Raw genomic sequence first — 288,358 nt, 5'->3', positions numbered from 1 at the left:
TTTATCCTTAATATTGTTTTAAGGAGTTTTCATTTGCCGTTGATAAATATTAAATATTGTGGTTAAATGTAATACCTTTCTCTTCCATCTATTTTCAACTAAAACTCATGTGTATTCATTGCAAACATGTTTTTAAATAGAGATGGTTAATAACCAATCCCATACTATTTTTGTTTCTCCAGAGAATGGTGAGCAAGTGGCCCATCACTTACTTAATCATTGGCTGTGTGGAGAGTCTCTATGGTGGCACAATTTATGGAGGATTGACGTACAGGGTGAGGCTTTAGAAAGAAGAAGAAGAAAGAAATTATTTTAATGTTCACAAGGCTAAAGATAGTATATAAGACAAAATGCTTCTTCATCTACTTGATGTATTTGGCCCTTTTTCTCTGAAATTTCAAAATAAATACTCAGGCTTTAGAAAGAAGAAGAAGAAAGAAATTATTTTAACGTTCACGAGGCTAAAGATAGCATATAAGGCAAAATGTTTCTTCATCTACTTGATATATTTGGCCCTTTTTCTTGTCAAGTTTCAAAATAAATGCTCCAAGCTTCTCGACAAATCTCTCTCTAAATAGATTATCCCAAGAGCTAGTTGCCAGCATATCTGCATAACTTTCCCTATTGTCTTTGAAGGTCTCACATTCTAAAATGAAATGTTTTTATGTTTCTACTTTTCCTGAAGAACAAAAAATGCATACTCTTTCCTCCCACAATGGGACACCATAATTTTTAGGATTGACGTGGACTAACATATAATTCATGTTGCAATCCTTCCAGACACACACTTAGTGGAATAGATTTGATACATGTGATTTTACATATGGGTGTTTATTTATATGTAATTCAATGTGTATCTTGAAACATGGTTACATAAAAACTAATGAAGTATTACCCTTTTTCATTTTTGATAAGCACACGGAGTGATACTTTATATATAAAAATTATTATTATTATTATTATTATTGAACAAAATTAAATATAGATTAAAAAAACACACAGAGAGATACAATGAAACAAAACTTTATTTAATAAAATAGTAAATGTTGAAAAATGCTTACATGTAGAATCAAAACGAACTAGCTCAAGTGATGGTAGTTTATCTTTAAGAAAAGATGTGATAGTTACATACCTTTTGAAGTGTGTTATAATGAGCCTTAGAGGTATTTTTATCATGAAGAAATAGTGAGAAACCCTAAAAATCCAAAAACTTAACCCTAGGTATGGGCCCTTATGGGTTAGTTGGAACATCAACTTCCCAGGGTTGTAACTTTGGCATACGATCTTTGTTTGGTGTGCCCTATAGCCTGTTAAAAAGGTCTGTTTGAGGACAAAAAAATTTGATTGCAAATGAGAGTTAAATTTTCCCGCTTCCCCAAAAAACATTGTTTAGGGCCTCAAAACGGCTCTGGAAGTTCAAGACCTGAAAAAACTACCAAAAATAAAAATTGTCAAAATAGGAAAATGTGCTAGAAAATAGGAAACTAAAAGGAAACAGTGTTGGGGATCCAAGTGGAATAGATGGGTGGCCACCAATATCCACTTGGATTAGTCTTCCCCCCTTAGGAAGCAATGATCCCCATTATGTTGAGTGCCTCCATGAGGTGGGGAAAAATATAGTAAGCTTGGTCCCCAGTGAACCACTTGCCTTGGTGTAGGAGCTGGCCAACTTTGACAACTTTATACAACTAGATCCTCTATTGGTGAGTGTTCTTAATTTGTGTATCCATGATCTGATTAGTTTTGGCGTATTCAATACAAGCTGGGTTGAGTTATGTTGGTGTCAACTACTCAACAATGTTTGATGTGTCCAACAATGGTAAAAAGTATGACATGAGTATGACCAAAGGTGATCCACATTGAATATTGGGTGCAAACCAAGGAATAGGGGGATACTTAGCTCGAAAGCATTTTCACATACAACCATGTTGATGATGTAAGACCCGTATCAGAGTGGTCAAAGCCATTGATCAGCTCTAGCAAGGCATTCCTTCTACAAATGCAACCAAACCGTGTCGCCCACTTGAAACTTATGTGGCACATGATGTTAATCATTACGTTGTTTGTACTTTTCATTGGTTTTATTCGGGATATCATGAACTTGTTGGCAGATGTACTGAATGAATTCAATAAACCTGGTGGCTTTATCAGCTTCGCACTAAACATGTGCATATTATGCTTTAATTAGTTGCAAGAGGTATTGCAACATCATTGGGACACAATGGCTGAAATCTCAAGCCCACTTGAAATGGGTTGTGGGTAGTAAAGCTATGGAAATATATATTATAGTTGCATTGCACATAAGGAAGACTCTCATCCCATGTTCGTGCATGCTTAGATTTATACATGTGTAGTATGTGCACTATCATCATGTTGACGACCTTTGTCTCACCATCAGTCTAGGGGTGGAATGTTGTTGACTTGGTGAGCTTGGTGTCCAACCTTGATCAGAATATGCTTAGGAACATGTTATCAGAATCAAATATAATGTTCTACGGGATCAAAGAAGAGTTTGGCAGTGGCTTCGACTGTGATACTCTTCTTACAGGTAGCTAATATGGCCATCTTATAAAATATATCAGTGACCACAAATACACAATCATTATCATGCTTGGTAGAAGGAAGGTTAGACATGTAGCCCATGGAGATGGATTCCCAAGGCCGGCTAGGAATAGGAAAAGGAGTTTACAAGCTTTGCTTCTTAACATTTGGCTTGATGATGGCACAGAAGTGTATGATCTAATATATTTTCCAACATCTTGTCATAGTTTTGGCTAATAAAAATACTTGTGTAGTATTATCACTCTCTTCCCCACACAAAAGTGTCTTGCAACTCGACTATAGTGCACCTCCCAAATCAACTTGGCATGCTTGCTTGAAGGAACGCAAAGGTGTCCTAGGTAGGATAACATTGAATCTTGGAGGTGGAAATTTGGAACTTGTTTTCCATCCATCAACATCTTGTATGTGGTGGAAAATTTTGGATTGATTTTGTATAGTTGCAACCATCCAGAAGTCTTGTGCCCACAAGAGTTTATAACAATGGTCAGCGCCACAACCAGGGGCCGACTGAGGAAATCTACAATATTTTTAGTGCTTCCTTGCTTGTATTTAAATGGAATTGTTGTAGATATGTGGACCATTTCTTATTCTTGTGTCTGCATAAACTAAAGATGTCAGTGATCTGTGTGGATGATCGTCTCCTTCCCCGGAATGTAACGTTTCCACTATAGCCAAGCCTACACGATGGAGTGTAGCTCCTTATCATAAGTGGGGTATTTCCAAACAGTGTCAAAGAGTGTCTCACTATGATAGGCCACCGGATGCCCTTATTGGGTGAGAACTGCACCAATAGTATAGTCGAAGGCATCAGTCTCAATCTCAAATAGTTGTTGCAGGTCTAGAAATCAGAGGGTTGGGTCAGAGAAAAGGTGGTGTTTCAGCTCAACAAATGCCTTTTATTGTGACTCGGACCCAAAAAAATTTGCTTTCGCTCTGCCCTTTGTAACTTGACTCAAAGGCTAGGTCATATGAGAGAACACCAACATGAATCTTTGATAGAAATTGGCAAGGCCCAAGAAGCTATGAAGCTCTACTAAAGTTTTCAAGGCTAGCCAATCTCAAATGAATTTGATCATAGTTGGATCCACATGCATGCCTTGCTCATCAATCTAGCCCAGATATTGGACTTAGTCCATGCCAAAGGAGCATTTCTCCAAGTTGGCACATAGTTTGTGTTGTTGCATGGTTTTAAGGACTTATAGAATATGTTGCAAGTTCTCTACCCAACTCCTGCTAAATATGACAATGTCATCCAAATATACAACCATGAATGAGTTAGTGAATGGCCGCAAAATGTCATCCATCAACCTCATAAAAGTTTCAAGGGCATTTGTCAACCCGAAGGGCATGACCAACCACTCAAAGAGACCCTCCTTAAACTTGAAGGTGGTATTCCATACATTTGTGGGTACTATTGGAACTTGGCGATATTCGTACTTCAAATCAATCTTGATGAAGTACTTAGTGCCCCTTAGCTAGTCAATAAGGTCATCAATATGTGGTATCGGGTATTTGTTCCTGACAATGATTTTCTTCAGTGCCTAATAATCGATGCAGAGTCTCTAGCATGGTAAATTTTAGGGGCGAATTTTAGCCCAAGGGCGAAATTTAAGGAGTTTTTCATTTTAGAGGGGCGAAATTTTTATAAAACACTCATTTCATATATTAAACCCAACTTGTATTTAAAAATAATTGTTTTTTTCATTTTAGCCCAAAAAAAAGGAGTGGATAAACTAGGAAAAGACTCATTTGACCCGATCGCCTAGTTTGGGAGGTTATATTCCATTATAATCACCCGGTTTTTTGCTTTGCAATGTTAAATTAGTTTGGGAGGTTATATTCCATTACAACCACCCGATTTTCTTTGCAATGTTAAATTCGTTTGCAATCGCCCATTTTTTAAATTAGTTTGGGAGGTTATATTCCATTACAATCACCCGATTTTCTGCTTTGCAATGTTAAATTAGTTTGCAATCGCCCATTTTGTGGTTTGGGAGAGTGAATTTGGTCCCAATAAATAAAAATATAAATAAAGTGGATGTATGATAAATAAATAAGACCTCTTTTTATACTTACTCCAAAAATAAGGTAAACAAATAAAAATATAAATAAACTAGAGTTATGGTAAATAAATAAAACCTATTTTGATACTTACTCCAAAGGTATGGTAAATAAATAAAAATATAAATAAACTAGAGACATGGTAAATAAACAAAACATTTTTTTTATATTTACTCCATAAGTCACCTTATATTTAAGAACACACAATGGTGTAAATAAATAAAAATATAAATAAAGTGGAGGCATGTTAAATAAATAAAACCTTTTTTTATATTTACTCCAAAGGTATGGTAAATAAATAAAGACATAAATAAACTAGAGGTATGGTAAATAAATAAAACCTCTTTTTATATTTAGTCCATAACCCTCTTTCTATTTAAAAATGCTCAAAAAAGAGGTTTTATTTAAGTGAATCCTATGGGCCAAATACCATATTTATAAAAGAGGTATGGTAAATTAATAAAAATATAAATAAACGAGAGGTATGGTAAATAAATAAAACATTTTTTTTATATTTACTCCATAAGTCACTTTATATTTAAGGACACTAAAAAATGCGTTATGTTTAAGTGAAGCCTATGGGCCAAATACTATGGGTCAAATACCATGGGCCAAATTATTATTAATACCATGGAAAAAAACATTATTAACCATAATATTAGTATTAATAAAAGTAAATATGGCACATGGTATTCACGTGGAATGTAGCCTATTTAAAGGGGGAACTAAACTAGCATAGATCCATCTTTACTCTGGATCTACTAAGCCCCGAGAGGGATCAAAAATCGTGATATGCAAAATAGCATAGAGTGAAAAAAAATTTGATCCCTATCGGGGCTTGGTATATCAAGAGCAAAAATGGATCTTGTAATTTAGTCACTTAAACATTTTAACTATACCATGGTATTCATGTGAGCATAGACTATTTAAAGGGGAAATTCTATCAACTTAGATCCATCTTAATTCTGGGTCTACCAAGTGTTGAGAGGGATAAATAGATTTCATCCCTCTAAGAGTGGTAGATGTGGAGTTAAGATGGATATAGGTTGGTTTTTATGATAATGAAGATATTAAATAGACTTAGGAAATTATATTGTAAAAAACATCTTAAGGTGAATGGTTAAAGCTACATTTAGTCACTTCACAAAATTTAGTAAAAAATACCAATATCTCCATTAATATTGGTTTTTTTGATTTAACAAAAAAAAAAATCAAAACAGTGAAATCTTATCACTCTTTCCGCATCACCCTCGCAAAAGAGAGATAGTTGTTGCCCAGATTTCCCACCATTTTTCAAACGTTCTCAATATGATATCTTCATGAAAAAGTTAAGGTACTGATGTTGGATTAGTTGTTTGAAAAATATGCTGGTTTGTACAACCTTTCATCTTCTCCGTTATTCTTAGTTTGTCGTAATGCTATGTAGGGGTTGGGTCACTACACCATATTGTCCTAAAAGGCGAAGATTGTGCACCAAAAAGGAAATTAATCCACATGTTAAAACGTTGTTAAAAAATGCAAGACATATGAAGGTAGTGAATTATGCTGACGTAATTAAATTTTATTATTTAATTGAAGATTTCCAATTAAAATAATAATAAATCTACATTTATATATTGATGGAATAATTTTATTATTTAATTGAATATTTCCAATTAAAATAATAATAAATATACATTTATATATTTATATATCGATTGGAAGGCTTCTGACAACAGTCACTTCTTTCCATTAGATCTCCTTCGGGCCTCAAGATACCTACTACTTTCTTATATTATATAGTTGGGGCTTGCTACTTGTTGGCGTGTTGGGGTAAACTAACTTGATGTGTTTTTTTTATCTCGCAGTTGAAGTCTATGGAATAAGAAAGAAATTTGATAGCTTGACAAAAGTGGTAGAGAAATTATTAATCTCTCCTACCTTGACAGCACTGGTGGTCAAGATTAACACCTACAAGAACTTTGTTGTTGAATATTATCAAAACTAATAGAAGGATATAAAAGAGTGTACAGTAAGAACCTTGACAAACACAGCCACTAAAACTTGCAACATTGTTTGTAGGAAGAGAAAATTATGTTTCTTTTTTCCAAACATGTATGTTAGTATATTACAGTTTAATGAATATGTTTTCCTATTATCATATATGGTTTCATACTTTAACAAAACATTCACCAAGGCTTCACAATGTTTTATTATTCAGTGAAAGATTTGCCAAGATCTTACAAGATTTTATAATTCAGTGAATGATTCATCGTGACTTTACAAGATAATATAATCTAGTGAGAGATTTGCCAAAAAAGTTATATATACATATTATATTATTGGTAAAATTGCCTCCCATTTTTCCTATGTATCATGGGGATTCGCCCATTATAGGGTGGTTCTTAAAAAAATTTCTGGGACTCTCCATGTCTCATCTTTCTTGCGTACGAGTACAATTAACCTTCTATAAGGTGCAAAACTTGGCCAGATGTGCCCTTTTGTAGCAACTCCTGGATTTTCCGCTTGATTTCCTCGTTTTCTAGCAAAGAGTGACAATGGATCGACCCATCAGGTAGAGGTGCTCTAAGAGTCAAATTTATTGAATTCTTAACTTGACAATGCAAAGGAACCCCTATGGGTGAGGAGAAGATGTCCCTGTACTCTTCCATGACCTTATCAACTTGTTTCTGTTGCGTGGAGGACCCCTTTCTAGGGCCCATGTATGTGACTACTATCATCCCTTTACTTTGAGAGTGAATCAGGAAGAAAACAAATTTCTCAGTCTAGGAGATGATCTTATTGCATTGATCTAGGTGGATATTGGTGGCTACCCGCTTATTCCACTTGGGCCCCTAACACTATTTCATTTCAGTTTCCTATTTCCCAACGTAATTTCCTATTTCGATAATTTTCTATTTTTGGCAATTTTTCGGGTCTTGAATGTCCAAAGTCGTTTGAGGCCCTAAATGGCGTTTTTTGGGGAAATGGGCAAACATATATGTGTTTGACTCACGTTTGAAAACTATATATATGTGTGTGTGTGTGTGTGTGTATATATATATATATATATATATATATAGATATGTATATATATATATATATATATATATATATATATATATATATATATGTATGTATATATCTATATATATATATATATATATATATATAGATATGTAGATATATGTATGTATATATCTATATATATATATATATATATATATATGTATGTATATATATATATATATATATATATATATATATATATAGATATATACATACATATATCTACATATCTATATATATATATATATATATATATATAGATATATACATACATATATATACATATCTATATATATATATATATATATATATATATAGATATATACATACATATATATACATATCTATATATATATATACATATATATATATATATGTATGTATATATCTATATATATATATATATATATATATAGATATATACATACATATATATATATATCTATATATATATATATATATATATATATATATATAGATATGTATAGATATATACATACATATATATACATATATATATATATATATATATATATAATCTAGGTGGATATTGGTGGCTATCCGCTTATTCCACTTGGAACCCTAGCACAATTTCATTTCAGTTTCCTATTTCCCAACACAATTTCCTATTTCGACAATTTTCTACTTTTTGCAGTTTTTCGAGTCTTGAACTTCCAAAGATGTTTTGAGGCCCTAAATGGCGTTTTTGGGGGAAATGCGCAAACATATATGTGTTTGACTCACATTTGCAAACTATATATATATATATATATATATATAGAGTGTGTGTGTGTGTATGTGTGTGTTATATAGATGTAAATGGTTTATGATTTGACCCCCTCTTTGCATATATATTAGAATGTTCATATATTATATATGATTACATGACTAAAGTTTGTGGTTGACTTATTTTATTGTTCTAAAGAGTCATACAATATCGTTATTTATAAATACATAACTTATATTGGTTATGTATACCACACTCTTGTTGAAATATATAATGGTATTTATATACACACATATATATTCACACATGTTTAATTGTATAATTGTTGATGCATGATCACATCCATACTATATGTATATGCTTATCCATGGATGTTAGATGTGTGTGTGTGTGTGAACACTTAATAAAATTCAAGATATTGTGGTTAAATTAATGATTCATAAAGTGATCAAAACTTAGAAAGAGAAACCATTGAAAAACCATAGGGAAATATGACGTTAGCATAGTCAACATTAGTAGATTTCTTGTTTTATGTTACACTTTTTACCAAATCTCATATCAACAAAATGTTTACTATGATGAGAAACTTTTGTGATTATTTTCGATGTTGGTGTATTTGTACTTTATATAATGATGATCGTGGAGAACATTGACTTAAAAACCTTGGTTATATCTCCCACGATCCACCAAAATAAGAGTAGTATGCCAAGTAGTGTTATGTCCCTTACATTGTAGTGACTCTATAATTGAGAGATATAGCTAGATATGAGATGGCATGAACTTTGTTTCAAATTTTTTACATTTTGTACTCTTTTATTATTTCCCGCTTATGTAATATGCATTGGATGCTTTCTTAACTCTTTAGTACTCCCCTAGTTTAAAAATACATATCAAAGTAAGTTACATTGTTTGATAATAGAGCACATATATTTGAGTTCAAAAATTCTCATAGTTGAATCTGTAACCACCCGTCCCACATTAACCCAGTTTCACCAACATGTCAGGGTAAACATGAGACAGAGAGCTACTATGACATGACCCAACCTCCTAGATCTAATTAAGGAAGTGGGACCGACTATTGCAACTTACCAACCACAAACTGACATCATACAACATTTACATGACACTCAGGGGCTAAAGAACCACCCTAAGTGACTAAAATTTGAGCTGGGGCTCTTTTTCACTAACCTAGGCCCACATTCGCACGCATGACAAGACCTCCATGTGGTTATAGTCCGCTAGCCTCATGCATGACAAGGCCTCCATGCATCTATAGTCCTCTAGCCTCACACATGACAAGGCCTACATGCAGCTATAGTCCTCCAATTGCATGCATAAGCTTGTAAGAGTGTGGTTATGGCTGAGAACTGCCAATTCTTAGCATGCGGTCCCAAAATGAGACTTTCCATAATGATAAATAATCTCAAGACAAATCCATTAATATAAAACTTGATCAAGGACTTTACCCAACCAAGCATAACCATGACAGTCATTCCGTCAAACATATGGTGAACATGTAATCTACAGGTCATGAATGCATATTTGAACATAGGGGTATGATACTTATCTGAGAATCATCAAGAAGGTATAATGCTCACTCATAACAATTGCACTAACATTTATTAGCTCATGTATTCTTTAACCATTCATCAACAAAACAAACATATCAAGAGCCATAGCTAGAACCTGTTATGGAACCATACTTATAACCAAAATAATAACCATGATAGAACAACCATCGAAGCCACATAATAACAAGTACAAGTACTCATAAAATATAATAGGAAAAGAGCTCTTATTAACATATGCAAAAGCCAACCAAGTCAGGGACTTCTACGTACCGCCCAGCCATAGATTGGGTTGAACCAAATATCTCTTTCATCCAATCACCCTCACGCCATATTCCAAGCATGAATGTGGGATCTCATGGAATAAACCAAACCAAAGCTTACAGACGCAAAACCACCTTAACCCTCAACTAGTGATTCCACCTCACAGTCAGACATCACTAACACCAACCAGATCAATCTCTACCCAATTGTCCAGTGCTCCAGGAACTAGTAACTCAACCCACATCCATAAGGAACCTGAGCACCAATCAGAAAACAACAAGTGGAAAAACCCACAACACCATGGCTATCCAGGAAATGGCAAGACAAGGCTAAAACCATTGTCAACCCAAGAAATCCTCTATGCCAATGATAGAACATAACCAGATAACCACATGCATATAACATGGATGCCAAACCGAGCAAGGGAAACATACATTCAACCTGTTACCTACAAAGCAATCTAGTTGTAGTTGTTGATCCAATTGTTCCCTTGCGCTTTATTGCTTTCATTTTCCTTCTTTCTCCAATCCAGGTGAAAACTAGAGAGCTCCAAGCATGCTCCAAGAATATTATAATATCATTGACTGCATATCAAGGACAACAACAATGATATTTGTATCAATTGTGCAACCCTTCATTGTAGTAGAGAGAATTGTGTTCTATAGAAAAGGTTGCAGGAATGTACTCTACCTTGCCTTATGCTTTGGCTCAAGTTAGTCATATTTCATTGTTACATTTTATTTTCTATCATTATTGTCCATATCCATACTCTCCATGTTCTAAATATTTCCCATAAAGAACAAAATAAACCTATGCTAATGCAAATTCAAGAGCAAACTCTCGGAATAAAGTGCTAGTCCCTTTCAATGTGATTTTTACATTGGCTCTTGCATACCTAAAGCGTGAGATGTTTCTCTAGAACAATACATGTCATTCTCTTTCTGTTCATTTTTTTAACCAAACTCTTTCATATAAGAAATAATGTGAGATTTATTTGTGCATGGCTCTTGGGAAACCTAAAGCTATCATTTCTGAGGAAGAACTTGAAAAATGTAAAGCCCAAGAGAATGGTACCAAGCAAGGACATAATAAAAAGTCATCAAGATCAAAGAGAGGGTCTTTTGCAAATGACAATAATGCATGTAATCTAACTATTACCCTAGTCTTCTTCAGAGTTTCATGAATAGATTAAGGGGAATAGATGGAGCCTGAACTCCATGATTTTGAGTTCTATAATAAATTTTTCATTGCTTGGTTATGCAGATCAAAGGAATGAGCAACCAATCAACTATCTAGAAGGTAATAATCAGCTGGGTTTGGAGGCTACAATGGGAGTTCCTCCAAAGCGTGGAATGCTTCTTCCATTCAAAGCACTAGACATGTCTTTTGAAGATGTCAATTACTTTGTTGGCATGCCACATGTATGAATTTGAGCCCTTAGACTAGTATATTATGTGATTTAGATACTGCCAATTTTTGTGGCTTCTTTTACCTAAAAAGCTTGGTTGAAAAGTTCCAAATTTTTTCTGCTAGAAATGAAGGATCAATGAGTGACTATGAACATACTTTAATTTCTCTGAGATGTTGCAGGGGAATTTAGACCTAGTGTTCTGACAACATTATGGGTGTTAGTGGTGCCAGGAAGACAACTCTCATGGATGTCTTAGCTAGAACATTTTTCACAGATCAAATTCTTCAAATTTTATCTTTTGTTTTACATTATGCCTTTCTTGGTTCCTCTATACACATGCAGCACTTGACATAATTAGATATTTTTATTCTCTACATTGGCTAAGATGTAAACTTACCATTAAATTCTTTGACCTTGTTTGCATTACATGACTAGGTGGTATCATACTTGAAGTCTTATTGTCCATTTTGTCATGATGCAATCTTTATGGACATTATTAACTCTTTATATTGTGATCCAAGTGTGAGTTTTTGATGGGCAAAGATAAGTATTTCTTTGAACTACCAAAGTTTTGTGAATGTGCTACTTCTGATAACTCCATCATTGTTTAGTGATAAGGGTGTCTAACGTCAACTCTTTTTTCCTTCAACATTTTTCTGTTTGTACTCCTTACTTAGAATTCCCATTCATGACTAGAAAAATACTTAAGTCCACCCATATCTACTATCATTTTTATAGTATCTTCCTTGTTTATATATATGCCCAAGTCTTTATTGTGGAGATCTTTTTATATAATTCATATTTTTCCCAATTCTTAGTAATGATTTGCTAGTTTTCCAAGTATCTGCCTTGAAAGTAGTATTTTTTTGTTGTTCCTTTCGTGATATTGAGCTCTACATTTGTGCCTATTGTGTAGAGCTTTTCAAAATTCATATTTTGTCCAATTCTTGATAGTGGTGTCCTAGTTTTTCCATGTATCTGTTTAAAAGTACTATATTTTGTTGTTTATTATGACTCCGGTGCTTAACTCTCAGGCAAATCATCGCAACGATTTTTGTGTCTTGGTCTACAGTTCTATTTGCCACTCTCTGGCTATGTCTAAGTTTGTTACTTTGTTCAATAACTTTTTTTGAAACTAAGTTTATTTGGACTCTTGGTTTCACTCTGGGACCTTCTAGTTTCCCCATGATGGGTAATTGGTCCTAGGCGGGTTCTTACTAGCATCACTTCAACTCTATAAATTTTGTACATCATTTTTGCTAATATGAATTTCTTGACTTGCTTACAAAAAAAAGGTACTTATAAGCTTTCCTTGTATATAAATTATAAAAACATAAAATAAAATTAAGTAAAATTAATGGCAGAGTTACTTGTATCTGCCTATTTTAAAACAAGCCTATATCCATCTTAACTTTGGATCCACCAAGCACCGTGAGAGATCAAATCTATTTTCACTGTAAAGAGGTTTGCACCTTAAGAGAGACATTTGATCCCTCTCGATGATTAGTAGATCGAGAGTCAAGATGGATCTAGGTTGGTTTTAAAATAGGCATATATAAGCAACTTTGCCACTAATTTTACTTATTTTTATTTTATGTTTTTTAATTTATATACAAGGAAAGCATATAAGTACTTTTTTTTGTAAGCAAGTCAAGAACTTCATATTAGCAAAAATGATGTACAAAATTTATAGTGTTGAAGTGATGCCAGTGAGAACCCGCTTGGGACCAATTGCCCATCATGAGGAAACCAGAAAGTCCCAGAGTGAAACCAAGAGTCGAAATAAACTTAATTTCAAACAAAGTTGTTGAACAAAGTAGTGAACTTAAACATAGCCAAAGAGAGTGGCAAATAGAACTGTAGACCAAGACACAAAAATCCCTGTGATGATTTTCCTAAGAGCTAAGCATGGGAGTCATAATGAAAGACATATTAAATATTTTACTCACCACTGGAGATCGTGGATCCGCCCGACACATTGTTGGGTTTCTCTTGTTTTGCAACGTCACCTGGTTGTTCCTTAACAATAAGACACTCGTAGGGACTGTAAATTCATTGAGTCGGTGCCTTCTCAGCGTCCACGTTTGCGAGACCCTTCTATTGGACTCATCTATCTAGACAGAAGAGGAGGGAGAGGTGGGACAGGTGGGTGAGATGGAGAGGGAGTCATTTTCTCCTTGAGAGCTAGAGGAGGAGACAAAGAGCAGGACTGGAGAGGAGATGTTAAAGTAGCGGGATAGTTGATGCAGAAACTAGCGAAGGCAGCGAATCTAGTTGTTCGCTTTGGCTACCTTTTATGAGGCAACCTCTTTGGCATGTTGTTGTTTCCATAAGTACTTGGCAAGTAAATTTATTAGCGTCTATTTCCCATCGCCAAGGTGCCTCTATTCATCAACTTCCAAAGAAGCTACACTACATTGAATGATCTTTATAATGTTTGGGTCAAGGAGAGCAGATTCTGAAGCATAAAAATTGATAGTTTGTTGGCTTGAATGTAAAAATACTCAAGAGGTATTTTGTAATAATAATTTATTATATATAAAAATGTATAAGTGATGATAGAATGTTACAATGAGGCCCTGCATTTATACCTAGGCAGGTGTCCTTTCAAGACTAGACATGTCTTTTCATTTAACCTAATGACTATTTAACATGATCAATATTTGATTATTTAATATTTACATTTATTTACATTTATTTTATTTATTTTATTTGTTATGAATTATATTCATAACATAGCTCCTTCCTTCAGAAGCTTTGTCCTCAAAGCTTATTGTCGGCAGTTTCCTTCAGTTTGCATTTGTCATCTCAGCATATGTAACTCGACGCCCTTGGCACCTCTGCCTGTATAATTCGCTTGGTAACACTATCTTGAATCTAGGGTTATCAATTTTATTTTATTTTACTCTAATTTTTTTTTAAATAACTCTTTTTCTTTTTTTTTTCTTTTTTAAATCACTCCAATTTTTTATTTTATTTTTTAAAATAATATTTTTTTAGTTAAACTTTGGTTATTATACTATATAGTTTTTAATGATCATATGAAATCGATTTGATTTTTTTTAATTAACTTACTCTAATCAATTTATCATATATATATATATATATATATATATATATATATATATATATATTGTTATGAAACCAGCTCAAGAAAAAGATAGAAAAGATAGATCAACGCCTTAGAATTCAGCCTCTTCGAGGGGGCAACCTCCTTTACATTACATAAATGAACAATTCTTGGATGATTCAAATGACAAAACCTCCTTTCTATATATAGGAGTCTAAGGAGTCACAATATAACCTAGCCGACCTAACAATAATAATATAAAGCCACAAAATTAACAATAGAGGGATTCTATGGGGCACAATAATAACAATATGGGGATAATAGGGGCACAACAATATTAATAAGGGGTACAACTACAATAGTGATGGGGTAATCACTAGTATTATAGGGACCCAACATGCCCCTCTCCTTCAAAAAAGTGTTGTCCTCAACGCTTGAGAAGTTCTGGATGCTTCTGTATAAAATTCTCATCCTCCCATGTGGAATCTTCAGCGGATAAGTTCTTCCACTTGATAAGATACTCCGAAATTAATCGATTTCGTAGCTGTCGAGTTCTTGTTTCTGTGACTGCTTCCGGTTCCAATATAATTTTTCCTTCCTCGTCAAGTTCTGGCAATATTGTTTGAACTGGGAGCTTGTCGCCTATAACCTTCTTTAAACATGAAACATGGAAAACTGGGTGCAATCGAGAAGCTGCAGGAAGCTCCAATTTGTATGCCATAGTACCAATCTTTTGCAACACCTTGTATGGACCATAATACTTTGGTGATAATTTATTATCCTTCTTAGCTTGCTTGAGGGACATTTGCTTATATGGTTGTAGCCGTAGGAATACCCAATCACCTACATCAAAACTTCTTTCACTACGATGTTGATCTGCCTGTTGTTTCATTCTATTTTGTGCCAACACAAGGTTATCCTTTAAGAGTTGGAGGACTTGTTGTTGATGTTCAATGTGATGTTCCACTACTTGAACCTTAGAATTTTCTCTTAAATATGATGTGATGGATGGTGGCTGATACCCATAAAGTGCCATAAATGGGGTCATTTTTGTTGCTGTATGGAAGGAAGTGTTATACCACCATTCAGCCAGAGGCAACCATTTGACCCATTGTGTCTGTTTATCAGATACAAAGCAACGAAGATATCCTTCCAAACATTTGTTTACTATCTCAGTTTGCCCATCAGATTGAGGATGATAAGATGAGCTATGAGCTAACTGAGTACCAAGACAAGAAAATAATTCTGTCCAAAAATTTCCAGTGAAAATGGGATCTCTGTCACTTACAATAATCTTTGGGTTTCCATGTAGCTTTTGAATTGTTTCCATAAATGCAGTAGAAACTGTACTGGCTTTAAATGGATGTGATAATGCACAAAAGTGTGCATACTTGGTAAGTCTGTCAACTACCACCATGATGACACTCTTTCCCTCAGACTTGGGTAAACCTGTGATAAAATCCATTGAAACCTCCTCCCAACGTTGGCTTGGAATGGATAAAGGTTGTAATAGACCCGGTGTCTTAATTGTTTCAACTTTATTTTGTTGGCAAACCAAACATTCCGCCACAAACTTTTGAATATCTGATTTAAGGCCATCCCAAAAAAATTCCTTCTTAACCCTGTGGTAAGTTTTTAAAAATCCTGAGTGCCCTCCTAAGGGAGAAGTGTGCAATTCCATAAGAATCTTTTGTTTTAGCTGGGAATTCTTACAGAGGTATAAGCGATCTTTGTACCATAATGAATCATTTTGCCAGCTAAATGTATCAGACATACTGGAATCTTGTTGTAACTTTCGAATAAGTGCCCACACTTCTTCGTCATTCTTCCATTCCTCCCTTGCTTCGTTTATCCAATCTGGTTGGATAATAGAAATGGCGCACAACAATGCTTCCACATCCTCATCCTTTCTTGAGAGTGCATCTGCCACCACATTTTGCTTCCCTTTTTTGTAGATGATTTCAAAGTCATAACCCAACATCTTTGTGACCCACTTTTGTTGCTCTTCAGAGGATAATCTTTGTTCTAAAAAGTATTTAAGGCTATCATGATCCGTTTTTACCTTGAAGTGTCTTCCCATTAGGTAGGGTCGCCATTTCTTAAGTGCATGGAGTATTGCCAACATTTCCTTCTCATAAATAGCTTTGTGTAAAAACTTTCCCTTGATTGGACGACTTTCAAAAGCAATGGGTCTTTCATCTTGCATTAAAACAGCACCAATTCCATTTCCTGAAGCATCACATTCCACAATAAAGGTTTTTGTGAAGTCCGGTGTAGCTAAGACCGGTGCTTGGCACATTGCCTCTTTAAGATGTTCGAAGGCCTTTGTTGCTTCCGGAGTCCATGAAAATGCATCTTTCTTCAATAATGTTGTTAGAGGTGCTGCTATTCTCCCATAATTCTTAACAAACTTGCGATAATACCCTGTCAACCCGAGAAATCCTCGCAGATGCTTTATGGATGTGGGAATTTTCCATTCCTTAATGGCTTTAATTTTGCTAGGGTCTACCTTAACTCCTTCATGAGATACAATATGACCCAGATATTCCACCTCTTGTACTCCAAAGAAACATTTGGATCTTTTTGCATATAATTGTTTCTCCTCCAATAGTTGTAGCACCCTGTCAACATGTTCAACATGATCCTTCCAAGACTTGTTGTAGATTAGTATATCATCAAAAAATACTAACACAAATTTTCTAAAGAATGGTTTGAAAATTGAATTCATCAAACCTTGAAATGTTGAAGGTGCATTGGTAAGGCCAAAAGGCATGACCAAAAATTCATAATGACCCTCATGAGTTCTAAATGTTGTTTTCGGAATGTCTTCAATCTTCATTCTGATTTGATGATATCCTGAACGAAGATCCAACTTGGTGAAGTAAATTGATCCATGCAATTCATCCAGTAATTCATCAATGACAGGAATGGGAAACTTATCTTTAATAGTGAGCTTGTTGAGCTCCCTATAATCCGGACACATGCGCCATGATCCATCCTTCTTGTGCACCAATACTACTGGAGCAGAGAAAGAACTTTGACTTGGTTGAATTATACCAGCCTCTAGCATTTCTGCAACCATACGTTCAATTTCACTCTTTTGGGCATAGGGATATCTGTACGGCCTGATGTTTGGAGGAACACTTCCTGGAATCAGATGAATAGCATGATCATGATCACGAATAGGTGGGAGACCTTTGGGAGTCTCAAATACCTTGGAATGATTGTCCAAGACTTTTTGGAGATCTGGAGAAATAGATGATTCCACTGTGGAAACATCTAGCGAACATAATTGTGCAATTACACCTCTTTGTTCCTTTTTTAGAAGCTTTGTCATACTGTTAGAGCTGATTATCTTTCCCGGTTTCCCTGCAATACCCCTTAATTCAACTTCCTTTCCTTCCACAGAAAATTTCATGAAAAGTTCTTGAAAATTAAAAGCTATTGTACCCAAGGATTGTAGCCATTGGACTCCTAGTACAACATCAGCACCTCCCATTGGAATGGAAAGCATTGGGCTAGTCAATACATATTCTCCCATGGATAGCTTGATATTATGGCACTTTCCAGAGCAATTTATTGTTCCTCCATTTGCAACCATCACTTGACACTCTGGTGCTGGATATAAGAAGCAATTCAATTCTTTTGCTACCTTACAATGAATAAAATTGTGGGTACTTCCTGAATCAATCAACACTATTACCTTTTTCTTCTTGATTTGTCCTTCTATCTTGATGGTTTGAGGAGTGGTAATTCCCGCCAATGCATTACAAGATATGGTCGGATTCATTTCTTCTTTATCTAGGCTTTGTTCCTGGAGTATATCCTCTTCTTTTGACCTTTCTTGCTCCTTTTCTTCTTCCTCTTCACAATCTATGTAGAATAATTTCTTCTCAGCACACTTATGACCTTTAGTGTATTTGCTATCACAACTGTAACAAAGCCCTTTTGCTCTTTTTTCTTCCAATTGTTGTGGTGTCAACCTTATAGGTTGTGGAAGACTAGCGGCAACAACACTTCCGTCTTTATAGTTGTGAGTGGTATGCTTCCTGGTTGCCATAATTTTGCTTTCCATTTTTCTTGCTAACCTGAATGCCTTCTCTAATGAATCAGGTTCCCAAAGGCGAACATCATGTTGGATATTATCCTTTAAAGACCCTATGAACACATCAATCCTATGCTCCTCTGGAATATCTTTTACCCTTATGTTCAATTTTTGGAACTCCTCAATGTGCTCCATTATTGAACCCTTTTGTTTGAGACTTATCAATTGGCTAAAAAAAGTGTTGCTTTTTGTATCCTCATAATGTGCTATCAATTCTTCCGTAAAAATTTCCCAAGTGATAAATTGTTTACGAGAGCAAAGCCATTGAAGCCATCGAAAAATTGCTCCATCTGTAATATCCATGTTTTGGGATCCTTGCCATCAAACTTCCTCATATCGATTTTTGTAATATGGTGGGTCTTTGATCCAACATTAGAGTCTATGGAATCATGATTAACATTTCTTTTGTTCTCATCATGAGTTTCCTTTACTACCCTTTCACCATTAGTGACCCTTTCTTGTAGCAACTTATTCATATTTATCTTCAATTTTTCCATTTGTCTTCAAATCATCCATCTTAGCTTCCACGTCATTCATCTTAGCTTCTACACCTTTCTTTAAACAATCTATCTTAGCTTCTACGCCTTTCTTTAAACCATCCATCTTAGATTCTGTTCCTTTTTGTGCAAGGGACAGTTGTTGCACTTGGTCTTGTAATTTTGATATATCATGTTGCATTTCTTCCTCTTCTTCATGAGTCATGCTAGAGCTTTCAGGTTCCTTACTAGGTGTTTGCATTTTCTTTCCTCGGGGCATCAGTTACCGATAATAATGCTCTACTATGCCCTTTGAATTCCTTCAAAATAAATTTTCAAACCAAGCTTAAGAAAAAATTTAAGAAAATCTACACACCTTTTTTCACTTTGTAGGAGCTCGATATTGCCTCTGATGTATCTCTGTACTTTCCAATCATCTAGATCTGAATTTGTGACCTGCAGTAGCCCTCTGTGTCCTCTTTCCAATGCCACAAGTCTAACCCAAATTGGATTCTCCAAGGAAGAGTTATGTGAAATCTCCCACAGTGACTTGATTATAGACTAGTTTAGTAGAGCGAACTTGTACGACATGCCACGAGTCACTGTTTCGACCTTTGGATCTGAAAAATGCATACAAGAAACTACAATCCATCCTCTTTCTGTAACTTCTTACGAAATTTCAATCCAATCCCCAGAGAGAAAGTTATGACGCTTTTCCCCAGGTCCCTGTTTGGAATGTAATTCAGGAGTCTGCAAAAAGACCAACTTCCTCAGATCATATCTCCGCAAATAAAGTGCGAACAGCTCTGAAATTCGGACCCGAGGTTCAGCGCGATTTCTTCTCAAATGGGTTTTTTTTGCAACTTCTGAAACGTCGCAGGAAAAAAAAAAAAAAAAACCAACCAACCTAACAATAATAATATAAAGCCACAAAAATAACAATAGAGGGATTCTATGGGGCACAGTAATAACAATATGGGGATAATAGGGGCACAACAATATTAATAAGGGGTACAACTACAATAGTAATGGGGTAATCACTAGTATTATAGGGACCCAACATATATATATATGTTACCACGGAAATACCTCTCGTCCACACGCTATATCAAATTGTGGAACTCTGACTGTGGATAATAAAAAATACACGTGAATATATATACATCGAGACCACCACGCACCGCTCCAGCATGAATAGATGTCGAACCCGTTGACCCTTGACGCTTGAACGATGGTCACGATGCTTGATTGCGTGGATAGTTTCCTGTAAATTGTTTGTCAACTTCGAATAGTGAAACACAAGTAGTATAATGGGGTTTAGAATGAATGGACGTGGGTTTTATCGAGCAATGGGGCACAATCTGCGATGGAGAGAAAACAACGATAGAGACTGCATTGACAACCCAGTAGACAGAGGGCTGCGGGAAACGTAAGAACTGGGCCACGCAACGGATGGCGCCTCCGTTACTGAGCAACCATGGCTTTTCTAAAATCGTTGTCTTCAATTCCAAGGCATCGCGATTTCGCCCAAAAATAGAATTGATCGTTGGCACCAGATCCTCTTCCTTCGAGATGAGATCGTAGGGCGGGTCGAGGTGGTAGCGCAAGAGCCATTCCTCCATTATGAGTATAATTCTCAAATCTGGCTGCAAATCTTGTGACCCATAAAGATGTTTTACTAAATTTCAAGCATAGGTGAGGTCGGTCGTAGGGATTATTACTGGTTTCGACATGAAGTTATTTGAAATTGGGAAGAACAATTCTTTGTGGTTTTTCTCACCGTTGTCACTGTCAGCAATAAGTGGGCTTTGGCTATGGCTTCAGCTTAGCTTTCGCTTTCGAATATTGGTGGACATTTTTATGAATTGTGTGTGCCTTGATTTTACTCCCTGTCGAGCCAAAATGTAGCAGAGTTGCTTCTTCTGAAGAGGATCTACACAAGCAGTGAATATGGCCTTCACATATTGCATGTTGTGCATACATAAGGCCACTCTAAGTGCGTTTGTGTATTCTCCAAATTTTGTATAAATTGAATAAGCTATGTCGAGGATATACATGTCATCAGGTCCTGGAACATAACTTGCAAAGCTTGTCAAGTAAAAACATGTATGCTTATAATTTGTGGCATCAATATGATCAGTTAACATATCTAACTCTTCCACCTCCATTAAAAGGTCAACTGCTTCTGGTTCCGCATTGTGCTTCACATGAAAAGAGGCGATTTGTTGAACTAAATCCATTAAATCATCAACATGCGCCTCTTCCATCTGTCGCTTCTGGTACTCTTGTGCAATTTCTCCAGCAAGATTCTGAACATATTCATGACCCCAAGAACCAATATCTCCCTTGGAGCCAAGCAACCTAAACTTTAAACTTTCCCTTTCGATGATCTCATCTATAGATGCTGAAACTCCTAATATCCTTAAGGAGGGAGTGTCCACAACATTAACCATACTTCCTAATGACTTCTTTGGCAATAATATTTTTTTACATCTTGTGGGATTTTTAAATGAACCACAAGGATGGGCAGCAGAATCAGGATCTGGCAATGAAGAATGCAGAATTGTTTCTATAGCTAGCTCAGAATTACCCCTCCATCAACAACTTTAATTGTCTTCTTTAGGGTTTCCACTAAAAGATCTGTTGAGGTAGATAATGAAATCTGACTCAAAAATAACTCCTCCACCTACATGTGAGAACCAATAAGTTTAGATTCCTCTACAACCACCTCTCCTTTATCAAGATTAGCCATTTTCACTTCCCTTTTATTATCTGAAGCATCAATAACATCTTCAAAAACCTGTTTTTTCTCGAGAGCCACCGATGGCAGATTTTCATTAACATCTTCTTTCAACAAGGATAAATCTAATATCCTTTCGTTGTCAATATCTACAACAACCTGCTCTTGCTCCGGGGTCACGAATGACAGTTTTTCATTGACAACACTTCTTTGGGCATGGTTGAATCTTTTGGATTTTCTTTCTCAATATCTACAATAGCTTGCTCTTTCTCCATAATCATATATAGTAGTGTTTTATTGACGGTATCCTCTTCATTATTATGATATTGTACATCTCCTTATGTCTCACGATAGTCCTCATCCACATCATCTCCATATAGATCATCATCTTGATCTACATAATCTTCATCGACATCATTTTCATCTGGATCATCATCCTGATCTATATCATTATCACCCACATCAAGATCAACTTCATCTGGGCTTTTGACATTATAATCTTCTTGATATATATCATCTTCATCGAAATCATTATCTTGATCTAGATCACCCTCATTCACATCAAGATCATCTTTATCTAAATCCTCATCTTGATCTGTATAAGCTTCATTGGAATCATCATATATATCATTTTCCTTGCTATCGATTTCCTTTCGACATGCTTTAACTTTTGTAGATGATTTTTCTAAACGCTGAAATGTTTCTTGAATTTTATTAAGCTACTCAATGCAATTAAGACGTGAACGTAATGGCACATTGTGCGGCGAACAACGTTCAAAGACCCGTATGATTATATTGTGTGTCATGGCTCTGATACCACTGAAGCATGGCTTGAATGTAAAAATACACAAGAGGTATTTTGTAATAATAATTTATTATATATAAAAATGTATAAGTGGTGATATAATGTTACAATGAGGCCCTGTATTTATACCTAGGCAGGTGTCCTTTCAAGACTACACATGTCTTTTCCTTTCGACATGCTTTAACTTCTGTAGATGATTTTTCTAATCGCTGAAATGTTTCTTGAATTTTATTAAACTACTCAATGCAATTAAGACGTGAACGTAATGGCACATTGTGCGGCGAACAACGTTCAAAGACCCACATGATTATATTGTGTGTCATGGCTCTGATACCACTGAAGCATGGCTTGAATGTAAAAATACACCAGAGGTATTTTGTAATAAATTATAATTTATTATATATAAAAATGTATAAGTGATGATAGAATGTTACAATGAGGCCTTGTATTTATACCTAGGTAGGTGTCCTTTCAAGACTAGACATGTCTTTTCATTTAACCTAATGACTATTTAACCTAATCAATATTTGATTATTTAATATTTACATTTATTTTATTTATTTATTTGTTATGAATTATATTCATAACAATTCCTCATCATAACCTGTAGCATGAGGAGGCCACCCACGACCATCACCTCCTCACCCAACACGCCCGCACTCACAAACCATTATAGTAGGCTGGAGAGGTTAGTAGGGGAGAGCATAGTTACAGAGGGAGTGGTTGTGATTCTCTGGGTGCGCAAAGAGAGTATGGATGGGGGAGAGACAAAGGTGCATTATGAAAAAGTCGAGCAAAAGGGAGTTAGATAGCTAGAAGGTTCACCATCTTTGGGGGAGGGGATGTCAGAATAAATGAGGTGTGAATCCAAAATACTTGGAGATTATGCAGAGGACATGGAATGGTGAAGCGAATTTCATCAGGATTGATGGATGTGCGCTTCAGGAAGGAGAATTAAAGGCTCCATATCACCACTTGTGGTGAGGTTGTATGGGAGTTATAAATGAATTTAGGATAGTTGTTGATAGATACCACCCACATTCAAGGGAAAGCCTATAAGTACTTACCTGCAACGCTCGAATGATGATTTTCTCGTTGGAATCTGACGATTTTTTTCATAAAAACTGAGACTAGGAGTGTTTGAATTGTTTTTTTAATGTTGGAAATGGATTTGACCCTCAAGGACGTCTAAAGCACCTAAAATTATGAAACTTGACATTTGTAACTTAGATTTCCAAAAAATATCGCCAAATCTCATCAAAATCTTGCCAAAAAAACCATTATTTACGAGACGAAATCATCACCTATTTAAACTATGTTAAACTTATCATATATTGATTATCCATTATTCAAATACAAAAACATAGTCTTTACTTTGTTTTCAAATTTCATTTGTTTTGTCCTCAATTATATATTTATATAATGAAGAAAATCTAAAATACATTTTTTTTTAATAATTTTAATTTTTTATTATTTATAATTTTTAAAGTTAATATTTATTTTTTTAGTATTAATATTTTTTAAGTGATAATTGATAGAATATATTAGCAAAATTTGTGATAGTGGAGGATTACATATAAGGATTTGAGATACAATTTTTCCCAAAACTACTTAAGGGAGATGCTACATGAGATTGTTTTTCTACATGAGATTGTTTTTATAATCTAGGATTAGATTGCAAAACAATAGGGAGCTTTGAAAGCAAAATTTTGACGGCATGATACACCTTACCTTGTATGGAATTAATGAAAACATCTAAAGTATTTAAGTTTTATATAAAGGCTGCCAAAATTAAATTAGGTAGGGGGTCAGGGGGAGAATAAATTGTGTTCATTGAAGAGACTTGGATAAGATTCCATTTGTTGTAATGCATCCAAATGACTTATTAAGTTACCAATTCTATCATTTTGTCTTTTAATCAGGTGTTGGTGTTCAATCATTCTCTCCATTGTTGTCGTTAATTGAGTAATCAATTGATCCATGTCTGATTGAAGAATGTAAGTTGCTCTTAAAGTCGACCAAGGAAACATCAAAGACAATGGTAGTTAAATATTTATGATTTTGATGAAGAACCATCACACAAACCATGGGAGAGCCAAACCTCCTAAACCTATCAACTTGCAAACTCAAAGCATTTTATTGGTGATGGAGTATCTGACAATATTCCATCTCCCACATACCAAAACTAATACAAATAAAGGCCATAAAAATGGAATCCCTAGTGTGAGGGATGTCTAGTCTCCTGTCACCCATTATTTACCAAAAAAGCCATTCAATCTGCACATTTTCTCATAGCACTCACATAGATGTAATGGATCCTCTCAATTACACTCATGATAAAGAATTGAAGGCCCAACTACATGCAACAAGCTCAATCCCCAATATCCCAGGTGAAATAAATATAATTGAGTTGTACCACAAACCTTGATGCACATGCATGAGAGGAATCTAGATGTTGTTCCTATAATAACTCCCACTTTGTGCCAATCACACCAACATACTTCCCCATAGCATTCACACCAGTGAAAGAGATTTCCTTTACAGCATTCATAATGTAGTTTTTTTTTAACCATAAGATATTTATCATTGCATCATAAGAGAAAAAAATTGACTTGTCAAACTTTGTATTTAATGTTGTTTCAATCTCAGACACACATTTGACAAAATTATTCCCATATACAATACAAACTTGGTAAAACCCATATAAGTATAGATTTCCATAAATATCCTAAATACATACAGAATGTGCATTTCGTAGATGACCAAGGTTATCTTTTTATGCATTTGTTCTTATTTCCTTGCTCATCTAGCTTGTCCATAGCTTGTCTAATGGGTTCATTATGGTTTGGGAGTCCTATATTGCCCATTTTCATTGGGATAACAAAATGAGAAGGATCTGGATTGTCTTTAGCCATCTGCATTTGAATGTATTCCATTTTGATTTGGATAAACTTTAGTTCATCTTCCATCTTTTTCATCTAAGATTTGTGTTCTATGATTTACTCCATTCCTATGGTTAAGGATGAAACCAGATGATTATATCATAGCTTCAACATCATGATATCCACTATATCATCTTTCCCTCCTTCCTACATCTTGACTTGTCATTGTGCCACTCAAATTGGTGCCCAATCAACAACCTTGTATACACACCCTTCAACATATTTGCAATTTCAAGCCTCTTACCTTGCAAACTAACTCTATAACTATATTTTTAAGCTTGCTTCAATGTGCTCCTGTGAGGGATTAGGATCCTCAGGGTTCCCATTGAGGATTATGCTCAAAATTCTTCTTTTTAAATAAGCAAAGGAGCATCACTATTGTAATGTCCCAAAGGGAACAATTTTGGGTTTTCTTGAAATTCTAACTCATAAATACTTCAAATAAAAATTATGTTCATAAACAGAAGAATGTCGTGTAAAATTTAACAACATAGGACACGCAAATAACAATAATGAGCAAAAGTAAATATTAACTTCATTTATAATCTATAAACTAGGGTTTTACATGTCAAAACAACTAATATAGCTTAGATAGAACTAGCCTCAAGAATCTGCTCCAATGCTGCCTGGACCTCCACCAAAACTGAACTAAACTACCACATTAAGCTCTCCTATGAATTTTGAATGAATTCACCAAGTAGAAATTTGTGCTCGCCCAATCTCTCTAAATCACCCAAGGGTTTCCGTCCTGGGGCTACTGCTGAAGTAGAGAACTAGGTTCTCAAACCTCTTCACAAGAAGAAAATGTAAATCCAAGATGTCTCCAAATTACCTTCTCCTCCTCTTTTATAGATCTGATGGATAATCTCCAAGCCTCTAGAAGCATCTTATTTTATTATTTTATTATTATTATACAAGCTACCCCATTGACTTTATCTTAAGTGAAATTTTAATTTTATTTTATTTCACTTAAGTCATTTTGGCCCATTTTCTCCAATTAATTATTTGTCCTTAGTTAAATGACTAATTAAAGTCATTTTTAATCAAGGAAAATGGTAAATCACCCACCATCCTCTCTCTGGCCACTAGAAATCACTTCTCAGTGTCCCATCCTATAGATCTTCTCATTTCGGTTCCAACGAACTATTACACTAAGGTTTTATGTCAAATATTATTCTCGGAATGCCACCTTGAGCGTAATTAATTAAGTTATGCCAAATAATAACCCCGTTTTACGAGAATTATCAGAAAGTCACGTAACCAAAAACAAGATGTGTGGAACTTCTCATGATGATGAATATGCCAAGCGAATGCCATTGGATCCCATAAAAACTCCTCAAAACTCCATCGAGACCCCTCATGACATAAACCTGCTCCACTGACCTGCGCATCCTCTGCCCTGGAAATCCACCCTGGTTGTACTATGGAGAAAAATAAAAATTGGGACATTAAAAATCCTCCGCCCCAAGATTGGTTGCCCTCAAGCGATCCTCATCTGTCCACTGCAGAGGCATCTGAAAACCGATACCAAGATCCCATATGAACCATTAGTCCACATTTGCCTCCAAGCAATCCAAACATGACTGGATCCCCCAATACCTGGATCCCATGCCCATCTCTTACTCAACCTGCTACTAGTAGATCCACTTAGATCCCAATGCCACCATGGCCAATCATTGCCTACGTTCGTTGGCTCAGATTATGCTCTGACTATGGCTATAGTTGTTGCTCCATCAAGCAAATACTAACTCATCACCTCTCTCCATCAGGCATAGTCCGAGGTCAACCCCACTTTGATGTGAGGCTAGTGCCACTGAAATACTAATGAACTATTGGTCCACATCCCACTGCCCACTGAAACATATAGTAACCCCCTCATCTAAGTGCCCTTATTGTATTGTTCTCCGAACTAAGGTTGATACTCCATCAAAAGGATACCAACTCATGATCTCCCACCAATCTAAGGCATGGACTCCAATGTAAGGAACAAGTCTACTATGTTGATTCTGGTCCACGCTCAACTCCTGATGCTCTACCTATTCAATCGACAACATCCGCTAAGAGAACCCTACCTCTCTCTCTACAATGGGTACAAGTCGCCAAACTGTATTGCACACCTTGTCTATGTACTCTTGGAGAGGGTTGTTGCCTGGAAATGCTGCAGATTTTCCGGCTGCCACTACATCTGTTTGTAGCTCATCAATGGGTAGTCCCAAAGATGGGTGCACTGTCACCTCCCTCATTTGATAGGAAACTCTACGCTCCTCCATTCCACCAATCTCCTGCAAAATTGTCTTGTCATACTCTAGTGTCTCTTGAAGACATGTGTCTGCAAACACTGCCACCCTACTCGCTATTTGTACGTCTGCCTGCTCCTCATCAATGGTTGACCCCAAGGGTGGCTTCTCATCCTCCACCTCACTGGCTCATAGTAGAGAACCTAGAAAATGTAGTCTAGTTATACAATTCGGCTTCTTTTTCACCATGCTGCTATAAGTACTAATTCTGGAGTACAAACGTACAGCTGTCTTTCAAACTCGGAATTTTGTGCTATTTTACCAATGCTTGGAACAACATATTGCTTGGCTCTCCAAAGTTTAATACCCGGACTACCCATAGTTTGTTCTTTTTTTTTTTTTTTTTTATTCTTCCAACTATTTCCGGCAAAGATGACACTTCACCTTCACATATTTGAGATATTTTTAGGAATGGTTACAGGTGCAGTAACTCGTCTAGGATGGATTATTCCAAACTAGTGGCCTTGGCAGTCCCTGCATCTCCTGCACAATGGAAAAGGTGTCCCATACATTCAGCAAGGGACTGACATTCCTTTTTGTGGTGATTCCAATCTGACGCCGAGCTATTTGATCCACCGACATAGTAATGTAATTGTTGCTTCGCTCAATTTTGTTGTTCTGAAGATGGAGATGTAGCCTGTATGATATTAACCTCTTCAATTGAAAATCAAGCTCGACTCCATTCTTCTACCTTAATTTCGTCTTAATCACCCATTGCATTAATACATATGGCTTTGTGCCAGTCGTGAAGCTAGAAAAAATTGGCCCCTTGGCCCCATCCTACTGAGTTTAGATTCCATGGTAGTCAAAAATGCCTTTCCCCATGATCCCGATGTCGGAATTATGAGCCGCCTCACAATTTTGACAAGTGGCCCTTACAATGCGTCCAATAATCTCCAAGCAACGCTTAAACCACCTGCCATTGTTATGACATCCCCAAAACTTGGCGTTTGATTGCCAATAGACAACAAATTCGCAATCGTCAGCAAATCGATCGACTCGTTGATAATGGATTTAGAACAACGATAATTCGGCACCATGCTCAGAACGATGAAGACATCTGAACCGTTATGTCACCAGAATAAATTGCTGCGTGAAATCCATATTTCCTTTCAAAAAGGAAAACAACCTCTTTGCAATAGGGACTCAGCTCTTTCAGTGGCCTCAATCCCCTAGCCCATACGCTGATGAATGATAACCCGTAGCCTCTTGATATGCCCAGGAGCTCGATTTCAGCGAGGGAATGCCACCATTTTGCCGATAATACGTTCAAATGGATAAATGACCTTCTGCAATTGTCCACAGACTCACCGAATCTACTTCATACTCCAGTGAAGAATTGCGGCCCGCACTCCACGATGGTTAAGCTTCATCAACCCAGTGATTCAACACCCTCAGAGAAATTTCAATTTCCAACACCTGAAGAACAATAGATTTCGAATGGCCCTCTTAATATTTTTAACATGGCCACTCCAATAATTAACCTCATCACTTATATTCACAGACTCACTTTCCTTCATTCAAAAGAGACTTGACCCCTATGTTTGCAATGGAACTCGACGTTTCAACGATAATCCTTCATTCAAAAGAGATTTGACCCCTATGTTTGCAATGGAACTTGACGTTTCAACGATAATGAACTTGTTGAGAGATTTTTCGGTGCTTGTAAATTAGTGAAAAAGAGTAAATTTAACGGTAATGCTTGTTACCAAAAAAATGTTATAGCTAGAAATAAATTGTAAATAGATGCAATAGAAAGAACAAAGAATAGAGTATTATATTGTTGATAAAATATACTACACCTAATGCTAAAGAATTAAATGAACCACTTGAATAAACTAATTGCTATATAAAAAATACAACATAGCTAATAGAAACATGTTCAACTCGGGAGTGATGTCGATCATATTATGTGCTAAGGTCATCTTTGAATTCATTCTTGATGTTGTCGTCAATTTAAAGCCCGGGTCTCTACCTCAAGGGTAGGCCATGAAGTGTCAATGCAAAATCCAACATCATTCCGGATGACGGTTAATGGGTGATAAATATCTACTTTGAGGCGGAAAGGGTGAAACTTTGTCTCGGGTTGCTTTTGATCTATAAGGGTAATTGGTGGTGCAAATATCCAGAACCCCCTTGTTTATGGGCTCTCTATGAAAAGAGCCATTGAGAACTAGGTTGTCCACTAAGATTAGGATTCGTTTTGTGTACATTGCTGACAGGGGTGCTTTTGGTCAAAGGGCCGAGACCATCCTCTCTTTTACTGCATGGTCGAAACCTTTTTATTTTGGATGCACTGATGTTGATTGGATTCCGAAGGTCATGGCATATATGGACTATTTTTTGACAAGTTCATGTGGATCCAGTGTCACAAACATATATATACATTCCCCCATTATGGATCTATTTGTGGAGAAGGCATTGTTAGTAAAAGAAGGCGAAATGGCTCATATAGGATCAAAATATTCAAGGGAAAGTTTATCAAGATCATATTTGTGCCCCTGGTTCTTAGATCTTCTCTTTTGCACCAGATCTTGAGGTAAACCAGATAGAAAGGGTTTTTCAAAAACCAGATCTGAATCAGTTAAGTATAGGTCGGCCTGAAAAATCCTTGGATCTGGCAGATATGGGGACGAGACAACAGAGAAAGGACAATTTTCAAATTTTTATAAGAACTATATATAGAAAATCCATTGTCTTGTGGATTCAGGAACATGATCTTGTGTGAGATCTAAAGTATATCATCCAATCTCATATGGGTATACCAATAACTTTTCAAGTGCTTGAATACGGGGGCAAGGTACTTCAAGATCAACATCCAATAGAAGCTTATGGAGTGGGAAAGGATTCTTCTATCTATTTGAGGTTGAGGATGAGGGTAAGCTCATCCAATATAAGCCCAAAGAAACCTACGCGCTCCACATCATTCAAAGATGTCCTTAAAATGAAAGATTGATTCTCCAACCAAAACATATCAAATTCTCAATGTTCTTGGGCCCTACATTATGGAACAAATTAATTAGGTTCCAAAAATCGTAGTAAATATTTCAAAGGTAAGTAATATTTGTTTAATATTCTAAGCCTCTGTAATTATCTGCAAATTTAATGGTTTCTGGCCAAAACCAACGCATCTATTTTGATGGGTTTTTACTACCTGCACAGTGAATTGTGATATTCATTTATGCGTCAAGGGTTTTTTCATTGTTAAATTTGAATCATTAGAGGTCAGGGATTTGGTTCTCAAAGAAGGACCATAGTTTTGGGGATATGCACACCATTTTATAACCCAATGGTTCTCATATTTTGATGCTTATATAATGGTGGTCTCCAAAATGTCGGTGTGGGTCAAATTGCATAATCTCCCTCTTCATTTTTGGCAACATAAAATACTAGAAGGAATTGGAAACAAACTTGGGAAGTATATAAAGATACATACATAGAGAAGTGAAGAAGTAAGCATTATGTTTGTTAGAATATGTGTGGAGGTAAACCTTAGTAAAGGCTTACCCGATCACATTCATATGTTACATGACAAAAAATGTCGGTCCCAATTCTTAGATTTTGAGAACACAACTTCTAGATGTCAAATATGTCTTCAAACCGGGCACCTACAAAATTCATGCCCTCAAGAAAAGAAAGATTCAAGAAGGAAAAAGAAGCAAGAAAAAAAACCCATGGGATGGTAGTTTCTAAAGCAATGTAACAACCCTAGTTAAAAATCCATGTAAAAATATATAAGACCAAGGTCATGGAACACGTATTCCAAGTTGAATGGTCGGTAAAAACATCCTAGTGGGTGTTCACTTCGGTTTATTATGGCTAAGGAAATTGGCAAAGGCAAAGGAAAAGGCTTTGGAAAGGCATGAGGCAACTATTGGCATTTTATTTATGAAAATAAAGGAAATTCGGAGAAAAGGGAGGTTAAAGGTCACATCTTGCATGTGAGGAGGAAATTGAAGAAAATAGAAGCCTCATTGATAAAAAGGCTTATGAGGATCAGTTGGCAAGCTTTTGACAGCTTTTTGGTGGAGCTCGCTTATGTTATCTCTCTCTCATACTCTTGGACACTTAGAGTTTTCTTGGAGGAGTGTGGCATACTTGGAATTTGGAGTAAGAAGGCAAAGAGGAAGCAGAGATCAAGAAGGGAAGAGTAGGATCAAGCAGCTACAACAAGATTATTTGCAGGTATTGATTTGCATGTGTAATTTCCTTGCTAGATTTGGCATGCATAGTATTGCATGTGTTTTTTTTCTATCATAGCATGGGTTTTGCCAGGTGTGGAAACGTTTTCATCCTAGCCTTGCCATTTCCAAATAGCCATGGCATGATGGGGTTCTCATGTTTTGGTTAAGCTATATTTCTGGATGGATTCGAAGCTGAATGAGGTGGATCTCCGAAAGAAAGAACACATGGCTTGATGATCCCTGAAATGGAATGTGGATTGTGGTAAAGCCAGTGGCCTAGTGACTCCTGAACCGAACTATGGGTTGCGTTAAAGCCAGGTATTGTGTGCCTCGAGGGGCCTAGGAATCCTCGACCAGTTAATGGAAAGATATACGGTAAACCTTAGAGGTGGGTGCTCTCATCAGGCCTAATAATCCCAGGATGGGATATAAGGTAAATCCTAGAGAGTGGAGTCTCGGTTAGGGAATAGTGATCCCATTTGGATTGTGGTAAATCCCATAGACTGGTGTCTCGATTATGGCCTAGTGATTCGGTGTGGATTGTGGTAAAGCCTGAGAGACTAGGAGATAGGAAAATTCCTCACAGAGTAGGCAGAGAAATCTGGTGGCATCCATGCTTGTTTTGGACTAGTGATCTGGTGGAGATCATGGTAAAGCCTGTTCTTACATGTATATTGTGTTGGCCTAGTGATCCGGTATGGATTGCGGTAAAGCTTGGTTTCTATTGATGAGGGTGACGTGGTTTAGCCTTTGGAAGCCCTGGATGGTTTTGATGTGTTTTATGAGATCCCACGTTCATGATTGTAATATAGCATGGGGGTGACTGGCTGAAGAGAGATTTGTCTCAACCATGTCTACGACCGGGTGGTACGTGGTAGTCCCATACCGGTTGGCCTTTGCATCATTAATATGAGGTTATTTCTCCTTGTTATTTATGAGTATTGTATTGGTTTATATGTGGTTTATATGGTTGATGTTTCCTTGATATTTATGTTGTTATTATGCTTGTTATAAGAATGTATTATGATAATGATGATGTATATCTCTCCTCGTGTTTTGATTTGTAAATGAATGAACCATGTATCTGTGACTTAATAGATGATAATGCAACTAATGATATAAGGGATCAATGCTTCTTAATGATTATCAGATAAGTATGAGACCCTTATTCTCATATCTGGTGTTTACTCCTGTAGATTATATATTTGTGATATGTTTGACAAAATGCATGTCATGGCTATTAGGGGTCTAGTAAAGTCCTTGTTCAAGTAATTTCATTTGTATCATTATTCGGTTGTTATCTTTCAGTTCTAAAAGTGTCATTAAGTTTTGGGTTGTGACCTAGGTTCTAGGCTTATAAAGTGGCGCAAATCTCGGAGACGCAGGCTCAGGTCTGAGGAAAACAATCCTTGGACACATGCATACCCATGTTGTGGGAGTGTCCAAAGCCTCCTGGATGCATGCATGCCCATATCAAGGCAGCGTCCAGGATTTTAATGGTCTAAAACTTCAGTTAGTCTCAGGGGCAGGTTACCGGAGTGGTTGGGATGGCTCGTGGGAGTTCTGTGGCTAATGTGGAAGGTTTGCATGGTGTGTTTCCATCGATTACACTTCCTTAAGGTCACCTACGAGGTTGAATCCCATCATAGTAGCCACTCGTCACATGTTTACCCTGGTTGGCCAGTTACTTGGGTAGATGTAGGAGGAGGGTGTTACAAAGTGGTATCAGAGCACGTTGCGCTCTCTTTGGGTCATATATGATACCACAGAGTGGTATCAGAGCATGGTTAACCCCTCGAACTGGATGGGCGGTGTGTCGGTCATGCATTCATGTCGGTTGCATATGTGTTCCTTATACTTGTAGTCCATGTGCTTGTTGCATTTGCATGGTGTTGATCATGGTTGTAGTGATGTCACCATGTGAAGGTTGATGGTGTTGTTGTGGGATGTGTCGCCATGAGTGTATGGGTGTATATGAATTGTTATGCATGTCGACGTCTATATGCATGCACTGTCAAGGTTATGGTTATGGATGTATGCTAGGTTAGACATGCATTTTGAGGTCATTGTATGCAATTAGCTCATAATGATGTTATTGGTATGTTATGATGTTAATGAGTTGGGTGATATAAAGCAGAAGATGCAGATCATTAAAGTGAGGTTGTAGCACTAGACTTTGGGGTAAGAGAAGATCATCATACAAGTATTGTATGTTGGCATCCATGTATGTTAGTTAATGGATTTTTATATGCATTAGGGTTATGTACATGTTTGTCATTTATTGCTGTTATGGTTACATGCATGGTAGATGCTAGTGAATCAATGTGGTCATACGCACATGTGTCGAATAGTCATGAATGATAGTAACTTGTTGTTATATGCATTCTTGTTGTTGTGTTATGATAGTTAGTTTGATGCTTATGTTATATGTTGTTGATGAGTATGTTATATGTTAACTTCTTGTTGTTATATGGTAGTTAGCTTGATGATTAGGTTATATGTTGTTATCGTTATATGCTAGTAACTTGATGATTAGGGTTATTGCATTTAAGATCTTAATGTTGTGTGTATTGTGTTAACCTGGATTGGCCTATGCAGATGGTTAAGGTTATGATATCTAGGTAGAGATGACATATTTGTGATATGGTGTTGTACTAATCTAGATTGACTATGCATATGTGATTGTTAGGCATGAATGACGATTGTTTATGAGTTTATGATGTGAACATGTTAGCTAGTTATTGTTATGGACATCGTGACCTTATTTATGTTTGAGTTGATATGTCTTGAAGTTATATCATGCTAATCTGGATTGATTGTGCAGACAAAATAGCCTCCAATGAGATACATTAAGGCATGAGTTTTCTTATGTCGTCTATTTGTTGTTTGAATGTTTGACTATGTTGTTTATTTGGTGTTTGAGTGTTTGGTGTCTATTATGTTGTCTATTGTCTAGATATTTGATTACTTCAATGATATGAGTATGTGTCTATAATATTTCTTGTTGAAATGATCTTGTTTTAAGATGGTTGTACTAATACATATGTATTGAGACAATTTATATGTATTGGAGTGTAAGTAGGTGATAGTTGTAGCATTATGTATTATGATTGATGAAAGTGAGTTGATTATTGAGTATGACATGGTTGTTAGACTTGGTAAAGGTTGATTTCAAATTAACATACATGATGTCTTGATCTTTGGAATGTAAGACTGACACATGTGAGCAATTACAGGGCAACATACCTGCTATTAGCTTGACAGGGTAATAGTTGATGTGTTTATATAACTAACAGTTGGGTGATGTGATAGTGCATAGTAAGACTCTATTGCATCAAGGAAAATGTAACATAAAGGAATTGGGAAAAAAATCCTTGGTTATGTTTGGAAACTGCAATTTCAAATGAATGAGTGATTTGCATACAGGAAGTCTTTTTAACCTTGAATTTGTTTGACATTATGAGGATATGTGTTATATTCATAAATATGTATTTGACAGGTATAACAGTTGATTCTAGTTATAGCTAGGTTCATCAAAGGATTGGAGTCCCTTCAGAGATGGAATGGATGTGTTCAGTTGCAAGCAATGTGCTTGGCACAACAAGGTAAGGTAACTAGTGTATTGTTATGTTTATTTATGCACTGACAATTATGTGTTTATGGAAATATGATGTAGGGGATTGCATGGCAAAGAGACTACCATGAAATTCTGAAGAAGGCTCAGGTTGAGCTTTCCTTTGGAAGCACTAGGAACCATGGGGATTGATTCATGGTGTATGTTGAGAGTCTTGTGATTTCGATTCTTTGTGCTTTGTTTGCACTTGATTTGCAGCTTTGTTTATGTCTAGTGTATGGCCATACCACTTGGTTCATGGTGTCGTATTGTTATTGGGTTTCATCTTATTTGCGATTTTTTCTTGCCTTTTATGTCTTAAGGGTCTTGGAAATTGATTGGGAAAGAGGAAAGTTAATGGAGTTCAGGGAGATTTGAATGAAACATAGAAGGTAATTTAAGACCCAAATGAAGCTCGGTGCATGAGTAAGGGAAGTTTAAGGTAAGAATATGACAATCGGTTAGATTAGTTCGATCCATTGATATAAATGGACAGTGCTAGTACAGTCGTGAGAAAGGTAATAGGAAAGGTGAAGTAAATGGATTTGAGGTGTCAAATGCCTTGGCTATGTTGGGAACGATTGTTCTCAATGTTGTGCACGGTGTGCACAAATAAAGGGAGTTCTCTTAACCTTAACGTTATGTTATCTGGTAATTATGTCGTGATCATGATTATGTTGATGTCTATATATGTATACATGTATGTATGTATGTAGTTATGTTGTGTTTGATAGGGTCATCATGGATCTTGATTGTTTTATGCTAATATATATATATATGTGTGTGTGTGTGTGTGTGTGTGTGTGTGTGTGTGTAACTATCTGATAGGGTTGTTAGGGATCATTCTTGTGGAGGAATGATTGCTTATGCAGGTGAGTGGCATAAGGGGTTCCTGGCTATGAGGAATCAAGTGGGGGGAGTAGTCATGACAAATATATGAGGTCAGTATCACGTTAATATGAATTGATATTGTATTCTTGTATTATGCCTATGTTTATGTTATGACAGGTAACTCTGAGGGAGACATAAGCTAAATGAAAACAGTGAGATCTAAGGTATGCTAAGATAAGCATGGATGGCGAAGAGACACTAGAAGCTAGGTTGTCTGATAGAGACAGTGTGATTTTGGATATGCAGTGCTACTATTGTGAATATGTTGTATACGTTGTACATGTTGCATCTGTGATGTTGTGGGCATGCGGCATTGTGTATATATAGTGTGTGTACATGTTGTTTATGAAATGTTATGTACATGGTGGTATAAATTGTGTTGTGTGAATATGCATATGCAGTGATGGATATAGATGGTGTTATTTATGTGTCGGATATGAGGTGTTGTGTACATATTGTACTAAGCGCACGATGGATATCGGTGTTGTGTGCATGATTGTACAAGTGGTGTTGTGAGCATGTGGTTTCGTGTACATGTTGTACATGTAGTGTTGTGTGCAAGTGGTGTTATGTACATGTTGTGCATACTGTGTTGTGTACATGTGCATGTGGTGTTGTGTACATCTGGCGTTGTGTACATGTTGTATAGTGTAGATTTTCCTATAGATTCAAAACTCGTATAATGTACTAAACGCAAGACAAGAATCTACGCTACCCTTTAGACAACGGAAATCAATGATTGATGAAAACAATAATCGACAAGAGGAAGATAATCAAAGACACATAACACAATTGTTTCTTTAGGGAAAGTCACTACTCAAAACCCCGACTATCTATTGCTTTAATAAAAAATATGAGTGATAATACAAAGCTTATTCTCACAAGAACAATTCCACACAAGTATGATCAACTCTTTGCCTCACAAGCCTGCACTGACCAACACTTAGCCAATTTCTTCTGATTGCATGCATGATCTGTACAACTCAAATCATTCTACAACTGATAGTACACTATCCCTGCACTCTACTCTCAACCAGGTCTTTCTCTGAACTGACATGCATGAGTTTGGGAATCTTCAGTTAGCTAGAGTAGCACTGAGGATGCACCAGTGCACCAACTCACTACTATTCCTCTACTAGTTGCACAAACAATTAGAACTAGTTTAATCATCTATAACTCAGTCAAACTGAGTTATCTAACTACAACTTAAATAAACTCATCCTGACCCCCTAAAATTTAGGGAGAACATATACAAGACTACAAAAATATTTCCAACTCAAAATTCCTAAGCTAATTAAGTCAATTAAACTTAAATAACTATTTACAAGTTACTATGAGAATAGAATTTGATTTTAATTCACAATTTAATTCAAGGGAAAATTAAACTGGAATTCCATTTCTCAACACTCCCTCTCAACAATAAAGGGATTATCAGCTACCCTAATCCTGTCTCTGTGAAACTCGAATTTACATCTTGATAATGCCTTTGTCAAAATGTCAACATCGTTCTCCTCCATGGAAATGTACTCCAACAACATAATCCACCTCAATACACAATCTCTGAGATGATGATATCGAATATCAATATGCTTGGACCGATCATGAAAAACTGGATTTTCAAAGAGTTTGATCTCTGATTATCGCAGTAAATCAAATTTGGATCCATCTGTTAACCAAACAAACCAACTAGAATATTCCTCACCCATATGGCCTCACATGTTGCCTGACTTGCAGCCATGTACTCTGTCGAACTAAGTGCAACCAATCTTTGTTTCCCACTGTACCAAGAAACTATCACTGGCCCAATACTGAAAATCCCTCCTGATGTGCTCTTCCTATCAAATGGGCTCCTTGCCCAATCTACATTGGTGAAGCCTTGAAGCTTCACTCCATGTATCCGTCTGTACTACAATCCATACTAAGTAGTGCTCCCGAGGTATCTCAACACATGCTTTGTCGCCTTCCAATGCAACTTGGTAGGCCTAACCATCGCTTGACTAAGCTGGATAACTGCATAGCCCATATTCGGTTGTGTGTTCACCAAATACATGAATGAACCTACAAGATGTCTGTAAACAATAACTTCCACTGCTTCCCCTAAATTAGCATCCTCCTTCCTCCAGTTACCTGCTAGAGGAGTCTCCATCAGTTTGTTTCTCTACATGCGAAACCTCCCGAGTATCTCATTGGCATACTTTCCCTAATACACAAATAGTTCCCCATCACCCTGTTATACATCCATGCCCAGAAAGTAATGCATGAGCCCATGTCCTTCATCTTAAACTCGCTTGCAAGGTCCTCCTTGAAAGACTTGATCAATTGATCATCACCCAAAATCAAATCGTCGACATATAATACAATGATCACAATTTACCTTCAACCACTATGTGGTACTGGTTCTCATTCGCTTCACTCTTGGTGAAGCCCAACCCGGTGAAGTAGTTATCGATCCTAGTGTACCAAGCATAGGTTGATTTCTTCAACCCATGCAATTCCCTCTTGAGCCGATACACATGCAACTCATGGTTTGAAGGTCTCAAAACCTTTAGGTTGCTCCATGTACACCTCTTCCTCAGTCGTGCCATTAAGGAAGGTTGTCTTTACTTCCATATGATGTATCGTCCAACCCATTTGTGTTGATAGTTCCACTATAGATCTGATTGATGAGTACCTTGCAACAGGAGCAAAGGCCTCATCATAGTCAATCCCCTCTACCTATGAAAAGCCACAGCCACAAACTTAGCCTTATGCTTCTCCACACTGTTATCCCCTACAATTTCCTAGGATGAGGAGGAAATCAAAAAAGGTAACCTCGAACCACTTTCAGTTCAGTCGCTAGCCCTACTGAACGAGAGAGGGATCTCTCTAAGGATTTTTCATTGAATAACTAAAAAGAAATAGGTTTTAGGTTAGATATACAAGTCTTGTTTGAGTATTTGAGAATTTAGGTTTTTTAAGTTGTTGGACTAGGGATTAGAGAAGGTAATTAGGTCAAGGCTTAAAGTATGTAGTGAAAAGTATTAATGTGCTATGGTGAACTTAAAGTGTTGTCAATGTAGTATAGGTCTCGGAGTTTAAGAAAACATAATGAGCATGTAAAAGCATGAAGTCATTAGCTTTAGAAAAAAAGAAACACAAGCATGATTTCCAGATAAAGAGAGCTTAGATCTAAGATTTCTGTCTATATAATCGCAAGGAAATTCATAGGAACAAGAATTCCTGAAATATAGTTGCAATTGCTCCTATATTAGTTGTAAAGAACATAAGGTACAAGCTTCTCCACAAAAGTCCCACCCATCTCTCTGAATGAGAAATGATACATATCGACTCAATTCAACCATTTCCCCACCTTCAGGAATCAAATTCCTAGGTGGTGGAACTGTTTCCAAGATTCTCTCAACCAACAAGTGAGAGTGAGAAGGTCAAACACAAACACTTCTTTTAGACTTTGTTTTGGAGTTTGCTTCCTTAATGAGGCCTAATAAACCATTAAAAAAAAAAAACCTATCATGTCTATTTATTCATGATTACATCATCTAACCTCGAACTAACTTCAATTACATCATGAGTTACATCATGACTTTTGACTTTGACTAAGTCAAATTGAAAACTAGGAAATTACACAGTGAAATTTAAATGAAAAACACAGAAATTTGCAGAAGCGCATTGCCAACTTTGAACCCACTTTAAGGTGCCTTCCTAAGGTCCAAATTAAGATATGAAAGCGCGCTCTACTAGATTTTCCTGTCTAGTTTTCAGAAAAACTTGAATTTTTGAAAATGACCAACGGGAAGGCCTTAAAAAACTCATTCTCCCAAGGTATCTCCAAAAGCGCAATGCTGTTAAAAAGAGGGGCATAATGTTGATTTTTGACCCATTTTTCTCCTTTTTCTCAAAATTTGGGCCCTCTCTGAGAAATCTGATGAAATGAGTTTTGAGAGGAGGCCATGAGATTTCCAAAACTGCAAACTATTTTTCATTTGGAGCCCTGAGGAAAAAGCGCAGCGCCTTGGCACTGCGCTTCTATGACTAGCCAATTTTTTGAATTTGGCACCAAAATAGCCAAAAAACCAAAAATGCTCAGAAATTCTTCAAAATTGGTCATGATCTGTAAAATGATGTATGTCAAGCCCTCATGGATGCTTCATCAAGAATCTCCAAGTTATCCCTCTCGTTTTTGTCCTTTAGGGTTTCCTTTAACTTGTTTTCCAATTCCTTGAGCTTGATGTTACATATCATGTTTCTGGTTTGATAGTGATGTGCCATGTGCCTTAGTAGTTGGTTATCTCTGTTGGATTTGTTAAGAAGCTTTTCTAAGTGGTCATTGACGTTATCTATCCAATACTCTCTATCCTCATTAATCTCCAAGGCAATTATGTCCTCTATATCTAGGTCTTCATCTAGAAAACTATGTCCTTTCTCCTCCTTCAATGCCTTTTTGAGTCCCTTGGTCCTTGGCCTCTTTTTCCTCCCTTATCTTTTAGTTTCCTCAGGTTCACTAGGCTCCAACACTGCTTTGCCTTTGCCTGCTTGTTGCAACAATTTAGTTTGCTCTTTCTCCATGATAAGTTGTCTAGCTTTAAGTTGATTGTTTTCTTGTTCTGGGAAGGAGATAACAAATCTTGCTCTTGCTATGTTGTCCATGAGTTCTTTGATCCAAGAATCCTTCTCTTTGATGATATTTTGCATGTTTGAAGGCTCATTTGTTGTTTCTAAGTCCACCATTTCAAATTCATGCTCAATTAAGACTTCATCCTGCATGTGATCCCTGTTTTGCTAATGTAGAAGACTTGGCCCTTTTCTCAACATGAGAAGTAAACACAAGCATTTTTCCTCTTTGATACATTCTAGTCACCTCAGATCTAGGTGCCTTAGAAACCTCCACTGATTGGCTTGATGATCCTACCTTCATCTGTTGTGTTGGTATGCTTTGATGTTGAACTGAAACATTAGTCTCATGCCATTGCAAAGTTGTTTCTATGAAATAATCCCATGTCATGTTCTTCTCTGCAAGTTGATGGAGAACTACAGTCTTTATCAGGCTATGATGAAAAAGACTAGGGTAGTGTTCTTTGTCTTTCACCTATACCTTCTCAAACATTTTAACAAGGCTTCTACATAGATAATTGCACATGTTGAAAGGCTTTTTAGCTGTGAAGTGCATTAGAAGTTGAATGTGATATGCATACAATCTAGAAAACCTTCCCTCACAAGTGAAAAACTTCATAAAAACCTTCATTAAAGGAGCATACTTCTCCAACAAGTACCTAAATGGGATGATGTGTGTTTGGGTCTCCCTGTAGGGTGTTTTCAAGAGAGACCTGTAATGTTCAAGGTCCAAATTCATACCTTTAAACCAATATTCTCCATGATTAGGTATCATTGTAGCAAGTGAAATGGCATCCACTAAAAATGTAAACTCAACCCCTGCTATGATGGCCCTTTCCCCTTTCAAATGAGTGGAAATCCAATCTGTCAACTATTCATGAAAACCTACTTCACATACCCTTTTACAAAACTCTAGACAATTTACATCTTCAAAACATTGCTTGATGAAGGGCGATGAGTTGATTTCATTACAGTTGTGTTGATGCCTCGAAAACCGCTGCATCAACATCGGGGATAACCACCGGTCCGGACCTTAAAGGCAACTCCTTTTCCGTTTGGTATGGTGGCTCCGACTGGATATAATGGGACCAGTTTCCCAATGATTGGTAAATGGGATGAATGAATGATTGATTTTCTAATATCTAACGATAATGGATGAATGATCTAATTTTAAAAAGTAAAATATAAACAACTATTCTATCCCGGGAAATTGCTGCTTTTAGTGTAACTCTGGATGGTCTTCATTCACAAATAGGCATATAGATGACCTTTGTTGGTAAGTAAAGATGTTTATTCATATGATAGTACTAAGCCCAAATAGTTGAACAAAGCAATCAAGCAAACATTATTACACTATTTCTCATTTATATCATAGACATAGACATGAGTGAAAGGATAACAGTCCTCGGACATCCAATAGTGCAAAGTACAAGGCTTGTTGTTAAAGCACATATATATATTCAATGATAGCAAAATTTAAACGAATGCAAATTCATATAAAAATGACAGAAGAGCATAGATAATAGTACCATATGTTTATTCGAGTCACTCCCAATATCAATCGCATTCACATTCCTTTTTCCAACTTAGAAAACACTTCCACAAGAGGTAATAGTGCACGGATTATCAAAGCTTTCTTTGTCAAAAATCAAAATACTGGCCCAGTCTTTATAAAAAATAGATCAGAAGCACAATAGTGTGACTTCCTGATTTGAGTTTATACAAAAACTGAGGACCCTTTCCAATGCATTGAAAGGGCCTATAAATACTAATTAAACTAACTAATTACAAAATAAAACTGCTAATAAATTGGTACAACTATGCTATGAAGATCTCCTCAAAATCGGCTTGTCTTTAGTCGGTAGCATGATTCATTGCTTCGAATGATCTCCCTTCGGCTTGAGCTGGCAGATTTCTAACATCGGTTGCAACTCTGGGGGGCAGCTTAGGCGAGAATTCAGTTGAGCTGAGTATGTGGCATCTTGTATCTCGGGGATCATGCAACTGATAGCATCAGTTAAACACTTGAGCGCGGCCCTCTGACTGTATGGCTTGATTAGAAAAAACCAAAAGGTATCCCAAGTTAGACTTTGGATGCCAGCGATTAATCTTCCTTTCTTTTCCAGCTCCTGGTTGCATGTCTGTTCCAAGGCTTTGGCCGATGTTAATTTTCCTGGATTACACTAAGAAATCATATTAGACAAATAAAGAGTGTCGTTGACAAATTCAATTAAATTGCTAGTAGATAACCGACATCTCGAGGTTTCTCTTTCTGCCTTCATTAATTGAGTCTGCCACTCTAGGAACAGGATGTCTTTGTGTGCTTCAATAATTTTGGGCAGATCTGAAGCCTGTCCTTCAAGGGAGTCTTGCCAGGCGAGGAAATTGGTTAAGGTTTCATCGGCCTGTTCCAATTCCTGTCTGGCTTCAACTGATTTATCAACTATAGCTGTAGTAATTTCACAAAGAGGTTCAGCCAAAGAAATTTTATGACATAGCAGTCTCAGTTGTGTAATCAATGCTTTATTGATTTGTAGAGCTTCTGTTCTGAATTCTGCTATTTGAGGAAGGCTCCTGAACTTTTCCACTTCTTGTGATAGTTGAGCGATTTGCTCATCCTTAGTCTTGCTCATTTGTTCGTTCATTGCCTTTAATTTGGCCACTGCTTCAGACAGTTCCTTCTGTTTCTGTACTACACTTGAATCTATTCTCCGTTTCTCTTTGTGTAATTGCTCAGTTAATTGGCTGTTGGTTTGCCGTTGTGCTGCTAGCTGTTGTTCCAATTGATCTATTTTCCGTTGTGCTTCGGACACCTGCAACTGCAATGAATCAATCATTTGATCTTTTTCCTTGAGGAGACTGCTCACTTCCGAAGCCTTATCCATTGTGGCTGCCGAATATGCTCCGGCATACTGGGAGAGTTTTGTAAGGTCATCGGAAGGGTTCAGTTCCTCCTTCCACACCACGTTAGCCATCTCTGTTTGATCTGGCAAAAGGGAAGATTGATCAAGTCTTTTCCTTTTCCTCTGTCTTTTCACCACAACCCTGTGTTTAGGGCTGTAAAAGACGTCTAGTGGTGGTATGTCTTCTACCTGTAAAACAATTTGATCAGATGGATCTCTGGGGATTATTTATGCATCCTTACTACTGGGTAGGCCACTGGTTCCTTCCATTGGAACCGTAGTTGTGGTTGTTTCTTGGCTGACTGTCACTTGAGGCTTGTCGAATCCTGGTGGAGTCTCAGGATTATTAATAATAGAGTCAAATTGTTGCCACTCTTGGAGGAGTTTTGGATCAATTTGAGTCTCCAAATCAATAACTTCACTGTCATGCTTCTTCCCTTTTTCCTGCTCTTTTCCTTGCTCCTTTCCTTTCTCCTGCTCAGTTTCTTTTTCGAGAATTTCTTTTGTAGCGGGAGGCTCGTCAGTACTCTTCTGCCCAGGCTCGCTTGACTTAGTTGTTGGTGTAGTGGCCAACAAGTCCAGAGGCAGAGTTTGCAACCTCTGCTCTCTGAGCCTATTGAATTCCACCAGTGCTTCATCATTATATCTCATTCTAGCCAATGTTTTAACCCGAGACAAAGATTCTGCTGAAGAAAATAAATCATCAAATTGATCTTTTTCATGGTCAAACTTGGTGAGTTTGGCCTATTCAAGCACATTGTAGGCAACCTTCCGAGGATCGAATTGCCTACTAGGGATGGTCGCAAGGTTGAGCACATTAATTTTGCCTGCCTCCTTCTCAGCATGTTTCCAATCAAGTATGGTGTAAACACCACTTCTTAAAGGAAATACAGGCCATAGCTGCTTTTTGGAAGTCCTTAAAGTTTTGGACGTTCCAGCGGTTGTGATTTGGTAGGCTAATTCACGTGCCAACAGTTTATCGGGCACATATAATGGGAGAACATGGGGTTTTGTGGCGCTGCCAAACACCCATATATACGTGAATTTTTCTTCCCCGAACCAATTCCCCACTGCAGTCAAATCAATTTTGGCCTCCTCGGAATTCTTGGGGCAAGCCTATCAAAGATAGCATAATAGATGTGCAACATAAAACCATTACAGATTTGATATAAGTGGTCTTTGTAATGTGCCTTCCATAACATTTGATGGTAGATGTGAATTGGTTTGGGGTCCATTGGCGTCCACCTCCACCCGAGTATCAGGTATTCAGAATTAAAACAAAGCATATCCATGACATAAGCACTGTAATAGAAGGGAGGGATAGTCCAGGTAGTTTTGCATGAATTGAATCTAAAATCAAGAATTGCAGAGGCTAATTTATCAGACAATATATTGGCCCAATCCATGATATAACTACTAGTTGCCGCTTCCATTAAAGGAACCATTTCGATATCAAATCTTGCAGAATCATGCATCCCCCATATCCTACACATCATCACCCCAGCGTAACAGTAAGGAGATGCTAAGGAATCCACGGAGTACTTACCCGATGACTCGTGTTTGTGCTTTGCTGGATTCTGTCTCCACTGTCTAATTGGGGCTGATTCCGTCTCATTTTCATCTGCGAATTTCTTTAGAAAAGCTTTGTTGTATTTCTTCTCCGGCTCGGGCAAATGGTACATTTTCCTCAAGTCATCAAGCTAGAATGAACTGAAAACTCTTCCATCAATCGTGCAAAAGGTCCTATTAGAAACAGGAATTTGTTCAACCACCCATCTGACCACATCAGTGTAAGGGAGAATTTTCTCCCGAGCTGCTATCCTGTGTAGAAACGAGTCGGCCAAATCCTTTAGCGAAGCTTCTGATTTGTTGGTTGAGTCTGCAGTTGCTTCTTCTTTTGTTTCCTCTGGTTCTTCAGCCTCAATCAGATTATAAATGCTTTTCCAACTGGTATTTCCCAGGCGAGACATGTAGTGTCTAAAATCAATCCCTTCTTGCTTGGTCCTGCGTCATTGGTGGGCTGGATAGTAACTGCAGGGGCTACTGCCGCAGCGAACCTCTTAGATTTCTTCCCCATTTGCTTAAAACTTAACACTTCGGCGGAATTCTGCACAAGGAAGGAAGACCATCGTGATACAAAGAAACAGATAGCAAGAGCCGATATGAAAGAGTATGAATAAAAATCACGATAAAAATTGCCGCAGATAGAATCTAAGTGGAAAATCTCGGCATAACTCCTTCATTAATTGGCCGCTTCATCTGTCAGTGATGATAAGGGAGCTTTTAAATAATCCATCATAACATATATTGATTCAAGCGTGGCTTATATTTTGGCGGTTAATCGCATTTGATGATTGGCGTCGTGAAAAGGAGGATTTACATAATAATCCAAAATATCGTTCAATCACCGAAGGTGATACAATGCATGCCAATCTTTATTATGTTTAGAAATACGTGCCCAGATTTAATGTATCGCAATCGGGGCAGGGCTTGGGTTCCTTTATTTGTGCCATTGTGAATCGTCGATCGCCGATGGCGATATGCCTCATCGCATCGGGGGATTTGAGGGTGGCTCAATTAACGCAACACTTACCAATGCCGATTGCCGATAGCGATGCCTTTATCGCATCGGAGGAATGGGGAATGCTTTATAGGTGATGTGCTTTGTCTTTCCCCGATATCCGATAGCGATTTCCCTTTTCGGATCGGAATTATTCAATGTGCCTTTACTTATGTTCCTTTTGTTATTGCGATATGCGATCTTGCGATCGCTTTATCGCAATAATAAAAGCTTTATAATTTGTTTTTTTTTAAAGGGCGCTTTTCTCATTGTTTTCAAAAGGGAAATCATATTTCAATTGGACTTTTTATGAGGGTTTTTTCCTAATAATAAGTAAATACCAATTTATTCACATATCTATGTTTAAAAGGGACCCATTTCCTATTATGATTTCAAAGAAAAAATTTATGAAATGGGGGGGTTCTTGTACATCACAACATGTTGGTAGGCTCATATCTGAGGATGTTGCCTCCTTTATGATGTTTTTTCCTCTCTGGTGAAGAATCTCCCTCCATGATGGTAGAAACCCTAGAATCAGGAAATGGAAAAACAGTGAGGAATGAGTTAAAATATGAAATGAGGGGTTTAAGGAAAGGAAATGATGGTAGGGAAATTTTTAGGAGATGAATAGGGGCTGCAAGCAACTTATGAAGCTTAAATGGAGTGAAATGAGGGAAAGAGATGTTTAGTAGAAATTGAAAAACATAGCTGCTAGGAAATCTGTGAAAAATGCTAGGTATAAGCTAGGGTTTAGTTAAAGGTGAGGCAATTTGATGATTTATAGGTTATTTAGTGAATCAAAGCATGTTTTAAACATGTACAGAGGCGTGAGGTGGAAGATTTACATGTTTAGAATATCAAATCTAACCAAACCATCAGTTACACTAGCTTGTAGCATGAAAATTTCACCTAAACCCTAGATGAAGAGAACTTGCATTTGAATACATCTTGCTAAAGGGAAAAGGTAAGCAAAGTGCTATACTTACTTGTGGACAAGCTTAGGTTAGAAAAACATTAGATTGCAAGCTCCAAAATTGAATTTGGGTGAGTTATGAAGAGTTTCAGGCTGCTCTAGCACAAGTGCAAAGCAGTGTCTGGAAGCGCAGCGTTGGCCTCAGAAGCACAACGCAGTCTCTCGAAGCACAAAGCCACTAACCAAATTTGCCTAGGAACCTGTGTTTTTTTCGCCAATGGAGGGGAGAGCTCGATGAAAAAAGGAGTTTAGAAGGCAAATGAAATAAGTTTGGGACATTTTTTCCTTTTATAGGCAAATATGATTCCCTTTCGAATAGAAATGGGCCCCACATACCTTTCCAAAACCTTATTTTTTACCTTTTAAATTGGGCCACTTTGAAAAGTTGAAACCTGAGTTGCTCTTTATCTTTTTTGAACAATGAGACTTCTTCTTCTTGAATCTTAAGATTGCAACCATTAAGAACTTATAAAATTTCATCAAACTTATACAAAGAGCTACTTATCATGATTCATTTAATGTTGGATTTACACATGGAACGAGGATGGACCTTGAAACCTTAATGACATAATGAAGACATGAGACTAAGTGGAATGGTAATGATGATGACTGATATAATGAAAACAATCTTTTTATTATGCTTTCTTCATCTGAGAGAGGTAGATGACTAGCATGTGTGATTTTTCCAAAGATATGGAGATATTCCTAGACAAACTAGCCAGTGACCAAATTTTACTTTGAAAACCTAGTAGACATAATAAAATTTGACATTGAGACTCCTGACAGACTTGGTAAAATCATATTTGATCATTGGTGATAGGAAAACAAGACTGGCACTAACATTGGCTCCAGCTGGGGATGGCAGCTCCTTGGAGGTGTCAAGAACACCATAGACCAAGTAGCCTTGTTCATTAGGCATGGAGTCAGCATGCAAAGACTAAACTCAAATTGAAAACTGACTGACTAACTAACTAACTTGACTATAAAAAACATACTGATTGAAAAACTGACTTTGCAACTATTTTAACAAAATGAAAACAACAGTTGATCACACACTACCATCTACAGCTCGATTTACCTTGTAAAGCCATCAGGAGCTCACCACTGACTTGTCATCTGTTCTTGGGACCACATCCCAAACACTATTACGAACTATGGATTCATACTCCTCCACCATGGAATCAACCCAAATCGGCTATTGCACTGCTTCTTCAAAGGAAGATGACTCTCTCTCAACACATCTGCCCATAAGAGCCATGTATCTAGTGTACCTCTCAGGTGACCTCCTCTTCCTGAGTTGAGATGTGGGTGCTCCCACATTCTCTTGTGCATCATGCAATAGCCTGTCACCCTCTTTGGTGTGCTTCTCCTATCTCTGGAAGACTTTGCTTGAGTGGATGTCTCCACTCCAAGATCCTCTGCATGTGGTTGCTCCACATCAATCTAAGGCTCCTCAACCTTAGGAGCTAAAAGCTCCTCAATCGCATGTATCTCAAGCTCCCTCTCAAGGGAAACTCGCATGGCCTTCTCCTCATCGAATTTGACATCCCTGTGAACCACTGTCATCTTGTTGGTCAGCAAGTACATGCGATAGTTGTGAGGTGTATCAATGTACCCCACAAATACCCCCAACTTTGTTGTCGGCTTAAGCTTCTTCTGTGCATCTTTGGTCAAATGGAAATATACCGATGACCTAAAAATCCTGAAGTAACCAACATTTGGTCTCTTATCGAAATAAGCCTCCCCTGGTGTCTTCATCCAAAGTATCCAATGTGAGCTGCGGTTATGCAAATAAACCATTGTGTTGCATGCCTCAGCCCACAAGTGTAGTGGTAGGCCTTGATCATGCAACATTGCCCGTGTTGCCCCTACAATGTTTTTTTTCTTCCTCTTGGCCACCCCATTCTGCTGTGGGTTATGGGGTGTTGTCAACTCCCGTTTAATCCCTTCTGTTGCACAGAAGTTCTTAAACTCATTTGAGACATAATCACCACTATTATCACTCCTCAAAGCTTTATCCTTCTTTCCAAACTCTTTCTCGGTCAATGCTTTAAATTTACAAAACGTTACGAAAGTTTGATCCTTCTTCTACATGAAAAATATCTAACATTTACGAGAAAAGTCGTCAATAAATATAACGCAATACCTGTTTTTGGCCTTGGATGCTGTCGAGAATGGTCCACACACATCTGAATGGACTCACTCTAGAATCGCCTCTACTCAACTGTCTCTGTCATGAAAGGAAGCCTTGGTGTATTTTCCCAAAGTACACCCCTTACATGTATCAACTTGCTCTAGCGTACCTTTGGGAAGACAAGTAGATATCTTCTACATGATTTTCAAAGCCCCATGATGCAAGTGGTCCAATCGCCTGTGCCACAACTCACCAATGTCTCGAATCTGCACCTTCTTTGCTTTCGTGCTCAAAGTAGCAAAATCCTTTACCGATAGCTTCTAGAGATTCTTAACTCGAATCCCTATCTTCTTTACTTGACCCGTGGTTATGTGTCGAAGGAACACCTTTCCTTTTAAGAAATCACGTCATAGCCTCTATCCTCAAGCATGGCGATTGATACTAAGTACTTCTTCAACCCGAGCACATACATAACATCCCTCAAGGTGAGAGGAGCACCTTGCTCCCTCTGAAAAGTAACTGTGCCCAATCCAGTAGCACTATACCTCCCATCGTCACCCATCTCGATAAGCATCTGGAGATCCTTCTCCTCCAAATCACTGAACAACTCCTTGTCACCAGTCATGTGGAATGAAGCTCCAATTTTAGGGTACCATACACTATCCGTCATTGATGACACCATGCATGCAATGAGAGTAAAATCCAATTCTAATTGAGAGGCCAAAGCCTCACCCGCCGCTCCTCCTAAGGACTTCTTCTTAGACTTCTTGAGCGGACAATTTGTAGCAAAATGGCTTAGCTCGTGACAATGAAACCACTTAACTTTCTTCGTGTCTTTCTTCTTACCTCCACGGCAAGAATCTAATTTGGAATGGGGTGCCTTCCCTTTCCTTTTCCTTGCCTTACATGCTAAGGCACAATTTTCCTCGTCCTCAATCTTTGATAAGGAACCATATCTGGTGTTCCTTCTGATCTCCTCCTACATCAAATCCGACCACATTCACTCCCAATCTGACACCTTCTCCCTCCCATTGATAGAGTCTTGATAGATATTCCAACTCTTGGGAAGTCCTAAGAGAGCTAGGCTCACCATATCATCCTCGACAGTGGTTATTCCAACACTTTCAAGCTCATCATGACAGTGAGTTGATGCAGGAGCATCGGCATTAGCCAGCAATGTGGAGGATTGTCCACATGTTGTGGCTAATCACAGTAAAATTCATTGACTGTTTGGTTCAATTCAGGTTTATTGAGAGGAGTAGACTTCATGAATAGTTTGTTATGGAAATAAATGTGATTGTTTTATTTAGAATTAGAGATAACACTTATTAATATTGATGTAATCGAGAGTGATAAGATTAGGAGATTTTGCTGTTAAGATCTTTCAAATAAATAGGAGGTTTATGTTTGCTATTATTAGAAGAATTAATAGCGAAATTAGAGGAGCGGGAGGGAGGGATGGGTGTGTGGGTTTTCGGATGGAGCGAGAGCTCAAAAAATATGTAGACTGCGTGTTATGTGTAATGGAAGTCGATTCTTTTATGTAATCGGTTAAAAAGTATAGATTTTGTTTATGAATAAATTTCATATTGTGTGAATCAATGTATGAGAATTCGGGAAGACTATGTGTCGATTTCTCTTAGTGATGATAGAAGTGGTGGTGATCAGTGCTTTAATTTAGTTGTAAAGATTTCTGTGGAGAAAATCTGAAGTAGTGAGCCTATGAGTGTGAAATTTCATTATCGAGAAAACTATGAAATAAACCCTTTTCAGAGCATTGTTTTGCTGTGTATTCGATTTAAATAGTTGTGGACTGTGTTATTTTAATTTTAATTGCAGGATTCCGTGTTGAAGTCAAATCTGGCGTTGTTTAAATCTGTGAGTATACAAGTTGTTAACACAGAGAATTGATTTAAGTTGCGGTTGGAATCAGTAAGCGGACTTAAGTTAAACTACCTCTCCATTTTGAAATAAATCGGTTCTGAAGATATCGTAAGGATTTTGGAAATTGAGTCGGATCCAGCAGTTTCGCATCGGAGCGTAGTAAGTGTCAACCTCTTGTGGCATATCAAATTCAACGTGGCAAATTAATTCAATATTGGGTCAATCAGCTCCGGTGTCAATCCATAATGTTGTGTTTTCAAAATATGCAATTGGAATTCACTGATTAATAAAACATCGGAGCATGGAGAGGGATCCAGTATAAGCAATTGGATCGGAAACCTAAAGGTGGAAGCACATTGCAAAAACGATGGTTGATTTCCAATTGAACCACAGCGATTCCGGTCAAATCGTATCGGGACTGTGAAATAATAAAACAGGTTTGATATTAAAACAACTCGACTTCCGATTTCCGATTACAATCACATCGGAGTTCCAATTGGTTTGCATCAGAACGGTGATCTCCGATCTCCGATCTCTGAGTGAATCGGATCGGAGCAGCGGATTTTGTTTTGAATCAGAGTTGGACATAGATTGGGATCGCCGATTGATATATATATTGGTGTATGACCAGAGTTTGGAGCGTTTTTGAACAGTGAAAGGGAAATCGATCCGAATCATTGGATCGGGTGATTTGGGGCAATTAAAATTCTGTTCGATCATTATTTTCCAGAGTATAAATCGGTGGAGAAGGTGAATTAAGGCGTGGCAAATTGTCGGCATGAGCAGTGTTAATCCAGCTTGGTATGCTGAAAGGGAAAAGACGCATAAACAGATTTGGTACCTTGGTTCGATTGAAATGGAAAACCAAAGACACGTAATTGAGTGCAGACAAATGCTATTGGGAATGTTTGCATGAAAGGTTTGTTTGAAGCAATGTCAAGTTGAATTTAAATCATGGGCACATTGCTTTTATTGACTTTTGATTGAAGAAAAGTGTGTGTAAGATTGCCCATGTATGGATAAGTTGAAGAACTTCCGTATGTACTGTTGAAATTGCCTAGCATTGAGTTTTATTTGTACAGAGATTTGAGATGCATTTCTTATATGCATGGTAGTGTTTGTAGATTCTGTGTTTGCAGGTTTATCCTGCATCATGAGTGAACTTGGTCAAGTATTTTGGAATGCTCTTGCCTTTCTTCGTCTTGATTTTTCTAAGTTTGTCTTTCAGTGCCAACTTACTATGGTCACTGTTGTTCTGGAATAGGTTCGTCAACGCTTTCCATATAGCATACAAAGTTTCCTTCCCATGGAGACTCGAGACAATCTGGTCTTGAAGTCCCTCAAGGATTATCTGCCTCACCTTCACCACACACTTCTTCCATTCACCCAGATTTTCTGCATCCGATGTTGCTAGCTTAGGAATGTCTTGATCAATGAATTCCTTCAAGCTATTATCCTCCAACACAACCTCCATTATGTCCTTCTAGGCTATATAATTCGCGTTTCCTTCCAAGGCATATTCGAATCGCAACTGTAGAACGCCATCTGTCGATCCTGAAGTATGTATTGCAAATTCCAATTTCACCTGTAACCCAAAACTCAAAACTTCGAAATCTCCTCTAGTATAATGTCTTTAGCTCTGATACCATGTAGATTTTCTTGTAGATTCACAGCTCATGTAATGTACTAAAACACAAGACAGGAATCTATTATACTCTTTAAACAATGGAAACCAATGATCGATGAAAACAATAATCGACAAGAGGAAGATAATGAAATACATAAAACATAATTGTTCCTTTGGGGAAAGCCACTGCTCAAAACCCCGACTATTTATTGCATTAATAATAAATTGGAGTGATAGTACAAAGCTTGTTCTCACAAGAACAATTTTGCACAAGTGTTACACAGTAATTTGTCACCGTTTGTCACCGTCCCTGTTTCCCCTCTCCCGTACATTGGAGGACTCATTCCAGGACTTGTGAGAAGTGACATAACCTGAAACCACTTGCATTATATTCCTCTAAGTGTGAGCTTCATATGCCCTGAAGACATCTCCTGCAGAATACCCATAAAAAGACCTCTTTTTGCATTAGCGCGGGTCCACAGTGTACTGCCCGCGCCAATGAGGGAAATCCTCTAAAGAGGGTGCGCCATTGGCGCTCTGTCTCAGAGTCGCACTCGCACCAACCCAGTTGGGTAAAGTTTTTAACAAACAAACTTCCGAAGGTTCTCCTTAACCCATTCACCAACTGAATCAGTGTTGAGTCAGGATGGTTTGGCTTCGAATCTCCATAGAAGGGAAGTGGTTTGCCACCTTTCATGGAAACTTCTAAGTGATAAAGCCAATCCCATGGAAATTGTGATTGATCTTATCTCCTTCCCCTCTATCTATAAAAGCTTGTCTCTATGCTTTGGGCAAGCTAGTGCTAGTGATAGTGAGAATTCCAGGAGCTCAAGAGATTGAAGTTGCAAGAGCCTTCTTTGCATCCATAAGGCCAAATCTAAGTGAGGAGATTCTTGTCACCAAGGAGAGAGAGGCTTCTTTCCCATCCCAACAAGCTTTGCAAGACTTGTGTAGCTGACCACCCAGCCAAAGGAAGATTTGACGTCAGAACTATGGTTGTATTCTTCTTTGTTGTTTATCAATAATAGATGACTATCATTATGGTTCCACTCTCATTGTCCTTTGTAATGATTGATGTTCAGTTATATCTTTTCTGACTGATATATAATTGCATCTATTGGATTTTATGCTTGTATTTGTGTTGTTCTTTGCATGTGCAGGTGTCCAATCACGGAGATCGTGACCGGCCGAAGCAAAGGAACGAGAGCGACGTCTCTTCTACGAATATTAGAGTTGGAATCCAAGTAGGTTCTCATCATCCACCTTTAATTTGCAATTAGGAACTTGCGTGATAGCATTGTTTGATTGTTGCTAGACCCGGTCTGGGCTAGTAGGGATCGCCTCTGTCCGCAGAGGGGATTTACCTCCACAACAATTTGGCGACTCCACTGGGGAGTTAGCTTGTTGTTTGATTTGTAAACTTTAGACGAGCTTGAAGTACGGCCAGATAGCCTTCGAAATGCTATTGCTTTGCATTAGAGAAGTAGATCAACGCCACTTCAGTCAATCTCCGATTTGGTTTACGGACTAAACAACTTGGAGTTTGTCTTGTCTCTTTGGTTTCTCTTGTTTTGATTGCTTAGATAGCTTTCTGGGTTGGATGCTCTGTTGTCTCTTGCTGCCTGGTCTGTTTGGATACCGTCGACCAAGCCTTGGACTGCTTGTTTTTATTTTTAAGCTAGCAAACTTGATTAGCGCTCTTTTTTGCATGACAGTCGCGCCAATTGGCGCCACTTGCCAGTGTACAGCCCGCGCCAATCCTCAATTGGCGCTAGTTTTCCGCCTAACAGTCGCGCCAGGCCTGTGAACTTTTCCAGTTTGCTTGTTTGCAGCCTTCCAAGCTTGGGTTTTGTGTCTAGCTACACCTTTTTCAATCACTTGAGTGTGTCAGAGTCTTGTTTGACTGGTTTTGAGTTTTTTTTGGCAAATTATTAATTTGATTTCCTTTGATCATTACTTGGAGGTTTATCTCAGTCCTTTCACAATTTTGCATCTTTTTGCTTTTGTTTTTGCAAAAAAAATTCCCTTTGAGTGTTAATCGCCTTTGAGTGTTTTTATTTTATGATCTTTGGAACTCTCACCCGTTTTTCTTGATTTGCACTTGATTGATTCTTAGATTACAATCATCTTGTGTTTGAAAATTCTCTTGCATAGATCACACTTGCACAATTAGAATTCTCATTTTCAGGATATGAATGAAAAGTGTGCATAGATTACATTTGCATACTTTGGGTGTTTGCCATTTTCTATCGATTTCACGTTTTAGCCCTAGGACATCTAGTGGCTTTGCGTGTCGAATTTTTGGTCTTCTATCATTCCAGTCGACTTTTTGGTTACTCTCTTGCACTTGTTCAGTGGTTGTTAAGTATTTTATTGCGTTATTCGAGTGATTTACTTCTTTTTCACTTGGATTCTGCTCGGCTTCGTTTTGGGCCTAGATCACATGGCTCATTGAAGTCTTTGGTGTTTTTCTTCGTTTTGAAGGACTGCCTTGGTATTTTGGGGACTTGATTGTGTTCTCATTGAGTGAATTTTGTCTCTTTTACTCGTCGTTATTATCTCTCAAAATTTGTTTAGTGCACTTTGCCATTGAAAATAAAACAAACAATCTCTTTTGCTTTGAATTAGTTAATGGAAATTAGAACTTTTCGTTGTTGTTAGCGATTAGTGACTTTAAATAAAAGTTTCGTTAATTGCCATTAGCTGCATTAGGGTTGTTGTTGATTGTTTTATGGTCATTTTGTTTGATTGAAAGTTCTCAACTCTCTCGTAGTTAGTGTTCATCGAACGAAATGATACTTTTTGACATATAGCTTGCATTTAGGGAATTGTGAGAGATTACATACGGTAGGACCTGGAAATCGAAACCTAATCAAAGATAAACCGTAAAATGAATTGAATAAACTTAATAACGCATTGGAACTTAACGCTCACTATTTCGAGGTCTAGGCTAGAGACGTGCTCCGGCGTTGTTAAACCTAGTCACTTTTGTTTCACTTAAGGTTGGGTGATTCCTCCTTCTGTGACGCAACAAGTGGTCTAGCACGGACTTGAGCTCCCACGTACCGTCGAGTATATGGGGAGACCCCACTAGGTTATCATCCTTTATCCACAGGAACCCATGTCTGCCGCCTTACAAGCCGTAACGCACCGAACACAACATTCGGGAAGATTGACTGTCGTACGGGAAGTCCTTGGTTTTCATATGACTACCAAGGTGTATATGCAGTTTTACGGATTTGTTTGGTAAACCTTTTTGCCTAGCTCTCCAGAGTAGTCACTTTTGATCCTTTTCAGACTCCTTAAAAGAAAAGGCTCACTTGAGCACTTGTCACTTCGGGCTCACTAAACATTCGAAGGAGACTAGAGTCATCTTTTTGTCCTTTTCTCGACTCTTAAAACATGAAAAGGTCAAGTTGTGTCCTTGCGTCTTAAAATTTATTTGGCCACGATTAACATTACCTGGTTAGATATTGTTTGCGTTAGCTTGAATAGGCTTCTTTTCGTTCTCGATGGCAACTTTTCCAGGGTTCACCAATCCAGGGATCCCCTCTGGCGGGATCCCTGGTCATTTCGCTCCTTTTGGAAATGTTGGTGCTCCTTATATGGCAACGTTGTTCCTCCCAGGGTTAACTGTTGGGTCGCCGGTTTGGTTGTTCTCAACCTCTTTGGTCCCTGCCGTCTCACCGTCTGGTCAATCCGTCCCTCCACCTGAACAACATCATGTTTATTCTAAGGTGGATCTCTCCCCTTCTACGCCCACTTCTACGTCCTCATCTTCTACTTCACCTGGTGAAAGTCTAGATTCGAGTAACCAGGTGGCTAAGCAAAAGAAGAAGAAGAAGAAGAAGAATCCTAAGGGAGAGGTTACAAGTGCAGCTACCCCCTTAGGTACACCTGAAGTTGGGCCCGCTTCCGCTCCTCCGCGAAAGGTCAAGTTTCCTTGTCGGTTATGCAAGGAGGACCATCTTCTTCGCGATTGTCCTGGCATTTCCAGGGTACTAGAAGTATGGTCTCGCGATTTGGCCCACCCCTCATCGTCCTCTGAAGCTCACGATGATGCTACCTTATCAGTCGGGAATGGTAAGGGAAAAGGGAAGATTCGAATCCCTTGTAGACTTTGTGAAGGCAATCATCCCCTTCACCTTTGTCCACTCATGGATAAAGCCTCCGTTGTCTTGGAAAGTCTTACAGCTCCTTCACCCCAACTTCCCACTGGTTATCAACGTCTCTCTGTAGCCGCAGATCGTTCCCCTGCTGACAAAGAGATTGATTCATATTCTTCTCTTGTCCAGCCTCCTCTTCCCGAACCTGGCTGTGCCCAGCCTGTTCCAGACCAACCATTGGTCGGAAAGAGTGTCGATTCGAGTTCACCACCCGTCGATCACTCTGTTTCGGAAGAGCATCACTCCCATGTTCTTCTCGTCTCCTCAGATTCTCCTGAGTCTGGAAATGACTCTCCTATCCCAGCTGCTCCCAAGAGTCCTGCTTCAGTTCCTTTAGAGCAGGGGGTCAATCATATGATTCCCCCACCAAGTAGTTTAGTCGTTTCCTTCGACTGGAGTCGTTTGACTACCTCCCCCCTTCCATCCCATGTGCCTTTCTGGGTCACGGTACATGCCTATAATAAGGCGCTACTTGGCACTGTGTTGGATGAGGGAGCATCGGTTAGTCTTATGCCTGCCACTACTTGGCAAGCCTTGGGTTCCCCACAGCTTTTGCCAGTCGCACCGAATCTGACGGCTTTTGACGGAGGAACTAGTCAACCATTAGGGATCCTTCCACAGTTCCCTGTTACTTTGGGAGGCAAGACCGTCTATATAGACGTATCGGTTACCCAAGGTGCTTTAGACTTCAGTCTTCTCCTTGGCCGTGACTATGTTTATGCCATGGGGGCCCTGGTCTCTTCACTTTTCCGAGTGTTTTCTTTCCACACGATGGAAGAACAGTGACGATAGATCAATTATCGTTCGTCCGTCCCCGGGTGCCTCCTGCGCAGTTGTCATCCCCTCCTGGTTTTCATCCACCAGTTGCATCTGCCCCATCACAGATCAACTACGTGGCCACCTATCCCGTGCCTAGATCCAGTGATACCACCGTCGTGCATAGTGTCCTGGAGGCATTGGGCCCTGACTTCCAAGATGTTGGCCTTCCATCAGGAGTGGCACTCTTGGGAGCCTCAACTTCCTATTCATTATGGTGAAGTTCCAATGGAGCATAGTTTGTTTCCCTGTGTCAAGCTCCTTAAACAATGAAACTAGGTGTCGGAGCACAGTTCCTTGTCTTGTGTCAAGCTCGTTAAAAAATGAAACAAAGTGTCCCGAGCATAGTTCTTGATCTTGTGTCAAGCTCGTTAAAAAATGAAACAATTCCCCCTTTCCAATCACGTCTTTCAATTAAGATCTCGTAAAGCTTCATTCCATCCACTCTGTTGAATGCAATGAAACTTGGGGGGCATGTACCTCATCCTGCGCCATTGCACTGGGGGCATGCGCATTTCCAACAAGCAGAGTCCTTCTTGGTTCAAGCTTGTGTCTCGAAGATAGTTTTGATCTTGTGGAGACCTCGTTAAAAAACGAAACAATGTGTCCCGAGGATAGTTCTGATCTTGTGTCGACCTCATTAAAAAATGAAACAAGGGTTATGAGGATAGTTCTTTTACTGTGTCAACCTCATTAAAAAATGAAACAACCCCTTTTCCAATCGAGTCTTTGATTAAGATCTCGTAAAATCCAAGTCGAGTCTTTCCAAGATCTCAAAAGTGAACCTTCATTCCATCCACTGTGTTAAATGCAATGAAGCTTGGGGGGCATGTACCTCATTTTGCGTCATTATGCTGGGGGCATGCGAACTTATAACAAGCATAGTTTTTCGTTTCAAGCTTGTGTAAACATGAAACAGAATCCAAGCAAAGTTCTCCATGGTTCAAGCTTGTGTAAAAATGAACCCATACCCGATTTACATCTCGTGATTGCCATTTTTATCCGTTGAATTCTGCTAGATGAGCCTTGGTTGTTTCATTCCATTGCCACCATCTCTTTGGCCGATCATATGCTTTCACTTGGTTGTTTTTCCTTTCTTGAGGAACCGCAGCGATGAGTGGTTTTCTTAGCTAGCCTCTTGACCATTACATGTTTTGAGTAGTTCCACCATTGCCGGAACCAGTTGCTACCCTTTATACCACTCGTTCCTCTAGGATGAGTCACCTTTAAGCTCTTTTCTGACTCGTAAAATATGAAAAGATTGCCGAGAATTTTCCCTTTTTGACTCATTAAATAGAATAAAAATGGAGGTCTGCTTTCAACTCTTTTCCGATCATTTAAAGATGAAAAGATTGTCGAGTTCCCTCTTGACTCGTTAAATGGAAATAAGAGGCGGTCGTCTTTAAACTCTTTTCCGACCGTGTAAAAAACAAAAGATTGTCGGGTCTTTGTCGTTTCAGGCTCGTTAATGGTTACGAAACGACGTGATACCAATCGCTTTTTAAAATTTTCAGGTCGATGTCACTACATATGAAAAGTACTCCTCGATCGTAATGATCGGGCGGTTCTTTCGAGCATTGTTTTATACTTTTTCGGGCTCGCGAGACACAACTTTACGAAAAAGGACACCCCTGGAGTTTTCTTTTCTGCTGTCTTTTCAAACTCTCTAAACATGAAAAGACGTCGAGTTCTTCCTTTGTCAGGCTCGTTAAAACCTGATGACATCGGATCCCGTCGGAATGACGCCTCACAAGCATATGCTATCCCCGTCAAGCTTGTTAAAAATAACTGGGGTACTCGCCAGAAATGGTGGGGAAAATGGACCCATAATTATTGTCGTGTCGGCAGTATGTCGCTCTTGAACATGGCACTTGTCTGCTTTCGTGTCTAGGTGGGGACATCTCATCTCACTTTTCACTTGCCTCCGTGGGTTTTGGGTGATCCTGTTTGACCTCTCATCTACTCATTGCCTCGTCACCATGACCTTTGATCCGTTGATGTCAAATACTGCCAAGTCCACTGTCGTGCCGCCGATATGTTCAAGAGAAGTTGACCTCTGCAGAATTACAACCTCCCTCTGATACCTCACATAATTCTGATTCACCACAACATTCTTCCTCTGTCTCGTGTCAATGATGTGGGAAACACTATGGCCCACCTTTGATCAAGGTCACTTCCTGTCGACTTCAACTCATTATTCAGGAAGCTGATCTAGAGACTCCCTTCCGGTGCCTTGGAGCCTGCATGCCTCAATGGCAGGTTCTTCGTGTTCGACGAGAGGTTTTCATCATTGGCCTCCGATCGAATGATTCTACGGGTGTTCGACGCCAGCTCACTCATTCGCACGCCGTAGATTGTACCTATAGTACCTTGAGGGCCATTGTCATTATTGGTGGTACCTCTCGCGTCTGTTAACAGTTTTCACTATTGACTGGTAATCAGACGATGTTCTTGCATGTTCGACTTCAACCCTCATATTCACATGCTTGAACTTGTACTTTGTTCGGGTCGAGATGGAGTGCAAGACCCTGGATTTTGTTTGTTGGAATCCAGGCTGCGATTTGTGGCTTATTATGATCATTACATGACTCATTCACTGGATGGTTGCAACCATGCCTGAGTCTATTTATCGATCCTCACTGGATGGTTGTGCCCATACCTTGGATCTAGATTCTTGTGTGCTCTGTTATGGATGGCTGCACCCATACCACATATATCATGTACTTGAGATATCAGTTGTACTTCTTTACGCAGGTTCTCCGGCGGTAGTGTTTTCAGTTATGCATGTTCTTGTAAAATCATTTCACCCCTCTCTCTCCCTCGGGCCTCATGCTTTAGGGGGCATCTGTTACACAGTAATTTGTCACCGTTTATCACCGTCCCTGTTTCCCCTCTCCCGTACATTGGAGGACTCATTTCGGGACTTGTGAGAAGTGACATAACCTGAAACCACTTGCATTATATTCCTCTAAGTGTGAGCTTCATATGTCCTGAAGACATCTCCTGTAGAATACCCATAAAAAGACCTCTTTTTGCATTAGCGCGGGTCCACAGTGTACTGCCCGCGCCAATGAGGGAAATCCTCTAAAGAGGGCGCGCCATTGGCGCTCTGTCTCAGAGTCGCACTCACGCCAACCCAGTTGGGTAAAGTTTTTAACAAACAAACTTCCGAAGGTTCTCCTTAACCCATTCACCAACTGAATTCGTGTTGAGTCAGGATGGTTTGGCTTCGAATCTCCATAGAAGGGAAGTGGTTTGCCACCTTTCATGGAAACTTCTAAGTGATAAAGCCAATCCCATGGAAATTGTGATTGATCTTATCTCCTTCCCCTCTATCTATAAAAGCTTGTCTCTATGCTTTGGGCAAGCTAGTGCTAGTGATAGTGAGAATTCCAGGAGCTCAAGAGATTGAAGTTGCAAGAGCCTTCTTTGCATCCATAAGGCCAAATCTAAGTGAGGAGATTCTTGTCACCAAGGAGAGAGAGGCTTCTTTCCCATCCCAACAAGCTTTGCAAGACTTGTGTAGCTGATCACCCAGCCAAAGGAGGATTTGACGTCAGAACTATGGTTGTATTCTTCTTTGTTGTTTATCAATAATATATGACTATCATTATGGTTCCACTCTCATTGTCCTTTGTAATGATTGATGTTGAGTTATATCTTTTCTGACTGATATATAATTGCATCTATTGGATTTTATGCTTGTATTTATGTTGTTCTTTGCATGTGCAGGTGTCCAATCACGGAGATCGTGGGGATCATGACCGGCCAAAGCAAAGGAACGAGAGCGACGTCTCTTCTACGAATATTAGCGTTGGAATCCAAGTAGGTTCTCATCATCCACCTTTAATTTGCAATTAGGAACTTGCGTGATAGCATTGTTTGATTGTTGCTAGACCCAGTCTGGGCTAGTAGGGATCGCCTCTGTCCGCAGAGGGGATTTACCTCCACAACAATTTGGCTCATTATTCAGGAAGCTGATCTAGAGACTCCCTTCCGGTGCCTTGGAGCCTGCATGCCTCAATGGCAGGTTCTTCGTGTTCCACGAGAGGTTTTCATCATTGGCCTCCGATCGAATGATTCTACGGGTGTTCGATGCCAGCTCACTCATTCGCACGCCGTATATTGTACCTATAGTACCTTGAGGGCCATTGTCATTATTGGTGGTACCTCTCACGTCTGTTAATAGTTTTCACTATTGACGGTAATCAGACGATGTTCTTGCATGTTCGACTTCAACCCTCATATTCACATGCTTGAACTTGTACTCTGTTCGGGTCGAGATGGAGCGCAAGACCCTGGATTTTGTTTGTTGGAATCCAAGCTGCGATTTGTGGCTTATTATGATCATTACATGACTCATTCACTGGATGGCTGCGACCATGCCTGAGTCTATTTATCGATCCTCACTAGATGGCTGCGCCCATACCTTGGATCTAGATTTTTGTGTACTCTGTTATGGATGGCTGCGCCCATACCACATATATCATGTACTTGAGATATCAGTTGTACTTCTTTATGCAGGTTCTCCGGCGGCAGTGTTTTCGGTTACGCATGTTCTTGTAAAGCATTTCACCCCTCTCTCCCTCGGGCCTCATGCTTTAGGGGGCATCTGTTACACAGTAATTTGTCACCGTTTATCACCGTCCCTGTTTCCCCTCTCCCGTACATTGGAGGACTCATTCCGGGACTTGTGAAAAGTGACATGACCTGAAACCACTTGCATTATATTCCTCTATGTATGAGCTTCATATGCCTTGAAGACATCTCCTGCAGAATACCCATAAAAAGACCTCTTTTTGCATTGGCGCGGTTCCACAGTGTACTGCTCGCGCCAATGGGGGAAATCCTCTAAAGAGGGCGCGCCATTGGCGCTCTGTCTCAGAGTCGCACTCGCGCCAACCCAGTTGGGTAAAGTTTTTAACAAACAAACTTCTGAAGGTTCTCCTTAACCCATTCACCAACTGAATCCGTGTTGAGTCAGGATGGTTTGGCTTCGAATCTCCATAGAAGGCAAGTGGTTTGCCACCTTTCATGGAAACTTCTAAGTGATAAAGCAAATCCCATGGAAATTGTGATTGATCTTATCTCCTTCCCTTCTATCTATAAAAGCTTGTCTCTATGCTTTGGGCAAGCTAGTGCTAGTGATAGTGAAAATTCCAGGAGCTCAAGAGATTGAAGTTGCAAGAGCCTTCTTTGCATCCATAAGGCCAAATCTAAGTGAGGAGATTCTTGTCACCAAGGAGAGAGAGGCTTCTTTCCCATCCCAACAAGCTTTGCAAGACTTGTGTAGCTGATCACCTAGCCAAAGGAGGATTTGACGTCAGAACTATGGTTGTATTCTTCTTTGTTGTTTATCAATAATAGATGACTGTCATTATGGTTCCACTCTCATTGTCCTTTGTAATGATTGATGTTGAGTTATATCTTTTCTGACTGATATATAATTGCATCTATTGGATTTTATGCTTGTATTTGTGTTGTTCTTTGCATGTGCAGGTGTCCAATCACGGAGATCGTGGGGATCGTGACCGGCCGAAGCAAAGGAACGAGAGCGACGTCTCTTCTACGAATATTAGCGTTGGAATCCAAGTAGGTTCTCATCATCCACCTTTAATTTGCAATTAGGAACTTGCGTGATAGAATTGTTTGATTGTTGCTAGACCTGGTCTGTGCTAGTAGGGATCGCCTCTGTCCGCAGAGGGGATTTACCTCCACAACAACAAGTATGATCAACTCTCTGCCTCACGAGCCCGCACTGACCAACACTTAGCCAATTTTTGTTGCCTGTTGAGCCCCTATTTCCTTGCACAATTCTTGTGAGAATCAGCCCATATTTAATTGGGGAACCCTTCCTCCATAACTATGCAATCCAAATCTAGGTCCTCTTTTGATTACATGCATGATCTGTACAACGCAGATCATTCTACAACTGATAATACATTTTCCCTGCACTCTAGTCTCAACTAGCTCTTTCTATGAAATGACATGCATGAGTTCCTCATGAGGGAATCTTCAGTTAGCTAGAATAGCACTAAGGATGCACTAGTGCACCAACTCGTTACTAATCCTCTACTAGTTCCATAAACAGCTAGAACTAGTTTTACCTTTTATAACTCAGTCAACCTGAGTTATCTAATTACAACTCAAATAAACTCATCCTTGACCCCTAAAATTTAGGTAGAACATATACATGACTACAAAAGGACTTCCAACTCGAAATTCCTAAGCTAATTAAGATAATCAAACTTAATTAACTATTTGCGAGTTGCTATGAGAATAGAATTCGATTTTAATTCACAGTTTAATTCAAGGACAAATTAAAATGGAATTTCTTGTTTCCATTTATCAACATATAGGTGGTATGATGTACATGTGGCGTTGTGTACACATGTGATGTTGTGCAAGTGGTGCTTTATACAGGTGGTATTATGTACATGTTGTATAAATTGTACTGGTGTACATGTGGTAATGTGTGCATGTCGTACATGTTGTGTTACGAGCATGCGATACTATGTATGTTCATTGTGTAATCGTGGTATCGTGACATTTGTATTCATTGCGTTGTACTATGTGCATGTATATGTATTGTGTTCATCGTGTTGTACTATGTGTACGTATATGTATTGTGTTTTACATCGGGTGTAGGTGTATATATTGTGTGGTGGTGTACACCAGGTGTAGGTGTATATATCGTGTGGTGGTGTACACCAGTTGTAGGTGTATATATGTATTGTGTTGTACACTGGGTGTAGGTGTATGTCTGGTATGTTAGATGTATGTGCATGTATTGCATGGTGTTGTATGTCGTGTGTGGTTGTATGTGTGTGATGCACACTATGTGTATGTGCACATGTTGAGGAGAAGGCATTGTGTGTTTGTCGGGTGTGGAAACCGATCCAGTGTGCGTGCAGAATAAGGACAAAGGTAGAAGCTAAGGATTGATTAAAGGATAAGCATCAATATTTTATTTTAGTTTTATTATGCATGTGAATTATGATTTTGGTCTACGATGATTACATGTGATCTATGATTCTGGTTTATGATGGTTACATGTGATTTATGATTTTGATTTATAATGGTTGAGTTTTAGCTAACCAAATGTGATATGTTTATTCATGATGATTTGATCAAAGATGTTAGTTTGACTTGTTGTTGTAGGAAGTGAAAAGAATCGCAAGTGCACCTTATTGACAGGCCACCAATGAGGTATGATTTGAAGTTATTTCAATTTATTTTGAATCTAATGGAAGTTACGTGCTTGGTACCGGAAGCAAGGAAATGCCCGGTTAGGTCGTTGAAACTGACTATAAGAATTAGCAGAGTCAGTGAAAGGAATTAGAACATGCAATGATATGTTGGTAAAGCACTTCAAGAGCAAGGACATTGTGGGACACTAGTACCCAATAGTGTCCATTGATTGCCATGAGAATATTATGACTAGAATGATGGTTTTGAGGTAGGTATATACCTTGGTTGTTTGACCTTCCGATGGGATGAATCCTTTCCAAGGGATGGATCGTCCGAGATAGGGGATGCCGCAAAACTTGGAAGGTGTGTGACTGCATGGAAGGGGGTGACCAGATTGCCCAAGGGACTGTGTAGTAGAGAAGGGAAGGCTAGGGATATATTTGTTTTGGTCATTAGCATTGCCAAATGGAATTAGACGCACATTGGGAGTATGGCATGGAACAATGAGTCGATAACTGTTCACTAAGAGGACAAGTGGCACAGGATTATAACGTTGGACATTGAATGTAGATTTGACATTGCACTGGATTCTGGACTTCTTGGGAGGGATATGAATACTGGTATTACTTTGAGGGTGGAGGTGTGAGCCTCTAGATTCCCTTGTTGTAGATGCAGACATCATATCATTTTATTTGTTGGTTGAGCAAATGTGCATATTGATATATGTGTGTATTATTGTAAATCCTGTATCGAGCATGACTTATAAAGCTCCATAGACGATATGATTATTTTATGGGTGAAGCAAATGTGTATGTGTGTATATGTGGTTGTTATTGTAAATACGTGATGAGTTGTGTTATAAAGCTCTAGTAAATGGTATGTTTGTCATGTTTTAGCACATGGTCATTGTAAATACTACAACTAGCTATGTTATAAATCTCCATGGGCAGTATGTTTGGTTTTCAGTAGTCTTGTTGGTTACAGGTGCCATTGAACACCGAGGATGGTGTTCCCCCAAAGAGGAGGGTTCTATAACAACCTTGGTTAAAAATACATGTAAAAATATATAAGACCATGGTCATGGGAAACACATTCCAAGATGAATGGTGGGCAAAAACATCCTAGTGGATGTTCACTTTACTTATTATGGCTAAGATAATTGGCAAAGGCTTTGGAAAGGCATGTGGCATTTATTGGCATTTTATTTATAAAAATGAAGGAAATTAGGAGAAAAGAGAGGTGAAAGGTCACATGTTGCATGTGAGTAGGAAATTGAAGGAAAATAATGGAAATTGAAGAAAATAGAAACCTCATTAATAAAAAGGCTTCCAAGGATCAGTTGGCAAGTTTTTGATAGGTTTTTGGTGGAGCTCTCTTATATTCTCTCTCTCTTTCATATCTTTGACAATTAGAGTTTTCTTGGAGCACTCTTGGAGGAGTGTGGCATACTTGCAATTTGGAGCGAGAAGGCAAAGAGGAAGCAGAGATCAAGCAAGGAAGAGCAGGATCAAGAAGCTATAGCGAGATTCTTTGCAGGTATCGATTTGCATGTATGATTTCCTTGCTAGATTTGGCATGCATGGTACGCATGTGGTTCTATGTTGTCATGGCATGGGTTTTTCTAGGTGTGACAATGTTTTCAGCCTAGCTTTGCCATTTCCAAATAACCATGGTTTGATGGGGTTCTCATGTTTTGGTCAAGATGCATTGTCGAATGGATTCGAAGCTGAGTGAGGTGGATCTATGAAAGAAAGAATACATGGCCCATTGATCCCTAAACCAGACTATGGATTGCGGTAAAGCCACTAGCCTAATGACCCCTGAACTGAACTGTGGGTTGTGGTAAAGCCAGGTATTGTGTGCCTCGGTGAGCCTAGTAATCCTTGACCTATTAATGACACGATATACGGTAAAGCCTAGAGGTGGGTGCTCTCCATCAGGCCTAGTAGTCTCCGGATGGGATATACGGTAAAACCTGGAGAGTGGAGTCTTGGTTAGGGCCTAATTATCCGACGTGGATTGTAGTAAAGCCCAGAGACTGGTGTCTTAGTTATGGCCTAGTGATCCAATGTGGATTGCAGTAAAGAATGCGAGATTAAGAGACAGGAAAATTCCTCACGGTGTAGGTAGAGAAATCCGGTGGCATCCATGCCTCTTTTGGCCTAGTGATCTGGCGGAGATCATGGTAAAGCCCATTATTACGTGTTTATTGTGTTGGCTTAGTGTTCTGGTGTGGATTGCGGTAAAGCCCTATTTCTATTAATGAGGGTGAGGTTGGTTTAGCCTCTACAAGCCCTGGATGGTTTTGATTGATGTGTATTATAGGATCACACATTCATGCTTGGAATATGACACGAGTGTGACTGGCTGAAGAGAGATTTGGATCAGCCATGTCTACGGTCGGGTGGTACGTGGTAGTCTCACATCGGGTTGGCATTTGCATCATTAATATGATTTTATATCTCCTTGTTATTTTATGAGTATTGTACTGGTTTATATGTGGATTATATGGTTGTTGTTTCCTTGATATTTTTGTTGTTATTATGTTGGTTATAAGCATGTATTATGACAGTGATGATGTATGGCTCTCCTCGTGTTTTGATTTGTAAATGAATGAACAATGTATCTATGACCTAATAGATGATAATGCAACTAATGATATAAGGGTCAATTCTTCTTAGTGATTCTCATATAAGTATGAGACCCTTGTGCTCAAATATGTCGTTTACTCCTGTAGATTACATATTTGTGATATGTTTGACAAAATGTTTGTCATGGCTAGTAGGGGTTGAATCAAGTCCTTGTTCAAGTAATTGCACTTGTATCATTATTCGGTTGTTATCTTTTAGTTCTAAAAGTGTCATTGAGTTCTTAGTAGTGGCGTTGTCTCTTGGCCTTAAAAGTGGCACAAATCCCAGAGACGTGGGCACATGTATGAGGAGAAAAGTCTCTGGATGCATGCATACCCATGTTGTGGGAGCGTCCAAAGCCTCCTGGATGCATGCATGCTGATATCTAGGGAGCATCCAAGGGTTTAATGGTCTATAACTTCAGTTAGTCTCATGGGCAGGTTACCTGAGTGGTTGGGATGGCTCGTGGGGGTTCTTTTGCTTACGTGGAAGGTATGTATGATGTGTTTCCATCGATTCCACTTCCTTAAGGTCACCTAGGAGTTTGAATCCCATCTTAGTAGCCTCTTGTCACATGTTTACCTTGGTTGGGCGATTACTTGGGTAGATGTGGGAGGAGGGTGTTACGTAGTGGTATCAGAGCGGGTTGCACTCTCTTTGGGTCATATCTGATACCACAGAGTGGTATTAGAGCACGTTTCACTCCTCAGACTGGATGGGCAGTGTGTTGGTAATGCATTCATGTTGGTTGCATATGTGTTCCTTATGCTCGTAGTCCATGTGCTTGTTGCATTTGCATGGTGTTGATCATGGTTGTAGCGATGTCGCCATGTGAAGGTTAATGGTGTTGTTGTGGGATGTGTCGTCATGAGTGTATAGGTGTATATGCATTGTTATGTGTGTCAGCGTCTATATGCATGCATTGTCATGGTTATAGCTATGCTTGTATGCTAGGTTAGACATGCATTGTGAGGTCATTGTATGCAATTAGGTCATCAAGATGTTATTGGTATGTTATGATGCTAATGAGTTGGTTGAGATAAAGCAGGAGATTCAGATCATTAAAGTGAGGTTGCAACACTAGACTTTGGGGTAACAGAAGATCCTCATACAGGTATTGTATGTTGGTATGCAGGTATGTTAGTTAATGGATTGTTATATGCATCAAGGTTATGTACATGTTTGTCATTTATTGTTGTCATTGTTACATGTATGGTATATGCTAGTGAATCAGTGTGGTCATATGCACATGTGTCAAATTGTTATGAATGATAGTAACTTGTTGTTAGATGCATTCTTGTTGTTGTTATATGATAGTTAGCTAGATGATTATGTTATATGTTGTTGATGAGTATGTTATAGGTTAACTTGTTGTTGTTATATGGTATTTAGATTGATGATTAGGTTATATGTTGTTGTTGTTATATGCTAGTAACTTGATGATTAGGGTTATTGCATTTAAGATCTTAATGTTATATGTATTGTGTTAACTTGGATTGGCCTATGCATATGGTTATGGTTATGATATTCATGTAAAGCCAACATATTTGTGATATGGTGTTGTACTAATCTAGATTGACTGTGCATATGTGATTGTTAGGCATGAATGACAATTGTTTATGAGTTTATGATGTGAACATGTTAGCTAGTTATTGTTATGGATATCATGACCTTATTTATGTTTGAGTTGATATGTCGTGAAGTTATATTATGCTAATTTGGATTGGTTGTGTACAAGATATCCTCCCCCGAGATACATTAAGGTATGAGGTTTATTATGTCATCTATTTGGTGTTTGAATGTTTGACTATGTAGTTTATTTGGTGTTTGAGTGTTTGGTGTCTATTATGTTGTCTAAATGTTAGATTACTTGGAAGATATGAGTATGTGTCTATAAGATTTATTGTCGAAATGGACAAGCAGAAAGACATACCCACAGAAGAGGCCGAGGAAGAGCAAGGATAGGAGGATTCAGAAGAGGAAGGTGAAATAGGGGATTCACACACCTCGGCTAGAAGATCATTGAGAGGCCGCAAATCAGCTCGCGAGAAAAGAGAACAGGAGACTTATAAAGACAAACTACAAGGAAGCCAACCAACCCTTGAGAAACTCTTGGCAAAAACTCCAAAGATGACTAGAAACCAGTACCAGAGCTCTAAAGGAGCTCCCCACTCAAAAAGCAAGTGATGAAGATCGTCTCCTGGAACTGTAGGGGTATGGGGAGCAGAACAAAAGAAGAAGCCGTCAAAAGCCTGATAAGAACTGAATCTCCTGATATACTCCTCATCCAGGAGACAAAAATGGAGGATAAGTCCTTCCTCCATACAGTCAGAAATCTGTGGAAAAGAAGTGAAGGGCAAGCTGTTTCAGCCCGCGGTGCGTCAGGAGGACTGGGCACCCTTTGGAATGCAAATAAAGTTTCAAAGATCAAAGATGTCGCCAACACCCATTGGCTGCTCACCAAGCTGCAACACATGGATTCAAATGAGACCTTCTGCCTCTTCAATGTGTATGTTCCAACCAGTGCAGGTGAGAAAAAGAGCTGTTGGGATTCCATCAGAAATATGGCAGATTCAGAAGATTTAAAGAATGTCATCATCGCAAGGGACCTTAATCTAACCCTCTCTCTAGCTGAAAAGCGTGGAGGAAGCATTGTAAGGGATCCGACGCGAGAATGGGTTGAGGATCTGCTTCAGGACTGGGACCTGATTGACATAAAACCCTCGTCGGGCAAATACACCTGGTCCAACAAAAGACTCGGTCCGGGGCACATCGCTGCAAGGTTAGATTGTTTTCTTGTTCAAAGTTCTTTTCTTCTCCTTGGATTAGATTCTAGAATGCATATTCTTCCATGCAGTGTATCTGACCACAGACCCATCAAGCTCGATCTACTGGCACACATGAATCAAGGCCCCATTCCATTTAAATTCAGTCCCCTCTGGGTTAAAGAACAGACCTTCATGCAACTAGTAAAAGATACTTGGAAGCAACCAGTCAACGGTTCTGCCTTCTTTGTATGGGAGGAAAAGCTCAGGAGAGTGAAAGTTGCTTTGAAATCCTGGGCCAAATCCCTTCCTAACCCAGCAGTGGAAAGGAAAAAGATCCAAGAATGCCTTGAGATTCACCATATGAAGTCGGAAAATGAAGAAATCACAAAAGAAACTCTAGATAAGGAAGCCGAGCTACAAGGAAAATTTCTCAAGGCAAGTCTGGCTGAGGAAGAGTACTGGAGGATCAAATCCCGTAGGCTTTGGCTCAAGGCTGGAGACAGAAACTCCTCCTTCTTCCACAAGCAAGCCCAAGCCCGAAAAAGTTTCAACTCCATCTCAGAAATCAAGGAAGAGAATATAAGCCACAAAGACATGCAAACTATAAAAAAGGTTGCATACCTCCATTTCAAAAAGCTGTATAATGAAGAAGAGGGACAGGGGTTTGCATTAAATTCTGTGGACGAGGTACCTTCTCTGATCACTACCAGAAAGAAGCAGTATTTGGAAGCAGAAGTCACCAGCAATGAAATAAAAATCGCTCTCTTTGCAATGGAGCCAGATAAGGCTCTGGGGCCGGATGGCTTCACAGCTAGATTCTTGCAGAGCTGTTGGCAGATAGTGGAAAAAGACTTATGCAGAATGGTGAGGAAATCTCAAGCATGTCAGAAAATTGGGGGAAGCACCAACTCAGCTTTCCTGGCCCTTATTCCTAAGGAAAAAGGTGCCAACTCCTTCTCCAGATTTCGCCCTATTTCCCTCTGCAATATAGGCTATAAGTTGATAACAAAAGTAATTGCAAACAGATTAAAAACCATTCTTCCTGACATCATCCCCGAGAATCAGGGAGGCTTCATCCAGGGAAGGCAGATTGTTGACAATTTTATTCTGGTCCAAGAGGCGATTCATTCAAGTCTGAATCGGAAAGAGAAAGGAATGGTTATTAAACTAGACCTTGAAAGTGCCTTTGACAGGGTAAGACACAGTTTCTTGTTCGAGGTCCTCCACAAATTTGGCTTTGGACTCAAATTCATCAATTGGATCAAAGCTTGTATCAGTGAGCCCTGGATTGCCCCTTTGGTAAATGGGAGGGCAACTGACTTTTTTAAAGCCACTAGAGGGCTGAGACAAGGGTGCCCCCTTTCCCCCTTTCTCTTTGTCCTCCAAGCTTCTGCCCTAGGTTTCCTTCTAATAAAAAAGCAGAATGATCAAGAAATAATGGGATTGAGCATTGCAAGAGGTGTAAAAAACATAAACCATGCCCTATTTGCGGATGACTCTCTTCTGCTGGGTGTTGCCTCCTTGTCCACGGCTAATCATTTCAAAGAAGTGTTGGATGCTTACTGTGAAGGCTCAGGAAGAAGAATTAACAAAGGCAAATGTCACATTTACTGTTGGAACTCTTCTCCCAGATTCCTCCAAGCTATCTCCAACTGCTTTGGTTTCGCAGCCTCCTCTTCCTGGACCTCTTTCAAATATTTGGGGCTCCCTGTTTTCCAAAAAAGGGCCCTCAGCAAAGATTGGATGCCGTTATTGGAAAAATTTAAGCTTAAAATTCACACCTGGGGCTTCAATTGGCTCAATCTGGCTGGAAAGACAGTGCTGGTCAAAGCTGTCTTGAACAACCTTCCTACTTACCAAGCTGCAGTCATGATGGCACCTATAGGTATTATGAGAAAAATGGAGGATTATATCAGGAATTTCTTCTGGAAAGGCGGAAAAGATAATGAGAAAAAAATTCCCCTTATTAACTGGGACACAGTCTCCCTACCCAGAATGGAAGGAGGTCTCAATTTCAAGAATTTCAACAAGCAAAATATTGCCTTGGGCGCAAAGCTTCTGTGGAGGATAATAGCTCCAAAGCCGGGTTGGGCTCAGGTTGCGATGTGGAGAAAATATTTCGGTGGACAGAGAACCCGCTGCCTTGACAAACCCAAACCAAAAATTGGAACGTTGGTTCACAAATTGTGCATCAAAGCGGCCCCCTTGATCAATCTTCACGCGCACTGGATTCCTGGAAATGGTAAGCGCATCAACATTTGGGATGACCGAATCATGGACAGTGAGCCCCTCTCTGAAGACCGCTCTCTGCTTATGTTGAGAGAATGGATGGACAGAGCGGGCCTTAAAACGTTATGGGATATCTCTCAATGGGAAAACGGCAAATGGCAGAACTGGATTGATATCGAGGTACCTCATAACCTCTCCAGAGATCTCGTCTCCCTCCGATCCCTCTTAGCAGGCAAAGCGCCTTTAAATTCCAGGAAGCCCGACATCAGGGGTTGGGGTCCATCATCTGGTCGCTACACAGTGGCGCAAGGTTATAAACTCCTCTCCCTTCGACCTCATGTCCCCCCTGATCCGAAGCCTTGGCAAGGGATATGGTCGCGGACCTCAATTCCAAAAATTGACGTATTCAGTTGGCTCTTATGCCATCAAAAGATTTTGACAGACGACAGGCTGCGTAGAAGAGGATACAGCGGGCCATCCCGCTGCTCGTTATGTGAGATTGATGAGGAAAATGCCCCCCACCTTATGCTCCACTGCAAATTCTCCTCTGATCTTTGGACCGAGGCCTTAAAAACATGGAATGTCGACTTTGCATTGCCAAATCGCTGCGCAGACCTGTTTGCAAATTGGAAGTCAAGGTATCCAGGCGGCTCCCCCCAGAACGTCCACATTAAAGATGCCTGGCTCGTCCTCCCTAAACTCATCTGCTGGCATATATGGCTGGAAAGAAACCAGCGAATTTTCAGAGACAAAAAAAGTGACCTCAAGATCATATGGGAAAAAATCAAATGCCATCTAAGAGACTGTTTGGGTGATCAGCTTGACAGAGCAGATTTAAGTGGCCAAGAAGTTGTATGGGGCGCTTACCTTAATCTCAATTTCACTGATATTGTCAAACTCCCTCCTCTCCAAAAAAATTGGCAAATTCGACTTGAGGCTGTAGAATTTTCTGAGTTTTGCAGCAAGAAGGCAAGATACACTCTCTTTTTTGACGGGGCAGCAAAAGGTAATCCTGGCAGATCCGGAGCAGGTGGAGTAATAAAAAATGCAGAGAATAGAGCTGAACTAAGATTTGCCTGGGGAGTGGGCTTCAATACAAGCATCCAAGCCGAAGCTCTGGCTCTCTTTCAGGGCCTCAAACAGCTCATTTCCCTGGGTATCAAAGATGCAATTGTTTTTGGGGACTCCCAATCCATCATAAAGATCATTGTAGACAACTCCCTTCCTACTGATCTAAGGCTATCAAGATTGATGAACAGAATTAGAACTCTTATAAACTCCTTTCAGAAACTGGAATTCCTTCATGTAAAGAGAGACAACAATAAAGAAGCTGATGCTGAAGCCAACAAAGCGGCTCCCCTCCCACCTGGAGTCCTGCTAAGAAATGAAGACGAAGGCTGGGATCCCATCCCTTGACTATTAGCTTAAAATGTTTTACTGTCTTTTATTGGAGCAGTTTGTTTGCTTATGTAAATCAGGAAAGATAGAGAAGACCAATCGTATGATAGTCCAAAGTATTCGCAAACTCACTAGGGGGGAAACCATATGGTTCCTATCCGAAGAGAAAACTGAGTTTTGCCTATTTATTGTAACCTGCAATGAGGCATTTTCTGTCGAGAATTAATACATCAACTAACCGATTCTGTCAAAAAGAAAAGATTTCTTGTCGAAATGATCTTGTTTTAAGATTTCTTGTCGAAATGATCAGTTATCTTCTTGAGATAACTAATATGTACTGGAGTGTAAGTAGGTTATAATTGTAGCATTATGTATTATGACTGATGAATGTGAGTTGTTTGTTGACTATGAAATGGTTGTTAGACTTGGTAAAGGTTGATTTCAAACTAATATGCATGATGTCTTGATCTTTGGAACATCAAACTGACATGTGTGAGCAGTTAGAGGGCTACACGTCGAGTATTAGCTTAACATGGTAATAGTTGATGTGTTTATATAATTAACAGTTGGATGATGTGAAGGTGCATAGTAAGACTCATTTGTAGTAAGGAAACGGTAACATGAAGGAATTGGGAAGAAACTCCTTGGCTATGTTTGGAAACCTCAATTCTAAATGAATGAATGTTTTTCATACAGGAAGCCTTCTTAACCTTGAATTTGTTTGACATTATGACAATATGTGTTATATTCATAAATATGTATTTGACATGTATAACAACTTGCTATAGGTATGTCTAGATTCATCAAAGGATTGGAGTCCCTTGAGAGATGGCATGGATGTGTTCAGTTGCAAGCAACGTGCTTGGCACAACAAGGTAAGGTAACTGGAGTATTGTTATGTTTATTCATGCACTCACACTTATGTGTTTATGGTAATATGATGTAGGGGATTGCATGGCAAAGAGATTGCCATGGAATTTTGAAGAAGGTTCAAGTTGAGCTTTCCTTTGGAAGCACTTGGAACCATGGGGATTGAGTCAAGGTGTTTGTTGAGATTCTTGTGATTTCAATTCTTTGTGCTTTGTTTGCACTTGGTTTGCAACTTTGTTTATGTCTAGTTTATGGCCATACCACTTGGTTCGTGGTGTCGTATTGTTATTGGTTTTCATGGTTTTCTTCTTGTTTGAGTTTTTCCTTGCCTTTTATGTCTTAAGGGTCTTCGGAAGTGGTTGGGAAAGAGGAAAGTTAATGGAGCTTGGGGAGAGCTGAATGAAACCTAGCAGGTAATGTAAGACCCGAATGAAGCTCGGTATATGAGTAAGGGAAGTTGAAGGTAAGAATATGGCAATCAGTTGGATTGGTTTAGTCCATTGGTATAAATGGATAGTGGCATCACAGTCATGAGAAAGGTGACATGAAAGTTGAAGTAAATGGATATGAAGCATCATATGCCTCTGCTATGTTGGGAACGATTTTTCTCAATGTTGTGCATGGTGTGCACAAATAAAGGGAGTTATCTTAACCTTGAACTTATGCTATCTGGTAAATATGTCATGATCGTGATTATGATGATGTTTATATATGTATACATGTATGTATGTATGTTATGTCAGATAGGGTTGTCATGGATCATGATTGTTTTATGCTCATGTTTATATATATATGTATGTATATATGTCACTATTTTGCAGGGTTGTCAAGGATCATTCTTGTGGACGAATTATTGCTTATGCAGGTGAATGGCATAAAGAGGTTCTTGGCTATGAGGAATCAAGTGGGGAGAGTACAAATATATGAGGTCAGTATCATGTGGATATGAATTGATATTGTATGCTTGTATTATGCCTATTTTTATGTCATGACATGTAACTCCGAGGGATAAATCAACTGAATGAAAGAAATGAGATCTAACGCATGCTAGGATAAGCATGGATGGCGAAGAGACACTAGAAGCAAGGTTGTCTGGTAGAGGCAGTGTGGTTCTGGATGTGCAGTGCTACTATTGTACATATGTTGTATATATTGTACATGTTGCATCCTGATGTTGTGTGCATGTAGTGTTATGTATATATGGTGTGTATACATGTTGTTTATGCAATGTTATGTACAAGGTGGTACAGATAGTGTTGTGTCAATATTGCATATGTAGTGTTGGATATAGATGGTGTTATGTATAGGTCGGATATGAGGTGTTGTGTACATATTGTACTGAGCACACAATGGATGTGCGTTGTTGTGTGCATATGGTTTTGTGCGCATGTTGGATATGCAGTGTTGTGTACATAAGGCGCTATGTACATGTTGTATATGCAGTGCTATGTACATATGGTGTTGTGTGCATGTTGTACATGTTGTGATGTGCATATATGGTGTTGTGTGCATGATTGTACAAATGGTGTTGTGAGCATGTGGTGCCGTGTATATGTTGTACATGCAGTGTTGTGTGCAGGTGGTGTTGTTTACATGTTGTGCATATGGTGTTGTGTACATGTAGCGTTGTTTACATGTGCATGTGGTGTTGTGTACCTCTAGCGTTGTGTAAATGTTGTGCAGGTGGTACAATGTACACATGGCTTTGTGAAAACGTTGTGCAGGTGGCGCTGTGTACATGTGATGCTGCGCACACATTGTGCACGTGGTGCTTTGTACATGTGGTACTGTGTACATGTTGTACATATGGTACTAGTGTACATGTGGTAATGTGTGCATGTCGTACATGTTGTGTGCATGTGGTAATGTCCCGAAACTTGGAAGGTGTGTGACTCCACGAAAGGGGGTGACCGAATTGCCCGAGGGACTATGTAGCAAAGAAGGCAAGTTTGGGGATATATTTGTTTTGGTCATTAGCATTGCCAAACGGAATCAAACACACATTGGGAGTGTGCCTTGGAACAAAGAGCCGATAACTGTTCATTGAGACAACAAGTGGCCCACGATGCAAATTTTACCTTCCAGTGTATTCTATACTTCATGAGAAGGAGGTGAATCCTGGTATTACTTTGAGGGTGGAGGTATGAGCCTCTAGATTCCCTTGTTGTAGATGTAGGCATCATATCCTTTTATTTGTTGGTTGAGCAAATGTGCATGTGTATATGTGTGTATTATTGTAAATATTGTATCGAGTTGGACTTATAAAGCTTCCTATACGGTATGATTATTTGTTGGGTGAAGCAAATGTGTATGTGTGTATATGTGGTTGTTATTGTAAATACTGCAATGAGATATGTTATAAAGCTCCAGTAAATGGTTGTTTGTCATGTTTTAGCATATGGTCATTCTAAATACTGCAACGAGCTATGTTATAAAGCTCCATGGACAGTATGCTTGGTTTTTAATAGTCTTGCTGGTTACAGGTATTGAACATCGAGGACAATGTTCCCCCAAGGGGGAGGGTTCTGTCACAACCCTAGTTAAAAATCCATGTAAAAATATATAAGGCCATGGTCATGGGACACGTATTCCAAGCTGAATGGTGGGCAAAAACATCTTAGTGGGTGTTCACTTTGGTTTATTATGGCTAAGGAAATTAGCAAAGGCAATGACAAAGGTTTTGGAAAGGCACGAGGTATTTGTTGGCATTTTATTTATGAAAATAAAGGAAATTAGGAGAAAAGGGAGGTGAAAGTTCACAAGTTGCGTGAGAGGAGGAAATTGAAGAAAAATAATGGAAATTGAAGAAAATAGAAGCCTCATTGATAAAAAGGCTTCTAAGGATCAGTTGGCAAGCTTTTGACAGGTTTTGGGGGGACCTCTCTTCTATTCTCTCTCTCTCATACTCTTGGACACAAAGTTTTCTTGGAGCACTCTTGGAGGAGTGTGGCATACTTGGAATTTAGAGAAAGAAGGAAAAAAGGAATCAAAGATCAAGCAAGGAAGAGCAAGATCAATTAGTTAGAACGAGATTCTTTGCAAGTATCGATTTTCATGTGTGATTTCCTTACTAGATTTGGTATGCATGGTATTGCATGTGGTTCGTTGTTGTCATGGCATGGGTTTTGCCAGGTGTGACATTGTTTTCAGCCTAGCCTTGCTATTTATGGATAGCCATGGTGCGATGGGGTTCTCATGTTCTGTTTGAGTTGGATTGCTAAATGGATTCGAAGCTGAGTGAGGTGGATCTTTGAAAGAAAGAACACATGGCCTGGTGATCCCTGAACTAGACTGTGGTTTGTTGTAAATCCACTGACCTAGTGGCCCCTAAACCAGACTATGGGTTGTGGTAAAGCTAAGTATTGTGTGCTTCAATGGGCCTAAGAATCCTCGACTAGTTAATGGTGGGATATACAGTAAAGTCTGGAGAGTGGAGTTTCGGTTGGGGCCTAGTGATCCGGTATGGATTGCGGTAAATCCCAGAGACTGGTGTCTCAGTTATGGCTTAGTGATCCGATGTGGATTATGGTAAAGCCTGAGAGGCTAGGAGATAGGAAAATTCATCATGGTGTAGGCGGAGAAATATAGTGGCATCCATGCTTGTTTTGGCCTAATGATCTGGTGGAGATCATGGTAAAGCCTATTATTACATTTTTATAGTTTTGGCCTAGTGATTTGGTGTGGATTTTGGTAAAGATTGGTTTCTATTGATGAGGGTGAGGTGGTTTAGCCTCTGGAAGCCCTGGATCGTTTTGATTGATGTGTTTTATGAGATCCCACATTCATGCTTGGAATATGGCATGAGGGTGACTAGCTGAAGAAAGATTTGGCTTAGCCATGTCTATGGTCGGGTGGTACATGGTAGTTCCATACCGGGTTGGCCTTTGCATCATTAATATGAGGTTATTTCTCCTTGTTAGTTTATGAGTATTATATTGGTTTATGCTATTGTTTCCTTGATATTTCTGTTGTTATTACATTAGCTATAAGCATGTATTATGACAGTGATGATATATGGCTCTCCTCATGTTTTGATTTGTAAATGAATGAACAATGTATCTATGACCTAATAGATGATAATGCAACTAATGATATAAGGGATCAATGCTTCTTAGCGATTCTAAGATAAGTATGAGACCCCTATGCTTAGATATGTTGTTTACTCCTATAGATTACATATTTGTGATATGTTTGACGAAATGGATGTCATGGCTAGTAGGGGTCTAGTTAAGTCCTTGTTCAAGTAATTGCATTTGTATAATTATTTGATTGTTATATTTTAGTTCTAAAAGTGTCATTGTGTTATGGGTAGTGGTCTGGGATTTGGGCCTGAAAAGTGGCACAAATCCTGGAGATGCAGGCACATGTTTGAGGAGAAAAGTCCCTAGATGCATGCATACCCATGTTGTGGGAGAATCCAGAGCTACCTGGACACATGCATGCCCATATCAAGGGAGTGTTCGGCGTTTTAATGGTCTAAAACTTTCAATTAGTCTCAAGGGCAGGTTACCTTATTGGTTGGGATGGCTCCTGGGAGTTTTGTTGCTGATGTGGAAGGTCTGTATGATATGTTTCCATCGATTCCACTTCCTTAAGGTCACCTAGGAGGTTGAATCCCGTCATAATAGCCACTCGTCGCATGTTTACCCCGGTTGGTCCGTTATTTGGTTAGATGTGGCAGGAGGGTGTTACAAGAAACACCTATCGGAGGAAGAGGACTGAGAGGAAATAATCCCATTCTTGAGGTCAATCGTAATCCATGAGAAATAATATCATATGGTGAAGGCAAACAAGAAGGAATAATGGTACAAAGTCTGATATACGTGAAAGTAGCAAAAGCTTCAATTCTAGGACAACAGAAGGAGAAGAATCCCATTGAAAAGGAGATGGGAGGTTTCAAATGTTCTCATATATCTGAGAGTTCAATCTCAGATAAGGAAAACCTGATGGCAGTAGAAGAAAATCAACTAGCAATTGTAAATGCCACTCTTAATATAGGAGGTTGGCGGAAAGTGGAAAAGAAGAAAGGAAGGAAAGGGTAGCTAAGTATTTTTAATTAGCCCCAATTTTATTTATTTATTGTTTTTTATGCATGTTCTAGGTCTTTGTTCTATTGGGCACTAGTCTTGACAGGTATGATCAAATGCTCTTAAAGCACATACACCATGTAATTTTGTTTTCTTGATAAATTTATGATTTTTCTTATAAAAAAAAATGTTCTACTACAATTGTTGTTCGAAAATATGCTACAACGTGGAAATGTTTTCGTAGAAATTGACTTATACACAAGATAAGTACATGAAATATGTCTTAAGTACGAAAAACTAGTAACTGTGTACAGTGAAAATGCATGCAACAAAGGAAATAAATTCATAAAAAATTATACCAGAAAAAGTATCACTGCACCTGTAGGGTGGCCCTTGCTTTATAGTCAACTGGTGATCACAAAACACGCCCCACACACTTAGAGGATCATGAAGAATTGGTTTCTTGTATGGTAATAGACAATAAGAACATAACCAAAAAGTTGAACCTCTATAGTTCAGTTCTTTTAGGTTTTATACAAATGAAACTTCTTAATTGACATAACTACCTTCTAACTTCTAGTGTTTCTTGCTTGATATGAAGGAGGCAACCACTTTTTAGTTACAACAAACAAGTCTACCAAAACTTTACATATATCTTGAAAACAAAAAATTAATTACTTTCTTGAGTTGCCCCTTTTTAGCCTAATTTTAAGCCTTGTGGCTTGAGTGGTTTGAAGTAGTGAGAGCCAAAATGTAAGTGATGATCTAGAAAGAAAAATGGTAACAAGAAGCAAATATTTACAAAAGTTAAAACACATTACTGTTGATTGGAGTTTCAACAAGAGTGGATTTGATTCTTCAAATTACTTTGGTTGCATAAAATCTATGTAATAAGATGGTGCAGGTTAGTGTGGCTTTTATACTTAGAGAAAACTCCTCAACATGGGTATCGTCACAAGAAGCCTGCTAAACTCATAATTGTTGACAAGGAATTCTTTAGCCTCTTTTCTTTAATCATCAAATATGAAAATGGGTGTCGTCTTGACAACTGCAAAATATATATTATCCAACGAACATACATAAAAGCATGTAAATTCATTAAAATATTATAAACATACTTGTCCCTTTCCACGTAATCCAATCATACTAAATATGGTGGGTATTTGATATAATATGAAAGGAAAAATGGATGAAACTAGTTATTTTCACATGAAAAGGGTGATACAATGGATGATTAGGAATGGAAAATTCAAGCCTCATTGATATGAAAATTTCCTTCCATATGACATGTCTTGTTAGTTCAAAGTTCGTATTTCAAGAAAAAAAAGGAAAAACTTAGGTTTTTGTTTTGTTTTTTTTCAAAAAGAAAAAAGGCCAAAACTTCCCTTTTGCAATGTGTTGAATATAAGTTGCCCATAAGTTGTCCTTATAGTGTGATGAACATAACATGGCATTACAATGTCACACATAAAACCTAACATCACAATGGAATGAACACTACTTGACATTGCAATATAACAAGCAATACTCAATGTTCTAATGTGATGAACATAACTTGACGTTACAATAAGGCACACATAACTTGTCATCACAATTTGTTGAACAAAACATGATGTCACAATTCTATTAGCATAACTTGACATTGCAATGAAATGAACATAACAAATGTTGCAATATGTGAAACAAAATTTGACATCGAAATCTGCACAAGCATATCTTGATGTTGCAATGTGATGAACATGACTTGATGTCCCAATGTTTCAAATAAATTTATCATCATAATGTGATACACATAACTCATCTTTGCAATGTAGCAAACACAATTGAATGTTGCAATGTGTTAAACAAACCCATTGTCGAAATATAATGACCAAAACTTGGGGTTGCAGTGTGACAAGCATATTCCAATATTGCATTTAAACATAACCCTTCACTAGTATTACATTGTGGTGCAATCCAACACAACTCAACATTGTAATATGACAAACATATCTTGACATTGTAATGTGATGAACATAAAACATTGTCACAATGTGGCATATATAACCTAACATCACTTTTGACAAACATAGTCCAATCATATAATGAAATAAACATAAACCATTGCCACAATGTATCAAACATAACCCATTGCCACAATGTGATGAACATATCCCAATGTCAAAATGTGATGGACATAACTTGTTGTTGCAATGTGACGAAAAATGCCAAAGTCGCAATGTGATGGCCATAATGCAATGCCATATCGTGATAAACAAATCTTGAAGTGGTAATGAGATGACCATAAGTTAGAGTGTGACGAACATAACTTGATGTTATAGTGTGTCAATAAAAACTTGGCAATTAAATGCGACGAGCATAACCCAATGTCATAATGTGATGAATATATCTTGATTTCATAATAAAAAAATTACCCTTCACCAACACAATATTGGGATGGGCATAAGGCAATGCCATAATGTGATGAACATATCCTTATGTCATAATCGAAAATAACCCTTCACCAACAACACATTATGATGTAATCCAACAATAGGAAACTACCATCGACTATGGTCAACCATGTTCAACACAGTTAACCGAGGTCAACTATAGTCAACCATGGTCAACAATGGTTAACCTAGTCACCATTGTCAATTGCTATCAACCATGGTTAACCATAGTCAACTATAGCCTTTCATGGGAACCTTAATCAACCATGGTCAAATGTGCTCATACATAACCTACATGGTCAAACATGGTAAACTGTAGTCAAACAGTCAATCATGATAAACTGTGATCGTACATAATCAACCATAGTCACCCATGGTCAACATGGTCTTCCATTATTGACCACGGTCTACCCTAGTCAACCCTGGGCAACCATGGGAAATCATAGTCGACCATGCTCAACCATAGTTAACCACGGGAAATATGATCATCATTTTGTAATGTTATAAACCATACTTAACCATAGCCTTTCTTGGGTAACCATAAGCAACCATGGTAAACCATGGTCATACATAGTTTACATGTTTAAACATGCTTAAATGTAGTAAATCGTAGTCAACATTGTCAAACATAGTCAACCATGTTGACCCATAGTCATCCATATGTCAACCATTTTAAACCCAAGAAAACCATAAGTCAACTGAACTTGACCATGGTCAATAAACCAAATTCAACCATAGACAACCATACTTACCCATTTTCAACATGGCCAATGTAGTCAACTATACTCAACCATGATGAATCATCATCAACAATGGTGAACGATTGAAAACTATAGTCAAACATAGTCAACTATTAGTCTTTCATAATCATCTTACTCAACCATGATCAACTAAAATCAACGTGGTCAACCTTAACTTCACCATGACCTAGTTACCATGGCCAACCATAGCTTCACCATAACCTAGTTACCATGGTCAACCATAATTGAGTCACCATGATCAATCATAACTCAACCATGACGAATCACAGTGAACCATGGTCTACTAATCCTTCTCATGCACATTATTGTTAACTAACACAACCATATTATTAAAAGAGATTGATATATATTAAATGATATTATTAATTTTTGAAAAGTATTGAAAAAAATATTAATCATATATCTCAACATCCTTTAATAACATAATTGTGCAAAGTATAAAAAACCGTTGTCTAAACATGCTATGTTATGGAGTTTTTGGCCCGATGATTTTTTTGGTCAATTTTTTTTTCTTTGTTTAAAATGAGTTTTTGACCGCATTTATGGATTCAACACTCTAAAAAATTTATAGGGCACTTAGATTGTGGAGAGATTACTAATCAAACTTGTCATTCCAAAAAATTCCTACCAAATTTTGGATCTAAAAATATGCCCAAAAAATATACAAAAATAAAACAAATAGAATACAATTTAGTAAAATACCTAACTGTAACAGAACTAATAATGAAAAAAAGAGAATAATGATAAAAATATTCATTATTATAGTAAAATTCTATAATGAGTGAATGAATGAAATTTTAACATATGCGCGACTAGCTATAGTCTATCGGATCACTAGCTTCCCTGTCTTTTTCCTTTTGCAATTCAATCCTCTTATTATTCAAATTAATGATGAGTTGACCCAACCTTCTAATAGTCCCCTCACTAAAAAGACAATGCCAAGGAACCGAAGTTAACATGCTGTTGTAACTATCTATGATGTCTCTGAAAGCATCACATTCCAAAATGAAATGTTTTTCCAATTCCACTGTCCCAAAAGTGCAAAAAGTACACACCCACTCTTTCCGAGCTTCTTTAGGTCTTTTCCACCAACTTGTTTCACGCCATAATTGATGCGAGATAGTTCTTAATTGAACAATAAGAATCTTTGCTCTTCATGGAATGCTAGCTCCATTGTACTCTTTTTGTTGGAGGTCACACGTGGGGTTGAATTCTTGAACATATTACTTCTTCTTTCTACCCAACTCTTTTCACCACATATGCTTGCGAAACCTCTTCATAACATAACACTTCAAATCCTTGCTATTTGTGGGACATGCATTAATGTAAATATTCCATTTTGCATCCATTTGTTGTTTTGTCTCATCCAAGATTTCTTTCTTTCACTCATTCCTTCATTGAAGATAACTTTAGGCCATCTACCTTCTCCCATTTGCTCAATTCTCTGAAGATACCTTATGAGACACACCATAACAATTGATTCGATGGAAGTTGCTCCTGTTTCACTCATCATTATCATAAGAAACCAATCTTTTTATTTTAAACTTGCTCATGATCAAGCGCTTTCAGATTTTCTCAATTTGCTTCCATATTGAGACAAGGATGTTGCTTTCCCCCAATTCACACCCATATAATATCACTGGACAAACTAGGAGCCCAAAAAACACTTTAATTGCTTTTCAATGCCATAACTCTCCCTCCCTACATATGTTTTGAAGAGCATATAATGCTTTCCACCCTCCTAAAATTCTTTTCTTTCTGCAATGCTCCCAATTAAACTTGTTGTTGAAACCAATCCTGAGGTACTTGTATTTCTTTACTTCTTCAAGAATGTTGCCTTCAAAGAAGAACGTATGCTCGCTCTGCTTCTTTTTATTTGAGAAAATCACTATTTTGGTCTTGCTGGTATTGAATTGCATCCCTACTGCTTTACAAAAATGCTCAAGGGCATCTGCAATCCCTAAGTCGATTTAGCAATCAATATAAGGCCATCAACATATAAAAGAAGCTTTATCACAAACTCCCCCAACCGAACACTGTCCCCACCTTATAGATTTAGTCACTCTTTTCCAATTTATCAATATATAAACCAAAAAGAGTAGGGTAAAGAACAATCTTGCTTGAATCCGATGTCACTTCTAAAGCTTTCTATAGGTGCATCTGCAATCTCTAAGCCGATTTAGCAATCAATATAAGGCCATCAACATATAAAAGAAGCTTTATCACAAACTCCCCCAACCGAACACTGTCCCCACCTTATAGATTTAGTCACTCTTTTCCAATTTATCAATATATAAACCAAAAAGAGTAGGGTAAAGAGCAATCTTGCTTGAATCCGATGTCACTTCTAAAGCTTTCTGAAATGCCTGCTGAAGTTCTAATTTTGACTTTCACCTCTTCATAAAGCCTATGGACAACAACTCTATAATGCAAAGGTATTTCAAGTTCTCCCATTCTACTCCACAACTTATCTCTAGGGATCGTGTCAAATGTCTTTTTGAAATCAACAAAGCAGAAAAATGTTTCTTCTTTGCCCTCCCAAACCTTTTCAATAATGTGTCTCAACGTGATATCATGATCTACTATAGAATGCTTCGGCCTAAAACTTGCTTGCCCTTTTGCCCTCTTTTCTTTGACTTCCGCCCACTTACTGTTTTTGTTTTCCACCATGCTGCTGAAGAGCTTTGCAAACAAAGGATTGATCATAATAGTTCTATAGTTGGAAGGATTATTAATGTCTCCACTTTTAAAAAGGGGTATTGCTAGACTAGTTGTCCAATTTCTTGGGAATCCTTGTCGAATGACATTGTTGAATATTTCCATGATGTGCGGTGCAAGAATGTTCATTCCCCACTTTAGATATTCTGCTTGAAGTTCAACCAAGTCTTTTGCCTTTCCTATTTTCAACTTCTTAATTCTTGACTCTACTTCATGTAATGTAAAAATCTTTGTGGTTGTGTTGATCTTGGGAGGAGGTTCCTCCTCTAATTCTTTCTCATAGAGTTGTCTTGCATAGTGAAACCATTGATTGGTTGTAATATTATTTTCAATTTGCTTCTTCCTTGGTCCAAGTTCCTACCAAAAATGCTTTGGGTGATTCTTGCCTAGATATATTAACTCTTCTCGCCTTGTTTGCATGAACTCATCTTTTTTCTTTTTTAAAATCTACTTATATAACTTTACATTCATCTTCTCCTCGCGTGCCTTTTTCAAGGTTTTCTTTGCCATTTTTCATTTCTCATCAAACCAAGCATTTTCAGGAAAACAATTTAATTTAGATTTCCTATTTTTTGCTCTTTTGCACTTCTCAAGTGCACTTTGAATTATATTTGTTAACTCATGACTATTGAGGCTTTGGGAACCCCTCTTCCCTTTCTAAATTGATCTCTCCAACGTTGTTTTGAAGATAGTTCAATTTTCTTGTGTTAGAATTTTTTTTCCCTTTAATATTGATTGTGTTAGATAGTTTAATTTTTTTCCTCCTACACTAACTTTCTTCTAACCAAGATAACATTGAGTTTTCCTCTTACCCTAACTTTCTTCTTCTAATCAAGATAACTTTATACAGTTTTATTTATATATATAAATAGATAAGACTAACAATAAAAATATTTATTGTTATACTAAAATGCTATATATTGATCACTGTTCTGTTGTCGCCCCCTTCGCTCTCAATGACTATATAAACGAAATAATGCATTACAGCAAAATTCATTTGGCTATATATTAATCACTGTTCTGTTGTCGCCCCTTCGCTCTCAATGACTATATAAACGAAATAAACGAAATAATGCATTGCAGCAAATTCATTTGAACACAACGAATTGGTTTTACGCACAGAAAAAGAAGAATGGGAGTAGAGAAGGAGATTTTGAGGCCTGGCAATGGCCCCAAGCCGCGTCCTGGCCAGAGCGTGACGGTTCATTGCACAGGCTACGGTACCCTCTCATATCTTATTATTCCTTTCCGCAGCTTTTTCCTTCTTCATCTCCGATCTACTCTCCTTTCCCATGCAAATGAGCTTAGAAAGGAAAGTAGGACTGTACTATTTTATGAAGGTTTGACGTACCCAGCGTTGAAGCGCAGTCACTTTTTTATCTAGGCTATGGAATACCCACATATCGACCTCAATGTGTGAACGTAGGATCTTGTAGCAGGGTTTAAAGCATTTATGAATACTGTTCAACACTATCTCAGAAAAACAAATATAGCAACAGAGAGATTATTAAGGGTTGAGAATGCATCCACAAATAGAAACCCTAGAATACTAATATGTAACTTTGCATTTGATTCATCTTTATATTGTGTGTGTATGTTTGTGTGTAAACGCTCTGGGGGTGTTATCACTTTTCTGTCGAACTGGATACTGGTTTAGCCTCTCTCTATTAATCATCTTTGGCCGTCTCCTAGTCTTTTTTTTGGTCCCCCTTATTACTTCATTATCGTGTTTCAGCATTTCTTCAATAGTTCTTCAAATTTTGGGTAATATCTACCTGAGTGCCCACACAGAAAGCATATCTTCCACTTAAAAAAAGATGTTCTTCTGATCACTTCCTTGCTTCCAATTATGCCCAGTAAGATCTAGGCTTTCTGTTTCAAGGAGCCCATTCTCCTCCATATATAAGCAACAGAAGGTGCGGCACGTTGTACAAGTTTCCTAGCTTCTTTCCTTGGTGGTTTTTGATGTGAAAAACAGTTCCCCAAAAAATTTCCAGTTGGCTCCGATACATGTACATTCAAAAATTCCACGGTCAACCCATGGACCCATATGTAGATCAGGACTGTTTTTAGGCATATCTCCCATGAGATCAAATCAGAGGTCCACAAATTTCCTTTTAGAGATAACATGGTTGTATCTGTTTTTCCAAAAGGCAATGGCAAAGTAATCCCTTGCTATGATGATTAACCCAAAAGACAACCGTAGCTTCTTATTATTAGGACCTAGCTTGAAATTGTCTCATTATTTGCTAGATTCTGATGGATCCACAAACCAACTCTTTATAGTGCAAGTCCCATTTTTTTGTTTTTGTTTTTATACCTAGGAGTCCTATGTTAAAATTTTTGCTACAAAATTATAGAAATCATCAATTTTGAATGGGTTGTGATTGGGGTCTCGTGATTTTTTGTAGGTCTTCTAGCTGACAATTACTTCTAATGATGTTAACTTTAAATTCTTTCATATTCACATTAATCTTTAAGAAATTATACAGAAGATCTTCAACAATAGACAGTAGGATCATAAACAAGGTCAAATTGATCAACAAAGTAGACTTGGTCAAACCTGGTCCAACTCCCTCCTAGTCAGGTCAAACATTTTCCCAAGAGAATCGGTCTGGTCTGCTCTACTAGGGCTGAATTTCGGCCTTCTTCTACACCCAAAAGTCTAGGTCTTGTAGTTTTGTTATACCTCAGAAGCTCTCGATCCTTTTTGTCACACGTGCAAGGTCACAGAAGGAGATCAGATCCACACATGCAAGGACTAATGAAGAAAGACAGAGCTCGGTCTTCTTCTGGTCAACTTCGTCCTTTCTTATCTTTGTCTCCTTCGCTTGATGAGTAGAAAGATACTTGCTTGAATGATGATCCAAATTGCGTAAGAGGAGAAAGTCATGTAGCATATATATAATGATTTTGGAGGCCGAATAGGTGCCTTTCTGACTGGGGCTGACTTGGTTTGATTGGACCCAAAAATTAAATTTTCAAAATTCGATTTTTCTCTTTTGAAAAGGAGATGAAAAACATGCCTTAAAATTTCTCTTTTGACAATAACATGAAGAACATGCTTTTTATTTATCATTACAAATACTTCAAGGGCTAGAATATTAATTATGAAGGTCGACCATAGCTACAAAAATTCAGCACTCCCTCTTTGATAGGGAGGTATTCTTAATGACTATCTAGATTTTCTCATGTTGACAAATTTCTCCAAGAAAAGGTTATAACAATCTTTCATCAACATCAACATCAACATCATTCAATCACCATAATCCTTGTCAACAACTTAGTCACATGGTAAATCAATAGCATCAGCAAGTTACCATAATTTCGGTAGGTACCTTTGACCTATGTTGTATCCTCATCATAATCCTAGTTGCTACTTCTAACACATGGTGTATCATTAGCGTCAACTAGACACCGTGATTCAGGTCGATGCCATTGACCCATGGTATACTAACTAGTCTTGTTTCACCATCATCCTATCAATCTCTTTGTCTTTTGGTGAAGCCTTAGGGACATGCTCAATCCATTTGAGTACTCTTGTCCCAAATACAAAAGCCTCACTCTAGGCCATGATGCTAAATGGGCTCACTCAACCTATCTGGATAGTACACTGAGCTTGATTTTGAAAGGCACCCACTCAACTGAGTGATCTTGGACCTTTAGGACCATTCTTCCTAATTTCGGTCAACACACGTGACATAAGAAGAATGATTGTCCTATGCTGGACCATTCTCCCTATTTTGGTCATACTTGACATAGGGAGAATGTCAGTGCTAGATGCTATCACTTTGGACCATCTTCCCCAATCTTGATCAATCTGACCAAGGGAGAATGGCTGTCCTGGACACTGCAATTTCATCACTCCCTCTTGCTGAGAGAGACATGCTCAATCACTCCAAACTTGTCCTCGAAGTATTCAAACTTCATTCTAGAACAAAGGCTTTGTCAACAATCTGCTTGACTAAAGAATATTACTGAAGCCATACTACTTCCTTTTATACCATGTCTCAGTACTAGATCTCATTGTGCTTCGACCTATCATCATGGTCGTCACCTGCACTTGATGAAGACAGTCCTGCTAGGAGCTTCTGAAGCCATACTGCTTCACAACTTGACAATCCAAGTTGCAATATAGTCGACTTCTGCAATACCGAATGTAATAGATGTCTGCTTCTTGCTCATCTAAGAAATAATCATGGAGCCAAAACTAAATCAATATCCTGATGAACTTTTCTTGTCTTTTGCACTTCCTGCCCGATTTGAATTTCTGAATCCCTGTAGCTGTACTTCATTGTATGAGGCATATCTCAAACCATAACTGATTATGCCATGACAAACTGTACCATGCTAATACCTCACATGTTGAGCCACATGCCTTGGCTCAACCATAAACTTCCTTCACTGGATCCATCATCATGGCTACTTCTGGTTACCCTTACTAGGTGCTTTTTCTGAAACAAATTATGTTGCGACAATTGTGGCTGGCCTCTTAACTTGACAGTCCATTATTTCAAATGCAAAGGTCAACTCCCTCTGAAGCTAAAACAAGGCTTCTTGACTGCTCTCTTTGTTTCGGAAGCAAATATTTCTGCCACAATTGCTCCATTTGACACATGAGTCCTTCTGCTTTCGTCAGAAACAAATCACATAATAATAAGATCAACCAAGACTCATAAGATATTTATCAATCCAAGAATACCAAGTCCAACGTGTCTGCTTGTGATTGTACAAAGCCTTCTTCAATCACGAGAATTCTTTTCATGTACCTCAAAGCCCTGAGTTAGTTCTATGTACACTTCTTCTTACTCAATAACTCCATTGAAAAAAACGATCTCTCCATCCACCTGATGCAATTTTCAAAGTGATGATAATAGTTCTAACATAAGTGTATTTGACAATTGGAGCAAACGTCTTGTCATGATCCTCTCCCTCTTTCTGGGAGAACCTTTTATTCTCATTTCTTGCTTTGTAATTGCCTATGCATCCATCTGCTGCATGCTAGATCTTGTAGATCCATTTGGAAGTCACCATTGACTTCCTTTTGGCATAGTCAAGGTATACTTCTGATCTGTCTGCTCCCTATGAGCTCGAACCTTGTCTAGTACAATATCTCTCAACATAAATTATTGATTTTGGGAGAGTCCTCTTGTCACAAGCTTTGCTTTGTTCTTCCACTACTTCCATCTACTGCCAGAGCCTTGGCAACCTTCACTATGTACCTGCAATCCTCACTAGGAGGTCATGGAAGAACAATTACAACCCAACAAAAGAAATAAAGACAAGAGGCTAACTAATAGAAAGATAACAACAATAATAATCAAGGAAGAGCTAAGTCACTTGATACGTGGATTCAAGTATCGGATACGCACATGTTGACCCCCCTGGAATAGGACACGTTCGGATACGTTATATATATATATATTAAAAATTAGATATTTCTTACACAAATTCTCATTAATGATACAAATTCATTGATTTCAAACATAGATCTTCATCTAGATGTAAGATTTACAAATTAACATGATGCATACAAATACAATTGTGACATAAATGATAAATGATAATACATTTTCAATTCATCAATGATCCAATAGGAGAAAGACAAGATAACAAGATAAAGATACTGTAGTTTTCTCATTAAGTCATCAAAATCAAAATGTGTTACATGGGTAGTGCAATGCTAATGGCAAATAGAAATAGTAAATACAAAACAACTACAGTCTACAAGTATACAAGCCTCAAGGTAATAGGTAGCTCATGACTCATGAGTCATCAATCCTCATAGTCATCATCAAAATCAACATCGTTGTCCTGATCATCATGGTCACCACTGCTCTCCTCTGCTGCATCCTCCTCCTCTGTATCCAAAGTCATCTCTGCATTTGCTGGTGTGGAGGATGACCCCTCTAAAGTATCACCATCATCAAATCTGACAGGGTCTAGCACTGGATCATTAAGATCCAAGTTGGCCAATGCTAACTCAACACTACTATCCAGACCCATATGATCAGGAAAGACATCCCACATCTTTGTCTTTCCCTTCAACCACTCATCCCTCTGCCTGTAAATAAGATGAAGGTTGGTGTGCACATACACCATTGTCTCTGCCCTGGACTGTGTTGAAGGAAATGTAACTAGGCTAGGTCTTCATAAATGTAATTTTGATATTTGTACTTATTCAAGAAAAGAGAAATTATTTTTGTATCATTTGTCAATGAGTTTCATGCTCATTGAAAATAGGTCAAGCACATTTTGAAGTGCTTCTAGAGAGTCAAAGTCAAAATGTAATCATGATAAGACCCTTTGAGGGCATGTTACATCATGTATGTCATCATACAAGGTCATGGGAACACCTCTGAGCATAGTCAAATCCTCCCCTAGCATCAACGAAGCCTACAAGCAACAAAACTAATGAATAAAATTGAATTATAGAGCAAACTGTCAAGTCGGCTTTAAGGACAGTCAAGTTGGCCTAAAGAGGAGGGACAAACCTCTATTTATAGAGGCTGTCCACTCCTCATTCAACGTGGAACTCAAGCTCTGAAATCCGCAAGAAAAGAGGAGATAAGAAGGTTGAAGCAAGCCGAGATAAAAGGTCTACTAAGGCAGCAAAGAGAAGAGGAAGAACAATGAAGATTGAAGGGTTGTTTCTAGGGTATGTATAGCCACACGTATGAAGGAATGAGGGACAGTCTGCAGCTACATTAGCAGTAAATTATAGTGGTATATTCCTTACTATTTTGGGTGCAAACTAGGCCTACAAGGCCTCTCTCTCCAGCAAAGAAGGAAGGAAAAGACAACGAGGTCAAGAGGACTATTTCTAGGGTTTCTGTCCACACGTGCGAGGATTTCAGAAGTAAACTTATGTAGATTTGACAACAGTTGAGGGCAGCACACTTAAAGGTCTCATTTGGATGTGCATCTAGGTCTACGAGGTATCCAAAGAAAGGAGAAGAAGGTTCTGTCTATAATGAAGCCCTAATGTTCTAGGGTTTCCTAACTTAGACAAGCAACAAAAAAAGGACGAAGTGCGAAGGAGAAAAAGTGTCGGAAGACAAAGGATCATGTGCTGGAAATTATAGTGCAAAAAGAGGAAGGATTTGAGTTATGTTTGGAGGATATCCTAGTCAAGGGTCTAGGGTTTGACAGTTGTTCAAATATGAAGCTTCAATAAGAGATAACTTACAAAGGGTTTTCCTCTCAAGAGTGGAGAGGTTTTGTCCTTGGCAGAGAGCCAAACTTTGTGTTCTTGTTATTTTGTTTTGGTAGCAGTTTGATGAAGTACACACATATGCACTAAGAAGAAGAAGAAAAAGAAGAAGAAGAAGAAGAAGAAGAAGCTAACAAGAAAAGTAAAAAGACTCCACAAATTGTTATATAGTAACGAAGAATCATCACAACACTACTTTGCCCTAGATTCTTCAACATGGTATCAGAGGGTAGGTGACACATCAAGGAAAGGGCACAAAGTTGAAGCATCAAGCCTAGAAGTCTCAATCACTTCAAGGACAAGAAGGGTCTACAATCCATCAATCATCAAAGGAGGTCTACAAAGCTAGAAGAAGAGCCTTACATAAAGGCACCTACAAAGAAGAGCAAATTGAAGCAGGACCTACACCAAGCTACAAGTCATCATCAAGCTAGTCCACTTGAAGAAGGCAACTTGAAGAGCATCAAGATCCAGGGAAGACAAGCCATCAAGCCTTCAAGGAGGAAGCCAATCCATTACATCTCAAAACATCAATGTCTTTTTTCAAGGAAAGCAATAAATTAGTAGGTACCAATAACTTTCTTGCATGGAAGAAGAGGATTGATCTACTACTCAAGGAGAATGAACTCCTAGAGCATGTCAAAGGAAATATCACTATCCCTGCTAAGGAACAGAATCAAGCCTTAACCAAGTACAATAAGGACGAGTCAAGAGCTCAAAGGATTCTGATAGAATTAATCAAAGACTCCCTCATTCCCTATGTCTCCAAATTTGAGACATTGAAAGAAATTTATGATAAGCTAGTAGAGCTATTCTCGATATCCACAACCGAAGAAGTAATATCTTTGAGGAATGAATTGTGCAAGATGAAGATAACAAAGGAAGGAATAGCTCTCTACTTCATGAAAATCTCTGAAATGAGAGATCAACTTCAAGAGCTTGGGGAAGTCATGTCTAACAGAGAGATGACAATCGTTGTACTCAATGCTCTACCTGAGGAGTGGGGAAACTTCACATCTAGCATATATACCAAGAAGGAAGCAACCACTCTTTGTGAAATGTGGTCTCTATGCAGAACAGAGCAAACCAGACTTAAGGCAAAGAAGATGTGGGATCAAAGGAGCAAGCATTTGCTACCATGGCCAAAAGAAAGGGTAAATTTGGCAAGTTTGGTCCATGAAGAACAAACAACAAAGACATGTCCAAGATCCAATGTTTTGGATGCCAAGAGTATGGACACTACAAAAGGGATTTCCCTAAGCTTAAGAAGGACAACAACAAAAGAAAGAGGGAAGAAGCTCACATAACTCAAGAGATGAAAGAAGAAGGAAAGAAGCAAAAGAAGGAAGATCCTCCAGATCTCTACTATGACTAGGTCAAACTCTTTACTTCTAGACTTCTTTCAAAGTTTTGAGTAGCATAGGAGCATGTAGGAATAAGATTAATATTGCATGGCTAGAAACATCCTCTAGAATCTAGCAGCATGATATACATAGACTCATAGAGTTATAGATACTCATGTAGATGTAGCATTTATGATAAGAACAAAAAATGCATAAATATCTTCTAGAATATAGGAGCATGGCAGATATAGCTCAAGATATCATGTAGAAGAAGCATACCTAGTATAAGAGCTCATACATGACAAAAGAAAATTGATCATGATAAGAATCTTAGAAGACCTACATCATCAAAAGAAAGGAAACATTTGCAAGGCACATGGATCAAAGCACATGTCTCATTGGGAATCCCATTCATGGGTTTCAAGAAAAGAATGATATGTAGGCAAGCTAAGATGAAGCAAGAAGGGCCACACCAAAGGATGATCAAAGGAGAATCAAGATGAGGTATGTATGCATCAAAGTTTAAGTCGTGTTATCATTTGTATGTTATTAAGTCATGGGTATAGTTCTATAACATGATCAAGCATGAAAGAATCTCTTTCACCAAGAACATGCTCGAAGGCATGTACCACAATGCAATGAAGGTCAACAAAAGAATATGCTGACATAAGGAGCATAAGATTGCTGACTAAGAAGCAAGAAGAAACGCTGACAAGTCCAGAAAGCAAGCAATGAAGGAATGCTCTTGCAAGAAGCATTAGTCGATTGACCTATCTACCTGAGAAGACGCAAATGAAGAAAGAGATCAAGCATGTGAAGAACACCATGATCATCAAGAATCACGATCTGACAAAATGCCTTGAAAGATATCTCCCGAAAGAAGGCAGGACAACTCTGATAAAGGAAGAAAGGACCCTTGACACCTATGAAGGCCTTGGAGATATAAAGGTGCAAATAACTGATTCTACTCTACAGAGATGTCGCGATGAAGAAGCCACCCAACAAAAGAAAAGGTAATGTTGAAGCAATATCAGGATAAAGTCATGAGGGGCTACTAGGTCAAAACATGTAATCAAGAAAGTACAATAAAGCATCCATGAGAAGAGTATTCTGAAGCATGGACAAGATGACAAAGGAGTAGCCAAGGTGACAAGAAAAACCTGATAGTCACTTTCCACGAAGCAATGACATGACAAACCAAGAAGGAAAGTGATCGATGGATGGTACCCTACCTAGAAGAAGTTCGAACAAAGACTTCATGACATCAAGAAAGGAAGGAGATCAAGCAGCTGAAGGACTCACGAAGAAGAAATTGCTGATGAAGAAGAGAGTCCCCAGTTAAGAGGGAGCTTTGACAAGTCCCTGATCAAGAGGAGTTTTGTATCACCCCTGATTACAAAGGAGTGACATTTGTGTTTTTGATTTCATGGGTCATGCACTAGACCAGCACTAACAGCCGTAAGTCTAGATGAAGGCCATGAATGGAAATGTAGACACAAGATAGATGCTACATTCTTGTCTTCACTTGGGAAGAAAGAATGGGAGATCTGGCAAACGTTACTCTTTGAGGATGTGTAAGGCATCCAAGACAAGAGTAGGCAAGAGGACCGATATTCTTTGAGGGTTGGGAACCCAAGATAAGAATAGTCGTAGAAGGTCATACTTGGAGAACACCTGGGTGGGTATGTACCTTGAGGGACAATGATGAAGGTGTCTACAAATCATTGGTCTTGCCAGCATTGTAGCTCATGGTCCCTTAAAGAGATGGAGCTGTTAATCAAGGCCTTGCACTATGACAATGCTGATGGATATGATGCTATAACATATGGATTGCAAATCCGGTTTCTCTTAGGTGAATTGTTCAAGATTGAAAATTGCCAAACACATTGTAATGTTGTATGAATACCTCCCAAGTTAAGAGGGAGTGTTGAAGGAAATGTGACTAGGCTAGGTCTTCATAAATGTAATTTTGATATTTGTACTTATTCAAGAAAAGAGAAATTATTTTTGTATTATTTGTCAATGAGTTTCTTGCTCATTGAAAATAGGTCAAGCACATTTTGAAGTGCTTTTAGAGAGTCAAAGTCAAAATGTAATTATGATAAGATCCTTTGAGGGCATGTTACATCATGTATGTCATCATACAAGGTCATGGGAACACCTCCAAGCATAGTCAAATGCTCTCCTAGCATCAACGAAGTCTACAAGCAGTAAAACTAATGAATAAATTTGAATTATAGAGCAAACTGTCAAGTTGGCCTTAAGGACAATCAAGTTGGCCTAAAGAGGAGGGACATACTCTATTTATAGAGGTTGTCCACTCATTCAACGTGGAACTCAAGCTCTGAAATCTGCAAGAAAAGAGGAGATAAGAAGGTTGAAGCAAGCCGAGTTAAAAGGTCTACTAAGGCGGCGAAGAGAAGAGGAAGAACAACGAAGATTGAAGGGTTGTTTCTAGGGTATGTATAGCAACACGTGCGAAGGAATGAGGGACAGTCCGCAACTACATCAATAGTAAATTACAATGGTATATTCCTTACTGTTTTGGGTGCAAACTAGGCCTACAAGGCCTCTCTCTCCAGCAGAGAAGGAAGGAAAAGACAACGAGGTCAAGAGGACTATTTCTAGGGTTTCTGTCCACACATGCGAGGATTTTAGAAGTCAACAATGCAGATTTGACAACAATTGAGGGCAACACACTTAAAGGTATCATTTGGATGCGCATCTTGGTCTACGAGGTATCCAAAGAAAGAAGAAGAAGGTTCTCTCTATAATGAAGTGAAGAAGCCCTAATGTTCTAGGGTTTCCTAACTTAGACAAGCAACAGAAGAAGGACAAAGTGCTAAGGAGCGAAAGTGCCGAAAGACAGAGGATCATGTGCCAGAAATTATAGTGCAGAAAGAGTAAGGATTTGACTTATGCTTGGAAGATATCCTAGTCAAGGGTCTAGGGTTTGACAATTGTTCAAATAAGAAGCTTCAATAAGAGAAAACTTACAAAGGGTTTTCCTTTCAGGAGTGGAGAGGTTTTGTCCCTGGCAGAGAGCCAAACTTTGTGTTCTTGTTATTTTGTTTTGGTAGCAGTTTGATGAAGTACACACATATGCACTAATAAGTAGAAGAAGAAGCATAAACTAACAAGAAAAGTAAAAAGACTCCAAAAATTGTTATCAAGTAACAAAGAATCATCACAAAACTACTTTACCCTAGATTCTTCAGCAGACTGCTCAAGCCTGCTCTTCTTGACACTATACAAATTCCCATATGTGGTCCAATTCCTCTCGCAACAAGAGGATGAAGTCACCTGAGAGAGGAGCCTCATGGCTAACTACTGTAGAGGAGGGCTTTTTGCCCCTTGATTTTCCCACCAAGAATAGGGCTTCGTAGCCCCCTTATCTCTAATAAGATCATACCCTGCAAATTGATCAATGCCAGTGGAAAACTTTGCAAAGGCATCCTCCACTTCATCAAGGGATGCTCTATCTTGAAAAACCCGCTTGAATGCATCTTTCCTCCCCTGTGAGATTTCACCATCCATGTGAGGAGGGAATCTGCAGGAACGTCCACCATTCAGCCACTCATGGCTATAGTATTTTGGGTTCAATGAGTGAGCCAAACAATGTAAAAGTGTGCAATTCTTGTCCCATCTGCTGACAAGAATGTCCTGTATAGTGGTGAAGAAGGCCTCTAGTGATGTCTCATACTCGGGGCACTCACTTTGTAGAATGATGCTCCTCACAGACTCAATCATGGAATTCCATCCCTCATAAACCTCTCCTAGGATGGGTTGGTCTGTATCTGCAAATCGAAGCAAAGAAATGATAGGGTCCATGATCTGAATAAGTAGATCTACCCTCTCCCACCAAGCATCATCTAGCACTGTGTCCTTCACTCTTTTAGAGGCTACTTGTTCTATCTTTCTCCAAAAAGACCAAAACTTTGAAATAACCATGGCCCCAAGAGCGGTCTTGACCTCCGTCAACCTCTTCAACATGATGAATGAAGAGGCAAATTGTGTATCTGCAATCTTCAACAATGATAGATTGTTGTACTCCTTGTAAATAGTGAGGGCATTTGTATGATTTTGTACAAAGTTACGGATATTCTGTGCATCCTCAATAATGTTACCAATCCAAAGCACATCATAAGTAATGGATTTCAGTGCTAAGTTCAATGAATGGACAATGCAAGGTGTCCAAAACACTTGTGGATATTTAGCTTCCACAATCATGCCATTAGCCTTGCAAACAGGTGCATTATCTGTAATGATTTGCACACAAGAATCAACACCTACATCTTTAATAACTTTAATAAACAACTCATCCATATATTGTGCATCCTTGTATTGTCCAAGTGCATCCACTACTTACAAGAAAATTGGACCATTCAAGGAAGACACCATGAAGTTGATGTGTGGGTGCCGTGCTGGATTTGTCCATCCATTAGAAACAATGCTAACCTAGATGTTGGCCATGATGCTTTAATAGGCTCAAGCATTCTTTCCACCTCTTTTTTTGCCTTCGTCAACAATGTGGTTCTAAGCTTCTCAGACCCAGGAGGCACATACCCCGATGGAGCCCCCTGAGTTAGAGCTCGACACATCTCAATAAATAGAGGTGAGCGTGTAACATTAAAGGATATGAAGTTTTGATAGAAAAAAAGGCAATGGTGGGATCAAGCTCTTCCCGTTTCTCCTTTTGAAAAATCTTGTCCACTAGACCAAGTGAAATTGCCTTTCTTTTTGCTGCTTGTCCCCCACCAGAACTCTCAAATGGGAATGTGTTGTTGCTTTTCTTCAACAATGGAATGGGGTCATCATTCTTGGTTTTTTAATTATTTTGCAGCCACATTTGCCATACCAACATTGGACTCTCTTTCCATTTCTTTCCTCTTTGGTAAAGGCACCTTTGTACAGGCTCCAATTCCACAACTTGGTAAAGTCAACAAATGACTTTTCACACTGAAGTATGTGCTTCTGAAAGTATTGTGGCAATAGTTGCATTTCCAACTCACATTGCCTCCTCCCTTCACCTTGTTGGGTGGCCCTTGCTCTCTTGTGACATATTTCCACAAGGGATATTTCTCAATGTTACATTGAGAAGGAAGTCTTCCCTCAACATTACTTGCAATAGAGGGAATACTTGTAGTAGACTCTGATGAAATTGGGAGAGGAGGGGCATCTCCAATGGGGACATTCTTCCCCTTCCTTTGCCCCTTCCTTGTTGCCCTTGATTGAGCCATGAATGTTGTAAAAAAATAAAACAAAAATGCACAAATTTGTAAAAGAAATGCATATGCAAACTGTTGTAATAAAAATGCAAAAAAAATAGAGAGCAAATGCACTTACCTGTTGCTTGAATCTCCTTGAAAACGCTCCCACACTCTTTGCTCCTTGCTCCAAAACACCCACAACAAACCCACAACAAAATAGACAAGTGAAAGTGAAAAGAAAAGGCAACAAACTCACCTTTTAACACCGCGCGGGTTGCCTTTTTTCGGACCCGTGTCCGAAGATTGGGACACGTAGTGTCCAGATCAGGACACGACCTGGATTTGATCGTGTCCCAATCAGACACGAAGTGTCCCGATTTTCGGACATGAATCGGGTCGAATCATGTCCGATTCGACGGATTTGTGATTCGTGGGCCCTGGGGGACGAATGTAGTTTCATAGAGGAAGAGAGATATAAAGTACTTATCTTTTGAGGATTATAGTAAATGTCAACTCCCTCTTGATCTTAGCCTTCTTGTATCTATCTTGCAACTTTATCATCCTCTTCCTCATCATTAGCATGATGTCATTCCTGCCTTGCATGAGTTAGGGCTTCTTCTTTAAGCAAAAACATTGATCTAGGTTAAGATCTAGGGTTTTATCTACAAACCCTAGGGTTGTTATATCCAAGATCCTAGTTTTACAATACTCATTTTATACCCTTTGCAAGTCCAACTTACTTTGTCATGTACAAATTCTCCTTTCCATATCCAAATGTCCAACAATCATAAAGCCCCAATGCGTTAGCAAACAATCAAGAATATTCCATTCAAGATCAGGGATCTTATAATGAGATGTCTTCATCAAGAGAGAAATATGATATACCCATAGTATATTTGGTTACTGCTTTAGCATTATTAGCAATTCTAGTAACCATGTATTTTCGGCTAAATATTGATTTCGACACCTTCAATTCAAGTAGCGTATCCTTCGACATAAGAATACCTCCAGATTTGTAAATGAGTTATTTTTCTCAAGAAATCTTTGGTATTCAAACTTGAAGAGGAACTCAACCTCTTTTTCATGTAAGATTGTCATATCCATGGTGTGCTTTCTTCAAATAGATTCCTGGATTGATAGGTCACATTCTTTAGTACTCACATACTCTATCAACAATCAACTTATGTAATGCAAGATTCATGACAACAAATGTCATCGATACTTCAAGATCCCTTTAAAGCATACTGCTTTTGAACACATTTGAGATACAAGGCAATATCTCCAAATAAAAGCACAAATTTGTTATATCACACTTCACACATTCAAATCAAATATTTCCCTTATGTGGCTTTGTCTTGCTTACAACCACAATCTGAATTGTGATATTGTCATTGTTTCTAGCGATATTAAGAAGATTTTTCTTATATATGCATGAGCATGATTGAAGATCATTTGTAAAACTCATTAATGAACTTTTAACTGTCCTTGATGGTTTCTTCAAGTATCTCTTTATCATAACAGATCAAACCTTTACCAATCTTATGATCTTACTAAGTAGTAGATCATAGTCTTATTTAGTCTTTCATAAAACAATCTTGATACATATTTTTCAACCAAGCACATAAATGATCATTTCCTCTAGTTGCGGTCTATAAGAGCTTTCATCCAAATGAAATCATTGTAGGTAAATTTAGTGATGATACATACCTTTCATTCCAAGCATTAAATTGCAAACTTATAGCTTAGTTGGTCTCTTTATATGCTTGTACTTCCAGACTTCATATTTGCCTTTGAACATCTCATCACTCATGCACAAGAGATGATTTTGCTGGCTTATCTTCAGACAAAGATATTTTCAAACTTCGTTTGGCTTCTTCCTCCATGGTGACACTAGCTCGATTCCTTAAGAAATTAAGGGACTTGACTTCTTCAATCTGAAGATGACTCAACCTTTCAGAATTTCATTGTAATAATTTGTTCTTCTTTAAAAGCTCTCACAAAGATTTCATCGAGGTATGATTCAACGACTTTGAATCAGAAATGCAATCCTTTTTGCTTCGTCTATATGAACTTGCTGGCTTTCGCATTTGAGGCTTCTTGGTATTTAATGTTGGAACATAAGCCATATTTAGGTTATGCTAGGACTGCGACCTAGTCTATAGTTCCTCGACCCTCTTGAAATAGGCCCTGAGGCCTTCATGGCTCACTAAGACAATCTCTGAGGCCTTCTTGTTAATTTTTAGGGCTAGATTGTTCTTTGCTGTAGATAATTGCATTTTTCAAACTTTTCAACATTTTCAACATTTTCATATAACATTCACCCCATAACATCATATCATCATTAGCAATTATGTAGAGAGAACAATAATATCAACAATGCAACAAAATAATAAAGAACAATAGAAGAAAAGCATACACAATAGAGACACCAAGATTTAGGCTAGAGACCAGGGCAAAACCCCATAAGGGGGAAAACCCAACCAAATTCTTCTTCTATTAGATATTAATCAAATGTTTAGCTGAGATACAAGGTATAACGAGTATGAGACACATCATCCAATACATTAGGCCTCCTAAGCCAAACCTGACAACAGACAAGGGAGGTAGATCTAAATAACATTCTTTGTCAAATGATAGTCATAGAGACAAGCCATTCATCACAGATACTCTATTATGCATCAGAGTGTCATCACTGCCATATCAGAGGTCACTGTCATGCCACTGTCATTATCATATCAAAGGTCACTGTCATTTGAGGTTGTTGCCAATTCAAGGAGACTGTCATATTAAGATTATTATCATGAATTAAGGTCACTACCATCCATTCATTGCTATATCAAAGTTACTACCATACATAAGGTTACTGCCATATTAAAGTTCACTACTATATATATATCATTGTCCCATTGTCATATATACTAGTCTCACTATCACATAGATCATTGTAATAAGTACTAACCATTGTTATAAAAAACACTTTGTATCACTATCATCAAAGTCACTGACCATACATCAAAAGATATGGAATGCGAGCCTTATGTGAATCTTAGAAATAAACATGTGAGCCATAGTAATCTTAGTGAGAGCCATTGTTATACACAGTAAGAGCAAGCCGTTATTATGTATAGAGTATGCGAGGCACAGAGCAAGCCATTGTAAGAGTTACCCATTGTAATGTATAAAGTACAAAGTGAGCCACAATAAGAGCGAGCCTCCGAGTTATATAAGCAAACCACAAGATAGGAACCTCAAAGAATGAATGCGATAGAGAATGATGAGCTACTGTGAACATATGCGGGTCATAAACAAGATATGCTAACCATTGTGAACCTGTGCGAACCATATTGTAAACATTTTCATGCCATAAACAAGATATGCGAACCACTATGAGTACTGAACGAGCCAGCAAGTCACAAAGATAAAGATGTAGGCCTGAGATATAAAAATGAGTCATAGAAACATCAACGTAAGCCTTGGTGAAATGCAAGCCTGTGAGATATAGCGAGACACTACTAGAGCGAGCCACAAATAATACAATTACGATCCTTTGAGATATAGCGAGCCACAAGTGAGTAAATACGAATGCATAAAGAAGTATGAGAGAACAAAACTCTTATTGCCATCGAGGTCTTGAATTAGAACTAATGAATCAGTGTGAGTCCAAGTGAACTACAAAAAGTTCCTTATATAAGCATTTGACGGGAGAGAGCACGCCACTATTAAAGAAGCTAACCAAAATTTTTTCCATGATAAATTATCATCTGCCACAATTCGTCTTGAGAATTTGCCTAGATAAACCGAATTGATGAATACCCATAGAATATGGCACGTCAAACCATGATGAGAAGAGTGTCAATCAAAGTAAATTCCTTTGGGGCAAGACGTTTGCTTCTTGGTGTTATTGGGATTTTCCTTGGGGTAGTGGGGTTCCTATGGGGAAATTTGTCCCGTAGCTACCCCAATTTTCAACACTTGATCTTCTGCAACCAAACTAAGGCATCTTCGGTCTTAGTTTTGTCAATTTGAGGACGTTCGGACTTCTGCAATTTGGTTTAAGGTTTATTTTAGCCTCTTCAAGACCTAAGGACTTTGATCCTTTAATAGATGGATTGAGGTGTGGAACTTAGGGCTTCGACCTCTTCCTATAGATATCAAAACTTTGCTTCGGTCCTCTTCTTATAGACACTAGGTATCTCCTGGTGTATCAACAACTCCTTCTAGATGTTAGTCAAGCTAATAAATACCTGTACAAAACAGACTTTCCAAGGACTTGGCTTCACTTTAATTGTTGTTCCTTCAACCTTATCTCTAATACCATGTTGATTTTTCATAGGTCTTCTAGTTTTTAATTACTTCTAATGATATTCACTTTAAATTCTTTCATATTCACATTAATCATTAAGAAATTGCATAGAAGATTTTCAACAATAAACAATAGAATCATAAGGAGACAACCAAACAAGAAACACAAGAGTTTAACTTGGGAAAGCCCACATGGGGGAAGCCCAACAACCTTTTCCTTAAAGAAATTGTTTAGTTCAACAAGAGACACACTTAATCTTCTAGTCAATCGCAAGGTTAAACTGACTAACAAAATAGACTTGGTCAAACTTATTCCAACTCCCTCCTAGTCAAGTCAAATATTTTTTGCCCAAGAAACTTGGTTTGGTCTCCTCTACTAGGGCCAAATTCCAACCTTCTTCTACGCCTAAAAGTCCCAATCCTGAACTCTGCTATGTTTTAGAAGCTCGATCCTTCCTATCACATGTTCGGGGTCACAAAAGGAGATCAGATCCACATGTGCGAGGGATAATGAAGAAAGAGAGAGCTCGATCTTCTTCTAGTCAACTTTGGCCTTCCTTATCTTTGTCTCCTTCGCGTGATGAATAGAAAGATACTTGCTTGAATGATGATCTGAATTGCCGAAGAGGAGGAAGTCATGTAGCATGTATAGTGGTTTTGGAGGTCTAATAGGTGCCTTTCTGACTAGGGCTGACTTGACTTGGAAGAGGGTCGACTTGGCTTGATTGGAGCCAAAAGTTCAATTTTCAAAATTCATATTTTATCTTTTGAAAAGGACATGAAGAACATGCCTTAAAGTTTCTCTTTTGACAATAACATGAAGAACATGCTTTATATTTATCATTAAAAATACATCAAGGGCCAAAATATTAATTATGAAGACCGACCATAGCTACAAAAGTTCAGCAGTCACCCCTATGGAGGCTTCTTGAAACATCTCACTAATGTCTAACAAGCATAACAAATCAAAACACTTATAAATGTATTGGAACAAATAAGCTTAAGTAGCACCCTTGATAGTTGTAACTCAATTTGTTGTTGCAAGTTATAGAAGTATTGTGAGGTGTGTCTCAACCATTCTTTAATCCATTATCGTTATCACTATTTTTATGTGTTTTTTAATGTTCACTCAGATTGAAACAACCTAGTAGTCTAATAGTTTAGTCCATGCTTTGTACTCTCTTATATTTTAGGATCTTCATTATGAACTTCCTAAGTTTATTTAGTATTTTCGTCATTGATCTTTGCTAGAACAAGTTGCTTTTTGTTATTGTCGATGTATAGTTCTAATTGTATTATTATTGGGTTTATGCATGGTTTTACACAGATATGGCACAAGATTCCATGATGTGTTTTGCATTGGTGGCAAGATAGTTATGGCTTCTCCCATGGCATCCCATTTATACATGTGGTAGAATGCAATGTTGGGCTTAAAGGTGGCAATGCTCTGATGCTTACATTAACAACACATAGGTGTATTAGCATTCAACAAAAAATGTTGGGGATCAAATATTTAAATTAATGATGTTGGGTTCCAAAGAGAATTCATTGCATAAAGTGTAATAAAGCATAGAATTAAGGTACATTCATGATTGATATGTGACCTAATTATGGATATAGAGAAGTGAATTGTTCTTAATTGTGAAAACGCAGCAAAAAAGTCTCAGTTTTGATTTTTTCCTTAATCAAATTGAGAAAATTCAAATTTCCACATTAGCAGACAACTTGGAGGAGTTAACTGAGATGACATAAAACTTGTTACTCAGTTAAGGATAGTCAATTCAAGTTAATGAGTTGAAGTTCAATTTACTTGAGTTGATTCCTAAAAAATAGGAGTCTAGCTCAGTTAATTCGAGTCAGGGACACGAAGTTCAGTTGTGTGCAGTGGTTTCCTAAATTTTAGGAGCCTAAGTTGAGTTAATTTCAGTTGTAGCAAATTAATTTTGTTAAATTGAGTTATGGTCAATTAAACTAGTTCTAATTGGTGGAGGAACTAGTGGAAGGTCAAGTTGTGGAAGTGGAACTTCAACCACACTCAGTGATCATCCAGATAACTAATCAATCAACCTAAATTAGCTCATGCATGTAGAGAATTCGAGTTACCCAGTTGAGATGGAGATTTCAAGGCAATGTACTATCAATTGTAGACTATTCCGAAGTGTACATGTGGTGCATGCAGTTAGAGGAAGGACCTAAAAGAATTGCGTAATCCAAATGAGAGAATTTCCTAATTAATAGGGGCCAATTTTCTAGAGGAACAACGCAAGGAATTAGGAGCTTGGAGGGCTTGAAAATTGGCTAAGTGTTGGCTAGAGTCAGTCAGTCAGGCAGGGGGATAAACTATACACTTGCATGGTGTGCTCAAGCTTGAGCAAGCATATGTATTTCTTCTCTATTCTCTGATTAATGCAATATAGATAATAATGGGTTTTGAGCAGTTGCTTTCCCCTAGATAAATCTCTATGCATGTGTGATGTTTCCTTTTGCATGTCTATGATTCTTGTTTTAGATGGTGAATTAACTTTTGCAGATCAGTAGAGTAGCTTCAAGTTTTGTGATTTAGTAAATTTCATGAGCAGTATTGAATTTACACATTAATTTCTACATGGTATCAGAGCTGGAATCACTATAGAGCAGAGATTTCGAAGTTGTCATTGCAGGAGATTCGAATTTGCAGATCAGGGTTGCAGGTTTTCTTCAAGACTAAGAAGATGGATTTCAATGGACTAAGGCTCAAGTATTCCCTTGAGGGAAGCTTGAATTATGTTGGATGGAAGGACGTTGAGGAATTCATTGATACTAATATTTCGAAACCAACAACATCTGATGCAAAGGATCTAGCAGAATAGAAGAAGTGTGTAGCCAAGGCGAGGAGGATCATATTGGAGGGAGTACGAGACCATATTGTCTCAAATCTCCATAGGAAAGAGACTCCGTATGCAATGTGGCAAGCACTAACAAATTTGTTCCAGAATAGTAGTGACCATAGGAAGTTGGTGCTCAAGGACAAACTTCGAAATATCAAGATGCAGAGGAACGAGACCATTCCACAGTACCTTAGCGAGTTCACGCAGTGTCGTGATGAACTTAGTCAAGTTGTTGTTACTGTAGCAGGGGATGATTTGGTGAGCCTAGCCCTTCTAGGCCTGCCCAAGAGCTGGCACAACTACCAAGATTCAGTGAATGGGAGGGAGAAACTACCAAATTGGGAGCACCTATGGTTTGACTTGGTGCAAGAGGAAATAAGGCGAAATACCAGAGATGGGACCTCATCCAAAGAAGAGAAATAGGACTTTGCATTAGTGAATAAAGGAAGTTAGGCCAAGGGGAAGAAGTCCCAAGGTGAGGCTAATTCCAGCCAAGAGGGCAAGAAGAAATACTTGTCCAAGATTAAGTGCTTTCACTATCATGAATTTAGGGACTATGCCAAAAAATGTCCACACAAGAAGGCAAGCAAGAAGGAGCTTGCAGTAGTAACAACAGGTGAAGCTTTGGCTTCATAGTTCGAGCTTGACTTTACTCTCATCGCTTGCATGGCAAGCATAGTGATGGGGAGCATGTGGTATTTGGAGTCTGGACAGTGGTGCCTCATTCCACATGACGTGGAATAGAGAATTTTTCAGTGTCTTGGAGGAGAAAGATCTCTAGATGAACATTGAGTTTGGAGACCACGAAAGGTATAGTGCGATCGAGATTGATACAATCACCTTTTAGAGGGAGCAGGTGCCCCTCTCAGACTCAAGGATGTGATGTTTGTTCCGGGTCTAAAGAAGAATCTTGTCTCCGTTGCAGTTTTGGAAGACTGTGGTTACAATGTCATCTCGAGCAAAGGGAAGGCATTCTTGAGACACATAGCCATGGGATAGGTGAAGCAGATTGGGGTTGGAGTCAAGAACCTTTATGCACTAGAGGTAGAAGATGCATGCAAAGCCTTGAGGAGCAAAGCAGAGACTAGATATATGGTGGTTGAGAAGGACCATATTAGATCTTTCAACATGTAGACTCAGAAGAAGCCCCTCAAGAAGTTGTGTAGTAGCCACAAATGGAGAAGCAGAGAGGAGGTAGAGTGGAGACATTCACTAAAGCAGAGACGTCTAGCAGGGAGAGAGTTTGAGCCAACCTCTAGGAGTGAGGTGGAGCGATGTAGAACCTTAGTCCAAGAGTTGCAAAAATTTGGGTAGGGTCCATTGAGGCATTCTCCTCATGGATCATTACCTTGCTATGAGGGCCCACAATATTCAGTAGCAGAAGTATCAGTGTTAGTCAGATATTGAGGAGTACAGAGGAGTGTTGACGATAGAGCAGGAGGCTTAGTAGTAGAATCAACAACAACACAATTTTCCCAGTAGACAATTGCAGACACAATTGATTTAGTTTGATTTTTTGGATACTTCTCAGTTGCAGATGTTGCAGTTGCAACAACAACAGTGAGAGGTGTTGCATGCAGTACATTCCACAGGTGCAGGATAGGGGTGGTTGATAATCCCTTTCTTGCTGAGAGGGAGTGTTGAAAATGTAGCAAGAAAGTTTCAATTTTGATTTTTGTCTTATTCAAATTGAGAAAATTTGAATTTCCACATCAATAGACAACTTGGAAGAGTTAACTGAGGTGACAAAGCACTTGTCACTCAGTTAGGAACAATCAATTTGAGTTATTGAGTTGAAGTTCAATTTACTTGAGTTGATTCCTAAAAAATAGGAGCCTAGCTCAGTTAATTCGAGTTAGGGACATGAAGTTCAGTTATGTGCAGTGGGTTCCTAAATTTTAAAAGCCTGGGGTGAGTTAATTTCAGTTGTAGCAATTTAATTCTGTTAAATTGAGTTATGGTCAGTTAAACTAGTTCTAACTGTTGGAGGAACTAGTGGAAGGTCATAACTAATCAATTAGCCTAAATTAGGTCATGCATGCAGAGAATTCGAGTTACCCAGTTGAGATGGAGATTTCAAGGCAGTGTACTATTAGTTGTAGACTATTCCGAAGTGTACAAGTGGTGCATGAAGTCAGAGGAAAGACCTAGAAGAATTGCATAATCCAAATGAGGGAATTTCCTAATTAATAGGGGCCAATTTCCCAGAGGAACAACACAAGGAATTTGGAGCTTGGAGGGCTTGAAAATTGGCTAAGTGTTCGCCAGAGTCAGTGAGTCAGGCAGGGGAATAAACTATACATTTGTAGGGTGTGCTCAGGCTTGAGTAAGCATACGCATTTCTTCTCTATTCTCAGATTAATGCAATATAGATAGTAATGGGTTTTGTGCAGTTGCTTTTCCCTAGATAAATCTTTGTGCATGTGTGATGTTTCCTTTTGCATGTCTATGATTCTTGTTTCAAATGGTGAATTAACTTTTGCAGATGAGTAGAGTAGCTTCAAGTCTTGTGATCTAGTAAATTTCACGAACAATATTGAGTCTACACATTAATTTCTACATTAATTTTCTACTGTAGTTTCCCTTCCATGTCCAAAATTATCTATCTATTATTTTAATTATTCTAGGTCCATATTGTAGCATTCAATTGTCATAGCACATGAGTTCACTCTATATGGACCTAGAATAATTTGATGCTACAATATGGACCTAGAATAATTGTCCTAGATGGACCTAGGTCCATATTGTGGCATCCAGTTGCCCTAGTGCACAAGTTCACTCTATAGAATGTGCAACCTGTATAATGAATGTAAGAACTATAAGGTCCTTAGCTTTTTACCAAGGTGTAAGATCCCTTAGGAGCTTTCCTTATAATGAATGTGAGACTTTGAAGATGTACATTTTCAAATATCCAACATTTATCTTGACAAAGTCATGTTCGGTGTTATACAACCCAAGGAATGCAAAGAAGAACCTCAATTATGTAATGTGTATAGTAATTTTTTTAAATATTTTAAGTGTGGTTCACAAACACTGAAGATCGGTGGCTGCTATGTCCATGGTAATATCCTGGCAGATCCACCCAAAGGGATGACATCTTATTGGCTCATTAGCAGAACCCAACCCTAAGAGCGTTGAGGAGAATTGACCCGTGACCCCGCTTTAGGGAGGTGCTTTAGTGACGGGAACTCGAACAATTGAGCTAACTTTTTGGGCTTGTATTGTAATATTAATACATGGAGAGATATGTTTATAAGGTTTCTGCTACAACTCGTTGTTTAATATAAATATTAGGACATAAAATGTTAGAAATGTTGATATTGACAATGTTCAAGCAATTTGAATGGCTCTAAAGCATATATGTTGAGTGTTATGGCCCAACCAAATCAAAGCAATAGGTTGTTGTTGATTACTACCACCTTTAGCGGATCAGTGTTGCATCCTGCAATGCAGGAATCTATGGAATGTGGTAATGAGTAATGAGTTTCCAAAATGATTAGAAGCTTCATCCAAACTTTCATGGAATGACATGTTGGGAGCAACAATTATACATATAAAAAATATATATAACAATCCAAAAAGGAGGGTAAAATAGGGGAAAAATTCAAGAATTGAAAATACATTGGGGCATAACCTAACCATGATACATACATTATTAGTAATTACATAGTAATACCATTTATGATTCAATGAACATTATTAGTAATTACATAGTAATACCGTTTATGATTCAATGATCATCGATCAATGATAACATATTAAATTTAATCCTCAAATTGGCCTCGACATTTATTTAGTTAACCATAAAAGGTCGCTGTTATATTATGTGTGAATTTTCAAAACAATACTAAAGTATGACAAGTCACAATATATTAAACCATCAATAATTTATTGCTTTACAATGAATTTGTATATTTCTTGACATTGCTCTTTAGAATTGCGACACCCTTGAATTCCATGCTTAGTCATGCCTATTATGACAACAACTACCCTCATGTAGTGGCCCTTGTGTATCTCGGTACACCACTGTTGTCAACTTTGGTCACATATTGCAAGCATGGTTTGTTGTCTAGATCCATTTGATAAAAAGCTTGCAAAGAAATCAGAAACAAAAAATTGATGCATGAATGTGAAATGGTGACACAATGTACACGTACTTAGTATGTCGATGATAAACTAATGATTTAATTCCACAGGAAACATATATCCAATTGAAAAAAAATGAAATCCAAAATGAGTCGAGAGGCAATGTCTAAAATGTAAACCAAGACAATGTGATATTGATATAGTTATTAGTAAATGCTGAAGTACATAGTCTAAAAATCGGCAAAATGCCCAAAGTATTACATACTACATTGTTCAGAAATGCCCAAGAGCCAAATATAGGATGAAAGCTAAACTTGATCATCGATGATCTTTTTCTTGAAGGCTGCCCACATATGCCTAAGCCTAGGTGCATCATCATCATCATTAGGATGAAACACAATGTCATCCAAGGCTATGTCACATGGTTCGTTTTGAGTTTTGATAATGTTTAAGTTCGATTTGGATTTGAATTTCTAGATAAGGTTTAGTTGAGGTTTGCCATTAGATTCGACTATATATATATATGTATGTATGTATGTATGTATGTGAAACATAACAAGCATAAAATAAATTAATTTATAATTTTATTATGCATATATGTAATTCTATGTTAATTTATTTATGAAAAAAACCTTATATTCAAATTTTATAGTATTTATATTTATATGAAAAAATTGATATATAAAAATAAATATTTTTATTTTAAAATTTTAAATCAAAATTAATCTTAACAATAATACTCTCATTGTCATTATAAAAATAGTTCATTTTTTATTATTAATAGAATTTTAAAAACTTCAAAATTAAACAAAATACACATGAAAACAACTTTAAACTACATATCAGTAGTCCAACTAATTCGATTTAGAGAGGGAGAAGGAATGACGAAATGAAAAACAATGCAACAAGGTTTGAACTAGATAGGGTGTGATAATATGATAAATAGTCTAGCTGGGTTTGAGTTGGAAAAGACACAACGATATGACAAACAATTGATCTTAGTTTCTGTTGGAGAGGGGATGGCAATATGATAGTGGAGCAGGCTTTGAGCGAGATGGGGCGCAACAAATTGAAAGAGTCTATGCCACATGGTGGGAATGAATGATTTTGTCTATGGCCTGATTATTTTTTACTTGTTAAACCACAAAATGGTGAAACCTTCAAAGTTGAACATATAAAAGATTTGCTTCAAATTCATCTTTAAAGTTAGGTTGAGGCTCCAATTCAAATTGATTCTAATTTGTATGGTTAGACTTTGAGGATTTGACCTTGAGGTTTGATGAATTTGAATGAATTTCAAATCTTTTTGAGGTTCGCCGAATTTCAAACCTCAAGGTTTGAATTCGGCGAACCCTGTAACATAGATCCAAGGGTATGCCAACTAAGCTTGTATGGGGTGAAGAAGTACCTTGATCATTATCAATTTGGGTAACATCATCATCACTTTTTCCTCATAGGGCAAGAGGATCAGTGCTGAGAAGAATCCTTTCAGGGATTCAAGAGTAGGCAACATCCTCCTCCATTTTTATAGAGGTGGCACTTCTCTTTGTCAATGATGATTATTTTTGCTAATTATGTTGACAACTTATGAAAAATACTAGATAGTAAGCCTTCACAATCTTTGAAACTCAATGAATACAACAAATTTTTTAAACACAACTATATAATCATTCACACATGTATAATTGCTTGAGAAAGGACGAGGTAAACTAATTATTTAAAAAGTATGAAAAGAAGAAAACATTTATAATTCACAGACTTACTAAAAAATTACATATGCTAGCCTCCAACATTTAAAATGTAAGTGACGTCGTCCAAGAAATAACATAAGGAATAAATGCATAATGGTCGGTAGATCTTTCATAGAAACTCAGAAGGATTGAAATCCTTAAAGATTAAATGGATTTGAAAAATATTACATGCTCAAAACTTTGCTTTAAATTTTAGAGGCAAAAGGTTATAAAACAATGTAATCTTTCATAGCCCTTTGGGGGAACTTATCAAAATGTTAAAACTTAATCCCAATATGAGTCGTTGTATAGCTTTGAAACAATGACGCCTTATGGCACTACAATATTGTAGAAGACAAAGCTAGAGAGAAAGTGGATGAAAGGGAAATCTTGGATTTTCCTTGTACCCCAGATTTGTTCCATGTCTAGACTTGATCATAAACACATTGAAGGTACTCAACTAAAAGCACTTTGCACAATGGAAATACAACAACAATGAAATCAATTAAGTACATAGATTTCTATGGCCCAAATATTGACCTTATTAGTTCATTAATAAAAGAACCATTAGGGGTCCCATACCAGGGATCATGGCCCTTTAGATCTTTGATACAACTAGTATACACAGTATACAAACTTGGGGCTTGAGATCTATTCCATCAGATCTACAATCTGCCCAAAAAATCAAATGCGTACCTGAGCTGTTCCTTCAGCTCAAGGTCCTTGGATTGTTGCTGTCCTTGGCAACAAGTCCTTTTGCAACCATGGTACAACTTCTTGATTTGCTAGATTTACTTCTTTAGATCTCAGATTTGATTTTCTTCTCGCAGATCTGACCCTCCAACACTCAAATCCGAGTTTCTTCTTGCAGATCCGACCTTCCAGCACTTAGATCTGACTTTTTTCTTGCAGATTTGATCTTCCAGCACTGTGGCTAGATCCTCCTACTTGACCTCCTTCTTCCTCTTGGCAGTGGCCCCTTTAGCTGACTAGATCATGGAGAAACTCGACCTCCTTGCTACTGCCGCTCCTCTAAGGCAGATTTGCGGCTAGTTCCTTTAGCCTCTCTCTCTCTGATTCTCCACAAGTGGAAGTCCTTCTCCACTTATGTGTCTAGGCCTTTCCTATGGCCTCCTATCTATAGTTTTCCTTTGTGTTGTTTGGGGAGCCCTTGGTCCTTTAAGGTTTTGCCCACTCAAGCCTTTAACCATAAATTAGAATAAACAAGTAGTTGACTTGGTTCCAAACCCACAACTTTGGGTCAAAACCCCAACCACTTGGGTAACTTGCCCAACCAACTCACTTTATGTTGGTTTCCTTCTCTTGAAAATACCTTCTGAGCTACCCAAATTCCAACACTCCCTCTTAGTGAGGAAGGTATTTCCTTCACACTTTGAAATCTCTAGCTCCATGACATTCCTTGCATACCCATGACTATCCTCGCATGAGTCATGACTTTCCCTTTCGCAGCCTTATTTGTCCTCAAATGTGCCATGCCTTCTCTTATACTTGGCCAAGCTTTATCTTGCATGGTGTGTGATTGCCCTCACATGTAGCATGAATTTTCCTTGCATTGCCATGAGTGTTCGCACATGGTTTGTGACTGTCCTTGAACGGGTTGAAAACTCCACTCTCTTGCTTGAACCTGAAGATTCAAACTTCCATTGGGCGATTGACGTTCCTTTGCAATCTCCCTCTGAAGCTAGACTCCCTTTGAGCCTACACAACCTCCACTGGCTCCCTCTGCTTTCCTATGCATGCTCTGATCCACATGCTCTTCAAAGTACCTTGGTACCATTTTGAAATTTTCCTTATACACCAAATCTGGTCTATGTCTAGACTTGATCATAAACACACCAAAGGTACTCAACTAGAAGCACTTTGCACAACGAAAATATGACAACAATGAAATCAATTAAGTACAGAGATTTATATGGCCCAAATCTCGACCTTTACTAGCCCATTAATAAAAGAATCATTAAGGCTCATGTAACAGGGATCATGGTCCTTTAGATCTTTGATACAACTAATACACATAGTATACAAAACTTGGGGCTTGAGATCTATTCCATCAGATCTACAATCTGCCCAAAAAATCAAATGTGTACTTGAGATAGTGCCTTCAGCGTAAGGTCCTTGGATTGTTGCTGTCCTTGGCAACCAGTCCTTCTGCAACCATGCTACAACTTCTTGATCTGCTAGATCTACTTCTTCATATCACAAATCTGACTTTCTTCTTGAAGGTCTAACCCTCCAACGTTTAGATCTAAATTTCTTCTTGGATATTTGACCTTCCAACACTCTGATATGACTTTCTTCTTGCAAATATGACCCTCCAAAAAAAAGATCTGACTTTCTTCTTACAAATCTGACCTTCCAACACTCAGGTTTGAATGTCTTTTTGCAGATCCAACCTTCCAACACTCAAATCTAACTTTCTTCTTGCAGATTTGACCTTCCAACACTGCGGCAAGATCCTCCTACTCAACTTCCTTCTCTCTTTTGGCAACGACTCCTTTACCTGACCAGATCACGGAGAAACTTGGTGTCCTTGTTACTGTGGTTCCTCTAAGGCAAATCTGTAGCTAGGTCCTTTAGCCTCCCTCTCTCCACAAGTGAAAGTCCTTCTCCACTCTTGTGTCTATGCCTTTCCTTTGGCCTCCTATTTATAGTTTTCCTTTAGGTTATTTGGGGAACCCTTGGTCCTTTATGGTTTGCCAACTCAACCCTTTAACCATAAATTAGAATAAAAAATTAATTGACTTGGGTCCAAACCCACAACTTTGGGTCAAAACCCCAACCACTTGTGTAACTTGCCCAACCAACTCACTTTTGGTGGGTTTCCTTATCTCGGAAATACCTTCCGAGCTACCCAAATTCCAACATGCTTTACTAACAAAATTGTGGAGGCAAAAATACCCTTTAATTTGAACCCTTCCCTCGTCGTTAGAACTTCAATAAGTAGCCAGAGAGGAAAGTTAAGGCTATGGAAGATGACCAAACTATCATAACTATTTCTTTTTATGCAATCTTGATGGCTGCAACAATTTGGTTTACTTAATCTTTAATTTATCCACAAAGGGGACTCATCGTGATCTCTTACTTTACTTTTAATGCAACTATCTCATTGTCAATTTTAGGCAGAGCAACAAACTATTCTGAGTGTTCTCTAGCTATGGTCCCACACTCCATATTATCCACATTAAAATCAATCAACTTCTTCACTTTAACCTTCCAAACTTGAGTAAGGTTGTTGAGTTTTGCTATGACTGCAAATGAACCTTGGTAGATAGTATAGTTTACCTTCAAAGTCACACACATGAGTGTAAGTATATTGTTCCTTATAAAAATATTCACCCTTTCCATCTTAGAAATCTGTTGCTTCTCATGTTAGGTGCTCTGGCTCTTTGCTAGTGAGCATTTTCTTGAATTTATCCATGAACACATCTTGAAACTTATAGAATTGAAATGGGGCCTTATGTCTCCATAACATCTCCTTACGTCTCCATAACACCACATGCCATAAATACACTAAATACGTGCCAAGATCTCGGATTTGCGAGCAACTTCTCAAATTTGTTGTAGAAAACCAAGCTAAAATTTAGATAAGAATACATGAAAAGTTTTCTCATATTTTTTGAACTTTTTCATTTGATGTGTTATCCCATATGAGATTATTGATCCCCACTCAAAGATTTACTCCATACATTGTTGATATTCTAGGGCACCTACTAGAATTAACTTTTTCATCTGATAACTACTTCAATGACCAATTTAAACATTAGTTTCACATAACATTAAATTCAATATCATTTAGGTAGTTATATAGAAGAAAAACATCAACTAATAGTAAAGTAACCCTGAAAAAAAGAGACAAGAGACACAAAAAATTAGGCACACAACCAGGGCAAAACCCACAAGGGGAAAACACATAAAATGTTCTTTCTAATGAGAGAGAGAGAGTTTCCAGATACAACAATACATCATAAATACCAAATAGTAGAATAATAGCCAAACCAACAACCAAAATCATGATCAAGTGCCATGCCAAAATCCAAGTCCCTAAAATTTCGAACCTCCTAGAATTTTAGTGTCCTGAAATTTCGGCCCTCCTGTAATTTCATTGGATCAAAGATGTATTAAACCAAATTGATGTGTCCAAATGAGGAGAAATGATCTTCTTTATATAGCCTTCAAGTGGGAGTCGAATGAGTGCCTGTTAGGGGCCCAACTGACCTAATAAATTTGGAGGCAAGTTTAAAAATTTAAATTTCCATTTCTTTTTTCAAGATGAAAATATTGACCATGGCTACCATATTTTCCAACTCTCCCTCTTAGCTAGGGAGGCACTTTTCATTCTCTCTCTTAAGATCAGTCTTCTCAACCACTCATAAGTCTCTCAACTCATAGCTTAAGGAAGAGATCACAATTACAATTCTCTCTCTCTGTCAGGATCAATCTCCTCGATCAATATTAGGTCTCACAGTCCACAACCTAAGGGAGAGATCATCAGTGTCATCATAAGGAAAGATATATAGCGTGCGTCTAAAATCATCACCCCAACCATGAGGTCTCACAACACACAACCTAAGGGAGGAACCACCAATACATCTCCCAGACCATAAGGTTTCATGACACACAACCTACAAGAGGAATCAACAATACATCCCCTAGACTACAAGGTTTCACAACACACAACCTACATGAGGAATCAACAATACATATCCCGGACCACAAGGTCTCATGACACACAACCTACAAGAGGAATCAACAATACATCTCTCAAACCACAAGGTCTCACGACGCAACCTATAGGAACAATCAATAATACATCTCTCGGACCATAAGGTCTCACAACACACAACCTATAGGAGGAATCAACAATACATCTCCCCAACCACAAGGCGTCATGACACACAACCTATAGGAGATGGTCCATAATATGATGCTATGTAATTAGTGCTCCTTTTTCAAAGGGATTCTCAATCATTCCAATTTCTTCACATAAACATCAGCAACCAGTTCATCATAAAAAATGTAGCCATGGTGAATCTCAAATATTTTAGCAAACAACAACATTCAACTGTTCATCTAGCTTTAACCGGGGCTTTTTCTCAGAAGTAAACATCGACAACTATCAACAGAGAATAATAGATTTTAGCCGTGGCTTCTCACAAAAGTAATCATCGTCAACCATAGAAGTGAATATTAGTATCCATAGTCAAATCCAATAGATAATAAATGGCTTCTCTTAGAAGTAGGCATCAACAACCATAGTAGAATCCAACAAACTATAATTGAATCGAGCATATAACAAGTGGCTTTTCACAAAAGCAGGCATCAACAACCATAGTAGAATCCAATAGACCATAATCGAATCCATTAGATACAAAAGCGGACATCAACAACCATAGTAGAATCCAACAGACCATAATCGAATCCATTAGATACAGAAGCGGACATCAACAACCATAGTAGAATCCAATAGACCATAATTGAATCTAGCAAATAACAATAGACTTCAATTGAAATAAACATCATCAGATAGATCAATGAACCAATCAGAGAATCAACCAGGTCAATATCATAGTTATGCAACTTCTTCAAATCCTTCATTAGGGAGATCGATGGACCTGCAGTCCATTGTGCCAAAGATATCACTAGGCTTATGCCTTTACAAAAGCAACTCCCTCTTACACAAAAGTCGTCTATATAGTAGAAAAATCATGTGCTCATCTTTAGCATATCTGGATTAACATTAGTCTTCAAAACTTCTAGTCTTCTTCTTAGAAACGTGCTTCAATCAAGCTAATCTTGTTTGCTCCCTCTGAGTACAAAGCCTATCACGAGTCTTTTTGTCACATTGTTCTTCCATCATTTCTAACAATTTGCCGCACCTTGGCAATCTTCATTATGTACTTGCAATCCTCACAAGGAGATTATGGAAGAACAAGAACAACGGAGCAAGCCAAGAGACTCATATTGAAACAATCAAGATAATACTTATCTTTTGAGAGTGTGTCAGCGCCCTCTTGATCTTAGCCTTCTTAGATTGAGTCAAACTCATCACATTATCGAGGAGTCCATACCATCATCAAAGAGTTCACATCATCCTTAAGGAGTTCTCATCATCAACAAAAATTTCACAGAGTCCAAGTCATCAAGGAGTTCATATCATCATCATCATCATCATCATTAAGGAGTCTACATCACCAACGAGTCCAAATCAAATCCTGTGTTGAGGTCTTCTCAACTGAAGACAACCCTTCTGGAGGAGGAGATCCACGGTCCAAAAGATGATGTGCAACAATCTAAAGGAGAGGCAATGACTGTAGAAAATGACCCAGAGACGGTTAATGACGCGGTTCAAGATTTATATGAAACCAGATCAACTATCTAAATTTTAATATAAACCAAAAAAACCAAAAAGTTTAAAATCAATGATATCCAGCCGTCTGCTTCAACATCATTATCATCATCAAGGAGTCTGCATTATCACCAAGTCCATATCTTCATCGCCATCAAAGAGTCTACATGATTAATGAATCCATATCTTCATAATCATCAAGTAGTCCACATCATTAAGGAATCATCATCATCATATCATCACAGAGTCCATGTTATCATCAAGAAGTTGAACTCGTCCATATCATCATTGAAAAATTCATTCAAGGAGTTCAATCCACATCATCATCAAGGAGTCCACAGCAAGGAGTCCACTTCATCATCATCCAGACCATCATCATCATCAAAGAGTAAGCATCAAGGAGTTCAATTCACCATCAAGGAGTCCAATCACATTATCCACGTCATCAATCATTGTCAACAAGGAGTACTTATCATCATCAACAAGGAGTACACATTGTCAACATCATAGAGTACACATCATTCATCATTAAGGAGTCCACATCAAAATCCCATAGGAGTCCATATCATCATCCACATCATCAAGAAGTCCGTATTAGCATCATCAAGGAGTTCATCATCCACATCTTTAAGAAGTCTATATCATTAACGAGTCCACATAATGAGTCCACATCATCAGCAAAACCACATCATTATCAACGAGTCCATAGTATCAACATGGAATTAGGGTTAGGTTCATTAGATTTAGATTTTCTTCCCTAAACCCACCCTAGGGTTTTACAAATCATAGACAATCCAATGTCAGTTTTAATTGAAACAACAAGAGAAACACAAGATACTTATCTTTTGAGATCAAGACAACTCCCTCATGGTCTTGAGTCCTTTTAAAAATCCAACCTGCAAATCAACCTCAACATCAAAATTTTAGATCTTTTAGCAATCAATTCATAAGCCCAACATTTACTCAACCTTTTATATCGAGTTAGGGTTAACAACTATTGGAAAGGGTTTTACAATTTAAACAACTAGGGTTACAACATCAAACCCTAATATATTTTTAGGTTTACAAACCCTAATATATTTTTAGGTTTACAAACCCTCGGTTCTTAGCATATGTAAATGTCATTGCCTTCTTGCATCATGCTGCCAATTCTATCTAGGGTCATTTCTATCAATAGCAACAACAATCTTTGAGTCCATAAACCCTAGGCTTTATCCAAATCAACCCTTACTAGGGTTTTATCATATACCCTAGATTGTCCTTTCAAAATTGCCAACCCTAGATATTATTTTCCAAGAGCTAGGGTTTCTTTAGAGGAAACAACCAATAGGGCAATGGTTTTCACTTCTAAAGTTAAATCAATCTAAAATTAGGGTTTAGAAACCCTAAATACTAAGAGTCTTCAAGACTTGTAAACCATAGAAACTTCATGGTTACAAGGAGTTGCAAAACCATACTGCTAACTGCAAAACCCTAGAAACTTTTTAGACCCTTTCTAATATTTCAGCAGACCCTTTGTACTTTAAATGACCATCTTGAGCTAGAAAAATTGACATATATTATGAGATGCATTCAACACACATACCTCAACAACTTTTACATTATCTCTTCTTTGTCAGGATCACTCATCCTTCAACAAATGCGTGTCTTTTAGCATGGCTGCCTTGAGATGTTTTGTAAAGTCCTTTGTCACAACTTTCTAGGATCTTAGCTTCATGATTCTGGTCCTTCCCTTAATCCAAAAATACAAAAAAAATTCTTTCAGGTCGGCCTCATTGATGACCTCTTCTCATCAAGTCAATTTTCATATGTACTTACATCATATAACTATATCAATGTTCTAGTAGAGTGTTGTTTCCAACCATGCAAATGTCATCATATGCATCATGGTTATGGTCATATAAAGGGTTACCGTCAACATGGCCACATCTTTCGTCAAGGGCATACCCACACATATGATTTATTTATCGGAGTTACGGAAGGTGCCAATCACCGTATGCTATCTATCCACATGTTGCTGATACAAGTCATAAGGAGTGTGAGCCATCTTACATTGTTTAACTGTCCCATGTCATCGCTGTAAGGTCACTGTATAGATTACAATCTCATTGTTTCACTATAACGAGTTTCACAAAATATACGAGCTACAAGTATGTAGATTCTAACCACAAGAAAGATGCAAGGTACACTGATCCAAAATGCGATTCATACTGTGAATGTATCGAGATCACTGAGACGTTGTGAACCATTAAACTTACCATAGAGTATCCTACTGCATACAAATATGGGCTAGTATATGCAAGCTTCTGTAAGCCGAGACACTGCGTGTTAGCCATAGTTAAGATGCCACTATGATGAGGTATAACAATGCCACTATTCATAGTGAGTCATTCAAATATATAGAGCAAAACACAATACTATGTCATTATGTACTGTGCTATGTGAGCAACTTGTGTTAATTATCGAGCCATAGAACATGATTCAAGTCCCCTGTATAACGCACCCACTGTATATTCTCGAACCATAGTGAACTACTACTTATTACAATCATAGTGACATCCGAACCTTTGTCATATATGATTACAAGCGAGTCACAGTATAGCGAGACATCTCAAAATCTTTATGCAAATTTCAAATTACATTCGTGAACCATTGTTACCCATAGTATACGTGCTCCACAAGATTATAGGAGAGTGTGATTAAACCAATGATGCAAGAGCCACATATCGCGTGATGCAATCCTCCAAAATATTGCAAACCACCGTAAATACGAGTCTTGGGAACCTTTGAAATAACAAATGCGAGTGATACTGAAAACCACGAGCCTCTACTAACCATGTGAGCTATCACCGATATGTACTTGTTTCTTAGTTATGATGTGATCACTACGATCACAAAGATTAATTACAAGATCCATACGATCCAATGTTTTAAAACTCCGACTCGACTGAGGGTTGACTCCGACTTCGACTCCGACTCGGTATCGACTTGGCCGGCTTGATTTCAGTGACTCGGTCGTTGTAAAAAATACATTAAATATATATATATATATATATTTTTTTTTTTTTTTTTTTTTTTATAAAAAAAACATAATTTTAAAGATTTATACCAAATAATATGATCATTTCCTAAGAAATTATCCATTTAGCACTTGAAATCCAGACCTTTGAAAGATCTGCAAAAATCCACTGTACTAATCAATTATGAAAATGAGAGCTTACCAATATGAGAGTAGGAATAAGAGATGGGTGGAAAAGAACCCTGCAATGGAACTCCTCAAAGACCACATAATTCCTCTGAGAGAGAAGATTTCTTGAAGTGTCCACCACAGGATACTGTTAAACCAAAAACAACCACATGAAAAGCTGATTGGAGTAATAGGCACATCTGCAAAATAGGCCAGTCTCCCTTTATAGTAGCAAATAGGTCTGTTAATATTTCATCCTAGATGAGGTGTTGGAAGGTACTTGATTGAAGGCATCTAGGTGTGTTGACACTTTGGTATCTCAGTTCAAATTGGAGTATAAGATTGGCTAGGCCTTCACTTGTTACTACCAAAAGGGATCTATGGTTCAGTTCTATTTATCTGGAATGGTCCGAGGACAGAACAGTGAAGACTACACTACATATTGCCACATGTGAGGACCTGTGTATAGAGTGTGGGTAAGGAAATACACTAGCTATAGTACAAACCTTGATGCCTCAAGTGTTGATATTAGCCAGATTTCCTTATCAATCTATCTCTAACCCTATTGCTACTTCAAAGTCTCCAGAGTGGTTGCATTTCTGTTTCAGGTAGTTTTCTTCTAGTTTCTGGTTGCTTCTGTGAGCCAATTACACTCAAATGAAAATGTATTAATGCTAAATTTTTTGAGGTTGGTTCTGTATACTCTATGACACCCATGTTAGATTGTGACTAAAAATCTTAAACGTTTGCTACGAAGGCATATAATGTGATAACAACGCTTCAGATTCTGGCTATGCAAGTTGTAGTTTTCCCTGCAAAACAAGTATGGTTGCACTCAATTGTGCTTCATTTTGAGTCTGCTGGGATTTTTGTTTACCATGTTGACCTTAACAAACACCTGGCTGGGCCTTGTAACATGCTGATTGTAAAATAGATCACATGCTCAGCATGTCTACATGTAGAAACAACTTAACTGGATCAAGTTCATACTTGGCTTTATTGTAATATTTCTTCAAATGCAGTTCAACATTGAAACTTCAATATAGTCCTTGATTGCTTAAATATTTTTATGAATGTTTCTAAAACTACCTCCCAAGTAGTAACAATGCTTAATTTTTTTTTAGAAAAATCGCAGTTTTTTTTGGGTGACTGGCCGCATTTATTGACTCGGCCGAGTAGATGCGGATCTGGCCGGGTTGACCGAGTCATGACTGACTCGCTGAGTCATGCAATAACTCGGCTTCCTGAACCAGTTAATCTGCTGAGTCAATTTTTTTTTTCCTGCGTTGGACCAACTCGGCCAAGTCGGATCCAAGTCGGCCGGATCTTAAAACAGTGCGATCAATAGAGCAAGCCAAGAGCTCATATCTCTATCCACTGGAATTTGCAGGAACCACAAGGAGTTGATTTCTTAAATGAATGCGAGCTTTCCACAAATGTCATACGAGTCCTTTAAGGAGAGTGCCATTCAGATCACAGAAAATGCTACCATACGAACTTGTTGAGCTTTAAATGCGTGCTACCATTCTGAGAGTATGTATTACTGTAATGCAAGCCTAGGAAAAATCTGAGTTAAGCCACAAGATGCATGATACTTTGATCCATATGTCAACAAAGTGATCTTTTAGCTTCATACTTCAATCCATAACTTTGATACCATGTTGATATTCTAGTGCAACTGCTAGAATTAAGTTTTTCTTCACCTGATAACTACTTCAATGATCAATTTAAACATTAGTTTCACATAACATCAAATTCAATATGATTTAGGCAGTTACACAGAATAAAAATATCAACTAATAGTAAAGTAACCATGAAACAAAGAGACAAGAGACACATAAAATTAGGCACACAACCAAGGAAAAACCCACAAGGGGAAAACCCATAAAAAGTTCTTCCTTATGAGATAGAGAGAGTTTCCAGATTCATCAATACATCATAAATAACAAATAGCAGAATAATAGCCAAACTAGTAACCAAAATCATGATAAAGTGCCATGTCAAGTCCCTAAAATTTCGGCCCTCCCTAGAATTTTGGCCGCCTCTTGAAATTTCGGCCCTCTTGTAATTTTGTTGGATCAAAGATGTATTAGACCAAATTAATCTATCCAAATGAGGAGAAATGATCTCCTTTATATAGCCTTCAAGTGAGGAGAAATGATCTCCTTTATATAGCCTTCAAGTGGGAGCCGAATGGGTGCCTCTTAAGGGCCCAACCAATGTTGCACGACTCGTCCTCATATAAGACTCGTCTGGCTATTGACTCGGAGACTCTTATAAGAATCGGAAACGACCTGTATAAGACTTGGCAAAATACAAAAATAAATAAATAAATAAATGGATTAACAAAAAAAATGAAATTTGCTGCCAGGGACGGGTCTTATATGGGTCCATACGATTTTGATACAAGTCAATGAGTCAACGCAAGTCTTATGTGAGTCAGCGTAGGTAAGGGTCTTATGCGTGGGTTCTATGAGAGTGACTCGTTTCGACACATGACTCATCAAGATCTGCGAGTCTTGAAGGGTCTTATAAGGGTCGTGCTTCACTGGGTCCAACCGACTTAATAAATTTGGAGGCAAATTTAAAAATTCAAATTTCCATTTTTTTTTCAAGACGAAAATACCAATCATGGCTACCATATTTTTCAACTTACACAAAGTGTAATAAATAATATATGTGACATGCCTTTCTTTCTCCACTCTCGACTTTTGTTCAACCATTCTACCAAATAACCATGTTGTTTCTTGATATGGGTCAACTATTTCAAATATGTTTACTTGGTACACTTGTGGTAATTTACGACCTTGTGATTTTTGCACCATTTGTTTATCATGCCAAACCCTATAGCATTTTCTTAAAGGAAAGTGGTCATTGTTGACAATTGAAACATCTCAGTTGGAATTGACAAATTAGCATTCCAACCTAGTTGTGTGATGCATTGAATCTCAATGCTTGGCACACCAAGGTACTATTTTATGACAATTGATTGAATTCCACTGCTTGTCACACCAAGGTACTATTTTATGACAATAAATCACCTCAACTAGACATTCAACATTCACTAAGCTAAAGCCCTAAGCCTTTATCTCTTTGTGTCTTTTTCAAGTGAAAATTGTATGTACCATTTGTAAGGAGTAAACCACTGAACAACCTTATTAGCATGAGGTAATGAGTTGACTATGCCACCAACAAAAGGTTTATTCCTTTTCTTGGGAGCCATCTTCATCCACTGCAACTTGTATAGAATTGGAAGATTTTTGAATGCTTAGATAATTTCTTGATATGATGCTTATTATATAATCATACCAACCAAAACATCAAGGACTCCAAAAACAAGTTTAGAGTATGCCATTCATCTTGCTTTTATTAGTTTCTCAATTTTGTGCAGTCATTTCCCACAAATCTTGACACTCGTCTCCAAGCCATAGGTCCACTTCGGTGGCTTTATTGTATTGCATACGTGATAGAAGGTGTGTTAAAATTGGCAACTAGGGCCAAATTCCACTTTGGACAATTCATTTGATGGAGAAGATTATTGCATTGAATTCCTCTTTTCGAGAGGACCAAAATCGACCTAAAGATCATCAAATTTGGATAAGTAGAAATGTGTTTTTGAATTTATGCCCACACATGTGCAAATTGTCAAGGTCGGCCACATCATTATGAAGCCCAAGAGACATGTCACTTCACCCTCAACGATTTGTGTAAATAAGAGAGACCTCCAACCTCAATTGGCATCATCTCATCTCACACATTCTTCTCTCTCCTCATCTGTTTGGTTCATACAACTATTGGGCATCTGAATTCTCTCACATGTGTGGCAAGGAGGACAAATTGCAGGGCCGAAATTTTAGAGTCCATTGCAGGTTTGACCACTGTTGACCAAGGGTGTTTTGACCACATTTGACTGCGATTTTCTACCAGAATTTCGATCTTTGGAGGCTGGACCTATTAGCACTAAAATCGAGGTATTCTAGGCACATTGACTGAGGTTGACTGCAGGGCTGAACGCAAAATTTGACCAAGTTTGACTGCTGTTTTCATGACCTTTTTGGGCTGACTTTAACCACCTTAGAAGGCCGAGTTTGACTGGGTATGACGAGTTGCTTTGAGGACAATTTGCTGCTACTTTGACAAATGTTGACTTTCTGGTTAGGGCTGTTGACTACTGCAGGGAATTTCAGATTTGACAGGGTTGCTTTGATTATCATTTGGCAAGTCAATTTTGACTTTATTGTACTCTCTCTCTCTGTTGAACATTTGATATAATAATAAGAAGTATTGATCAAGGGTTTTCTCCATCTTGGAGTTTTTTACTTGGCATTTGCCAAATCTGGTGTTCTCTTGTCTTGGCTTGCCTTCAACATTTTGTTTTTCATGTTCTATCTACAGTTACTGTCAATGTGATTTATGGTTAATGTGATTGCTATTGGAAACTAATTTGGAAATTGTCATTGGGTCGCTAAAAGGACATTGAAGTAATTGTGCTAAGCATAGAACATACCATTGCTAATTAAAACTAACATGGTATCAGAGCCTAGGTGAAGACAAAGCCCAAGCAAGAGAGAGAAAACCAATCACTAAGAGAGATTTGTTGGACAAGACTATTGGACAAGTCTCCATGGCATCTACATCTTACTTAATGACTGAGGACAAGCTCAATGGAAAATCTGACTATCATGCATGGAAAATGACTTTGGACTTGACTTTGGAAGAGCATGATGCAATGGACTATGTGAAAGGAAAAGTGGTGGAGCCTCCTTCAAATGCACTGGCTGCTACTAAGACAAAGTATAGAAATGGTGAGTTAAAAGCTAAGAAAATTATCATTGACTCCATTCAAAAGCATTTGGTTGCTTATATTTCTGATTTGGGAACATTTAAGGAGATGCGTGATAAGCTGGTTGGGTTGTTCAAATTGAACAATGCAAATCAAATCCTCTTTCTCAAGAACAAGTTGAAGGATATTAAGATGGACAAAGGGGAGTCTATCCAATCCTACTTCATGAGAATAACACAAATCAAGAATGACCGACTATCTATTGGAGAAGTTATTGTTGACAGGGAACTCACTCTCATTGCACTTGGAGGTCTTTCAAGACCTTGGGATCTATTCGTCATCACTATTCTCAACAGTGATAGGATACCTGGTTTCGATGAATTATTGGCTAGATGCATTCAAGAGGAGACTAAGATGATGGAGAGAGATAAGCCCTCAAATGGAAATGAACCTATTGCTTTCTCGGCAAAGAGGAAGTATAATGTTGGTCCAAGGAGACAGGGTCAACGATCTAAGAAGGGATTCAAAGAAGGAAGAAAAGGAAGGTGCTACAATTGTAACAGGTTCGACCACTATGCTAGAGAGTGTCCTCACAAGAAGAATACTCCAAGGGATGATGACAACAACAACCACAAAAATTTCAAAGGCAATGGCGATCAAAGGAACGACAGGCTCAACAACAAAGGAAAGAGGAATGCTCCTGTTGCTCAAAATGGAAATGGTTGATGTCCCAAGAGGATAATAAATGCCAGGTATGATGAAAATAATGTTGTAGAAAAACAATATGGGTTTTATCTTATTTCCGCTCTATCTACTGCCTCTTCTTCGAATACGTTGGATCATTGATTGAATGATAGTGGAGCCTCAAGACACTTCACTTGGTACAAGGAGGCCCTCTCAAATTTGGTTGAAAAGAAGACTAATTTGAAGATCATACTTGGAGATAATGCCACCTACCTCGTGAAAGGGATAAGGTACTGTCACTCTTCCAGTCAAGGTCATACCATTCATCTACAAGAAGTATTGTATGTGCCCGATTTGATCAAGGTAGCATTTGTTGATGGAAAGGTACGTATTTGGCAAAGAAACCCTAAAGATGAAATTACTCTTGGGTTTAGGGTTGATGGTCTCTATCAAGTTGGAGGAAGTCCCTTGGGAGCTTTGGCGAGTGGTACTTCTCTACAATGTGAATTATGGCATCTGAGATTTTCCCACCTTCATTACAAAGCCGTCCCTGGGGTAAGGAAGATGGTCACAGGTATGCCCAAGTTTAGCATGAATCATGAAGGTGTTTGTCAGGGTTGTGCAACTAGGAAACTTACAAAGGGACCATTCCCTTCTAGTGAAAGCAACACAATTTGATATTCTTCAATTGGTCCATTATGACCTGTCTAGTATGTTACCCATAACATCATTAGGAGGATATTCATATTCTCGCAAAACATGGATCTATTTCTTGAAGAGGAAGGATGAAGTGTTCAAATGGTTCCTTTTTTTCAAAGCATTGGTGGAAAATCAAACAAGGAAGAAGATCAAGATATTGAGGACCGACAATGGAACCAAATATGAATCAAATAAATTCAATGACTTTTGCAGAGAGGCTGGCATTAAGAGGGAGACAACTGTCCCATACACTCCTGAGCAAAATGGAGTTGCTGAAAGGAAGAATTGAACAATAATGGAAGCCACCCGTGCCATGCTTCATGGTCAAGGCCTACCAAAGTTATTATTGGGAGAAGTTGTCAACATTACCGTAGATGTTCAAAATAGGAGCCCGCATCAAGCCTTGGATTTCAAGACACCCGAAGAAGTCTGCACTGGAAAGAAACTTGATGTTTCTCATTTTAGAATCTTTGGTTGTTCGATGTATTTTCATGTGCCTAAGGAGAAAAGAAATAAATTGGAAGCTTCTGGGAAGAAAGGAATATTTGTCAGCTATAGTGAAAATTGAAATTCAAAGGCATATAGAATCTATGTGCCTGGTCAAAGAGATGTAGAAGCAAGCCATGATGTCACATTTGATGAAGATACTGCCCTTGGGAAAGCCAAATATCTCCCTATCCCAAGGAAGGATGATGATGTTGCCAAAAAACAGGATGAACCTTCGATAGATGAACTTATGCCCGATGGATCCTATTGATCCACCTCTTGGTGATCCCTCTAGCTCAAGGAAATGTCCACTATGGCTCAAAGATATTCTCCAAGATGCTGAAAGATATATTGCTCCAAGAGGGACATTTCGTGAAAGTAAGAAGCCAAACATGTATCAAGGGTACTTTGCTGCCATGAGTACTATCGTTCAAGCTGAACCATGCACATTCGAAGAAGATGTAAAACACCAAGTATGGAAGGATGCGATGAATGAGGAATATGAATCTATCATAAGAATGATGTCTGGGACGTGGTGACTAGACCCAAGGACAAGTCTGTGGTCCCCACAAAATGGCTTTAGAAAATCAAACATGGAGTTGATGGAAGTGCTGAAAAAAATAAGGCTAGGTTCATTGCTTGTGGCTTCTATCAAAAGGATGGAGTGGACTATGATGAGATATTTGCACCGGTTGCCTGAAATACCACTATATGATCTATTTTTGCTCTCGCTGCCAACCAAGGATGGATCCTACACCAAATGGACGTCAAAACTGCTTTCTTGCATGGCTCACTTAAGGAGGAAGTCTACTTGGAACAATCTCAGGGATTTGAGGTTCAAGATCGAAGGACACATGTATGGTGGTTGAAGAAAGCTCTTTATGGGTTGAAGCAAGCCCCTAGGGCTTGGTATGAGAGGATTGACAGTTATCTTGCGAAGCCAGAATTTACAAGGAGCTATGCTGATCGTAACCTGTACTTCAAGGTTGAAAAAGACATGCCTCTTATTTGGCCCTTTATGTTGATGATCTCTTTCTAACAGGTGCAGACCCTCTCATTTATCAATGCAAGAGGGAGTTGACTTCCGAGTTTGAGATGAAGGACCTAGGATTGATGCATTACTTCCTAACATGGGAGGTTTGGCAAAATTCAGGCGAGATTTTCCTTTCTCAAGGAAAATACATTGTGAAGCTGCTAGAGAGATGTGGGATGGTTGATTGCAAGTCTGTGTCTACTCTGATGGAACTCAACTTCAAGAAACTATGTGGAAGTGTTGTTGGGCCCGAATTAGCAAACCCTTTCGAGTATTGACAACTTGTGTGGGCCTTGATGTTCTTGGTAAACTCTTGACCAAACATATGCTTCACTGTGAATACTTTAAGTCAATTTATTGTTGAGCCTCATCACATACATTAGATTGCTGCTAAGAACCTCTTGAGATATCTTTGTAGCACAATCAACTATGGGTTGAGATACACTGTCGTGAATTTGAGGCTACATGGATATTCTGATGCTGTGGTGGATAAAAAGAGCACGTCAAGATGTTCCTTCTCATTGGGATCTGCTTCGATTTCTTGGATGAGAAAGAAGCAAAAATAAGTTGCTCTAAGCATTGCGAAGGCCGAATATATTGCTATTAGTATGGCCTGTTGTGAAGTTGTTTGGTTGTGGGAGCTCTTCAGTGAGCTATTTGAGCACGTGATAACACCGTGATCTATTGCGACAACTAGAGTGGGATTCGCCTTTCAGAGAATCCCGTGTTCCACGACTGCGCCAAGCATATTGACATCAGGTACCACTTTATTCGGGATATGGTACAATGGGGAGCAATAAGGCTCCAACACATTAGGATTGATGAGCATATAGCTGACATTTTCACGAAGCCCTTGGGGAAGGTCAAATTCTTAGCCTTCTGAGAGAGACTTGGAGTCATGGAAGGATCCTCCCATGAGGGTCCCACTTGAGTTTGACACTGAGCTCTGGAAGCTCTTGGGGGCTTGGTGTACTTCTTGGAGCTATGAGTGACCATAGGGTGAGTGGTTCACCTTCCCCTATAGGTGCACTGTGTACAGGGTGAGTGGTCCACTATCCCCTACGATTGATGACACGTGTGTAGGGTGAGTGGTTCACCTTCCCCTACGATTGGTGATATATGCATTGGATGAGTGGTTCACCTTCTTCTATGGTAAATGATGAGCAGGATGAGTGGTTCACCTTCTCATGCGGATGCCCCAACATACATCCTAACCATGTAGTTCGGGCCTCATGGGAAGTACCACTCATCTGGCCAATGAGTTGGGAAAAGTGGACTGGGACCATAACCCTAAAGATGGACGCATCGTATATTGTCGTACTCGCTATGTCTAGAATGCATGGTGTTCAACAACTTGATCATTCAAGATCAAATCCGATTGGAGTTCTACTACTGGATTGAATTTTGTCAATGGAGAGTGGCAAGGTCTTGTGGCTCACTCTCGATCAATTCTTCTTCATTATTACATCGTTGTTTAGCAGAGTTGAGATGAGATGCAAAGATGGTACATGATGACAGGATGACATGATGGATTGGCCGGTGGAATTCTCTCTAGTTGAGAGGGAGTGTTACAATTGACAACTAGTGCCAAATTCCACTTTGGACAACTCATTTGATGGAGATGATTCTTGCATTGAATTCCTCTTTTCGAGAGGACCAAAATCGACCTAAAGATCATCAAATTTGGATAAGCAGAAATATGTTTTTGAATTTATGCCCACACATGCGCAAATTGTCAAAGGTCGGCCACATCATCATGAAGCCCAAGAGACATGTCACTTCAGCCTCAACTCTTTGTATAAATAAGAGAGACCTCCAACCTCATTTGGCATCATCTCATCTCACACATTCTTCTTTCTCTTCATCTGATTTGTTCGTACAACTATTGGGCAGCTGAATTCTCTTACATGTGTGGTAAGGAGAACAAATTGCAGGGCCCAAATTTCAGTCTGTTGCAGGTTTGCCAGCATTGACCTGGGGTGTTTTGACCACATTTGACTGCGATTTTCTGCCAGAATTTCAATCTTTGGAGGCCACACCTAGTGGCAATAAAACCGAGGTATTCTGGGCACACTGACTGAGGCTGATTGCAGGGCTGACCACAGGGTTGACTCAGAGTTGACCTCAGAATTTGACCAAGTTTGACTGTTGTTTTCATGACTGCTTTCGGCTAACTTTGAACACCTTAGAAGGCCGAGTTTTACTGAGTATGACTGAGCTGCTTTGAGGACAGTTTGCTGCTACTTTGACCAGCGTTGACTTTTTAGTTAGGGCTGTTGACTACTGCAGGAAATTACAGATTTGACAGGGCTGCTTTGATTATCATTTGGCAAGTTAATTTTGTCTTTATTGTTTTCTCTCTCTCTGCTGAACATTTGATATAATAATAAGAATTGATCAAGGGTTTTCCCCATTTTGGGGGTTCTTCCCTGTCATTTGCCAAATCTGGTGTTCTCTTGTCTTTGGCTTCTCTTCAGCATTTTGTTTTTCATGTTCTATCTACAGTCACTGTTAATGTGATTGCTATTTGAAACTAATTTGGAAATTGTCATTGGGCTGCTAAAAGGACACTGAAGTAATTGTGCTGAGCATAGAACATACCAGTGTTAACTAAAATTAACAACGTGGGCTGGTGAACCATGAGTTATGTGGGCATGGAGTTAACACTTTGCATGTCAAAGGAAATGTAGAATGTAGATTATGGGGTTGTGGTGCTATGGGTGGAGAGAAAGAAGAGGGATAGGCTTGACACTTATTCAACCAAGCAGAGTGTAAGGGAATGCATATTTTGGAGTTGGACGACAGTGCATATTTTCGTTTCACTACTTTGCACTTTACGCCATTCTTTGATGCGAAAAAGGAACTTCACAAAGATGAATGCAGATTGCGGAGTTGTGAGACAAAAACCATCCCACGACTCTGCACATGAGATTCCTTACATAAGCATTTTTAGGGATTTTCATCCCAAACTAAAACAAAGGGGATTGAGAATATATATTAAAGATTAACTGGCATGGCCACGGTGGCATTCAAAGGATTATAAAAGGAAAAAGGCATGTGATGATGGGTTTAAGACGTGAGAATCAAGGAAACCACATCAACGCCTAGCATCCACATCCCATTGCGCTTCATGTCCAATTAAATACTTAGGTTACTTCCTTAAACAGAGGCTTCTATTTTCAAAAGCACATTTCTTTGCTCTCTTAGAGGTAAGCATGTTCTTCTTAACATAGTGGATGAATATATAAGTTGACCTGTTTTTTTCAATTGCCAAGGAATCATTAACCTGGGATAACAATTGCAAGGCAAGCTTGTGGATCTCTCAGGCTTTGCTCCCAGACATTTTCCACCATTCTATGGGATTCTTCTATGCATAAAACTTGATGTCTTGCTTCACATTAACTATGCAAGTGAGGGGAATCAAAGGTGTCAAATTAATGAATGTCTAGGTATGTGGGAGTTAATGAATAGCTTCACCAACTAATCATTAACTTAGGCACTGGAAAGAATTGGGTGCCATGGGAGTTGCCTACTCCATTGCTGTGTTAAACACAATTGACATCGAATAACCAGTTAGAATAGTATAAATCAATACTTAGGATTATTAATTTTAAAAAGCCCCATTGGAAACAGTTCATGATTGGTGGATGCAAAGTCTCATTATTTGCCGCAACTAAGTCAGACATACATCAACCATTCAAAGGCTAGGAAATCATGACATATTGGAACAATATTGTTGTCTAGGCCACTACATCATCATTGTGGTAGGGCTGCAAGAAAAGCCACACTTGACAATGCAGGGGGAGTGCTAGCCCAGTTGGATTTGTCCTTGGGTCATTGTTATTGGAAATTGCTCTAAGTATTCGCTAGACCACAATGAAATGAAGGAATAATGGTTATTAAATTAAGCATTTATAACTGCTAATTAATCAGGGAAATTTCTAATATATAGTGAAATCTATGTGGCAATTTAGTGCATCAAAGGATGAGTCCAACATCTTGTTATCATAGCCCACACTTGAGGGAGATCATGAAGCATAAACAAAATGTTGATGCAGTTTGTCACAAGAGTGGACAATGGTTGTTTCTTGGGTTTGCCATGCAATACTTATAGACACTACTTTATGGGCAACCACATTAGAGTAGTTACAAAATAGTTGTGTATATTTTAGGCAAAACTGGGTATGTAGGCAAGGTATGCTATTATTCAAGTGAACATCATCATGAAATATGGCAAAAGCACCCCCAAGCCCGAGTTCAAACTTCTAAATTATAATTGATGACATATTCAGGCATTTTGCCGCTACAAACTATAGATTCATACTTCAGTATTGTTTTAGGTATTTTGCCACTAGCAACTATAGATTCATACTTTAATATTGTTTTGTGCATTCTGCCTTTTTGGATTATGTAAATAGCAACTGCTCACTTCTACAATTAATTAAACAGATTATTGTTTTAGCAACTCTTAATTAATTTAATATAATTTTTATTCATGTTGTTTTATAAAATCACAAATGATATTAGTATGTAATTTTATGATTTTGTTTCTTTTTTTTTTTTTTACTTGGGAAAAAGTTGTAATTTCTTATTCCTAACAAAGAAAGTAGGTTACATTCTACAGACATTACAGGAGCATTTCATATGATCAGGGAAAATGAGACTCCCTCCATTTGATAAGTTAACATAAAAATAGATGAGCATGGACTAGCTAATTCAAGACAAAACAGAAACAAAAGAAAGCTTGATGAAAAGAAAAGGATGCAAGAAATTCTCAATCCTGTGCTTCATCCTTTTTTTCTTCTTGGCCTCAGTCCACCTCCTTGAAGTGGTTCCACAGGGACAATTTGTAATTTAAAAACTGGATTTCCAGAATTCATTGAACATACCTGTTCCTTGTAGGAGGCAGACTTGCCAAATTCGTGAGATCTCTTCATTAATTTTGATGCAAAATGGTTTACTACTTCTATCCCACAATGAAATATCTGTATTTTGGGCTTCCTCTGTAGCCTGCACATGGAAAGTTGTTTCCTCATTCAGCACTTCTGGAAAGGCGTGATTGAATTTTTTTGAATATGTTGTTTGCTATAGTTTTTCATCATGATCACCTTCATCGTTGGGCTTCAATTGCTTATGGAAATTTCAAAATCGAAACTTTTTGGTTTTGGTGTGGGCCTTTTTTTCCATGGAGGATGGGCTTGGACATGGGGACATGTATCCTCTAGATGTCCTGTTTGTTCACATATCTGACACTGGAAAAATGTAGTCTCATAATCCAAAACCTGTGTCCATCTAAAATTTTCTTGCTTGAGATTTATTGTCTGGAATACCCTTACTGAGGTATTTCTCAACACAAATATATAAGTTCACAAACTCGATGTGGCTTTCTCAACATCTATTTTCATGTAGCTGCCCAAAGTATTCCTAATATCTTCCAGAACTGATAAATGCCTTAAATTTAATGGCAAATTTGGGAGGTGAACCCAAACTGGCATTCTAGTGACTGATAGGTTGTTAGGGTCAAAATCTGGAAACCATCGATGAAGTCCTGCACTTTCCCAATACTAGGGACCTTCTTCAAACACTTTCTGAAAATCAACATGATTGAAAACGATAACAATAAAGAAACTGTAAGAACATACTGGTACAAATCTGAAAGAGTGCCTATTAAATCTCCATATGATCTCTCCTGATCTAAATATCGAGTGGAGTCTTGTGACCTGTATTGTTAAGACATCCATCCATGGCATCTCTTCTGATTTATCCACAGTATATGCAGTGGGCATGGAAGGTACAAGTGTAGATGGAGTTGGTGATTTGTTCCAGATCACAACTTTAAAAGAGGGTTTGGAGGATGAAGATGCACCTTTTCCCACCACTCCTCCATACATGCGTAATATCAGAAAGAGAGTTGAATCTTGCATATACAGTAGGTTGATTGTAGAGCCTGATCCTTGATTTGTTTCCCTTCAAATAGAGGTCACTGCTGATCTACTGGAATCTGCATCATCTGCTCCAGATTTAGCTTTACTTCTACCTAGAATCTCCAGAATGTACACACATCATCAGGGTTATCCAGAGAGTGATTTGTTCATGACTTGAGAATGTGCTTGCTGGGTTGGCATCTCATCAAACACTTGTTTAGCAGACAGACCATTTCCAATTCATTGTAGGTGACCATTTCATGTGAGGGCCAAACATCAGACACCAACTGTGCTCCTTCCAACCCTTGCGTTGCCATGGACTTGTTGTCTGGTTAATTCTATCCTCATCCCGTCCTCATTTCGGCTTTGTAGACCTCTTCTGTGACACTACTGCAGAAACAATAATATTGGGGGTTGAAACATGAGGAGCCAGAGCACCGGCATTAAGGTTGGCATGAGGATTCACAACACTTCTAACCAGAAGTAGAAAAAACGAAATTCTTGTCCTTGATCTGCAACATATCCTGTGCATCAACCCTAAACGGAAGGTTTTTGGGAGGATATTGCACCCCTTCAACGTAACACCTGTTTTCCTCAAAACTTTGAGTGTAAATCTCTTTTTGTCAATGTCATAACAGCTCCTCATGGGTTGACAGGAAATGTTCAGGCCACCACCGAGTTTGCACAGATCAATGTTGACAATCAGTTTCTTGCTGCCCCAGCTGAGAATTATCAGGTAGTGCTCAATGTAGTACTTGGTGTCTTCCCCCTTATGCTTCACAAAGCTGGCTTTTAGTCGTGCCATGATAGACTCCATTTGTTCCTCTCTGAAAAAGTAGCCCACAACAACCATGTGTAAGTTAGGCATCATGGTTAAGTTTTTAAAATTTCAATTTCATAGGTAATTTTGTATAATTTTTGGATTTTTTTTTTGTTTTTTCTTTATTTACTTCTATAAATGTATTTTCATTTTTTTAACATACATTTTTGCCATTCCCAACCAGTGATTTCATGGAAATTTTGGGGAAGCTTCTAACCATTTTGGAAGCTCATGTGACAGCTTAAAACGTTTCACTTCTAGCACAAAGGGTCACAAAAAGGATGTCAAGCTCAGAAGCAACACATTCCTTGAAAAACTGAGCCACTTGACAGTTTGACAGACATGTTTAACATTTTCTACTTTTTGGTGTATTATGTAATGATCTTCTAATGATCGTAAATGCTGCAAATTGTCTTTTACCTTCTAGACTATGGTTGAGTATTAGCTAGTTGCTAACTGAGAACTTGGGATTTGAGGGAGACCTGGTCTTCCAGATTTCATGACATCGAATCCATCTGTCTTATACTTGCTGATTGCTGCATCTCCTATTTGGTTTTGCTTCTACCAGGGCATTTGGCTTTATCTTCTCTTACAACTTTTTGGTCTATATGATTTTGTTTGTTTATTTATTTATTTTCCATCTTATGCATAAATCACCATGAGCTTTAACCTTAGAGTGGTGGTCAAATGCATGTTGGTACTCCTGGGTTTTCATCTCCTCTTCATTTACGTTAGGGGCTATGAAGAGTGATGATTGAGGTTGTTATTATGGGGTTTAACCCCATTTCTTTTATTTTTATTATTTCCCATAAGTTTCACTGTTATATTTTCTATTTTTAATGGTTGAGAGTAGAAATGGTAAATTGGTTGAACCACAAATTAGTGAAGCGACCTTGTACTGGTGAAGTTGACATGAACGTCATGTGATGTTGGCTGTGTGTTTGGGTTGCACGGGAAGCTTGTTGGTGGCTTCTATTCCGTTGCATCACTCGAGGGCTTTGGTAGAATAGCAACTGAATAGGTGCATTTACATGCAAGTCTGTTTCGAGACTGTGTTCGAGGAACACCGAGATTTCATCCATATCGTAAGGCATTGAGTAATGTCTGTCAGCTTCCAATTCCAAAGTCAGCTTTGGGACATGTAGGAAGGCACTTTTAGCTTCCATGTACATTGTTTTTTCTTTCTTTGTAGCAAATAACAGTCAATACCATGTCTGTTCAAACTTCAGACTGCAAATTGAACTCAATGAGGAGGTTAAATGTCTCTTTGATGTAATCTTTCATAATGATAAAGCTGTTGTCAATATGAATACTATAAATTCAAGGACTACTGAGTCAGCATGAACCATATTACTTCTAGTCATGGGCAAGAATTTGAAATTCTATTTTAATCTTCACTGGGAGTCAAACCTATAGATAGTGTGAAAGATGTTGATTAGGACTTTAAAGGGAATCCAATGTGGGTTACTCTATGGGGAGATATTTATTTGGACACTTGTAATATGACGTGGCTTAAAGCCTATGTGGACTGGAGATTCAAAGTAGAGGACTGTCATAGGGATCGGATGTACATGATCACACTTTGAAAATTAGGGTGGGTGCCTTTCTTACAGGAATGCAGGGTAGGGGTGATCTACAAGCTCCCAGCATCTCATACTTTAACTGAAGTTGAAATATTTTGAAGCAGAAATGCATGGCCATAGAAGAAATACATGCAGGGGTCCTATTAATTTGGTCTTTCACTTTTATGAGTTGATAAATATAGCTAAAATTTAATCTCATTTTCTTGGGTTCTGTTCACAATGTAGGTAAGAATGAGGATCTGTCTCAGAAATTCTGGAGGTAAGTTTTTTGAATTTATTTTATTTTTTGCTGTTAAAATAGAATATATAACTTTGCTAAGTTCAGGTCGAATCACAAATGTGTATTCTAATTCTATACAGTAGGAATTTTACTGTTGTCTTTCATTATTGCTGTTTGATTCTTCCACAGCACAAAAGATCCAGGACAGAAGCCTTTCACATTCACGATTGGGCAAGGGAGAGTTATTAAAGGTAACATTTCTTTTTAGTTCTTGTTCTGATTCAGGGAGTAATCATGCAAAAGAGGTTGGCAGTGAAATTATTTAGTGTTTCTACTGTAATTCTTATAAGTAAAATCTCAATCTCAGTCTGACTTTAAGGATAAATTATTAAATTCTATAGGAGCAATAACAAAGAAATTGATGTAGCGTTTTTTGAGAAATCTAGGGGCAGCAGTAGTATGTGATTTCTCTTACTTGATAACTGCTTGTGAATACATTTTACTTCGCTTGATTAAATTCTTCTTTAGCTTGATTATTATTGTGTTCTCTTCATCAAACAGCTATCAAAACGTAAACAATAATGAGACAAAGGACACAAGATATAGGCGATCAGCCAGGGCCAAAACCTCTCCAATCTTGAGAGGAAAACCCACAGAATTCTTCTTCTTATAGATTCTTCAATTGATGAATTCCAAGACCTAAACCTTGACCTAAGTTACCGGATCTGCTGGTCGAGGGTCCAGGATCCACAGATCCGGCGAGAACCGGAAAAAATACTCCTGAGTGGAGGATCCATGAAAATCAGAAACGTATCCCGATGACGGCCAGATCCTTAAAAAAGATCGACGGATTTCAAAAATTAAAAACCGGTTTTTACAATTTAGGTTTTGTCTTGTCTTTATGCTTTGTCTTGGTCGGCCACAACAGCGAAGCAGTGAAGCAGCAGCGGAGGAGGAAGCAGCAGTGAAGAGGCAGCAGAGGAGGCAGCAATGGTTTGTAACTTGGCCCCAGTGGTTTGACTCTTGAGCACTACACTTGGCCCCTAATCCTTATATAAGTAATAGAAAGGTTCATTCTAGCAAAATGTTTTGACAATTTTTGTTTATATATTAATAATTAGTGAAAGGCAATCATTTTAAAATGAGAAGCCATATGTTTTAATAAATTTTGTTACGTGCTGGTGAGACAAAAAATCATTTTGAAATAAAATCTCTTTTCACATCCTCAAAGTGAAATGTTCACAACATTTATGTATGTATATGTTGTGTTCGAAACAAAAATGATTTTGAAAGACCTCCTTTTTACATGTTATTAATTTTGGTACGTAACATGAAACAGTTGGCATCCTTATATAATTGATGGTAAAAATATATTTTCAAGGTTTTCCATGGAGTATTGAGTATTGTATTCTTTTATAAATTTTTGTATTTGATTTAATTTAAATTTTGATGAAAAAAGGGAGAATTTTAATTTGTTAATTTTATCTAATAAGTAAAAGAAAGGTCCGACTTCAAGCATGGAATATCAACTTTGAAGCCAGGTAACAAACAAACAAAAGGAGTTAGTCCGATTAATGCCTTTGACGGGTGATCATAATATTTCTTTTTTTCTTTTGTCAGGTCAAGCTTGGAAAGTTGGTTCAGTTTGACTTTTGAGCATTGACAGGCAATGCTTGAGCACAGTGACAGACATGGCTAAATGGTTTCAGTTCTAAATGTTGTGATTTACAATTGTATTTGATTTTTGAACTCTAGAAGTGCTTTTGAAAATTTAAAAAATATTATTATAATTTTTCAATTGTACTTGAAGTATCATTGCCATATACGGATCTTGGATTTTCAAAAACTAGCGAATCCGAATCCGTATCTGAATCCTGGTAACTTAGCCGTTGACCAATAACCTCACCAAGACCAAGTCAATGCTTATTCTTGATGAGTTCTTCTTCTACAAAGTCAACCTTAGACAAATTAACCTTCTAGTAGCAACAACTTCTCCTTCGACCTCTCTTTTTAGACTTGCAACCTCTTGATTGCAATTCGGCCTAACTCCAGAAACCCTAAGTCACACGTGTGAATGTCACTATGGAGAAATCGACCTCCTTTCTTCTTCGCTTGGCAAGATCTTCCTTCACAAATTCGGCCTGCAATATAATCCTTTTGCCACCCAAATTCAGTTCTCTAGGGTGACTGAAAATTTCGGCTTCCTTGCTGCAGTAAGAGCCCTAATACTCCTCGCACATGTGAGATATTTCAGCCTAAAAACTAATTTTGAAATTTCGTCCTTGGTCTTCTTTCTTCGTTCTTCTTCTCTTCCTTATGATCAAACTTTGAAGTGAAGTGTCCCCTTGAATGAGGTCGATACCTTCCTTATATAGGCTCCGTGTCCCTTGATATGAGGCTGACTTGTCTTTGTTTAACCCTGACTTATTGTTGGTATAGTTGACTTGATTGATATCCCTTGCCTTGTTCTTGGAGGGTCGTTTTGGCTCTTTCAAGTTTCTTTGACTCAAATAATTTTCTAACCATATATAACATGCCCAAGAAGGGTCCTTCATACATGACAATGACTCCCTAGACTTGTAGACTTAATGACAAGCCCTAAAAGCTTTCAATGGGAGCTTAGCCTAAAAATAAATTCTCTTGAGCATGAGGCCCATGCCTCAAGATCAACAAATTTATTTTTCTCATTACATCAAATACATAAAATCATCATTACATATGTCATTATGAAGACCAAACCTAGTTACACATTTCAACACTCCCTCTTAACTAAGGAGGTATTCATTATCCATACAAGGTACTTGGACATTCTCAATTTGAAGAATTCTTATAAGAAGTGTTAGATTGGTAACCCATCTGTATAACATCATATCATTCAACATTGTCACATAGCAAGCCCTTGACTAACAACTCTATCTCTCCACAAGATTAGAGCACAATGCTGGCGAGACCAATGATTTCTAGACACCATCATCATTGTCTCTCTCAGAACATACCCAACCTGGGTTCTCTCAAAGTGTGTTCCATCAGGACTATTCTTATCTTGGATTCCCAGTCCTCAGAGAATATCAGTCCTCTACGACTACTCTTCTCTTGGATGCCCTAACACATCCCCAAAGAGTATAAGATACCATATAATTACCCAATCCTCCATTCTTTCTTCCAAAGTGATGACAAGAATGATGTGTCCATCTCTCCTCATGGCCTTCACTAAGACTTACAACTTAGTCCTGGTCTAGTGCATGACACACAAAGTAGAGAACCATATTTGTCACTCCCAAGGATGACTAACCCATTCCATAAAAGGAATGTAACCAAGCTCCATCTTAACTAGGGACTTGCTTCCAGCAGTTCTCTAGGTGTAGATCATGGGACATTCAACTACTTGTAGGGCTCCCTCTTTCGATGTCATGAATTTCATCTTCTTTGATATGGAGCCTTCATCTTTTGGGCCTTCTTCGTAGGGCATAGACCATCCATCACTTTCATTTATGAATCATGTCAGTCATGTCATCCTTCCTTTCATTGGAAAGTGATCCATTTGTCCATATCTGGCCTTCCTTCATACCTTGCTACCTTCCTCATGTCACGTTTCCTTCAGGATCTCACATGAGTATCAGTTGTAGATGCCATCTACAACTCTTTCCTTGGTATCCCTGCATTAGCCCATCCAGATATTGTTCAAATATAAAAAATGAACATTAAATCAAAATTACCTTTGTGATCGTCTTTTCATAATGACATCTGCTTGTTGTAACATCAACATCCTGCATACATATTGACACATCTCCAAAAAGATATTAAATGTCAAGGGTTATCTTCCTTTCCAGACTTCATTGGCGTCTTCATACCTTTTCCATGGAAATGTCATGGTCAATCCTTCTAGTTAACAAATGTTGATTTTCTTTTCTATGTGACTATAGTTGCATCTTTCATGATCTCTACTTACTTTCTTCCCGTATTGCTCCTCAGGAACTTCCATTCATAGTTCCTTCATTTTTTGTCAACCACCTCATATTTCATTTGAGGATGTATTATGTTGATTTCATCTAGTCAATATGTGAACCATGCCTTCATGCATCCTTCCAAAGGAGGAGACCCTTTTCTCTTGATCATGCTCATGAGATAGAGCATTTATCCATGCTATATGCAACTGTGTATGACATGACTCAATTTTATCAAATACAAGCATACATACCTCATCTCTTCCTTTTGGTCATCTAGACTTCCTTCGACAACTTCCTTTTCCATGATTGAAAGTACTTCAATCATCTTGACTTGCTGCATTCCTTTGTCATCATACCATCATTCAAACAATGAATCCCATCCAACTTGGAATTCTCAGCAAGACACTTGCTTCTTCCAAAAGAGAACCTTCTAATGAAGATTCCAACAAAGGATCTTGTTTATCCTCATTCGAACAATGCTCCTTTCCAATGATGTATGATGAGTTCTATACTAGATGACTTTCTTTTTCCCATCAATGCTACTTATGCTTCTAATGAGGGTTACCAAGAGCTGCATCCTTCCATGGATGACTACCATAGACTTCTATTTCATCTATCTTTCATGCTTTGTATGATGATGTCTTGAGCTCTTGCTTCAACCCTATGCTTCTATGATGCCATCTCCTAACATGATGCATCCTATCATGCTTCTAATGATTTCTACCATGATAGCTATACTTTACAAAAGAAACCTTGAAACAAAACTTGAAAAGAACTAAGTGAGGAAGACTATCTCAATCATAGTAGAGATCTTTTACTTCCTCCTCCTTTGATTTCTTTCTTTCAAAATTTTCCATTTCTTCAGTGACATGGGCTTCTTCCCTTTTGGATAATCTCTCTTGTAGTGCCCATATTCATGACAACCATAGCATTGAACCTTCAACATGTTCTTCTTCTTTTTCTGAGGACCAAACTTCCCTTTTCTTCTAGCCATGGCAGCAAATGCTTGAGCTTGCTCGTTTGATCCTACATCGATTTTTGCCTTCAACTTGGTTTCTTTGATTTTGCACATTGGCCATAGTTCATTGAATGGAGTAGCTTCCTTCTTCCCAAAGATGCTTGATGTGAAGTTGCCCCATTTCTCTGGTAGTGCATTGAGCACTATGGTAGTCATTTCCTTGTTAGACATCATTTCTCCCAACTCTTGTAGTTAGTCTCTTATTTCTGACACCCTCATAAAGTATGAGGCTATTCCTTTTTCTTTTGATATCTTCATCTTGTAGAGTTCTTGTCTTGACGAGATCACTTCTCTAGCAGTGATTTCAGAGAACAATTTGATAAGTTTTTCATATATTTCTTTTGATGTTTCTAGTTTTGATACATAGCGAATGAGGGGATCCTTGATGGATTCTATGAGAATCTTTTTAGCCCTTACTTCCCCTTTAATGTACTTTGCAAGAGCTTTAGCTTCTTCCTTAAGAGGTTTTGTGATTGAGCCCTTAACATGTTCCACGACTTCATTTTCTATGAGGATCAAATCTGTCCTTTTCTTCTATGCAAGGAAGTTTGATGAACCAACCAACTTGTTGCTCTCCTTGCAAAAAGACATTTTGATACATTCAAATGTGGACATAAAGATACTCCTTGACAATATCTTCAATTTGCTGCCTTCTTGAGTTTGATGATGATATGGTAATAGAATATTTCTTCTTGAAGAAGATGTCTTTTCTCAAAACTGATCCTTAACCCAAAGAGAGGGAGATCACCTTGAATCCTTGATGATGACAATGTCCTTGATCTTGCTTCCCTTGGATGATTAGGCTTCAAGATGCTTTGATTTGAAGACCTCTTCAATTTGAGTAAAGGTGGAGCCTTATGAGGTCTTCTTCCTTGAGATGATGATGGAGCAAGGATCTCAAGAATGTTCCAAGTGTAGATGCCTTCTTTGAACTAGGGTTTAGACTTCCTTCAAGATGATGATGAGATCCTTGCCCTTGAAGTGCTCTTGAGGTGAGAGGCCCTTCTTGATGATTGATGCCTTTGATGATCTTCTAGAATTTAGTCCTTGAGTGCCCTGTATTGAGCTTCCTTTTCTTGACTTGTCACCTTAGCTCTGATACCATGTTGAGAAATCTAGGGGCAACAATAGTATGTGATTTCTCTTACTTGATAACTGCGTGTGGATACTTTTGCTTCTCTTGATTAAATTCTTCCTTAACTTGATTATTATTGTGTTCTCTTCATCAAACATCTATTAGAACATAAACAATAATGAGACAAAGGACACAAGATATAAGCGATCATCCAAGGCCAAAAACTCTAAAATTTCGAGAGGAAAACCCACATAATTCTTCTTAGAGATTCTTCAATTGATGAATTCCAAGACCTAGACCCTTGACCAATAACCTCTTGAAGACCAAGTCAATGCTTCTTCGTGATGGGTTCTTCTTCTACAAAGTCAACCTTAGATAAATTAACCTTCCAGTAGCAGCAACTTCTCCTTTGTTAAAATTGGCAACTAGGGCCAAACTCCATTTATGGTAGCTGATATTTTTCTTGGATCCCTCTCATTGAGAGGTGTAGGATTGATTTAAAGATTATCCGATTCCAATAAGTATTCATGGAGTTATGAATTTATTTGTGTTATAAGACAATTCGACAAGGTCGGCCAGCAACCAAACTACCCCCACTTGTGCTCAATGTTTTAGTATAAATAGAGGTGGCCTTCAAGTCATTTCACACACTCACACTCTTGTGATCTCTCTCTTCATTCTGTTTTGGGTTTTGATGAAGGAGAGATCTAGAGGGAGTGCCCTAGGCTCTACGCTGCCCTAATGAAGAAGCCCTAACACAGTCAATGAAGAAGCCTTAACGCAGTCATGGAGGAGACTTCTATAGTGCAACAAGGAGAAGTTCTAACTGCCCTAAACACAGGTCTAGAAGAGACCCTAAGCATTTGTCTTTAAAAGCCCTAAACGCTGTCCTAGGAAAAGACATTTAACCGTAGAGAAAGCAGGGTCATGTTGTGCTCTAGCTGCAGAGAATAGGACTAACGCAGCACTATAGACGCAAATGAATGATGTATAAAGCAGGCCTCAACGTTCCCTAGCTGCAGCCAAGGGTGAGGGCTAATTATACGTGGAATACATGGCCTAAACACTGATGTATGAGGCTAAATCCGCAGTTTAGTTTGTGCCCTACTCACTGTCCAGGTGTGTCCTAATCGCATGCCTTATGCCGCAGCAATAACGACTGTTTTATGATCATTTGAAGGGTGTTGGGCTGCCGCAGTCAAGAGGAGGAGGCTTGATATAGGAAGCTGCAACAAACAGAGGAAGGCTGAAGTTGTTGATGAGGGATAGACTACCTAGAAAATGTAGTATAGTGTCTCCTCCTCTCTTAGAAGGGAAATTGCAGTAAAGGAGGGCATTTCTGGGCAGATCGAATGGTTGTTGGAAGTACCCTAACCAGTCCAAGATTGCTACAGTCAAGGACCCTATTACTGTGAGCTGAAGGAAGTGTTAATGACTGCCATATGTTTTAGGCATGATTGTTAGGTAAAGCTGTTACAACAGTGAAACTAGGGCAGCTAGGCAATGGTACATACATATTCAGAGCAGCGTAAGTATGTTGGGACAATAACAATGTTGGGTTGCTGGGATAACAAGACGTGATGGGACAACAATACTAGCAGCAATGATATTGTGCCACAATGTTCAATGGGACAACACAATGCTGAGGCAGTGGCATAATGGGATATCAATGACATTATGTAGCAGTGGCACAATGGGACAACAAGCATGGACAACATGGTGCAACATGGCAAACATGTATATCATGGCAAGCATGGTGCAACATGGCAAGCATGGACAACATGAATAGCTGTGGCAAGCACATGAGACATGTTCTATGACAACATGGTTCAACAATGGCACATGGGACAACAGTGCAACATAGGGTGCAACATGGTGCAACACGATGAGGTGCAACATGATGATAAGATGTAGCACAATGATAGGTGAAGGAGTCACCTTGGAGAATCAGTTGAAGCAACATGTCTTCAATTGATCTCATGTATCATCTTCTTAGAGATGATCTATGCTTTTATCTCGACAAGTCAAAGTGTTGACTTCTGTTGTAAATGTACTATCTCTCTCTCTCTCTCTGCTGAACCATTGAAGAACATATAATAAGAATTGATCAAGGGATTCCCCACATTAGGGTTTGTCCCTGGCTAGTGCCACATCTTGTGTCCTCTTGTTTTGGCTTGTCTTCGACGATTTGTGTTTATGTTCTATTTGCAGTTTACTTTAATGTTGATGTGATTGCTAATTTGGAAAAGATATTGAGCTAACTCTGAAAATTGAAATAAATTGCTCTAAGCATAGAACATACCTAACTTTAACATGGTATCACAGCTGAGGTGAAGACAAAGCCCAAGAAAGAGTGAAAGAGCAATCACCGAAGATTATTGGGAAAGGACAAGAGGATCAATGGATTCCTCATCCCTCTTCAAATTCACCAAGGGAAAAGTCGAAGCAGACTATATTATCAGAATGGCGCAACAGAAGCTTCTGATGGCCTACCTACAGAGCACTTCAATGGGAAGTCCGGATCTCAGGGTGAAAGGAAATATGGATGCATTGCTTACAATAAGTTCGACCATTATGCGAAGGAGTGTCTGAATGGCAGGGACACCTCTCTTGATGAAGATAACAATCATTCCAAGGACATCTTCAATGATCAGAGGAATGACAGGTAATGCAGGTCATCAAGGAAACGACCGACTCTTCAGAGAAAGCAAGGAACCCAAGGTATGAAGAATCAAATGTTGTTTATGATAAGATAAAGAAGTGTTATCTTGTATTGGCCCTCTCCTTTAGATTCTTTGGGAATCTGGCTTATTTATTGTAGTGCTTCAAGGCACTCCATCAGATAGAAGGGTGCTCTCTCTAATTTGGGAAGAGATGGAAACAATCGTGGGATTATACTTGGAGCTGATGCCACCTATCCCGGAAAGGGTGTAGGAAATGTTACCCCTCAATTGAATGAGGGTAACTCGATTCATTTATAGAATCTCTTTATGTACCTGATTGTAAGAAGAACCTGGTGTCCATTTCGACAATGGAAGTCAAAGGTTTCAGGGTGGCATTCATCGATGCAAAGGTACGTGTTTGAAAATAGAATTTTCAAAGATGCTTTTACTCATGGGTTCAAGGTTGGCAATTTGTATCAAGTTGCAGGATGGTCCTTTGGGGACAATGTCAATTGACACATCTCATCTATAGCACTGGAGGTCTATTATGGGGCCCTACCTGATGTGAGTCAGATGGTGATAGGGATGCCTAAATTCAAAAAGAGCATGAAGGTACATGTCTGAGATGTACCGAAGGAAAATATTACAAGGGGACCATTCCCCTCATGTAGCAGGTCCATGGGTTTGGAACAATCTGAGGGGTTTCAGATTCATGATCAGGAATCTCATGTGTGCAGGTGGGAGAAAGCCCTCTATGGCTTGAGGAGAAACACCCCGGGCTTAGTATGAGAGGATTGGTAGTTGTCTATTGAAGCTGAGATTCACTAGGAGTGGAGTCGATCCAAACCATTGTTTGAAGGTTGTGGATGATAGACCTCTCACAATGACACCTTCTGAGGACGACCTCTTTCTGGCAGGAACAGACCCTTTCATTTGCAAAAGTAAGAGGGAGTTGGATTCCGGATTGAGAATGGTGAACTGCAAGCTCGTGACTACCTTGATGGAGCTTAACTTTCAGAAGTTATGTGGTAGTGATGCTGAACCAGATTTGGGAAATGCCTCTGAGTTTTATAAACTCATTCGCGTTGATGTTCTTGGTGAATTTCCGTCCAAACATATGAGTTGCAGTTAGTATGATAACCTCATATATGGTTGAGCCTCAGTGGATTGGTGCCAAGAATCTTCTCAGAGATATTTAGGGCACAATCTCTCATGGATTGAGATACACTGTCGGAAATGTGAAGCTGGATGATTATTCAAATGCTGACTGGGCAGGCAATGTAGAGGATCAGAAGAGCACTTCCGAGTGCTGGTTCTCTTTGGGTTCTGTTCGGTATCCTGGATGAGCACGAAGTAGAAGTCAGTTGCTATAAGCACTGCTGAGACCGAATACATAGCGACGAGTATGATCTCGTGTGAAGCTACCTGGTTGTGGAAGCTCTTCAGTGAGCTGTTTGTACACATGATGGATACCACCGGGATCCTCTGTGTCAACCAGGGGGGATTCGATTGTTGAGGAATCCCGTATTCTATGATTGCTCCAACATATAGACATCAAATACTATCTTATCTGGAATATGGTACGTCGATGAGCGAGGAGGCTCTATCGCATTGAGACTGATGTACAGGTCATAGACATTCTGTCAAAGCCTCGAGGAAAGGTCAAATTTGTGACTTTCTCGAACGACTTGGAGTCTTTGAGAGACCTTCTTATAAGGGTCCTGCATGATGCATGCATTGAGCTCTGGGAGCTCTGGGGGCTTGGGGTACTGCTTGGAGCAACAAGCGACCATAGGGCGACTCACCATCCCCGAATGGTGCGTTGTGTACAGGGTGAATGGCTCAACCTTACCCTGTGATACCCCGAGGCGACTTAGGGACATGATGAATGGTTCTTTTGTCGAGGCATCCTACCCATGCAGTCTTGGACTCATGGGAAGTACCTCTCATCTAGCCAATGAGTAGGGAAATGGGGTTAGGGACCATAGTAGTACTATTGATGGACGCATCGTTGTATCTACCGTACTCCCTATGCTAGGATGACCTCCATTGATCTGGGATCAATATGAGTGGTTTGAGACACTCTCTTGTGATATTGATCTGGGATTAATAAAATTGATTTCGGGTCAGTAGAGAATGGTATGAAACATTCTCGATCAATTCTTCTTTTTCATGGTTCAACAGAGAAGAGCAGAGCAGCGCAAAACAGTGTAGGGCACTGATGGCAGAGATAGTACAGTCAGACATATGGATCAATAGATGGAGTTATCCCTAGTTGAGAGGGAGTGTTAAAATTGGAAACTAGGACCAAACTCCATGTGGGTCATCTCATATATGGCAGCTGATATTTTTCTTGGATCCCTCTCATCGAGAGGTGTAGGATTGATCTAAAGATCATCTAATTCTCATAAGTATTCATGGAGTTATGAATTTATTTGTGTTATAAGACAATTCGGCAAGGTCGGCCAACGACCAAACTGACCCCACTTGTGCTCAACGTTTTAGTATAAATAGAGGTAGCCTTCAAGTCATTTTCACACACTCACACTCTTGTGATCTCTTTCTTCCTTCTATTTTGGGTTTTGATGAAGGAGAGATCTAGAGGGAGTGCCCTAGGCTCTACGCTGCCCTAATGAAAAAGCCCTAATGCAGTGAATGATGAAGCTCCAACGCAGTCATGGAGGAGACTTCTATAACGCAGCAAGGAGAAGTGCTAACAGTGCTAAACGCAGGTCTAGAGGAGACCCTAAGCAACTGTCCTTAAAATCCATAAATACTGTCATAGGAAAAGACATCTAACTGCAAAGAAAGCAGGCCCATGTTGTGCCCTAGCCGCAGAAAATAGAAGGAGTAATGCAACACTATAGACGCAGATGAATGATGTATAAAGAAGGCCTCAATGTGCCCTAGCCGTAGCCAATGGTGCAGCCTAATTATACATGGAAGACATGTCCTAAACGCTGATGTATGAGGCTAAATCACAGTTCAGTATGTGCCCTAGTCATTATCTGTTAAATTGGAAACTAGGGCCAAACTTCATGTGGGTCATCTTATTCATCGCTGATAATATTTTTATTAGATTCCTCTCTTCGAGAGGTGTAGGATTGATATAAATATCATCCGATTCTGATAAGTATTCATGGAGATATGAATTTATTTTGATTATGGAATTATTATCAAGCCGACCTACAACTCATGTAGGCTCAGAAGCCCAACAGTCGCATCTATTCAAACACCAACGTTGTGTATAAATACAAGAGGACTTTTCCTCATTTGCTCTCACTCATCTCATCACATCTCTCTCTCTCTACTGCGTAGAAAAGAGTCTCTTCTCTGCTGCGCAAAAAAGGGTCTCTCCCTCACACATGTGAAGTCGGAAGCTGCTGAAACTGAAGCTGCAATTGCAAAAGTAAAGTTTGACCTGCGTGGACTAGAAGATCTCCTCATCTGAACTGCGCTGTAGGTTCATTTGAACCTCCTTTGAAAGCCGCAACTTTTGGTGGTGGAATCAAGTCAATCCGACGGACGGTTTGTAAGATATCGACTGCCCTAGTTTGAATGAAGCTGCTGAAACTGAAGCTGCAACTGCAGAAGTGAAGTTTGACCTGCGTGGACCAGAAGATCTCCTCATCTGAACTACACTGTAGGTTCATCTGAACCTCCTCTGAAAGTCGCAATTTTTGGTGGTGGAATCAAGTCAATCCGACAGACAGTTTGCAAGATATTGAATGCCCTAGTTTGAAGGAAGTTGCTGAAACTGAAGCTGCAATTGCAGAAGTGAAGTTTGACCTGCGTGGACCAGAAGATCTCCTCATCTGAACTGCGCTGTAGGTTCATCTAAACCTCCTCTGAAAGCTGCAACTTTTGGTGGTGGAATCTATTCAATCTGACTGCCCTAGTTTGAAGGAAGCTGCTGAAACTGAAGCTGCAACTGCAGAAGTGAAGTTTGACCTGTGTGGACCAGAAGATCTCCTCATCTGAACTGCCCTGTAGGTTCATCTAAACCTCCTTTGGAAGCTGCAACTTTTGGTGGTGGAATCAAGCCGATCCGACGGTCGATTTGTGAGATATCGTCTGCCCTAGTTTTGATGATGAAGCCGCTAATGCTGATGCTGCTGATCTAGGGTTTGCTACTGCTGATATAAATCAGATTTATTGTACTATTTCTCTCTGCTGAATTATTGAAGTTAAAAGAAGATTTGATCAAAGGGTTTCCCGCAGATTGTGGGGTTTGTCCCTGGCTAGCCGCCACATCTTGTGTCTTTTTTCTTGGCTTATTTTCTGTCGATCATTTAATGTTCTATCTGCACTTTACTTTATGTACATGTGATTGCTAATCTGTGGAATATAATAATAAAAAGAAGTAAACTGTTATAAGCATAGAACATATCATAACTTAACATGGTATCAGAGCTGAGGTGAAGACAAAGCCCGAGCAAGAGCAAGAGCAATCACCGAAGAGAAGATAGGCAAGGCTATCCTAGAAGAACAAGGAGTGTTGGACCATGTGAGAGACAATATTGTTGAGCCTCCATTAAATGCATCCGCTGCTGCGAGGTACAAATGGAAAACCGGAGAAGTCAAAACAAAGAAGATCATCCGGGACTTTATCGATAAGCACTTGGTGTCCTATATATTTGACCTAAACACCTCCAAGGAAATCTACGATAGACTGGTGAGTTTATTTAAAGTTAATGATGCAAATCAAGTTTTGTTTCTTAGAAATAAGCTGAAGGAAATTCATAAGGGTAAAGATGAGAGCATGCAAGCATATTTCTTAAGAATCACCGAGATTAGGAAAGATCTCCTATCTATTGGGGAGGCTATTACTAATAGGGAAATGGCACTCTCGACTCTTAGAGGATTACCATCTGAATGGTATGTGTTCAGGACTACTCTTCTGAAGAATAATGTAATTCCTGGTTTCGAGGAATTAATGGCTAGATGCATCAAGAAGAAACAACGGTAGAAGAGCAAGAAATGCCCTTGCCTAAAGGTCCTCTTGCTGCCTTTTCTTCTCATGCTAAGAAAAGAAATAATTCTGAGTCTAAATCGAAAAGAAAGTCTGGACCTAAGGGTGGAAAAAAAGGACGATGTTACATTTGCAATAAAGCAGGTCACTATGCAAAGGAATGCGCTGATAGAAAGGACTGTCACCGTGACGATGATCAAAATCCCTCTCATGGTAATCGACGGGATGGAAAATTCAATAGCAAAGGTAAAAGGAATGTTGAAAATCAAGGAAGAGGACAACCATTCAACAAGGCTAGAAATTCCAGGATGTATTAAATGCACCTGATCTCCGAAAGAACCTGGTGTCCATCCCGACAATGTAAGACAAAGGCTACAAGGTAACCTTCAACGATGGCAAGGTACGTGTATCGAAAATAATGTTAAAGATGCCTTTACTCTTGGGTTTCGTGTTGATTCATTCAGGTCGATGAAAGTCAGGTGGGTGTCATGTCTTATGACACATCTCTTTAGTCCGAACTTTGGCATTTGAGGTTTGCCCCCCTTTATTATAAAGCTCTACTCGGTGCAAGACAAATGGTGACAGGGATGCCCGAATTCCGAGTAGAGAAAGAAGGTGTATGTCCAAGATGTGCCGAAGGGAAGCTCACAAGGGGACCATTCCCCTCAAGCCAAAGCAAGACCTTCGATATATTACAGTTTGTTCACTCAGGCATCTCTGAGGCTGACATTAAGAGGGAGACTACTACACCACATACTCCTGAGAAGAATGGTGTGGCGGAAAGGAAGAACCGTACGATTGTGGAAGACGTCTCTATGGGTAGATGATGTAACAATGCTTGATGTGGAGGAACTCATGGATCCTATTTATCCACCCGAGCCTTCCTCTTCTAGGAAGAGGCCTTCATGGCTTAGGGGGCTACTTGATGATGCTGAAGGACATGCTGCACCCCGAGGAACCTTTCGTGAAAGTAAGAAACCCAACAGGTATCAGGGATACCTGACCAGTATGAGCACAATCATACAAAATGAGCCTTCATCTTTTGAATCAGTGACCGGAGAATCCATAGTATGAACGTTTTTATGCCAACGTTTCAAATCCCAAATGGGATCCATATTCAGGACTTAAGAATGATGATAAAAGAAGAGCTTCATAGAAGGAATAAATATTAATGAGGAATTTTTTTTTTTAAGAAAACAACAAACTGTCAGCTCCAAATTTTTTTTTATTGATTTAATTTAATTTTTAATAGATTACTTTTATTTTTTATCATCATTCTTAAGTCCTGATGATGGATCCCATTTGGGATTTGAAACGTTGGCATAAAAATGTTCATACTGTGGATTCTCCGGTCACTGATTCAAAAGATATGAGCCTTCATCATTCTCAGATGCCGTCAAACATCAAGTATGGAAGGATGCTATGACCATTATGGAGAATGATGTCTGGGAAGTAGTTCCCAGACCCTAGGACAAGACAATTGTTACTTCAAAATGGCTTTACAAGATAAAGCTGTAGCAGATGGAAGTACGGAATAGTATAAGGCTCGTTTTGTTGCTCGTGGTTTCTGCTAGAGGGAAGGTATAGACTATGATGTGATATTTTCACCTGTTGCCAGATAAACGACCATTCACTTGATCATAGCCCTTGTGGCTTCACAAGGATGGAACCTACATCAGATGGATGTCAAGACCGCATTCTTGCACGGTTCGATCAAAGAAGAGGTCTATGTGGAGCAACCCGAAGGATTTGAGATTTATGATTGAAAATCTCATGTATGCAGGTTGAAGAAGGCTCTCTATGGGCTGAAGCAAGCACCCCGAGCATGGTATGAGAGGATCGATAGCTACTTGATGAAGCTGGGATTCACTAGGAGTGAAGCCGATCCTAACCTTTACTTTAAGGTTGAAGATGACAAGCCTCTCATACTGGTGTTGTATGTGGATGACCTCTTTCTAACAGGTGCATACCTTCTCATTCACAAATGTAAGAGGGAGTTGGCTTTTGAATTTGAAAAGAAGAACCAAGGACTTGAAGTGTAGCGGAAGCCAAGGGAAATTTTCCTATCTCAAAGAAAATATGTGGTGAAGATTCTGAAAAGATTTGGTATGGTGGACTGCAAGCCTATGACTACCTCAAGGATCTTAACTTTCAGAAGTTATATGGTAGTGATGTCGGGCCAGATTTGGGAAATGCTTCTGAGTTTCAAAAACTCATTCGCGTTGATGTTCTTGGTTAACCTACGTCCGAACATATGTTTTGCAATTAGCATTGTGAGCTCATATTTGGTTGAGCCTCACTAGATTGGTGCCAAGAATATTTTGAGATGTCTTCAGGACACAATCTCTCATGGATTGAGATACACTGCTGGAAATATGAAACTGTATGATTATTCAAACGCTGATTAGGCAGGTAGTGTGGAGGATCACTGGAGCACTTTTTAGTGTTGTTTCTCTTTGGATTCTGCTTCGATATAATGGATGAGCAGGAAATAGAAGTCGGTTGCCATAAGCACTGCCGAGACTGGATACATATCTACGAGTATGATCTCGTATGAAGCTGCCTGGTTGGGGAAGCTCTTCAGTGAGCTGTTTGAACACATACCACTGTGATTCTCTGTAACAACGAAAGGTGGGGTTCGATTATTGAGGAATCCCGTATTCGTCGATTGCTCCAGCATATAGACATCATCTGGGATATGGTAAGTTAATGAGCAAGGAGGCTTCATTGCATTAAGATGATGTACAGGTCGATACACCTCGTCAAAGCCCCGAGAAAAGATCTAATCTATGATTTTCCCAAACGACTTGGAGTCGTCAAGAAACCCTTGTACAAGGGTCCTGCATGTTGCATACGTTGAGCTCTGGGAGCTTTGAGGGCTTGCGGTTCTTACTGGAGCAACATACGACCACAGGGTGACTCACCCTCCCCTTGTGGTGCGCACTAGAACAAGATGATTTGCTCTCTTGTGGAACAGGATGATTCGCTCTCCTGTGTAGTAGGATGATTGTTCTCCTATGAGGCCTGGATTGATGTGTTCTCCTGTGCGGCCTGGATTGATGTGTTCTCCATGGCGATTGTAGCAGGGTTGATGTATTCTCCATGGCGACTATAGCAGGATTGATGTGTTCTCTTGTGAGGCCTGGATTGATGTGTTCTCCATGGCGATTGTAGCAGGATTGATGTGTTCTCCATGGCGATTGTAGCAGGATTGATGTGTTCTCCTGTGAGGACAGGATTGATTAGTTCTCCTGTCGAGGCATCCTACCGATGCAGTCTGGGACTCATGGGAAGTACCTCTCATCTAATCAATGAGTAGGGAAATGAAGTTAGGGACCATAGTAGTACCGATGGATGCATCGTTGTATCTACCATACTCCCTAAGCTAGGATGACCTAAATTGGTCTGGGATCAATGACACTAGACTGGGACTAGTGGTAGGAGTGGTACATTCTATGACAGTGACTTCGGGTCGGTTGTTACTGGTCTGGGACCAGTGGTACGCACTTTGAGATTGACTTTGAGTCAGTAGAGGATGTTATTGGTCTGGGACCAGTGGTAGGAGTTGTACTTACTATGACGCTGACTTCGGGTTGGTTGAGACTGGTCTGGGACCAGTGGTACATACTCTGAGACTGACTTTGAGTCAGTATGATACATCCTCGATCATTTCTTCTTCTTCATAATTCGGACAAAAGCAGAGCAAAACAGAACAAAGCAGAGCAACGCTTAATAGAGCAGAGCTGTATAGATCAGTGCAGTGCAGAACAGGACAGAGTAGAACAAGCATAATAGAGTAGAGCAGGGCAAGGGTCAGGCTGTACAGGGCAGTGCATTTGATGGATGAATAGTAGCGACTGATAGACAGATTGCAGATGAAGTTCTCCCTAGTTGAGAGGGAGTGTTAAATTGGCAACTAGGTCCAAACTTCATGTGGGTCATCTTATTCATGGCTGATAATATTTTTATTAGATTCCTCTCGTCGAGAGGTGTAGGATTGATATAAAGATCATCCGATTCCGATAAGTATTCATGGAGATATGAATTTATTTTGATTATGGAATTATTATCAAGCCGACCTACAACTCATGTTGGCTCAGAAGCCCAACAGTCGCATCTATTCAAAGACCAACGTTGTGTATAAATATAGGAGGACTTTTCTTCATTTGCTCTCACTCATCTCATCACATCTCTCTATCTCTCTACTGCGTAGAAAAGAGTCTCTTCTCTACTGTGCAGAAAATGGTCTCTCCCTCGCACGTGAAGTCAGAAGTTGCTGAAACTGACGTTGCAACTGCAGAAGTAAAGTTTGACTTGCGTGGACTAGAAGATCTCCTCATCTAAACTGCGTTGTAGGTTCATCTGAACCTCCTCTGAAAGCCGCAACTTTTGGTGGTGGAATCAAGTCAATTCGATGGACAGTTTGCAAGATATCAACTGCCCTAGTTTGAAGGACGCTGCTGAAACTGAAGCTGCAATTGCAAAAGTGAAGTTTGATCTGCGTGGACTAGAAGATCTCCTCATCTGAACTGCGCTGTAGGTTCATTTGAACCTCCTCTGAAAGCTGCAACTTTTGGTGGTGGAATCAAGTCAATTCGACAGACTGTTTGCAAGATATCGACTGCCCTAGTTTGAAGGAAGCTGCTGAAACTGCAACTGCAGAAGTGAAGTTTGACCTGCGTGGACCAGAAGATCTCCTCATCTGAATTGCCCTGTAGGTTCATCTGAACCTCCTTTGGAAGCCGCAACTTTTGGTGGTGGAATCATGCCGATTCGACGGTCGGTTTGTGAGATATCGTCTACCCTAGTTTTGATGATGAAGTCGCTAATGTTGATGCTGCTGATCTAGGGTTTGCTACTGCTGATATAAATCAGATTTATTGTACTATTTCTCTCTGCTGAATTATTGAAGATAAAAGAAGATTTGATCAAAGGGTTTCCCCACACATTGTGGGGTTTGTCCTTGGCTAGCCGCCACATCTTGTGTCTCTTGTCTTGGCTTGTTTTCTGTTGTTTGTTTAATGTTCTATCTGCACTTTACTTTATGTACATGTGATTGCTAATCTGTGGAATATAATAAGAAAAAGAAGTAAACTGCTATAAGCATAGAACATACCATAACTTAACATTGTCCAGGTGTGCCCTAACTGCAGGCCTTATGCCGCAACAATAAGGATTGCTTTAGGATCATTTGGAAGAGTGCTGGGTTGCCACAATCAAGAGGAGACTTGATATAGCAAGCCGCAACAAACAGAGGAAGGCCGAAGTTGTTGAGGGATAAACTGCCTAGAAAATGCAGTATAGGGTCTCCTCCTCTCTTAGATGTGCAACCGCAGTAAAGGAGGGCATTTCTGGGCAGATTGAAGGGTTGTTGGAAGTACCCTAGCTAGTCCAAGATTGTTGCAGTCAAGGACCCTAGAACTGTGAGCTGAAGGAAGTGTTAAATGCTGCCATATGTTTTGGGCATGAATGTTAGTTAAAGCTGTTACAACAATAAAACTAGGACAACTAGGCAATGGTACATACATATTTAGAGCAGTGTAAGTATGTTGGGACAACATCAATGTTGGATTGCTGGGATAACAAGCTGTGATGGGACAACAGTACTAGCAGCAATGATATTGTGCCAGAATGTTCAATGGGACAACACAATGATGAGGCAGTGGCACAATGGGACAACAATGACATTGTGCAACAGTGGCACAATGGGACAACAAGAATGGACAACATGGTGCAACATGGCAAGCATGTATAGCATGGCAAGCATGGTGCAACATAGCAAGCATGGACAACATGTTGCAACATGGCAAGCATGGACAACATGAATGGCTGTGGCAAGCACATGAGACATGTTGTATGACAACATGGTTCAACAATGGCACATGGGACATCAGTGCAACATAGGGTGCAACATGGTGCAACACGATGAGGTGCAACATGATGACAAGATGTAACACAATGATAGGTGAAGGAATCACCTTGGAGAATCAGTCGAAGCAACATGTCTTCAACTAATCTCATGTATCATCTTCTTATAGATGATCTATGCTCTTATCTAGACAAGTCAAAGTGTTGATTTCTGTTGTAAATGCATTATCTCTCTCTCTCTCCCTGTTGAACTATTAAAGAACATATAAGAAGAATTGATCAAGGGTTCCCCACATTAGGGTTTGTCCCTGGCTAGCGCCACATCTTGTGTCCTCTTGTCTTGGCTTGTCTTCTACGATTTATGTTTATGTTCTATCTGCAGTTTACTTTAATGTTGATGTGATTGCTAATCTGGAAAAGATATTGAGCTAACTATGAAAATTGAAATAAATTGCTCTAAGCATAGCACATACCTAAATTTAACATCCTTCGACCTCTATTTTTGGACCTGCAACCTCTTGATTGCAATTTGGCCTAACTGCAGAAATCCTAGGCCACACGCGTGAATGTCACTATGGAGAAATCAACCTCCTTTCTTCTTCGCTTGGAAAGATCTTCCTTCTTCACAAATTTGGCCTACAATATAATCCTTTCGCCACCCAAATTCATTGCTTTAGGGTCACTGAAAATTTCGGCTTCCTTACTGCAGTAAGAGCCCTAATACTCCTTGCACATGTAAGATAATTCAACCCAAAAACTAATTATGAAATTTCGTCCGTGATCTTCTTCCTTCGTCCTCTTCTCCTTCTTCTTCTCTTCCTTATGATTGAAGTTGATGAAGTGAAGTGTCCCCTTGAATGAGGCCGAGACCTTCCTTATATTGGTTCCTTGTCACATGATATGAGGCCGACTTATTGCTGGTGTAGCCGACTTGATTGATAGTCCTTGACTTGATCTTGGAGGGTCTTTTGGCTCTTTCTTTGACTCAAATAATTTTCTAACAATATGTAACATGCCCAATAAGGGTCCTTCATACATGACAATGGCTCACTAGACTTGTAGACTCAATGACAAGCCCTAAAAGCTCTGAATGGGAGCTTAACCTAAAAGTAAATTCTCTCGAGCATGAAACCCATGCCTCAAGATCAACAAATTTATTTTTCTCATTACATAAAATATATAAAATCATGATTACATGTCATTATGAAGACTGAACCTAGTTACATATTTCAACAACATTTTACTATACTCATTTAATCAAATTGTATTCTGGAGTTTGAACATATCTTAGAAAATTTTGGTTTGTAAAAAGTTCCCATCGCAAGACCTGTGATGCTTTATTTCTTGATGATTGAAATTGCATGGCTAACATTGTTTGTGCAGAGAACACTTGTTGGTTTAGGGGGGCCTGACCTAGGTTCAGAGTTATTTAGCCAAACAAATCCCTACACTACTGGCCCTTTTGGCATCAGCCTGCAGAGCGTGGATTGAAGATTCACCCGAAGTAGTAAGGGGGGATGCTAGAACCAAGTTTTCGCACCCTTGAGATGGATGTGATGTCGGTTTATTCCAACTAGACCTTGCCTTCATGCAGGTCGCTTCGCGCTCTGTTCTAACCTTCAGTACCTTCACAATCTGTTACCATTGGCTTTCGCGCAACCCTAACCAAGTGTTGAGATGCTTTTGTGTCACTAGGGCAGCGAACTGTGATGTTTCCCGAAATACGCCAAGCATCTTACTTATTAACAAATCTTAATTATCTTTGCGTAAACAAATATTCTAGTTTGCATTCACTTAACCAATACATTACACACATTCGCGCATCATATAAGCATTAGAAGTGAAATTCATACCCAATATAACAGATGCATAAAACCGAAAATAAAGACGTAGAATTGATAGAAACTTCTCTTTATTAATACTTCTAGATGATTTACAGACTCGACTCACCCTGCGCACTCAGCTGCAGGGGTCCGCACACTCAGCTGCGGACTACTAGGCCTTTGCGCACTCAGATGTAGAGCCTTTTCCTACGCTACGACCCAAAACTAGACTTTACACTTTAGAGCGATCTTGCATACATCTTCATTATTCTTAGATGCCTTTGACTACTTAGAGATTTGCTCTATTTATACAATCCCATGGTCCGCAGACCATGGGTAGATCTTTTACAACCGACATTACATTATCAAAATAAGGGCAGACAACCCTATGACTTTTTAACAACTATGCGCTCCGCACCCACAAAAGGCGGAGTCTTTACATTGGAATTACAAAATCGGACCAAAATCTGGGCTCTAAGCCCCAAAACTGCCCTTGGGGGATCCTGCGCCCAACAGGCCCCCAGCACAAACATCGTGACTAGTTCTCGAGTCACTTTGCAGGTGCGGAGATCTTAGCGCGAAGACCTCCCAACTCTGATTGGATCGCTGCAAGTTCGGTAGCATACTGAGCGACTGCCTACTGAATTTCCTCCATGCGCTATTTGGTGACTGCTGTTGCTGAACTGTTACCCTGAATCCTCTCTTGAGTTGCTTGTAGTTGCGTGAACTTTGCTTCAATGGAGGCTGTAATTGTATAAGCCTCATTGATCCATGGCTGTAGGCGCGTTTTCAAGACTGCCTCTTTATGCTGAGTGACATCCACCTGCTCTTTGAGTGCCTTTGCCTGCTGCATCCTTGCAAGCCTCTTTGTAAGGGCAACTGTCTACGTGGTCCCTTTTACCTCACTGTATCTCTGCTGCAGCTTGCGCGCCTTTGCCTCTAGTGATTCTATGTTCGGGTCCTCTTGTAGGGTGGTGAGGACCTCGAATGACTGCTCGAACAACTTCATGCAGTCTGTCACTGCATTGTCAACCGCCGCCATTGCTGTTGTGATCGTGGTGGTACACTGTTCTTTGACCTTCGGCGGGGTTGAAGTTTGAGACTTCAACTGTAGTTTTGCTATCTGCAGGTTCAGCTCCCGTTGAATCCTGGCCACCTCTGCTCTTGCATCGCGCACCCCTATGGCTAACACTCTGGGACCATCTAGCAGGCTTTCTCCACAACCTGCACTATCTGTTTGTTTTGCTCCACTGCCTCGTTGCACTACAGGCTCAACTGCTCAATGTTGATGCGCTGCTCGCTCATTACCTGTAGAGCGCGACTCTCCCTGGCTCGAAGTTTTGCGATGACTCCATCCTGCAAAAGATAGAGCGTCTCCTGAGGGAGCATAGCCATGTTTAACCCGACCCCTTTCAAACTGTTGACCATAGGCCTGTCGGCCTCATTCTCTGTAATGAGTGCTCCATCTGGTAGCACTATTGTGTTGGTCATCTTGGTGCGCAACATTTCCTCGGCAGCTAAAGTGTCGACTACGAGGCTGGTGGACACTGTGCCAACCTGTGGAGTGCGCACCTGCAACTCCTGTATTTGTGTCCGGAGAGCCCCCAATACCAACTGGTGTTGTTCCTCAAACTGTTGGAGGGCCTCCGCTGTGACATCCTTCATTGTTTCGTCGATATCATACAAGTCCCCTTCAGTAAGGGTGATAGGGTCGAAAGATGTCTTTGAGGCCTTTGTTTTCTTTCGTGGCCCTACCTGCTCTCGTGGTCGTGGACGTTTTAGCTGGGTGGACGTTGTCTCCAGGTTCACGCCACCTTGTTCTGTATCGGTCTTTGGTTCGGGCGAAGGTGACTTTTGCCTTTCGCGCTCTTCTTCTGTTGTTTTCTGCTGCTTTGCCAACTTCGCAGCGTCACGCACCGCTTGGGCCTTAGCCGCTGCTTCTTTCCTGCGCTTTTCCTCCAGTTGCGCCGTCCGCAGTTGTCTCTCCCTTCTTTCGCTGCGCGGCGGACATTCTTGTTTCCACCGCGGAGTCAGCTGGAGCGTGCCACTCCGATGGCCAAGACTCAATGACTGCGAAAATGACATTGTCGGTCGCTAAGTATGGTAACTCATGCCATGTCTTCATAGGGTCCTTCCGCGCCTTGATGAAGACATGGTGGAAGTCTGCTTTGAATTCTGCAAAACTTTGCAGACTGTGGGCGATAACCACGACTTGCGATTGATCCCCATCCTGATGTTCATCTCCACGAGAACCCAAAATATCTTGCTCTACCTTATCCTCTGCGCGTCCCAAGTCGCCCACAGTGAAGCGTATTATGCTGCCTCTGGAAGGTCTTGTGCGATCGACGGGAACTGGCTATCTTCGGGCAACTCCCATGCCACCGTACTATCGACAACAGGAGCCATGCGTAATGAAATGTTTTGCCCTGCTCCTGTGCTTTGTGGCAGTTCGCAAGGAACTCACCGCACAGATAGTTTGCCCAATTGAACTGGATCCCTTCTGCGCATTGCCCGCTAGTGCAACTATTGGCGCGAGCACCTCATCCGCGCGAAACTTTCGCATCACCTTCCCTGCCAATATCTGTGTCTCGACCTTGACTGCAGGGTTGTTGATGTTGGAGATGGCATACCCTCGCTTCTTCTTCTCCAACTTGAACTTCTTGTTCATTACCTCCGCGATGGCCAACTCGTCACTTTTTCCCTTTGAAATGTTTGATGGGTCCTCCCCCGCGCAAGGGAGTCGTGTAATTCGGTGAATTAGATGGTTTGTGATGGGGATGGGCTCCTCTAGCCACAAGCACCCATCATGCACCAAGCAGAGCAGTTGCCTGATGACAAAAACGGTCATTGGGGCGCGGTGGTAATGCGACACCCAGAGCAAGTTTAGCAACCTTGCTTTCTCAACCCCTCTGAACCATTTGCGCGGCTCCAATTCAATCATTCTAGCCAGCTCGTTCATCTTTTGGTGCATTAGCTTCGCAGTCGCTAAATGTGGGAACTTCTCGTGGTCTGAGAGGTCCCAATCTTCAAATTTCAACATGGAAACCCGTCCCAAGTGCACGCCCTCAAACACAATATCGTCTGGGAGCAACGGAGTTTGCAGAGAGCTCTTGCTGTCATCTATATCCTTGGGCAACTTGGCTTTACCCTTTCGCGGAGGAACATATTCCGATAGCCTAGTGATAGGGTCCATACCCTGGGTTTCGACTTCCATCTCTACATCCTCCTCCTCTACCAGGATTTCTTCAAACTCTTCCTCCTCATCGGCCTCCAAATTAATGGCCTTCCCCTTTTCCTCCAGTGTGAGCTTGGTCCTTAGTGGATTTCTGGGCGAGATGTGCACCAGTATCATGGCCTGCTTATCCTTCTTAGGTCTCGACGTGCGCGGTGATTTAGGGACCTCAACGATTATTTCGACGCTCTCTGGGGCTTCTACTTCCGCAATTTCCTGCGCGGCTTCCTCGGTTGTCACTACTCCTGTGTCCATGGCTTCTTCGGGTGCTGACATAGTGCTATGCCATAGTTTTATCAGTGTCTCTGGTAATTGCTCAGACAACGAATTCGCTTTCAGAATATTGAATAAGTCTCGGTTCATGAAAACCTGAGTGCGCAACAACTCAGTTCTCAAATTGCCAAGTGTTTTTTGCTGGATAGCCACTTGTAATTTATAGCGCCTTTCGAATTTGAATTCGATTGTTCCCCCCACATTCGGTCCATTAATGCTAGATTGGCGACAGATTGTCAAGAATCTAGCCCATAAAGTTTGCCTTCAATGCCTGCCGCCCGCTCCATTTGGTCTCAAACCAAACATCAAATCATGAATAGCGATTGTAATGGTCACTTTCCAGCAAACATGCGCGCCAGCGTAGTTGCCTTCGTGCTGTCGTGGACCCTGTGACACTTCGCTACTGCCTGCAGTCCTGTCATCGCGCAGTTCTCGAGCAGAGTAGTTTATAGTCCCGCGCCTCCTTTCAGCTGCGTGGAGCGCTAAGACTGTGCTTTTGTCGGCTAGTCAGATGGCTGGGCCCCCTGTGTATGGCTTTAGACAATTGCCATTCACTTTTCCTAGGAAGGGTTCTCCATTTAACTTTACCAACTGTACCACGCCACCATCTGTAATCTCCTTAATAATATACGGCCCTAACCAATGCATTTTCAATTTCCCTGGGAATTTATCAAACTTACTATCATACAACAAAACCAGATCGTTTACTTTGAATGTGCACAACTTGATGTGTCGGTCTTGCCATGCCTCTTCGCGCTGTTTTTGGACCTACTGGTGGAATCCAGCGAACAATCGTTCTTCTTCGAGCTCTTCCAGCTGCGCGGACCTCTCCTCCAGGGCTCCGCGATTTGTCATACCTTTGAGCGTTGTATGCGTAGACTAGGCACGATATATTCCAGAGGCATTACAACTTCCACTCCATAGACAAGCCTAAAAGATGTCTGTCCCGTCAGTTTCTTACATGTTGTCCGATAAGCCCATAACACTGTAGGTATGCGTAGGTCTCAATCACTTTGCTGTGCATTGCATACCTTGGTCAGCGCGGTTTCCAGTACTTTGTTGAACGCTTTTACTGTCCTATTAGCCCGTGGGTGATATGGTGTGCTCTTCTGGTGATACACCTGAAACTCTTCTGTCAGCGCGCTGATCGTTTCGTTCAGGAAGTGTGTACCGTGATCGCTCATCAAGATCTTCGGACATCCAAATCGCATCAGTACATGTTCAAACAGAAACTTCGCGACAGTTGTGCCCGTGCAATCCTTCACCAGCTGTGCTTTTGCCCAACGAGTCAAATACTTCGTCGCAGTGATAATGTACCTCGCGCCTGTCTTTCCTTGAGGTTTGATGGGTCCTACAAAATCTATTGCCCATTTTTCGAAAGGTTGCAACGTCATTTGTGGATTCAAAGGCATCTCATCCCTCTGCGATGGCCTACCTGTTCTCTGACATACATCGCACGCCTTGCAATATGCTTTTGAATCCTGATGAAGGGTTGGCCACCACAACCTTGCGCGTAGAATCTTCTACGCGGTTGCTCTTCCTGCATAATGTCCTCCCGCAGCGCCCCCATGAGCGTCTGCGAGGATGCTGCTTCGTTCAAATTCAGGTACATACCTTCGCAGTATTTCATCATTCCCCATCTTGTATAGATGCCCAGCAATGACAGAGAAATCTGTCGCGCGCACCACTAATTCCTTCTTTTGCTGGACAGAGTATCCTTCCAGCGCAGTTCCAGTTGTTAGAAAGTGAATTATATCTTCAAAATGTCCATCTGCTATGCGCACAGCAAAGAGCTGCGCGTCGGGTAATCCTTCCTCCAAACTAGTAGGTTCTTCCCCTGTCTCGATGCGTGACAGGTGATCTGGTCCCACGTTCAATCATCCAGGCTTCACAAATTCAAAGTCATATTCTTGGAATAATAAAAGCCATTTGCAGATGCGCCCCCCCCCAACACAGGATTATTGACCAGGTATTTTAGCGCGGAGTGATCCATATACATCTTAAAGTGACCTCCTAGCAAGTAGTGTCAATACTTCTGGAGCGCATATACCATAGCTAGCCCCTCGCGCTCAGTGGTGGAATAGTTCTTCTTTGCTTTAGATAATCTGCGACTTGCAAATGCGATAGGGTGATCCAAGCCTTCTCTGTCATCCTATGTTATTACTGCCCCCAGCGCTATACACGACGCGTCAAGATGGACATGAGACTCTTTCTTCCAGTTCGGGAAGACAAGAATCTGCGTAGTAACCATGTTTTCCTTCAATATATCTAGGCTTTTCTTACAGTTATCGTTCTAGCAGAATGTGACATCCTTCTTCAACAATTTTTCCATCGGCACGGTGATCTGGTCATAACCTTTGATAAACTTTCTGTAATATCCTGTATGTCCCAAAGTAACGCGCAGTTGTTTCACGCTTCTTGGTGCTTCCAAGTTCAGAATCATCGCGATCTTCGCGGGGTCTACCATTAGCCCTTGTCTGCAAACCACGTGCCCCAATAGGTTCCCAAAAGGAACGAGAAACACACACTTCTTGAGGTTGAGCGTGATTTGGTATCTTCAGTAGGTATCCAACATCAAGCGCAAGCTCGCTACGTGGCGCTTAACCAGCCGAAATATGGTCCAGTCATCAAAATAGACCTCCAAGAACTTATGAATATATTCCTTGAATGCAACAACAACCACACGTGAAAAGATGGCTGATGCATTCTTTCATCCAAACGGCATGATAGTATATTGAAAGCAACCCCACTCAGTCGCGAACGTTGTCTTGCTCCTATCCTTCGGTGCGATTTTGATTTGGTGGTACCCAGAGAACCCATCAGTGAAAGAATATGCTTCCTGACCACCTACATTGTCCAACACTTCATCCGTGAACGGAGTTGGGAATGGATCATGCACACAGGCGTCATTCAATTTTCTGAGATTCACACATATCCTTATCTCGTCCTTCTGCTTCTTCTCTTGCACCACCATTGGGCTTATCCAATTGGATTCTTCCACAGGCTAAATGATGCCTGCTGCGAGCATTTTGTCTAGTTCTACGCGGACCTTCTCCTTGTATTTCGGATTTAAGCAGAAAGGCCTATGCTTAACTGGATTCGCGTTGGGCTTTAACATGATCTTCATCACTCCTAGATCTTCGATTATCCCTTTCAAATCCGTAAACTTGGTCGGGAATAAGTCCTGATATTCCCGGAGTAATTCAACAACCTTATCCACCATCGCGTCGTCCTAGTAGTCTCCGATCTTCGCGAATTTGGGTTCTGCCTTCGTACCAATGTTCACCTGCTTAGTTTTCACCGACGCGACTATATCAGGGTTCTGAATATGTGGTCCTTGAACCTCGCGGTGGCCTTCTGTTTCTAGAATGTTAATATTCCGCGGATCCTCATCCTCCTCTTCAGCAGTTACATTATAACATTCTAGCACGTGACTCAGCTAAGTAGCCCATTCAGGCTGAATCAAGTCTACCAACTCTTGTGTTATCCTAAAGATGGTTGCTTTTACCTCTTGTAGCGCTTCCTCAATACTGCCCCACCCATCCTCTAAACTGAAGGTCATCATGAACCCTTCGCGCAGGATATCCCATTCACCTGTCCCATGGCGGAGCTGTGTTTCTATATACCAGTTCATTGGTATAACATCTAGGGTATGACAGAACAGGTGCACCCACTCAGTTTGTGGCTTTTCTCCATAGGCCTTCGTCCACTTGGCCAGATGCGCGCGTGGATCATCTTGCCCTTCATACTTGTCTGTCAGTTGCATCTTAGGCTTTCCAAATCGTATTCGCATCGTTTTCCTACATTCGCGCCAATCATCAAAGCTTCCTTTGTGCGTACCCCACCATCTTGCGGGCGTAGCGCACAGTACCTAGTCCAAGGCTTGGAAGCGTTTCTTTTCTAGCACCTCCCTTTCAAATGCATCCAAGAAGGTATCTACCTCATTTAGACCATCATAATTAGGCAAATCTCTTACTTTTGTCGACACGTAGTGCAGCGACCTGGTCATCATATTGCAATTTAGCGTAGTTACTTTGTGTAATCGATTCCGCCATTGTTCTATTTCTTTGTCGGAATTCGAAGTGCAGGATCTTTCGCACTCCCATGTAATCCGTCCATGCGCGGTGGGATTTACCCTGTCTTGGTTTTGCGTTGTTATCTTATAGAGACAGTCCAGATCATCATCACTTTCATAGTCGCGGACCGGCTTTGTATAGCGTGATCCTTCAACAGGGTCCAGGGGTATAATTACGCGCAGTGACTTTTTTTGAAAGATCATTTTTTGCTTCTTCAGATTAATTACCCCACTTATATCAGTGGCCCAGTCAATCCCCAAGAGCGCGGGGTAGAGGTTGTTGTCATCAACAATCTCTATTACTTCAAAATCTGCCAGCGCGCTCGCTCCCTCAATATCCACAACTATTCCTTGCAATTGCCCCATGGGTATTATTTTCTACTGATTTGGCATTCTCAACTGAATTGGAGACCATTGCAGCGCGTGTCTCCCCATTCGCTCCCATGTCCGTTTCGGTAGAACATTTGCATCTGATCCCAAATATAAAATGACTTGATACATCTCATATTCTCCGATCTGCACTGTGAGTCTCATTTCACAGCCTGTCTTTGTCTTATTCTTTCCAATCTTCCGGACTACGCGTGGTTCTCCTAGCGCAGTCGCAACGCATCTGTTGATGAGCTCCTGTAACCCTTTCACAGCCTTACTATCGCGCAGTAACTTCATATAGGTTTCCAGGAAAGTTGTGAGCATGGATGGGTCCATCTCTGGCTTCGGCTTATCTTTGCTTCCTAAAGTGGAGGCATTAACGAAGCTCTTCTTAGCTTCCATGAAGGTTTCCTGAGCGCGCTCCAAATCAAACTCGGCCTCTTTCGCCAGGGCTTTGCGAACCCAAGTACTGTCTTCTGGCTGTTTCCCTTTGTCATCTCCCGTCGCGATTCCACTTCGGAGCACAATGTTTACGTTCGGATCTTCCTCGCGCGACTCAGACCTCATCATCTGCAGGTTCTAAGTCGGGGGAGGCGATAGCGCTCCTTTGTTGCGTATCCTAGCTATCAGCGTAGGACAATCTTCTGTCTCATGATCAAACAATGTGCAATACTTGCACGACGGGTGCGTTGGATTCGTGTAATCGCGGGCATATTGTCCTGGCCCTCCGCAATTGTAGCAAATCAACTGTCCGTGACCTCTACCAGGTCCTCCTCCGCCTCGGCCTCGTCCGCGTCCTTGAAATCCTGCCCGCGCTATTCTTGAATTTTGGTAAAGGGGCCGTGTTTCGGCCTGAACCCTGTAGGTGGGAGTTCTATCCATCATCAATTCATAGCTTCTGCGAGTACGCTCGTCATGTCCCACTGACCTATAAAAGTTGCAGAACAATTGTTGCGAAGTTTGCATATACTTCTGTAACAAGTGGCAATTGTCCGTGGCATGTTTGCCCGCTATTTGATAGATATCGCACCACAAAGCAGGTGCTGCACTACGTCTTGCTTGAACTTCTGGCCTTAAAGGCATCAACCCTCCTCCTGCAAGGTAATTCGTAAAAATTGGGCAGTGGTCTTTGTCATGACCCTGACTCTTGCATTTTACGCACCACACTTCATCCGCACTTCTGGTTGAACCGTTCGGTCCTGTTTTAGACTCTGCATCTCAAGGCACAGATTCTTCAGCTGTGCGTGGATTTGCTGAACTCCTAGGTTAGGATCCTACATTGGGGTCTCATGTAGCCTCATAGCGATCTCTAAGGCCTCTGCCTGAGTTGTTATCTTTTGCTGCGATAGTGCACTCCTTAAATGTGGTAGTAGCGAAGTTACAAACCACTCGCAATGCTGTCCATTTCTCAGATTCATATTGGCTTCAGGAATCGTACATTTTAGCCTCTGATCTAGTTCCCAAGGAGTCTCGCCTGGTAGCATCATGATCTTTTTGAATCTCACAATCGACTGTGCTTTAGACTTGGGCCTGCTAAATTTCTCTATTTAGCGCTGTTTGGATATCCACGACTCTCTCATTTGGGTTATCATTGAAGTACTTAATATACCAGGTCAACGCGCGATCCTGCAGAGCGCTAACCAGCGTTGCTTTCTTTATATGGTCATTTGTAACACCTTGTGGTTCCCATACAACTCTTACAATGAACTAGAATTGGTTCGGATCCTCATTTCCCAAACCTTTGAACGCCAGCAACTTCACTGTGTTTGCAATGCTTAATCGCAGTGGTGGTGGAGTTGGTATGGGTGAAGATGGAGGTGATGGCGGTGAAGCCGGTGGTGGTGTGGGTGGAGGTGGTATTCGCGGAATTCTTTATGTTATTAGGTGAATAGCACTTCGCGGAGAGACCTTCGCGAGCTCTTCCTCCTCTCCCGCGGAGGTGAAATCAAGGGGCTATTCTCTAGACCCTTATTTCCTTCGTTCCTGTAAACCTTTCCGCTTCGCACAACCTCGAACATCAAGGTAACTGCATAACCCGCTTTTTGCAGAACAACATTTTAATCCAAGTATTCAAAGACTTTACGTACATAGCTCGCGGTCCTTTGAGAAAGTGTCGCTTTGCTTCACTGAGGTGTCAACTGCGAACTTAGTAACAAATCCTCCTATAATATGATCAAGCCAATGATCGACGACGCACGCGATCTGATCCTCTGATGCTTCTAACCTTCGCACTAGCTCTAGGGTCCACACAATAGGACTTTCAAGTTTACACCTTCCTTGGCTATCTGCTAGCTTTGTGGTTCACTAATATAGCTCAGTAGGGAAGGACGCGAAAAATATTTTGTGGATCTTCGTATACAAGTAGCTGTCTAGCCACTCTTCTTTTGATAGTCGTGGGTTTCTGTTCTCCTGTGCCGTGAACTCGTGAATTCTTCTGTCCAACCAGCCTTCAATTTCTTTCTTAGTTGGATTCCAATGATACGACATCACACATCTCTATGCAGATTCCGGTCCCGGCAACAGAACCATTTGTTGGCTTATGGGGGCCTGACCCAGGTTCAGAGTTATTTAGCCAAACAAATCCCTACACTACTGGCCCTTTCGGCATCAGCCCGCGGAGCGCGGACTGAAGTCTCACCCGAAGCAGTATGGGGGGATGTTGGAACCAAGTTTCCGCACCCTTGAGATGGATGTGATGTCGGTTTATTCCAACTAGACCTTGCCTTCGCGCAAGTCGCTTCACGCTCTGTTCTAACCTTCAGTACCTTCGCGATTTGTTACCATTGGCTTTCGCGCAACCCTAACCAGGGGCTGAGATGCTTTCGCGCCGCTAGGGTAGCGAACTGTGATGTTTCCCAAACTATGCCAAGTATCTTACTTATCTTATTAACAGATCTTAATTATCTTCGCGTAAACAGATATTCTAACTTGCGTTCACTTAACCAATACAGTTATACACATTTGCACATCATATAAGCATTAGAAGTGAAATTCATACCCAATATAACAGATGCATAAAACAGGAAATAAAGACGCAGAATTGATAGAAACTTCTCTTTATTAATACTTCTAGATGATTACAGACTCAACTCACCCTGCACACTCAGCTGCAGGGGTCCGTGCACTCAGTTGCGGACTACTAGGCCTCTGCGCACTCAGCTGCAGAGCCTCTTCCTACACTACGACACAAAACTAGACTTTACACTTCAGAGCTATCTTGCATACATTTTCATTATTTTTAGATGCCTTTGACTACTTAGAGCTTTGCTCTATTTATACAATCCCATAGTCCGTGGACCATGGGTAGATCTTCTATAGCCAACATTACATTATCAAAATAAGGGCGGACAACCCTATGACTTTTTAACAACTACACGCTCCGCGCCTACAAAATGCGGAATCTTTACATTGGAATTACAAAATCGGACCAAAATCTGGGCTCCAAGCCCCAAAACTGCCCTTGAGGGATCCCGCGCCCAACAAGCCCCCAACACAAACATCGTGACTCGCCCTCAAGTCACTCTGCAGGTGCAGAGATCTTAGCGCGAAGACCTCCCAACTCTGATTGGATCGCTGCAAGTTTGGCAGCACATTGAGCGACTGCCTATTGAACTTCCTCCACACGCTGTTCGGTGACCACTGTTGTTGAACTACTGCCCTGAATCCTCTCTTGAGTTGCTTGCAGTTGCGCGAACTTTGCTTCAATGGAGGCTGTAATTGTATAAGCCTGATCGATCCATGGCTGTAGGCGTGCTTTCAAAACTGCCTCTTTATGGCGAGCGACATCCACTTGCTGCTTGAGCGCCTTTGCCTACTGCATCCTTGCAATCCTTTGTGTAAGGGAAACCGTCTGCGCGGTCCCTTTTACCTCATCGTATCTCTGCTACAGCTCGCGCGCCTCTGTCTTTAGGCATTCTATGTTTGGGTCCTGTTGCAGGGTGGTGAGGACCTCAAACGACTGCTCGAACAACTTCATGTAGTCTGTCACTGCATTGTCAACCACCACCATTGCTGTTGTGACCATGGTGCTACGCTATTCTCTAACTTCTGGCGGGGTTGAAGGTTGAGCCTTCCACTGTAGTTCTGCTATCTGCAGGTTCAGCTCCAGCTGAACCTTAGCATATGTGTAATATATATCAGAAGTAATCATTTTGCACTGTCAAAAATATTAATCTAGCTTTTTATCCAACATTCATTTGAAGCAATATAAATTGAAGAGAGAACACTTATTTTTCCAATAATTATTTGGACTAAACCAGACCAAACAAAGCTAATAAGTGGCAAGAAGAAGCTCCATTTAACCCATTCCTCATCTGGCTCTGCCATGTTGTCCAATTTATATTCACATGGTTCTCGAAATGGAAAGAAAGGCTGCAAGTATCATGAGGGCTCTGCCCCATACATTTATTCAAAATCAAAGTCTATTGGTTCATTTGAATGCTCCTATCTCCTGGCAAATATTGTTTGAATATGAAACTATGCCTTGGATGTTTCACCCCTCTTAGGATATAAAACCCTAGTTTTTGTTTCTCTCTAGTGCTTTTGTTTTATATGTTCTACACACAAGGGAGGATGTAGTAGGTCCTAACCCCTTCATGTCTAGCTGATCATTCTATTGGCATCTAACATTCATGATATCCTCTAGTTGTAGCTACATTGAAGTAAGTGTAATTGGCACAATATCCCCTTTTATGTCATGTCATCGTTGTTGTTGTCATATTCTATGTTCACTTGGTAATCTTTGGATCACTCTAGGTCATTGTAGTAACTACTTCTAGAAGAAATGATGGACTTTATATTAAGATTCTGCATTCATCCTCTAAACAATCAATATAATGTAGATTTAGAAATACTACATAAAAGAGGTATAGATAATATCGTTGCTGATGTTGTGTCATGGAAATATGAAGCAATGTTAACACTTGTAGTCTTAGTTATAGTTCCAGATTTGTTAGACAAAATTCGAAGTGAGTATGTGAAAAACTTGGAAACATGCATTGTAATGAACAAACCCATTCGAGACTCCAAATTTGAATGGAAGAATAACATCGTTTTGTATAAAGGACGAATGTAACTAAGCCCAACCTCGAAATTCATGTTCAAGGTTCTTAAGGAATCTGATGCCTCACCAATCTCTGGATATGTGGGTTATTTTACAACTTATTATACTATGAACCAATCATTCTTTTGTAAGGGGTTGAGTAAATATATTCAAAATATGTAGCAGAGTGCAATCAATGCCAAAGAAACAAAAATTAAAGTATAATGACTTTAGGGTTGGTCCATCCCAAACTAGAAGTGGGGAGAAAAATGGACGTCATTGAAGGGTTACTCATATTAGATGGAAAGGACAAAATCATCGTAGTAGTTGATAGACTCACAAAGTATGCACATTTCATGGGAGTGAAGAAATCAAATTCCGCTAAACAAATTGCTGAGGTATTTTGCAAAAATGACAAATGTTTACAAATTACATGGTTTTTAAAAAATCATTGTTAGTGATAGAGATGTCAGATTTAAAGGGGATTTTTGGAAGGATTTTTTCGAACGAATCAAAACATCCCTAAACATGAGTTCAACATACCATCTCCAAGCAAATTGTCAATCAAAAATCATCAATAAATGTTTGGAAGCTAGCCTTCATTGTTTTGAAAAAAATAATTAGGATATGTGGTTCCAATGGTTACACCTCGCTGCATGGTGGTACAACTCTACTTGTCACACACTTTGACTAAAATGACTCCATTTTAGGGTCTTCATAGTTATGAGCCTCCTAAATGAAGAGAATTTGTTACAATGGAAATAAAAAATTCTTGTACTAAGGGATCAATGAGAAGAAAACTAAAAGATTTCTCAAACGCTCAAGGAAAACTTAAATATTACAAGAAATCATATGAAGCAACAAGCCGATCAACATAGGATAGAGAGTGAATTGGAGATTGGGTATTTGTCAAGTGTCAACCTTACATACAACTATCCTCGAAACAGTGAAAGAACATGTTGGACTATATGGAATTAACAAAAAGATTCAACTAAGTACCATACGGCTTGGACCCTTTGGACAAAAGTTGCATTTACAATGTTTTCCATGTATCTTGACTCAAGAGAGTGTTGGAGAAACACCAATCAGAAATCATCAATAAATGTTTGGAAGCTAACCTTCATTATTTTGTAAGAAAATAATTAGGATATTTGGTTCCAGTGGTTACACTTCGCTGAATGGTGGTACAACTCTACTTATCACACTTGACTAAAATGACTCCATTTTAGGGTCTTTATAGTTATGAGCCTCCTAAATGAAGAGAATTTGTTACAAAGGAAATAAAAAATCTTGTATTAAGGGATCAATGAGAAGAAAACTAAAAAATATTACAAGAAATCATATGAAGCAACAAGCCGATCAACATAGGATAGAGAGAGAATTGGAGATTGGGTATTTGTCAAGCGTCAACCTGAAATAAAACTATCCTCGAAACAAGGAAAGAACATGTTGGACTATATGGAATTAACAAAAAGATCAACTAAGTACCATACGACTTGGACCCTCTGGACAAAAGTTGCATTCACAATGTTTTCCATGTATCTTGACTCAAGAGAGTGTTGGAGAAACACCAAACTTCATAGATAACTTCAAAGAAATTACGCTTCCAAGTAATTAAAGAATATCTCATTAAGTAGAAGAACCTATTGGAAGAGGATGGCTTTTGGGAGACTTTGATCAACAACACCTTTCATCACCTATGCTTTCAAGGGGAAGAAAATGTTCTATGGAAAATAAAAATAATTAATCTAAAAATAAATAAAATTAAATACATAAATAATAATAATTGTAAAGAGTATGACTAAAAAATGCATGATTCTTCAAATGGGCACCTTGGGCCATATTTAAGCCAAAATGCCCTCATTGTAATATCAACACATTCATATTCATTATTTGTTACAGTTTTTTCATGCCTTAGAGAAAATTAATTGAATTTTCTCTATCATAAAGACAAGTCAAGCAAGACTTGAAGGCACAACTCTTTATATTGCATGCAGAGTTCTTTTGTATCAGGTTTGCCCAAATATAAGTAACCCTGTTGAATAGAACAAAAAAACCATTCTAAAGTCATTAGGTTCAACAAAGGAGAAGGTTCCCTGAAGTCTTCAAAGAACTCCTTTTACATACCAAAGAACTAAATAGTACCAGCCTACAAAAAAACTGCAGTGCAATTTGCTCTACCTAGGACAGTGTAAACCTTAGTAAAAGGCACGACCCAGGTGAGAAATTATTGATACAAGTGTTAGAGAAGGTGTGCTAGACCTTTGAAGAGAGTGTATACCCTAGAGATACCCTAGGTGGCCCTAGAATAATGAGTTAACCCAAGAAAAAGCAAGTTACCAACCCTTGAGCAATATTCCTGGACAAAACTTCAGATCAGCTGTACATAGGATAGTGAAATAAGGAGTTGTTGCACAAAAACTAGCATGGACAGCCACTGTAGAAAGTTCTAAAATGCCAAAACGCTCAATCAGTGGACAGGTTTTCTATAAAATGGGCTGAAAATTGGAAAAAGTAGCCTTGCCAGCAAAAAGCTATGAAAGCAACCCTCGAACCTTCTCTAAACAATCTTCTTCTGGATACAGATAAGGTTGGAAATGCACCAGCAAGTTGAAGAAGAAACCCCGCAACAACAAGTAGGTAGGATAAGGTTCATACCTGCTTGGATACGATGTTGAGGTCACAAACAAAGAGGGGATTGGATCGAACTGAAAAGCAACCCATTATCCTACAGAGAGAAGGATGGCAGCCTTACTCAGGGTACTAGAGTAAAATGACAATGTGCACCGGTGAGAAATGAATATTTAAGGAACAAGTGTGCCAACCCTCCAAACAAGTGCGTTCCAAGATAACTCAGCCCTAGTAAGTTGGTGCTCGAGGATAACTCAGCCCTAGTAAAGTTGGTACTCGAAGGGAAAAGTATGCCAAATGCTCGAAGATGGCAAGCCTGCCTGTTCACAGGCAGACAAATTCCTCTTGCAACAGGGGATCATCACATGATCAAGGTCTCAATTAGACCTATACTTGTTTGGTGTAGTGATGTCCACCATTATGTGGGCTTGTTTGCCACTGAATGGATTGCAACTTGAAAGGGAGACTAATGCTTTCCTAAACCTAAATGCACTCTAATCTATTAAACAAATAAAACTAACTAATGTATCTATGTCTACTTTCTATCCTAAGCCTGAGTATCCCAATTGGGATAAAAAAATAGTTCATAATATTCCAATTGGGATAAAAAAATAGTTCATAATATTCCAATTGGGAGTAGAAACATATTAAATATTAGATGCTGAGAGGAAGATAAATTGCATTAGATAAGAAATAGTTCATTGCTATGGCAATTATTAAATACAATGTATAATGTAACTTATAGAAGATTACATCAACATTTCAACATTTAAATATAATTAGCAAAAAAGAAATAATTATCCAATTTAAGAATTGAAAATAGTTTCAAATCTCATAAATGAATATAATGATACATTGACAACAAAGTGCCAGAATAGTGGATCCACACCAGTAATATCGGAACTGAATTGGCAATTGAATCGGATGATCCTCTGAACCAGGAACGGGAACCGGTTGGAACTGAACTAGAACTGGTAAACAAATCAGACCAAAAAATTGGTCGATGAAAACGCATAAAATATTCATTTTTTAAAGAAAACATATATATTCATGTGCATCCATATGAATCCAAACCATTTATGCATATATAAGCAAGAGTTCTAATTTATATAGCATGTATGGGTGCACACAACCAAAATAGTATCAAGTGCAATCCATCTATGAACCAGAAATACATCAACAAATATACTCTATATGGCCTCTAACATCCAAAAAAACCATGCTACAACAAATACCTACATATCATCAAAATCATAGCACATATTGGTGTTGAAAATTGGATGTTCTATGCTATAACAATCACTTATTACAAAACTTTTTTATGCTGCAATTGTATTTAAGCAATTGTAACAGACATAAATGAAGTGCACAATAGAAGACAACCAAAAACAAAATGAGACACAGAATTTAGGTCCAAATGGCCAAGGAAAAACCCAACTAAATTATTACTATTAGATATCAATTGTTCACCAGAGATACAAAGTACAATGAGAGATCAAGAGAATGCGTAAGTTCACCCAAATATGAACAAGCAATAGCATGAAGATCGTTGGTAGCAACAATTGATGCAAACATTGAATCAACCTTCAAGCTCTGCTCTTACTCTCGATATCTCTCTCTCCCTATCTCTCTCTCAAGTTCGTATCCTTCTTTCACAATGCACAAGTAGTGAGGAGATGAGATGATATGAGATACATATATAGGAGGAGCAACAAATTCTGGTCATAAAGGACGAGTAATATGCATGCCTCGAGGAAGAGTAACATATGCCATTTAGGGAGTGTAAGTCATGCCATTAAGGAGGGAATGTAACATATGTATTAAAGAGTGCGTAAGAGGAATCTTTTATGACATGCTTTAATGAGTGTGTAAGAGAGAGGTAACGAGTTACATATGACATGATTAAGTCCCATGATTGAGTGACTTGAATTTATTTTTAATAATAATATAATAATATCATAAAGATGATAATAATAATAATGTTGATGATTAAGTCAATATTAAACTATTAGGATTGATTAATGATAAGTTAAGTGATTTTCAATCAACTATACTTGATTACCAATTGATGTAAGGTGATTTACTATTTTTGGAAAGTCATGTTTGAAATGATAGACATGACTTTCTATTTTTGGAAAGTCAATCTAGAATTGTTATAAATGAGATTTTATGCAAGGAAATTCATCCCTTGGTTGCCAATTTCAACAATTGGGATCTTTGTCATCAATATCACTAGAGGCTGTAGGAATTTACAGGGTAAGTTCCTCAAACAGAACACCAAAGGACATCGCTCACAAACAGATCATAGATAAATACACCAGTATTCTTGATGTGGTTAAAACCCTCAAAGAGGGAAACAATCCACAACCTGAGCAAATGCGGCCACTTCAGGCAATTTATTAATAAAAGAATGAAAATTTACATAAGTTTCTTTCATGAACGGTTACTCTACAAATGACCCTCCATGCTCTTTAAATAGAGATCATGGACAAATCGAGTGTTAAGCCATGGATAAAGTGTCGGTAATATTGAGGAGAGAATGAACCGTCAGATCACTACATATCGTGACCGTCGGATTATAAGAACAATATGTTGCATTTGAATTCGATTCTCAGTGCAAAAGTTGATGAATTTGTTGTTAACATATTCTCCGCCATTATCAGATCTTAGCTTAAGAATTTGATGTCCAGATTGTTTTTCAACAAAGGCCTTAAAGGCCAAGAACATGTTAAATACTTCACTCTTGAGTTTTAAGAAGTATACCCAGGTGTGTATGGAGAAATCATCAATGAAAGTTAAGAAATACTTACAGCCAGAGAATGAAACAACTAGAAGTGGACCACATAAATCACTATGCACAAGCTGTAAAGGCGCTGAGGCGTGCTAAGAGGCACATTTTTCAAAACTATTCTAATGATGTTTTCCGAGTACACATCCAGAACAAACATCATCTCTGCAAGATACCATTGGAAGACCTGTCACCATATTTTCTTTATATAGATTCTGAAGGGAGCGATAGTTTAAGTGACCAAATCACTCATGCCAAAGTTTGCTCACTTCATCATTATGAGCAACAAATACCGATGGAAGATTCGATGACCCAAAGTTGTTAAACTTATACAACCTTGTAGAATCATCAACAATGCTAGTAGCTAAAATCTGTCTAGGATCTCTTAGGTCCTTAATTACAACATCGTGAGGTGAAAATTCAACGATTTTACCTTCACCTGAATGAGTTATTTGATATACAGATAGAAGGTTGCAGGGTAAGGTTGGAACACATAATGCATCATTAAATTGACCATTGTCTATATGAACAGTTCCAGTCCCTACAACACTAAGAGATCTATCATCACTAACATATATATTTTTGGTGTTACAATCATTTAAAGAAGAAAACATGGCTTTGTTTTTGGCCATGTGATAAGAAGCTCCAGAATCAATGAGCCACTCATGAGAATGAGAAGAAGATATATTTAGTGCATATTCAGACCAAGATGCTTGACAACTACATGCAAAAAGTGCTGTTCCTGAAGATGAAGACGAAGTTGAAGAGTGCTCCAAATGGATGTTATGCTTCTTCATTATTGCTTCCAAGGCTTCCATCTTCTTAAAGCATTTGGATTCTAAGTGGCCATCTCGATTACAAAAGTGGCAATGTCTATCAGTCTTCTTCCCTTTGTTTTTATTTGCCTTATCATTTTGTTGAAATGATTTTTCATTTTGAGACTGAAATTGCTTAGGACCCTTGTTTGGTTTAGGACCATTCTTTTTAGGATACGACTTCTTAGGATTCTTTGAATTTGGTTGCTGATGGGCGGCTAAGGCTTTTTTAGAAGAGTTTCCAAAATTAAGAAGACCAAGATGTAAGAGTTTTCTTGTTCTCTTATTAAAGAATCACAAAAGGCATCAAAGGAAGGGGACTTGTAGTATTGTCCTTGAGAAATGAAGGCTTCTCTTGTAGAATGGAAGGTGGAAACAAACACAGAGTAGGTTGGTCCCAACTTAGTAAGAATGGAATAGATAAGGTTAACATCTTCTTTCTTAACCTTAACACCTTCTAAGAGAAGTCTAAGGGTCTTGAACTTGGACAAAAATTCTTCAATGGAAGAAAAATTATTGGGGTCCAACGTAAGTAACTCATTTTCAAGTTGATGGGCTCTAATTTCATTTTTAATTCCAAAAACTTTAGTGAGTGGTATCAAGTTTTGCGATATGGAATCTAAGGTCTGGAGAAATAGACATCCCTATCAACCCACGTGCTTGAACTTGCCTATTTTCCCATTTGGTTGCCTTATCTTCATCTTTAGGTTTGGTTGCTTGGCCTGAGGCTATTTTGTAAAGACCTTTACTTCTAAGTAAATCCACAATGTAGGACCACCATTGGAAGTAATTGGTGGTGTCAAGAATAACTTGGCATGGACTTTCCATTTTAACAAAAACTAAAGTTGTAGATGCTGAAAATAAGTGTTCCAATGGAAAGATCTCGAAAAAATAGGCTGATTCAAAAAAATAAACGGCTCTGAAAATGGCTTCCAGATGAAGAAGTTATGGCTTTTTGAATAAACGTTGTTGAAGATGCCAATGAAGTGCGTAAATGTGCGGAAATGAATGATAATGTTATATTTAAAAAAAAATCCCCCCTTTTCCAAACTTAATCTAATTAACTCACTTAAAAAAAGATTTTATGTGACTCATTTTTATAAATAAGTGAAAGTCACTTTTACAATGGTACTTTATGAGCTACCCACTAAATTGTGACTCAAGTAAAAGATAAAGAGACTTTAGAATTATAAGTGACTCACTTTTTCTAATGGGTGAGAACACTTTTACATAAAGTAACTTTAAAACATAAGTTACATGTGCCTTTTGAAATAGTAACTCAACAAAAAGAAAGACTTGAACTCAAGACCTCTATTCTCATAAAGTAACTTTGGACCAAGTGAGCTAGTTTAAAAGGTTAGTAGTTTTTGGAAAAGAAGAAGGCTTTTTTTTTTAATAGTCACTGAAGCTTTGGCGTGCGTGCTTACTTGAGAAAACTCTTTTTTGCCTGCAAAACGAAAAACACAAAACCCAACATGGACATACAAAAAAAAAACACTTACGGCTTGAAGTTAGCTTTAGCCGAAAACTAAATATTTTCCTCAATGTTTCTGATTTTCCCAGATCATACTAAGGCACGGCGGAAAAGAGCATACGCATGAAAAAAATCCTTCCTTTCTGTTTCTAATTTGCCCAGATCACGCAGAGTGGCGGGGCAAAGAGCATACGCAAAAATGAAAGGTATAGATCTGGTAATAAAAAACAGAGAGCTAAATAAACCGAAATAAACAAAGAGAAAATAACTAAAAACTGCAAATAAACACTGTATACTTCCAGATCTTAAAAATGACATAGCTAGGGCTACCAGAAACCTTTTCACCTCAAACGAAAGGGCTTCCTCACTGGAACAGATGCTCCTAACACAATAGAGCAGTCCTCTCGACCTGAAAGTAGTCAGAAACAATAGATCTAGGAAACGACAGTCAGATGCAGTTCTACTGGCTTCAGATTTGGATCACCAACGGATGGGGCCCTCAAATAGCTCTCGATACCATGTAGGAATTTATAGGGTAAGTTCCTCAGACAGAACACTAAAGGACACCGCTCACAAACAGATCACAGATCAATACACCAGTATTCTTGACGTGGTTAAAACCCTCAAAGAGGGAAACGGTCCACGACCTGAGCCAACGCGGCCACTTCAGGCGATTTATTAATAAAAGAATGAAAATTTACATAAGCTTCTCTCATGAACGGTTACTCTACAAATGACCCTCCATGCTCTTTAAATAAAGATCATGGACCAATCGGACGTTAAGTCACGGATCAAGTGTCACTGTGTCGGTAATACCGAGGAGAGAATGAACCTTTGGATCACTACATATTGTGACCGTCGGATTGTAAGTTACAAAAGTATATAGTAAAGAAACATACGTTACCTAACTCTACACTAGACCAGGTTGTACTTAACTATTTCATATGTGTTGGAATATCCTAACATAGGCATAAAAAACATAGCATGTCAAGTCAAGACTTTGTTTGAGTGATGGGTACAATTTTAATAGGGTCATGATATAAGAGTTTGATACCACTAACATCAAGGTACATAGAGGGCTTGGTGATTTTCATTAAATACTAGTCCCATACCCTTGTACATGACAAAACCCAATGGAAACGTTGCAATCCCCCAAATCCTAAAAACTTGAAAAATTGTCAAGTCTGCTAGATTTTGAGTGAGATCTTAAATTCTACTTTTTCCATATGAAATCCAATGAGGTCAAAACCACTTTCGAACATCCTGAGTCATTTCATGGTAATATTAAAAAATTTAAGTAAAAGTAACATTCTTCTTTATCTTTCATTTTTATCCTTTTACTTTATAAATTTAACATTACCATGAATTGCATAACTTAACATTACCATGAATTGCATAACAATATTAGGGCCATAGGCTTGAATATTAGGCTGCCCCACTAAAAAATTATTGTTTGCGAAAAATTGCTTTTCGAACATCTTTGGTCAAATTATATGGAACCAACTAGTTTGGTACAAAAACGACGGGTTTAGTGAAAAAGGGCTGGTTTGGTACCGAACCAGCCATTTTCGATTCCAAACCTTCAACCGGACCGGTTTGACCCCCAAACCGATCGGTTCCACCGATTTTGATAACACTGGTCCACACACCATTATTGAGAATGTCTTTTCACTAGTCATTGGCTTTCAGACTCTTTATTAGGTTCAGATAATAGTATACAAAATTTAATATTAGATTATCCGGCCAAAGAAAACACTAGCATTCGAAATAGACCAGATAATAGTATACAAGCCTAACTCCATATGGAAATCCCTTGTTCTAAGATTTTCAATCCTTCAATAACCAAGTTGACAATAGTGCAGAAGTCCTACTTTTCTACATTATCCGACCCCCATTGCCAAATTTTAAAAATAAGACTTAACAATAGTGCAAGCTTTCTTTCTCCTAATCCGGTCCCCCATTCTAATTGAGAAGTGTCATATTGATACAATATATTCAAATAATAGAAACAAAGGATTGCTCCATCTTTTCCTGAACTAAACCTGCAATTAGATAATTTGTTTGATTAATAATGATTTTGTTGCAGGATTTAGATGATGTGTTTGCTGTGTCATTAAATTCTTCCTTGCTGTCCCTTGATTTGATGCTCTCCTTGTGTGCAAAATTTTGGATAAGGATCAGATTTGGACATTTTTTTTCACCCATCAGATCGTGGCTTCTAGATTGCTTCATTGGAAGAATTATTATCATCATGTACAAAAAACTGAAATGTCAATGAAAATCACAGAATATTCAGTAAACAGGTGTCATATTGGAAGTTTATTTAAATTTCAAATAAAACATGAAAACTGGTAAAATAGTCTTGTCGCTTAGCACTAATTTACAACTAAAACCAACGATTTAATAGAAACTGGATTAATTTTAATCTCAACTATTTATAAATCTAATCCTAATCAATCAATTAACTAATTGTGCTTTACCAGATTTCGCCATATCAAAATTTCTTGGAAATGGCTATTAGTAAAAATTCACTAATACTTTGATATCCCAATATATGCATATTGGATCTACCACTCAAGTCTTTCAACGTCTTTCAGCCTCAACCTCTCCTTGCTTTAATTGGTAACTGGTTGAGCACCCAACTCCCAACTCCAATGCTGTTTAGATGTTTAATTCTTGCTCTACACTATCATGCACTTAATACCAAAATCCACACAAAAACACCAAGTCTTTAAAACCTTATCACTAGGCGCTATACCAAAACTCTCCAAGTGTCAAGGTCGGCTTCACCTCCATAAGGACAAATTGTCATATATATATAGGCATCCTCCATCCTCATTTGGATCATCCAAAAGGTCTCCAATGTATGTCTGAGGCAGCTGTGATCAAGGAGGACGAAGGTCTGTTCTGTTTTTGGGTTCATCTTCTGCAACTAGGCCGAGATGCTTCACTTAGGGCAGCTGCAGAAGAAGGGAAGATAAGGCGTGGGCAATTTCTGGGTTTTGGAGTGTTTTCTTGCTTCTTACAGGTCCAAGTTTGGAGCTGAGGCTGCTGCCTTGCATAAGTGCTGATTTAATTATAGTTTGGGCATGATCCTCATGGTGAATCTCTCCTAGAAGCTGGCCACAATATCTTGAGTCACCTTTAGTCAGGCCGCAGGCCTTGAATACCCTGTTCTGAAGACCGAGAAGCTACAGCTTGGATGCCGCAGTCTGGAATGCATGATCAGGAGGCTGTGTCGTTTGTATTTGTAGCCTAGAAGAAGGTTAATGGGAAGCGTATAGATGGAAGGACTGTTTGATGGAAGCCGCAGTCAATAGAAGGCGTGGTCAGTATAAAATTTAAATAAGGGTGCTGTAGCAGATCACATTTGTGCCCTAACCTGTGATCCGAATTACAGAGATGAAGATGCCTTGAAGCATGCAGAGGGTGCCAGAATTACAGTTTTGATCAAGCACTTCTTTTGTCCAAGGGTCGTAAATTGGCAAGTCATTCTGAATTTAGACTATTGTACTCTCTCTCTGCTGAACATTCGATATTTATAATAAGATGAATTGATAAAGGGTTTTCCCCATCTTGGGGTTTTTCCCTGGTTTGAGCCATATCCATGTGTTCACCTGTCTTGGCTTGTCTTCTGCTTTTATGATGAATGTTCTTTCATCAGTTACTGTCATACGTTAATGGTTAATGCGATTGCTAATGAATTAATGGAGTTTATTATGGGCTAATGAAGTAACTGACCCAAGCAAAGAACATGTTAACTGAAAATTAACTGTAGGCCTTAAACATAACTAAGTCACTACAATAATGGCTCACTAAGGGGTTTTTAGTATTTACTTTTTAGCCTTGGTCAGCTTTAGCCTTATAGAGTAGGTTGTAGCCCTCTTTGAATATTACACCGTGATCAACAATTGCCATGGGAGAATGGGCGTGAAATATAAATTGCTTACTGTCCAATGGGTGGGAAGCTGGCCACTTTTGGAAAGAACACTAGGAATGAGGTCAAGAAATACAGAATTCAAGATGTGATTCCTTTCTAAAGCATGCACAAATGAAAACCTGTATATCCTCCCGTTCTTGATCCTAGACGGAACTTATAACAATGGATTGTATAGGAAAATAACATTTCATGAAGAGGAAACTGTTTTGATGTAGCTTTGTCCTTGTTACGGGCTCTGAAATGTGCCATCCTTTGGTGGTTTTGGACAACACAAAATTGGCTATATGTAAAATATACGTGATGGTTATGAACTAGGTGTAAATCACAGCCTAATAAGTAATATCTATTTTTTCTATTGTAGTTTCATATGTTTTGTTGAAGTTGATTTGCTGTCAGATTTCCAAATGATATGTCATTGTTGTTGTTCATGGTGTTGACATCTGTGTGGAATGGCAATGACATTGACCACACAAGTAGGAGCGAGTTGTGTTCATTCAAATATGGATGAGGCCTTATTTTACCTTAAATTGCTTTGTTGTTATTTTCTTATATGCAATTATGCTGGTCAATATGCTCTAGTATTGGTTCCTCTGTTATTGGTCCTAACAGTGAGATTGTTTCTTGGGCCTTTTCTGCTATAGGATGGGATGAAGGTGTTTTGGACATGCAACTGGGAGAGATTTCTAAACTTCGGGTAACCTCTATATTCATATTGTACTGCTTTCTCAATCCTATATGTATGTAAGTTGAATCTTTGTTTCTAATAGTAAGTTGATCAATATAGAGCTAGATGTATGCTATTGATGCTCCAAAGAGAGCAACGAGTTGCTGCTTTGGGCTTTAATTTTTTCTAATGACATATGCTCTTAGTGTGTTCAAATTTCAGAACAAAATTGGTACTTCATTGAGAGCCAGATTTAGAGGTTATCCATTTTAACCTAAACAAAAGGATTGTTACTACCAGTCATCAGTCTTTGATCCTCAGCAAAGGTGTTTCAAAGATATAAACACTCACTTTAAATTGATCATCATATGAATAAATCACAAGAAGCTTCTATCCCGCATTTGGCAGCATCGGCTGAATTGCTGAGGCATGAATAAGGTGGACTGTCTACTATTGTATAGTCTGATGCCTAAGATGAACCTACATAAACTTACCCTTTTCAGGAACTTGGTTTTTGTTAATTGGGGGTCATCCTTAGTTATTTTCTGTTTCTCTAGTATCATTGTGTTGCATTATTCCAATTTTGCTTGAATTTTTTACTGTTACAGTTTCATCTTGAGTGAGGCTCCAACTTTGTTTGACAAATCTGCCAAGCTATTAGAAGCGTTACATCTCTTCTTCCAACTACATTTGGCTGAGGCCACTTATTTCACTTGTCTTCTGCACCACATCTATAGATATACGGAGCTGTTTCAAGCCTTATACGACCTCCAATAACCAATCCTATCCCTTTTGGGCCTTTCCTTCCATTTTATAAATTTTCAAACCTCTTAATCCATTACTGTACTGATCATCTTCTGCAGAGGCCTAAACTGATAACCTGTGTAAATGAATTGTCATATTCAACAAGCATTGAACTTGCTGAACATTTGAATTAATTTATTTGGTTGCTTCTATTAAAATAAAATTTTGGTGGCATTTTATGCAGTGCCTTTTTCTTTTCTATTCCTTGGGCTTTGTACAGATCCACATCCTCTTGTCTATGGTCTCCAGTGTTGTGATCTCTTGAACAAACTAGCATCAAAAGTCCCTCCCTCTGAGGTGTGGCCGAAATTGAGTTTTGGGTGAGTTTGTGTTTATCTAGTCTCACTTCATTTGAATTTCTCATTTCTCATTGAGTTTCGCTCAATTGATTCATGGGGAATTAGACTGAAACCCAAATAAATTAGACTATTTGGGAAAGTTGGCCCATTTTTAAGTTAGAGCTAGTTTTATTGGTCGAGACTGTCTTTTCAGCAACCTTCTTACGTGATATATATATATATATATATATATTATGCTGCTTTTGCATGGTTATTTGTAGAGTCTTATTTTAAATAAAGTGCTGTAGGAACTTTATAGTGGAGGGGGAAATCTTGCAGATGAATATCATGTTCATGTATTATTGTTTTAGATAACATTATCAGGATGTGTCTTTGTTGTCCAATTCTTGGAAGCATTTCCACTGTAATGTCTGTTGCTTATTAGGCATTGGATTCTTGATGACTGTTAACAGATCCAACATGCCAGCCTCAAGGATCCATGTTTTTGCATATCAGGTTTGGCTCCAGATATGGAAGGATCTGACTGGAATCCTTTTCTAGTTAAGGAATGCTGGAGGATCCATACATGTCTTCATTGATACCTCATGCTGGTGTTTCCTCAAAGAAAAAGAAATTTAAAAAGGGAAAAAAAGAAGTAATGGTGAGGGCCCCAAAGCCAAAGTTGCAGGGAAATGGATATGGATAAGGACCCTCTGGATTTTTGAAAGTCAGGATCTGGATACAGGGAAATAACACACACACACTCTCTCTCTATCTCACATACACAGCATACAAATACCATGAACTGGAAATATAGAAAATCCAGATCTCTGAATATATTTTACTCCATATCGCTATCACAAACACAGAGATGCAGATTGCTATAAAACACTCAAATTTGTGTCTTTTAGGATGGTGGATTCACTATTTCTACGCAAAAGTTAGGGTTTTAGTTCCCTTCACTTTGCCTTTTTAATTGGGAGGATCTGTAAGCATGATTTATTTTACAAGCTGGAAACAAATCTCAAGCAGATCCTCCAGACACTTTCAACACTGGATCCCGAGTAGATTTGGATTTGAATATGGATTAGTAAAAACACCGATCCTGGGATCCTCCATAGGTAGATATGGGCCATAAAAACCCTATGTTTACCTATAAACAGTCTCTCCCCCATTCTAGAATCTAAAACATGCAAATCTGAGTTTTTCATAACAGTCTGCATTTCTGAGCTTTTGACATTGCCAAATTGGAACTCTCCTTTTGGTTACCTTTCCTGTATCCAAAACTAACATTTCAGAAGATCTGTTTCCTTTTCCATGAAACATGACTTGGTGAGTTGATAGAGTAATAGAGGTTGAACACCTTAGGCAGCTTTTCATGCATACAGATCAAAGATCAGTACAATGGTGTATTACATGGTTAAAACCTTGAAAGAGGGAAATAGTCAATCACCCTAGCTAATGTTGCCATTTGAGGCAATACATTTATTATTAATACAAAATATTTTTTTTTTACATATGAGTTTCTCAAAATTGTTCATCAACAAATGACCCTCCAATCGAATGTCAAGCCATAGATCAATATAGCCATTAGTATTGAGAAGAATATGAACCATCGGATCACTTAATGTTTAGGACATATTTGTTGAGAGAAGTTGTCATTGATGTCAAAGGCTGTCCAAATGAAAGAGAAAGTTACAAATTCAAATAGCATATTTCGAAATATTGTTTTGGGAATTTTAATGTCCCATTTGGATACCCTACCTTTGAATGCATTTCTACTCCATTTACCTAGCTCAAATGGATCAAAACATCTATGGTTGCAAAGTTTATTCGGAGACCTTTCCAATGGTATATGACATTCCCTCTTACTCCTCACAGTTGACGAGAAATGATTTTTCAAGTATTCACTATACATTTTACCAGTTGCACAAGCCAATCCAGCTAGTGGGCAAGTTAGCCCAGTCTCGACCCTGAATGCACTATAAATAGCTGTGAGAAGGGGCATTTCAAGTCATTCGCTCAAGCCAATTTGAATCTGTTCAAAGTTCAAACAAGCGAAGAAAAGGATTTCATAGTTTCATAACTCATGAACCAGAAGTGAAGAGGAGCTGATTGGAGAGGCTTTTGGGGAAGGATATTTGGCACATTCTTCAATGATTTTTGGCTTATTTTGGAAGGATTTTTGGCACAACTTTTGAATGTTTCCAGCCCTGGTTAGAAGGCTGATTGTAGACTTTTTGTTGAGGGCCAAATTTTGTCCCCTTTGAAGGCCAAATTTCAGATCTATGTAGAGGGTCGAATTCTAGTGTGGAATGGCAAATTTTAAAACCAAAGTTTTGGTACAAAGAAGGCCGAATTCAAGCCTGTTTTGAGGGCTAAATCATGGTGTGTTTGAAGGCGAGTTTCAGTTTCATTTTGAAGATACAATACTGTCCCCTTTTAAGGAGGCTGAACCTTGTGGAGGAGGTAGAGTTCTAGAGGCCTAGTTCTGTTGATAAGGAGGCCACGTTCAAGGATCATTTGTTGAGGGAAGGCTCTGTTGCTAAGAAAGGCATGTTTAGGAAGCGGAGTTCCTGTGTGAAGGACAAAGGAGCAGCTGTCAGAAGTACACACTTTCTTTGACTAATGTTGACTCTTGTACAAGCTTTGGTGCTGATAAATCTGGGAGTTGGTGCTTCCTTTCAGTTGGGGCTAATAAACCAAGGAGTTGGTGCTTCCTTTCAATTGGTGTTGATAAACCAGGGAGTTGGTGCTTCCATTCATTTGGCGTTGATAAATTTGAATGTACTCTTTATATGTATTAAGAAAAACATTTGGTGGTTTTCAGATAAAAATTTGTGTTCTGTATACTTATGTGCTTTGCTTTATACTTATGGATGCGTTTACAAGTTTTTGAAGTTAAAAATTGTTAATATTTGTTGAAGAATGTAACTAGTGTCAGTGTTCATAATTGTACTGGAGTCATGATGTAATGTATTTGTCAAAAGAAAGAAAAATAAATTTTATTATGAAAAAAAATATTTATTAAGCATGGGTTTCGTGCTTTATTATTTTATTTCTAGGTCAAAGTCTCCATTATAGGCTTCTAGGGTTTATGTCAAGAGTCCTTGCCCATGTCATCATGTAAAAGACCCTTCTTGGGCTTTATCTATCAAGAAATAAATTTATTTTGATGTAAAATGAGTCAACTAGGCATCCTCCACCCAAGTCGGCCTCAAGGAAGATAAGTTGACCTAATTGGGAGCCAGAAACCACTATATAAAGGTAGCAACTCGACCTCGTTTGGAGCACATGAATCACAAGTTCGACCTATAGTAGCTAGAGGAAGAAAAGAAGAGTGAAATTCCTAAAGAGAAGGAGAAAACCCTAGTGAAGAAGAAGGAGACCTTTATCAAGCAAGAAGAAGCCAAAATTTCTCTCTTTTATCTCACACGTGCGAAATTTTGAAGTTCTCGGGGGTCGAAATTTCAGATCTGCAGTAGGGGCCAAAATTCTATGTTGCTGCTGTATTGAAGTAGGTGGATAAGAATAGACTACTAAAGTTTGTATAATCATCTTGAAGGCTGACTTGGTGGAGGAGGGAGGTCTTTTGGTCAGGTTTAAGGTCTTGGATTGTCTCAATTGATTTGAATAAAATGTTCAGTAGAGAGTACAATGAGCCAATACAAAATCATCTAGCAAAATTAACCCAACAATATTCAGAAATATGTTCCCGACATCAATACTGATCAGAGACAACTTCTTCTGTATGCAGTAAAGTGCGGTCAACTGCAGTCAAATGTCAAATTGTGACCCTAGAACGCAACCACATGGAGGGAGAGTTATGTGTGCGGTTGAGAGCTTCCAACCACATGGATGAGCCTGCGTTCCTGTGGTTGTAACTGAGATTTGCTTGTGTCAAGCTTGTGGTTAGAAACCAAAACCTTAAACAAACGAGTGAGATTCAGACCTTGTAATTGCGAACTTTAATGAACCAATCTCCGCGACCCAATCTTAGATATGTGCGAACCAATCAATGAAGAAGAAGATGCTTGGTGGTGTTTGTGGACCACTGGAGTGGCACCCGATGATTACATGAAGACTCCATGCCCAAGGATGATTCAGAGGACACTTGTACCATCAGATATTGTCAGTGAACAGAGTTTTTTAACTCTACTTCTATCTTCTCATCATCTTTATTGTACCCAGATTCCACACCCTATGGGGAATTGTAATAAGTGATACTAGTAATGATGAGTTTTGAGTCTGTAACAGGCCTAGGATGTTGGGACTCGATCAACAAACGAGTACACTTTGGAGTGTTTTTTTAATCTGGTTAATTATCCCTTCTTTTTCAGAGGCGGATAATTTTATGAGTTTTTTCACTCACGTTTTACCCCAAAGTCGGGGTGACGGTTTAAAGGTTGAGCCCCTGACACATCTTAGTGTTTAGAGTCGATGTATATTACGATACTAGATCACACAAAAAATTTCGTGGAATTTGGTTAGGTCTAGGTAGTCATTTTTTAATTTTTTAGATTTCCCGCAAGTCAAAAATTGCAAATAAAATTGTAATAATTGTAGTCTAGAGAAGTTGTATGGGGTATGAGTAATGAAAATTACACCTCTCACCCTCAACTTTTTACTATGACACACTTTGAGAGATTAATAATGTGTTTTGGACCTTCAAAACCCACTTTTCCTAAGTTTAGTGGGAAATCTGACAATTAATTAAGCCAAAAATTAAATAAACGGAAAAAAATAAATATCCACACATGCTAAATGTTGTGGAAATGAGATGGAAAGTTATGAGGGAGTTAAAGTGGAGTCCCAAGGTGATGTTGACCCCTAAAATCAAGGAAAGGACATGTGCTCGAATAAAATCGAATTTCTGGCATTAAATGAAAAAGCTGCTTGGAAATTCGAATTTGTGAAGTTAATGCACATTTGGGAGGATTTAGGAGAATATTTGGTGGAGATTTTTGTGGGAAATTGTCTCCACATGGGTTACCACACATATACACTTGTCATTCCACAATAAAATTCGAATTTGGCACATAAGGGAAGAAGAAAATGATGTCCACTTGCCAGAATTCAATTTTTACACTTGGCATTGGAGCTCCATTCAACAAATTCGAATTTATCTTTGGGATTGTCACCTCATGTCACTTGTTTAATCACTTCTACATTGGGATTGGCTCCAATGCCATTTGTCATTGTCATTCTTCATTGGGATTTGCTCCCAACTCTCTATATAATAGAGCCATGGGCTCTCACATTGTATCATATTGTTACTAGCTATTGTGCTTGCGGAAGTGTTGCTGCCTCGTACACTTTCAGAAATATCAATAAAGACTTTGGGGTTTCATTTATGAGGTGTTCCTCCTTTTCGAGTGTGATGAATTGTTGAGCATTGGTATAATTTTTTTTACTCATGCTTTGATCTAATTTGCTTCCATATGCTCTTGTAGATTTGTTAATGTAGAGATATCTGGCATTGACATTTGATTTAGAAGTATGCTCTAGGTATAAAATGCTCTAGTTGGTTTTAAATAAATCTCTAGATTTTCTTGTCATTGTTTATTGCTAAATCTATATGGAACTAATTATTGATTGAAGTTTTGTAGAGGGAATATCTTGTTGGGATTACAAAATCAAGCATGAGGAGAAGTCTTTGGAGAGACCAACCCACTCTTGATACATTCTTAAAGGAGCTCTCATTTGTTCTTTGAATCTTCATAGTCTTATCTTACAAAGTGGTTTTGCGGGGATTTCGACACATAGCTTGTACACAAGCCGAGAATTTCTAAATTTAAATCTCTTTAAAAAAAACATTGTACTTCATTTCTTTCATTTGCTATCTAAGAGTTTGAAGATGGCTAAACAAAGACGAGAGTTTACTCTCACTCTTTAGCTTAGCCTTTTGTAAATTATAATTGTACATATACATTTTATCTTGCTGATTTTTCCATTAATACTTAACTTATTTTGCAGCCATTGTTTGTATTGTTTGCTAACTCTTGTGTGGCAGATTTCGAAGAGAAACTTCCCGTAACATCTAACAAGTGTTTGCACAACCTTTGGCAAGTGTTGGGGGTTTGATTTCCAAGGATGTCGTGAGCCCTTTTGAGGTTTATTTTGGCCAAGTTGAGTTCACTAGAGGGCTGCCCATTTTCCTCTTTAAGCCGTGGGCATTTGGAGGAAACTCACACTTTGTTTCCCTTGCATAAGTTTTGTGAGATCTTGTCACTACTTTCTCAAGAAAGGAGGTCTAGTGTCCAAGTTTGAAGCAATTATTGTGAGGACTCTCCTTGAAGTATAGTTGAGAACTTTGAAGGGCCCTCTTCTCATTGTAATATTAATAAAAGATCTAACTTGCTTGTGGAGGCTTGAGATTTCTCCCATGGTATCCTATCTCCCCATTTAGAGGGAGGCTTCTCTTGGATGGATTGACATTTGCATGGTTTAAGCTTTCATACTTCATTCACTTGCATGCGTTAATTGGGATTAACACAACCTCACTATCACATTTCATTAAGTTAAAGTTTGTTACAATTTCATTTGAGCTTTGTGTTTTCTTTCTCACTGTTGCTTGGAGCTACAAGCTTACACTTTACTTTGGGCAATTCATCCTTTACATGCAAGCATTTTATATTCTTGACAAACTTTGATTCATTTCCATTTGCCTTGGTAAATTGTTTCATGAGCACTTGAATACATGCTTCAATTTTACGCTACATTGTTATCTTGAATGTTGGAGCAATTTATTGTCATTGTCTATTTGAAACAAATTTTACTTTCAAGCAAATTACTTGTATCATTTTAATTCATTGAAACACATGCAACACTTGTAAGCTAATTTTATTCCTCCAATAGAAGTTATAATTGCAACTTATGTTGAACACTATTTCATTTTCAAGCATTGCAAATCAATTTCTTTGAAGCATTTGCATGTATCATTATTTTAATTTGGGGAATTAACACAATTTGCATTTCATCTAGGAATTTTAGTGTAGGAAGGCCCCAAGCCTCATTAAAATTTTACCTCCAACATAAGTTGGTTGAAGTAGACATCTTAGGGATCCTCTACTCCTCTGTTGATTCCTCACTGTGAGATCCATATCATTGGGCAAGGGTGAGGTCTGAGGATTGAAGAGTTAAATTGTAATCTTGTTGTAGAGCTAATTAATAAAATTAACCAAGAGCACTTTCCATTACATTTACTTTTCTTCTCTCTTGATGGTTTGAGTTTTCATATGCAAAGTCTATTCCAAAAGCAAGTATTGTAATCATTTCAAACAAGTGTTTTCTTTTCATGTTTCAAGTCTAATTGCATATTGATGTCTTGGTTTAGCACTTCCTTTCTTTTACATTTCCAAGTTAATTACTAATTTTTGGGTTTTGGCAAGATATGTTTCACATGTTTTGATTTGTAAAGTTGATTATCTCAAAAGCATTTTGTATCTTACATATCTTGTGCTAACAATTCTTATTTACATTTCAGGGTTACTTTGTTTTCTCTTTTCAGAGCATTGCATTTTACTCTGAGCAAATATATCTTTAAATTGTTGAGCAAATTCCTTATAAGGCACTGGTTTTATGGTTTTTAATCATATTAATGATTTGCATTGTTATTTTAAGTTGCTCACTTCATATTTTCCCATAAATCCTTAAAAGTAATCCATTTTCACTATAACACTTTTCTAGAAACTCACATCTTTTAACTTTAACTTTTCACCCCCCTTAGCTAACCTAGGAGATAGCTCAAACGGAGAGAGTCGGGTTAGTGTGACAACCCCTTGTTTGAGTTCCCTGCCACCAACCACACCATGTGGGGTTGAAGGCTTTTCTCATTGACTTGTAGGTAGGTGTAGGCGGCAGGGTCAACAGTGTCTAAATGAGCTTGAGGTCATTTGTATTTATAGGCTTTCAAGGGTGTCTAGTTTCCTGTTAGGGCTGATCTGTCCTTTTGCGCACATGTGGGACTTACTTCAAAAATACACTTTCCCTTATCCAAATTGAGCGCTTCAATAGTCAAAATTGGTCCTCTCGAAAAGAGGAATCTAGTCTTATGATTGGAATTTTTCACTAAGCTGCCAAAATTAACACTCACTCTCAGTTAGGGCGAAATTTCCAATTGCATCATATAATCTTCATGAGTATCCTATATCATGTCCCATCTTTGCTCAACTTTATTTGTTGAAACATTCTCAAATCTATAGAAGAAGAATCATCGAGGAGCAATAACTACCACCCTCTTAGGACAATGAGGAAGGTCCTAAGGGACACTCTCACCTTATGTTATCTCATAGGGGAGGAAACATCTTCGACCCTATGTTGAGCAATATGAGTGATTGCATAGGGGAGCAAATATCTTCCACCCTATGTTGATCAATACAATATCTCATTTATCCTGTTGCCCAATGATCTTCCCAAAAATGACCCTTAAGAGTCATGTGGTAGAACACTTGCATCATAATCAACTTGGATGAGATACTCGAGTAAGGATCACACACCCCCAAGCTCCCTCTCAACCCGTTGGCCAGATGAGGAGTGGTAATCCCAACACACCTAGCTTGTGGGTATGACGCCAACTGGGGTATACTCTGCTAGACCAAGACAGGGGAGCTACATCTATGACCCTATGGGTGACAAATAGGAGTGATACCCTATTGTCCAGATATCCTTCAACCTTAGGAGCCCTCCATCTCAATTCCTCACCTTGGGAGCTCAAACAAGGGGGAAGAACTGACTCAGCGTCCTGGATCAATGATGCCTCTTATCAAGAGGGGTCACATCCATCAGTCCAAGCTGTTCTCGAAAGACCAAGAAATTCCCTTTCGACAAAGCCTTGGTAAGAATAGTTGCAATCTGCTCATCTGTCGATATACGATGGAGTCTAATGGCTCCTTTCCGGACCATGTCTTGAATGTAATGATATTGGACCTCTATGTGCTTGGAATTGTCATGAAATACAAGATTCTCTACTAATCAAATCCCACTTTTGTTGTGGCAATATATCATTGTAGTATCTAGGACCTGCTCAAATAACTCTCCAAAGAGCTTCCTTAACCAAATTTCTTTGCAGCTAGCCATGCTAGCGACAATATATTCAGCCTCAACGATACTCGGTGCTACGAAATTTTGTTTCCTGCTCATCCAAGATATCATGGCAGATCCAAGACTAAAACAACATTCGAACGTACTCTTCTTGTCAACAATGTTTCGTGCCTAGTCAACATCAGTATATCCATGAAGTCGAACATCTTCAGTAGAATATCACAAACCAAGGGTAATCTTCACATGCAAATATCTCAAAATGTGTTTGGCAACAACCCAATGTGAATGGAGAAGCTCAATTATAAATTGACTCAACGTGTTCACGCATAGCATATGTTCGGACGAGTGTTCACTAAGAACATTAGAGCACCGATCAACTGTCTATGCTCGGATGGATTTGACAAATCGGGTCCTGCGACTTCTCCACATATCTTCTTGAAATTCATTTCCATTGGTGTGGGTAGGGACTTGCATTCTATCATTCCAAAGCTCTCCAATAACTTCACGACATATTTTCCTTGTGAAAGGAAAATATCACAAGGCCTTTGCTAGACCTCAAGGCCTAAAAAATAGTGCATGTGTCCAAGGTCCTTCATCTCGAAGTTAGAGGCTAGCTCCCTCTTAAAATCGATCATCAGGGTCTCACTACCTGTCAAGAATAGATCGTCAGTTATAACACCAAAATCAATGGCATATCTTGGACTACCTTGAAGTAGAGGTTGGGATTGACATTGCTTCTTGTGAATCCCAACTTCATCAAGTAACTGTCTATGCGGGAGTACCAAGCTCTGGGGGCTTGCTTCAAACCATACAATGCCTTCTTCAACCTGTAAACATGTGTTTTTCGATCCTCTACTTCAAATCCTTGTGGCTGCTCAACGTAGACTTCTTCTTGTAACATGCCATGAAGGAATGTTGTCTTCACATCCATCTGATGAAGGGTCCATCCTTGACTTGCAGCAAGAGCGACTATGGAACGAATGGTTGTATATCGAGCCACAGGTGCAAATATATCATCATAATCTTCTCCCTCTTTTTGGGAGAATCCTCAGGCCACGAACCTTGCCTTATATTTCTCAATGCTTCCATCGACTCCATGTTTGATCTTGAATAGCCATTTTGAAGTCACCACAGATTTCCCCTTTGGTCTTGGCACAACATTCCATACGTCGTTCTTCATAATTGATTCATATTATTTGGCCATAACATCCTTCCAAACTTGTTCTTTCACGACTTCTTCAAAGGTAGGAGGTTCGACTTGAATCATTGTACTCATAGCTGCAACATATCCCTAGTACTAGCATGGCTTCTTGCTTTCTCTAAAAGATCTTCGAGTGGGAATGTGTCTTGTCGTCGCCCGGATTGTACAGGCATTGCGACAACCGCGCAGGGCAGGGGCCGTCAGTGTGATCTCTGCCCACTCCGTTCTAGTTGTCTCCCAACAACATGCTAGGGGGGTAGTCCCTATGAAATGAGGCGAAGGAAGACACGTTGGGAACCAACTCGCTTGGGAGACACGAATGAGTGGCCTAACCACTTGGTTGAATTTGAGCAAGATTATTGATTAGATTAGATTTTCGAGTATGAGACCAGTGCATTATAGAGTCACAATTCTTGCTTATTGTAAATTGAAACCAAGTAACCGGATGGACACCCGCTTCTTAAATGATTGGCTAATCTATATGATGTGCAAATCCTAAGATCTATGTGTGATGCAATGATCTTGGTTATTTTTAGTTATATGCCTAGTCTAAATAGAACCTCTCCCCTAACTGTTTTGAGAAACAGTTGCCAGAGTGGGTTGTGAAATGGAAGCCAACGGGAAGAAGGCAGTGGCTTGATTAACGATACCTCCCCTTGTGTTCCACCCACCCGGTGGCTCTGGCGCTGTTGAGACTATGACTCTGATGACTGTAAGGTCACTGTGTTAACCACTAAGAAGAGTTGAATCTCTCAAGCTAATTGGAAAAGGTTTTCCCTAGATCTCTATCAACCTAGCTTATGTTAGGAGGTAAATTTTAATGCAATCTAGAACTAGGATGCTTGTGCAAGAGATTATGAGTGAGATTTTAGGTGAGATTACTTAAGTCTTTCTTTAAGTACTTAGTTATATTTTACCGTAGTTATGATGTTAAGTCCTTCACAATGCTTAGAGCAGGTAATCTCAACCAAAAGATGTGTTAGATTTTGACAGTGCCAACTATAAATAAAGATATCCAGAAGACACGATTGCTCAAAAAATATAGATCCACAATGTTGAAGAATGTAATTAGGTTTGGTCTTCATAAATTGTATTTGAGTCATAATGTAATGTATTTATCGAAAGAAAGAAAAAGAAAGTTTTATTATTATTAATATGACTTATTAAATCATGGGTTTCATGCTTGGGTCATCATGTTTTAGGTTAAAGTCCCCATTGAGGACTTCTAGGATTTATACTGAGTCATTAGAGTCATTGTCCATTTAAAAAGACCCTTCTTGGGCCTTTGAATCATGTAAAATGATTTATTATTGAGTCAAACAAGTCATTTGTCACCTCCACACCAAGTCGACCTCAAACAGGGTAATTCGACCTCACTAAAAGCCTATATATTGAAGCAGTTCGAATTCATTTGGAGTATTCACACACACAAGTTCGATATTCAAGAAGAAGAGTGGGAAAAGTGTGAAGTTGCTGGAAGAAGGAAGATCGAAGTTTCTGGGTTTGTCTCTCTCTCACTTGTGTGGATTTACTGGGATATTTGCTAGAAGGATGAAGATATCGTTGGATCGAAGTGTTGTTGGGCTAACTTCTGGGTCGAAGTTGTTGCTGAGCTAACTACTGGGTCGAAGTTGTTGCTGAGCTAACTACTGGATCGAAGTTGTTGCTGGGCTAACTGCTAGATCAAATTTTTTGCTGGGCTAACTGCTGTGTCGAAGTTGTTGCTGGATCGAAGTTCTGTAGCTGCTAGGTCGAAGTTATTGCTATCATCTACAAAAGGAAGAAAATGTTGACTTTGTGTAGATGAAGTTTGTGTCTAGGTCAAAAGTCTTGGATTACCTTTGAAGTTATTAAGGAAGAGTTGTTGACTGGGTTTTCCCTTAGATAGGGGTTTTTCCCTAGCCGTCCGAACTCCGCCTACATCTGGTGTCTGTGATCTTTGTGTTATTGTTTTGGTAATTGCTCGATGAACTAAAAGATAAAAGAACTTAAGAAAAACATAAGAATATCACATGTAATTATCTATATAAAGAAAATCTTCCTGCCTTTATGATTTTCTAACATGGAATCAGAGCTAAGGTGAAGAAAGGAAAAAGGCAACTCAAAGATGTATGGAAGAGTAAGGATTTCTTAGAAGCTTTGAATAAGGGTCTTCAAAAGGAACATATAAGAAGCCAAGTCTATCATCTTCAAGGACAATGTCTAACTCAATGAAGGGTGAAAACAAACTAGAAGGAGCATCTAACTACAGGGCTTGGAAGAAGAGGATAGACCTCATCCTCGAAAAGAATAAAGTTTTGGATCTAGTCAAGGGAGAGGTAAAGAAGCTTACTAATGAGTCAAGTGATGCAGAAAAGACAAAGTTCAGGGAAACAAAAATATTGGCCATGACACTAATGGTGGATGGAAAAAAAGATAAACTCATGCCCTATATATCTAACATAGACTCTGCTCGAGAGATGTATGAGGCTTTATCAAAATTATTCACTATCAAGAATCTTGGTCAAATAGCAAGCCTTAAAAATGAACTAAGATCTATAAAGATGACAAAGGAAGACACTATGGCATCTTTCTTTGTGAGAATAGCTAGATTAAGAGATGAAATCCATGCAATTGATGAGATAGTACCAAAGAAGGAACTTGTAATCACTACACTTCTAGGTTTACCAACATCATGGAGTGCCTTCTCATCAAGTCTCAACACCTGGAAGGAGACTTCTACATTTGAACAACTATAGAATGACTGCAGTCAGGAAGAAGGCAGGATTTCTCTAGCAAGCAACAAAGAGAATGAAGAAGAAAAAGTTTCAAATGCCTACATCACAAGAACAAAGGATCATTCAAGAAGACTAAAGAGCCTAGAAAGAAGATAGACATATCCAAAATCGAATGCTTCAACTGTCACAAAATGGGTCACTACAAAAGTGATTTTCTTGAAAATCCGAGAAATAGAAAGAGAAATAAAGATCATGCAAATGTTGCCGAAGAAGGATCTCCAAAGAAGCACAACACTGAAGAATTAGAAATAAAGGACTTATACTATTGAGTCCTTCTACTCCAAGTTTTGATTTGTTTTGTATTTTGATTTCTAGAACTTGTAGGTTTAATATTCTTTGGGAAAACATTGTTGAATTGTTTCTATAAAGTTTTAGGTATCCCTCGAGATTGGATTAAGAGGGAGCCGTCACCATTTTCCAAAGATAAGTATCTTACTCCATGTATTATCTTTTATATTTGGTTTTCCTTTTCTTAGATGTGTCGACATTGGATACTAATCATATTTCTATTATATATTTTCCTTGCTGTTATGACCAAGGGCTATGAAGAAGACCTCACAAGACAAAGCATAGAAGTTCTATTGGATTTGATGTCCTATAAGGTTTGTCTAAATTCAAAGGTATGTCAAACTATAAGTTTTGTTTCTCTTCGTTATAAAGGTATACTCATTCATTTTAAGGAATCTACTAACAAGTGTTATGTCTGGGAGATTAATCATAAGATTAAATCTACACTCATTAAAATGTTTGTGGAACCCTAATAGGTTCTCTATAAAATCGTAACCTAAGGGTATGCCAATGTTAATGTGAACAACCCTAGTTTACTTAGGGCTACTAATGAAATCTAGAAAAACACTATTCTTTTGATGTTTGGGGTTTTGATATGTTATATTTGAAGTTTTAGTATTATTATGGAAACCGTAGTCCTTTAGGGTTGGATGATAATGTGTTCCTAGACCTTGAGGTTTTGGTACATTAGGGTTTATGAGTAAAACCCTTATGTATCAAAAGTAAGCTCCTAGGAATGAAACCCTAGGTGTATGTTTGTCTGTCTGGTCAAAACCCTAGCCCAATCGAGATTGTTATATGTATGACTTAAAATGTACTAATATTTGTGTCTTAGGTTTACCTAATGAATATTGTTGTGATATGCCTTTGCATGATTATGAAATACTAGATATATGTGCTAACCAACATTATTGATGTTCATGAAGCTCCAAGGTTTGTAACTAAGCCCTAGTAGAAGTTTGATATTCTAGAATATGGTGATAGTTCCATTATGATGATAAAATATAGGGTTTACAACAAATCCTAGTAGAAGTTGGTCATTTAGTTGAAACCTTAGATTGTGTTGTGATTGATTTTGATTGTTGTCATCTAAGGCTTAGTATCTCAAAGATGGAATCTAGGGTTTGCATTAAATCCTAGTAGTCTAACATATGAAATCTAAAGTTGATAGATGCATTGTAAGTGTACTTGTTTCTAGGGTTTGCAACATATTATAGTAGAGTATGCCATATCTCTAGAAGAAATATTGAAGCCCTAGATATAATGAAGATTGTTATCTTGATTGAGTTGCTCGAAGTCTTAAGTCTAGGGTTTATGAAAAAACCCTATCAAGATGTTGAAGTATAAAAGTATGTGTCTCTTGTTTGTGAACCTAACTAAGTTTAGGTATTTGTTGTCTAAAAGTCTAATGCTTCCATTATTGCATGATTCTGATATAGTTAAGTTCATGCTTCTATATGTATTTGGTTGTACTTGCTATCTAAATTTTGCAGGTACATAATGTTCAAGATGATGAAGATGTTCGCAAGTAAAGTTGATTTGATTGATAAGCACGATGAAGGAAGTTATATAAATGACAATGATCAAGATAACTCTGATTAGGAGGATAGAAGCCATGAAAGATTCTTCGATGTCATAGAAAAGAAATTGATCTTCCTAAGTTAAGAGGGAGCGTGGATAAAGGAAAGAGTATATCTCACGAGTTGAGATGGAGGGCATATTATAGTCATGATGGATACCTTGAAGAAGAAAATTGGAGAATGAATATTGAGGTGCTGCTGAAAGAAGGAAGGCATGTGAAGATAACTCTGATTTGGAGGATAGAAGCCATGAAAGATTCTTCGATGTCATAGAAAAGAAATTGATCTTCCTAAGTTAAGAGGGAGTGTGGATAAAGGAAAGAGTATATCTCGCGAGTTGAAATGGTGGGCATATTATAGTCATGATGGATACCTTGAAGAAGAAAATTGGAGAATGAATATTGAGGTGCTGCTGAAAGAAGGAAAGCGGGTTTTGGTTGCTGCATGTGAAGTAGGAAAGGAAGCTAAATGATTGAGGAAACCTTTGTCAAAGATTTGTTTGGGAAGCCTCGAACTCCTACTGTGATAAATTGTGAGGCAACATCAAGAAGTCATAAGACCCCAAAGGTTTGTGTTTACTCACGAGTATTTGAAAAGTTGTTATTGATTAGGTTTGTGACTGTTCAGGTAAATCTCTTGAAGTTTTTGAAAAGCATGCTTGAGGTTAGAGAGATTTGATCTATTGAGGCATTGTGTGTGTAAAATGCCTGGGAGGACATCTGGCCAACATATGTATTGATGTCTAGACCTCGAAGAGGGAGGGTGGCGTTGGTCATGGAGCTCTGACCTTGGATACACAACTATATCCTTGGGTTGATGCTTAGCAAGTACCTGATGGTACCTATTACCCACCATTTTGTGGGTGATATCCCTAGGAGAAATTTTTTCTCCAAGATGGTCCTCAGTGGGCAGCCAACAACCCCTTGCAGAGCCACCAACTAGGTTGTGCCATTTTCTCCGTCACCTGAGGCAGTGATGTGGTCCCTCACCCATTTGTCATGATCGTATGTTTGAAGGTGGGCCTCTCGAACCTAAAGGTATGTCTTGTCATTTGGTAATTGAGTATTGTGGTTTGCTTATCATGGACACTTCTAGGCATGGATTAATGGGGGATTCAGCGGAAAGAATGGGATAGGTCTGTGCTCTTGTCCCCTAGACTCGTTTGTATATTAACCTTGTATTCTAGTTCCATGTGATCTCTTTAACCAGCCATTTGGCTTTAGGGATGGTATGTCATGGGAAACCTTGATTTTGGTTGCCTGGTCCTGATCCCTCATCAACATATACTACCCCCTTTCAACTCATTATAACCCCATTCATCATTTCTCCCACCTGGGTCCACTTTCCTCCACTAGGTCCACATAGGGCTAGCTCTCCCCTTCCCCTTGCCCACACCTTGGGCCAGTCTTGGAATGATGCCTTGGAGGTTGATGCAACTAAAAAGAAAATAAAAGCCTAATTGGCCACATTCAACAGGAAAATGTTCCACAAAATGCAAAAGATGGTTGGGACAAACATGTTTAGTACGTGGGCAAAAGCCAATACATGAGCTCTACCACATCATCATGGCCATCACCCTGGTTCCTATAGGTTCTATGAGCCCCCTTCATCATATAGGAACACGTGATTGTTCCAACCCCTGCTAGGCAATGAACCACCCTACCTTAAAAAGGGGTATCCACTGCTATATCCCACACATCACGCTCTTACCCCTTGAGCCTCGGGCAGTTAATTAAAGAAAAATGATAAAAAGGCAAAAGGCATATAAAGAAGAATGGAAAAATCAAGGTCGGGGCACCTCATGTACCACGGTTGCTCCTTCCTATACATTATATATCCAAGTGTGGGCTTCCCTTTTATTAGCTACCCTTGTACCCCATCATGTGGCCCAAGGCTGCCCCTTCTCATTCCCTATAACATTCACCTCTTTATCACATGCCACCACCTTTTAAAGGATGTAACTTGGACATATTATCCACTTTAAAAGTAGAAACCACCTAATGGGATACTTCGTTAACCCCATTTGGAGTTTGGAGACATTAGCACATGCCAAAGCCCGTTATGGAAGGGCAGACCATTATGAAGTCCCCACCTGTGGTCCATGGTTTATGAGCTCTTTTACTCGATTTCTTTGATGACTTGTTGTACTGGAAGGCTAGGGGACGCATTGGATCTTATGCAGGATTACAGGTGGTCTCCATCTCGGGTTTGGTCTCCCTATATGGGGTCCTAACCCTCCAAGGGCTACAATGGCGCATGTAGGGTGTGTGTTGAGAGCCATGGGCCTCCACAATAGTAGACAACACTCCATGGATCCCCAAAGATGTTTAGAGATTGGCTCGAGATCAACCTATTAGATGAGGAAGATGCACCTAGTTCACCTTTGCCCAACCAGCCCCACATATGTACCATGCACTTGGCAATTGACCCAGGACTTGTAGGATGACGTGGCATCACCTACACCATCATTTGAGCCCATACAGATGGCCTACAGGGACTTTCAACTCATTTGGAGACCCATGAGGTTATCATCGTGCCCCCACACCCACTAGGAGTAGTGTTTTTAAAATCGCTCGAGTCGGCTCGGATTTGGCCGAGCTGATTGAGCCATACCCCTGGTGGGCCCAACGCGGTAGAAAAATCGGTGTGGTGGCTGGTTTGTTACCGAACCGGACGAGCTGGTCACTCACTTAGCCGGTTTGGTAACAAACTGGCTAGTTTAGTAGAGTCTGAGTAAAACCGGCCAAACCAGCCAGCGACGCCCAAAGACGCCCGACGATGCCTTTTGGAGGGAAAAAAGAACCCCAAACTTTATTCTAATTTGGTTTTAGGTTATCTTTAAGGCCATTTACTTCTCCCAAGCCTATAAAAGCTACCCACCCCCTCACATTTCTTCATAGTTATCTCATTGCATTTGTGTGAGAATTTGTGAGGAGTTTGTGAAGAGTTGTGGAGTTTGTTTTTGTAGAAGTAGTGAGGAGTCTTGGGCAATCATTGGAGCAACAATGAGGAGTTTCTTGGGTAGCCATTAGAGCAACATTGAGGAGTTGGTTTGTTAGAGCAACATTGGGGAGGCCATTTGTGCCTAGAGGTATTTTTTTTTTCGCTTGTAAAATCTGTTTTTGCTTGTTTTTTTGTGTGCAAATCTGGAAATTGAAAATAGTATTTTTTGTAAAAGAAATGAACATTGAAGCATTGTTTTTTGTTTTTGTTTTCATTTTCAGATTTTTTTCCTTTCATTTCCAAGTCCAAATATTAGAAAATGGCTCTTAGAATGAAAGACGCTGCTTGGGCATATGCTGAAATGATTGATAATCAAATGCATTGCAAATTTTGTCATAGAAAAATTAAGTGGGGTGGAGGGTGCATTCATATGGTGAAACAACACTTGGCTGGTGTTAGAGGCCAAGTTACTCCATGTGAAGCACCATCAACACAAATTTGGGAGATTAGGAAGGAGTTGCTAGATAACTTTGAGAAGTTTGAGCAAGAAAAATCTAGGCAAAAAGAAATAGAGGCTGAATTTGGGAGGAAGAGGAGTATAAAACAAATGATGGATGTCAACCCCAATTTTGATTTTGAGGGCTCTTCATCTATCCCTTGCACTGATGCATCCAACCCCTTTCGCTATGTTCCTCCCTCTTTGGAGTCTATTCAAGAAAAGGGTAAGGGTAAAATGAAAAAGAAGGGTGATATCAAAAGTTATTTCACACTCTCCTCTCCCTCTGATAGTGCACATGTTCCTCAAGCTAATAGAGGTCATATGCAACCCACTTTAGATGACCTTTGGAAGAAAGAATTGACAGAAACTTTCGATGATTACATAGCTAGATGGTGGTATGATGGTGATATCCCCTTCAAGCTTCTCGTTCACCATATTATAAACCTATGTTTGATGCCATACTTGCTGCTGGAAAGGGCTTCAAAGTCCCTACTATGCATGAGTTAAGGGGACCTCTTTTGCAAAAAGAGGTTTTGTCCATTGATGAATATTTGAAAGATTTCAAAATCTCATGGGCAAAAATAGGATGTACCATCATGTCAAATGGATGGACTAATCAATGGAACCATACCATCATAAACTTTCTTATCTTTTGCCCACAGGGAATCATGTTTCTAAAATGAGTTGATGCATCTGATAGGGTGAAAGATGCACACTTGTTGTTTCAGCTTTTGGATGAGGTTGTTGAAGAGGTGGGGGTGGCTAATGTTGTTCAAATCATCACAGATAATGCCCCTAACTATTTTCTTGCTGGTAAAATGTTAGAGGAAAAACACAAAACCATCTTTTGGACCCCATGTGTTGCACAATGCATAGACCTCATGCTTGAGGATATTGGCAAAATAGATTGGGTCAAGAACACTATAGAACATGTGAAAAGCATAACAAAATATATCTATAATCACTCATGGATTTTGAGCCTGATGAGGAAACACATGGGTAGGGATATTAGTAGGCTTGCTATCACTAGATCTGCAACTCATTTTTTGACATTGCAATCTATGCTTTACCAACATAGAAACTTGCAAAAGGTGTTCTCCAGTGATGAATGGAATGAATGTCAATGGTCTCACAAACAGGATAGCAAAGATGTGAAAAAGAAAGTTAATGAAGAAATATTTTGGAAAAGGGCAGTAGAGATTGTGAAGGTTGCTGAGCCACTAATTAAGGTTTTGCGGTTGGTGGATGGGGAAAGATTGGCTATGGGCTTCATTTATGAGGCTATGGATCAAGCAACGAAGCAAATAAAGGCAATATACAAGGATAGAGTGGCTAAGTATGGGCCCATTTGGGAAATCATTTATCAAAGATGGAACAATCAACTCCATCGTCCTATACGTGTAGTTGAACAATCAACTCCTTCGCCCTATACATGCAACTGGGTTTTTTCTAAACCCAAGGTATCGTTATAAAACTCTGGAGGTAGTATCTTTGACTGGGGAGGTTAGAGATGGATTGTTTGACTGCATTGACCGCATGGTCCCTAAGGAGAGTGATCAGCTAGAGATACACCGACAGATCACTTGTTTCAGCAAACCCACATGTACCTTTGGCAAGAACCTAGCAAGGATTGCAACGGAAGCAGATGAGCCAGGTAAACAAACAATTTCAATTTTCAAATTCTTATTTTGTTAAATTGTTTATAATTTGAAAGTTGGATATAATTTGTTGAGCTAACTAATTACACAACTATGTTTTTTGCAGCACAACAGTGGGAGGAATTTGGTTGTCATTGTCCTCAATTGCAGAAGTTTGCAATCCGTATTTTGAGTTAAACTTGTAGTGCTACTGGGTGTGAGCACAATTGGTCTGTCTTTGAGAGGGTTCACACGAAGAAGAGAAACCGTTTGGAACAAAAACAGTTAAATGATCTAGTCTTATGTCCAATACAACCTCTGGCTAAAACGCAACCAATTGCTGAACAAAATACCTGATACAGATCCCATTGTGTTGGAAGATATTGATCCAACATTAGATTGGGTAGTTGAGAGTCATCGAACAGAGTTTGATTTTGATGAGGATATTGGTATTGATTTGGATTTACAGATAGAGGAATTAGTTGAACATAATGTTCAGTTGAATGCAAATCCACTTGTAGCAGGCCTAGCCCCAAATCCTCCAGTTGTAGGCACTTCCTCTATTCAACCACGACGAAAGCACATATCTCGTCTATCTCAGCGTGCAGCTACTACGCCTGCTAGTGCTCTACTTCTACAGTTACAGTTGGAGATGGTGATGAGGAGGAGCCATGGGTTTCCCTATCTGACTCTTATTCAAAGTTTGAGCTAGATGATGTTGGCTTCTCTAGCAGTAGCCAGTAGTATTGGACCACTGGTGACTAGCGATGTTTTACAGTTTACTTTTGTTGTAGAGGCCATTTAGAGCCTCCTTGGTTATGTGTTTTTGTTTTGATCTCTCTATCATGTATGTATTGGACAATGCATTAGGTGCCATTTTGATATAATGGATATATTCATGAGCCTACTTTAATCATATGTTGTCTTCTTTCTATATGCTAATGCTTTGTGTTTGGAAACATGAATGAAAATCTTTAAAATTATGTTTTTTCATAAAAAATAAATTAATGTATTTTTTACAACGACTGAGTCATTGAAATCAAACCCACTGAGTCAATACCAAGTCAGAGCCGACTCTCTGCCAGTTCCGAACCCGAGTCGGAGTTTTAAAACATTGCCTGGGAGCACCACATGTTTATTGTTTGGAGAACAAGGGGCCACCTCCTTGTCCACCACTTCTAAGGGTCCTATTCTTCACTATGGCACCTATGGACCTCATCAGGCCTCTTGGAGGTCCCTATGACATGTATTGTTTATCATTTAACCTCTTGATAGGCTTATTATTTCATTTATGAGCTAGTTTGGTGGGCTTTTTACCAAAAGTTAGGTTATTAGCACATTATTTTATTTTTGGGGCTTATGTAGGCCTAAGAGACAAATTCAAACTCTTAATTAGGGTATAAATACAAGTGAGATGAGTTCATTTTCTCATCATCACTTTGGATTAGATCATTCTTCTCTTTGGAGAATTTCACACATTTTCATGGAGCATGGATGAATTTTGATGTTTTGATTGGAGTATTTTATCTTGGAGCTTCTTTATTGTCAAATTGTTGATGGTTGGATATGTTCTATTACATGTAAGGATAAGTACACACGTTTAATGCTATTCTTGTTTTACTTTTTTCATATGCATTGAATGGGATTTTCACTATATTAGGGCTAAACTCCATTCTCCCCAAGGGATTAGGCTCTGGTCCACCAATAGGTGATCATTCAAAGAACATTTTTTCTCCACCTCTCCCTTTCTCTTCTAGGTCTAGCCAAGTTGGGTCACCTAGGACATCACTTTCCTGACAAAATAGCCGAAGAAAAAGTTCGATCTTGTAGCCTCTATTGCATTGGTGTATCCTCAAGGCCTCCTCCAATTTTGAAGCCATTCTGACAGTGGACTTGTGAGATAACCCAAGCCTTAGCTCTAAGATCAAACTTTGCCCTGGTATTCCCTTGGCTAACACGTCACAGGATCAATTTGACACCTTTAATTGGAAATTCTTGCTTTGATCCTTTCCCTTTCCTTGTCTAGGTTAAGAACATCATTGGTTTCTAGATTCTCTCTCCTTAACCTAGGTTGGGTCCGCTTCGTCCCGTGTGGTCCCGTACCTTTGAAAGGTCAATTCTTCAAGGACCATTTAGAAGATAAGTTCAATAAGGATTTTAGGATTGGGAAACTCCTTTACAAGGAATATTCCTCTAACCTAACCCTCAAATCCTCCCCTCTTTATCCTAGAAATCTTTGTACCTTGCTTGAAGAGCAAGTAAGCTCCATTCTTTCCCCCCTTCTAGGAAAAGGATCATCGGGGTCACTTCACATCCATTTGTTGATTCATCCTTCACAAGTGACTTCCATATACCAGGTCTCCTCCCATCAGTGAAAGTCTGTAAAGAGTAGGGAGTCTTAGTTGAGGTGACAGTGGGCTAAGTCTCCATTGTTGCCCTTGGCCTAACAGTTGTGCCCTTTAGGAATCCCCTTTAGGCCCCTTGTTAATTTGAACAGTAACAATACCTAGACTAACTGAAAGCTTTAGTCCATCTTAGTCCCACCTGGATAGATTGCCTTGGTCAAGGATCTAGTCCGTGGCACCTGTTGATTTTGGGTAGCATCAAATGTGCTCTAGCCTTGAAAATTGGTAGAGAGGCTAAGGCACATGAAATCTCCAAGATCCATAAATCGTTTGGAGAAATTCCACCCGGATGAGGAGTTAGTTTAATATTTTTAATGGGTTCCTAAGTCTAAACTTAGGAAAATAAAAATATTAATGTGTATTAATAAAATATGGGTGAGTTTAATATTTTTAATGGGTTCCTAAGTCTAAACTTAGGAAAATAAAAATATTAATGTGTATTAATAAAATATGGGTGAGAAAGTTCTAAGTGACGAGGATCACGCTAGTTCTAATCTTAGCTGTTGATTAGGGACTTAGTCTCGGCCGTTGATTCGTCAATAGGAAAAGTATAAGAGGCTTGAGGGTAAGTTGGAGATACACCAAGTGATCAAAGAATTCGATTTTCTGGGGTGAGGTTTGCTGAGGAAATCGAGTTAGTGATCAGAGTTGAAGTGGGGTAGTTCAACAAGGGATTTGCATATGAGGCTGAAGAATACATAGCAAAGAGGCAACACAATGCCGAGAGAGACAACGCAGACCCTAGAAGGGCTGACGCAGAGGCTGAAGTGCTGACGCAGAGGATGCAGAAGGCTGACGCATGTGACGCAAAAGCCATATAGGCTGACGTAGAAGACATAGAGGCTGACGTTGGGCCTCAAAGGTAGTGCTGGGGAGATTCTGTAGGGCAGACTGAGAGCAGATCAACATACTCTGTGCTGGGAGAGGGTGACACAACTCCTAGAGGAGTGACGAAGTCTTAGAGCAGTGCTTGGAGCAACTTTCGCTGTCCAGCATAGGGAACATCCAGAGTCGCTGTGGTGTTTGATCATCTAGTTGCTAATTTGCTGGAATATCCGTCTCCGGATAGAGGTACTACTGCCAAGGATATTCTTTGTTGGGTGAGCCATTTCTGGCACCCTAGTTGTATTCACGAAATGTGCTTAATAATACAAACCCTCTATATGCTGCACTAGTTTTCCTAAATTGGGTTTTTCCGGGGACAATTGTCCAAAAATAATGGTGTCCCTTGTGTTTGTGTCTCTGTTTATTTCAGTGCATGATCTGTATATTTGTGAAGGTTGCAGTAATGTTTACTTCAATGTTTATGCAATTAAATAACTTGTTAATGTAAAGAACAAGTAGGGGATTGTAAATCAGTAATTGCAGTAGGGTTTTCTAATGTGTTAGATTCATGAATTTTCACAGCACCGTAAGTGTCTAAACTCTTTATGGTTCATGTGTTTTGAGATCTTCCATGTACTTGTATATGTAAGTATGAATACCTCTCTAGTTAAGAGGGAGTGTTGAAGAATGTAACTAGGTTTGGTCTTCATAAATTGTATTTGAGTCATAATGTAATGTATTTTTCAAAAGAAAGATTTTTTTTTTTTAATTATTAATATGACTTATTAAAGCATGGGTTTCATGCGTGGGTCATCATGTTTTAGGTCAAAGTCACTGTTGAGGACTTCTAGGATTTATACTGAGTCATTAGAGTCATTGTCCATTTAAAGAGACCCTTCTTGGGCCTTTGAATCATGTAAAAAGGTTTATTATTGAGTCAAACAAGTCATTTGTCACCTCCACACCAAGTCAACCTCAAGGAGATCAAGTTGGCCTCAAATAGGGTAATTCGACCTCACGAGAAGCTTATATATTGAAGTAGTTCGAGTTCCTTTGGGGTATTCACACAGACAAGTTCAAATTTCTGGGTTAGTCTCTCTCTCACTTGTGTGGATTTACTGGGATATTTGTTGGAAGGACGAAGATATTGTTGGGTCGAAGTTGTTGCTGGGCTAATTGCTGGGTTGAAGTTGTTGCTGGGCTAACTGCTGGATCGAAGTTGTTGCTAACTGCTCGATCGAAGTTGCTGCTGGATCAAAAATCTGTCGCTGTTGCAATTTGTTGCTGCTAGGTCGAAGTTATTGCTATCATCTACAGAGGGAAGAAAAGGCTGACTTGGTGTGGAGGAAGTCTGTGTCTGTGTCTAGGTCAAAGTCTTGGATTACCTCGTGAAGTTATTAAGGAAGTGTTGTTGACTGGGTTTTCCCATAGATAGGGGTTTTGCCTTGGCTGTCCACTTACATCTGGTGTTTGTGATCTTTGTGCTATTGTTTTAGTAATTGCTCGAAGAACTAAAATATAAAAGAGGGTAATTTAGGGCATAAAAGGTCAAAAAAAGCCAATGCTAGACCAAGGAAGGCTAGTGTTGAGGGAAGAGGGGCATTGGAGGGCATATCAGGGGTCAAAGAGGCGAGAGGAGACCAGAAGGAGGCAATGCTGGAGGAGGAGGGTGCTCAAAGGCTAGACGCTAGCCAAAAAGGGTTGAAAAGCCCATGTCTTGCCTGCAACTGTCTAGGGTTCCTAAGGGACGCTGAGGCCTTTTTAGGCCACGACTAGGCCAAATTAGGCCATAAACCCTCAATGCAACATTTAGGAGAGGAGGCTGAGGTCTATAGGGCTCACGACCTGCCCTAAAAGGGTCGAAAAGGGATGACACAAAGGTCAAGATGCTGATGCTGGCCTTAGAGAGGTCGGATCTAGTCCTGAGACGATCAAAAGCTGAAAACCTTGTCCCCGAATTTTTTTCACTCGCGGATCTGAATTTTGCTGCAAAAATCTTCAGTGGGTAGCCCTGCAAAATTTCCTAGAGACTAGATCTTACCCCCAAAGGCGTAGATCTAGCTCTATTTCAACTTAATTCCTTCATCCAACTTTGCAAAAATGAAAAATACAACACCCAAACCCAAAATATATACAAAATTCTTAAAACCCCAACCCAAGTTAGCAAAAATAATTTACAAAACTATTCACAAAATTACAAAATATACAAGCGTTTTAAAATTTGAATTTTTTGAGAAAATATTTGATGGCTTTTTCCCTTGAAAAATGGCTAAAAATGCTTTAGAAAACCCATGCACACTATAGCCTTAGCGAAGATTTAGTCCACCATACAAATACTTAAAATCCAAGCAAAATGATCCTTGGTTGCAGTTTGTGAACTTGGAGACCAAGGACTGAAGTACTTGCAAACACTATGTATTATCTCAAAATAATCATATATAAACATAGCATTAGAAGCCCGTAGTCAGTACATACCACAAATCAATGAACAAGTACACCTCGAGTTGCACCCCAAAGTCTTTATTATGGTAGAAAAATAGTTCTCAACAGGACAATAATTTACACAAATGCTTCAACAACAATTTCCTAGCCAGAAATCAGATGGTTAGAGACTCAACTGACTCTGATTTATAAATAAATCCTCAAGTGGAAAAATAATGGTTAGTTTCTTTGATCCTTGTCAAAATAATCTCGACGGTAAAATAATACTTGATCATCTTTTAGTCTTAGCCGTTGAAATAATTATTTTTGTGAAAAATTCGAATTTTTCTTTTGATCCATTTTTAATTAGCTCAAAATAATTAATTTTGAGCTAATTTCCTAAAAATTTTGACTTTGACTTAACCACCAAGGTCCAAGGGTCCGATTTTTCTTGAAATATACAATATTCCCTTTGTGGAAGACCTCTAAAGATTGATTCCTTTAAGACCCACAAATTTTTCCACTTGGAGAATTATTTTTCATAAGACATTTTAATTTTGACTCTAATTATAAAAATTTCTGGTTTAGGATTTAATTTTATTTTGCCAGAAAAATTAATTAAATTATACATGAGGGAATTTAATTATTTTTCCACCCTCTAATACATAAGATTTTACATTTACAACCCTTAAAGGGGGAATGCACATTTGGTTAGACCTTAAAGGCACATACCCAATTCTTTGACACAGTATGATCTAATAGATCGAGTGATTTGTAATAAAATAATATAGCCAAATAGCATAAATTATTCATTTCCAAATCATTTTTACATCAGACTCGACTAAAACACTAGGACTCACTTAAGATTTCAACGAAGAATTCCACCCTAGCTTTGGGGTGAGGTTGGAGGGAAAAACTATGCGGACCATTTGTGTTTAAAAACACACGAGTCAGTGAGATGAAAAACTTGCTAGAATGTGATCAAATATGCTCTTACAAGGTGTTGTTAGGGTGTCGAGTCAAATTTTTGTCATTTCAGTGAGTCTTCAAATAAAAATTTGGTCACTGGCTGTTGATGTCTAGGTCACTGCGGCTCCCTTCACTTACTCATGGTCTTCATCACTCATCATGGTCATTGTCTTCTTCGAGGTATCATATCTTCATTTAAGTGTCTTGGGTCATGAAATGGTTAAATTCCTCATTTTGGGTCATGGTCTAGGGTTTCACTCCATGTGTCATCATGATACCATATGTCAAAACAAAAATATGTTCATAATGTGATTTAGTGGGCAAAGGGAGTTAGCAGCTTAGGGAAAGCAAAATAAAGGTAAAGGTAATGTTTTATTTCAAATAAGACAATGCTGCAGTACACTACCTCATCTCATCATTTCTCATAGGGACAATTTTGTTCAAATTATGTTTCTGACCAAATGGAGAAGAATTTTACAAAAGTGAAAGAGGTTTTTGTCAATGATAGGCCAAGGAACAAAAACCTCCTTCAGTTTATGCACAGGGGTTATAACTTGAGAGAAATTCCCAAACTACACTTGCTACAGGAGAGTTGCTGCACTTCTAGATAGTTTGACGTCAAGACAGTTTTGCAGGGGTTTGGAGCAGGTGTTGGTAGTGCTTAAGGACTCTATTGTGTAGCAAACATCCTAAGATTTCCAATGGTACCTTCAAATTGTGATTTGGATTAGTGGAAGGCATCCAAAAGTGCTCTGCAAGTTGGCGTTGCGCTTTTGTCAGAGACACCTTGGGTTTTTGGAGTGACCTTGGGAAAATCAATTTTTCTCCCTGTTGGAGTGTCCAAATTACATGCTTGAGGAGTCCATCTTGTAGAAGACTTCAAGAGCTTTCCAACGAGCTATCAAGTTTGCAATTTGGAGTAGTTTAAGGCCTCCAAATGTGTTTTGGAAGACAGGCGTTGTGATTTTGGAGACTGTACTGCGCTTTTGAAGGTGGCGTTGTGCTTCCAGACACTGCGTTGCACTTTGGTGCTGCGCTTCCAAACACTGCGCTACGCTTGTGCCAGAGCAGCCCGAAACTCTTCCAAACTCAACCAAATTTGATTTTGAAGCTTGCAAACTTTCTTGCTACCCTAAGCTTGTTCACAAGTAAGCATGACTCTTTTGCTTTGGCAAGATGAATTCAAATGCAAGTTCTCTTCATCTAGGGTTTAGGTGAAATTTTCATGCTGCAAGCTAGTGTAACTGATGGTTTGGTTAGTTTTGATATTGAAAACATGTAAATCTTCCACCTCACACCTCTGTACATGTTTAAAACACACTTTGATTCACTAAATAACCTATCAATCCTCAGATTGCCCTACCTTTACCTAAACCCTAGCTCATACCTAGCATTTTGGGCAGATTTCCTAACAACACTGTTTCTAAATTTCTCCTACTCATCTCTCTCTCATTTCACTCCATTCAAACTTCCTAGGTTTTCTACCACCCTTATCCATCTCCCAAATTTCCCTTATCATCATCTCCCTTCCCTAACTCCCTCATTTCATCATTTCCTTCCTTGAGCAAGAAAACAATCAGCTTAAGGCCAAACAACTCATCATGGAGAAAGAGCAATCCAAGGTGTTTCAGCAAGGAGACAAAGGTAAAGCAGTGTTGGAGCCTGGTGAACATGAGGAACTTGAAAAACAAGTTGGAAAAAGAAAGCCAAGGACCAAGGGATTCAAAAAGGCATTGAAGGAGGAGAAAGGACACAATTTGCTAGATGAAGACCTAGACATGGAGGACAAAATTGCCTTGGAGATTAATGAGGACAGAGAGTATTGGCTAGATAAGGTCAGTTACCACTTGGACAAACTTATTGACAAAGAAAACAGAGATAACCAACTACTAATGCACATGGCACATCATTATCAAACCAGAAACATGATATGTAACATCAAGCTCTAGCAGTTGAAAAACAAGCTAAAGGAAACCCTAAACGACAAAAATGAGAGCGGTAACTTGGAGATGCTTGCTGAAGCATCTGTGAGGGCTTGACATACATAATTTTGCAGCTCATGACCAATTTTGAAGAATTTCTAAGCATTTTTGGTTTTTTGACTATTTTGGTGCCAAATTCAGAAAATTAACTAGTCACAGAAGCGTAGCACCTTGGCGTTGCGCTTTTTCCTCAAGCCCCCAAATGACAAATGGTTTGCAGTTTTGGAAAGCTCATGGCCTCCTCTCAAAACCCATTTCATTAGATTTCTTAGAGAGGGCCCAAATTTTGAGAAAAAGGAGAAAAAGGGGTCAAAAATCAACATTATGTCCCTCTTTTTGACAGGGGCTGCACTTCTGGAGACACCTTGGGAGAATGAGTTTTTGAAGGCCTTCCCATGGGTCATTTTAAAAAATTCAAGGTGTTCTGGAAACTAGACAGGTAAGGCTAGTGGACCGTTCTCTCAGATCTCAATTTGGACTTCAGAAAGGCACCTTAAAGTGGGTTCAAAGTCGGGGCTGCGCTTCTGCAAATTTCTGTGTTTTTCATTTTAAATTTCATTGTGTAATTTCCTAGTTTTCAGTTTGACTTGGTAAAAGTCAAAACTCATGATGTAATTGAAGCTAGCTCGAGGTTAGATGATGTAATCATGAGTAAATAGACATGATATGTTATTTTTATGGGTTATTAGGCCTCATTAAGGAAGCAAAATCCAAAACAAAGTCTAAAAGAAGTGTTTGTATTTGACCTTCTCACTCTCACATGTTGGTTGAGAGAATCTAGGAAACAGTTCCACTACCTAGGAATTTGACTCCTGAAGGTGAAGAAGTGGTTCAGTTGAATCTATATGTATCATTTCTCATTCAGAGAAAATGGTTGGAATTTTGTGAAGTCTTGTATGTTTATGTTCTCTTCAGTTAATACATGAGCAGTTGTAGCTATATTTCAGGAACTCTATTTCAATGAGTCTATGGTGTTTGTTTTCTCTTTATCAGTGTTTAATGGATAAATCATCTCTCCTTACATGCTTTATCTTCTTCTTATGAATTTCCTTGCAGTTATATAGACAAGAATCTTGAATTTAAGTTCTATTTATGTGGAATTGATACTTGTGTTTCCTTTTTTCTAAAGCTAATGAATTCATGCTTTGACATGCTCATTAGTTTCTTTTACGCTCACAAATCTATACTACATTGACAAACACTCCAATTGCACCATAACACACTGATATCTAGCTCTTATTTATACTTGTCTCTGTATACTTGAATCCTAGACCTAATTACCTGCTCTAAATCCTAGTCCAACAAACCTAAAAAACCTAAATTCACAAATACTCGGAACAAACTTATATATCTAGTCTAAAACTTGTTTCTTTTCATATATTCATTGACAAATACTTTGAGAGATCCCTCTCTGGTTTAGTAGGGCTAGCTACTGAGCTGAAAGTGGTTCGAGGTTACCTCTTTCGATCTCTTGCTCAGCCTAGGAAAGTGTAGGGGATAACAGAATGAAACTTTTTCACCAAGATAGTAGGCTTACCTAGGTTGTTACATATACTCAAGGTCTTACTAGGATTGTTTACATTACATAACTTGCAGAATGGGTTTACTGATAGATGATCTGATCCTTCGAAAAATTTGGTCCTTCAACGTCCTTGGAACTTCGACAAATTGAGTGCAACACGTCTCTCGTCGTCCTATAATGTGTCACGAAGCCAAAGTAGCCTCTTCCTGGCAGGAGGATCACATGCAGGAGGATCTATGGGGTCCATGGGCCCCATGAGATCATCAACAATGTCTCTCTCGGATTCAGGCATGGAAGGACCATCTAAAATGCCATGTCATCATTCTTCTTTTTAGGAGGAGGAGGCAGAGGAATGTCCCTTGCTTTCCCAAGGGCAACATCTTCATTGAACGTTACATCCATACTAATTTCAACCTTCCTTTGACCAAGATTATATATTCTAAATGCTTTAGAATCTTCACAATATCCAACAAACGTACCTTTTCTCCTTGTGATTTCCAACTTGTTCCTTTTGTCCTTAGGCACTTGGAAATATATAGGGCAACCAAAGATACATAGATGGCCAACATCGGACTTGGCACCTGTAAATACTTCTTCGGGAGTCTTGTTGTCCAATGCTTGATGAGGCACCCTATTTTGAACATAAACTGCAACATTCGTTGCTTCTCCCCAAAGGAACTTCGACAACTTTTGATCATGGAGCATGGCATGAGCAACTTCTACAATAGACTTGTTCTTTCTTTTAGATACTCTATTTTGTTTGGGATTATAGGGCACAATCGCCTTTTTCTTGGTACCTTTCTTCTTGCAAACATTGATGAACTCATTTGAGATATATTCACCATTGTTTTCTGACTAGAAGATTTTAGTTTTCTTCCCTGTTTGATTTTCGACCAAAGCTTTGAACTCTTTCAACATTTCAAAGTTTTCATCTTTGTGCTTTAAGTAATATATCCACATCTTCCTTGAGAAATCATCAATGAAGGTGATGTAGTAGAGATGGCCACCAATAGAATGTACGAGCATTGGTCCACATATGTCAGAATGAATGAGTTGGAGGATGTCATTCGTCTTATTCTTGCTAGAGGGGAATGGTCCCCTTGTCTTCTTTCCATTGGCACAACCTGGACATACTCCATCATGTTGGGCTTGAACATCAAGAATTTTAGAGACTAACTTCTTCAATTTCGGAAGAGCATCATAATGTAGATGGGCCAATCTTCAGTGCCATAGCTCGCTTAGATGATTAGTATCATGGACCAATGCTAGAAGAGGTCTTCCATTGACTCTATAGAGTCCTTAAAATCTTGATCCCAATGTGAATGCATTTCTCATAGAAGATCCAACAGGCCAAGTAAGAACCTTTCCCTTGATGAAGGCAACACAAATATTGATACCAAAGTCTTCTTTAACCCCGACACATACTTCACATCATGGAGCAAGACAGATTCCCCGGAATCCAAATGAAATTTGACAGATCCAAAGCCTTTAACGGGATGAGTGGAGTTATCTCCAAGAATAATCTTCAAATATGACTCCCTCTCTACCAAATTAGAGAGAACTTTATACCTAGAGAAATGATGAGTGGCCCCATTATCAACCAACCATCCCACAAATCCGGAGGAGAGGAACCAGTGGGAGTAGAAATGCTAATATATTCAGATTGATTGGCAACATTACTTTCATACTTGGAATATCTTGACTTTTTTTGAGGACGATGATCTTCTTCATGATCATTTGGAGCATCTCTTCTGTTATGATCATTCCTTCGGTCATCTCTGCGTCTTCGTTCATTAAACCTGTTATTGTTGCTTCTAGTGTTGTAGCATGGACCATTGTTTTTCTCAGGGCAATCTCGAGCATAGTGACCTTTCTTGTGACAATTGTAACATTCAAGGTGAGATGATTCTCTTTCATTCCTTCTCTTTGAATTTCGCGGTGGAGGCTTCCTTGAATTTGATGGACTTCCTTTTTCTTTCTTTTTCTTGTTATGAGTGATGAATGTAGTGGGCTCTCCTTCTTCATGCTTTTGTAGCTTGCCCCTTGATATCATACTTGATTCTTCTTGAGTGAGATTTCCAACAATCTTATCAAATGACGAGAAACTATTGTTGTTTCTTATAGCAGTAATGAAGGTTTCCCAAATAGGAGGGAGACCTCTAAGGGTTACAATCACCAATTCCCCGTCAGGAACAATTTCCTCAACTCTCTGCAGTTGATATTTAAGACATGATATCCTCATAATGTAGGATTGCACAGATTCTCCTTTATTCATCTTCATATTTTTGGGTTGATTTTTCAAAAAGAGGTTTTCATTCAAATTATTGACTTCATACATGCTAGCTAGCTTATCATACATATCCTTAGGCTTCTTCAAATTTCCAACATATGCAAGTAAATTATCTTGTAAAGTATCAACTATAATTTTCTTTGCTTTTAACTCACCTTTTTTGTACTTGTTCTTGGCAGCGAAATAAGCATTTTTCGAAGGCTCAGGTACCTTTCCTTGAATGTATTCCAAAACAACATTGTTATCAACTATTATTTCCAACTTGATTTTCCATGCAACAATGTTAGATGAATCACCCAACTTCTCATTTTCCTTGAAGAAAGAGGAAGACATCTTGACCTGATTAGACAGGTTCCTTCAACTTTTCCAAAGATGATTGCTTCAACTCTTGTCTCCTTTTGGACTTGTCCTTCACGTTAGCTCTGATACCATGTTAAATTTTCACATTGCTTCTAGATTGTTTCAATTACTTTATCTCAATTCATTTATTCAACAATCTTTTAAATAACAATGAATAATTCCAATCATCAATAGTAATTGAAGATAGAACAGTGAATGCAATGACAAAGGAGACAATCAACACATCAATAAGAAACACCAGATTTTGGTCACTGACCAGGGAAAAACTCACTACGGGGAAAACCCTTTGAAATTCTTCTTCTTATTAGATTGTCATAAAATGTTCAACAGAGAGTACAATGTGCCAATAGAAAATCACCCAACAGAATTAACCCAACAATATTCAAAAATATATTCCTAACGCCAATATTGATCATAGACAACTTCTTTTATCTGCGGTCAACTGTCAAATTGTGACCCTAGAACCCAACCGCATGGAGGGAGAGTTATGCGTTCAGTTGAGAGCTTCCAACCGCATGGATGAGCATGCGTGCTTGCGGTTGTAACCGAAATTTTCTTGTGTCAAGTCTACGGTTGAAACCAAAACCTTAAACACACGAACGAGCTTCGGACCCCACAATTGCGGACCCATAAGAACCAATCTCTGTCATCCAGCCTTAGACCTATGCGAACCAATCAATGAAGAAGAGGAGAAGAAGATGCTTGGTGGTGTCCTGTTGACGGTGCTGGATGCTGACAACATGTAAGGGGATCTCCCCAATGTGAAGTCCCAATTAGACCTCACACCATTTGGTGTAGGAGTCCCATTCGACTATATAGTCTAGCCACCATTGGAAAGGTTTCAAAGATATGCCTTGGTTACAATCACACACAAGAGATTGCAACACCTCTTTAGGTCAACAAGTATGTAAGTTTTGTGAGACACCTGATGTAAGGTGCACGAGGGAACTTCTATGGCTGGTAAAGGAAAAGAGCCTCTAGTTAGAAAAGTAATAGTACTATCCTAAAAGGGGACCCAGGAAGGAAGAGAAAGGCTTGTTGATTACCTGCAAATTAGTCCACATAATAAACAACAATCATGAAAACATAACACCACTTATTCAACAATGACCATGGCTAAGCAATGAAGTAGTTCATTAAACTTATTATGTAGTTAAAACAACATATAACATAAACATAAGAATATTAGTCCTACTATATCTACGATACATGTATGAAGAAGTGTTGGCTCATAGAGCTTCTGATTATGAATGAAAGATCCTAAGTACATTGTTACATAAATGAAACACTAGATCTAGTGGTGGAACGTGAAGCCACAACTTGCTTCTCCAAAGAATGATCTATCTCCTATGCACTACAAGAGAAGCCAAGGTAAGACTCCAAGAATCCAAGCCTTTAGCTTGAGTTATGAGGAGTTATATATAACTAATGACAATTACCTTTGAGCTTCCTCCTGACTCTTTAACTTCTATGACTGTTCATATTCTATACATGACTCTTTACATTCCATATGTGGCTATTCACATTCCACATTTGTCTTTTGGACTTCATTACATACCATTTATTACAAAAGACAAATTACATATTAGACGGTGGCTAAATTAGACAAAACTGATAATGGGACAAAGCCTTATCAAATTGACAAATCATTTGCTTCCTTATGGAGCTCATTTGTAATGTATGGGTGCCATGCTCTGAACTCTGTTGAGATGACTTTGACCCGAACTAGCAAGTCCCCTGCATAACGCATCTTCACCTCCAGTGCCTCCATTAGTATAGCCTTGGAGCTTGATTGTACATTATTCCACAACCATGAGAGTTTCATGTGAGCTTGACTAGTGCAATGACATACTATAGAATAATGTCTTTGGTGATCTGTAAGCCTTCTGTTTTATTGCTTGCTTGATCTGTTCTATGTACTGCCTGATCTCCTGGAAGATGATTTCCCTGCCTTAGAATTCTTCAAGTGATCCTATTGAGCGCATCCCATGTTTTTGTGCTAGAGACTCGAAATCGTTTTGTAGTCGATTATAAATGGCAATAGTGCTAATCGACTATTCTCCGAGACATATGTAGTTATGATGGTGGAGTTTCAGCTGAACTTTGTTTATCTCATCGACAATCTTGTCTTTTCTTTCCAAATGTTGCGGATCATCCAGATACTTGGCAACCCACTCTTAAAGTTGGTCAGTCGCTCTGTTTGCCACTTTCAGGAGTTTTACCACTTCTTGTGCTTTCTTCTGAATGCCAACAAGAGGAGCCACCACTTGTTGTAGAAGGATCAACTCATCATATCATAGTGCCATGGTGTCCTCCATTGGCCCCAGTTCCTCCTGCATGGTTGATTGCCATTCTACCATGCTGAAGCTCTATGAAGATAACCGTTTGTTCTCCGTAGCAAGGTGTTTCCCTTGTTGCTTCACTGCAACTAACTCTCTTCTTAATCTAGCATTCTCATTCAACAAATATTCAGAGTTGTCCTGTGCTATTGTCGTAAAAGCAACATTTGCCGCCATGATTGCCATGGGATTCCTTTTGGTATTGGCAGTTATCACCTTCTCTGTAGATATCGAGATTGGATTCTAAGGATCATTTGGGAAGTATCTAAGCCTCTGCTGCACGATCCTCTTCTTGAGCTGATCAATCGTGACACTGCACACGTCCATGATGCTATCTGTAGGTGGAGGTGTGATTCCCATTTCTCCAAATGGAAGATGACCACCCATGAGAGGAGGTTCTTTTGGAGAACCTGGTTCATCATCCATGGGTTGGATGGTATCCTCCTCCTCCAACTCTTCTTCTATCTCTCGAGTCAACTGTTTTTCTTCTAGTCTCTGTGCTGCTTCTTCCTCCTGGGACTGCCTTTGCTGTTCTTCTTCTATTCTTCTCCTTTCCTCTTCTTCTTCCTGTTGCTTCCTAAGAAACTCATCTTGCTTCCTCTTCTCCTCTTCTTCTACTTCTATCCTTTCTTATTTTGCTTCAATAGCTCATGTGCTCAAAGGATCAAATTTCCATTTCCTACTGCTTTCTTCTGTCAAATCATACTTGATCCTCTTCCTAGGAGCTACACTCTTTGTTTGAGGGGTTATCTATTCTGCCTCCTATACTTGCATATTTTGAGCTGGTGGATCTTGGGGTGAGTTGGTCTCCATCCTTGGATGTGTCTTCCTAATTGCATTGTACCAGTTCTTCACATCCTCATCTTTTGCGGTAGACATTGGTGTATATCCCCAATTGAAACCGATCCTTTCACAATGCTCCCTACACACTCTCTTGGGATCATATCCATGAAAGTCTTTAGTTGCAAAGTGTAAGCGATCCAACTCTTGTATTTTTGCAGTTGCCACCTTGTGGCTCTATAACTCATATAGTCCGATCCTCAAAGGGAAGGTGGGCCAAGGGGCTTTCTTCCTCTTGTGAAAAACTCATGACAATCCCTTGTCCAATTGATGTGCTACTTCTAGCATGACCACCTTATTGGTCACATATCGTGGCATGGATGAAGGGGGATTTGTCATCCAAAACATCGAATGTATGTGCCTCAGGCACTGCAAATCAATCTACGATATACTGTAGTGGCTCCTTCACCTGATTGGTCATGCAACTCAAATATCATGTGGATATAACTACAAAGAAGTGCTCAACCGATCTATCATATGTGCCTTCGAAGCTTGATTCTGACAACACTTTGCAGTGGAAGTAAACTGGAAACTTGTTCTGAGGGGTCCAGTTCCAGTAAACTGTCGGGAAAGCATATTGTGCACAGATTCCATCTAAAAGAAATGCAAACATATAGAATTCCTGTGCCTAATTTACCTTCAAAGATGCTTTCGCTTGCCCCACATGACGCTGCAACTCAAATGACAATAGATTTGCCCAATTGAAGACTTTACCACGAGTAACCACCATGTTAAGCATATATATCCAGTTCTCCTCAAATACCCCAGCGTTCTTCCATCCATGCAACCGATAACACATAACTATCAAATATCGATATACGTCTCTGAGAATCCTGTCGAGTACATTGCGGATGGGTGGCGTTGAAACTTAGTAGGTTCTAGACACCAATATTTAAAGATGTCACTTGTGTCGAGGTCGGCCCATTTGGTGTAAAAGTCATTATTTGCATATTTTGTGGGCCTAAGCATCTTGTAGTAAGCCTGCATGTCTTCTCCATAATAGGTGGCAAGCTGACCATCGATTTTGCTGCGAAGCATGAAATGAGAATCATCCATGTGTTTAATGATCCACTCAATCACTTTTGCGCAAGGGATGACCAGGAATTTGCATGCGATCTTGTGTCCTACATCGGTTAATATTGATGTAATCTTGCAAAGCCCTCCAAGTTCTCAGAACATTGTTTTTGCGTGAATGTATCTTTTATGTTGCCCCATGTGACCTCAGATGACTTATCAATGAAGCATTGTGTGTCTGCATATATGGGAATGTTGGCTTTGTTACTTCAATTGCTTCGTCAGTGCTTGCCTCTGAAGCTTCTTTGGAGGCCACTTTACATGTAGTGGGAGGCATGGCTCCAACAAATGATGAACGAGTGACAATACGTGCAACTCGAACCCCTGTTTGTGGAAGCACACTCATGGCGACAAGATTAGCTTTATGAAATCCTAACTATGCAACAATATCTTAGCAAATCATATTCAAAGAGCCATTAGATGTAACTGAGAATGTAAATCTATCAATAACAGCACATAGCTACCTGCATGGGCAGAAAATCTACATGCAAACAAGGAGGGCGCACTTTGAAAGCACGAAGGGGGTCTAAGGGTCATTCAGGGCTTTGTAGTGTGCTCATACGCTCAAGCAGGAGTAGGAAAGCCTCAAGGGTGCACTTCGAAGAGACGAAGGAATGAGTCTTCAGGCCTTCAGGCCTTCATGGTGTGTCATGTGCTCAAGGAGACAGAGAGGGCACAATGGGGCACTTCGAAGAGGCGAAGGAATGAAGCTTCGGGCCTTCAGGCCTTCAAGGTGCGTTCATGTGCTCAAGGATAAGGAGGGCGCAATTCAAGCCTTCGGGGTGCGCTCAAGGAGGGTGCATTTCTTTGTGACGAAGGAGTGCACTCAAGAGGCAAACTTGTCTTTTTTGGGCGCAATTTTTAGAGCTGATCGGGCTTCAGGTTCTAGAAGTGTGCTTTGCCAGAGGAAAGTTCAATGACAAGTCTAACAACAAGATTGCATGATGGAAATAAGGAGAAGATAGATCTTTAAGCTTTTATGGATGCTGTCACAATCATGATTAGAATGTGAAGAGATAAGGAACATGCAGAGTTCAGCTTGCGACAACAAAATTAACTATGTTGCACTGGTTTTGGGGACTGGGGGAACGACAGGGATGCGGGGACGAGTCCCAAATTTTTAGGGGACAGTGGGCTGGGGACGACAATTATATATATATATATATATATATATAACATTTGTAGTTGTTTCAAGCTTGTAAGCATAACAAGCTATACTTTATAGTATTAAGCACAACCCTTACACTCGCAAATTAAAATCTCAAACAATTTAAAAAAGGGTCGAATGACATTCCATTATTGGCCACTAGACATGAGCTTTAGCTTTAGGAAACTTAAGTGTAACTACTTTAATTTTTATATAAGGTCCATGAACAATCTATCACATAGAACTGTCTTTATAGCAGTTTTTTTCCTCGTATTGTTATAGCCCATGAACCTTCTTATAATGAGGTCCTCCACTTTCATGATATTTTTCCAGTTGCTCTTTTCTTTTGAAAACTATAACTCCTAGTCTTGTAGGAAATTTCTATGTTTTGGAGGCCCGATAGAGACGTTGCCTGACTACATAGTCTTCTTATATTTGAGGGAAGGGATTTTTCTTTTTTTAATCTGAGACATTGGGTGCAATAGGTTTTATGATCTCGTCAAAGAGATGCTTTTTTTATTGGGTTGGCTGAAATGTATCTGGAAAAATTTCCATTCAAGCGTTGAAAGAGAGGGTCACCCTTTACAAAGTCAGGACTGAGAGGCCCTTCATTACATTATTCCATTCTGGAATACTCATCCTGTCTTTCATTTCCTGTGTTTTAGATGATGTGAAAGTTAGATGATGAAAGAGTTTTCTTTGTAAACTCATTTGGGGTCAACCATAAAAGTGGTTTCAAAAAACATAGAACTCACAGGATCTTTTCTGCTGATTTTCTTTGTATTGGCTATTGCCTACAATCAAACCCCCTTTTCATGAACTATTAATAATCATCTTAATAGGGATTTTCATAGTAGGAACAGATGTTCTTTTATATAATATCTGGGAAGCAAAACTTGCAAAACTGATTGGAGAATTTTGTATTGCTTATAGCATTGGTTGCTGTAGATTTGTTGAGTTCAGAGAGAGTGAGAGAATCATTAATCTCATTGCATGACCAGAAATGGTAAAAACTTCTTTTCTCTCATGGTTCTCTGAAACATGGATCAGACAACCTCCTTGTGCATGACTCCAAATATGTGTTCTTGTGCACCACATTATTCATCCTCGAGGAGGATTTTTCTTTTCCCCACTGCCTTGTGCATGTATGTCTTCCTTTCTGATGGAGCATGCCCCTCTGACCTGCGCACACACAACATGACTAAACACACAAGTCATCAAGTTCTTTTTTGGTGTGTGACCTGTATAATGGATAGGCTGTTACTTTGGGTAGATGCTTGTTAATCAATGGAAATGCCTGACTGGATGAATTTATAGTCACAATGCGTGCATGGATAAAACTGATTTCAATATAGGTTTTCATTTACCGTTCCTGTGGTAGGTTTTAGCTTGTTCTCTCTTTAGTTGACCATTCACATGCTATTCATGTCTGTTGCAAGGAACCAGGGAAAATGCAGAAAATATTTTTCTTATAAACTAGTTTGTTTCTCTGGGATTTTAATGAATGACTTTTTTGACTTTATTGCAGTGTTCACCGGATTATGGATATGGGTCAAATGGATTTCCAGCATGGGGTATACGACCAAATTCTGTTTTGGTTTTTGAGATTGAAGTTTTGAGTGTAAACTAGAGTACTATATCATTATAGAATATATGATATATAAGATATAAGATATTGGCAGCAAACTATTTGACAGGTTATTTAATAAAGTGTGCTACATTTTCATTGTATTTTGATTAAGATTTCTAAGGTATGATGGATGGTGTTTGTAGTAACGTGTTCAGAGTCATACCCTTGTGGTTTTCATTTATGATTGTTTTCAGTTATTAATTGCCATTGTAATGTGCCGTATAATGCCTCCTTTTCTTTTTGAAAATGGATGGAAACAGTATATAGCTATATTGGTAATTCATATCATTAATGCCAAGAGACATGCCATCAATAATTATCAAATATAATATTCGACTTGATATTCAGCATTCTTCATATAAAGCATCACACCATGTTAAGTCAAGTCATTTTGCACTCAAACGCATTTTTGGCAACTGCATTCACAGGATAGCTATGAATTATCATGTTGAACTTAATTGGTGGGACAGATTAAAGAAATTGTCAGCATGAGAGAGATATTACTTATAAGCCATTTCTTTTGGTGTTTTAATGCCGAATCTTGATTAGTTTCTGGGACAAGATGTTAACAATGATTACACTGACATGGAAAATATGCATAATTCTCCCTTAATTTTTTTATATGAGGCTACAAATAAGCATGTTTAGATGAAGTTCAAAAGATATCCATGTTAGGAGCACTATTTGATAAAGTATACTGCACTGCCTGATGACTTAACAAATTGCTTTTTATCAAACCATGGAAATGCATTCAATCAAACCTACTCGTAGGCATCTGTGTAGTTATTTAGATATATATTTTTTTTAAACACAACTTATTATATTTATTTAGATTCTTTTTGAAAAATTCAGCTTATATTAACAAAATAATAGTACAAGAAGGGTACACACGGATATCTACCAAATTTGTAAGAGAAAGACGTTCAAGTAAGATCCTCTTTTGGGGGTCTTTTGGGCCACAGGAGAAAGACCAATGAAACCTTCATCACCCCGGAAAGTTGTTCTATGGGATCTTACAAAAAAAGTCTTTGGCTCCACTTGTCCCTAACAAAATTTCAGCCTTCACGTGCAGAGTTGTAATCCCAAAATAACATTGAATAGTTTCAATATATGTACAATGATGGCATGCATCATCTGTGAAACCCATGCGGGATAAGCACTTATTAGAAGGAAGTTCTGGATATACTATAAGACAAGCAAAACTCTGCATTTTAAAAGAGACTGTATGACCCCACAGTGTGGAGTTGATTTATCCATTTTTCTTCTGCATCACCAAGACTACACTGCCTATTGAAATTTTCTGGAAAAGAGAAAGGGACTTGAAGGTTTGATATAAACATTTGGGATTATAAATCTAGATAAGCTTATGACAATCTTATAATTCGAGGGAGGTTTCTCATGTCTGTAAGCTATCGCCCCAATCTGTCCTGGGGTATATAGATTGAGGTTTCAAATAACAGACAGTCTCCCCATCTTTGATGTGTTCCCAAGGTCTATTTAGCCAAAGGGGTTCTATCTTCAACACCAATAAATTCAAAATTGGGCTTTGAATCATTCACTACTGCCTCATGCACGATATGAAATTCATCTAAGCGTTACTGAGTTTCATGAACTGAATCCCATACTTCCTAGGAGCAATATGTGAAGTGATTATTGATCACATCCCCTCCCCCTGGAGTAGAAATACCTCTAATCCAGCCCTGAGCTGTGACAACATCCAAAATATATCCTAGAGCATCGACAAATAAAACATGAAGAATGGGTGCAAAAATCTTTGTATGATGGATTGTGTAAGTGATTTTATCCGACATCACACCATCCATTGAGACAAACTCTGACGGATTAGAGAATAGTCTCCACCATGCAAATAAAGCATTGACCAAACCTGAGCTGGGGTAGCATAGTAGTGATAAATGACCAAATCCACTGTCACATGCTTTGAATAAAAAACAATTGTCAGCAAAAGAGTTGGCCTTTCCTTTGCTGACTAGTATACTCGACTCACTCAATACTTTCCCAAGTGTCAAAATGTATTTACCTTTAATAATCCCTTGTCTGTTCTTCTGTAACTACTCACGCCGTGACCCGTTGGATCTTTAAAGCAAGCACCTTAGCTAAAATTCTATATGACATGTTTAGCAAGGTAATTGGATGCCAAACAGTGATAATGTATGTGGTTGGATTTTTGGGAATACGTTTGATCAATCCTTGATTAAAGCAAAACTCTTCTGGATAAATCATATGGCTGTTTTAGGATCGATGTGTTTCGAAGACCATCGATCCTTGATTTTTAAAGTTGTACATTCTCCTAATATTAAAAACTTCCTTGGCCGCACAATATCATATCATGTCGAACAACCTTCCACGTCCTAAAAAATTCACAGAGAAGACCATCGAGCCTGGGGATTTTCCACCATCAAACCGGGGGATTTTCCATCATCTTTCTTAGTGCTTTGAAAAACACTTCAGTGACATCAGTTCTAAGCTTCCTACCAAAATTTACGGATTGTGGGGTCTAATAATGCTTTCATAATGATCCGTCCAGGTCTATCAAGAAAATATTGCCATTTTGGTATGCTATCCTCATGCTTCCAATTCATTGATAACCGTTTAGAATTTTAAAAAGAAAAATCCACTGCTGGCAAAATCTGTGTAGTTTCTTAATAAGTTATGGCCTAGCTATTTTAAACATAGCCCAAGATTTAAGGGAGTAAATAAGCAAGAGTTTTCTGACGATTCTTTTAAAATATAGAGACCCACGGCAAAATAAATAGCTTAGTTGGTTCTACACGGTCAGTGAAACGATGACTTCTGGCTGGTGGCTCGGTCGTGTGTCACCCTTGGAAGAAGCTTTGTATCTCCTAAATCTTCCATATCTGATCCAGCCACTGGTTGTAGTTGCAATATGATTCCGCCGTCATTTCTTTTCCTCATAAAGGTACATCATAACACTTCTATTAAGAGATAGCCCTTTTGTGAGTAGAGTTATTGTTGAATACCACTTTTCACAGTGTTTCCAGTTTGCGGCTGATGTATAACTGTGCATTACAAGTGTAAGGAGTCTTTGGATTCTATTATCCTCCCGCGGGTATCTTTTGGGCGTTTTGGAGAAAACGAGGGATGCCCAATTTTTCCCCCATACCTCCTTCCTTGTATTGAGCCTTTCTTTCTGTCGGATGCATTGCCATTTTCTCACGAATTAGGTCAGGTGCTTTTTTGTAGAGGTTTGAGAATGATTCCTCTCTACATATGCAAACATGTAACAACCTTGTGTTTCTGCTGCTTCCTTCTTTATCGGGTCTACGCATTGGTTGTTGTTGCCGCATGATTCTCTAGAGTCATTCATTTTCCTCATAAATATATCATAACGTTGGTATTAACAGAGAGCCCTCATTGAGTGGGGTTTTGTTGAATAATGATTCTCACATGGAGTTTGCAGATTGCAATTAAGGCATATCCCCTGAAGCCAACTAAGAAATCACTGCAAGTGTATGGAGGTTTTGAATACTATTTTTGTCCAGCGGATACCTTTTGGGCCTTTTGAAGCTAACCAGGGATGTGCAATCTTGTTCCACGCCTCTTTGCTTGTATTGAGCCCTTCTTTCCATCTTTGTCACAGACGCATTGGTATTTTTGAATGAATTGGGTCAGGGTGCCTTATCGTAAAGGCTTGAGAATGATTCCTCTCTACCTCTGCATACTTGTACCTCGCCAATCTGTTGCTTCCTTCTTCGCAAAAAAAAAAAAAAAAAACATTTTAAAGATTACATATATTTGAAATATAAAATATGTAAAAAATATATAAGATTTAATTTGAAGTATGCATTATAGTGAATTTGTGCAGACAAAACAGACAAAGTAAAGGAATCTTAAGAGTTAGCGAAATGATCAAAGAGGAGAGAAAACATAGAAAGTAAAGATGAGAAAATGAACAAATGGAAAAAGGGGGAAAGCTAGCCGTCACCAGCAATAATCCATGGCTGTAAGCTCTTTGTTGTCGGGTTCGCCCTTTGGACGAATGATTTGTTTTTGCTAGTGGGATGAAGGGAATTTGAAAGGGCGACGATGAGAATATTTTGAGCTATATTGGGGTGCTGTGGCTGTGTGATAACATCTTTTCTGATGTTTTCGAAACGCCGGAATTGGTGCAGTGTTGTGGGTGTTTTTTTTGGACGACTCGGGTTGGGATTTCTAGCCCTTTGCTGGTTCGAGCGATTTGGCTCGGGGGTTCCGCTGGCGAGGATTTAGCTGCGGGTTGCGAAGATTGCGTGTGGGTGCGTGCGCTTTGGGTGTGTTGCGACCGTCTGCGTTGGAGGTAAGGTGTTGTTCCCAGGCTTGAATTTGAAAGTTTAAATTTCATTCCAACAGAGCGAGCGTTGCTAGGGTTGAAATATTGTTTAAATTGTTTGTTTAAAAAGGTTGTTTAAAGTTTCAACTGTTACTGCCGAGGGTTGGTTCTCGGGCAGGCAGTCTGGGAAGTGCGAGCTGCTGGGTGCCCCTCCATGAGTTAGGAAATAGATAACACATAGGGAAACTTAGCTGCATGGAAAGTACACCTACATGGTTCAAAAGAGCAAGGCATAAAGTATTTTTGCCGCGCTGGGGGTGGGGAGGTTAAAAAAAGGCAAAGCAATATTATAACGGAAAGGAGAAAAAAAAATTAAATAAATAAATAAAAAGAAATAGACATTGCATTTTACAGATAAAAAATTTAAGAGCACTGTGTATTTAAAAAATTGCATAAAAGAAGACCTATCTTGAAAAAGACTTAATGATGAGCATGATGAAAAGAACTTGATAAATTTTATTGCTGAGTTAGGGGGAGCTTGAATACCCTCCATGAATTCATAAGATGCTGATAATAAAGTTGAAGAAGATTTGAATGTTTTTTTGAAAAATGCAACAAGATATATGAGAAACATCAGGGTAATTGAAGAGCCCTAAGGTTCGTATTAATGTATATATGTATTGAAAGGTTATTGCTAATTGGCGTGGTGTTTGGGCAGAATCTTTCCATGATAAAAGACAATTTTTTGGAAGCATGCTTGACTAATGGATATATATCTAGTTTATAGGTGTAAGCATTTGGGGCCGAGTTCTTGATGCTTGGGAGGACATCTGACGGACTCATGTGTTGATGTCTAGATCTTGAAGTAAAGAGGGTGGCATTGGTCAGAGTTCCGACCTTGGATACACACCTAGAACCTTAAGTTGGTGTTAGAGTGGAAGTTTGATGGTATCTATCGTGGCTGAAGCTTGGAACAGATCTTAGTCCCACCCGGTTAGATACCTTGGTCAAGTAAATAATTCGAAAATGCTACGACATTGTATGATTCGTTATCTTTGTATATCATTCATTTTGAGTTCATCCTTGTACCTATATGTAAAAATTATGAATACCTCCCTAGTTAAGGGGGAATGTTGAAGAACGTAACTAGTGCTAATCTTCATAATTTTATTTGAGTCATAAGAAAGAAAATAAAATTATTTTTATTAACTTATTAAAGCATGTGCTTCATGCTTGGGTCAATGGTCAATAGGTCAAGCCTCCATTGTAGGTTTCTAAAACTTTTGTCGAGTCAAAGAAAGTCATTTGTGTAAGAGATCCTTTTTGGGCTCCTTAAGGTTAAGAAATGAAAAATGTTTTTGTGTCTAGATATCTCCTCTATCAAATTGGTTTCTTCTCAAAAAAGGAGTACAATTCATCCTTCAAAGTTTGCCTCCAAACATAAGATAATCAAGTAGACCTCCATTACAAGCCTACAAGTTGGCTTCAAGTCAAATTGTTCATGTCGGCTCAAATGCACAGTGACCAATAAGTATAAATAGCCTACTATTTTTGTTGATTTGGGGTAACATTGGATGTGCTCTAGCCACGAAAATTTGGTGGAGAGGTTGGGGTACATGAAATTTCCAATACCTAGAAAGGGTTTGGGCAAATTTCAAACAAATCAAGAGATACTAAAATAATTAATATTTTTAAAGGAGTCCCTAAGTCTAAATTTAGGGAAAATAAAATATTAATGTGTATTAATATGAATCTGTGTTAGAATGGTGCAAAAGACATGTATCAAGCTAGATCTAATCTTAGCTGTTGATTAGAGATTTAATCTCGGTCGTTGAGATGTCAACATGAAAAGTATAAGAGGAGGCTTGAGGGTCACTTGGAGAACACATCAGAGTGATCAGTCATTCTATTTTCTAGAGCGGGGTTTGCTAAGAGAGATAGAATCAGTGATCGAAGAGCAACTGAGGTGTATTGAGTACAAAGAAACAAAGAAGGCAGAGATTGTGCTGGGAGAGCAACGCAATAGCCAAGGAGGGTGACGCAGAGGCAGCAAGGGTTCATGCAGGGTCACATGGATGCAGCTAAGTGCTGTGCAGAGCACCAGAGGGGCTAGCGTAGCTGACACAGAGGCTCCCAGTGCTGACGCAGGGCCTCTTGGGGCTGACACAGGGCAATAAGAGCTGATGCAGGGCTAGCGCGAGATAGAGAGGGGTTGACACAGTCCAGTTTGGGTAGACACTGGAGTTGCTGAGGAGCTACCGGAAGGATTTTTTGGGGTTTCAGCCAGGAGATTTCTCTCAAACTGTGAGGTATAGTTGCTAAGGAAATTTTCTGTTGGGTAGGCCAGTTTTGGCACCCAGATTGTACTATGATATTGCTTAATAAGAAAACCCTCAGGTAGCTGCACCGGTTTTGTCGCATTGGTTTTTTCCGGGGACATTGGTCCAAAAATAATGGTGTCATGTGGTATGTTAGTTCTTGTTTTCTTTAGTTGCTGATCTATAATATGTTGAGCATGCATTGGGGTTTGTTTTCAGTATTTACTTTGTAAATAACTTGTTAACGAAAAATAACAAGTAGGTAGGAATAAATCAGAAAAAGTGCATGAAGGGTTTTTAAACTAAGTAAACTTAGAAACTTCAACATTGTATCAAAGTGTGATTGCATATCATGGGGGGACTAAAAACATCAGTCGAGCGGAGCAATAACAGCAAAAAACAAATGTCCCGAGGTGATAGAAGCTGTTTCTAGCAGCGCAGAAGCCAAAAAGTGTGACGCAGAGCCAGCCAGAGCCACACAAAAAAGCTGAGAGCTGCACAGAGCCTTAGAGAGGCGAGCATCACTGATGCAGAGGGCCAGAAGGCTGATGCAGGGCATCCCAGGGCTGACGCAGACCCATTTGGGGTGACGTAGAGCCAGCGTGAGGCAGAGAGGGGCTGACGTAGTTCACAGAGAGGCAGTTGTTGGAGTCTAGAAGGCTGCAGAAATATCGCAGAGTGGAGCTGGTGAGGTACTGTAGTCAGAACAATACCTAACAGAGCAGGGCTGGCGCAGTTGTTCTCGAGGGTTTCTGCCGAGGAACCTAGATCAGCAGTGCAATTGCACAAGACGATCAGAGTAGGGGACATCTCGACAAGTGGCAGAAGGATTTCCAGGAGGGAAATCATGACTTAGAGGGAGTCCAGAAGAGAATTTCCAGACGGAAAGTAGAGACTCAGAGGAGTTGAATAGAGAACTTCCAGGAAGGAAGTAAAGGAGCGTCATGGCACTAACGGGGTAAGAGACCAGGATAGGTAGGACGAAGCATCAAACTTTGCAGTCTGGAAGGCCAAAATCTTATAAGTGCTTGACAAGAATCGTGTCAAGAACTTCGCCTTGAAAGTTATAGCTATCTCAGTCGACCCCAATGATAACTACAAGTACGAAGAGGCGATGGCGAGGGCTAAGTGCATTATCGTTGACGGGCTTAAGGATCATGCGGTACCACATATAACTAAGAAAGAGACGACTGTTGAGATGTGGGAGGCTCTCAAGAACCTGTACTAGCATACTTCTATGTAGAGAAGAATGTTGCTCGAGAACCAGATGAGGTTTTATCAGATGAAGAAGGGTCAATCGATTGACACCTTCCTCGGAGGATTGAATGAGATTTGAGACCAGTTCACTGCTATAGGAGCGACACTAGGTCAGGAGCTTATCGTGAGGACAACCCTAAATGCTGTCTCAGAAGATTGAGAAGTGTTTGTTCAAAATATCTTGGGCAGAGGGACTCTCCTACCTTGGGACGAGATGTGGGCAACTCTTCGCCAGGGAGAGATCAGACGGCAGTTGAAGACAGGGAGCAACAACAAAGGGATCAAAGTTCAGTAGGAGGAGGAGGATGTGGCCCTAGCATCTGAGGGAAAGCAGGAGAAGCGGAAGAAGAAATATCTCTCCAAGATCAAGTGCTTCCACTGTGGGAGATGGGTCATTATGCGACCCAGTGCCCAAGGAAGAAGTGTAAGGGAGAGTCTTCCGAGACTAAGGCAACGCCAGCACGGGCAGAGAAGAAAGTTTTGACAGACAATCACTGTGCCATGAGTGCACATGCACCACTTGAGCAGAAGTGGGGAGACATCGAGCTGTAGTCAGGGGGACTATAGGTGATGAGGGGCAGGATCCTTGAGGTACCCAGCCTCTTGGATTAGACCTTGCTATGGGAGCCTCGAGGAGTAGCAGCACTGGCTTAGTGGGTGGAGATGGATGCAGATGGAGTGACAGAGAGAGCTACAGTGCAGGAGTCCCGAGACAGCGCAGAGTTAGCAGGCTACAACAGTGCGAGAGGCACAGGAGTGTTGCACCAGTGCAGGAAGGCACAAAGAGGTGTGCAATGGTGTGAGATGCATGGAGTTGTTGCAGCAGTGCAGAGGTCAGAGAGGGAGCAGTTGTCAGCGGCAGAGGGAGCTTCAAAATCAGTGGGTGTTTCTAGCCCAACAAGGAGGTCAGTTGGGAGATCAGTTATTTACTTCTCAGTAACTGAGTTGCAATGTAGCAATGGGCAGCACGATGCAACATGATGAGAGGAGGTGCAGTGCAGATGTAGTGCTAGGAGAAAGGACTAGCGACAACACGGATGCCGAGGGCGCTGTTGTATAGATGTAGTAGTGACAGTGGCAGAACCATGGGCAGCAGTACAGGAGGCAGTAGTGCCGAGGATGTTGGGCAAGAAGGCCTAGCATCAACGTAGGTACCAATGCCGGATGATCAAAGTAATACTCAGTGAGGAGTATTGCTAGAGCACAATCCTCGCTAAGAGGGAGTGTTGATTTGGGGTAGCATATGATGTGCTCTAGCCACGAAATGTGGTGGAAAAGTTGGGGTACATGAGATCTCCAATACCTAGAAAGGGTTTGGGCAGATTCTAAATAGATCAGGAGATATTAAAATAATTAATATTTTTAATGGAGTCCCTAAGTCTAAACTTAGAGAAAATAAAATATTAATGTGTATTAATATGAATTTGTGTTAGAATGGTCCAAAAGACACGTATCAAGCCGGATCTAATCTTAGCCGTTGATTAGAGACTTAATCTCAACCGTTGAAATGTCAACATGAAAAGTATAAGAGGAGACTTGAGGGTCACTTGGAGAGCACACCATAGTGAACAATCATTCTATTCTCTAGAGATGGGTTTTCTAAGAGAGATAGAATCAGTGATTGAGAGAGCAACTGAGGGGCATTGAGTACAAAGAAACGGAGAAGGTAGAGATTGTGCCCGGAGAGCAACGCAGCAGCCAAGGAGGGTGACACAGAGCAAGCAAGGGCTCACGCAGGGCCACGCAGAGGCAACGAAGTGTTGCGCAGAGCACTAGAGGGGCCAGCGCAGCTGACACAGAGGCTCCCAAAGCTGACGTAGGGCCTCCTGGGGCTGATGCAGTCTAGTTTGGGCAGATGCTAGAGTTGCAAAGCAGTTTTGTGCTGAGGAGCTATTGGAAGGATTTTCCAGGGTTTTAGCTAGGAGATTTCTCTCAAACTGTGAGGAATAGCTGCTAAGGAAATTCCCTGTTGGGTAGGCTAGTTTCGGCACCCAGATTGTACTTTGATATTGCTTAATAAGAAAACCCTCAAGTCGTTGCATCGGTTTTCCTGAATTGGGTTTTTCCGGGGATATTAGTCCAAAAATAATGGTGTCATGTGGTGTGTTTGTTCTTATTTCTTTTAGTTGCTGATCTGTAATATGTTGAGCATGCACTGGTGTTTATTTTCAGTATTTACTTTGTAAATAACTTGTTAAAGAAAAATAACAATTAGGTAGGAATAAATCATAAAAAGTGCATGGAGGGTTTCTAAACGAAGTAAACTTAGAAACTTCAACAATTTCATCATTTGAAGGAGAGAAGTGAAGGATTCGTTCAAGAAGTAAGAGAAACTATTACAAGATTGAGAAATGGAGAGGAAGCTGAGAATCATAGAAGACTATTATAGAGAGGAAGCCAAAAATGTGAATTGCAGAAACAATTACAGGGAGACTGAAGTTCCTTGTTGCAAATACGATTACAAAAGTGGCCGAGACTATTGCAGAAGGAACGCTGCTATTTTTGAAGCAGGAAGGCCGAGATTTTTGAAGTAGGAGGGTCGAGACTATTGTAGGAGGGGGGTCAAACTTTTGAAGATGAAATAGGAGCCAATAACCCTGATTGCAGAGACAATTGCGAGAGGAACTGGTCTAGTGGTTGGAGTAAGTCTATTTCTTTAGTCAAAGGGTAAAGTGTGTCTAAACTTGATTTAATCTAATAGAGTAGTTGACTGGGCTTTTCCCTTTATAGGGGTTTTTCCCTGGCTGTGTGCGTACATCTTGTGTTCTTGTATTTGTGATCTTCATGTTAGCATTTTTTTGATGAAAGGAACACTAACATAATCAACATATATTTTCATAAGTAAATGTCAAGATAAGAGAAATCAAATTGAAGAATCTAACTCACATAGTGCCCTAGATTTCTCAACAAAGGATAGGTATTAGACCTCATTTGAGTCACACAAGTAATTCGGTCTGTTCAAGAAGTATGAGGAAAATTCAGAGCGAGAAAGAGGTGAAGGATATCGAGGAAAGAAAGGTGATCTATTTGTTTGGCTTGCGCATTAGTTCTTTGTTTGGCAAGCTTGCCCGTATGGGCAAAAAGCTCTCTGTTCAGATTTTGAGCTAGAGAAGGGCAACAAACTGAGTTATAGAGAGAAGCATTGTTGTTTGGGTGGCTGGCCTATCACCTGGTGAGTTGTCTCGATCAAAGGTCTTGGAAGTATTCCTTGAATTTCTATAAGAAGAGAAGTTTTTGGGTTTTTCTCTGTGGAGGGTTTATTCCCTGGCCTAAAGCCTATTTCTGGTGTTCTTGTTTGCATTAAGATATTTTTTATTGGAATTTTCTTGATTATGAACACAAAATAATAATGATGATGATGAACTAACATTATATTATAAGAATTATCAATATAATAAGAGAAAACATTATAAAAGAAACACTAATTCTGTTTGCCCTTGTTTTTTCAACATCTATGGTCATGGAAGATTTGCAATGTAGAAATACAATGCAACACAAAACTAAATCACACACCTGGTAGCCAAGCACTTGGTTGGCTAAAGTTGAGGAGTACTTCGGTGAGTTTTTTTGTGTATATGACTCCAACCCTAGTTAATCATTCAAATTTAGATATGCAAAAGAAAGTGCCTGCAAAACAGAGGAGGGAGGAGAAGTTTGATGCGATAAATAATTAATAAAATAGAAGAAAAATCATACTGGTTCCTTATGCCCAATTAATAGAATAAGAGTTTCTCCTACTTCCCTGCATGAAAAATGACAGTTTATGGTCTTTCACCCAAATACAAACACAATAGTCAAAGAAAGACAAATACTACATTGAATTTTTTTCATAGAAAAATTTGTTATTTCTTATAAAACTTTATGTAACTCCCACTTGGCCAAGAAATACGATACAAATATCAAACAAATTTTGTTGTCTCACCTAAACCCTTACCATTTTGAGCTATTTGCTTCAGATAGTTGTTCCACTTCAACATTTGAATTGAAACTAGTTGTCCTATACATATTCATGAGACTAATGAGGCAAACTTAGATTAAATTTGACCAAATATTAAATTTAATTGCATGAATAAATCATAAATAAAAATACTTGCGTGCATGAATACTTGAATGAGATCCTCCTAGTTTCGAAAATAAATTGTTGGAGTAGTTTAATCTTGGAGCAAAGCTCCCTCACTCGACAAAGAAGCAACGAAGTCAACATTGACTTTGTTGTTTCTTTGCTGGATTGACCGTGTTTTGCTCCAAGATTATCAAATCCTAATTTATTCTCTATTGAATAGGGCCAACAACGTGAAGGTGGAAGCTTTCAGGGAACCTCCCCCCTCACATCAATCTCAATTCCCTAGTACCCAATCTATCTGCTATATAGGAAATAGTTGAAAAAAAGACATTAAGATACATAAAAATAAATAGAAAACATTACTTCATTTATTCGTAAATCCAAAAACATTTCATCTCAATAAATTTAGTCATAAAAAATATGTTTACATAATATGAAACAAGGTCATGTACATAAAGGGACATATAACAATTATTCATTAACATATAACATTGATTCATTCATTCATTAATCATAGACACAAAATACTTCATCTCAAAATTTTTATCATCAAAAATATGTTTTCATAATATGGTATGTGATGTTTCTAATAATATAATTATTATAATCATTTCTTTTTCTTTTTTCTTTATTTTTGATGGCCTGGTCGTGTACTCATGACATTTTCGATGCTACCGCAAGAGGGGTGGATCACCATGATCTAGATTTAAACGAGAACGCAACAAATTACAGAGATAACCATAAATATAGAGATGTAACAAAAATAATACTTCATTTCATTAATGTAAAATACCGAAATATGCTTACAAACAAAAATGGAAATAAACTAGCTTAGGCGATGGTAGCTTATCTTTGAGGAGAGATGTGGCGGCTACATGCCTCTGAACTGTCTTACAATAAGGCTTGAAGGCCTATTTATTGTTGAGAAACAATGGAAAACCCTAAACATCCAAAAACCTAAACTTAGGAGATGAAGCACCAAACTATGGGCCCTGTTTGGGTAAATTGACACATTAACTTCCTGTGGTCGTAACTTTGGCATATGATCTCTATTTGACATGCACAATACCTCATTAGAAATATCTATCTGAGGAATACAACTTTTGGATGAGCAACATCGGTCTATGGACCCATGTTGCTCCCAATTTTCCCAAAAAACGTCGTTTAGGGCCTCAAAACGGCTCCTAAAGTTCAGGACCCGAAAAACTGCTAAAAATAGTAAACTGTGCTACAATTAAGGAAACTGAAAAACCAAAAGAAACAATGGCGGGGGTCCAAGTGGAATTGGCGGGTGGCCACTAATATCCACTTGGATCATTCCTCCCCCCTTAGGAAGCAATGGTCCCCATTGCGTTGAGTTCCTCCATGAGATGAGGAAACTTCTGCTAAACTTGGTTCTTGGTAAGTCACTTGCCCTGGTGAAGGAGTTGGCCTACTTTGACAACTCGATACAGTTGGATATTTTGCTAGAGAGTGTGCTTGATCTGTGTGTCCATGATCTGATCAGTTGTAGTTTGTTCCATGCAATCCAGATTTAACTTTGTTGGTGTGCGTTGTTTTGCAATGTCGGATGTGTCTAGTAATGGTGGAAAGTATGGCCAAAGGCGGTCCACATTGAACAATGGGTGCAGGCCAAGGAATGGGAGAATGCTGAGCTCAAATGCATTGTCTCCCACAACCTTGCTAATGGTGTAAGGAACATATCATAGTGGTTTGAGTTTCCGACAGGCTCCGGTAAGACGTTCCTTTTGAAAATGCAACTAGACTTTGTTGCCCACCTGAAACTTGTGTGGCACCCGATGTTGATCATGTCGCTGCTTGTACTTGGCATTTGATTTCTCCAGAATGTCGTGGACCTGCTGGCGGATATGTTGGATGTGCTCAATGAAGCTGTTTGCCTTATCTGTTTCGGACTAGACATGAGCCGAATCTGCTTGAGTAGTTGCAAATGGCATGGCCACATCAATGGGACATAGTGGCTAGAATCCAAGTCCACCTGTAAAGTGTTGTGGCCAGTCAAGCTATGGAGAGCCCGGTTATAGTTGTGTTGAACATAGGGGAGGCTCTCATCCCATGTGCGTGGATGCTTTGAGTTGTACATGCGTAGAATGTGTATGATCATCTTGTTGACAACCTCTGTCTGGCCATCAGTTTGGGGATGGAAGGCTGTGGACTTACTGAGTTTGGTGTCCAGCATCGACTAGAGACTGGACTAAAATGTACTGAGGAACCTGATGTCCCGATCTAATATTATAGACTATGGGATCCCAAAGTGCACCCACACTAGTTCAAAGAAGAGTTTAGCATTGGCTTCTGTTGTGATATTCTTCTTGCAGGTCGCCATAATGGCCATCTTTAAGAACTTGTCGACGACCACAAAAACACAGTTGTTTCCATGATTAGTAGAAGGAAAGCCCGACATGTAATCCATGGAGATGGATTCTCAAGGTCGACTAGGGGTAGGCAGTGGAGTATAGAGGCCTTACATCTTGTCGAAGATTCGGCCAATAGAAATACTTTTGTAGCACTACCACTGTTTTCTCGACCGCGAAATGCACAACAGCTCGACTGTAGTGTGCTTCCCAAATCATCTTGGCATGCTCGCTTAAAGGAACACAAAGGTGACCCAGGTGGCATAACAGGGCATCCTAGAGGTGAAAATCTGGACATGCTGACCCTCCAAGAGTGTCTGGTATGTGTGGTCAAATTCTGGGTTGCTTTTGTAGAGAAGTGGCGAATTAGAAGTCTCGTGCCCACAAGAGTTGAGCACGGTGGTTAATGCCATGATCGATGGTCGACTGAGGCAATCTGCAACATTATTGGTGCTGCCCTTCTTATACTTGATTTCAAACGGAACTGTTGCAGGTATGTGGACCACTTCTGATGGCGATCATTCTGCAACTTCCCTTGGGTCTGTATGAACTGTAGGGGCCGGTGGTCTGTGTGGATGACCGTTTCCTTCCTTAAAATGTAATGCTTCCATTGTCAGCAGGCCTGCACAATGGAATACATCTCTTTGTCATAAGTGGGATACTTCCGCACTGTGTCTGAAAGTGTCTCACTGTGATATGCCACTGGATGCCCGTGTTGAGTAAGGACTGCCCTAATAACATAGTCAAAGACATCTGTCTTGACCTGAAATGGTTGTTGCAAGTCTGGTAATGCGAGCACTGGTGTCGAGCAGAGACGATGTTTCAACCTTGTGAATGCCTTCTGTTGAGATTCAGACCAAAAGAAATTTTCTTTTGCTCCTCCCTTGGTGACTTGACTTAAGGGCTAAGTGATATGAGAAAATCCCAACACGAACCTGCGGTAGAAGTTGGCAAGATCCAGAAAGCCACGGAGCTCTGTCTGAGTGGTAGGAAATGGCCAATTCTGAATGACTTGGGTCTTGGTTAGATCCACATGCACCCCCCCCGTTCATCAATAATGTATCTTAGACACTGAACTTGGGTCATGCCAAAAGTGCATTTCTCCAAATTGGCACATAACTTGTGTTGCTGCAGTGTTTGGAGAACCTGTCGGATGTGGTGGAGGTGCTCTTCCCAACTATGGCTAAAGACCAGGATGTCATCCAAGTATACCACTACAAATGAGTTGGTGAATGGCCACAAGATGTCATCCATTAGCCTCATGAAGGTTGCAGGAGCATTCGTTAATCCAAAAGGCATAACCAACCATTCGAAAAGGCCCTCCTTAGCTTTGAAGGCAGTCTTCCAAACATCAGAGGGTTCGATTGGTACCTGGTGATATCCTGACTTCAAATTGATCTTGCTGAAATATTTTGCCCCCTTTAGTTGGTCCAGAAGGTCATCAATTCGTGGGATCGGGTACCTATTCTGGACAGTGATATTGTTCAGCGCCTGATAGTCAATACAGAGTCTCCAAGTCCCATCCTTCTTCTATACCAACACGATTGGGCTCCCACAGGGCGATAAACTTGGTCGAATGTGACCTTTTTGCAGCAGCTCCTGAATCTGCCTCTTGATTTCATCGTTCTCCAGAACGGAGCGCCAATAGATTGGTCCATTGGGTAGCGACACACCTGGGGTCAGATCGATGGGGTGCTTGACCTGAAAGTGCAGAGGAATTTCTGCGGGGGAGGTGAAGATGTCCTCGTACTCCTCCACGACCTTGTCCATTTGTAGTTGTCGTGCGGAGGGGCCCTATCTAGAGGTCGTGCCCACCGTCTTCTTCTTTCCTTAAGGGTGTATCACTAGTAAAACAAATTTTTCAGTTTTGGAAATGAGCTCACTGCATTGTTTTGCAATAACCAAAGAGATGGTAGTAGGTGGTGCTACCTCCGGTATCCTGTACAACTTATTTCCCAAAGTAACAATAACAACACGAGGCCTTGACTCATACACAACATGTTGCTTCCACAAGTATGGTTGGCCTAATAATACATCACAAACATCAAGGGGAGCAACGCCACACAATACCTCATCCATGAAGGGCTTGAAGTTGTATGGAAGGCGACATTACTGGCTCACGTGAAGATCCCGTCCTTGGTGAAGCCACCCGATGGTGTACGGGTGTGGATGTGCTGTGGTCGGTAAGCCCAGCCGCTTCACAGCCTCTAACAAAATGAGGTTCTTTTGGCTCCCGCTGCCGGCAATGAACTGTAGCGGGGAGCCATTTACCCACATCTGGGAGTGGAAGCAACACTCCTCCTCCTCTGGATCTTCGGGTTCTTCCTTTTGGATCTTCGTGGTGGCAACGGTGGCATTGGGCTCCACATTGATAATCTGCTTCCCTTTGTCATTCCCCTTATCGGGTTCTGACTCAGAGTCGGAACATGCATCTGATTTCGAAGACTTTAGCTCGGCCACCAATGACTGCTTGGCCAACACTCACTTGTGTTATGAGTGGAGCTCTTATGGAACTCACACCACTTTCCCGTGTCTTTCTTCGGCTTCGCAGTGTTGTTCTTTGCTTGCGGCTTTGGCGGGTTGTCCTGAGCCACCCCGCCTTGGCTTTGTTCTTTGTTCAACAGTTTGGAGGCACCTTTCCTTTCCTTCAGATTTGCAGATCCAAAGTCTCGCTTCTTTTGTTTAAACATCTGCTCGATCTTAACAGTGTATTGGTACGCCGTGCCGAGCGAGGAGATGTCCAGGAATTCCATCTCGTTCTAGATGCACATGTGTAGGGAACCACGATATTTGAGTACCAAATGCAGCTCAGAATCCTTGATACCTAACTTTGTTCGAAGGGTATGAAAAATATTGGTAAACTCCGGCACGTCTTGGTCCCTTCCCTGCCGTAGCGTGGTCCACTTTATGTATTTATCCTCATAGCTTATGACAGGGAAGTACTGCTCCTTGATGGCATTCCGGAATGAATTCCAATTGGGTGCGGCTGAAAACAATGAGACCGTACTTTCATCCTTCTGCTCGCAATAGGTTTCCCACTAGTCCTTGACGTGGGGGCCGGCTTTGAGAAGAGCGAAAGTAATCTTTTCTCGGTTGGAAAAATCATGAACAGAAAGATACCCTTTTAGCAGATTTAACCATTTATCTACAATGTCTGCATCTATCTAACCTTCAAATATGCGAATGTCAAATTTAACTTGTACCTTAAAGGGTTTGGCACTTCGAGAGTAGCCGCTGGAACTAGATGTGTCGTCCCTGGGCAGCCGCTGAAGGATTTGAGCAAAGTTGTTCATCTTTGTTTTCTTTTGTCACTCGAGGACCTCTTTGAGCAAAATTTTGATAGGATCTCTTGCCCCCTCGTCTTTCTTTTCATCCGCCATGGGAGGCCGTCAGGATTTGCGAGGCTGGTCTTGCAAAGGTTTGACCAGTTCAAGCCTTAACTCCTTATATCCCGACCTCGTTGGGGACATGCAAATAAAAAAAGAGAAAGAACAGATTGCTTTGATACCACTGATCCAGATTTAAACGGGAACGCAATGAATTACAGAGATAACCATAAATACAAAGATGCAACAAAAATAATAATTCATTTCATTAATGTAAAATACTGAAATATGGTTACAAAAAGAAATGGAAATAAACTAGCTCAGGCGATGGTAGCTTATATTTGAGGAGAGATGTGGCGGCTACATGCCTCTGAACTGTCTTACAATAAGGCTCGAAGGCCTATTATTGTTGAGAAACAATGGAAAACCCTAAACATCCAAAAACCTAACCCTAGAAGATGAAGTGCCAAACTATGGGCCCCGTTTGGTTAAATTGGTACATCAACTTCCTGGGTCGTAACTTTGCCATACGATCTCCATTTGACGCGCACAATACTTCATTAGAAATATCTATCTGATGACTACAACTTTTGGATGAGCAACATCGGTCCATGGACGGATGTTGCTCCCAATTTTTCCAAAAAACGTCGTTTAGGGACTCAAAACGGCTTCGGAAGTTCAGGACCCGAAAAACTGCTAAAAATAGTAAACTGTGCTACAATTAAGGAAACTGAAAAACCGAAAGAAACAATAGTGGGAGTCCAAGTGGAATTGGCGGGTGGCCACCAATATCCACCTGGTTCACACCAGATGTAAAAAAAAGAAATGTTAAATTGATATTTTTTGTTATTATTCATTAATAAAAATAACATTACGGTTTTCTTTACCTCGTGCACTAGTCGACATTGTTGGAATGGCTGCTATATTTTCTACTATATTTATTGTAACTAATATATATATTGGTTTCATTTTCTAATCTATACTAATCTAACAAAATTATAACATATATTAGTTGTCAATTCACAACAGCGTGTGATTATGATGACAATATAAGTACACATGAGTGTAATGTCCATAATGGGATGTATAAATTTTCCTCTGCACATTTCCCATCAATGATTATAACCTTGAATGGGAAAGCATTGGTCTTTCATCCCCATCTCAAAATGGCTTAGCAGACGAAAATGTACCATGTCTGTCATTATCACTTCACACTGTCTCATATATGTCCCCTTCTACATATTATATGCATGAATTTCTGGAAGACGATCCCCTCTACTTAGCCTATGATTGATTGGGAGAAAAAGTGAACAAAGTACAATTTATAAGTAGGGGATCTTGTCAACAAAGATATGTTAATTGTCCTTTATTCACTTATTGTCACAATCAATCATAGGATAGGTAGAGGGGATGACCTTCCATAAATTCATATATATAATCTGTAGAAAGGGTCATTCGTGAGATAGTGAGAAGTGACGATGACATGAATTGTAAATTTCATCTGCTCGATCATTTTGAGATGATGAGATAAACTAGTGCTAGCCTATTTAAGGTTATAATCATTGACAAAAATTTTGGGGATGAAAATTCATACATCCCATCATGGACATCACACACATATGTACTTACATTGTCATAATAATTACAAATTATTGCGATTAGGTATTGAAGAAGGAGTAGCTAGCACCTAAATTAGTAGTGTGGTAGTGTATGGTGGAGTGGGATATATACACCTTAGTAGATGCCTGACTTATCATGGTGTTGTAGCAGCTACAAACACCCTCCAAAATTTTTCCTTAGTTTCGTTTTAGAGCCTCCCTACCAACTATTCTTAGCAACATGTCTTGCACCGTCAAGCATATAGGCTTCAGCTCTTTCTCAGTGTCTTGTCAGCATGTGCATGTCAATTTGCTTCACTCCCTTCATAGACTGTCTTTCCATACTTAGACCATGTACTGGCCAAGCAGCGCCCCCAAAAAATTGTACAATTCTCGAGGGGAATCAGCCATCCCTCCAGAAAATTGTGCAAATCAGTCTGTCAAGCTTGCCTCAGAAAATTGCGCAATTCTGGAGGGGAACCGGCCTTCCCTCCAAAAATTGTGCAAATTAGCCTGAAAGCTTGCTGGGATTCAGAATTGCGCAGAGCAGTTGGGCAGTCTTCCTCCAAAAAACTACGCAATCTGACCCAACACACTTGCTTAGCCCATAAATTGTGCAATTATGGGAGGCAGTCACCTGCTAACCGCAGAAATTGCACAATCCCTCTGGGACAGCTAGCGCAGATCAACCGAGGAATTGCACAAATTTTCATCCCAGGCTTGCAGACCGATGCACATGCCTTTAGGTTGATCGACTCCCTCCGAGACAGAGAAAAACTGATTTGCACGCATGGACTTTTTTTCCTAGGCAAGATGGAAAGGCATCCTTATATTTAGGGATCTATTTTTAGCAGCTGGAGGTTACATGCAATGCTCATTCTAAAAACCTCCCACCAAGTGTCGCTTTTCCTAGATTTGTGGCATGTGTGTTATAACCTCGATTTTATAAAAAATTATGAAACAAACACTGAAGAGATCATTCCTCACATCGATCTTGCAGCTCTGACATCCCACATCGCATCCAGGAGTCGTCGGCACATTCAACTCAGCTGTTTCAGGGTAAGCCCACTTTGCATGTCTTGTGCTGCGTTTCTGTCGTTTTTTGTGTTTCGACTTGTGTGCGTATTGTCTGCTTGATTTCAGTGAGTGCTCGCTGTTGTTTTGATGCATGTTCGCTTGTAGAAACACCGTTTCAGTTTTCGTTCGCATCTCATTGCTGTCGCATGCATTACGCTGTTTTTACATCGACGGTCGTCGTTGCGGCGATTCGCTTCACATGCATGCATATTTTTCCGTTTTCCATATCCTGCACTTGCTGTTTGCATGCATGATCGTTCACTCTTGTTTACACTCAATATCACCATGCATTCAGACTTCTCATGTTTTCACTCACCCGTTGACGGGTCTGGGCTGCCTTAGCCTAGACCTTGCTTTGCCTAGCTAGAATTGCACATTTCTAGAAATGAAGGCTCTACCTTCCCCCTAGAAATTGCGCAAATCTGGCCCAACACTAACCTCCAAGCTTGCATTACGCAATTATGGGAGGAAGTGCCTTGCTGGCCCCAGAAACTACGAAATGCAGTTTGCTGGTTTGCATGTCACTGCTGACTGAGATTGCACATTGCATAGTTTCAATGCTCAACAGGCCAGGATGGACTGTGCATTGCGAAGTTCCAACATTTAGTCAGCCTCCTGACATCTCGTACTGTGCCTTGCGCAGTTCTGGCAGTCAGTCTCCCAACCTCCCGTTGAAAATTGTGCAATCTTCATAGACAGTCACACAGGTATGTTGCATGTTAGTCCTCCAGTTCGTTTTGGTTCTCGACTGACAGATTGTTTGTCATGAGTGTTTCTATGTCTCCAACTATCACAAGTGTTCTTTTGCCTCTTAGCAACACAAGTACAATGGCTTCCAGGAGAGGAGAGTCGATGACACCATTTAGAGCACAACTGGGGTTGCAGTCGATCAAGTGTCTATGAACTTGCCTATCTATGAAGACATCGAGTTGTTCATGGACAAGGATATCAAGATGAAATGGCAGCAACATCACTGCGAGAAGCACCATCAACAATAGCAGAAGGTAGCACACCTGCATGCGACAAATGCAAGAGGAGGGTTGTTGACAACAGAGAGGCAGAACAAAGTTGCAAGCTCAAGCAGATCTAGCTATGATGAAAGAAGCTTTGGAGATTGAGGCTATGAGGTGACGACGCGAAAATAGGATCACATGAAGGAAGAGAGAGAAACTGAGAAGGAGTTGCAGGCACTGAAGTGACAACTCAAAGAAGAATAAGAGCTGCACCGACAAGATAAGAAGTTGCAGTGGGAACAGGCACAACAGGGTGCGCAACATGCACAAACTGATGAAATTGCGCCCATACAGGTTATGGACCCATCCAATAGCTGGCATGGAGCAGACATGGTGAGTAGTGTTGTTGATATCATGCAAGGGTATTAAGGAGCATGTATGTCATTGTGCACACGCATGTGATCCCACCCATTTGGCACACTCATTGAGGCGAAGACAAGAAGCAAGTCCGATTGGAGCTGAACATGTATTTTGACAAGTTGATGCGCATGGTCACCAATACACACTCGAAGATCAACATAGACACTATGTATCAGTATGTTGCTAGTTCAGCTACACTGAAGACGATGATGCACATGATATCAGATGAGTTGGATAGAGGAGCCATATCAGTGTATCTGGATGCAACAGAGGCAAGAGTTCGCTTTCAACAAGATGTCACCATTGAGCGTAAGGACACCATCACGGATGACCAATATTGGCATCAGTTCGTCACCATCGATCATCGCAAGGATGTCAAAGAGTTGGTCTCACCACAATTGTCTGAGTCATAGTGATGTCTTTCATGGCTTGCTCAAGCCTATTTTGTCTCACATGGGTACATGTTGTATGTAACGTCTTGTCAAGTGGAAGCTCACGTGTCGATAGTTGAATGTAACATTCATAGAGTAGTTGAAGAGTCATGAGGGTAGATGAACAATCACAAAGGGAAATGTCAAGGGTCACCCCACCCTTTGCTATATATAGTTCCTTATAACTCATTGTATAGGCTTTTGGTCGGCCAAGCTTCCAATAGGAGTATCTTATAGAAATCTTGGAGAGTATTGTAACGAGCATTGGGTTCTCCACTGTGCTGAGCTAATATATCTCTTTAGAGGAGAAGGCGTCAGTGACTATAACGTTCCGCTGTCGGAACTAGTGGTTGGTCATGGTTGTTTTGTATGACTGGAACTTTAACTTCTTAATATAATAGAGCCAACACGTTTCATGCATATGTCGTATTGTATTTCGACTATCTTGTTTACTCTAAATGATATATGTATCTGTTTTCTTACGCATGCATGTATGGCTTTCCTATATAAGAATGCATGAATCTTACTGAAACCTACTGTTGGTTTAACCATCACTTTGGATTGCTAGCTTACTTGCTTCCATTTTGTGATGCATCTTTTCTCGTGTGTTCCCTTCTTAACTCCATGCTTTCACATGTTTCCAAGGGGCGCAATCAATGTTGCACGAAGCGGGAGCGAAGCGGAAGCATGGAAGCGGAAGCGGAAGCGTCATTTTCCAAAAATCTAGGAAGCGAAGCGTCCACGAAAGCGTCTGCTATATATATATATATATATATTTTTATATTTTTTTGCATTTATACTCAAAACAAACATCCCAAATACCAAATTAATTGTAGAAGACATGAAAACATGCATATTTTTGCATAAATCAAGATAGATATGGCATCCATGATTCCATTGTAGTTACTAGTATGTACAACAATCATCTATATTCTAGCTATTACAAACATACATCAAATTTTTAAGCATATTATAAAACATAAAACATTTAAGCATATTATAAAACATAAAACATAGAGCATATTATGATTTATCTAGCAAGTGAGCAACTGTCAACATTTGTCATGTCCAAAATTCAAATAATAATGTTTACAAAATATGTCACTTGGTCACCGCCAAGCCAAAAAGGTTCAAAATTCAAATTCACAAGTCTACAAGTCTAATGAGTAATCTATGACAAAAAGTAGTAGATTGTGAATATATCTACTATTCTCTCCTCCTTCCACCACGAATAGAACGTGGTGGCGAGCCTCCACGTGGTGGCAATGAAGAAGATGGTGCCTGTGTAAGTCGTGGCACTGAAACTGATGAAGAAGAACCCCCTGCTGTTGGTGTTGAACCATGGAACCTAGGAACCAAGGGACCAGATGGGGGTGGGGGTGGTGGCATATCAACACGGTCATCATCATCCTAGAATCGCTCAAAAAATTCATGCAAAAAAAAACACTAGTTAACAAAAAAATTAAAAACATGAATTAGAGAAATGCTTTATAAGGGAAAATTGGAAAATTAATACCACAATGGACATACCTGGAAAAGAGCATCCTCTAATTGCTCTAGTCGCAACACTCCATCCTCCAAATTGGGCTCCTCTGGATTCTTGTCCCAAATCAACAAGTCTTTATTAGACTTTGCATCTTCACAGTAATGGGACAACAATCGCAAGTTGTAATGAACATAAACCAAGCTCTCTGCCCGGTCTAAACTCAACTTGTTCCTTTTAACACTGTGGATGAAAGAATAAGAGCTCCAACACCTCTCTGTAGAAGAAGTGTTTACCACCTGTGATAGCACCCGCAATGCCAAACTCTGTAGAAGTGGAGTACCCCCTCCATGCATGTTCCACCACTCAAGAGCAGAAAAAGTCTCTCGATCTTTAATTGCATGCATGCTCCCAAATGGACCAGTGTTGAGCGTATAGTTGCTCACCTGTCTCCGTACCAATGCAGCGTCCTCCTCATCAGGGATTAATTTACTCAATGCAGCCATATATTTTTGGTGAACCTCTTGATCTTGGTGTGGTTTTCTCCTGCTTCCCCCCCAGGTGATGGTGTTGAAAGCCATGATGGATGATAGTATTTAGGTGTCAAAACATATGCTAATGCATGCAATGGAATATTTAGCATTTCCCATCGGTTTTGCACCTCTACACGAATATAATTGTACAAGGTGGTATCTCTAGGCTCAACAATGTCTTTAATCTGCCCCAACATGCTATCCATTTGCTCATACACCTCCCCAATTACTAGTCGATCTGAATCTGCAAACTTGATCATGTAATAAATTGGTTTGGTGAATTGCAAAACATATTTAACCTGTGACCAAAAGTAACTGTCAAGAACAGTGTCCTTGACTGCATTAGCACCATCTGTGTCAGTGTTAATTTCATCCCATGTTTCAGCACACACCAGATTAGTTAAAGCTTGTCTCACCTTCACTAGCCGCCTAAAGGTGAGGTAATAACTAGCAAATCTTGTCTTTGTAATTTTAAGCAATTGCAACTTGGAGTAAGTGCCATAGAAGTAGTTTACCCTTGTATGCCCTGTGATGAATTTAATGAGCTGCTTCCCTTTCCTGTAAACCTCAGCAATCCACCCACATTCTTTGTGTTTCACAATATCATGCATCAAAAGGCTCAATGTGTGAACCAGGCACCCAGACCAAAAGATGTGTGGATGAGTACGCTCAATAATTTTTCCTGCTGCCTTACAATTTGCTGCATTATCTGTGATCACTTGAACCACATTATTCGGACCAACATCTTTGATTGATTTCAATAGGAGATCTGCAATGTTTTGTGCAGTTGCAGTGATGGAGGAGGAGTCATGACATGCAATAAATACTGCACCACTAGAAGAAACACCAAGAACATTTATCAAATGTTAGTTTCTAATATTTGTCCACCCATCTGATACAATGGATACCCCAGAATCTACCCACTCATTTGTAAAACGTGTCAAAGCTCTTTGAACCTTAGCTTTTTCTCTTTCTAATAACACTGTTCTAGCTTTCTCATAGTTGGGGGCCTTGTATCCTTTTGGGGCTTCATTGATGGCCTTTACCATGTCATGCCAATAGGGAGAGCGAAGCACATTGAATGGTACACCACAAGCACAAAGAAAACGGACTATCTTTCCATCCATATCATCCCTCCCAGCAACATTAAGGAAATCCCCTATTGTTCTTCTACCTCCAGAGCTTGCAGAAGTACCATGAGGAGATGAGCAACTACCAAATTTAGAGGTTGCACTTGATTCAGAATGAGTTTTTTGTTTCTTGTTTTTTTGTTGTGCAGCCATCTCTATTTGGATGTATTTTCTTCTTTCTTCAGTTGAAATGTTTGGGCAAATTTGTACCCCCACAGAACCCTTTTTTTCATCACTGTCCAGCACCCCACAAAGATGCCTCCTTAGACGGGTATATGAACCACAATATGGTTTTCCTCCATGACAACCATGAGGGCACACAAATTTGTAAGATCCACCACCCTTTCCCCCATCAAGTTTGGTCACATAGTTCCACAAGGGTGTTGATGTAGCTTTCCCATCTTGTGTTTCAGTGTCCCCTTCAAGTTCATCCCCTTCCTCTTCAAACCCTTCCTCCTCATCATACATTGGGTCACTACTATTAGGACCATCACCAATGTCCTCTTCTGTTTCTTCCCTTCTATTCCTCACCCTTGCCATCATTAAAACCAAGAGTGGAATGATACATAGAAGCCAAAAGAACACCATCTTGGAATATGGATATAGGTGGTGGACAACGGCAACCTGTAAATAAAGGAGCAAGTAGAAACAATGGGAAAGAGTAGGAGAGGGAGGAGAAAAATACAAATTTTTTTTCAAAAAAACAAGGGAGTTTGGGGTTTGAACTTACCTCTTTAGCTCTTGTAGATGAAGTCCTCCAAGCTCTTGCTCCAAGCTCCTCCTCCTTCTCCTAGCTCCTCCTTCTTCACTCCTCCAAGCTCTCCTCTCTTCTCCTCTCCTTTCCTCTCTTCTCTTCTCCTCTCCTCTCTTCTCTTCTCCAACTCTCATAAATTCAAAGTGAGAAAATAAGGAATGAATGGGGGCTTTATTCTTTTCATTCCTCACCTTAAACTCACCCTAACCTCACCCTAACCCACTCCCTTAAGCTTTAGTTAACTTAACTTTAAAAAAAAATTAAAAAAAAAATTTGTTTTTCTCTTGGGCGCGCCCCTTTCCGCCGAAACGTACGGAAGCGTGCGTGAAGCGCACGCTTCCTGCTCCGAAGCGTGGCGCTTCGGCGGCCCGAAGCGCGCTTCGGAAAAACCAGGAAGCGCAATTTTTTTAGGAATCGCGCTTCCTAATTTCCGAAGCGCGCTTCGTACGACGCTTCCGTACGGGGCGCGCTTCCGAGCTTCGGAGTGGGGGGGGGGGGGGGGGGGGCGCTTCCTGCAACACTGGGCGCAATCACCTCACCCTCCGTGTGGTAGAACTGCTCATGCACCTTCCTTGATTTGTTGCATATGTCACACCCTTGCTATCAACATGGACATATTACTTGCCTTTGCGTGCAGCCGCGGTCAAGGCAATATCGTACGACCTACTACTGGGACTCCTACACCAAACGGTCTGAGGTCTAGTTGGGACTTTTTACCGGGGAGATCCCCTAACATGTTGGTGGGTCCAACACCGTCAACACATGGACACAGATTGTGTAAAGGCTTAGTTTAACACAAGAATCTTATTATAGGATCTTGGTGTTCGTAACAGAGTTAATTGACTTATACCACAAATTTATCAAACATATGGTATTCTACACCGACTCCTTATATCACAAAAAAAATGTTTACATAATATGAAACAAAATTGTTCTAATTTTTTGCAAAGGAAAAATCACAACTTTTATTAAGATAGTTTAAAGTTACATGTGCACATGCCATGAGGCATTCAACCTCTCAGTCAAAAAACAAGTACTAAATAAACAAGTGCAATCATTTTTTTATCACGTTTCTTTCTCTTTTTTCAATGTGAAGTTAGCGAGGATGTCTTGATCTTGGCCCCCTTTATTTGTTGTTGTATCTAGTGTAATATTTCTTGTTGTTGACATAGTCCTATGACTATACTGCTACAAGTGGAGCCGAGCATCAACTGTAATAAGAAATAACAATTAAATTCATATTTATAGTTATTATTATTACATTTTTTTTATTAATGAAAAGAGTAGTTGAGTGTTCTTTCCTTGTTTTAGTAGTGGAGGGAAGCATAATACTTTTGGATGTAGCCATATGTTCCTCCTCTTCTTTGGCCACATCCTGTACATGCTTTGGTGTAGAAATAAGAAAGGTTATAATTAATACACCATCTATATTTAAATATTTTTAATTATATTCCATACTACTATTTTTTGTTAACACATGAAATACCTCTAGTGCTGAGTTGAACATCAGTCTCAAGATTAGGCACTCCACTGCTAGTAGGCTCATGTGTTGTATCTACATTGCTTGCCTTCTTTTTACAATAGAGCACATTACTTTATGACAAAAAATAAAAACCAATAGATTGTACAAGTAATAATTTATAAATGTTATTCGTTTCTTTTATTTTCTTGAGTGTTATGTTGTATGTGTTAATCAAGGTTGTCATTGATGTCAATATGATAGTGTTTGTGATGGAAAATTCTTGTGATCATAATGTTGCCCATGAAGGACCCAAGGACTGAATAGAACATATGGAATGAATATATATATACAGACATAATAGAAGCAATAGACCCAAGGAGGAAAGCCATCAAGGAAGCCATTGAAAGACAAGAACAAGAGCAATCAAAGAGTAGCCATCAGAAATCACAGAGAAGCCATAGGAAAGCCAAGTCAAGAGTAAGAGCCATATCATAGATATCGCATGAAATATCAGAGGAGCTAACATAACGGAGGAGTAAAGAAGAAAACATCGGAGGAGCCATATCGGAAGTATCACATGTAATATATGCCCAAGAAGAACCGATAGGAAGAAAACAATGGGGGAGCATAAACAGAGTTATCAGAGGTCACATGAAGATAATACACAAGAGCAACAACTATCGGAAGAGCGGAAGAGTGAAGAGAAGTCACAGGAGATCAAACCCAAGTGCTTGCGGAAGAAGAATGGCAGAGGAATAGATCTGGATCGTCAGATCAGTTAGATCGGCGATGATTAGCAATTGCGGGGGTAAGAAAGTACATATTTCCTTGATTGTGGCTGAAGTCCTACACTCAATCCTAGTCGTCGATCTCATATTCAACTCTTAGATCACAGTCAACTCCGGGGGTTAAGGCCATTTTAATCCGTGTGCCAGTGGAAGTCCCGCAAAACATATATTGCGATATAATACGCAGACCCAATGCTCCAATAGAACACGCCCTAATGTAATATCGCGTCCACCTCGTCGGAAGTCAATGTCACACTAAAACTGCGATTGCGATAATACATGCGGACCCGAACAAGTTATAGTAACAACCCTAATATAACATCACATCCGCCATATCACAAGTCTTATAGGGTTGTCACGGTAAAACCTCTGATTGCGATATAATATTGCGGACCCGTTGCACCATTATAACATGACTTTATACAATATCACATCCGCAGTATCGCTAGTTTCTAAGGGATGTCAAACCATCGATTGCGATAAGGCTGTGGACCCGACGGATTTATTAACAACTGTTTAATATCATATCGCATCCACTCTGTTGGCAGTAGGGGAATCAGCTATGTTATGTGCAAACCTCCGAAAGTTGCGATTGTGGGATTAAAGGAATAACTCCGATTTTCATGAAGGTTGTGATTGCGGGGGTAAGGTGATGACGTGGTCAGCCCCTTCACCTTTGAACGAGTCATTTCGATTCATTGGCAAAACTCATACATACATACATACATACATACATACATACATATATATAAGTTGAAACGCTTCACTTCTGTGAGGAGTATTAGGCATCTATCACAAAGAACAAGGAAAGTTCACAACTCATGAACTGGAAGAAACAGAGGAAGCCGAAGGTCTAGTAGACTTAGAAGGTGCAGTAAAAGACGAAGGTCTAGGAGATGCAGAAGGTGCAGTAGAAGTCGAAGGTTTGGCAGATGCAAAAGGTGCAGTAGAAGCCGAAGGTTGAGCGAAGAAGGAAGCTGAAGAAAGAGCGGGAGGAAAATATTTTGACCTGATTCATCTTGAAAGATAGGGTCGGAGCCCTTGGGGTTGGTGCCTCAGAATTGGAAGGATTGGTGTCCTTGGAGTTGGTGCTCCTAAATCCAAGGTTGCTGCCTTGACAAGATAGGGTTGAAGCCCCATAGGTCGGAGCCTCATCAAAACCAAGTTGGAGCTTGGAACACATTTATATTATATTTATTATTTTACTCAATAAAATTATACTTATACATTTCTCTATTTAAATTGTTAAGAATTAAACTGATAATAATAACAATTGAAAGAAAACACTGATTCACCCCCCCTAGTATTTCCAACAATTGGTATCAGAGCCAAGTTCTTCATATCAGCCTAACAACTAGAAGAAGGATTCTTAGTCACAATGACAAATCAAGAAGTGTCAAGAAGACCTCCTCTGTTCGATGTCACAAATTTTGGTTTTTGGAAAAAGAGAATGTCCTACTACTTAATGTCCCTTGGACCTGAAGTTTGGCATTCGGTTTTAAATGGGTACACAACTCCTTCCACTCTTCCAACAGATCAAGACGAAAGGAAAGCTTACATTGCAAATGCAAAAGCCTTAAATTCCATCACTAGTGGAATCACTGATTCTAAATTTACAAAAGTCATGAATTATGACTCGGACAAAGAAGTATGAGATAAGCTAGTTAGCTTATACGATGGGGACTCCAAAGTTAAGAAGGCAAAGCTTCAAACCCATAGAAGACAATTTGAAAGTCTCAAAATGGATGATGAAGAAGATATTGCATCATACTTTCTCCGAGTAGTTGAAGTGGTCAACTCTCTTAAAGGATTGGGAGAAAACATTGAAGAAAGCACTATTGTTCAAAAGGTCTTAAGATCTTTCCCAGATAGATTTGACTCCAAAGTAAGTGCTATAGAAGAAATGAAGGACCTAGATACTCTCACGATGGATGAACTTCATGGAATCCTCATTGCCTATGAGATGAGAAAAGGAAGCCCAAGTTCCAAAGATGCAACATTCAAGGCCTCAAAATAAAAAAAGGGGAAAGAATGGAATACCAGTAGTGATGACTCCGATGTTGCATCCAAATTGGCGCAATTTGTATGAAGACTAAAGAAAGGATTTAAGCTAAAAGGTAAGTACCCTCTTATTTGTTTCAAATGTGGAAGAATAGGTCATTATGCTGCAAAATGTCCTCTTAAGCATGATAGTGATGGTGAGGAAAATTCTAAAAGGTGGTATACAAAAAAAAGGGTTCAATAAGAAGAATTTACTCTCTAAGCAAGATGAGTCCGATGAAGATGAATTTGTACTCATAAAAAATAAATCAACTAATTATTTCCCTCATCGCAAAGGAGGTAATGATGAATTAGATGAAGAAAATGACTATGTTGGAAGCCAAGAAGTATTATTCATGGCATTCACAAATGATGATGATTCAGGTCTAGAAGGAAATGTAGATGAATTGATAATAAGTGCCATTGAAGAAAATGAGAAATTACGAAATAAAATCATTTCTCTCAAGATAGAAAAGGAGGAAGAAAAAAGTAGGGAAGACCTCTTGAAAAATAAGGTAAAAGAAAAAGAAGAAATTTGTGAAGAACGTGAAGCCGAAATAGTATCTTTGAGGAAGGAATTGGAGCAAGTCAAAAAGGGTTGGGAAAGCTCTCAAATACTTGACATTATCGTAAATGATCAAAAACCTCGACATGACATACGTTTCAAAAACCCAAAAGAAGAAAGATTATTTCATCAAAGGCCCATCTCAAATCCAAAGAATGAAGAGAGAGTAACTCCAAGGAAGAATGTTGATTAAAATCATGGCTATTACAACAGGTACAAAACTATTTTTTTTGGGCATTGTTTTTATTGTAAAAATTTTGGTCATCAAGCTAAACATTGCATGGCTCGTAAGAATGAAACACCAAAATTGAAGGATCAAACAAACAAACCATATGGTCTCAAAGGGCAAGGACAAATCAAGACCTACAACTATTTTGATCCCTTGGCCAAATTTGATCCAATTTGTTCATTATGTAATGATAATGGACATAATGAACAAAATTTCCCCCTCAAAAGAAGAGAAGCAAAAAATGAGAATCCCAACATGGATAAATGTGGCCTAGCTCTATGTGCTCACAGTGATGAAAATGATTGGTTTGTGGATAGTGGGTGCTCAAAACATATGACAGGTGACAAAATGAAGTTTGTCTCATTGAACAAAAAGGAAGGAAATGTATCCTTTGGAAGTGGATTTGCCAAAATTGTTGGAAAAGAAACTCTTACCCTTATTAATGGAAAAGGAAAGGCTCAAAATTCTTTGCTAGTAGACAAGCTCGAACAAAATCTCTTGAGTGTTAGCCAAATCTGTGATCAACGACATAATGTTGTCTTTAGCACTAAAGATTGTGAAATAAGGAACTCTTCCTCAGGGGAACTTGTGGCGAAAGGAATTATAACATCATATAACGTCTACATTCTGAACAAAATTCAAGAAGATAAATGTTACTTAACTCAAACAGATGAAAGTTGGCTGTGGCACAAGCGACTTGGACATACAAGTTTTGATAACTTGATCAATATCAGCAAGATTAATGCAGTACAAAACATACCAAAGTTATTCAAGCCAAATCAAGGGTTCATGTCAACATGGAAAACAAATTAGAACCAGCTACAAGACCAAGGAGTTTTCTACATCAAAACCTTTGGAGATCATCCATGCTGATCTATGTGGATCAACTAGAACTCCGACACTCCAAGGAGAAAGGTACTTTTCTTTATTTGTTGATGAATATACTAGAATGATGTGGGTATATTTCATAAAATATAAATCCAAAGCATTTGCGTGTTTTAAGAATCTTAAAGCTCTTGTAGAAAATGAAAAGGATTCTAAGATTAAATGCCTTAGAACGGATAGAGGGGGAGAATTCACATCAAAAGAATTTGATGAATTCTATAAAGTACATGGAATCAAAAGAGAACTCTCTGCTGCCAGAACACCCAAGCAAAATGGGGTAGTTGAAAGAATAAACCAAACAGTTCAAGAAATGGCAAGAACAATGTTAATAGCAGTTGACTTACAACCAAAATTTTGGAGAGAAGTAGTTGGGACATCTGTTTGAATTATGGAAAGGAAGACCCGCTTTAGGAAAATGCTTCAAGATTTTTGGAAGCAAGTGCTTCATAAAAATCAATGATGACTCACCAGGAAAATTTGATTCTCGGGTTGACGAAGGAATATTCTTTGGATCTTCTACAAGGAGCAAAGCTTACAAGTGCTACAATAATCGACTACAAAAAATAGTGGAAAGCATTGATATGAAGATTGATGAAGACTTTCCAGAGAAAGAAATTGAAGATCATGAAGTTGACTCTCTCATTGAAGAAAACAAAGAAGAACCTAAAAAAGAGGAAAAAGATCAAGAAAAACACAAGGAAAAAGAACCATCTCAAACCCCTTTAAAGGTGAAGTTTCTCAAAAAACATCACCCAGAAGAGCAGATTATTGGCAATATAGATGAAGCGATGCAAACCCAAAGAAGGATGACAAGTACACCAAATAAAAGTGATGTTGCTCTCCTATCTATGATAGAACCAGAAACATTTGCTCAAGCAAGGATCCTCATTGGGTAAAAGCCATGAAAGAAGAAATGTCTCAAATCAAGAAGAATGAGACATGGGAGTTGGTACCTCATCCAAAGGATAAAAATATAATTGGAACCAAGTGGGTGTTCAAAAACAAAATAAGTGAAGATGGACAAATCATCAGAAATAAGGTAAGGCATGTTTGTAAAGGTTACTCACAAATTGAAGGAATCGACTTTGAAGAAACCTTTGCACCAGTAGCTCGTGTGGAATCTATAAGGATGTTCTTGGCATTTTCTTGCTCAAAAGGATTCAAAATCTATCAAATGGACGTAAAATCAACATCTCTGAATGGGGAACTCAAGGAAGAAGTCTACATGGAGCAACCAGAAGGGTTTAATCTAGCAGAATGAAAAGACTGTGTTTGTAAGTTGAAAAAGACATTATATGGGTTGAAACAAGCTCCTAGAGCTTGGTACGCAAGATTGGATCACTATCTACAACAATAAGGCTTCAAGAAGGAGGTGGCAGGAAGTAATCTCTACATAAATATGGATGAGGATAAGTTACTAGTTACTCTTGTCTATGTTGATGATCTGATTTTTGCTAGTAATAATGATGAGATGAGCCATGAGTTTGCTCAAAATATGTCAAAAGAGTTCGAAATGTCGATGATAGGAGAGTTATCTTACTTCCTTGGACTACAAGTATCTCAAACCACGACAGGCATGTTCATATCTCAAGCAAAATATCTTAAAGACATGCTTAAAAGATATGGAATGGAAGACTGTGCACCCATGAGCACACATATGACCACATATTGCAAATTAAGCAAAGATGATGACTCTCCTCCGGTAGATGCAACTCATTACAGGTCAATAATTGGAGCCCTCCTATACTTAACTGCTACGAGACCTGACATTATGCAAGCAGTACGAATGGTGGGAAGATTTCAATCAGCTTCTAAACAATTCCATTTGTTGGCTGTAAAAAGAATTCTCAGATACTTGAAAGGAACTCCTGATTTTGGTCTTTGGTACCTTAAGAGCTCAAATCTTATTGTGACTGCATACACTGATGCTGATTGGGCCGGAAGTGTCGATGATCGAAAAAGCACTAGTGGAAATGCATTCTTCCTGGGAGATTGTTTAGTATCTTAGCTCAGCAAAAAACAAACATCCATATCGCTATCTATAGCTAAAGCCAAGTATATTGCTACTGCAGATTATTGTACTCAAATATTATGGATGAAGGAAGCTCTGGAAGATGTCAACATAGATACCAATCAACCAATCACCATCTATTGTGATAACACAAGTGCTATGAGTCTCAGCAAAAATCCAGTGATGCACTCAAAGACCAAAATATACCAATCAAGTATCATTTCCTTCGTGAACAAGTAGCTGAACAAAACATCAACTTGGAATATATGAATACTAAGAAGCAGATAACTAATATTTTCACAAAACCTCTTCCCCGAGAAGCATTTGAACATCTTCGCCAAAAGATGGGGGTTATTTCTCTAGCATCACATTAAGTTGATTCATAAAGATGTTACATGACAGGGGGAGAAGTTCGACAGGGGGAGTTCTTGTGCACCTTTTTGCCAATGATGTCAAAGGGGGAGAGAAGAAGAATATTGCCATCAATGACAAGGGGGGAGATTGTTAGTCAAGGTTGTCATTGATGTCAATATGGCAGTGTTTGTGATGGAAAATTCTTGTGATCATAATGTTTCCCATGAAGGACCCAAGGACTGAATACAACATATGGAATGAATATATATATACAGACATAATAGAAGCGATAGACCCAAGGAGGAAACCCATCAGGGAAGCCATTGGAAGACAAGAACAAGAGCCATCAAAGAGTAGCCATCGAAAATCACAGAGAAGCCACAGGAAAGCCAAGTCAAGAGTAAGAGCCATATCAGAGATATCGCATGAAATATTGGAGGAGCTAACATAACGCAAGAGTAAAGAAGAAAACATCCGAGGAGCCATATCGGAAGTATCACATGTAATATATGCCCAAGAAGAGACGATAGGAAGAAAACAATGGAGGAACATAAACATAGTTATCGGAGATCACAGGAAGATAAGACACAGGAGCAACAACTATCGGAAGAGTGGAAGAGTGAAGAGAAGTCACAGGAGATCAAACCCAAGTGCTTGCGGAAGAAGAATGGCAGAGGAATAGATCTGGATTGTCAGATCGATAGATCAGTTAGATCGACAGTGATTAGAAACTGTGGGGGTAGGAAAGTACGAATTTCCTTGATTGTGGCTGAAGTCCCGCACTCAATCCTAGCCATCGATCTCATATTCAACTCTTAGATCACAGTCAATTGCAGGGGTTAAGGCCGTTTTAATCCGTGTGCTAGTCGAAGTCCCACAAACCATAGATTGCGATATAATACGCGGACCCGATGCTCCAATAGAACACGCCCTAATGTAATATCGCGTCTGCCTCGTTAGAAGTCAATGTCACACTAAAACTGCGATTGCGATAATACATGCGGACCCGAACAGGTTATAGTAACAACCCTAATATAACATTGCATCCGCGATATCACAAGTCTTATAGGGTTATCACGGTAAAACCTCCAATTGCGATATAATATTGCGGACCCGCTGCACCATTATAATGTGACTTTATACATTATCACATCCATAGTATCGCTAGTTTCTAAGGGATGTCAAACCGTCGATTGCGATAAGGCTGTGGACCCAACGGATTTATTAACAACTGTTTAATATCATATAGCATTCGCTCTGTCGGCAGTAGGGGAATCGGCTATGTTATGTGAAAACCTTCGAAAGTTGCGATTGCGGTATTAAATGAATAACTCTGATTTTCATGAAGGTTGCAATTGCGGGGGTAAGGTGATGACGTGGTTGGCCCCTTCACCTTTGAACGAGTCGTTCATTGGAAAAACTCATACATATATATATATATATATATATATATATATATATATATATATATATATATATATATATATATATAAGTTGAAACGATTCACTTCTGTGAGGAGTATCAGACATCTATCATAGAGAACAAGGAAAGTTCACAACTCGTGAAATAGAAGAAACAGAGGAAGACGAAGGTTTTGCAGACACAGAAGGTGCAGTAGAAGCCGAAGGCCGAGCGAAGAAGGAAGCTGAAGACAGTGCGGGAGGACAATCTTTTGACCTGATTCATCTTGAAAGATAGGGTCCGAGACCTTGGGGTTGGTTCCTCAGAATTGGAAGGATTGGTGTCCTTGGAGCTGGTGCTCCTAAATGCAAGGTTGGTGCCTTGACAAGATAGGGTCGAATCCCTAGAGGCCGGAGCCTCATCAAAACCAATTTGGAGCTTGGAACATGTTTGGTCAATTTAGTGAGGTCTAAATTGCTACTTTAAAATGTCAACCCGGGGTTCGTAAACTGACGAAGTGAAGTGTACTATATGTACTAGATAACCATTTCCTTAGTATTTTGTCGTTTTTAGTTTTTTTAAGTTTGTTTTTGGATTTATCTTTCCCTAATGTGAGATGATGAAAAGGTGATAAGTGAAATATGGATGATTATGGTGATCTCTAAGTGGTTTTTCAAAACTTAAAAGAAAGAAAGCTTTAAAATAACTGCAACGAAATCAATTCTTAAAAAGAAATAAAGACATCAAACAATGAACTAATGACATCGGCCCAGTATCTTTGTTGCTGAATGAAAATGAAAGTGAAATCTACACTAAATTCAATTAAAAGTAAGAAAAATTAATCCACACTATTTCAACTCTTCAACTCAATCTTCCTTGTGAAAAGATATCATGAAATGTTAAGCAATGTGAAATCTAAAAGAAGTTAAACTGCATAAAAGAAACTAATCACACTACTTTAACTCTCTTGACCTTTTGCCTTTCAGCTTAATTTACCCTGTGAGAAACAATCATGAACAAGTCAAGCAATGTGAGATCTAAAGCAAACTAAATCAAGCTATAATGAGTGATATTCTGGTTCCTAATAAAGTTATTTGATTATAGAAAGAAACCGTTAACATATGAATAACATGATATCTAAGAGCAGAAAATAAATGTACAACTTAAGGAAATGACAGTACTGGAAATCAAACTTTAGAAAACAAGAGTCAGCGACAAAGACAAGATGATCTCGTATTCCAATAGTTATAAAAAGAAAAGGTGAAAAATTGCCCCGGGCTGCCTAAGAAAACCTGCAGAAAACACTGATCAGTTGTAACCATAAAAGAGCAGCAATGAAAATGTAAATCAACAGAAATCAAAAAGCTTTGTTATGTACAGCTAATATACATGATGAAATAAAACGCAACATTTAAATGACAACTGTACAGCTAATATACATGAACAGGAAAAAAAGAAGTAATGCAAGAGTTAAAGGACAACTGTACAAGGCTTTAGTGAGCAGGGGCCCTTTGCCACTTCCACCGATTCAACGAACAGCTACAAGCTTAAGTTTAAACCAGTCTTCTCATATATTAAACAGCAACGTAAACGTGCAGTGGGGAAATACAACAACTTTGAATTACATTACAAGAGATTAACTTTTACAGCGTTCATGGACGCGTTATTTATAAGGAAAGAAAGCTAAACAAATTAACTAAATCTACGCTATTAACCACGCTGCCAGAGACACGTAAATCCTCTTCAGCCCGGATCTAGGTAACTGTCATCATGTTTATTAAATCTGAGAGGTATGGCTGTTGGATTCACGCTACCAAGATGTCTTCGTGGCTAAGGACTGTGCCACGTAGCTTCACGTGCTCAAAAACAGAGCTACGCAGAGCCGTGCCACCGCTGAACACTTCCGTTGACTATCCTTTGCCCCTTGTTTGATCGCGGGCTTTTATGGGCGTGATGGATGATCTGGAGGGACACGTTCCATGTCCTTGACTCCTGTAACTTGCCGATGTGGCTCATTTCTTTAGAGGACCCCTGTAGCATGGTGTTTGACAAAACGGCTGCGGAATCCTGTGCTGGCTGCAGAAACCTGGGTCGGCTGCGGAAACCTGTGTCGGTTGCGGAAACTGAGAAGCTTCCGCAGCTGTCTGAACAAAATTCTAAACCAAACAACAGTCATCAGCGTAGTTAGAAAACCATATCAAAATCTCATTTTTAAACTAAAATACAATGATTTAATCAACTTGGTGGATGAAATGAGTGGAAAAAGAAGGCTGAGAGGGTGTATAGGAAGGTGCAGGTTCGAGGCTCAACATACCCCCACTGTGAAGGTGTTGCATGTCCTCATGCAACCAAAACTTAGTTATTTTCCCTTAATCCATATGCTCTGAGGCTTCTGCAAGAACATCTAGCTCTCTTCTCTTTCTCTTTTGATGCTAAAATGGTCCTTGGTTTCCTGACTAGACATTTGAACTTAAGATTAATCAATGCCCTGCTCAACTTTTTACACTTTTTCTTCAGCTTCCTGTTCTTCTTTTGCCACAGTCCTAAATGGAGCATAGTGTTATCATGGACAATCTTGTCTACCTTACTCTGCTCTTTGAGTGCTTCGTTTTCCTGTTTGATGTGCCTATTTAGGACTTCCAATTCAAACACTTCCTGTTTTAAGAACTGTACTTGTGCATCAAGTGGCAAGGTGGTGCTTGGTTCTGTAGCTGATTGTTCCAAGGACTCTAGGTAGTTATATACCTCTTGCTGATTAGGATCTACTTCAGGTGTCTTTCTTGGGCTAGGCTAAAAATCAAAATCTGGTGGAGGAGGAAGACTGTCCTCTCTTTCTGGCCGAAAAGGGCTTTCATCACGTGGAGGACTTGACTCAATGTCTGGCTGAGCTGGAGCTTTTTCAGGTGTTTCTTCACCTAAATCAATAAAGTGTGATTGTTTTTCTTGGGTTACACTCTTCTTTCCTTTTAGCCTACTGCTCCTCACGTGTGGGCTAGTGCTCTTTTCCTGTGCACTCTGTTTTCCTTTTTGTTTCTTTGTTATGGCAGCAGCTTGAAGATGTACTAATCTTTCTGCCAAAGTTTGAGAATCTTCCTCTATGGATGGTTCAGGGGATGGATAGGTTTCTTGAATGGTTATTTTGCCTTTGTCCTTCTTCTGTTTCTTGTTTTTAGCTCCCTCTTATTCTTTCTGAATAGTTTCCTGAATGTCTATTGTAGGAGAGTCTTGGGCTGTAATATTCTTTTCTTTCCTCCTACTTCTCTTTGGAATTTTTGGGGAACTGCTTCCAGAGGCTTCAGTCAGTTCTTGGAAGTGGTTTCTTGTCAAAAACTTTTCCCAAGTATCCTTAGTGTTTTTCAACTGATCTTCAATAAGGATTTTTATGAACCTGTGATGGTAAAGATGGGGTTCAATATTGCCTATGTGTTTTTGAACAGTAGAGCTCATTTTCTTCAAGCTTGATAATAGAAAATAAGGCAAATTAAGGGTATAACCTTCCATAAAATTCATCATTAGCCTGGCATGATACATGTACATGGAACCAAAACGACCCTCGCATGTGATAAATTTCTGGATAAGTAATAACAGAGTGGACCATTCTTTTATTGCATGCACAGGGATTCCTTTTGTAAATACATAGGTATCCATACCTGGGTTTTGGAGCATGATTCTCCATCCTTGATCGTCCACACTTCTGTTTTTGAACCACCTTTCACCTTCTTGTGGGAGACTTGTTGCAACTGCTATTGTGGCCTCGGTCACTGTAAATTTTAAGTCTCCTATCTCCACTGCGTGTCCATTAAAGGACCGTGTAAAGGCTTTAGTCACTTCTTTGTTATAGCCCCTAAACTTTTGAATGAATCTCAGCCACCTTGATTTTTTCAACGACTCCTTCGTTTGAGGATAACCCTCCAGGTATTTTGGTCTTTCCGGTTCAGCTCTTAGTAGTTTTCCCATTCTCGGCTTTAAATTCCGACTGAAAATTCTACTGCGTATGAAGGTTCAGGAAAAAAATGGGTTGATTACGGGATTCTTAGGGTAACTGGAGTGGCCGTAATCAAAGTTCAGGATGTATGTGGTGACTGTAGCCAGGGTTTGGAGCAAGCTGTAGTGGATGCAGCGGAAATGGAGAACAGGGAATGGTATGAGTACCGAGGGAGTAAAGGGTAAGCAACAGTAACGAGTTCAACATCGAATGCATGCGGGAGTGAAGTGATAAATGGGCAGAATAACGGCTGAGTCCTTTTGGATCGGATGACTTGCGCACACGTCTCAGCAGACGGCTGCGGAAATTATGGTGAAGGAGAGCCGTAGTACAGTAGGTCACGTCTCAAAAGTACGGCCAATAAATGGGAGAGCAGTCCATCTCGAGTTTAAATTTAGAATAATCATGGGACCGTTAGAAATGAATAAGGTGTGTGGAATGACATCGTGGAAGAGGAGTGGTATGGGGCTTGCCGTATCAAATCATTGCATTTAGTGGAACTTGCCATGGTTTAATAACTATGCATAATAATGACATTGAATTGTTATTTGGTAGAGATTTTTGATCATACCTTTGGAAGTTTATCATTTCTTGGTTAAGGCTTCTGACCCATTGTTGTTCTTTGATCTTGAAGATGCCCCATGTCTTTGCTGCACTTGGTGATGATGACACTATCCTTTGACTGTGATTTTTTTTTGAAAACAGAGTGATACCGACTGTAGAGACAGAGTGATGCTGGCTGCGGAAATCGTTTCTGGCTGCGGAAACTGGTTCTGGCTACGGAAACGGTTTCCAGCTGCGGAAACTAAGACAACACCCCTTTAACTGCACAAAGATAGTTAGAGAAGAACTAACTAAATAAAATAGTCCTGAGAGGGACTTTTATTGATGGAATGAAATGAAATGAGTGGAATGAGATGGAAATGAAGTGGAGTGAAGATGGAGATGAAAATGAGATGGATGAACTGAAATGGCAAATGAGGTGGAGTGAAGATGGAAAGAGAGAGAGATTTTTTTGGAAAATATAGAGTGTCAGGTGCCCCTGATTTTCACTCTACATTTTCTGTATAAGACTGCCAATCTATGATTGGTTTTCAGGCTTATACAAAAGAATTTTTTATTTTTTATTTTTTATTTATTTTATTTTATTTTTATTTTTTATTTTTTTCAATTGAAAGAAACAAATACTAGGCTGATGGAGGAGAAGGATTCCTCTCCACTAGCCTCATTGCAGAATTTTCTTGAAACATTTTGACAAATTCTTCTTTTGAGAGTGGCTTATGATAAATTTTCAATCGGTGGCCATTCACAATGAGAGGAGTTTGAAACTCATCAATGGTCTTGACTCGAACTGCTCCATTGCTAAAGACTTCGTCAATCTCATATGGTCCAAGCCAATGAGTCTGAAATTTTCCTTTGAAGTCTTTAAACTTGGAATCAAACAGTAACACCCAATCTCCCTTTTGAAACTTTTTCTCTTTGATATATCTGTCATGCCACTTAGTTCTTTGGTGCTGAACTAGATCAGTCCTTAAAATTGCATCTTGTCTTATTTCATCTAGCTAATTCAGCTGCTCCATTCTGTGCTTTTGGGCTTGTGATAGATTCATCCCCAACTGAACTGCCATCTTGAAAGTCTTGACTTGAAACTCAATGGGGAGCAGGACTTCTTTCCCATAAACAAGTTCATAGGGAGAATGTCCTGTTGTGTTCCTCCATGTAGTTCTGTAGGCCCATAAGGATTCAGGAAGCCTTTCTGCCCAATCTCTTCTATGTAGATGAACAGTTTTGGTGATGATGTTCTCAAGGACTTTGTTTGTAGACTCCACTTGGCCATTTGCTTGCGGATGGTACGGAGTAGATTTTCTATGCTTATTTTGTATTCTTCCATCAACTTCTCCATCAAATTAGATGTGAATTGACTTCCCTGATCTGTTACAATTTCTCTTGGGACACCAAAACGAGTAAAAATATCCTCAAAAAGAAATTGAACAACTGAATTTTCAGTGGTAGAAGGCAATGCCTTGGCTTCTATCCATTTAGTAACATAATCAGTGCAAACCAATATATACTTCTTTTGTTTAGATGGTGGATTAATAGGTCCAATGAAATCTAAAGCCCATTTTTCAAAGGGTTCGATGAGTACCTGTGGCTGTAATGGCATTTCATTTGAAAGAGTTGGTCTCCCAACTCTTTAGCAACTGTCACACCTCCTGACATATTGTTTTGCATCTTTGAAGACAGAAGGCCAATAATATCCTAAAGAAAGGATTTTATAAGCTGTCCTCTTGTCAGCGAAGTGCCCACCGCATGGCTCATCATGACATGCCTTGAGGATGTCAGGCATTTCATCTTCCCGAACACATCTTCTGATCACACAGTCTAGCCCTGTTTTGAACAATTCATTAGAAATCCATGAATAACTCGAACTCTCCTGAATAATTCTTCTCCTTTCATTAGGAAACAAATGTGGAGGTAGTTTCCCTGTAACCAAATAATTAGAAATATCTGCATACCAAGGAGTTTTAGTAGTTACTGCAAACAAATATTCATCTGGAAACTTATCCTCTACAGGAGAATCTTCGTTAGTAGTTTGGATTCTAGACAAGAAATCAGCTACTGTATTTTGTTTCCCTGGTCTATCTAACACAGTAATATTGAATTCTTGTAAAAGTAAAAGCCATCTTGTAACTCTGCCATTAGTAATAGGTTTGTTCATGAGATATCTAATTGCAGAATGATCAGTATGGACAAAAGTTTCATAGCCTGTTATATAATGTCTAAACTTGTTGATTGCATGAACAACAACTAAGAACTCTTTTTTAGTCACAGTATAATTTAACTCAGTAGGAGTCAAATTTTTATTGGTGTAGTAAATGGCATAAGGAACTAAATCCTTTTGACCCAACACAGTTCCTAGAGCTGTATCTGAAGCATCTGTAGAAATATGGAAAGGAAGTTTCCAATTTGGCCCTCTCAAAATGGGTGCTTCAGATATTCTTGTTTTCAAAGTTTCAAATGCAGATTGACAGTCATGATCCCACTTGAATTCACAGTCTTTTGTAAGTAATTTGAAGAGTGGAGATACTATTTTGGTGAAGTTTTCAATAAATCTTCTATAATATCCAGTAAATCCAAGAAAACTTCTAACATCTTTTTGACAATTTGGAATAGGCAACTTGGAGATGACTTCAACTTTTGATCTATCAACTTTAATCCCATCTCCTGAAATATGATGTCCTAAAACAATCCCTTCAGTAAACATCATAAATCATTTCTCATGACTTAATGAAAGGTTTGTTTCTTTACATCTTATAAGGACTTTTTCCAAATTATTTAATGCCTCTTCAAATGAATTACCATAAACTGTAAAATCATCCATATAAACCTCTACACAATCATGGATTAGATCGGAAAAATTTCCTAGTACTGCCCTTTGAAATGTGGCAGGTGCATTACATAATCCAAAAGGAAGTACTCGGTAGGCAAAAGTTCCCCATGGACAAGTAAATGTGGTCTTGTCCTGATCTTCAGGTGCTACTTGAATCTGATTGTAACCACTAAAACCATCCAAAAATGAGAAATACTTTTTGCCTGCTAAAGTATCTAATACCTGATCAATAAAGGGTAAAGGAAAGTGATCCTTCAAAGTTGCTTTGTTTAATTCTCTGTAATCAATGCAAACCCTCCATTTACCATTCTTTTTAGGTACTATAACCAGAGGAGAAACCCACCGGCTATCTGAAATGGGGTAAATGAAGTTTACATTAAGTAACTTTTGGAGCTCTTCTTTCACTATCTCCCTAAGGTTTGGATTCATCCTTCTTTGAGGTTGTCTGATTGGTCTACTGTTTTCCTCAATGTAGATGTGATGAATGCAAGTCTTAGGGTCAATACCTTTCATATCGGTATACTCCCATGCAAATGCAGTAGAATGTTTTTGCAAGATTTTGGTTAGCTCTTCCTGTTGTGATTTTTCCAAGTTTTCGTTGATATTCAATGTTTTTCCTGGAAAAATCTCAATGGCAGAACTACCAAACTCTTCCATAGAGAAAAGAGACATTTGTCTAGATGATAGACACTCAATGTCAGAATCCAACTGAAATTGTGTGTGGTCATATTCTGAAGATGGTTCAAAGTTTTCTAATGTGTTCAGAATTTGACTATCTTCACTAATCTCAGAAATGGTAAGGACAGGTTGTATAGTATCTTCATCATCGACCCATTCATCTTCTTCTATTTCTGTAATTGCTTTTGCTGGAGGATACAGATTGAACTTCTTTGTCGAATTACCATAAAAAATATACATATCCCCAGACCTACAACTTATGAAAGCATCAGCTGTAGCTAGCCAAGGTCTTCCTAAGATGAGAGGATGTCCTCCTAAATTACTCTTGGGAGTTAAAATCATGAAATCCACTGGATATTCCCACGAGTCTAAGGAGACTGGAATGTCTTCTAATACACCATCTGGTTTGATAATTGATCGATATGCAAGTTGCCGTAAAGTAGGTGTAAAAAGAAGATTAGGAAGTTTGAGCTGTTCCATAGTCTGTCTACTCATGATGTTGATAGCAGCCCCTAAATCAATCAAAGTATTTGGTATTTCTACCCCATTGATATGTGTTTTGACAATTGGACTACCAAGATCTACATATTTCTGCATAGTAATTTTTCCCATCAAGATATCTGCAATTTTCCCTACCAGGTGGATTCTTCTTGTATCCCTTGGTTTCCTTCTTGGTCTTTTAAGACTCAACTCCTTTATTGTTTTTGCTAGAATAGGAATCTCTTTAATGGCTTGTAACAAGGGAATCTTAATACAGACATTCTTCAATTCATCTAGAAAATTATAGTCAGGCTACCAAATTTGTTTTTCCACTCCTTTGTCAATTTGTAATCTTTCAGGAAAAGGAGGTGTGGATAAAGATGCAGGTTGCTCAACTATGGGAGTTGTGGGGGTTAACTCTTTTTTTTCTTTTTCTTTTTGAGTGTTTGGGTTTTGAAGAGATGCTTCAGAACCTTTATTGGCTTCAAGAGAATCTTCCTCAAAAATGCTTTGCTTTTGAGCATTTATAGAAGGCTTATCTAGGACTCTACCTGATCTGAGTTGTACATCATTGAGAGGAACAATCATATAGGTAGGAAATTGTTGACCTTCCATCATGTAAGCATTTTGAGGGTTTTTGTTATTGGGGTTTGACAATGGCTGAGAAGGAAGTTGATTTGACTTTTGTTGGAATGGAAGCAAGAGTTGAGAATTTGGATTCTGTTGAGAAGGTTGTTGTTGTTGTGGAAATGGCAATGATAGTTGTGGATTTTGATTTGGAAGTTGTGGAGCTTGTTGGTTTTGAAAAGATGGGGGATATTGATAAAATTGAGCAAATCTCCCATAAGGATTTTGCATACCTTGTACCCATGATTGAAAAGGATTTTGAGGTTGGGACCAAGGTTGTTGCCAAGGATGCCAATTTGGTGGGGGTTGAAAATTCATAGAGTTGCTAAACCCTTGATTTTGTTGCCCCTGCCAAGGTCTCCTTGCAACAAAACAGAGAGATTCGATTGTATTTAGATCTTCTTGAAAGACAGCTTTGAGCCCAGGAATTGAAGGACAATCCTTGGTCTCATGATTCTATGAACAAATTACACATGTTTCTACAACTTTTGCATCCAAGGGACATTCCCTTAGAGCATGTTTCTTCCTACACTTTGGGCAAAAGATGGCCAAAGCCTCAGCTTCTGCTTTCTGCTTATTATGTAACTTAAGGGTGTCTAGTTGCTCACTAAGACTCCCTAAGATGTCAGTTTTGAATTCATCAAGCATGTTGCCAATCTCAGCCCTACTTACTGATCCAGTTGCAGATTTGTTTGCTCTGATGAGAGAAGGATCTCTAGGCCCTTTTTGAGTTTTAGATTTCCCCCTTGAGAGATGGACACATAATTCTGCTATATCATGAAGTGGAAGTTGAGATATGTCTCCTTTTCCCATCATGTTCAAAATATCTATCCATTCATCTCTAATGGCTTTTAATAGAAGGGCTTTCAAGGTCTCCTCATTTAAGTTACTCATTTTTGCTCTTTTCAGGTTGTATTGAAATCTTTCAAGTAAATCCTCCAAGTTTTCATCTTCTCTTTGCACCATTTTGAATACCTCATCCTTGTGATTGGTGGGCATACAATAGTCCAGGTACCTATCCAAAAATGTTTGTTTCATATCATTCCAAGTGCTAATGGATTGAGTGAGTAATCCCATGAACCATTTCAAAGCTGCTCCTTTCAATGTTGAAGGAAACAATTTGAGTTTTTGAGAGTCTTCCAGATAATCATAAGTTCGACACACGACTTCAAACTCAAATAGAAATGTTTCAGGGTCCTCATTCCTTAACCCATGGAAGTTTGGGAGGACAGATGGTGAGATGTTTTTCATTGTGGCTCGGGAGTCCTCATCGACTATAGGAAATCCGAATGAGTTATCTCCATCCCTATTTCCCCCAATGTTACCTCTACCTCCTCCATTGTTTCCTCCTCCTCCTCTACCTCTACCTCTACCAAATCCAGTTGCTCCTTCCTCTGTCATGGTAGTTTCCCTGGAGACTTCAGAGTCTTCTGGTTCTTCTACTAAGGGTGAACGAGAAGGAATTTCTCCCTCTTCTTCTTCAGATGATTCTACTTCTTCAATTACAATTCGTCTCTCTGTAGAAGGAAGGAAAGGATCTCTTTCTAATTCAGATTCGATGGAAGGTGTGGGAGAGTCGACTCCTGCCTCTTGAATTCCAGGAATCCTAGGGCTAGGAGTGTAAGTTGGAGATGATGGAGGTGTCTCTTGTCTATTCCTTGAAGTAGATGGAGTTGTAAAAATCGAACTCTTGGCTCTAGCTAAAAACCTTCCCCTAGAATCTCTTACTCTATGCATGTCATTTTTTTTTATTTTTCTTCAAGTCGGGCTAATAATTCTCTTTTTGATCTTCTAGGTCACTCTAGGTGCAAGAAGAGAGCATACTCAAGAAACTATTAAACCAATAACTTTCTCTTTTCTGATCCTCCAGATCACACTAAGTGCAAGAGGAGAGCATACTTTGAGAGGTTATCAATTTTCCTTTCTTGAAATTTTCTTGTTTTTTTTTTTTTAGAAATTGGCTACCTAATTTCACTTCCCCAGCAACGACGCCAAAATGTTTGGTCAATTTAGTGAGGTCTAAATTGCTACTTTAAAATGTCAACCCGGGGTTCGTAAACTAACGAAGTGAAGTGTACTATATGTACTAGATAACCATTTCCTTAGTCTTTTGTCGTTTTTAGTTTTTTTAAGTTTGTTTTTGGATTTATCTTTCCCTAATGTGAGATGATGAAAAGGTGATAAGTGAAATATGGATGATTATGGTGATCTCTAAGTGGTTTTTCAAAACTTAAAAGAAAGAAAGCTTTAAAATAACTGCAATGAAATCAATTCTTAAAAAGAAATAAAGACATCAAACAATGAACTAATGACATTGGCCCAGTATCTTTGTTGCTGAATGAAAATGAAAGTGAAATCTACACTAAATTCAATTAAAAGTAAGAACAACTAATCCACACTATTTCAACTCTTCAACTCAATCTTCCTTGTGAAAAGATATCATGAAATGTTAAGCAATGTGAAATCTAAAAGAAGTTAAACTGCATAAAAGAAACTAATCACACTACTTTAACTCTCTTGACCTTTTGCCTTTCAGCTTAATTTACCCTGTGAGAAACAATCATGAACAAGTCAAGCAATGTGAGATCTAAAGCAAACTAAATCAAGCTATAATGAGTGATATTCTGGTTCCTAATAAAGTTATTTGATTATAGAAAGAAACCGTTAACAGATGAATAGCATGATATCTAAGAGCAGAAAATAAATGTACAACTTAAGGAAATGACTGTACTGGAAATCAAACTTTAGAAAACAAGAGTCAGTGACAAAGACAAGATGATCTCGTATGCCAATAGTTATAAAGAGAAAAGGTGAAAAATTGCCCCGGGCTACCTAAGAAAACCTGCAGAAAACACTGATCAGTTGTAACCATAAAAGAGCAGCAATGAAAATGTAAATCAACAGAAATCAAAAAGCTTTGTTATGTACAGCTAATATACATGATGAAATAAAACGCAGAATTTAAATGACAACTGTACAGCTAATATACATGAACAGGAAAAAAAAAAGTAATGCAAGAGTTAAAGGACAACTGTACAAGGCTTTAGTGAGCAGGGGCCCTCTGCCACTTCCGCCGATTCAACGAACAGCTACAAGCTTAAGTTTAAACCAATCTTCTCATATATTAAACAGCAACGTAAAAGTGCAGTGGGGAAATACAACAACTTCGAATTACATTACAAGAGATTAACTTTTACAGCGTTCATGGACGCGTTATTTATAAGGAAAGAAAGCTAAACAAATTAACTAAATCTACGCTATTAACCACGCTGCCAAAGACACGTAAATCGTCTTCAGCTCGGATCTAGGTAACTGTCATCATGTTTATTAAATCTGAGAGGTATGGATGTTGGATTCACACTACCAAGATGTCTTCGTGGCTAAGGACTATGCCACGTAGCTTCACGTGCTCAAAAACAGAGCTACGCAGAGCCGTGCCACCGCTGAACACTTCCGTTGACTATCCTTTGCCCCTTGTTTGACCGCGGGATTTTATGGGCGTGCTGGATGATCTGGAGGGACACGTTCCATGTCCTTGACTCCTGTAACTTGCCCATGTGGCCTGTTTCTTCAGAGGACCCCTGTAGCATGGTGTTTGACAAAACGGCTGCGGAATCCTGTGATGGCTGCAAAAACCTGGGTCGGCTGCGGAAACCTGTGCTGCGGAAACTGAGAAGCTTCCGCAGCTCTCTGAACAAAATTCTAAACCAAACAACAATCATCAGCGTAGTTAGAAAACCATGTCAAAAGCTCTTTTTTAAACTAAAATACAATGATTTAATCAACTTGGTGGATGAAATGAGTGGAAAAAGAAGGCTGAGAGGGTGTATAGGAAGGTGCAGGTTCGAGGCTCAACAAAACACATTTATATTGTATTTATTATTTTACTCAATAAAATTATACTTATACATTTCTCTATTTAAATTGTGAAGAATTAAACTGGTAATAATAAAAATTGAAATAAAATACTAATTCACCTCCCCCTCAGTATTTCGAACAGGATGGTGGAAGATTGTCAATACGCCAAACTTGTGTTATGTTCGACCATGGCTTGATAGCCGTACTTGAAAGGATTATTTAGGTCTTCCTCTGTACAAGCCTCTTTGAATTTTGTCCCCCACAATTTTGCATTAGAACATGAATATTTCTTCTTCTATGATATTAAATTAAAATTGTTAACAATTTATAATTTGGATGCAAATTATTTTCTTACATATTCAATTTTTGTGGCCAGTTTCAAGTAATCACCCAGGGCAAGATGGTGCTGCTCATGTTTGGCTATTCTAGCCTGTGTATCTTTGGAAGTACCTGGGAGTTTATATTTAAAACATTGAAAATATTAATTGGATGCCACAATGATGATAACACATCATAATTACATTATTAAAAGTCCCTCATACCTTCTTGGCCTGGGTGGAGTCTTCCCTACTTTTAGAAGTGCCTTCTCATGTGCATCTGCCACAATCGCTCTCCACTCCATCTATGGAATCGATGGAGGGCCCTCATGTGACCTAGCCCTTTCCAATTGAGAGCTATCCTGGTCCCGTAAATATTTTAAATGTAGGCCCGCCTTTGAGATAACTCCTGATTTGTTGAAGGTACCGTCACTGAATAGGAAAACCATCCTGTTAATAAGTTCATCTTTTAAATTGGAACTTTGGGATTTCTAGTTTTTGCGAATGATCGGCCCAAAAGTTTCCAAGGTTATGTCATAAAAATGCCTATAAAATACATCAGCTGGCTCTGATACCATGTAGAAATTTTTCTACAAATCGGCTAGCTCTAATACCATGTAGAAATTTCCCACTTGTAGATCACCTGGTAATCCAATGTACTGAAGCAAAACACTTGATCTACTTCTACGAACAATTTAGCGGAAGCTTAATCAACCATGAGCAACATCAATAAGAACACATCTAACTGATAAGAAGGAATCAATCACACATAACATAGAAGAATTTACCTGGGGAAAGCACCTCCCTAAAACGCCATATTTGTATTATCATACAAGCGGAAATATAGTTCGGATTACACAAAGCCTTAGCTCGGAAGCTATCCAACTCTCAGTACAATCCCTCTGCTGCTCATAGACAGTCAAAGGCTTCTCACAAACCTTCTCCTCTGCCCTCCAAGCCTCCTATTTCCTTGTGCATTTTCCTTGAGGTCCAGTGCTGCCACCTGTGTGAATTGGCCTCTTCACACACTCACTAACCTCTAATCTAACTACATAAGGAAATAGGAGGCTTGGAGGGCAGAGGAGAAGGTTTGTGAGAAGCCTTTGACTGTCTATGAGCAGCAGAGGGATTGCACTGAGAGTTGGATAGCTTCTGAGCTAAGGCTTTGTGTAATCTGAACTATATTTCCACTTGTATGATAATACAGAGATGGGGTTTTAGGCAGGTGCTTTCCCGAGGTAAATTCCTCTGTGTTATGTGTGATTGATTCCTTCTTATTAGTTATATGTGTTCTTATTGATGTTGCTCATGGTTGATTAAGCTTCCGTTAAATTGTTTGTAGAAGTAGATCAAATGTTTTTCTTTAGTAAATTGCATTAATAGGTGATCTACAGGTGGGAAATTTCTACATGGTATTAGAGCTAGCTGATTTGTAGAAAAAATTCTACATGGTATCAGAGCTAGCTGATTTGTAGAAAAATTCTACAAAATTCTACATGGTATCGGAGCACAGGTGATCAAGCAAGAAAAGTATACTAGCAGGAGGAATTCGAAGTTTCTTATTCTTTATATAGATCTCAAGTTCTTATCACATCTATTTCATCGATGACGTTCAATGGTTTGAGGCTTGAGTATGCCCTTGATGGCAGCTCAAACTATATAGCTTGAAAGGATCACATGGAGGCAGTTTTGGAAGATAATGGTCTTAAGGATTTCATTGATAAAAAAATTCCTAAGCCTACTGACAAGACTGAGTAGGTGGAATGGAGGAAGTGTGTGGCTAGAGCTAGGAGAATTCTCTTGGAGGGAGTGCGAGGTCACATTGTCTCGAGCCTCCATGGGAAGGAGACTCCGCATGCAATGTGGAAAACATTGAAAGATTTATATTAGAATAGTAGTGATCAAAGGAAGCTGGCACTGAAGGACAAACTTCAAAAGATCAAGTGTGAAAGGGATGAGACGGTCTCTATGTATCTGACCAAGCTCATCACATGCAGGGATGAGCTTGCAAGTGTAGAGGTCGTGACATCGGATGAGGATATGGTGAGTCTAGCACTCCTTGGCCTTCCTAAGAGCTGGCATAGCTACCAGGACTCGGTGAATGGAAGGGAGAAACTACCAGATTGGGAATGACTATGGTCGGATTTGATGCAAGAGGAGATCAGACGGAGCACTAGAGACAGTTCATCCATGCATGATGAGGATAACTGTGCCTTAGTGAGTAAGGCGAAGAAGGGGAAGGAGAAGGTTTCTCTTTCCGAATCCAGTTCTTCTAATGATGGGAAGAAGGTTGAAAAGTCGAAAGTGCGATGTTTTCGTTGTCATGAGGTGGGCCATTATGCTGCAAATTGTCCACGGAGGAAATCCAAGAAGGGATCCGCAGAAGAATCTGAAGGTGAGGCACTTGCTTCACAATTTGAGTTGGATTTCACACTTTTCGCATGCATGGTTTCATCCATGGTGGGAAGTGGTTGGTTTCTTGACAGTGGAGCTTCTTTCCACATGACTGGTGACAAGAGTTTGTTCAGTCTTTTGGAGGAGAAAGATCTCCAGATACTCATAGCGATGGGTAATGATGAGAAGTATAGTGTCTCAGATGTAGGCACGATTATTTTTCAGAGGGAGCATGGATCTCGCCTTACCTTGATCGATGTCAAGTATGTACCAGGACTAAATAGAAACTTGGTGTCGATCGTGATGCTGGAAGACAGAGGCTATGATGTAGTCTTCAGTAAAGGAAAGGTTTTCCTTAGACACATCATCACTAGATAGGTGAAGCAGATTGGTTCATGGGTCAAGAACCTATATGATCTTGAGGTTCAAGATGCATGCAAAGCCTTGAGCAGCAAGGCAACTGAGAGACTTGGTGGTTGAGAGGGAGGGTATATTACCTCTCAACATGCAAAGCCAAAAGAAGTCTCTGACGATTGTGGGGGAGCCACGATTGGTGCAACTTTAGGAGGTTGCTGATTGGAGATCGAGTAGAGACATCTACTCATGCAGAGACCTCTAGTAGGGGGAAACTTCGAGCTAGGTGGGATGAGGGATCACATGCGACCATGCCTCCAGGTAGGAGGTGGGGCGATATAGAGTGATCGTCCCAAGGAGGAGGGGCAGGATCCTTGAGGTACCCAACCTCTTGGATGAGACCTTGCTACAAGAGCCCCAATGTGGAGTAGTAGGAACTAACTGATTGGGTAGAGATAGATGCGGATGGAGCGGCAAAGAGAGCAACAATGCAGGGAATCTCAGGACAGCGCATAGCTAGCAGGCTGCAACAATGCGAGAGGCACAAGTGTTTTGCACAGTGCTAGGTGGCACAGAGAGGTGTGCAATGGTGCGAGATGCATGGAGATGTCGCAGTAGCGCAGATGTAAGAGAGGGAGTACTTGTCAACAGTAGGTAGAGCTTCAACATCAGAGTATGTTCCTAGCCCAATAGAGTGGTCAGTTGGGAGTGTTTTTGTTCCAAGTGTTATTGGAGAAAATGGACTGGGTAGAAGTGTTGCATGCAGAACATTCCAGAATTACATGATCGGGTTCGAGAGGAAGCTTTTCTTGTTGAGAGGGAGTGTTGAAAAATGTGCAACAAGAAATTCTAAATTTAGAAGGTACTAAAAATAGACCTGCTGAAAATAACATGTCTAAAAATAGTAGTTTGGCTAGTGAGGTCATTGGCCACATTGGGTGAGAGGTGAAACTACTAAAAATAGAAAGTTCTAAAAATAGCATTTTTGGGCCCCTTTTTATTTATAACAGTCCCTAGCCTATCTATAAGAAGTAAAATTAATTTCGGTCTTAACAACCGTTGGAAATATTAATTAATTAATTCAGTTGAGTTAATTAGTTAAGGAAATTCAAATTTGAAGCCTTTGTGAGCATGCACATGAGTTGTCCCACTGATTGAGGAATTTATCCTTAATTTCCTCCACTGATTGAGGGAATAAGTATGAGTTCTATAATGAGAGAATCAGTTGACTTAGTTCTAACTAGTCAAGTTCAGTTAGATTATTTTAACAAGTTGTTAAAATAATAAAATATAGTTTGTTAATGCTTGCATGCATGTGACAACTATTATTTTAGATAACTGAGGATTCACTCATGGATAACTGTTGCATGTCAGTTCTTTCAAAGACCCAGTTGAGATCAGATGTGGGACAATGTACTATCAGATGCTTGACTATTTCTAGTAAGTAGTTTTTGCATGGTTGAGGAACTAGTGTCCTCAAGGCTTGCGTATTTGGACCATTGGTTAACTTGGTATGTTTGGAATTAATTGCATATGCTTTTGCTATTATTTCCTAAGCAAACTGCGCAAGGAAATAGGGATTGGACCATAGGTAAAGCCTTTATATACAGGGCTTGGTTGGTTCATGAGACATATCTTCATATCTTCATAGTTCATTGAGAACTGTATAGCTTGAGAGCTAATTCTTTATGTATTGTGAAGAGGATTTCCACTTGATTGATAATAAATGGTTGGGGTTTTATGCTGGTGTTTTCCCCTGGATATATCTTGTGTTATGTGTGATTATTTCTCTTGATCAGTTATGCATGTTTCTACTTGATGTTGCTCATGAATTCAATTATTCTTCAGCTTAATGTTTTGTTGAAGTAGAACAAGTATTATGCTTTAGGACATTGCATATATTGGTTTGTTCTACAGGTGAAATTTCTACAATGTGACCTGGCCCTTTCCAATTGAGAGCTATACTGGTCCTGCAAATATTTTAAATGTAGGCCCACCTTTGAGATAACTCCTGATTTGTTGAAGGTACCATCACCGAATAGGAAAACCATCCTGTTAATAAGTTCATCTTTTAACTTGGAACTTTGGATTTCCAGTTTTTGCGAATGATCGGCCCAAAAGTTTCCAAGGTTATGTCATAAAAATGCCTATAAAATACATCATTTCCTGCAAAACCATATTATCATTAGTTTAAAATAATCACATAATATACATTAATTTCATTTAGGTTGTACTTTAATATTTAAAACACTTCTTAAATACCTAAAAGTTTCTATATTTTCATAGGACATTGTCATCGTCTACCAAAAACATGATTGGTAGTGATTCCATGCTAGTAACCTGGGAAGACTATGGAAATCTCATTTCAAAATGTGAAATCGTATCATGCTCTGCATCCACAACATCATGTGTCGATCCTAACGTACATTTTTCATGGGGTGAAAATCCTATTGTAGGTGGTTGAGCGGTTATACTAGTCTTAATGACCGATGAATCACTGATAGGTGGAGCATCGACGCTGCTACCAACGCCGAACCGACCAATGGTTGTAGCATGAGTATTGTACTCTGCCAAAAAATCATGTAAAATAAAGATTATTTTTATAAAGGATGAGATAACTAAATCATAAACAAATAAATGGGATAATTAAATGAGTTTCTCACCCCATACCAATGAACTTATTGTAGTAACGTTATGATTTCTCCTTTTATCTCATATGTCTGAGGTTCAACTAGAATTTAATAATTAAGTTTCTTGTTTTCTTTGATTTTAAGCTTCCTTATTGCTTGGATTGGATCGACAGACATAAAAATTGCATCATTAGTAACCTCTTCCTCATGAGCATCTGTGGACTGCTCTAAGGTTGGTGCCTTCCCCTTATCACCTTGTTTATCAAATAAGTGTAATTTTCAATTCATCCACAATTAATCATCATTATATTAATAAGAAAACCACTATTGACATGTCTAAATTTATATAGAAACTTCACGTAGTAAATGACAATCATAACATACAATAGACATTGCTTACAAGTTGGGTAAAATTGAATACATACCACCCCCATAATAGCAATATTTGTATTTATTCTATTCAAATTGTAACCATGAGCTCTTACCCTGTAACTATTGATTTAATGGAACATACGAATGCATGGTTTCCTTCACGTCCGTCGAATATGCAATTGGGTTGCTTATTTGTGGCAATGTACTGTGTACTATTTATAAACCCTACAATATTCCCTGTTGTTTTTGGTCTTCCATCTGTACACATAGTTGCACATTTATTTTCATCATTGTCTTTTAATTGTATATAATCTGCGGCCACTCCATATGTTCACATACTTTTGGTATATTCAACTATTCATACCTAATCATTGAAGTTGTAACAGGGTCCGACATACTCCATCAATTCAGTTAATCCTTTGTAACATACCTTTATGCCATCCCTGGAAAATATCCCCAAACCATGTAATGACAATGGTGCAGTGCAGTATATCCTTTGATTGGCAGAAAAATCAATGCTTATTTCAGGAAGATCCATGGGTTCCCATTGTTTCACTAGATGTTTGTACCTCAAGGGCACCTCAATGTCATCTATGCTCTCATCATGCAACATATATCATGAACCATAATTCTCTTGCTGTCATCGTGTATCAAATGGAAATTTGTCCCAAGTTGAGTGAGAAACTCAAAATGGAAACATAATTGGCGTTGCTCCTATGGTTTAGTTGAATCAACATTCTCATGTCTGTTGGGAAATGTAACTAGTTTCGGTCTTCATAATTGTCATTTGTCTCATGCCATGATGTAATTATTATATATTGAGCAAAAGAATAAAGAAATTTTTATAAAGCATGGGTTTCATGCTTGATTCTTTGGTAAATATGTCAGGCATCCATTGCATGCCTATAGGATTGTCTTGAGTTAAAAGGTGATTATCATTATGTAAAAACCCATTTGGGCACTTGTATCAAAGAGAGAAATCATTTATTATTTTGGAAAAATGTTTATAGTGCTCCCAAGAATATGTCAGCTAACTAGGTTAAATTGGACTCACATTGGGATTAAAGTGCCCTTGGAAGTATATAAAGTAGACATTCAACCTCCTTTGAGAGACATCACACATGCACTTCATTCAGAGCAAGTCTGCGGATAAGAGGAAATGTGAAGTACAAAAGAAGGAGAGACGAGTTTAGTTGAGGAGCAATCTTCCCTAGAAGACATTGAAGGTTTGTAACATGTGAAGTTCATATTGAAAGTTTTTACTATTATTGGTCTTCATAATTGTATTTGGCTCATCACATGATGTATCTCTTACGTACTTATACAAAAGGAAAAAAATTATTGTAAAATAAAATTTATTTATTAAAGCATGGGTTTCATGCTCAAAGTTTTTGGTTCCTAGGTCGAAGCACCCATTGTGTTCTCTAGAGTTTTTTTCTTGAGTAAATGTTTATGTCATGATGTAATAGACGTGATTGGGCTCTTGTATCAAAAAAGAAAATATTATTTTGATGTTTAGAAAAGTCTAGAATGACCAATTAGAGGAAATTTCAGCCTAAAAGTGCCCTTGAAATTTTCATGTAATTTCCATGTCATTTTTTTTTCAAACGAGGAAATCGTGCTTGGAGAAACTCACATGCATACACAGTTCTACATGGGATTTGAACACAAGACCTATGGGGACCAAACCTCCCCACCTAACCATTGAAACACATCCCTGAGACTTGTAATTTCTATGTCATAATATGTATGCCAATCAAAATCCTTTAAATTTAAAAAGAGATACATGTCCTAAATAATTTTAAATTGTTTAATTTGGGTATATGTGAAATATTTTATTACTAATTTGGATATTGGTGAAATATTTTATTATTAATTTGGATATTCGTTAAATATTGTATTACTGTTATTTACATACCTTACCCATATGAATTAGAATATCAAAAAAGTTATTAATACAATGTAAATGTTCATGTTAGTGAAAACATAAAAATAAAAATGAAAACCCATTTGACATTAATAACCATGCCAAAAAAACACCAAAAAAATAGTTAAATATAAAAAATATATAGATAGTTAAATATGAAATATAGTTATAGTTAAATATAAAATGGTTAAAAAATATATTCCAAAAAGGACAAATTACCAGATTTTGACAAAAAATATAGAATATGTAGTTAAATATAAAATAGTTAAATAGTTAAAAAGTAGTTAAATAGGTAAAAAATGTATTCCAAAAAGGACAAGTTAAAGTGCCATATATTGAGGGATTTCGATAAAACTAAAAAATTAGAAATATACTAAATCTCGTGCTAATAAATATTGTGAAACATAGATAAAAATAAAGTAATATTAAAAAAATGTCTAGATGACATTTTTTTATTATTTTTTTGATTTTTCCTTAGGAGACTTGTTACATAGTATTTTCTCACACCTCCTGCACTTACCTATGACATACCCCGAAGTGCCCGAAACATGATCATTATGTAGTGTACTCATTCATATATGCATCTCAGGTCCTCCCTAACATATTGATTTGAAAATGCCTTGAGCTTCCCTTGAAGGAAATAGCTCTTAAACCCTAATTTGATAATCATCGCTCTTATGAGACTAAAAATTGCGATGGTCGCCTATTTTATTATACTCGACCCGTGATGACATTACTCTGTTTACTTGTATACCCACGATGATCCCAAAAAGGCAATTTTCCCAAAGAGGATGAGAAGCTTCATGATCTAGAAGCTTTCAGAGCGACGAGCTAGAGGTTTTTCGACGTGGTTGAGGTCAAGTTCTCCCAACTTGGCCTCTCTGACCTCCTTGAGATGAGGGCCTACTCCTATCTTTGGAGAGATCCTAACTCTCTTTCCTAGCCTATATATTCATCCTCTCCCATTCCCAAATGGTTGGTCTATGTCTATTTGCACCCTTATGCTAAGATTGTGCATATATGCTACTCACTTGGATTGGAGAAGGAGTGCTTGGAGATATTACCTTGGACTTGGAAATTCATTCAAGGAGAGCCTATCAAAATCAAGGCTTGGTTATATGATTATCCTTCTTTTCTATTAATATACAACTGCTGGTTCATTTTCCATTGATGTGTATGCTCATGTATCATCTATCTTAACATTCCTTGATCAGTTAAGTAGGTTTCTTTTGAATATGATATTTGCATTTGCATTCCTTGTTGTGTCTTGATCTCTTGTGCAGGTGCATAAACGTTGTGAGTAGTAGGAACGAGCCCGTGATGCAAGTGATTCAAGGTCTTCAACAAAGGACAACTTGATAGCATTAGAATGAGGTAGGCCATCTTCTTCGTCTCTCATTTCAATTGTAACTTAGGAAAGTGTCTAGTAGATTGTCACTTAGGTTGCTAGTCCCACTCATTGGGCTAGAGGGATTGTCTCTATCCAAAAGAGGATTTACCTAGACAACACGACCACTTTTAGGTTGAAATTTCCTCTAATACCATGACCAAGTCGGCCATCCATGATAAAGTTGGCCTACAGAGGCTCGCTCTAGCCCTTGTGAAGACTACAATAAGTCAATATATTCTCTTGTTTTAGCCGCGAAAATGGCCGCAAACGAAGTGATGTCGTTGCAAAGTGAAAGGATATGTATCATAGGAGAGAAAATAGTCCCGACTATCGATCCACTCAGAAAACCCTCAACATTGCAATTGCATCATACGACCTCCGCAACATCGCACTCGCCTCCAAACCGTGAATGAACTGTCAGAGAGCAATACATTTATGGTTCCCTTCCACAATCTTATTGCTCTACTGGGAAACCTCTTCCTAGACACACATCTTGGCATTTGATCTGTGATTTAAAAGTAGCGTAAGGAGGCTAGAAGATAAGAAATCACCCTAGCAAAGAAAAGAATAATCTCAACAAAAAAAAAGAAGTATGATCACCTACTATTATTGGCTCACTCATGTGATTTTCTATGATTCTTGGGTTACTACAGGTTTGAGTTTTTGGAAGTCGGAGTTGCAGACTTTATTGATGAAGCTGAAATTTAGAGAATCTACCTTCTTGGTAAGGTCAACCTTGTTGACTCATTGGATATCTTGTGTTTGTTCAAGGAAGATTGTTTGGTGGATGGCTTGGTCTAGGGAAGTCTTTGTTTGGCTTGTTTGGTGGCTGACTTGGCCTTGGGAAGTCTTTGTTTGGCTTGTTTGGTGGCTGGATTGGTCTTGGAAAGTGTTTGTCTCGTTTGTTTTCTAGCTAGCTTGGTATTGGGAATGCCTTGCGATGATTCAAACTCTTAATGCTTTATATCCTAATAAGGATAAACATTTATTGAGTGTTTTTAAAATTTGCTCTCTTTAAAATTAATAACACATAAAACATGGTCAAATTCTGTCCAAATTTTCATTAGAATTATTGTGTTTTATTGCCACAATTTCAATGTCTATGTGATGCTAGAAATAAATTCTCATTTTGTTTGTGCATATGTATCTACTACTCATATCGATGGAGAGTATGGTAATGCCATGATTTTTAAACGTCATGTGATGGAGTCTCAACTTAAAGAAAATATTTTTGGGCATGTAGAATAATATGGAGGTGCTATAATGATCATTCATGGGGCTAATGATGGCCAAATATATGATGCTTGGGAAGCAATGAACTCAAAAGTAGTTTAGAATTATTTGGAGGTGCTCAAAGGCTTAAAGCTTGAAGGATTTCCTATAGAGTATGCACAAGTTCCCATCATTGATGGAAAAGCTCCTAAGAGTTCTGATTTTGATGCTTAGGCCTTGAAGATTCCCTTAGTTTCAAGGAACACTATATTTGTATTCAATTGTCAGATGGGCCATGATAACTATGATTCATGCCTTGTTAAGCTTCACATTGATTCTTTTCAACACATGCAACAACTTAAAAAATGGACAGTAGTTTTACTAGTGGAGAAGAAGTTCAGAGTTAGGATGTGTGGCAACATTTGAGAATATTACCTTCGAAGGAGTAAGAGCATCATGTGCTATGTTGACTATCACTATTCATGATATTCTATATCACATGAGTCCTATTTACTATTAGGATATCATTGTTTTGGAATCCAATCAATAAAAAAAAATTATATTTGAAATTTCGATGCCATGCCAAACAAACTTTATATTGAGGTCATATGTATTAGGTATAGAAGCCATAATTCTTAGAGTAGACATACCATACAAACTTTATAAATAATCGATGCCAAGACTGTATGCAAACTTCTATCACAAAGCCAAAACAAACTTTATATTGAGGTCATATGTATTTAGCATGGAAGTCATAATTCTAAGAGAAGACGTACCATACGAATTGTATAAATAATTGATTCCAACACTGTATGCAAAATTCTATCATAGGTCCAAAATTTTTTTTATATTAAGGTCATATATATTTGGTATAGAAGCCATAATTCTCAGAGAAAACATACCTTACAAACTGTATAAATAATCGATGCGAAGTATGTATATAAACTTCCATCAAAAATTCAAAACAAACTTTATATTGAGGTCATATGTATTTTTTATAGAAGCCATAATTCTCAGGGAAGACATACCATACAAACTATATAAATAATCGATACGAAGACTGTACACAAACTTCCATCACAGAGCCAAAACAAACTTTATATTGAGGTCATATGTATTTGGTATAGAAGCCATAATTATCAGAGAAGACATACCATACGACTTGTATAAATAATCAATGCCAATACTATATGAACACTTCCATCACAAAGCCAATTTTTTTTTGTAGTGAGGTCATATGTATTTGGTACAGAAGCCATACTTCTTAGAGAAGACATACCATACGAAATGTATAAATAATCTATGCCACGATTGTATGGAAACTTCCATCAGAAAGCCAAAACAAACTTTATATTGAGTTCATATGTATTTGGTATAGAAGCCATAATTCTCAGAGAAGACATACCATACAAACTATAAATAATCGATGCCAACAATGTATTCAAACTTTAAAGAAATGGGACTTTTATCATAAACTTGCAGAATGATATGTTAGTAGGTTTTTAGTCGATCAGTTAAATGACTAGATTGAACAAGTAGTAGCAAGTGGAGACATATGGAAGCACAAGTTACATCACAAAGCTAATTATGGCACTACGCATTCAAGCATCAAGCGATTGGAATCATGGCTTAGATAACACCAAAGACCTATACCTATGGCCTCATCAATGTACATCCCGCTAAGTTAAGTATGATCAATGCATGTTATAAGATAGTTTCAAACCAGTATGATTGATATGAGCTATTACATGGGTTCAGTGTATGAATGAGTCATATAAGGTAAAACAAAGAGAGTAGTCTCATATATGTTACATATTATGGAAATACTGTATCTTAGCGAATAAAGTGAGATTGAGTAGACCATGACGATTATCAAACATAAGGTCTTTGGAAAGACCCCGACACATGTCGAACAACAACACATACTTGGGATCTTAAGAACAGATTGGTCTCCAAGTCCCTGCTATTTGGCACCCACCAATGCATATATAATACCTTGCAACATATATCAACCGATGCATATATAACACCTTGCAACATATATAAACCTAACCAAATTGTTATCTACCTACCCGCTAACCTGTTGGTGAGGCCAGGAGAGACGTAGCTGTAAAGCTAGGTCGGTCAACCCTCGCATTCGAGAACCCTCTTCCAATCAATAGAGCAGGCGCATAAAAAAAACACTCTTAAGTGGTTGAGTGATCGACCCATGAATAAATGCCCTGGGTGGAAATAGGTGGGCGACTATGAGGCAAATAAAGGACTGAGAAGAGTTGGATTCAAGCTTATGGAAGAAGGAGGCAACCTATTTGCAACAAACCTAGGTACTATTTCCTACGCTTCATTTGGAACTTTGGAAAAAAAGAATTTTGGAAGGGGAAATACAAGAATTCATGAAACTGGGCACCTTTGGGAAGAATGTAAAAAAAATAAAAGCACAGTAGATCCCAAACTAAGGTTTGTGAGATGGTTCATAAAAAAATAAGC

General features: G+C 39.0%; 1 protein-coding gene across 1 annotated transcript; it reads left to right on the top strand.

The window, feature by feature from the left end:
• Positions 1 to 87,450: 87,450 nt before the first annotated feature.
• FKBP12 (FK506-binding protein 12) lies at positions 87,451 to 226,618 on the top strand. The gene is made up of 5 exons (XM_089459315.1): positions 87,451 to 87,679; positions 139,002 to 139,035; positions 139,186 to 139,247; positions 185,642 to 185,694; positions 226,416 to 226,618. Exons 1-5 carry the CDS (start codon positions 87,592 to 87,594, stop codon positions 226,515 to 226,517), a joined length of 339 nt encoding a protein of 112 aa, XP_089315441.1. The 5' UTR covers positions 87,451 to 87,591; the 3' UTR covers positions 226,518 to 226,618.
• Positions 226,619 to 288,358: the final 61,740 nt, after the last annotated feature.

This window comes from Pinus tabuliformis, chromosome 7 (genome assembly GCF_031772625.1).
Source record: "Pinus tabuliformis cultivar Carrire ecotype Pingquan chromosome 7, CPIR1, whole genome shotgun sequence".
Taxonomy (NCBI): Eukaryota; Viridiplantae; Streptophyta; class Pinopsida; order Pinales; family Pinaceae; genus Pinus; species Pinus tabuliformis.
This window is presented reverse-complemented; position numbering and strand designations above follow the sequence as displayed.

Excerpts from the sequence above, each read along its gene's own strand:
- FKBP12 (XM_089459315.1), top strand. The coding sequence starts at position 87,592 with ATGGGAGTAGAGAAGGAGATTTTGAGGCCTGGCAATGGCCCCAAGCCG. Across the intron at positions 139,036-139,185 it reads CTGTCTCAGAAATTCTGGAG|CACAAAAGATCCAGGACAGA; the intron begins GTAAGTTTTTTG and ends ATTCTTCCACAG. Across the intron at positions 139,248-185,641 it reads GCAAGGGAGAGTTATTAAAG|GATGGGATGAAGGTGTTTTG; the intron begins GTAACATTTCTT and ends TTTCTGCTATAG.